A 288358-nucleotide genomic window follows, 5' to 3' on the forward strand; every position below is an offset into this window, starting at 1 on the left:
AACAAAAAACAAAAACAAAGTTATATGTATGAGAATGAAAGATTATATACAATAAAGGACATTATATTTAATAATTGGAGTATTTACAATGCAATGAAAATGGAGAGAGATGGAGATACCTGTTCAAAAATGGTGCAAAGAGTTAGATAAAAAATCCTTTTTCGGCATAGGTACTTCTAGTTCATCATTTTCTCTTGATCTAAGTTCACGATCAGATGCTGGCTTTTAAGTAAATTTTGAAGTTAGCATAGTTTAGACATTGATCATTAATCGAACTACGATTGCTTTTTTTGTATTTAATTCGGTCAGAAAAAGTCATCCATTTCAATTTTGTAAATAATTCAGCAGATGGTGCATCGAGTTTTTTCGGTCTCGGTCACAAACAATCCCGCGGGCTTCTGCAGACGTTAATACACAAAACAAACGTGTATTGTCGCTATTTTTGCATAAAAAAACATTACACGACGTCTTAATGCATTGTTTTCATATGTGATGACTTTACGATTCCGGTACATTTTTAGTTACCATTCGGTTGTTCTTGGAAACGGTAAACATGTTTTAAATATCCATAACCAGGGCACACAGATCAACAACACTACCAAAAGCGTGATTTGAAGGTTTTTGAGCATCTTATTTTTATTTCTAGTTATTACAAACGTTATATTACCCATAATTTTGCATATAACTTAAAAATTTGATTAACAGGAACACAATTTTAAGAATAATAAATTTACTTTCGAATTATTTTGAGTACGAACACATTTAGAGTACGGATGAGTACGAGGGTAGTGACTAGCTTTCAAGGTTTATTATATGAATTCTGGGAAAAATCAGGTAAAAACATACCGACTGATACTAACAAAAATCATGAATATAATACCTAAAAACGAGCAATAGCACAAGTTACACACGATACTTATTTATTCACAGTTATTTACAATAACTGAACAGACGCTTTGTAAAGGGATTGAACTCTAAGAGAAGCTAGTGCGTACATTGATGGGGGCTGTACGTTTGGGGTTGGAAACTGATACAGCTAATCTGTATATATCTATATATGCTACAAGAAGATGTTCTTATGGAAGAAACAAGACGCAGATGCCAAATATCAGTGTGCGCAAAAATACATACATATGTCCCTGGCAAAGCATTTCAAAATTAAAAAACGGGTATTAACAGCACGTGAATTGCCTTGTTTGTACACGATTTTTCTCCCGTTAATACATGGGCGGATCCAGTGAAAAAAGTAGTTTTTATGCAAGAATAATTCTTGCAGCACGTTATTGGAATTTCAAGTCCGTTTCTAGAAGCTCATCATTGTAGTTTCCCTGTATAGTGCAGCAATAATCAAGATGTGGCAAAATATAGGCATTGAAAAATAGCTTTCGATAGTGTAAGTTCAGGAAAGTTTTTATTCGCAAGAGAAGATAAAATATGTATTGCATTTTTTTTCATGGTATGTTCAACCTATTTCCAGTTTAGATGTTTATCAACAGGTACTCCTACATGTTTCTAAGTGTATGAGTCCCTGGATTTGAACAGTATTACAGGTTGTGTGATGATAAAAAGAAGGCCAATATCCTCAATCGTCAATTCCAGTCCGTGTTCACCCCAATGTCACCTCTCAAACTGGGCCAACTCTGTAAAATGAAAGTGCAGTCTCTACTCTCCATACCAACTGATTACCAACCAAATTATCCCAAAATGCCAAAGGTCACTATAGGCATAAATGGTGTTCAGAAACTCCTTTCGTCCCTAAAAATAGATAAAGCAGGTGGTCCCGATGGTCTAAAGCCGATCCTTCTTAAAAATCTTAGTGAACAAATCTGACCACTAGTCACTAAGCTCTTTCAAAGGTCCCTTGACACGGGCACTATCCCAGCTGACTGGACCAAGGCCAATGTCACTCCTTTATTTAAGAAGGGTGACAAAAGCAATCCTGCAAATTACCGGCCTATATCCCTAACTTGCATCCTTTGTAAGTTACTGGAACATATCATAGCCTCTAATATTACCAAGCATTTCCAGGTTAACAATGTCCTCTATGACCTACAGCATGGGTTCAGAGAAAAAAGGTCATGTGAAACGCAGTTACTCGAACTTGTAGAAGATCTATCCCGAAACTTCATTCAAGGCCACCAGACGGACCTGATCCTTCTGGACTTCTCTAAAGCATTTGACAAGGTTAACCATCTGAAACTTCTATATAAACTTCATCAACATGGCGTTCAGGGCATCACGTTGCAATGGGTCAAGTCTTTTTTGATTGGCAGGCGCCAGTCTGTCCTTGTGAATGGTGAAACATCAGAAGAAGTTCCAGTAACGTCCGGAGTCCCACAGGGCTCCGTCCTAGGCCCCTTCTATTCTTACTCTACATTAATGACCTGCCCGAAAATCTAATTTCACAGGTTCAGTTATTCGCCGATGACACTGCTGTCTACTTAACTGTAAATAGTTCTGCCCAAGAAAACATCCTCCAGCAAGACTTAAATAGGTTACAGATATGGGAAAGTAAGTGGGACATGGAGTTCAACCCCTCAAAATGCACTGTTATGAACATAACAAGGTCAAAAAACCCTTTTAAATCAAAGTACACACTCCATGGCCAAGTCTTGGAAACAGTTCCTGATGCAAAGTACCTTGGGGTCACTATATCCTCAGATCTAAACTGGAATAAACACATCAATTTAGTCACGTCCAAAGCTACCCGAACACTAAACTTCATTAAACGAAACATCCAATGCAAGAACCCAAAAGTTCGAGAAGTAGCTTATAAATCACTAGTCAGGCCACAGCTAGAATATGCTAGCTGTGTTTGGAACCCTTACACCCAACAAAACATCCACCAGATCGAAATGATTCAGCGGAGGGCAGCGCGATGGGTAAATCATGATTACTCCCCTTACAGCAGTGTCACAAACATGCTAGGTCAGCTGAGATGGCGTACCCTTGAAGATAGGAGATCTGATTCACGCCTCCTTATGTTCTACAAGATAGTGAATGGTTTGGTTGCTGTGCCACTCCCCCCCTATGTCAGCCCCCCATCCCGTCTAACAAGACATATGCATCCCCACTCCTATACTCAGATCCTCACTCCCTGTAATTACTATAAGTACTCTTTCTTCCCAGCCACCATAGTACTTTGGAATGCCATTCCAGTACAACTTGTGCAAGCCCCCACCCTGAATCTGTTTAAACAGGTTGTGACCAAACTTGTACACAATGCTTAACATGATAGACCTGTTTTTAAACTGCTTTTATCTGTAAATCCTCCTTGTTTTTAACACTATCAACTGTATTTATACTGCAATACACACCGTGTATTACTTTTATCCTTCTATCCAATCTACTTTTAACTTCTTGTACAGGCGCGCAGCTGCACATAATACTCGCAGAGAGGAGCGCTGCAGTATAAATAGATAGATAGTGTGATTATTTGATTGTTATATGCGGCACTGAGGTACATAGCTTTTGTTTTGGATTTGTTAGAAAGCATTGAGTTATAAATGCACCATTTTCAACTGCGTTTATGTCAGCCAGAAGTGTATTGTGTACTTCCATTATTGATTTACCCGAGGCAGATATTGTTTTGTCATCTGCAAACATGTCAATTGATTATTTGCCTGTGTGTAGAGGAAGTTAATTGCTATACAGTATGAACAGTATTGGCCCGAGAACAGAGCCCTAGAATACACCAGTAGAAACATCTTGGACAGAAGATAGCTGACCAGCTACACAAACATTTTGGTAATGGTTCTCTAAATAAGATGATAACCATGTTAAATGTTGATCCAATGTTTGCGTTGTGTCAGTCTAAATGTTGATCCGATGTTTGCGTTGTGTCAGTCTAAATGTTGATCCGATGTTTGCGTTGTGTCAGTCTAAATGTTGATCCGATGTTTGTGTTGTGTCAGTCTAAATGTTGATCCGATGTTTGCGGTGTGTCGGTCTCAATGTTAATATGGTGTTTGCGTGTGTGTCTAAATGTTGATCTGATGTTTGCGTTGTCAGAGTCATTCTGCTAATAAACTTTGATAATGTGGCAGTTGGCCTGAATACAGTCAACACTGTTTATTGTTCAATACAGGTAAATCCAATAATTGCTTTGCAATAGATCTATGACGGATTATCTTTGAACACCCCTGGACTTATTGAACTCAACTGCCACATTATGAAAGTTTATTAGTGAATGTTGATCCGATGTTTGCGTTGTGTCAGTCTAAATGTTGATCCGATGTTTGTAGTATGTCGTTCTAAATGTTGATAGATGTTTGCGGTGTATCAGTCTAAATGTTGATCAGATGTTTGCGTAGTGTCAATCTAAATGCTGACCCGATGTTTGCGTTGTATCAGTCTAAATGTTGATCCGATGTTTGTGTTGTGTCAGTCTAAATGTTGATCCGATGTTTGTAGTGTGTTGTTCTAAATGTTGATAGATGTTTGCGGTATATCAGTCTAAATGTTGATCAGATGTTTGCGTAGTGTCAATCTAAATGCTGATCCGATGTTTGCGTTGTATCAGTCTAAATGCTGACCCGATGTTTGCGTAGATCAGTCTAAATTTTGACCTGATGTTTGTTGTATCAGTCTAAATGTTGACCTGATGTTTGCGTTTTATCAGTCTAAATGTTGATTCGATGTTTGCGTTGTGTCTGTCTAAATGTTGATCCTATGTTTGCAGTGTGTCAATCTAAATGTTTACCGGATGTTTGCGTTGTGTCACGTAGTGTCAGTCTAAATGTTGGTCAGATGTTTGCGGTGTGTCAGTCTAAATGTTTACCAGATGTTTTTGTTTTGTCTATATAAATGTCCATTTTTAAGTTCCCATGTTTCCATCGCTCATTAATTCTGAAACTCCTGCTGCATGACACTATTTTTCATGCTTTATTTTAAAATAAATGCACCACAAATTTCATATACTGTAATAAAGAATCATATATTGAACTCAGTTGAAAATTTGAGTTTAATAATACTCTTACAGAATATGCTAATGTATCACTTGGAATCACTTCCTTCCTCCTGCAGGCCAATCGCGACCTTACCAAAGCGCCATACGTCATATGCACTGTCCGTTTCCCTCTGTTTATATCAAATATCTTAAAAACAAATATATTTCATGTCTGTTTCACAAACAATAAGTATTTCATAAGTTCAAAAGAAATAAGCACGAAAACAGCTTTCATTGTTCAACTTCCTATACAGATATTATAGGTTTAGTCATATATATTTACAATTTAGTGTCCGAGCACCAATTGAAATTTCTCTTCTTAGTTATAATGTGGTTAGTATAACTTAATGTTGTTCACATTTCTGTTTCAGTCATAATTCAGTCATCATTCTTACAGTAAATCATTCTGTTAACATATCTTCTAATGACTGCATGATCCAGTTATAAAGTAAACACTATTGTCCCGTTTTCTGTTTCTTCGCCTTCGTCATCTGACAGTCCACCATTTACGTTTTCTCCGCCGTTTGGCACATGCACCTCTGGCCTTGTAACCTAAAAAGATCATTTACTCATTAAGACTGCTTACGCTAAGTATTAAAGTTAGCAACGTTTGGTCCAATTAACAAAAACGCCAAATTGAACGTTATTTAAAGCGGAAAAGTAGCTGTGTCACATAATACATGTACGTATGGTGGAAGCGAAACATTCGTATTTCTGTTACAATAAATACAGATGATATACAGAACATGGACCAACGTAAGTGATGCAGAATTTCTCAGAAATACCTATGATAAGAATCCTTATTAATACAACAACGTGTGTAGGTGACGTGAAAGTTATACAATAATTTGCATTCATTGCATAATGTATGTTGGTCAAACTAAACAACATGTGTCAAAACGCATGAATAGCCACAGATCTATATCAACATTTTTTCCTATCCATAATTATTTGCTACAAATGTTGCAACACATTTTAATAGAGACAATCTCAAAGTCATGCCTATAGAAATTGTACCAAATAATACGGAACCTGTAATTCGAGGGCTCAGTGCGAAACTAGTCTAAGTGTATATAGAAATAGAAGCAGATAGACTAGTTTCGCGTTGAGCGCCGAGTACTGGATTCATAAATAAACACTTTAACTACAAAACGGAAATGTATTGTTTAACTGTTGGTTGAGATGCACTTACAACGTTCTGTTTATGTACATTGTTTCCTTCAGACATGTTGCTATATTTGCAGGTTTATTATTTTTTTCTCATATTACGATTTGAGTGGCGTATTTTTGTTAAAACATAAGCCAGTGTCAAGGGACGTGACTCTGGCGGATTTTTTAAAAAACATCCTAAGAAACCTGCTTACATGCAACACTTCTATAAACATTTCAATCAACAAACTACATACGTTAAAAAGGGGCATACTGTTGACATTGTACTTTTAGTCTTGCAAAATCAACCCGAACTAAACTAGATATCAAATATTTTTTCACAGCGATTAAACTATGAGCTCAGCAATAATAACAAATACTAGCTTTACCAATACATCAAAAATACCAACTATTCAGATAGTAACTATCATGCCAATACTAGATAATACTTAAGCAGTCAGGCGAAAAAAAATGGATTTTCTATTTTGTCATTGAAAAATACTAGCAGGTTTTCTAGATACCCCGTAAACTCATAAATTTCGACATAGTCTTTATTATTTTCATATGAATAATACGACTGCTCAAAAATCGATACTGATTATGACAGGGAGGAGAGGTTTTATTCTACAATACAAACCGTTGAGAAGTGATTCACCAAACACAAGGAAGTATAACATATCGTTAACGCCCACTTCCTGGAATACTGCTAACACCTGAAACAAAATAAAATACCCAGCAAATATACTTAGCAAGGTATAAATCATTTCTTTTGAATCACATGCTGAAATAGTTCGGAACTTTATATGGTATAGTACGGAAGAGCATTAGTGCCAGGTGTATGTTATTTATTATAACTCGAAATTTCGCGTTACTAAGTCTTCAAATTTTGCGAATAAAAGGGCAAGATACGAAGTCTAAATTTTGTGTTATTAATACGTAACTCGAAATTTCGACTTAGTAACTTGAAATTTCGATTTAGTAACTCGAAATTTCGAGATACCTAACACAAAATTTCGACTTAGTAAACTTAGAAATGTACTTACATTAAAAAAGAAAAAAATTAGTACATGTCTATTAAATGTTGCAAGAAAATGACTGTGAGCGAAGAGATGAGACTTGACGTACGACTAATGATTACACCTTGAAAATTGTTGTGTCATCTCAACAAATATGCAATAACTGAGAGCATTATGTAACTTCAGCACAATTGCAACGAAATGGGACATTGTGTAAATTGAATAAAATGGCAATAGCAATACGAGGAAAATATAAAACAAGACGCACTGTAACAGGGTCCGTAGAGACTATTAAGGCAGCAAAAAGAAGCATCTGAACAAGGGATGTGTTCACTTCTTCCATCGCCCCGGCAATGTACAATCCATACATGCTTAAACCTGAAACAAAATTATTATTATTATACCCGATTTATATATGGTACATAGACTAGCTCCTAGACTATGATATATCTCTTTTATATTTTTATGATTCAATATTGTGAAATGAGTCAGTCTAATTATATGTCCAATATCATAGTCTAGTACAATCTAAAATTTTAGGGTTGTTATAATCCATGTCAAGACTTGACCGTAGTGTAACTGATAAAGATCAGTGGTTACCACATGTCTATGCAACTAAATGTGGCCAAGTGGAACCTGGGATTTACAACTGCAGGGCTCATTTGAGTTTAAATCTTTATAAGAATCTTATTTCTCTGTATACCTGTTACTTTAGTTGAAGTTAGAAAAATAAAATTTAAAAAGGAAACAGACTTGACTTACCAATTAAAAACCAGTTAAGAACTGTTCCCTGAAATACAAAATTACATCTTATATATATTTTCAAAATGTATTAACTGCAAGACAAAAATTAACATGATACTTGAATGTAGAAAAATCAACCCTTTTGTTTACTTATGAAGATTTGGTGAGAGTAAACTGTACGTTTTACTATGAACATACGACCAAACTACATAAAAGAAATGTATCTTCTCACCAGCACAGCAAAGAGCAGCACTCCACCAATATTATCCGCAAATGTACGATCGTACAAACCGTAAGCTGCCTCTAATATAATTCTGAAAACAACCAAACACTGAGCAATAGATAATAATGTTTAGCACTAAAATAAGTTTATTTTTAATCGCTTGAAATGTTTGAAGTATTTCATTTAAAGTAGGTAAGTTATATTATTGATTGTCTATTTTCGTGAATCAAAATAAGAAAAGTTCTGTTGAGTGTTCAAAATCTCTACGTTTCAAGTACAACAAGAAGGAAACGACATAAATATAAACAAATTTTATAATATCTAAGTAAAAGTATTTCCTATTTTCACAGAACAGAAATTGTGCTTACCAAAATATATTCAAGACGAAATAAAACAAACTTACGACGGTAATAGGTAAAGAAAAAACAAATGTGGTGCATAAAGTTTGACATCCTTTGTAATACCCGTGTAACTGAAACAAATTAAAATGTTAATGTTATTTTTTTTCATACAGAAGAAGGTATTAATATATAAATTTTTGATATAACCATTTCTTCAGTTTCAATGAAGTTTCTTCACTATTTCTAGTTCCTTATAATCATTAAGCTCCTAAACAATAATTTAACATTATCTTCAAGTTTCTAAACAATAATTTTACATTATTCTTAAACTTCTAAAATAATTTTACGGTATCTTTAGGCTTCCAAACAATAGTTTTACATTATCCTTCAAGCTTCTAACAATAATTTTACATTACCATTCAAGTTTCTAACAATAATTTTACACTATCCTTCAAGCTTCTAACTATACCTTTACATTATCCGTAATCTTCTGAACAATACGTTTACATTATCCTTAAGCTTCTAAACAATACGTTTACATTATCCTCCAAGCTTCAAGCAATAGTTTTACATTATCCTTAAATAATACTTTTACGTTATCCATAAGCTTCTAAACAATAGATTTACATTATCCTTCAAGCTTTAAACAATAGGTTTACATTATCTTTAAGCTTCTATACAATACGTTTACATTATCCTTCAAGCTTCAAACAATAATATTACACTATCCTAAGTTTTTAAACAGTAATATTACACTATCCTTAAGTTTTTTAACAGTAATTTTACATTATCCTTCAAGCTTCAAACAATAATTTAACATTATCTTTAAGCTTCTAAACAATAGATTTACATTATCCTTCAAGCTTTAAACAATAGTTTTACATTATCTTTAAGCTTCTAAACAATACGTTTACATTATCCTTCAAGCTTCAAACAATAGTTTTACATTATCTTTAAGCTTCTAAACAATACGTTTACATTATCCTCCAAGCTTCAAACAATAATATTACACTATCCTTAAGTTTTTAAACAGTAATATTACATTATCCTTAAGTTTTTAAACAGTAATTTTACATTATCCTTCAAGCTTCAAACAATAATTTTACATTATCTTTAAGCTTCTAAACAAAACGTTTACACTATCCTAAGTTTTTAAACAGTAATATTACACTACCCTTAAGTTTTTAAACAGTAATTTTACATTATCCTTCAAGCTTCAAACAATAATTTTACATTATCTTTAAGCTTCTAAACAATACGTTTACATTATCCTTCAAGCTTCATACAGTAACATTACACTATCCTTAAGTTTTTTAACAGTAATTTTACATTATCCTTCAAGCTTCAAACAATAATTTAACATTATCCATAAGCTTTTAAACAATAGATTTACACTATCCTTCAAGCTTTAAACAATAGTTTTACATTATCTTTAAGCTTCTAAACAAAACGTTTACATTATCCTTCAATCTTCAAACAATAATATTACACTATCCTTAAGTTTTTAAACAGTAATTTTACTTTATCCTTAAGCCTTTAAACAGTAATTTTACATTATCCTTAAGCCTTTAAACAGTAATTTTACATTATCCTTAAGCCTTTAAACAATAATTTGACATTATCCTTAAGCCTTTAAACAGTAATTTTACATTATCCTTAAGCTTCTAAACAATAATTTGACATTATCCTTAAGCTTCTAAACAATAATTTGACATTATCCTTAAGCCTTTAAACAATAATTTGACATTATCCTTTAAGCTTTCTAACCATAATTTTACATATCCCTTAAGCTTTCAAACAATAAATTTACATTATCCTTAAGCTTCTAAACAAAACATTTACATTATCCTTAGGTTTCTAAACAATAGTTTTATGTGATCCTTAAGCTTCTAAACAATAAGTTTACATTATCCTTAAACTTCTAAACAATAATTTGACATTATCCTTAAGCCTTTAAACAGTAATTTTACATTATCCTTAAGCCTTTAAACAGTAATTTTACATTATCCTTAAGCCTTTAAACAGTAATTTTACATTATCCTTAAGCTTCTAAACAATAATTTGACATTATCCTTAAGCCTTTAAACAGTAATTTAACATTATCCTTAAGCTTCTAAACAATAATTTGACATTATCCTTAAGCCTTTAAACAATAATTTGACATTATCCTTAAGCCTTTAAACAATAATTTTACATTATCCTTTAAGCTTTCTAACCGTAATTTTACATATTCCTTAAGCTTTCAAACAATAAATTTACATTATCCTTAAGCTTCTAAACAAAAAATTTACATTATCCTTAGGTTTCTAAACAATAGTTTTACGTGATCCTTAAGCTTCTAAACAATAAGTTTACATGATCCTTAAGTTTTTAAAGAATAATTTTACGTGAGCTTTAAGCTTTAAACAATAACTTTACGTGATCCTTAAGCTTTTAAAGAATAATTTTATGTGATCCTTAAGCTTTTAAAGAATAATTTTACGTGATCCTTAAGCTTCTAAACAATAAGTTTACATGATCCTTACGCTTTTAAAGAATAATTTTACGTTATCCTTAAGCTTTCAAAGAATAATTTTACGTGATCCTTAAGCTTTTAAACAATAAGTTTACATGATCCTTAAGCTTTTAAAGAATAATTTTATGTGATCCTTTAGCTTTTAAAGATTAATTTTACGTGATCCTTAAAGCTTCTAAACAATAAGTTTATCTGATCCTCAAGCTTCTAAACAATAAGTTTACATTGACTACATTATATACGAAGTAACACGTGAATATGCAATGCACGTATTTAAGACTTTTTTTGATTGCTTTATACTAATAAGAGAAAATCAATAATTATATGTCAACAAATAGATTCGTGCACAGCCACTTGCCCGGGGTTTTATTCTACAGAATATTATATTGAAAACCCTTGAATATGATATGGTTTGAGAATGGAGAGGGGAAGGATATTATATGAAAGATTGTTACTTTAAAGTATTAAATGTAGACATACGAAACATAAAATGTACTAATAGAACCAGTTATTACCTTTATACTTCATAAAATGCCGCTACACAGATTTATAGTATTTTATCACTGTAATTATTATTTAAGGCCGACCAAAATGAAGACGAGTACTTAGATTACAAGTGAGTGAATCCCATGTATTACTTATCTAATGTTACGTATATACAGGTAAACTATGAGAATATCACCTGATAACTGCCACAACGCATTAACTCTGTTTTGACGGCCAGTAATTTTATGGTGCCTATCTGTTCAAGGACATTTTCTCTAAAATGTATGACATGGTTTCTAAATTGCTTTTTGTACTTTTAGCATGTGTAAATGTTGAGTTCTGCTCAACCCGGGGCTAGAGGGCGTGGACGGTAGCATGCATTTCCACTACCGTCCATGAACAGGCTCAATCAAACCGAGCCTGCAACATTTTCGTTTTTGTCGTGTTGAGCGACCAGTGAAGTTTCCACTTTTCTCTATTTTAAACAGTCAACGATCTATTTCATGAACAACATCCGTATTTCTTTTTTAACCAGATTTAGAATGTGCTCCATAGAGACAAAAATACTTACTACAGAATAACACCAGATATTACACCAAGTACGATAAGGACACTGAAAAACAAATAAAAAAAAATCAATCAGGCAATCATTTTTGTATAGATATACAATAGTTTCAACAAGAATAAATAACCGCTCACATGTAACATGGACTAAAACAAAAGATAAACATATATGAACGAACGTCGCTCCGATGTTCAGTCCTTGAACAAGCTGGACAAAATGTATTCTTTATAGACGCTTAAAAACATTTTATAGATATTTGATTGTTAAAATAATTATCATAAGAAATCATAGATCGAATAATTGTGTTTTAATTAAATCATATTGAAATGAACACATAAAAATTTTGCAAACTCACCAAGATTCAGGCACCTTCGATGACAGAAAATGCGAATAATGGAAACCAAGTTTACTAAGACCGATGAAGATAACCACCAGTGTGATGATAAATGGATATTCTACATCTTTCCAACGAACTACAATCAGCTCAACACCTGGATGTTCATGTTCACTCTCCGACTCTTCTTCCTCTGTAATATTGTCGGTTTGCTTAGAGTCTTTATTTGGGTTGATAGTGGCCTCTGTCATAGTCTGTAGAATGGTCTGTGTGCTATCTCGTTGCGTAGGTTCGGTAGATTGTGAAGGTGGATCCGTGTGGCTTGTCTTGTTGGAGTAAGTTGGTTCACTTGTTGGATTGGTGGTAGTAGCTTTGGGAGTGCTTGTGAAATTAATTGATCTTGTTTCTGTAACTTGTGAGGTAACTGTGGCTGGTGCCGAATATGTGTTCTGGACGGCTAAAACTGTCAGCAAAGCTGCAGTGGTGGTAAACAATAAAGCTGGCATCTGGCAAATATACAGTATATAAATAAAATCATCTACACAATTCAGAAACTTTATAATTCTTTGTCGTGGTAATTTTGATTTTCTTTACTATAATAAAGAGATCCGGCAGTTATTACTGCGCAACCTACTGCGCAGCGACAGGTCGATCCGATACTTGCAAAATCTGTTTTTCATTAAATAGATAAAGAAAGTTGAGTTTTTTTAGACGATATCGAACATTTCGCATTAATAGAAACAAACTGGATGTAAACAGGTTTTAATCGATAAAAACGTATAAGTCGGTTTCTATCTACAGAAAATGTAGACGCAATGAAAACGAGAGGTCTGCTTACAAGTAAGACAAAAGAAAGTAATGAATTTGTTTCTTTGGGTAGTGTAGCCACAAATGAAAACAATTACATTTAAATTTTTATTCATGTCTAAGCACGTTTAAGTGTTTACATAAGAAACGTGTGTGAAGGACGATTTTTCTAACTCAAACACCCAAGAAATGGAACAATGTAGGCGGATAATAGTTATAGCCCCTGTCTAAAATGAACCAAAATTCGAGAAATATCTAAATATCGCAGAAAGAAGCATGGATACCCATGATTTTTTCGGTCGTTTCTTTCTAACGTAAATCATATGAGCTACTTTGATAGTAAAAAAGTTGTCAGTTGAAAAAAGGATAGAAATAGAAAATGTTTTTCATGTAAACTTAAGAATTTATAATGAATTATAAGTTTTTGTGTCAACTGCGTAATATTCTGTTTACAGATGTGAAAATGTTAGAATATTTATTCAATCTGTCATGAAATTTATACATTATTTGCTTCAGTTCTTGGTTCCAATTTCAAATTGGTATGCAGTTATCCTGTCAATTGCATAAAAGGGCATGGCGACATACCTAAATGATCGCTGAAAATTAAATTAGATTTCTGTAAAATGTGACAAAGTCTGTCAATCAAAAATCTAGAAAATGTCCTTAAAACTTACATTGTTTTGATGGAAAATGGTACAATGCTCATGAACTAGATTTTTCAAATTCAGCTCTCGGCTATGATATAAATGTATATAATGGAAATATATAACAATTTAGAAAGAGCACTTTCATATTATAATATAGATCTTACTTTACAGTAACAAAATTAAACAAACGTACATCAGTTCAGTAACAAGAAGCGTGACCAGGTATGGTCATGGGGTATACATTATTTTATTCGGTGCCGTCGAAGTTCGTTTAAAAGCTATATGTTATTGTTTTTTCTCATGAGAAGGAACACTTATGGTGAACATGTCACACTTGACTGAGCAGGTAATGGATACAAGGGTATCATCAAAGGCATCCAAATTCCAGTAGGGCGCCGCCATTTTGTATTCATGCATATTCATTACAAAAGCCTCCTTGTCAATGTGTTTTACTCATCTCTAAGTCAATCTTTAGTGAAATACAACTACGTAATAAACAGACCTACTAAAACAATAATTTGGTTTAAACTAGAGCTATCTAACTATTAAATCTTACGTGTCATATTGTAGAATCGAGATTAACTAAATGAATATTCATCATCTAAAAATAGACCCCGCCCAAAAATACTATTATTCTTCTCTATCTATCTATAAATACTGCATGACACCCTTGCGAGTATTTGCATTCTTTGCTGCTTCCAGAGGTTCTTTTTACGATTTTATTTCATACCAAATTTATTATTTTGACATTTTAAGTATTAGCATCAAAACATACTGTACTAATAAAGTTATTCGAGATTTTTCACTTGTCTGTGAACGCTATTGCACGATACGTACCATCACCGGATTGCAACATTTCAATTACTTCCCTTGTTTTTATCAAGAACGGTATAATGCATTTCTTCACTTTACTGAGCTATAAATATTTTGAACTTTGTAATTTCATACCTTTTGATTAATTGTTTTGTAATTTTAAAGTTGTGAACTTTTTGTACGCACTTTTTTCAAATCCATTAGTTTGTTGGTGCCGACTGATATAAAAGCCCCTTTTCTCCTGGTTTAGTCGTTCTGGAAGTATCCGTTCATGCAATGCAATTACCGGCATTTTGGCAGAACTTTTCTGCCATTGTATTGCTAATTAGAAATAGGCAAGCATACGACCAAATTCTGATCTGTGCCACTAGGACAGATGTCGACACTGGTTCTCGAAATTTTGACAGAGTGATGGTATTCATTACTCATTGTCCGCTGATAATATTTAGGTAGAATCATTCATCTAAAGGTGTTTGTTTATTGTTCTAAGTTGAATAAATGTTTGTGTGAAATAACTTTAAGTATTCTTATAATAAATAGATAAGAATGCACGTAAACTAGCAAAAAAACATAGTTCATAATTGTTTTATTAAAGACCCCTTAAAAAGAATATCTAATATAAGCTAGAAGGAACCTTTTGGTAAGCTAAATCTTGTATGATTATATGATTGAAATCATAGAGTACTCGTTACCACATTTAATGTTCCTTCTCAAAGGAAGGAACACTTCTGGTGAACATTTCACACTTGACTGAGCATGTAATGGATACAAGGGTATCATCAAATGCATCCGAATTCCAGTAGGGCGCCGCCATCTCGGACTCATTACCTCATGCATATTCATTACAAATAGCCTCTTTGCCAATGTGTGTTTACGCATCTTTAAGTCAATCTTTAGTGAAATACAACTACGTAATTATAGACCTACAAGAAACAATAATATAGTTTAAATCATATAACTCCTAAATATAACATGTCATAATGTAGAATTGAGATTAATTAAATGAATATGCATCGTCTAAAAATAGACTCCCGCCCAAAAATATCGTCTGCTAATATTCTTCTGGCCAAATGATCTTTTTACAGATTTTATTTCATATCAGCTATATTATTTTGATGTTAAGTATTACCATCAAAACATACTGTACTCATAAAGTAATTCGAGATTTTTTCGCTAGTCTGTTAATGCTATTTGCACGCTACGCACCGTCACCGTATTACAACATTCATTTGTTTTTATCCAGAACTGTATAATGCATTTTTTCACTTTATTAAGCTATAAAATGTTTCGATCTTTGTAATTTCATGCCTTTTGATAAATTGTTTTGTAAAAATCAAGGTGTGAACTTTTTATACGCATTTTTTCCAAAGCCATTAGATTGTTGGTGCCGACTTATATATATGCCCTTTTTCTTCTAGCTTAACTTTTACTGTCCCAGACGGACATATTTCGTTCTGGAGCTTGAAGTATCAATCATGCGATGAAATGAGGGACTTTGGTGAGTTTCAAATTGTCTCCGTTATTGAATTATGTCCAAGATAATAAAATTGTAAGTAGGTCCTATCATTTGGAATCTTCTGAAAAGAATGTATGAGAAACAAGTTCCTTACATGAATAAACTGTTAAAACAAGCAATCTATAAGAAAAGAATGTTGCAAAACAAATTTAATAAACATAAAACATCTAGTATTTGGGAAAAATTTAGAAAACAAAGAAATCTTGTCACAAGCCTTAAAAGAAAATCTGTAAATAAGTATTACTTAGATAGATGTGTGGGTGGTTGCAATAATAAGTCTTTTTGGCAAACTGTCAAACCCTTTTTAACAAACAAAGGTACAATTATTCAAAAAGATTATAAGATTCTTTCACTTGTTGTAGGTGCAGATGGGAATTTCCGGCCTCGAGGGTAACTGTTAGGCGGTAACGAGGTTCCTACCGTGTTTTGAATCGAGAAATATACTATCAGGAACAAAGAGGAACTGTCAAGGTATTGGATTTTTATTCCGTTTTTCGAAATAGAATATAAACAACTACATAAATCTTCTACATATATTTAGTTCGTATTACGTCATTTAAAGCACGAGAGTCATCTTACACCCCGGGGTGTAAGATGGATTTTTCCAGCACCGGTAAAAATACAGGAAATCCCCGTCTGGTATGCAAGAAACAATTTTATGTGAAGATGATAAATCAATAAATGACCAAGAACAAATATGTGGTATATTTAATAGCTTTTTTGTAAATGTTGCAAAAAATATTGGAGATAACTCAATAAAAATTGATGAAAATCATCCTAGTATTCAGGCTATAAAGAACAATGTTCAAAAAGTCAATGTACCTGATCTCGATTTTACTCCTGTAGGTGATGATTTGATTTTAAAGCAAATTGATAAACTATGTATAAAAAAGGCTACTGGACATAATAGGATATCATCTAAGCTAGCGAAGATAGCCAAGCCAACTATTGTTGAACCACTTACAAATATTGTTAATAAGTCATTTTCAACATGTATGTTCCCAGACATGTTATTGAAAATAGCTCAAGTAGCTCCAATTCATAAAAAAGAAAGTATTTTAGCTAAAAGTAAATACCGTCCTGTTAGTATTTTACCTATCATTTCTAAAAATTTTGAGCGAGCAATTAATACACAATTGACAGATTTTTTAACAGCCATTTTAACATGTATTTATCGGCTTTTAGACCAGAATACGGCTGTCAGAGCACTTTAATTAAGGTAATAGAAGACTGGAAAAAAGCACTAGATGATAACAAGTATGTTGCAGCCATTTTAATGGACTTGTCTAAGGATTTCGATTGCTTGCCACATGACCTTTTACTACTGAAACTGAAATTTTATGTTGTATCTGAAAATGCATTAAACCTGATTTCAAGTTATTTAACTAACAGAAAACAAAGTGTTAAAATTGGTAATTTTAGTAGTACTTTCCTGGATGTTTATAAAGGAGTACCTCAAGGATCAATTCTAGGGCTTTTCTGTTTAACATTTTTATTAATGATATATTTAACTTTGTATCCAGCTGCGATTTATATAACTATGCTGACGACAATACTCTGTCCTGTATAGATGATTATGTTCAGAATATAATAGATAATTTGGAAAAAGACAGCACATCCTTAATTAATTGGTTTTCTGATAATCAAATGAAGGCTAACCCTGACAAGTTCCAGGCTATAGCAATAGGTAAAAAATGTAAATAAAAGAATATAAGCTTTAATTTGGATGGTAATAAGATAAACTGTGAAGATAATGTAAAACTTCTAGGTGTGACTATTGACTTTAAGCTGAAATTTGATATACAAGTAGCAAATATATGTAAAAAAGCTTCTAGACAACTGAATGTATTAAAGAGAATAGGTAAATATTTCTGTAATTTGGGAAAATTAAATATTTATTACTCATTTGTTCTTTCAAACTTCAACTATTATCCTCTGACTTCGCATTTTTGCTCTGAAACTAATACTAAAAAACTGGAAAAAAATTCAAGAACGAGCTCTATGTTTCATTTATGATGATTATTTTTCGGACTATGATTCTCTACGAAGGCTGAGGACAATGGCTCTGGAGGTTTTTAAAATTGTAAACAAACATGGTCCAGCCTATTTGCATGACTTGGTTAAAATCAAAGAACATTCTTATTCTTTTAGGTACACTAATACAGCAATGTTGCCTCAGGTAAGAACTAAAAGTTACGGCAGTAGCTCTCTTCGTTCCAGTGCACCAAAGTTATGGAATTCGCTTCCTCAGCATTTTAGGGAGGAGACGAACTTCCATCACTTCAAGAGTATGATTAATGCCTGGAACGGTGAGAGCTGCTCCTGTTCGTTTTGCTCATAGTTCCAGTCTTCGTTTTGTTTAGCTTTTCTGTGTGCTTTTTCAGTTTAGCTTGTGTGTTTTTGTGTGTTTTTTGCTTTAGCTTTCCTTTGCTTTTTTCCCAGCTTTGGTATGATTTAGTATGACCATGTATGTGCTTTTATTTATTTATGTACGCTAGCAATTTGTAGTTTTAATATTACCATTATTGTAATGGAGCAATTCTTATTGAACCCCTGGGAGAGTAGTGCTAATCAGTTTACCTCAAATCTGATTTGAGGTAATAGTTGATTTTTTAAAAAAAATCTTAAATATACACAGTTTGTGTCTTTTTCCCCTTGCAGGTTTTATGGGATTTTTTCTTTTTAGAGTAATATTTAGGCCCTTGGTCAAGATTAGCGCTACCCTCACAGGTCTTAACATGTATTTATATACTCAAATGTATATGCCTACTTTTATGATTAATATATGTGTATAACTCATATGATAATCTGCATGTTACTTGTTTTTGTTATGTATGTCGTTAATTAGCTATACATAGCTAATGTTTTCCTGTTTACATATATGCACCCACTTGTATTGTATTTATTGTATTGTATTGTTATCTTCTGACTTTATCGCTGTTTTGCCTGTGAGATATCTCAGTTCTAATGTACGAGATATCTTGCATTTTTGAAATTTTGCATTCTTAAATTAAATGTCTGGAATGCCAAAATTAGACACTTGAGTGTTTATAGAATATGTAGTTGAAGGCATTTTAAATCAACAGTCATGATGATCAATAACTTAGTTTCATTAACATTATATTGTTACAAATAACATAGCGATAACAACAGAGTAATCCAAATGAAAGGTCCTAGTTACTTTAATAGAGTATGAAAAGGAGATAACTGACCAAAGTTTCCCATAAAGGGCGTTTGGCAGCACTTTTCTATGTATTGCTATGTGAAACTTTAAATTTACAAAGAGGCAAACATACGGTCAAAGTCCGATCTGTGCCACTAGGGAGGGTTTCGACAGTGGATTCCCGAGTATTTGATAGAATGATGGTCTTTATTATTTATTGTCCGCTGAAAATATTTAGGTAGAATCGCTTATCTAAAGGTGTTTGATTATTATTATAAGTTAAATAAATGTGTGTGTGAAATAATTTTAAGTATTTTTAAATAGATAAGAATGCACGAAAACTAACAAAACACATTTTTCATAACTGTTTTATTAAACATATGTAACGGGATGCTATAAACAGATCCCTTAAAAAAATATTTAATATACTCTAGAAGGAACCTTTTGGTTAGCTAAATCTTGTGTAATTAATAGGGAAACGATATAATCGATCCCTGTGCGGTAAAATGAAACTAAATACTATGACATGAAGAAATGTGTACTTCCGGTGCGTGCACTCAAGCGTTTAGCTTCGGATTTTCTTTTTAAAGAAGCCGCTTTATCATTGTGTCAATTAGCGTCTTTACAACTTATCGATCAGCAACGTTTCGTACATTGTTAACAATGTAATGATTGTTAAGTTGCGCAAAAGAAAAAATTCTAGCATTGTAAACACGACTAATTTCCTACTAGAGAGGGTCATGTAAACAACAAGCATTATATGGCTAATTTCTGCTAACGTCGTCTTTACGCCGGCAAAATTAAGACGACATTTTCGTCGTCATTTCGTTTTGTTCTTCATCTTTTCGTTCTGTCGATTTTGCCTGGGAAAATACGAAAAGACGAAGATCCAGGGCAAGAAAACGAAATAACGACAGATACTAGACGCCGATCACGGCGTCTTAAATTTGTCGTATTTTCTTTATTTCGATATTTGCATTATATATATTGCAAAGAAATAATGTAAGGAAGCATTATAGTATAACGTAATATTAAGGTATTAAATGCCTAATAATAATGTTTACAAAATGGCATTTGCTTGGTATATTCTTAAAGGTGACCGTATTTCGCACTGTTTTGCAATTTTTAAACAACTTTTATCGTGCCATTTTTTTTTTTATAGATTTTGTATAACTTATGGTATCTCCTCAAGCTCAAGTAGAGAAAAATTTCAAAGTGATGACCACTATCCAAAACGTTTGCAGAGAACTATTAATTTCAATAAAAGAAACATCAAACTATTGGTAAACAATTATAAAACACAAAATAAAAATGTCAATATCATTTTTTCTAGGGTGTCTCAAGTAAACGGATTTAATGAGTCAGAATTCTAACTACAACATTAAAAAAATAAGGACGAATCCTATGTTTCTGTTTTGAATTTTGCATACTTCATTCAAAAATAACCTTGGGGCAGTCGTAAAACCTATCTAAATTTCGTCCACGATATGTAATCTAAAGAGTGAAAGCAAAACTTTTACCGCATGTAACTCAATATTTTCAAAGATGTGTAACTCTACCCCTTCTGTTTAAGTAGTAAATTCACTTTGAACAGCAAGAAATCGCTTATCAAATTATTTTTTCTTTCCATTTTTGTACAATAAATCAATTACAAGTGTTGAAAGAAGTAAAAACTTACTAGCAAAAAGGGGGAAAAAATTGGTCCCAGTAGAGCTTGAACCTACGCCCCCATGAGAATTGCAGTAAAAGTAGGTTTATGGTAGGAATTGAATACTCTTTAAAAAGGAGGTACTCTATTACGTTAAGCTACAGGTAAGATCTATATTCAAACAGAAAAAGTCCGGTATGGCGGCCTAAATCCAAGATAGCCGCAGTAAAATCATTTTTCCATGAAATGCATACTGTGTGAAAATTACGAAACGTTGCATTGTAGAACATATATTTGTATAATGTACTCCTCAAATCATTGTTACACTGACATTTGTTAAATAAATTAACAATGGCCAACAAAATTCAAGTTGGCTATTATAAAATATTTTTTCCGGTGCAGTTGGACATATTGTGTGAAAATTGTAAAACGTTGCATGGTATTATATAAATATAAGGGAAAAAATCAATTTTTTTTTTCGTTTTAGGCTTAAAACGGTGTTTTTAATTTTTTAATTTTTTTTTTTATGGAGGGGGCGGCACCCATATGGGCACCAACACTGGACGGGCACCTGTGCGCCTGAACGTATAATGTGAACTTTCCCTTCCTAACTGATTCAACAAATATCAATATGGTTCAATATCAGTCCAAATTTCCATGATATGCTCCAACATTGATTGTATTTGCCCTTAATCAAATGATTCGTTTTTTTTTCTTTTGGCTTTAGGACAGTGGCTTGAAATATTACACATTTGCTCCATATGAAAATACCATGAAGATGCCATGAGAGATACTACGTATTCGCCGTACGCTTTCCGTTGCAGAAACACAAACAACATACAATAAAATCATGGACATGCCTTGTCCTGGCAGAAACACAAACAACATACAATAAAATCATGGACATGCCTTGTCCTGGCAGAAACACAAACAACATACAATAAAATCATGGACATGCCTTGTCCTGACAGATACACAAACAACATACAATAAAATCATGGACATGCCTTGTCCTGGCAGATACACAAACAACATACAATAAAATCATGGACAGGCCTTGTCCTGGCAGAAACACAAACAACATACAATAAAATCATGGACAGGCCTTGTCCTGGCAGATACACAAACAACATACAATAAAATCATGGACAGGCCTTGTCCTGGCAGAAACACAAACAACATACAATAAAATCATGGACAGGCCTTGTCCTGACAGATACACAAACAACATACAATAAAATCATGGACATGCCTTGTCCTGGCAGAAACACAAACAACATACAATAAAATCATGGACATGCCTTGTCCTTTCAGATACACAAACAACATACAATAAAATCATGGACAGGCCTTGTCCTGGCAGATACACAAACAACATACAATAAAATCATGGACAGGCCTTGTCCTGGCAGAAACACAAACAACATACAATAAAATCATGGATATGCCTTGTCCTGGCAGATACACAAACAACATACAATAAAATCATGGACAGGCCTTGTCCTGGCAGATACACAAACAACATACAATAAAATCATGGACAGGCCTTGTCCTGGCAGATACACAAACAACATGCAATAAAATCATGGACAGGCCTTGTCCTGGCAGATACACAAACAACATGCAATAAAATCATGGACAGGCCTTGTCCGTTGCAGAAACACAAACAACCTGCAATAAAATCATGGACAGGCCTTGTCCTGGCAGATACACAAACAACATACAATAAAATCATGGACAGGCCTTGTCCTGGCAGAAACACAAACAACATACAATAAAATCATGGACAGGCCTTGTCCTGGCAGATACACAAACAACATACAATAAAATCATGGACAGGCCTTGTCCTGGCAGATACACAAACAACATACAATAAAATCATGGACAGGCCTTGTCCTGGCAGATACACAAACAACATACAATAAAATCATGGACAGGCCTTGTCCTGGCAGATACACAAACAACATACAATAAATCATGGACAGGCCTTGTCCTGGCAGATACACAAACAACATACAATAAAATCATGGACAGGCCTTGTCCTGGCAGAAACACAAACAACATACAATAAATCATGGACAGGCCTTGTCCTGGCAGAAACACAAACAACATACAATTAAAATCATGGACAGGCCTTGTCCTGGCAGATACACAAACAACATACAATAAAATCATGGACAGGCCTTGCCTTGCAGAAACACAAATCAATACAATAAAATCATGGAACAGCTTGTCCTGGCAGATACACAAACAAATACAATAAATCATGGACAGGCTTGTCCTGACAGATACACAAACAACTACAATAAAATCATGGACAGGCCTTGTCTGGCAGATACACACAACAACATACAATAAAATCATGGAAGCTTGTCCGCAGATACACAAACAACATACAATAAAATCATGGACAGGCCTTGTCTGGCAGATACACAAACACATACAATTAAAATCATGGACAGCCTTGTCTGGCAGAAACACAAAAACATACAATAAAAATCATGGACATGCTTGTCCGACAGATAACAAACAACATACATAAAATCATGGACATGCCTTGTCCTGGCAGATACACAAACAACATACAATAAAATCATGGACAGGCCTTGTCCTGACCAGATACACAACAAACATTCATAAATCATGACAGGCCTTGTCTGGCAGATACACAAACAACATACAATAAAATCATGGACAGCCTTGTCTGGCAGATACACAAACAACATTACAATAAAATCATGGACAGGCCTTGTCCTGGCAGATACACAAACAACATACAATAAAATCATGGACAGGCTTTGTCCTGGCAGATAAACAAACAACATACAATAAAATCATGGACAGGCCTTGTCCTGCAGATACACAACAACATACAATAAAATCATGGACATGCCTTGTCCTGGCAGATACACAAACAACATACAATAAATCATGGACAGGCCTTGTCCTGGCAGAAACACAAACAACATACAATAAATCATGGACAGGCCTTGTCCTGGCAGAAACACAAACAACATACAATAAAATCATGGACAGGCCTTGTCCTGGCAGATACACAAACAACATACAATAAAATCATGGACAGGCCTTGTCCTGGCAGATACACAAACAACATACAATAAAATCATGGACAGGCCTTGTCCTGGCAGATACACAAACAACATACAATAAAATCATGGACAGGCCTTGTCCTGGCAGATACACAAACAACATACAATAAAATCATGGACAGGCCTTGTCCTGGCAGATACACAAACAACATACAATAAAATCATGGACAGGCCTTGTCCTGGCAGATACACAAACAACATACAATAAAATCATGGACAGGCCTTGTCCTGGCAGAAACACAAACAACATACAATAAAATCATGGACATGCCTTGTCCTGACAGATACACAAACAACATACAATAAAATCATGGACATGCCTTGTCCTGGCAGATACACAAACAACATACAATAAAATCATGGACAGGCCTTGTCCTGACAGATACACAAACAACATACAATAAAATCATGGACAGGCCTTGTCCTGGCAGATACACAAACAACATACAATAAAATCATGGACATGCCTTGTCCTGGCAGATACACAAACAACATACAATAAAATCATGGACATGCCTTGTCCTGGCAGATACACAAACAACATACAATAAAATCATGGACAGGCCTTGTCCTGGCAGATACACAAACAACATACAATAAAATCATGGACAGGCCTTGTCCTGGCAGATACACAAAAACAACAATAAAATGATGGACAGCCTTGTCCTGGCAGATACACAAACAACATACAATAAAATCATGGACAGCCTTGTCCTGGCAGATACACAAACAACCTGCAATAAAATCATGGACATGCCTTGTCCTGGCAGATACACAAACATGGACACGCCTTGTCCTTACAGATACACAAACAGCATACAATAAAATCATGGACACGCCTTGTCCTGACAGATACACAATCAGTATGCAATAAAATCATGGACACGCCTTGTCCTGACAGATACACAAACAGCATGAAATAAAATCATGGACACGCCTTGTCCTGACAGATACACAAACAACATACAATAAGATCATGGACACGCCTTGTCCTGACAGATACACAAACAGCATGCAATAAAATCATGGACACGCCTTGTCCTGACAGATACACAAACAGCATGCAATAAAATCATGGACACGCCTTGTCCTGACAGATACACAAACAGCATGCAATAAGATCATGGACACGCCTTGTCCTGACAGATACACAAACAGCATGCAATAAAATCATGGACACGCCTTGTCCTGATAGATACACAAACAACATACAATAAAATCATAGACAGACCTTGTCCTGACAGATACACAAACAGCATGCAATAAAATCATGGACACGCCTTGTCCTGACAGATACACAAACAACATACAATAAAATCATGGACACGCCTTGTCCTGACAAATACACAAACAGCATACAATAAAATCATGGACACGCCTTGTCCTGGCAGATACACAAACAACATGCAATAAAATCATGGAAACGCCTTGTCCTGGCAGATACACAAACAACATACAATAACATCATGGACATGCCTTGTCCTGGAAGATAGACAAACAACAGGACAGATACACAAACAACATGCAATGAAATCATGGACATGCCTTGTCCTGGCAGATATACAAACAACAGGACAGATACACAAACAACATGCAATGAAATTATGGACATGCCTTGTCCTAGCAGATACACAAACAACATGCAATAAAATCATGGACACGCCTTGTCCTGTGTCCTGGCAGATACACAAACAACATACAATAAAATCATGGACATGCCTTGTCCTTTCAGATACACAAACATCATACAATAAAATCATGGACACGCCTTGTCCTTTGTCCTGGCAGATACACAAACAACATACAATAAAAACATGGACATGCCTTGTCCTTTCAGATACACAAACAACATACAATAAAATCATGGACATGCCTTGTCCTTTCAGATACACAAACAACATACAATAAAATCATGGACATGCCTTGTCCTGGACATACAAGTAGATTTCTAGAGAAAACTGCCTTTCGGTTTCCTATCGTAGCAACATTTTAGCGGGCTAAAGCATCTGTCTGTCCACTATTAGCCTTGATAACGCATATGAGTTGTATAGTTTACATTCCCATGAGTCAGGTTTGCAGGACATTGCAGTGGATGTGTGGTAGTTTCTGGACATATAAGACAAAGTTTAATTGTAATGCCCTCCTTATGTGATAGTGAGCTTACATGTGACATGCTGACTTGTTAGTAGAACCTAAGCATTATATAGATGTTTATTTTTCTGACAGTAAATTTCACATTGCAAGCACATATACCGTAGCTAACCACCACTAAAAGCTAACTATATTATTGTCATTGTTTTATACAGGTATAGGCTATAGTAACGTTTTCCAGTACTGAAACAATATATAACAACAGATGGTTATGGTGTTTACAAATTAATGGGTAGTATGTAGCCATACACAGAACAATAAATGCACAATAGTACAAATCAAATACTTGGCAGTCATTCAAATTCATACATTTACAGTTTGTATACATGTTATTGTGCAAATAATGCGCAATATTAAAATGTGTAGTTCACTAGTTGATATATAATTATCTCTCTAAAAATCATGTATTTATTTTAGCAAAAAGTTCACATGAAATAAATTGGTAAAAGGTAAAAATAAGGTTTTGGAAATTATGTCCTGTTTTTACCTTTAACATTTTAGATACTGCATTTACACACACACACAAACAGAGAGAGAGAGGGCGTGGTGGGCGGGGGGGGGGGGGGGGCAATTTTCATTCATAATTTTTGTATGTAAACAAAGGGAAACAGCTTTTATGCATAACTGTTAAGTATGAAAGAATATCTTAGCTAAGATAATGTGTAATTTCAGTCCAGACAATACGTATATACAATATGGTCTGTATACTTTAGAAAAAACAATCAAGTGTCAGTAGTGAATTCATAAACTGATTCATAGTGCTGGCGAACTTGGCTGGCCAATATGGTGGCCATAATGGATTTTGTCTCAAGGTCACAATAGCCTAAATAGTTTTCCCTATATATTCTATATAAAACTGACCTTTTTCAAAGAGCTACCAAACATAGCTAGACCCATTTCAGAGAACAAATCCTTATCTCATTTTAAAGAGTTATGATAAAACTGATATAAAATGAAGAGAAAGTAAGGGTCATGTATTTTCTAAGAGAGATTTCTCTGGTCACATTTACTTACTGTAAACTGACATCAAAATCACACTGCTGTGACCTGGAAGTACTACTCATACTAAAATTGAGCTTGACTTCACCAAATATAACCTGCTCTCACATTTTTCCTACCAAAATGTCAACAATACATCCACAATGAAATTTAAACAAAAACTAGCCTCAATTTAGACCTCTGTTGCCATGCCAAGTGAAAAATTAGTGTTCAAATACCTGGCAGCCATTACGCGACTAGACCAGATGGCTCCCACGCTGGTTCCTTTAGTTTAGTTAGGCCTATAAGAAAAACTGTTTTTATGTAATAGTCTCAATTTCATTTGTATAGTACCAGTAACACATCTGCATGAAAACTACCAAGTTTCAGCTTGATTAAATCGGTTTTCCAGGTTTTATGGCATTTTCAGTAACGCGGGTCCCTGCGCCAATTTTCCTTCAAAACTGATGTCGCGACATAATTTTTAACCAGTTCTTCTAGCCAGAGCTGGTTTTTGCCCTATTTCATAAATTTTCACCATAATTTGCAAGCAAATTACACATTAACACTTTGAAATATACCAAATGTCCCCTTTGAAAGGTATAGATGGGTATAATTTAGAGTGCAAATTTGCATGTTTTTAAAAGAAATAGCCCCAAAACAGTGAAAATGTGATTTATTTTGGTTTGATTTATCAATTTTTGCAGCAAAATTTCAATGAAATGCTCATTTTTTACCAAAATCTGACCAAACTAGTTCATTTATATCAATATCTGGACAAATCTCAATTTTTGCCCACATTTTCTTATAGGTCACAATAGCCTAAATAGTTTTCCCTATATATTCTATATAAAACTGACCTTTTTCAAAGAGCTACCAAACATAGCTAGACCCATTTCAGAGAACAAATCCTTATCTCATTTTAAAGAGTTATGATAAAACTGATATAAAATGAAGAGAAAGTAAGGGTCATGTATCTTCTAAGAGAGATTTCTCTGGTCACATTTACTTACTGTAAACTGACATCAAAATCACACTGCTGTGACCTGGAAGTACTACTCATACTAAAAGAGAGCTTGACTTCACCAAATATAACCTGCTCTCACATTTTTCCTACCAAAATGTCAACAATACATCCACAATGAAATTTAAAAAAAAAACTAGCCTCAATTTAGACCTCTGTTGCCATGCCAAGTGAAAAATTAGTGTTCAAATACCTGGCAGCCATTACGCGACTAGACCAGATGGCTCCCACGCTGGTTCCTTTAGTTTAGTTAGGCCTCAATATGTTTATCTTCATTAAATACGGTTATATATTTCAAAAATTACTGTTGCAATTTATATCACTTTTTACGTGATGTTAAAATTATTTCGTATGACAGATGATTTTTTGCGTCCATCTTTGATTTTGGCAGCCAGATTCTTTTTTTTTTCAGAATAAAACGCAGACTTGGTGGAGGTGTAGTATGATATCACACTATTATTCAAATGTTAAAGTTTTTTTTGCATGATATGCACTCTTGTTTTTTACCATTTTCACGACGATAGAAACTCGATATCGATGGTATTTTTGTAGATCCTATGTAGGGTGTTCACCTGTTGTGATAATGGATCTTGCTGAAGTTGGCAGCCTAGCGGCCTGAAGTTGAGAACAGTAGGCTGCGTTGCAGACTATGCAAATAGCAATTATTATGCTTAATTTCTATTTTGCTGATTTTTCATGTATTATTAGAACGTGAAATTTAAAGTATAGTATTTTCGTCGATTTTTCCGATACGTCAAAAAATCCCCGGATGTAAACAATCAACAAAGCCGACCGCATGCAGTAGTTCAGAGATTTCGGTATTAAAATAATTTAACCGCAACTTGTGTGTTTTGGTAAACGAAGTCTTAATTATTTTTCTACAGAATCGTTAATCTTTCTGTCTCGGTTATAGACATAATTTACATCTGGAAAACAGATGTCTTAGCAATTTAGAAGTTATTATAAGTCCTAATTCTACTATCTCGTAATTAAGATTTTGTAACTCCTAATTATGAGATAAAATATTTCAAACCAGGCACTAGGGCGCTTCCATACTTTAACATAAAGAGATATATCTTTATAACGTAAATATACACCTCTTTCTGTTAAAGAGATATCACTATAATCTACAGAGATATCCCTTATAAATATCTTGATACTTCCTGTGTGGAAGTCTTGATGTGCCTGTCGAAGTCCGACCACACCCTATCCACCTGTCGAAAATCATTGTGGTTAACTTTCGTTAACAGTTCCTGTCCAACATATAGATGATCTCGCCTACCTCGGGGAAGTTAGCGGTTTGAGCCCAGGTTCGGCCTTGTGAAATTATTTATAAAGAAGCTATCCAGCAAGCATGCGATAGTTTCTGGTTCTTTCCATTGTGTTTCTCTTCTACAAACAGACGATCTCCGATAAATTGTTAGAAAATGACTCCATTACTGATCAAACTTTATCGACTGATCAGTTTTCAACGACATTTTGATCAAAATTTAATTTTGAAATGTTGGCGGGGTCAATTCTCAACGTTGAAAAAGGACCCATTGGGTCAATTTTCAACGGGGTCAATATTTAATGTTATACCGGCTCTTTTGCAGAAGTGTAATATGAGAAGCCGGGAAACAGAAATATTAAAGACTCCATCGATTGATCAACGCTAGCTGTTTCAGTCCAATGAATGATTCGCAGTGAAATATAAGTAGCAAAGTGGGATTTTTCCTAAATATAGAACGCTGCTTGGTTCCCAGTATAACTGTGCATCATATCAATTGAACGCCTGTTTACCACCGTGCGTAAGCTTATTTCCAGCTGACATTCAATAGATAGTGTTCGCTGACTTGTGTAATCAAAATAAATATCAAAACAGAGATTTTCCTCTTTATGAAAGGTAGAGAAGAGTAAAACTATACATGAAAGGGAGACTTTCGACACGAACATGCTGTGATAGTGCTGCGACTGTATGAAATCATTTCAAAGAATCATATATACATGTGATTATTTGAAATTTTATTTCGTTAATGTTAACTGTTTTATTTGTCGACTGTTCCATGTTTAAAATTGGTCTAGATCTACTTATGACTGTTTCCTGACTTTTATATAATAAATATGTTAAGACGTTTTTAAATTATTTTTTGTCTTTTAAATTTTGGTTCCTACCATGCATGTGGTCTGAAAAGGAGTTTGGATATTCAAAATAATTCCCTTTACAATTCTTTTCTGTAACTAAATTTAATTGTATTGGTCTGTAGAAAGTAGCTGTAATAAATTTGCTTATAACCAATTATTTTAAAATCATGTGTGTTCCAAACAGTCGGCATGGAAGTCCATAGAAGGATTAATATAATATATAACAGCTCTACACGTTAAAATAACAATTTTCTTTTGATCATAATTGTACAGTTAAAAAGACAATTTTTAAAAAGACAGTTTTTGTGCCATTTATTTCACAATGTTTCAAACGATAAACGATGCTGTAAATAGAAAAAAGAGTTGATAAGAACTCAGCAACAAAGACTAAACTGTTTTCCTAAATTCTGTCAGTTTGCTACAAAATATGTAGAAACTGTGTTCACGCACCTCCAAGATTAATATTCAGGCGAAATCACAACGTTCCAGCATTAAAAAATAACAACAAATACACATTTGCTTAAGTTGTTCACCCACATGAAAAAAACTGTATATTTCTGAATTGTTATCTGAACAATCGATGAACATTTTTCTGAATACTTGCTTCTATTGGCACAATAAAGACAAATTAAGAAAACAAAAGGCAAATTCAGACATTTTTTCTGAAATGTTCAGACATTTTTTCTGAAATGTTCAGACATCAATTCAGAAATATTCAGACATCAATTCAGAAATATTCAGTCATTCAGAAAATCTCTCACATAAATTCAGAAATAATCAGAAAGATGTTCAGAAATTTATAGAAATATATGGAAGCTTAATTAAACCCAGACTAAGACTTAACCTGTTATGATGCCTATGGAATGTGTGAAGTTTAAAGAATTCGGCTTTGTATTATTTGGAAAATCTGCTTAAATGCAAAACTTATCCAAAATTCCTTACTTAAATATGAGCATAATTTTGACAAGATAAAAGCTAGATAATTGTCTAAGCCTTGGTGATTAGGCCATCGATGCTTGAGCGGAGTGGTTTCACTGTTTGTAACTTGTCCGTGGTGCGAGGTCATCTCATGGTGACGAATACGTGTGTGATGTTTGAAAACATTTGGACAAGTAGTTTTAGAGAAACCTTACTTCCAAAACTTTTGTGATGCGGACGCCCATATAAATGAACGGGTGACAAAAAATCTCTTAAAGCCAAAAATGCAGAAATATTCAGCCAGATTTTCTGAAATATTCAGAAAAGCTAAGACATCAATTCAGAAATGTTCAGATCAAATCGGCACACTTTTGAACCAGATTTGACTGGCTGAAAGCCCACAATTATTAAATTTTATTGATTATTCCCACATCAAACTTCTAAGTAACTTAGCTAAATTCTTGGTTTCATTATTTATCTCAGTTTAATTTGAAATCGACCTGCCTCAACATTTGTTCAATCTAACAGATGACTGCTAACTTCTTGTAGAGGCTACTTCAGTTTTGCAAATGACTGCATCACAGAGTAACAGTTTGCATCCAATGTTGATATATAAACTGTGCCGCTATCTGCATGTATTACTGAAACAAATCTGTCTTGAAAGTAAAATAAAACTTACCAGGCGGCCATTTTTTGAGAAAAAGAGCGGGAAATTTGATGCAGCTTACAACATGGACATTGTGATAAATCAGCACTTACATAATACATTAAATATAACAAATAACATGCCCCTGTAATCCACAAAGAAAATAATATTATGGAATATTGTTTATCAATAAAAAAAAAGATTCTATAAGTTTGATATTTCTTTTTCAAATTATGTTTTTGATCAGTGATGCAAGCGACGTTATAATTTTTTTCTGAATATTTCTGAAAACTTCTGAAACTTTTCTTAACATGCCTGAACATGACCATGTGCAGCATATTACATTTATTTTAAAACCTCCATTAAGTAATCGGTACACTTACATCAGGAAGTTTTATGTTGAGAATTGAATAATAATGTTTCTATTTTTCTAGTTCAGCACCATAATGGAATAATTCAGAAGTAACTTTTAGAAATATTTGAATGTAACAATAATACAGAATTGCATGTTCAGTCAGTATTAAGGCAAGGATATGTCAATATGATTAAGTTTATTTTATATCATTATTATATCAAACCAAATTCAAATATTGCCCTTTCCATAATAAACAAAGGCGCTGAACATACAAGGACAGCCATACAGGGCGCCATTCAACCAACACAGAGCAATTTGACCGGAGGGACACACGGAGAAAAAGCCCCATGAACAGAGAGAGAGAGAGAGAGAGAGAGAGAGAGAGAGAGAGAGAGAGAGAGAGAGAGAGAGAGAGAGGGGGGGGAGAGAGAGAGAGAGCCATCGAATGCCCGGTGAGTAGCACACCAATACACGGAAAACAAATACTGGTCTCTTAGGTGGGAGACACATCTCGGAAATTTCCAATGTATGTAGTTGACCTTTACATAATGCCTTTGTTTATAACATGGCCGCCACATTTTTGCTATGAACATTAAGTGCTTTAAGGAAAATATGACTCTTTAGAAGAAAGGATTTTGTTGATTAATTGTAACATTGCTGATGAGAAAAAGAGAATGTTGTGCTTAAAAAGGTCTTAAAAGACATGGGTCTTGAAAGTGTACCATATTAGAATGATCATGGACATATTAAAACTTATTATTTACATGTAGAATGTATTAGATTTTTTTCACTTTTTAAAAGATATAATGAGTTTGTGAAAAATCTTATGCATATTCTGTTGTTAATAAATATTTTTAAAATTGTTCGTTAAAAAACTCATAACAAGAAACATTTTTAACTTATTTCTGATGTACATTTCAGTTGTTGAAGTTTAGAACAAAATGTCATCTGAAATATTCAGAAATGTTTAGGCATGTTTCAGAAATATTCAGAAAAATAATTTCATGAGGGGATGCATTTGAAAGCCCACTGAAATTAATCTTGGATACTATAGGCTTAAAGCACAGAAAGTATGTAACTTGAACAATTATGAACTTGATAAAAGTTACATACACATTTATAGAAACTTGATATAAGTTACATACACTTTTATAGAAATAACACAAAGACTTTATTCACAGACAGGGGGTAGATGCTTTTTTCTATTCAAAATGACATATAATATCGACATGGAAAATTCGTACAAGTTTTTACATTCAAGATAACGATAGTTGATTTACTAAAAAACCATTAATCTCTTGACTGATTGATTTATTGTTTGTCTGAAGTGGAGTCTTTTTTTTTTTTTTTTTTTTTTTTTTTTTTTTTTTTTTTTTATATATATAATTTATTTTTTCTCTTTTATGACATACATCATACAAACACGTTACACTTGTTTTGTACAATTCTGCAGACCTACTGAATAATGATAAAACAGAAATAATATCTTTGAGATACATAAAACAATTGCAATTATTTCCCCTTCAGTTTTGTTTATAAAATCGTTTTGTATGTCAAAAAAGATAAATAAAAGTATCCACTTTGCATGATAAAACGCTTAATTTGAGAAGAAAGTTAACAATGTAAATAATAAAATAAAAGTAGAGAAAAAAAATGTATAGAGTATACCCATGTGCGCTCTTGATTACCTTTGAAATAGATTATTTCAATTTTTTAAAAAAAAAAATTTCATGTGTCTCAGTGATGTACGTGGTAAGGATGCATATTAAAAATTCAAGAAAGACCATTTCTTTAAATGATAATCAATTTTGTTTTGCATTATTGCTATTTCTTTTTCTAGACAAATTCTGATATTTAAGTAGTGGAGTCTTACTTACATTAAAACTGGTATATAATGTTCCTCTTTTGAACTTATTCCTGTAATCAATCACTTGTAATCAATCACTTGGCAATCATGTCACATAGTAATGAAAAACGAAGCTCCTATTGGGTTCATTTGATTAAAGTGGTAATATTTTACTTTCTGTTTACTATTCATGGTCATGCATGTGTATATTGTCTGACGTATTGATTTTCTAAAAACACAGCGTTCTTATTGCAGTTACCTGACTTGAAATCATTCACAGAAGTTATGATACGTTTATAGAAAATCACGAATGCATTTAAAAATAAACAAATGTATTTTACAATGTGTTTCATTGGATAATGTTTTTACGCGTAAATAGATTTCTTACGAAGATTAACATGGACAGATGATTTTGATATTGATGTAGTAACCTTGTATTAAATATAGTATCAACGTTAGTCAGCAGTGGTATTCATAATGCTAATAAACAAATTATTGACTGTATGTAGTATACCGACTCTTAAACTAAGAAGCATTTTACATCGTCATATATGCCTGATAATCAATAATCATGGCAAATCCTACAAGCCATTATGCTTATGCTGCCGCGACAACACCATTCCACTCATCAAGCAATAGTTTTTCTTTTCATTTATCCATCAACATTCTGTATTATATCAGGCATGTGCTGATTACACAAAATGCAAAATAAAACTGACCATCTTAGGTCATCTCATATAATTTTAAAAATAACCGTTCTTGTCTCATACAATGTACCGATTGGTCAGTTATAACGTCAGGCGCTTTAGAAATAAGACCACACGCTATTAAAACCAATTTTAAGTTGATCTCATTCTCGGGAACTACTGCAATAATGTTCAAATATCTACATTTTTTACCAGCATTTAGTACTAAGATATAACATTATTTGTATATAATGAACATGTTAAGTTTTTAAATCAATATTTCCTCGAGTCTGTTGCCTTGTGAAAGGTATACAAGCAAAGTATGATTGTGTCACCTACGCCAAACTTGAACCTTGTTTGTATGTTAGTTCATAGGAGATAACTCCTAAGTCTATTCAAATCTTTTATAATAATGCCCCTTTTGCAAAAGAAAGATATATATCAGACGAAAAGGTAGAAATTTAGAAGACAAGCTTTAAACAAGTTTTTTTTTTTTTAAAGATTATCTAGTCGGTAGCCGGGCTATGTTTAACCCAAACACCACTTAGTTCAGCGGTATTATCTTACTTTGTATATTACATAAAATAATGAATTTAATATGTGTTAGTTTTGAATATGCAGAGCGACATTTAGCGCTGGTATTGTGCCATAGAACAGTGGTACGAATTCTTGTGACATTCTTATGAAAGCCTTTTATAACATTATAACAGTTGAATGAAATATACGAACGTATTTTAAACTTGTTTATCGTGAAAATTTATGAACCGTGTCAGTGCACTTTAAACTAGTACTTTTATGAAGAATAATAAAATGATTGCACCCATATTTCAAAATAGCAGCCAATCAGTGCCCGTTGTTCATAACTTCCTCGTCCTTTTCTTCCTAGTTAAATGTTACTCAATAACTTTTGTCGCGTATACATTAACCGAAAAAAAATAGAAAAGAAGTTGTATTCCGTGACTCTATCGGTGTATTCAAAGCAGCATGCCTCCAGATCGTTCGACAACAAAAAAAAAATTATTTTTTTAGATATCTTGAAATAAATGCTATATTTCTTAAGAAGGCTTTAAAACTTAATTACTGACAAACCTTCTGTTACGGAAACACTTGAGAATTTGCTGTTTTTACTACTTTTTACGGTGAAAATTGAAAAGCGTTTGTCACGCTTTTACTCCGTTAAACTGTCTCGATTGTAAATATTTATATTTTGAAGTCATTATTCACTACTTCAGCTATAGCGCTATTGGTTACGACGACAGGAAAATGCCTTTATTGCCGCGGCGGTCCGGGGTTCGATTCCCGACGCGGTCATCTTTTTTTCTTGATTTGAAACTTTTAAAATATGTTAGAAACAAAAATTCATATTCTAATGTTCATAATATGATCAAACTTCAATTTGAAAGAAAGATTATTTTTAGCCAAATCTGGAGGCATGCTGCTTTAAAGTGTTAATTGAAAAATAAGCTGTGCGTTTTTTTTTTTTTTTTGTTTTTTTTGGAGAGCTGACGCAATGGTCCAGTGGTAACACAGTCTGACTACGAAACAAGAGGTCGTGAGTTCCAGCCCCCGGTCCTCCAACAAAAAATTACCAACATTGGGATAAGAGTCCCTTGTATAAGTGCTTTACACCTGTCACGCTAAAAAGCCAGGGAAGCTTCTGGAATTGGAGTGTCTTCCGTATCTTGCACTATCCTCCACATGGGTTACCGGTGGCGACAATAAATAAACTTATGTAAAAAATCAAATAGAGCTATAAGCTGTGCGTTCTTTTTTTCGCGCCTAAATCAACAGTAATATAAAACACAAGAATTTATCCCGTTATGTTATATTCTGCAGTTCTGATTTTAAATCAAATCATTTCCGACCATTTTTTTTTGTAAGTTGTATATTGAAGATCACTTTAACTGGTTTGGCCTTTTTCATTATTGGCAGATATTGTTTGTTGATAATACAATCTAGATGAAGATCCTCTGCAACCAAGCAAAATAATAGCAGACTCGGTTGGACTGAGCCTGTTCATGAGAGTAAATGGGTAGTGCAATACCTCTCACGCCCCCTAGAACCGGCTTAAGCGGAACTCTATTATTACATAGATATTGAATGGACTCCATGATACTAAAGGACCAGAAAATATAACAACACTGAATCCAAGTTCGGGGAGACGTTTTATGGCCGTCACACGGCACTTATAGATTGCAAATTATCGAGTTTTCACTATGTAATTCATTTCAAACCACTAAACTGATTAAACATAATTTCAAAAACTTTGTAATTCGCCATAACATGACAAATTATATATATGTATGGTATTTATGCATATATATCTTTGCATATTAAAAACATGCAAGTGGTAATCGCTGACTCTGTCTCTCTCTCCCTCTCTCTCTCTTCCTATTTCTCTCTCAAAAAGCAATATACCGTATTCTACAAAAGCACATATTGACCTATAACAGGTATTTAAATTGTGGTGTCTACAAAACGTTATTCTGTGGTTCATTATGTGTTTATTTGAACATGTTCTCTGGCCTGATTCTTCAAATACTCTTTGTAACTATTCTGTTTTTATAAAAGTCACTGACCTCGGGATTTTTTCTTTAAAATTGAAGTTTAGTCACATTATGAACATGAGTTTTGTTTCTCAACTATCTTTAAAATGCAAATTCGAGAGAGAAAAAAGACATGCCCCAGTCGGGAATCGAACACGGCCAACCGCAGCAATATTTTTTTTCTTCGTGATTGACAAATATACCACGGAGGAATGCGTACTTAACGGTCGTTAAATATAAGGCGCAGTTTACCTCCGACACCCCGTTACAAACGGTTTTCAATTTTGAATGAAAAAAATTAGTAAAAACAACTAATTCTTACGTGCTTCTATAACATATAATCTGCCTCTAATCTTGCAGTAATTTTCTGATATATATTTTGTTGTCGTATGATCTGGAGGTCAGTGCCTTTAAATAATCAATTTGCATATCAATGAGATTTTAGACGGAACTTTAGATTGTTTCAGCGTATTGGTCTATCTAAAGCCTTGATTTGTATTTTCATTGTTTGTTTCTATTTAGGCAACCAGTTTTACGGGAAAAAATAAATGGAGTAAGTTAGCAAAAGTTTTTTTTATTTTTCACCTCAGTTTTGACATTTTACAAAGGCAAAAGCGAGCTATTGAGCTATTTTCAAAACTATTATCATTTTATCGATTTAATGAAATGTACTGTGCATTATAAATGTAATACATTATCAGCTGCAGACTGTAGTATGGCTATCAAAAAGATTCTCAACGGTTAAAGTCTCTTTAAAATTGGTCACATGGTAACTAGTGTGATTAATAGATCAACTTAATATGTCTACCTAGCAAATATCATTTTACTAGCATTATACTTCAGTTGAAATATAGCAAGCTATTTTGATTACGTATAATTTTGTACAATTTTGTATTTCACATGCCTGTTCTTTGTAAATATGTAGTAACTATATATTTTGATCACGCAAAATGTACTTAATTTCATGCTTTTCTTTAAGTAATTGCTTCATATTTTTTTTATACAAATTCATAATATTGTTTAAAACATATTAAGGCCAATCACGTATCTAACCAAAAAATGAATGACCGAAGTGCTATCTGACAAATGCAAGACCAGATCCATTGAATACAGGGTCATATCTTCAGGTGTACAAATTCATATTGTTTTACTTGAGTTCAGCGTTACAGTTTCAACATTATCTCAGTATTGTAACCTTGGTATCAGTAGTAATTGGGGAGGCATCGGACACGCCACCTCTGGTTTTGTGAACTTGTGCTCCCTATATAGAGCTAAATGAGGGCGGTTTTGAAAATGAAGAACGTGCAACGTTGTTTACAACTATATGAATACTTGCCAAAAGACAATGTGAAGGTTGATTATAGTACTAGTTGTTCCTTTCTCTCATTTACTCTAGATGTATGACTTACTCAACAAAATCTCTAACACTACCCTCCATTTCGGTAATCACAATACATTTATCTAGTATTTTCCACGGTTTGATAAATATGTTGTTAATATAAGTTAAAATTTCAACAGAACCCACTATATAATGTCATTATATAATTGTATTTGCGATATTATCCCAATTAAAATCAAAGCCCTAAAATGACTGATAGCCAGTGCTTATTGAGTGATATTTCAACCGATACATCTGAATAATAATAATAATAATAATAATAATAAAGCCTTTATTTAACGAGGAAAACTCATTTGACGAACAACATCAATCTTCCACGAGGCCCTCAAAACAATACATAACATATACATCTAAAATATTTACATGGTGCATTATAACATATAGAAGACAGACAAGTGTATTTTGTTTATACTATAACTATACGAAGTACAATATTATAAATATTAAGTATTATGATTGTGTGTTGTGCCAAGCTATAAATCAACATTTCATTGTGCATAGACCGGTCATGATTTGAACAATGTTGGTAGAGGTCGACTAGACAATGCTACATGCCAAATATTTAAGCTCTGTGCATTGTGATTCAAGACAAGAAGAATTTTTAAAGGTTTTCCCTATAAAACTCTATATAAAACTAAGTTTGCCCCAGGGTGGGGCCAATTTCAACCCTAACCCTAACCCTAGAGCGGAGTGATTATGCGAATATTCTAGAATCCGTTGCTGCTTGTTTTTGTTGTTTAAAACAGTAGTCCTTAGTTGCTCACACACTCACATAATACCAAGATTATAAACAAATAAATATGGGACTATTTTTATATGTCCAGAATATTTGTGTGATGTAGAAGGAAAACTCAAACGACGCGAGGTTGAAACTTGGTAGCAATGGCTAAAAACAACACAAAAAATATATATGTCTAATATTTTAAAAAGAGAGAATTAAAAGGAAGAAAATATGTCAAATATCTACTGTATTTTTATCATTATACGATACCTCGTGTTTAATGAAATTAAAATATTTAAGTGTATGATTGTGATGTTGTTGACTGGGTCTTGTTCAAACTTTAATACGTTATTAGCACCATATTTTTCTAAACTTGTCAGAAATTTTATAAATGTACTTCAGTTATGTAAGAGTTATTGCCAAATTGTCGAGGGGTGGTTAATATATTACAACGCCGCATTAACAAAACCAGACTAAATAAAAGGTAGAAAAATCCAGGCATAGTAATGACCTTAGCTTGAAAATGTAGTTCAACAAAACATTTTTTTTAATAAACCTAAAGATATGATTCTTCTAAACACACAATTATTATACATTTTAATACTAAAGTCTTTCCACTGCTGCTGAACTTTTGAAAGTAAACTTGCAATGAACATAAAGCAAATCATTTTGATGACTGTATAGAAATTAAAATCAGTACCAATAGATACCTTATCGTTTGAAAAATGAGAGTTACATCTACAGCTCTTTAAACAGACAAATCTTTAGCCGTATCAAGAATCAAAGAAAACATTAAAGTGCACTCACATTTAAAAGCTGAAAGCATTATCCAGTACATAAACTTTAAAGTGTTCAACACAAAATGAAAGTAAACACATGAACTAAATGTATTTTAAATATCGTTTTACAGAACCATAAAGTGAATAAATAACACTACCATAACTTAATCGTATGCGCTGTGGCAGTAAGCTCATCGTCTCACAAGTGTCAATATTTCTTTTTAGTGATTTATGAATTTTTTATGTTATTGAAATAGCTATAAATATTTTGATATTTTAAATTTTATTATATTTTGGCTAAATCTCTCTCATGACATAATCTCTTGTATTTTCACTAGTACGCAAAGATCTATGGGGACTGATTTAGGACATTTGTCGCGATGGCGTGAGCGCGGATTTTTTTAGCACATTTCGATGTGTCGTTGCGACGTGCGTGAAAGTTTTGTGCGCACTGAAACGAATTATTAACGAGATAGTAACAATGTAACATAACGAAACATAGAATGCAACAGAACGAAACATTTTATGTCAAGTTGGCTTGCTCGCCATTAGCAAAGAGTTTGTTTTTACGTGTTGGCGCGGGCGCCAGGACGAAAGAAAATGTCTCATTATGTGCGCGCGCGGCCATGTAGCGCATTTTGTTACGTTTCACTTCGTCTTGTCGTGGGTGCCAACGTGCCAGCACAAAATATTTGCTGATGGCGCGCACGCCAACGCAAAACAAAGAAACATTTATTTTCGTCTTGGCGTGCGCGCAAACACGAAATAAAATGTTTTGTTATACCGCGTTCTATGTTTCGTTAAGTAGCATTGTTAGATTCATGCGAGCACCAAAGCGACACACAAAATTTTCAAAATTTTGTTATGCCGCGTAAGCGCGCGCTCCAGGATAACACAATAAAATGTGCTACACAAACCGCGTGCACGCCAACGCGAAAAAAAGAGATGTTCTAAATTATCCACCATATTGTACACATTATTGAGTTATAAAATAGTGTTTTGATCTCCATTGGTATTCAGAAATACATTTTCACATTGTGCTTCTCTCAAACTTTTGTTGTTTTGAGATAAATGAAAAGGTTTCAGAGCATCCGATTTATTTTAATTTCACGGGATGGCGAAAGAATGGCAGTAATATTTGAATCGTCCAGCTGTCAGACAAACAATTGCATGTTTTTGTTGTTTTTTTTGTTTTTTTTTTGTTTGTGTGTGTGTGTGTGTGTGTGTGTGTGTGTGTGCGTGTTTAACCATAAACTCGAAGCATGGATCCAATACAGTGACAGTTTGGAAAGTTGTTCCATATACTGAACGGATGCTTCTAAAGGTGACACCAGTTTCCTATTGTAGAAAAAAGTCAGAGTCTGCAATATGTTTCAGACATACTCTGTTTTTAAGATTATTCCCGTATTTGGACATAAAATATTTTTGCCAGAAACTGCTGGCATGGCCACTTTTTCCTATATCTATACATGGGATATTTTTAAAGATTCTCGTCAAAAAACAGCTGGCCCGATTTTAGAATACTAGTTGTTTCACCAAACTCTCTACCGAGCCTATAAGAGCGATCCGTCAAAATAAATGGTCAGAAGAGGGCGTGGCAGCTGTTCCATATATAACGGATATGTATATGGTGGAAAGTTCTACTCGCCAGCAAATGATTTATCAGAAATATTCCTTTATTGACTATTCAAACCAATTTGATTCGTCAAAAAACGCCTCAATGGAGTGGTGTTAGTTCTCACATAACCTTCTTCTTTTCATCTGCAAGTCCTTTTTAAAAGTAATTTTACAGAAATGTTTTTTAGATGGGTAGGGTAGGGCAGGGTAGGGTAGGATAGGATAGGATAGGGATAGGGATAGGGATAGGGATAGGATGGGATGGAGAGATAGGATAGGATAGGGTAGGATAAGGATAGGATAGGATAGGATGGGATAGGATAAAGATAAAGATAAAGATAAAGATAAGATAAGACTTCCTTCACATATCGTTAATGGTCTACACTCGGATGGGCAATATTGGAAATAGTCGACATTGTCTTTAATATAGGAAAATGACATTTGGACGGAATAACACTACCATGCACATTGAAAGATACTGCTTCATCTTCAGTCATGTAACTGTTATCCTTTTGCAAATTTGTTGCAGATGAATGCTGCGTATGTTATGTAATAGAATTCCGCTTAAGCTAGTGCTAGGAAGCGTGAGAGGTGTAACATATTTTGTATTGATATAAAGGTAGTTATATATATCCGGTAACTCGAAATGCAAAATATGGGTATTTGTATCAAATTTCATTATCACAGGTCATTGTCAATAGCCAGTGTCATTGTCAGAGATTTCTTGAAATGTTTCATAAAGCTGTTTCACCTATTGCTTTGTTGTGGATATTGATGGCATAATATGGTATGATACAGTTAGGGTAGTTTATATTAAATTTTATCATTTTTATGAGTAAAAGTATGCCGCCATGTTATTTATCACCATGTCGTCTTGGGTCTCAGACCTTCTGGAATTTATATGAATAAACTTGTAAACGTGTATATGTCAATCGGGGGCTTTTATTAGTTTTAATATTTCAGCAAAGTTTGGTTGCGTTGTAGATCATTATGTAAGTACAAACATGACTATTTAATCACTTTATAATTTAAGTAAGCTATTGTTACTAGTCAGGTGTAACTATAAAGAAAAGCCAGCAACAAACTAAAATCTAATTTATTAAATGAAATTTACAAAATGTCAGAGTAGAATTAATAGCTGGTCCTAAAATATACAATATCCAATCCTCACCGACCCTGATTTTGTAGCTTTAAAGAAGTTCCTTTAAGTTTAATCTCTTGTATAAAATCACTATGGAAATAATTCCCACAATTAGATGAAATAATATTCTCACCAAATAAATAAATTCTGGTAATAATCATTTTATTAGAACTGTAATTGAGCTTCAAAGATATGTTCCAAAGATTTTAGTTCATAGTATGCTACTTCCAAAGATAACCAGATAAGAAAAGCGGTCCTAAAATAGTACTAGAAGTTTCTCCCAAGTTCTATTCCATAACTTCCTATAATTTCTTTTGTTTATGGAATGTAAACCACAGGTCCTATTTACAGAAAAAGTCATTGGTACTAGAAAGTCCATTATGTCTTTAGGCAAATAATTACTTAAAACAGAATGGAGAAAATCCATATGTTCATTGAAGCAACCACTGGATCAAAAGCAATAACATCACAAAATAACCAACGTGTAAGCAAATGCAGGAAAGAATATACAAACAAAAACACATATATAACAATATATAGAAGCAAACGTATTTTTTTAATATATTTGAAAGAAAGATGAACATTTACCGTCATCGTCCCTATTTGATACCCGACTAACTTGTAAATGCACTGTTTTACATCTAACCGAAGTTTGTACATTGTAATTGCCGATGTTAATTTTGCGTCTTCTGTGAACCTAACTATTGTGTTCAACTTCAGCCTAATGCTTCGTTCTCATAAGTCATTTTTGGATATTTCCCTTCTCGTGTAGTATTTTTGCGTCCTTTTCATTCCCACAACGTGAATGTGACAGTTCTGTTCTCAAAATTTATATGTGACTTTTCTAGTCTCACAATGTGAACGTGACCGTTCCGTTGTCGATCGATTCGTCCTCGGTGGTCACTACAGCTTCATTCACGTGACCGTTCTCGTCTTCTTCGTACACTGTGTCTGCTAACGTGAATTTAACCTGAAATTTTATGTTTCTATTATCTACAGTTTTCATCAAAACATAGATCTATTTATTTACTAGTTAACAAGTAATGTTAAAGCCTCTCATACAGATATATTAGAGTATTTACATAAACTGATAAGGTAAGGCCAAAGCAAAAATATACTGAAAACAAATCTGATTGGGGTCGTAGGTATAAATCTTTCACAGGATGCTCTTGAACTGTTGTTGTGATTTAGAGAGTTTTTATATATCTGCCGAACAGAACCGTATAAAATATAACTAAAATTAAAAGTTTAAGTTCTGAAAGCAAACCTGGCTTGGTTTTCGATCTGTAAAAGCTCGAGTGCCATCCAGATTAAATGAAAGACTCTTTGGAGGTAGCCGTGGAGACGCTTCGCCTTCCTCAACCTTTGTACACATGTCACGAAGCACTTTGTTCTTCCGATGTTTACGTCGAAGATGTGAAATCAGGTGGTGATTATGGTCGTGCACCAAGTTCTTGTCGTGTACCTTGAGGTGAAGCCGCTGAGAACAGATAATTATAACAGACGTTAAGATTCATGTAATGTGTTTAATCATTTCCACAATTTCCATTTAGGAATGTTACCTCATTTAGGAATGTTACCTCATTTAGGAGGTACCTCATTTAGGAATGGTACCTCATTTCGGAATTAAACGCTATTTTTGCGCGTTTTGGCGGGTATAAACCACATTGACACTTCTTATAAACCCACGAATCCCGCTAGCGATTCTTTAATTATTTGTAGAAGTCCCAGTTTGGTTTATATCCGTCCAAAACGTACAAAAGTAACATTCAGTCCGTATATATTACATGTTTGTGGTAACTTGCTAAACAAATAAGTGGTTTGCTTTCCGTGAGTGTCAGAAAATCAAATTAAATGTCAGGATATCGATTTTTTCGACATCTCAATGGAAGAGCCAAAAAGATACGCCCATATTCGCCTTCCTCAAGATTTCTATTTTAAATATCCTTCGATCAAAAAAGCCACGTAGTCGTGTCGACTCAATTTTGAATTTTACCGTCAGAAAAAAGAGTTTTGGCTATAATTTAACGTTCTTTTTTTAATATCGGTTTTCAAAAATGAAAGATGATTTCGAACGACGCCTTTTCAATAATTTTTTTTTTGTGTGAATGACGCCAGATCGCGTGTGTAATTCCGTAAAAAATACAAATACTTATATAGATATTGATATAGATTTAGTTTTCATGTCTCTCTTGGGAGCGATGGTGTACAGCAACACTGTTGTCATATTATGAAGCGTTGTTATGACCACACGGATTTATTCAATTTTTTTCTGCTGATGGACCAGTCTAGATTTATACGCCGTTCTTTTAGGTAGACCTAGAGGTCGCGGTCAAATTTGGGTTCAGCAGAAAAAAAAATCTTTTTCGTCCATTCATGAAATAATCTTTTGTTTCTTTTTATCTATCTTGAATTTGAAAGTAGGTCTTGTCATTCAATTTATACGCAGTATGAAGGACTGTCCATTCAGACAGCTCAACTCAAATAAATTTGCCTTGCTATAAATCAATCAAAAACCGTATGTATGTCGTTAACTACAATTTAAATAACAACTAGTCCTTACACTTCGGACGGTATGCATCGTATTAGTGAAGAATTTGTGAATATTGTCACCATGAGCTTTATTTTCTTCCCTATGTTCTTGGTCCCGCTTGTCCACTAGGTTATCTGCAAAAAGATTGTATTCAAAAGCTTAAACTGTTTCTTACATCAACGTTATAATAGAAGTAAACGTTATAATCAAACTTGATACTGAACTTCAAATCCAGTTTAATAATCTTGAGATTTCGAAGGAAATAAACATTATGCAAAAGTAAATAAAAACAAGCCGACTGTACAAAAGGATTTCAGATTTAAAAATTCATACTATTAACATAGGTTTTTAGGTGTTGCTTTAAAAATATAGGATTTAATTACTTTCAACTTGCTTATATTATTTCAAACTAGTGATTACGGCTTTATTATTTGTATCATGCACTAGAGAGGAAAGCAAAAGTTCAAACTCTCAATAGCTGTGTTATACAAATAGTAAGTGGCACCTACAAAATAACAAACAAAAACGAAATAATAAAAATCAACAAAAACTTTTATTTTCACTGGATCTGGGCATGTATTTGCAGGAGATAAATCACGTATAACCAAGATTATTCACCTACTGTTAATACATGCATTTCCTTTTCTTTTTCAAATACTGTGCCATGGCCGAATATTTCTTGCGCAAATGAACATTGGGTATCTACGTATTGTGCATAAACGTTGCAATAGTATGCTCCGCTACATTAGTCACTGCTACGTCCCGATATAGAGTCACCTTATCTATATGTATTTACTTGTTTAATCCCTTGTTTACTCTCTTCCGAGTGAGACGAAGGAAAAAAGAAACTTCCGCGATTATCTATTTTAGGCATTTTATCAACGATGCCGTTGTTTTATTTAATTTTGTCATAAAATGCATATAAATCTGGGGAACGGGTCGGCTCAATCGTACTCAAGATAACTCGTACAAAAACTATTAATTTTGAAATTGTGTTCCTGTCGCCGATTTTTTTTTATAATCATTAATATCATGTTTGTAATGAAGAGAAATAAATAAAGATCATTTAAAACAGTCGTTGATTTGTGCACTCCGGATATGTATAATTTAAAACATGTGAACTGTGCATAAGAAATAGAATGGCAATTAAAATTGCACCGAATTTATAAGTCATCTTCTTTAAAACGATACATTAAATCTTTATGTGACGGTTTTATGCAAGAATGGTGGTGCCATAAGTGTACTTTATGTATTAATGTCAGCAGAAGCCGTTGTAATATGCTAGTGACCTTTCATCTTCGGTATCATTCACTAACAATCGCTCGGGCTTCTATGGATATTTATACACAAGAAAACGTGTATTTTCCCTATTAGGTAATATGGAATTCCACGTATAAACCTTGAGAAGATATTAGTTATTGTGTACATATATCTTCAGATCTTTCCAGTATAACGTTTGAACTGTTTCTTTCCGTTTATTGAAGTACTAGTATTTCCCAACTTTACACATTTTCATTATTTATCTTCAACAGAGAACACTAGTCTATGTTGATAATGATTTGAATAAGTAAAGTATTTTGTTATGTCGTTATTTTACATTGATAACACCATGTTGCGGTAGCAGGACATGCTATAATTCTATGATAAATTAATAATGAAATGTACATGTATAGTATCTCTACGTCTTATGAGGGGTGTGCGAAAGGTAAAGCAACTGGGCCTGTGCTTTGCAACTTCTATTCGTGTTGTTAAAATTTCCTGTTTGTTTTGACAAAATGATTTTTGTATGCTTGTTACCACCAGATACTCACGTTTAGGGTGATATATATCTTCACGAACATACAGACAAGTACAATTTTTTAAAAGAAAATCGTAGGAATAATAGAGAAGCAGTTACCTAATTCAGCTTTTGGTTGTTAAGTTGACAAACTTACATACATTTTATAGCCATCCTAACAAAGCTTGTGTGCCAAATCAGCTGGCAAATCAAAGTACCCTTTTACTGCTAGTAGGTATGACAGTATCCTAATAAACTTATTTATATTTAAATCAGATGAACTTTATACTAAAACGTTAGTCTTTTAGGCCGGTTATAATACTAGAAATAATTATTTAGAAAATCTTCCGGAACTGCTTAAATATGTTATGCATGCATGTGAATAAAGAAATTATACTAATATTATGTTTAATTGATTTTATTTTGGATGAATTTGCAATACTTTGTTTAATACACTGGTCACAAAAACGCTACGAGCTCCGTACGAGTAGTATGGACATCATTGACTCGTACGAGCGTCGTACGGATTTTTTTTTACCCTGAGAGGACTCGGGAACCCGGTGAAAATATTTCACCGAGATCCCGAGTTCTCTACGAGCTCGTTGAGTTTTTCGAAGTCGGGAGCAGCTCGCAAGAGCCCCGTACGGGAACCGCACGGGCCCCGGAAGAGCTCGTACGGGCATCACACGTTGTCCGTGTGAATTTGGAAAACTGTGACGCTTGATGATGCTCGCATGACTATCGCAGGGTACTAGCACGGTCAACGTACGATGTCCGTCCGATATTAAGGAGACCGTGCGGAGAACGTGCGATGTCCGCACGGGGCTCGCAGGGCGTTATGACCGCCGTACGGGCTCCGCACGACTTCCTTGGTGATTCAATGTGCGGACATCGTACGAGTACCGTGCGAGCGCTGTACGAACCCACGAGCACCATAGGAGGTACAGCCGGGCTCCTTGCGAGTTCCACACGACTTGTCTGCGATGTCCGTACAGATATCATATGATTGCATCCTCTAAAGATCGTAAGGGGCCCATAGGTACTGTGACCAGACTCTACGATTGTACAGAGACCGTAAGGATTCTAAAATTGGTGGACTCGTACGATTTTTGGTTGCGGGTTTATCCCGCTACCAAAGTTACAAGTGTATTTCTGACAATCACATAGCATCTTTATTTTATTCCGAATCACATCCAAAGGATGTTCATGTGCTACACAAAATAGTCCCATTCATGAACAATGCGGATGAATTATCAATAAACAAGCAGTTCTTATTCAACCTGTATCCACGCACACTGACCATTTAGATTATATAAGATCTATCAATGATAAGGTATTCCAGCCCATGGTTACATCACAAGCTAGGTCAGACAGAGTTCATCTTAGATATGAGGTACATTAAATTTGTATTTATTTCTCATTCATGTATATTCATAGACTGGCATTTAAACAGAAAATAAATCTACCAAAAACCCGCAACCATCAGACATTTCAAGGCTTTGATTTAAAACCGTACGGACATCGCACGGTTTTGTGACCGAGGCATAATTAAAAGGAAGCTGCCCCTAAATATCACCTAATTTTCAGAGTTTGGCGTGGATTTATTTTGAGGACTTTTTCCTATTTTGCATAAGTAACTAAAGATTGTAAGTCATCAGTGAAATAGTTTAAAATTCTGACATTATTCCTAATAATATAACCGGCCTATTCCTAAACGTGACGTCAAGTACTAAGCAACTGAATACGCAGTGTTAACATTTTACTTTTTTGTATCTACAGCGTTTATATCCGTGTAATGTTTCATTTCATTATGGCTTTATCAAAACCCATGCTACAATTATAAACTTAAGACTTATAGATACACAATGTATAACTTTTAAAAGTATTGATATCTTAAGATTTCAGACTAAATATTTCAATGAAGACATTTCTGACAGCTGTAAACATTGTGCAAAAGTTCTTATGTGATCCATCAGTTATTCGGGCAAATTACTTAATCAAACAACGTCAGACGTGCCACGTATTAAAAGATATATACAGAAGCAATACGCGTACAACAAATAAAGAGGTGTGTGTGTGTGTCGTGGCCATTTGAAAATGCCACGAAAACTAACACTTATAAGGATTACTAATGTTTAGTTCTATTCCGTTTTCTTCTACATCTGGCGTAGGGGTCACGCAACTGTCGTCTCTCTCGCTGCCTATAAAGACCAATATCTATGTTACAAGACTGAAGAAACAATCTTAGACATCCTGTTCTATATCTATGTTACAAGACTGAAGAAACAATCTTAGGCACCTTGTTCAATAACTATGTTACAAGACTGAATAAACAATCTTAGGCACCCTGTTCTATATCAATGAAACAATCTTAGGCACTGTACCCCTATCAGCCTTTTATAAGTACATTAGTCGATCGTATCGTGTATTTTATTTAGTACATAAAAACGTTAGGTACATAGTTCTTTAATATGATTAATTCAATCCAAAGCCCGAAATTATACTGAATTAAATTAATACATAAAATCTCTCTCTAGATGCACATTTAAAATGAATAATCTATCTTTCATAAATTAATTTATCCATAGTTCTGAACTAATAGAATAAATTTAATAATGATAATGATAATTTAGAATGATAAATGCCAAAATTGAGAGACACCCATTATCTTACAGCTCTGTCTGAAAGCAAAGGCGCTCTGCAGCTAAAGCGCTGCCTAGCCAAGATGCCTCCCCCCACGCACCCACTTACTTACAGTGCGTCACAGAGACCAGGGTTATATAGCAAAACCGTAAAGGATGATGTGTCAACTGCTGACCGTTTCTCGTGCCATTTTAGTGGAAATAGTTTATGATATATTCTAACAAGTTATATCCAGTCACATCTTATAATAGTGATAAATATCCGCACGCCGAACAGACACCACTGTGGCATTTCTCATACTTTATCTAAAGTTTTCGACCCCTAAGTCCCACCTCTACTATAGTCGACCTATTTTAAAGAAAATAAATATGATTTCAAGTTTAGAAAATAGATTAAATCAATCAAAACTCTTCTAAATAATTACCATAACGATACAGTTATAGTATTATAGATACAGTCATAGTATTATAGCACCTTGCCCAATATCTATGTTACAACACTGAAGAAACAATCTTAGACATCCTGTTCTATATCTATGTTACAACACTGAAGAAACAATCTTAGGCAACCTGTTCAATAGCTATGTTACAAGACTGAAGAAACAATCTTAGACATCCTGTTCTATATCTATGTTACAAGACTGAAGAAACAATCTTAGACATCCTGTTCAATATCTATGTTACAAGACTGAAGAAACAATCTTAGACATCCTGTTCTATATCTATGTTACAAGACTGAAGAAACAATCTTAGACATCCTGTTCAATATCTATGTTACAAGACTGAAGAAACAATCTTAGACATCCTGTTCTATATCTATGTTACAAGACTGAAGAAACAATCTTAGACATCCTGTTCAATATCTATGTTACAAGACTGAAGAAACAATCTTAGACATCCTGTTCAATATCTATGTTAAAACACTGAAGAAACAATCTTAGACATCCTGTTCAATATCTATGTTACAAGACTGAAGAAACAATATTAGACATCCTGTTCAATATCTATGTTAAAACACTGAAGAAACAATCTTAGACATCCTGTTCAATATCTATGTTACAATACCGAAGAAACAATCTTAGACATCCTGTTCAATATCTATGTTACAAGACTGAATAAACAATCTTAGCCACCCTGTTTTATAAAAATGTTACAAGACGGAATAAACAATCTTAGACATCCTGTTCTATATTTATGTTACAACACTGAAGAAACAATCTTAGACATCCTGTTCAATATCTATGTTACAAGACTGAAGAAACAATCTTAGACATTCTGTTCTATATCTATGTTACAAGACTGAAGAAACAATCTTAGACATTCTGTTCTATATCTATGTTACAACACTGAAGAAACAATCTTAGGCACCCTGTTCAATATCTGTGTTACACGACTGAATAAACAATCTTAGGCACCCTGTTCTATATCTGTGTTGCAAGACTAAATAAACAATCTTAGACATCCTGTTCTATATCTACGTTACAAGACTGAATAAACAATCTTAGGCACCTTGTTCTATATCTGTGTTACAAGACTGAATAAACAATCTTAGACATCCTGTTCTAAATCTATGTTACAAGACTGAAGAAACAATCTTAGACATCCTGTTCAATATCTATGTTACAAGACTGAAGAAACAATCTTAGACATCCTGTCCTATATCTATGTTACAACACTGAACAAACAATCTTAGGCAACCTCTTCAAAAACTATGTTACAAGACTGAAGAAACAATCTTAGGCACCCTGTTCAATATCTATGTTACAAGACTGAAGAAACAATCTTAGACATCCTGTTCTATATCTCTGTTACAAGACTAAATAAACAATCTTAGACAGACTGTTCTATATCTATGTTACAAGACTGAAGAAACAATCTTAGGCACCATGTTCAATATCTATGTAACAAGACTGAAGAAACAATCTTAGACATCCTGTCCTATATCTATGTTACAACACTGAACAAACAATCTTAGGCAACCTCTTCAAAAACTATGTTACAAGACTGAAGAAACAATCTTAGACATCCTGTTCTAAATCTATGTTACAAGACTGAAGAAACAATCTTAGACATCCTGTTCTATATCTCTGTTACAAGATTAAATAAACAATCTTAGACAGACTGTTCTATATCTATGTTACAAGACTGAAGAAACAATCTTAGGCACCATGTTCAATATCTATGTAACAAGACTGAATAAACATTCTTAGGCATCCTGTTCTATATCTATGTAACAAGACTGAAAAAAACAATATTAGGCAACCTGTCCAATATCTATGTTACAAGACTGAATAAACAATCTAAGGCACCATGTTCTATATCTATGTTACTAGACTGAATAAACAATCTAAGGCACCATGTTCTATATCTATGTTACAAGACTGAATAAACAATCTTAGACAACCTGTACTATATCTATGTTACAAGACTGAATAAACAATCTAAGGCACTATGTTCTATATCTATGTTACAAGACTGAAGAAACAATCTTAGGCAACCTGCTCTATATCTATGTTACAAGATCGAATAAACAATCTAAGGCACCATGTTCTATATCTATGTCAAAAGGCTGAATAAACAATCTTAGGCACCCTGACCAATAACTATGTCACAAACCTGAATGAACAATCTTAGGCACCCTGTCCAATTTATGTTACAAAACTGAATAAACAATCTTAGGCATCCTGTTCAACATCTATGTTACAAGACTGAATAAACAATCTTAGACTCCCTGTTCAATACCTGTTACAAGAATGAAGAAACAATCTTAGGCACCCTGTTCTATATCTACGTTACAAGACTGAAGAAAAATCTTAGGCACCCTGTTCTATATCTATGTTACAAGACTGAATAAACAATCTTAAACACCCTGTCCAATATCTATGTTTCAAGACTGAAGAAATATCTTAGGCACCCTGTTCAATATCTATGTTACAAGACTGAAGAAAAGTCTTAGGCACCCTGTTCAATATCTATGTTACAAGACTGAAGAAACAATCTTGGACACCCTGTTCTATATCTATGTTACAAGACGGAATAAAACATTTAGGCAGCCTGTTCAATATCTATGTTATAAGACTGAATAAACAATCTTAGGCACGCTGTTTTATATAAATGTTACAAGACGGAATAAACAATCTTAGACACCCTGTTCAATATCTATGTTACAAGACTGAAGAAACAATCTTAGGCAACCTGTTCAATATCTGTGTTACATGACTGAATAAACAATCTTGGACACCCTGTTTTATATCTATGCTACAAAACGGAAAAAAACATTAGGCACCCTGTTCAATATCTATGTTATAAGACTGAATAAACCATCTTAGGCACGCTGTTTTATATCTATTTTACAAGACGGAATAAACAATCTCAGACATCCTGTCCAATATATATGTTACAAGACTGAAGAAACAATCTTTGAGACTCTGATCTATATCTATGTTATAAGACGATATAAAACATTTATGCACCCTGTTCAATATCTATGTATAAGACTGAATAAACAATCTTAGGCACGTTGTTTTATATCTATGTTACAAGACGGAATAAACAATCTTAGACACCCTGTTCAATATCTATGTTACAAGACTGAAGACACAATCTTAGGAACCCTGTTCTATATCTATGTTACAAGACTGAAGAAACAATCTTTGGCACCTTGTTCAATATCTCTGTGAAAAGACGGAATAAATAAGCTTAGACACCCTGTCCAATATATATGTTACAAGACTGAAGAAACAATCTTAGGCACCCTGTTCAATATCTATGTTACAGGACGGAATAAAACATTTAGGCACCCTGTTCAATATCTAAGTTAAAAGACTGAATAAACAATCTCGGGCATGCTGTTTTATATCTATTTACAAGAGGGAATAAACACTCTAGACACCCTGTCAATATATATGTTACAAGACTGAAGAAACAACCTTAGCACCCTGTTCTAATATCTATTAACAAGACGGAATAAACTATTTAGTACCCGTTCAATATCTATGTATAAGACTGAATAAACAATCTTAAGCACGCTTTTTTATATCAATGTTACAAGACCGTAATAACAATTTCAAGACACACTGTTCAATATCTTATTTTACAAGACTGAAGCCACAATCTCTTAGCACCTGTTACTATATCTATGTTACATGACTGAATAAAAATCTTAGACACCCTGTTCAATATCTAATGTTACAAGGCTGAAGACCACAAATCTTACGCAACCTGTTCTATATCTATGTTACAACACTGAAAAACAATCTTAAACATCCGTTCAAATCTATGTTACAAGACTGATAAACAATCTTAAGACATCTGTTCTATATCTAGTTACAACACTGAAGAAACAATCTTACAACTAGTACAATATTTACGTTACAAGACTGAAGAAACAATCTAGAAATTCTGTTCTATATCTATGTTACAACACTGAAAAACAATCTACACATCCTGTTCAATATCTATGTTACAAGACTGAATAAACAATCATAGGCACGCTGTTTTATATCAATGTTACAAGACTAAATAAACAATCTTAGACACCCTGTTCAATATCTATGTTACAAGACTGAAGACACAATCTCAGGCACCCTGTTCTATATCTATGTTACATGACTGAATAAACAATCTTAGACACCCTGTTCAATATCTATGTTACAAGGCTGAAGACACAATCTTACGCAACCTGTTCTATATCTATGTTACAACACTGAAGAAACAATCTTAGACATCCTGTTCAATATCTATGTTACAAGACTGAAGAAACAATCTTAGACATCCTGTTACAATAATCTATGTTACAAGACGTATAAAAAATCTTCAAGCGAACCCTGATTCTATATCTGTGTTTGCAAGACTAAATTAACAAACTTAACATCCTGTTCTATATACACGTTACAAGATGAAAAACAATCTTAGGCACCTTGTCTATATCTGTGTTACAAGACTGAATAAACAATCTTAGCATCCTGTTCTATATCTATGTTACAAGACTGAAGAAACAATCTTAGGCACCCTGTTCAATATCTATGTTACAAGACTAGAACAATACCAACTTAGTACATCACTGTTCATATATAGTTACAACAACTGAACAAACAATCTTAGGCAACCTAACATCAAAAACTATGTTCAAGACTGAAGAAACAATCTTAGGCACCCTGTTCAATATCTATGTTACAAGACTGAAAAAACAATCTTAGACATCCTGTTCTAATTCTATGTTACAAGACTGAAGAAACAATCTTAGACTTCCTGTTGTATATCTCTGTTACAAGATTAAATAAACAATCATAGACAGACTGTTCTATATCTATGTTACAAGACTGAAGAAGCAATCTTAGCCACCCTGTTCAATATCTATGTAACAAGACGAATAAACATTCTTAGGCATCCTGTTCTATATCTAATTTAAGACTAAAAAACAATTCTTAAGGCAACCGCTGTTCAATATCTATGTTACAAGACTGAATAAACAATCTAAGGCTCCATGTTCTATATCTATGTTACTAGACTGAATAAACAATCTTAGACAACCTGTAATATACTATGATAACAGACTGAATAAACAATCTAAGGCACTATTCTTACACCTAGTATACAAGACTGAAGAAACAATCTTAGGCAACCTGCTCTATATCTATGTTACAAGATCGAAAAAACAATCTAAGGCACCATGTTCTATATCTATGTCAAAAGACTGAATAAACAATCTTAGGCACCCTGACCAATAACTATGTCACAAACCTGAATGACAATCTTAGCACCTGTCAATATATGTTACAAAACTGAATAAACAATCTTAGGCATCCTGTATAACATCTATGTTAGCAATGTACTAAAAAATCTTAGACTCCCTGTTCAATACCTGTTACAAGACTGAAGAACAATCTTAGCACCCTGTTCTAATCTACGTTAACAAGACTGAAGAAAAATCTTAGGCAACCATGTCTATATCTATCATACAAGACTGAATAAACAATCTTACACCCTGTCCAATATACATATGTATACAAGACTGAAGAAAAACTTTAGGCACCCTGTTCAATATCTAATTACAAGACTGAGAAATGTCTTAGGCACCCTGTTTAATATCTATGTTAGCAACCTGAAGAAACAATCTTGGACACCCTGTTCATACATTTAAGACGGAATAAAACATTTAGGCAGCCTGTTCAATATCTATGTTATAAGACTGAATAAACAATCTTAGGCACGCTGTTTTATATATATGTTACAAGACGGAATAAACAATCTTAGACACCCTGTTCAATATCTATGTAACAAGACTGAAGAAACAATCTTAGGCAACCTGTTCAATATCTGTGTTACATGACTGAATAAACAATCTTGGACACCCTGTTCTATATCTATGTTACAAAACGGAATAAAACATTAGGCACCCTGTCCAATATCTATGTTATAAGACTGAATAAACAATCTTAGGCACGCTGTTTTATATCTATTTTACAAGACGGAATAAACAATCTTAGAAACCCTGTCCAATATATATATGATACAAGACTGAAGAAACAATCTTTGACACCCTGATCTATATCTATGTTATAAGACGGAATAAAACATTTATGCACCCTGTTCAATATCTATGTATAAGACTGAATAAACAATCTTAGGCACGCTGTTCAATATCTATGTTAAAAGACGGAATAAACAAGCTTAGACACCCTGTCCAATATATATGTTACAAGACTGAAAAAACAATCTTAGGCACCCTGTTCTATATCTATGTTACAAGACGGAATAAAACATTTAGGCACCCTGTTCAATATCTAAGTTAAAAGACTGAATACACAATCTCGGGCATGCTGTTTTATATCTATGTTACAAGAGGGAATAATCACTCTTAGACACCCTGTGCAATATATATGTTACAAGACTGAAGAAACAATCTTAGGCACCCTGTTCTATATCTATGTTACAAGACGGAATAAAACATTTAGGTACCCTGTTCAATATCTATGTTATAAGACTGAATAAACAATCTTAGCACCTGTTTCTATATCTAATGTTACAAGACTGAAAAACAATACTGACAACATATCATGTTAGATGAACAAATCAGGACCTGTTCTATATCTATGTTACAAGACTGAATAAAACAATCTTAGACACCCTGTTCAATATCTATGTTACAAGGCTGAAGACACAATCTTACGCAACCTGTTCTATATCTATGTTACAAGACTGAATAAACAATCTTAGGCACCCTGTTCAATATCTATGTTACAAGACGGAATAAAACATTCAGTCACCCTGTTCAAGATCTATGTTATAAGACTAAATAAACAATCTTAGGCACGCTGTTTTATATCTATGTTACAAGACGGAATAAACAATCTTAGACACCCTGTTCAATATCTATGTTACAAGACTGAAGACACAATCTAAGGCAATCTGTTCTATATCTATGTTACAAGGCTGAATAAACAATCTTAGGCATCCTGTTCTATATCTATGTTACAAGACTGAAGAAACAATCTTAGTCACCCTGTTCAATAGCTAAGTTACAAGACTGAAAAAACAATCTTGGACACTCTGTCCAACATATATTTTATATGATTGAAGAATCTTAGGCACCCTGTCCAATATATGTTACAAAACTGAATAAACAATCTTAGGCATCCTGTTCAACATCTATGTTACAAGACTGAATAAACAATCTTGGACACTCTGTTCAATATCTGTTACAATACTGAAGAAATAATCTTAGGCATCCTGTTCTATATCTACGTTACAAGACTGAAGAAAAACCTTAGGCACCCTGTTTAATATCTATGTTACAAGACGGAATGAAAAATTTAGGCACCCTGTTCAATATCTATGTTACAAGACTGAATAAACAATCTTAGGCACGCTATTTTATATCTATGTTACAAGACGGAATAAACAATCTTAGACACTTGTTCTATATCTATGATACAAGACTGAAGAAACAATCTTAGACATTCTGTTCTATATCTATGTTACAACACTGAAGAAACAATCTTAGGCACCTTGTTCAATATGTATGTTACAAGACTAAATAAACAAACTTAGACATCCTGTTCTATATCTATGTTACAACACTGAACAAACAATCTTAGGCACCCTGTTCAATATCTATGTTACAAGACTGAATAAACAATCTTAGTCACCCTGTTCAATATCTAATTTACAAGACTGAAAAAACAATCTTGGCCACTCTGCCCAACATATATGTCACATGATTGAAGAAAAAGTCTTAAGCACCCTGTTAAATATATATGTTACAAGACTGAAGAAAAGTCTTAGGCACCCTGTTCAATATCTATGTTTCAAGACTGAAGAAACAATCTTGGACACCCTGCCCAATATATATGTTACAAGACTGAAGAAACAATCTTAGGCACCCTGTTCTATATCTATGTTACAAGACTGAATAGAAAATCTTAGGCACCCTGTTCAATTTCTATGTTAGAAGACTGAATAAACAATCTTAGGCACACTGTTTTACATATATGTTACAAGACTGAATACACATTCTTAGACACCCTGCCCAATATCTATGTTACAAGACTGAAGAAACAATCTTAGACACCCTGTTCAATATCTATGTTACAAGACTGAATAAACAGTCTTAGACACCCTGTCCAATATCTATGTTTCAAGACTGAACAAAAATCTTAGGCACCCTGTTCAATATCTATGTTACAAGACTGAAGAAAAGTCTTAGGCACCCTGTTCAATATCTATGTTACAAGACTGAAGAAACAATCTTGGACACACTGTTCTATATCTATGTTACAAGACGGAATAAAACATTTAGGCACCCTGTTCAATATCTATGTTAGAAGACTGAAAAAACAATCTTAGGCACGCTGTTTTATATATATGTTACAAGACGGAATAAACAATCTTAGACACCCTGTTCAATGTTACAAGACTGAAGAAACAATCTTAGGAAACCTGTTCTGTATCTATGTTACATGACTGAATAAACAATCTTAGACACCCTGTCCTATATCTATGTTACAAAACGGAATAAAACATTAGGGACCCTGTTCAATATCTATGTTATAAGACTGAATAAACAATCTTAGGCACGCTGTTTTATATCTATGTTACAAGACGGAATAATCAATCTTAGACACCCTGTTCCATATCTATGTTACAAGACTGAAGACACAATCTTAGGCACCCTGTTCTATATCTATGTGACATGACTGAATTAACAATCTTAGGCACCTTGTTCAATATCTATGTTACAAGACGGAATAAACAATCTTAGACACCCTGTGCAATATATATGTTACAAGACTGAAGAAACAATCTTTGACACCCTGTTCTATATCTATGTTACAAGACGGAATAAAACATTTAGGCACCCTGTTCAATATCTATGTTATAAGACTGAATAAACAATCTTAGGCACGCTGTTTTATATCTATGTTACAAGACGGAATAAACAATCTTAGACACCCTGTTCCATATCTATGTTACAAGACTGAAGACACAATCTTAGGCACCCTGTTCTATATCTATGTGAAATGACTGAATTAACAATCTTAGGCACCTTGTTCAATATCTATGTTACAAGACGGAATAATTAATCTTAGACACCCTGTCCAATATATATGTTACAAGACTGAAGAAACAATCGTAGGCACCCTGTTCTATATCTGTGCTACAAGACGGAATAAAACATTCAGTCACCCTGTTCAATATCTAAGTTATAAGACTGAATAAACAATCTTGGGCATGCTGTTTTATATCTATGTTACAAGACGGAATAAACACTCTTAGACACCCTGTGCAATATATATGTTACAAGACTGAAGAAACAATCTTAGGCACCCTGTTCTGTATCTATGTTACAAGACGGAATAAAACATTTAGGCACCCTGTTCAATATCTATGTTAGAAGACTGAATAAACAGTCTCAAGCACGCTGTTTTATATCAATATTACAAGACGGAATAAACAATCTTAGGCACCCTGTTCAATATCTATGTTACAAGACTGAAGACACAATCTCAGGCAACCTGTTCTATATCTATGTTACATGACTGAATAAACAATCTTAGACACCCTGTTCAATATCTATGTTACAAGGCTGAAGACACAATCTTAGGCAACCTGTTCTATATCTATGTTACAAGACTGAATAAACAATCTTAGGCACCCTGTTCAATATCTATGTAACAAGACGGAATAAAACATTTAGGCACCCTGTTCAAGATCTATGTTATAAGACTGAATAAACAATCTTAGGCACGCTGTTTTATATCTATGTTACAAGACGGAATAAACAATCTTAGACACGCTGTCCAATATCTATGTTACAAGACTGAAGACACAATCTGAGGCAACCTGTTCTATATCTATGTTACAAGGCTGAATAAACAATCTTAGGCATCCTGTTCTATATCTATGTTACAAAACTGAAGAAAGAATCTTAGTCACCCTGTTCAATATCTAAGTTACAAGACTGAAAAAACAATCTTGGACACTCTGTCCAACATATATGTTATATGATTGAAGAATCTTAGGCACCCTGTCCAATATATGTTACAAAACTGAATAAACAATCTTAGGCATCCTGTTCAACATCTATGTTACAAGACTGAATAAACAATCTTGGACACTCTGTTCAATATCTGTTACAATACTGAAGAAATAATCTTAGGCATCCTGTTCTATATCTACGTTACAAGACTGAAGAAAAATCTTAGGCACCCTGTTTAATATCTATGTTACAAGACGGAATAAAACATTTAGGCACCTTGTTCAATATCTATGTTACAAGACTGAATAAACAATCTTAGGCACGCTATTTTATATCTATGTTACAAGACGGTATAAACAATCTTAGACACTTGTTCTATATCTATGATACAAGACTGAAGAAACAATCTTAGACAGCCTGTTCTATATCTATGTTAGAGGACTGAATAAACAATCTTAGGCACCTTGTTCAATATGTATGTTACAAGACTAAATAAACAATCTTAGACACACTGTTGTATATCTATGTTACAATACTGAAGAAACAATCTTGGGCACCCTGTTCAATTTCTATGTTACAAGACTGAATAAACAATCTTAGTCACCCTGTTCAATATCTAAGTTACAAGACTGAAAAAACAATCTTCGACACTCTGCCCAACATATATGTCACATGATTGAAGAAAAAGTCTTAAGCACCCTGTTCAATATATATGTTACAAGACTGAAGAAAAGTCTTAGGCACCCTGTTCAATATCTATGTTTCAAGACTGAAGAAACAATCTTGGACACTCTGCCCAATATATATGTTACAAGACTGAAGAAACAATCTTAGGCACCCTTTTCTATATCTATGTTACAAGACTGAATAGAAAATCTTAGGCACCCTGTTCAATATCTATGTTATAAGACTGAATAAACAATCTTAGGCACACTGTTTTACATATATGTTACAAGACTGAATACACATTCTTAGACACCCTGCCCAATATCTATGTTACAAGACTGAAGAAACAATCTTAGACACCCTGTTCTATATCTATGTTACAAGACTGAATAGAAAATCTTAGGCACCCTGTTCAATATCTATGTTATAAGACTGAATAAACAATCTTAGGCACACTGTTTTACATATATGTTACAAGACTGAATACACATTCTTAGACACCCTGCCCAATATCTATGTTACAAGACTGAACAAACAATCTTAGACACCCTGTTCTATATCTATGTTACAAGACTGAATAGAAAATCTTAGGCACCCTGTTCAATATCTATGTTATAAGACTGAATAAACAATCTTAGGCACACTGTTTTACATATATGTTACAAGACTGAATACACATTCTTAGAAACCTGCTCAATATCTATGTTACAAGACTAAAGAAACAATCTTAGACACCCTGTTCTATATCTATGTTACAAGACTGAATAAAAAATCTTAGGCACCCTGTTCAATATCTATGTTATAAGACTGAATAAACAATCTTAGGCACACTGTTTTATATATATGTTACAAGACTGAATAAACAATCTTAGACACCTGCTTAATATCTATGTTACAAGACTGAAGAAACATTCTTAGACAGCCTGTTCTACATCCATGTTACAAGACTGAATAAACAATCTTAGGCACCCTGTTCATTATCTATGTTACAAGACTGAATAAACAATCTTAGGAACCCTGTTCAAAATCTATGTTACAAGACTAAAGAAACAATCTTAGGCACACTGTTCTATATCTATGTTACAAGACTGGAGAAACAATCTTAGACACCCTGTTCAATATCTATGTGACAAGACTGAATATACAACCATAGACACACTGTTCAATATCTATCTTACAAGACTGAATAAACAATCTTAGGCACACTGTTCAATATCTAAGTTACAACACTGAAGAAACAATCTTGGACACCATGTCCAATATATATGTTACATGATTGAAGGAACAGTCTTAGGCACCCTGTTCAATATATATGTTACAAAACTGAAGGAAAATCTTAGGCACCCTGTTCAATATCTATGTTACAAGACTGAAGAAATAATCTTTGACACCCTGTCCAATATATATGTAACATGATTGAAGAAAAAGTCTTAAGCACCCTGTTCAATATATATGTTACAAGACTGAAGAAAAGTCTTAGGCACCCTGTTCAATATCTATGTTAGAAGACTGAATAAACAATCTTGGACACCCTGCCCAATATATATGTTACAAGACTGAAGAAACAATCTTAGGCACCCTGTTCTATATCTTTGTTACAAGACTGAATAAAAAATCTTAGGCACCCTGTTCAAATCAGTTTTAAGATCAGTGTGCAAAACTGTACATATCATTCAAATTTCAAGGCTGTATCTTAAAAAACAAGAAAGTAGGTGACATTCATGGTCACTGAAAGTCACTTTTAAGATCGGTGTGCAAAACTGTACATGTCATCCGGATTTCAAAGCTGTATCTTAAAAAAAAACAAGAAAGTAGGTCAGTAGGTCATATTCATGGTCACTGAAAGTCAGTTTTAAGATCGGTGTGCAAAACTGTACATGTAACCCAAATTTCAAGGCTATATCTTAAAAAAAAACAAGTAGGTCAGTAAGTCAAAGTCAGTGACCCCTTATCTCTTGGGTTCATCAGGTAATTATAATTAAACAGTCTAGGAAATACGATCTGATAATTTTTTTGAAGTTTTTTTGTCCTATATAAATCATATAACAAGTGACCCCCAGGGTGGGGCCTCTTTTCATCACAGTGGCAGAATTCGAACAATCTTGTTAGAGATCAACTAAGCAACGACACATACAAAATATCAAAGGCCTAGTCTTTGAACTTTGAGACAAGAAGATTTTTTTCTATATAAGTCTATGTAAAACTTGGAACCCCCAGGGCAGGGCCTCCTTCCACCCCAGGGTTTAATTTGAACAATTTTGGAACTAGACCACTAGGCAATGCAACATACCAAATATCAAAAGCCTAGGCCTTGCAGTTTCAGACAAGAAGATTTTTAAAGTTTTTTCCTCTATAAGTCTAAGTAAAACTTGGTACCCCAGGGCAGGGCCTCCTTCCACCCCAGGGCTTAATTTGAACAATTTTGGTACTAGACCACTAGGCAATGCAACATACCAAATATCAAAAGCCTAGGCCTTGCAGTTTCAGACAAGAAGATTTTTAAAGTTTTTTCCTCTATTAGTCTAAGTAAAACTTGGGACCCCAGGGCAGGGCCTCTTTCCATCCCAGGGGCATAATTTGAATAGTCTTAGTAGAGGACCACTAAGCAATGCAACACACCAAATATCAAAAGCCTAGGCGTTGCAGTTTCAGACAAGAAGATTTTTAAAGTTTTCTTCCTATATAAGTATATGTAAAACTAGGAACCGCCGGGGCAGGGCCTCCTTTCTCACCAGAGTAATAATTTGAAAAATCTTGGTAGAGGACCAAAAGGCAATGCTACATACCAAATATCAAAGGCCTAGGTCTTGTGGTTTCAGACAAGAAGATTTTTAAAGTTCTATATTAACCATGTGATCCCCTGGGCGGGGCTATAATAGAGGGATAATTTGAACAATTTTGGTAGACATACATACAAAATATCAAAGACCTAGGCCCTGTGGTTTAAGACAAGAAGCTTTTCAAAGTATTTCCCTATACAAGTCTATATAAAACTTGTGACCCCCAGGGCGGGGCAATATTTGACCATATGGGGATAATTTGAACAATCTTGGAAGAGGACCTCTAGATGATGCTACATACCAAATATCAAAGCCCTAGGTCCCGTGGTTTTGGACAAGAAGATTTTCAAAGTTTTTCCCTATATAAGTTTATGTAAACCATGTGACCCGCAGGGCGGGGACATATTTGACCATAGGGGGATAATTTGAACAGTCTTGGTAGAGGACCACTAAATGAGGCTACACACCAAATACAAAAGCCCTAGTACCTTTGGTTTTGGACAAGAAGATTTTCTTCTTTTTTTTCTTTCGGTTGCCATGGCAACCAGAGTTCTGCATGGATTTCAATTCTTTGGCAAATTTTGAAAGGGGGCTACCCAAGGGTAATTCCTGTGAAGCTTGGTATAAATCTGCCCAGTGGTTTTAAAGAAGAAGATTGTTTTAGAAATTTTGACACACGATGCACGACGGACGACGGACATCGGGCAGTCACAAAAGCTCACCTTGAGCCTTTGGCTCAGGTAAAGGCTCAGGTATGTTAAAAATTGTCAGGCAATCCTTAATAACAGGGCTCGTCCTGGCAGGCCCAAACAACAGTGACGTCAAAGAACATTGTACTACTGTAAGACGTCAGATTGATGAAGACACAAGCTGCACGGTGTCCTTGATAGCTTTTATTCTTGGCATGTCAAAGGGGAGAAACCAAGTACATGTACTTGGGTTTAAGAAAAGTTTGTACCTGATGGGTGCCTCATGTTAACCAAGGAAAAAATGCCATTAGGGTCAAATGTGCTAAAGAAACGTTGAAAAGGTTCTCAAATTTAGATGATCTCAGAATGTCACAGCCCCAAACAAGAGATGAGATGATATGCTTTTATGGGCCACAGCGTCACGTTGACATCTGACGATCTTGGACACACTGTTCAATAAACATGTTACAAGACAGAAGAAACAATCTTGGACACGTTATTCAGTATCTGTGTAACTAAACTGAAGAACCTGTATTAGACACACTTTTTAATAGCTGTGTTAAAAGACTGAAGGAAAATATTGGACACTCTTTTCAATGTTCCAGCATTCAAGTAAACAAAGGTTAAGGTTTAGTCGATATTCAGTTCTAATTATGACCAATTACTATCTGATTGTTTTTCTGCATACATTATCAGAATATGTTTATTCAAATGTCTTCCATATTTAAAAGAATATTATTAAAATGGGTATTAAATACTAGTAAATATACAAGTTAAAACATAGCAAAAGTTCCTTCTAGGGCACGACTTTATAAATATATAATGATCATCCTGTAAAATTTTGGTTGCAATTTCTGTTTTAAATATTGGTCATCAGTGTGTAGAACCCCAGGATCGGACACAAGGCAAAGACCATTCTACCTTTTTGACATTCCGTATCCCCCTGTTTAATCAGGGAGTCAGTGACGTAGTGGTTAGCAGTTCTGACTACAACGACAGCGATCCGAGTTCGATTGCCGGACCCGGATCGATTCCCGGTTGTGGCTAATATCCCGACTAGTGTTCAGTGCTGGGCGATTTACTTTACTTGGTACTGTTTGCAACAGTATCGTTCTAGACTGGATGCTGGGGAGGTAAATATGACGCCTGCCGTGGGCTCGGCTGGAAATAAGTTGTTCCATCCATTTCAGGTGGGGACTTTCGTCGACTACCCATGTTAAATAGTGCCCCTGGGAGCGTTACATTTTGCTCTAAGGGTGCGTTTATTTTTGTACCAAAATACAAATAAAAACTAAAATTAAAAAAAACTGTGCTGTTTTATACTGCCAAAAATATCAAGTTAGTATTTACGCTAGTAATTTAACATAAATTGTTAAATCCAACAACAAAGTAAATCCGTTACCACTTTCAGGTGACTAATACGGCAGTAAGACATTGACCTGGTCTATCCATTTCCACATGTAGTGTACAATTCGATGCGTGAATTTGTTGCGCATAATTAGAGGGTCGCAATGGGGTTTGTTTTCACATGTTAACCATGCATTCGAAGGTAACGATAATATTTAGTTGTTTCTGATATATGTCTATCTGTTTGTACATATGTTATGTTCCTCAAGAATGGAGGAAATAAAAGAATCAATCAACCATCCCCGTAATATGTAGTAATATGTAATCCGCGTAGCGCGTTCAGTCACAGAGTAATTTTAACGTCAAAGGTTATTTCTAAGGTCACAGAGTTTGATTGGCCAGCTTGTACTGACAACAGCTTTCGAGGTAAATTGCTCATTCAAGTGTGACTTACCGAATCAAAGAGAAGGAACAAAAATTGACTCTTCACGTATTGATAAAGGACAGGTTGCCGAAAATTTGATATATAAGTTAAATTCGTTAATTTTCACAAATACTATATTTATCCGTTACTGACAAGGGAGAAAACCTACATTTCACGAATGCGAAATTTTTGTTTATTACATGCTCAAAGGTTAAAATAATACTAAATACGAAGCAATTTGTATGCCAACTATCGTAATTCGTAGTGATGCAGAATGTCTATGTTCAGTCCCCGAAAATAAAAAAAAACAAAGCCATCCTATTTTTGGAAAATAAGTACAAAAGACACATTTATGCAACAAGTTTAATCATTCAGTCATCAGTATAAGTATATGAAACAGTCAAGTATGTATTTGTTATTACCACAAGATATTTCTTACAATTTAATTCCGTAAAAGTGGAAGTTGGCCGAGCGTTCTTCAGGAAGTTGGCAACCGTGGAATATCTGGACAGTTACTGAATTGAGATCGTCGAGATAATGTTAATCTATTTTCTGAATCAACGGGTGCTATGGTTTGTGTAGATATAACTTAGGTCTAACGGCTGCTTAGTGAGAATGGGTACCCGATGGCAGCAGAAAATCTCACTTGCATTTGCCAGCAAATTTAATTATGTTCAACATTATGAAGACACCAATGACGGGTAGAAAAGAAACGGAACCGGACCACTGCAAAGTTTCCAATCTGACTGTCTCTTATTAATAAAAAAGTGTTTGGCAGTGAAATGTGAAATTTATTTCACCGATAATATAAGAGCATGTAATAGAGTGATGTTTAACCTGTTAGTATAAATATATTTCAATAGACTCGGTGAGACATACCAATAAATTTAATGACTATAAACTTCACAACAGGTACATTATAATTTTCAGTTGAAAAGTGAATACTCAAGGTTTAAACCAACAGCATTAAATAAGAAGTCAAACTAGAAAATATCGGTAAAACCGATGGATGTTTTCCAAATGATGATAACTGCATATTTAAAGCACAAAAGCACAACAGCGTTGTTCATCGACTGGGCACATACCTCCTCATAGTAGTGAAGCTTCCAAAGAATTTCTTAAAACTTCAGCAAGTAGTTGTTGAGAAAAATCACACACAAAGTATGCGCATCTCATCTTGGGAGTGAAGTCTGGAGCAGTTGAGGAATACCCCGGACAAAGATTGTGCTACTGTTTACTAATGTGAATAATTAAATCAGTGAAAATATTTTGAGCAGAACATGAAGAAAATATGCGCATCACCTCTTGAGAGTAAAGTTTGTTTTATATGACTTTTTTTTTTTACTGAATTCTAGTGAGTGGTTGCTAAGAAATACTCTGAACAAAGACAACGCTATAGTTTACAAATGTTGAATAATCAAATGGCAATAACTCAGCTAAACAACATCCGACCGTAACATGAAGAAAATATGCGCATCTTCTCTTGACAGTGAAGCTTCCTATACAGTTTTGCTGAATTCCGGCAAGTAGTTTCTGAGGAATACTCCAGACAAGAAATGGTACTATAGTATACTAATGTTGGATAATAAATGGTATTTACTCATTGAAAGATCAGCCGACCAGACCATTAAGAAATTATGCGCATCTCTAACGGGTAAAGCTTCTTATGAAGTTTCGCTAATTCAATCCAGTTGTTGTTTATGAATAGTCCAAACAAAAATGGTGCTTCAGTATATTTATGTCAATTATCAAAGGGCAATGATCAGTGAAAAACCATCCAACATACGCGCATCTCCTCTGAAGAAAAAAGTTTTGATAAATTACAAGTGGTTGCCGAGGAATATTCCGGATAGGAAATGGTACTATATTATACTAATGTTGAAAATAATCAAAGGGCGATAACTCAGTGAAAAAAATCTTCCGACCGGAACACTAATATTTGAGAGTGAAGTTTCTATGAAGCTTCAACAGTGGTTGCTGGGAAATACTTCGGACATTAATTGCAGGACGGACGGACGAAGTTTCCACTTGAGGAGCATAAAACAGTACAATTAGTTTATCAAATATTGAACAAGATGATTATAAGCACAGAGAGTATTGTAACCAGCATATTTTCCTACCATGTCTTTGGTGAGCCTCGTGTTCGTCTTCATCATGACCAAGCTTATCTAACGCTAACTCGCTGTCTAAATGCCGGCTAAAATAAAGAATGAAACATTTCAAATATTAGATAACAACTGTGTATAGAAAAAAAGTCTAAACTTTAAATATCTTTTATGGAAATTGTTGATGCAGGTTTGCTACTTACATTTCTGTTTTCACTCTTGGAAGTTTAGCTCCACTTAACTGAAGATTTTTGTAATGCTCTCTGTAAATAAATTGAAACAAATGATGAAATACAGTAACAATTTGAAATGTACATGTATGTTGCTACGAAAAAATATTTTAATGTTAATGTATTTGAAAAATCAACATAATTACCGAAGATAAAGATTCGATAACATTTTTTTACAAAACATTTTTATTAAAATCACCATCTACTTATACCAGAAATAACTATGAAACTGATTAAAAGTCCAAATTGTCTGACTGATCAGTCTGATCAACAAAATTACTAATAAAGAAAAAATTGGGAACTTACTTCATTACCAATTTTTCGTAGTAATGTGAAATATCATCTAACTCGGACTTTGTAGCGTTTCTCAGTAATTTTGGTCTAATGACTGTATCATCTATATGGTCTAGTTTTTCCTGTAGTTGCAAACATTGAGAACACTAAGTCATTGTTGACAAGTTATACAAATCAAACATGTACTGTACAGAATGTATGTGTGTTCTTTTGATATTTACACAATGAATATTTCATGCATGGTTTCAGAAAAAAACAACCTTTATTTAAATAATCTAAGAAAAAATTATGCGGTAGTTAAGTAATGCGCATACTTTTACGTGATGTTCTCCAGTCGTGTACCCCACTATTTCTTCAATACCAGCCATTATATGGTCAAAAACCTATGAACAAAATGAAATAAACACAATAAATACAAATCTTGTTGTTTAAATTTGACATTATCGGATATGCTAAATAACAGACAGACAAAGTTTTGTTACTATATGTCGTTGTTAAACCTGACTTAATTTATATGTCACCACAAATAGTTTAATTCCTTTTTTTTAATGATTAGATGAGACACAATTCCATATTCAATATTTAATAGATAGATGGATTGGGGTGCCGGGGGGTGGGGGAGGGGAGTGTTTCCTGAATTCTAAATTATATTTACATGCTAATCATGTAACTATGGTCACCGTAGAAAAATGTGATTTGGTGCTACTTTTAGAAATATTATTTTATTGCTTAGTAACAGACGACATAAAGCTGATTGATTAATTGTACATTAGATTTTAGACTTTCATAAAAAAATCAGTTAGGAATTTAAATATTACATAGCCTTATTTTCACTTAATCTTGATGTTCTTAAATAGAGCTGTGTCCGTTTTCATGTTGATATGCAAAAGCAAGTACACTTACATGGTTTGAAAGTTCTTCAGTTATCTGCATGTCTGGCCTACTTTCAGCTAACTTGACTCTGAGTATTTTTACGAGCCATTTGATAGTGCCACCCTTTCAACATTTAGAAAAACAAGTTGAACAAATCACAAACCAATTCTGAAGAAACACTTAAGATATAATATAAAGTCTTTTGTTAAAATGACTGGATAGTTCTAACCGACCACTAAATTGTGACCCCATCCCCGCATTCGAATTCAGAAAAGTAGTTTAGATATGCTACGAAAGAGCAAAATACAAAACTGAAGTTCTGCTATCTTTAGATATGATCGAATTAAGCAGATAACAAATATAACGTACACAGTTTCCAAAATAAAAAATGCAGGATGCATACAAAGTGATACTTTACAGTACAGACAAAAAACTATAAGAAGAGACACGCATACTAGAGGCAAGTACTAGTTCTCCCCAGGAAAGAAGGCTTCGCGTGTATCCTTAGTCTAAACCGAGCATGCACAGAATGGATTGTCGCCCTTGGGAGACTGTTTAATGTATGTAATGTAAGAAACGCCTTTAAAGAACCTGTTAATCATAAAAGGAGTATATATTTCTATTGTCAGGGGTAAATGGACTGTTAATTATATTTTTCTACTAACTGACTAACGAAAATAGACACGAGCGCATTTTGTTTAATGAAGCCAATTATTTCTCTGTAGACTGATCACTATCAAATCAAATGTGCGCCTGCGCAGGTCTAGCCACAGGTAGTTCAGATATCAATAGTCCTAATCTTTCTTCTTTTCCTCATGCCCATTCTCAACAGCTTTATGTTTTGCGTTTCGGTATGTATAGAAGCATTATGTCAATCGGCGTTCCTATCGCTTGCAAGAAAGGAGACATTGAAAGAAACGAAAAGGGGTAAATTAAAGTGTAGCTTTCGTTTATAAAAGTTAAGACTATGATAGCGATATAATTCTTTGAAAATCGGATATTTTAGAAAATGTAGAATATTAAGTAAGAGGATTTAATTTGAAATAAAGAACGGTCTGATTCAGTGGACATGAGACATCAGACAATAGAATATTTTGAACGACTCAGATATGACCTGCAGTCTTTTTATGAACGTATAGATCTACGTCTAATTTGAATAAAAATTTTGATACCACAGGCTTTCATAAATTTACAAATTCTACAACTAAAATTACCTGAATGAAGACGGTAAAGAAGATCACGAAAAGAGTGGTCGTAACAAACATGTTTTTCATTGGAATTTCCTTTTCGTTTATCAGTGCTACAAGTGAGAAACAAACAGCTCCACGCAGTCCTCCGTAACTCTGAAACAATATATTATATAATCCATATAATAGACATGTTGGCTCTGAAACACTTGTTTCTTTTAAGACGTCTGGTTATATACCTAACTGTGAAAAAGCATAACAAAAATAGGTATGTAAACCTTTAATATTGTGTACATCATATTCACGTTTTGATTTTGATTTTACAGTTCATATTTTCCAGGACGAAAGTCAATAACGCCTGGGTATATACGCATCAGTTTATTTTCTTATCTGCAGAAATGTTTTAATTTGGTTACAGAAATGGTCGCTGTTTCAGTGTTTGTTTAATCCCATAGAGTATACATAGTATTTTATATATCTAGAGAAAAGAAAAGCTAAAAATAACTTGCAATCATAAACATTTCATCTGGTCGTATTTTCCGGATTCTGCCAGTAGAGAATTTGTTGATACATAATGATAGACTATACGTCACTGAAAAAAAAAAACATGCCATGTATTCCTTTTTCATTTTTTTTTTTTGGTGGGGGGGGGGGGGGGGGGGCATTGGTAAATAATAGATATAAAACCAAAACTGAATAATCTAATTTTATTCAGTTTACATGTATTATTATGAAGAAGCTAGATCTTGTTACAGATGCAAAACACTAGCCAACGAAAAATATCTACTTTGCTGCATTAGGTCGAATAAAAATAGATATGCATGCGGCAACAAGGTTAAAATGAGATTCAGTAAGTAAAGTTGCCCGTGTACCTTGTCAGTATATCTAACGGGCTAAAACAATCCAAAATGTCCATAATGAATGTTATTTCCAACTTTCTTTTATTAGATTTCAACGTTTTTCGAAATGAATTTTGTCGTACTATCTCACCTAGAAATCTGTAGAATATACACAGAAAAAGTGCCCACAATGTGAAGCCGGTTTTCCAGTTGTGTGTTTGGTCAATTGTGACAATACCAAGGAAGAGAAATATAATTATCTCACTAGCTGTACTACAAATAAACAAATGAGTGCATTAGAAATTGTAACTAACAAGTCAAAAATGTAGTAATTATACATTTTAGTCAATGAAAAGTTGCCATTCACTGATATCTGATGAAAGACCCTCAGGTATATGCGTAAATGTATAAAATAATTTAACTTCGGAAGATTCCTTCTGTAAGTTTTCCCTCAACCTATTATTTTTGAAGTACAAAATGTATGTTGCACATCAATGGTCATATCACTCAAACAAATTATATCACAAATTATGAAGACATTTGATTTATATGTATAAATTAATTATGAATAATAATAAATCCAGCTTAAGAAGCCAGAAATCTTGTCAGTACAAAAATCAAACTTACGCCATGACTTTGGCAAAGAACTTAATGGCCAGTCGAGATTTGTTGGTGATGTTGTGGAAAGCGTAGTGGACCTGTACAATACCGCAGGTTATAATGCTGACAATTCCAGAGAACTCAAACAGTTCGGACAATATGTACGAGAGATAGGCAAATCCAAATACAATCAGTGGCTCCACCACTGCAAATATATCATAGATACTTAGAAAAGTATTGTATCACATAAATAGTGGTTCTGCCTAGCAGTAGAAAAATTTACTCAACATCACATCGCTAACTTAACAAAACAGTAGATAAATAGCAGAACGTGTAAGTCAGATATATAAGTACAAGTTTACCTTTTACAGAATTTGTGTACTTAGTAATGAATGACGATATCAACCCACAAACGATACCAAATGCCAGTCCAAAGAATACAACAACAAAGAACTTTGCAATTCCTAGGAAAATCTGAAACAAGAAATAGATATAAAACAAAGATTGTCGGTGCTCAATTTGTTTGATCAAACCTGCCGTTTTGAAATATGTATGCAGCAGCTAACAGTAAACAGGCCCATTTTGAGTGCGTATGCAACGGCTTACAGTAAACATATCCATTTAAGTTCCTAAGCAACAGCTTATGGTAAACATGTCCATTTTGATCTCGTATGCAACGGCCTACGGTAAAAAGGCCAGTTTTGAGTTTGAAGGCAGAAGCTTACAGTAAACAGGCCCATTTTTAGTTCGTAGGCAACGTCTTACAGTAAACAGGTCCATTTTGAGTTCGTAGGCAGCAGCTTCCTATAAACAGGCGCATTTTGAGTTCGTATGTAACAGTATACAGTAAAAAGGCCCCATTTTAAATTCGTAGGCAACAGCTTGCAGTATATAGGCCCATTTTGAGTTCGTATGCAATAGCTTACAGTAAACAGATCCATTTTGAATTCGTATGCGACAGCTTACAGTAAACAGGCCCATTATGAGTGCGTATGCAACAGCTTACAGAAAAACGGTCCATTTTGAGTTCATAAGCAACAGCTTACAGCAAGCAGGCCAAGTTTGAGCTCCTAGGCAATGACTTACAGTAAACATGTCAATTTTGAGTTCGTATATGCAACAGCTTACAGCAAGCAGGCAAATTTTGAATTCCTAGGCAACCTGTCCATTTTGAGTTCGTTGGCAATAGCTTACAGAAAACAGGCTCATTTTGAGTTAGTATGCGACACTTTATAGTACAAAGGCACATTTTGAGTTCGTGGGCAACAGCTTACGGTTAAAACGTCAATTTTGAGTTCAAGACTCTTTATACTAATTTACCACATAAATCGTATTAAAGAAAAACTGGTAGCTTTAATTGAGAAAACATTTGCAAGAGAAAACATTAATTATCTGGCATGCAATGAAACTAGAGCATTCTTTTCTAATAGTAAATTTAAGAGATACAACCTATGGAGTTGTGATCAGGTTTGTGACGCTCTAAGGTTTCTACTAGATAACATATTTATCAAATTTGATAATAAAACTTACAGACAAGTAATAGGTATCCCGATGGGAACCAACTGCGCCCCACTCATTGCTGATTTATTCTTATACTGTTATGAAAGAGATTTCATGCTTAGTTTATCCACTGAGACACAATTTCAAATTATTGAAGCTTTTAATGGAACTTCAAGGTATCTTGATGATATTTTATACAGCTTAACAAGGCTAATACTTCAGATTTAGAAGCGTCATTTATTTTTAATTTAAATTTAACAATTGTGAATAATAATCTAGAAACGAAAATATATGATAAAAGGGACTATTTTATTTTGAAACTGTCAACTTTCCCCATCTTGATGGAGATGTCCCTCGAGCAACATCATACGGTGTCTATATTTCACAACTTATTCGTTTTGCAAGAGCTTGCTCAAAGATAGAGGATTTTAATGATAGAAATCTTCATATTACCAAGAACTTATTACAACAGGATTACCGTTATCGTAAGCTACGGAAAGCTTTCAGTAAATTTTACTACAGATCGTCCGAACTGTTAGAAAAATATAATACTAACCTAAAAACACTTTTAAAACTTGGACTTACACATCCGGAATACTATGTAGTTTATAAAATTCGGAAAACTTAACATAGTCCTTATTTTAATCAGATATTTGTAAAATGTGTTAAAAAGTTTATCAAAAGAGGATACGATGCGAAAATCGTGAAGCACAGAGCATGTTTAGTGATTGACCCCTCTGCAGTTAATTGCTACGCTTTCCTATTTGATGATGCGATGACTAATAAAATGTAAGACTCCATGATGCTTTTCTCCTAAATCCTACATAAAACGGACGGAGGGAGTGGAATTTCGTCTTGCAGCCCTTAAAAATTAGGCTTGTTGAGTACATTGGTGTAATTACACCTTAGATTTACCTTAATTTTATGTTTTACTTAATATGATCTGGTATTATTTCGCTAATGTTAGAGCCTTTCTCGGCGGAGATTTTATTTACATTGTGTTGTCTTACTTGTTGAATATAGGGTAAGTGCGAGGTTGACATGCCCTAAACGCGTTTAAGCCCCCAGTTTCCATTATATAGGTTACTAACCGTTCCAAGGCGGTGCCCCTTTGTCTTTTATTTCGTGTTGCGTATGTTGTCTTGTTTGTTGTTAGCGTTTTTTCTCTCCTTCTCCTCACTCCCCCAATCACCCCATCCTTTCCCCTTGCAATTGCGCTCCCTTGTTTTGACATACCCTCCCCTTTAACTATGAGTTAGTTTCCGCGCCCTCCCCCTCCCCCCCCCCCCCCCCCCTTTATTTTGGCTGCCGGAATCTTAAGGCGGTACACAAATGTTTTTTCCTGCTTATATGTGTGCGTTTGTGTGCTTGTGTGTCTAAAGCGGTGCCCTACAGGGTTGTTGTATCTTACTTGTCTGTTTATCTATGTTAGTTAGTTGGGTGTGGTTGTGTGTATTTATCTTTGGTACATGAATGTCTGCGCTATTGTGGTTTACGTTGTAGTGTAACTGTGATTAAGGAACGTAGCATTCCATTTGTATATTCATCCTTGTTCTACTTTCCCCTTCAACCTCCTCCCCCACCCCACTTTCTAACCCTTTCCCCCCCCCCCCCCCTGCCCTCTATCTATATTTTGCATAAAATTTTAAGGTACGTGGATTTTTGAAGCAACCCGTCTGTAATATTCTTCCGTTACAGCTTCTTTTTGTTGTGGGCCTACTTTGCAAATGCGTTGCTCTGAGGTTGTGTTTTAGTGCTCTGTGATCTACCCTTACCTATTACGTTCATGAGTTCATATGCGACAGCTTACAGCAAGCAGAACAATTGTGAGTTCATACACGACAGCTTACAGCAAGCAGAACAATTGTGAGTTCATACACGACAGCTTACAGTAAGCAGAACAATTGTGAGTTCATACACGACAGCTTATAGTAAGAAGGCCCATTTTGAGTTCGTATGCAACAGCTTACAATACAAATGTCCATTTTGAATTCGAATATGACAGCTTACAGTAAACAGGTCCATTTTGATTTCATATGCAACGGCTTACAGTAAACCGGTCCATTTTGAGTTCGTTTGCAGCGGCTTACAGTAAACAGGCCCATTTTGATTACGTATGCGGGCGCTTACAGTAAACAAGTTCATTTTGAGTGCGTATACGACAACTTACAGTAAAAAGGCCAATTTTGAATTCTAATAAGACAGCCTAGAGTATGCAGGTCCAGTTTGAGTGCGTATACAGGCCTTCCGGCGTTCCTACTTTTTCCTACTTTTTTAAATGCCTCCTACTTTTTCCTACTTTTTGATGAAAACCTCCTATTTTTCCTACTTTTATGCTTGACATAAAAAGGAAAAAAACAACAGCTTTAGTAGTAGTTATATTTGCAGATGATGTTTTGATTTGTTGCTGGCAGCCATTTAGTGCCTCCTGCAATACATTGCCTCATATCAAAGTACCTATAATCCTACCAAACCACACTGATTCAAGCATAGAAACTCCCAGTCAAGACATCTGGGGGTCATCATTTGGTTGCCAGTCTACAGGCCCGTGTCCAGGGCCGGGCAAAGGGGGCTGGGAAGTGACCTATACTTATCAAAGATGCACCCTAGTCCCTACTAATTTGGCAAAGGAATATTTTTTATCAAAATTTAGACCTGGAAACGCACCAGAGGTCACCATTTCATACCTGTATTTCAAAATTTTCCAGAGAGAGAGCCCCCTGATCCTACCCCCTCCCATCAAGAGGGGAGTAGCCCCTCCATTACCTCAAAATTTAGACCTAAAAATGCACCAGAGGCCAGCATTACTTGCTTGTATTTAAAACAATTCCAGGGGGAGAGTCCCCTGACCCCCTAAAATGAGGGAGTATAGCCACTAGTAAATGTACCAGAGGCCACCATTTCATAACTGTATTTCAAAATTTTCCAGGGGGAGAGCCCCCTGACCTCCTTCAAATGAAGGGAGTACAGCCACGTGTAAATGACCCCCCCCCCCGCCCCCAACATGGTAAAAGGCACCCCTCCAATACCTGCCCGCTCTCAGCGATCGCTATGCGCCTTGACGGATACGTCTTCGTTCTAGACTGGTACCTTCCAGTCAAACATTTCTGGGTCAGGGCCTGGTGTAGGTGTAGTATTAACAGCTGTTAAGGTAAGCATTGCAAATTTCATGTTAATAACCTCCTACTTTTCCTACTTTTTTGTCCTCAAACCTCCTGTTTTTTCTACTTTTTTGTCCTCAAACCTCCTGTTTTTTCCTACTTTTTTGTTAAGGGGCCTCCTACTTTTCTCCTACTTTTTTGCAAGGCCATGCTGGAAGGCCTGCGTATACAACAGCTTACAGTGAACAGGTCAATTTTGTTTTCTTATGCGACAGCTCACAGTAAACAGGTCAATTTTGAGTTCTAATGCGACTGCTTACAGTAAACAGGTCCATTTTGTTTTCTAATGCAACAGCTTACAGTAAACAGGTCCATTTTGAGTTCTTATGCGACAGAGTATAGTAAATGGTCAATTTTGAATTCTAATGCGACAGCGCACAGTAAACAGGTCCAATTTGAGCTCTAATGCATCAGCTTACAGTAAAGGGCAAATTTTGAATTCTAATGCGACAACTTAGAGTAAACAGGTCAATTTTGAGTTCTAATGCAACAGCTTACAGTAAACAAGTCCATTTTGAGTCCGTATGCAACAGCCTGCAGAAAAGGCCAATTTTGAGTTCGTATAGAAGAGCTTACAGCAAACAGGTCAATTCTGAGTGCGAATACAATAGGTTAGAGTAACCTGACCCTATTAATGTGCATAGCCAACAGCTTATAGTAAACTTTTTGCTTTCGTTAGTAATCGAACCTAGCTACGTTACATTGCTAAGTATAATATTTTAACACTGCGTAGAAAGATACTATACTTCCTTTACCTTTTTATACTGACAAAAAAATATTTCTGTTTTCAGTATCCCCAACAATGATAATATGATTGTCTTTCACACCACTAGCATCTCACATTTATTACATATTTATTTTTGAATGTACATGAATTTCATGTTATTATGGATAGTTATTTGTTAATAATGTTTTATTAAGGTGGTATCGCGTTTTGAATTTCCGGTGAATGATAAAAAAACAAAGATTATTCAGTTCTTTCCAAAAACCGTTATGTTATAATTCAACCAAATAGTTTCATTTGTCTACCAGAATGGAACAATTCTTATATCTTGATACTGAAGTTTGGTACCTTTATAACAGACAATAAACAAAAACTATAGAAATTCTTACGTTACTTCACTGAGCTCAACAAAGCAATTTCAAGCATAAATATTAATGTGGAATGTAAAGTAAGTTACACACTACAATGTCCTACCAAGATACTTACAAAAACAATGCATTTGCAGAATGGAGAGACAAAAATAACTTTGCAGCTCGTGAAAACTAATGACAAATTTTGACAGGTGTATGATAACTTATGACCTAATTAAAAAAATCTGTTATTTCTAACTTCCAGTTTGATTTTCTTAAAAATGGGTCTTCTATATTGTAGCTTACAACTCACAAATTAAAACAATAAAAGAATATATTGTTAACTTACTGTCGTTTTGTCTATCCTAATCACGTAAGAGTTCCTACTGTTTCAGTCATTTGTCACTAATTAGAGCAACTCACACACATCCCTTATTTTCACATACATATATTGAGGAATTATCTAATGAGCACATGTATAAGAAACACAATTTTAATACAGATTGTGTATTGCAATAATGCTGAACTATCTCAGCCGTGACGTGTCCTTAAACATTGTAGGTATTACAGGATTAAACAGACACACAATTACATATTCGAGAATACTGTAAAAACAGAACCACAATAAACAAGCTTGTGTTCGGCCTAAAATAACAGACAAGACCAGACATTGTTTCCTAGAGCGTTTGTTGACACTAAAAACGGCTATTCCTAGCTAGTCGTGCAGAAAGCAGTAGAGACTTATACACAGTTTCACAATGCTAGTACACGAGTTTATTTAATTGCAAATTTTGTTCGTTGCATTTATTTTTACCTTTACACGTAAAATTTAAATGAATATATATATATATATATTTGTGAGACATGAAAACAGAGATTTGAGTATATATATGCAAATGTTGAACCAGTACGAATGTGTAGTACAATTCGGGCTCGTATATAAAGCAGTATCGAAACTAATCTTATTGGGTTAGTGGACTTGCTGTGGCATGTGCATGTTCGTTTGTACTGCTAGGCGCTTTGCCGTAATTGGTCTGGTATATTGTGGTGGTGATTTAGTTCGTATTAATTAATTCTCTCTACTATATAATAATTTATAATGCGAACTTGTATCCTAGCGGATCTCACGTATGGGAAAGTCAACTGTTCTGAATATAATTATATCCCTTAACGCAAATTATCTATATATATTCAATGTATCCTCGAGATCCAGTTAACTTTCAGAGAGAGAAAATATAGCTTCTCTGGTCCCAATCAGTTATAAAGACTAAAAAGTCACTACTGATTTGTGAGACATGAAAACAGAGATTTGAGTATATATATGCAAATGTTGAACCAGTACGAATGTGTAGTACAATTCGGGCTCGTATATAAAGCAGTATCGAAACTAATCTTATTGGGTTAGTGGACTTGCTGTGGCATGTGCATGTTCGTTTGTACTGCTAGGCGCTTTGCCGTAATTGGTCTGGTATATTATGGTGGTGATTTAGTTCGTATTAATTAATTCTCTCTACTATATAATAATTTATAATGCGAACTTGTATCCTAGCGGATCTCTATTATGGGAAAGTCAACTGTTCTGAATATAATTATATCCTTTAACGCAAATTATCTATATATATTCAATGTATCCTCGAGATCCAGTTAACTTTCAGAGAGAGAAAATATAGCTTCTCTGGTCCCAATCAGTTATAAAGACTAAAAAGTCACTACTGATTTGTGAGACATGAAAACAGAGATTTGAGTATATATATGCAAATATTGAACCAGTACGAATGTGTAGTACCATTCGGGCTCGTATATAAAGCAGTATCGAAACTAACCATTCGGGCTCGTATATAAAGCAGTATCGAAACTAATCTTATTGGGTTAGTGGACTTGCTGTGGCATGTGCATGTTCGTTTGTACTGCTAGGCGCTTTGCCGTAATTGGTCTGGTATATTGTGGTGGTGATTTAATTCGTATTAATTAATTCTCTCTCTCTCTCTATATATATATAAAACAGAAAAAAATACTTTTTCAAATGGCGTATTACATCATCTTGCATATCACTTAAGAGACTTCTTAAAACTGTATAATATACACTTGCTTACCTGGTCAACTGTAATTGTAGGCATTGTGTTAAATATTTGCATAACATTGTACAAGACTACAGTTACTCCATCTGAAATAAAAAAGAGAATGATGAAGAGTGCGAAGTAGCAAGCATATTAATTTGTTACAAAATGCCTTGTGGCTGCTTGCACTGTTTATCTAGTACAATTACGTTGTAGCTTCCGAAAACAACTCAGTACATCTAGAAAATCTTAAAGTATGGCGAAAAATCTGAATTCAATATTATCTATTTTCATTTACTTTGTTAGTACATAAAAACGAAATATACACTGTATATAACATTCGTTATTGATGAAATAACTATATTGTCTATTTACCATCTCTGCCTCCTTTGTCTGTTTAATTAAATTTTTGTATGTTTCTCAAGTCTTTTCAGTTTTAAGACTGAAACAAACAGTCATTTTCTCCGTGAGTCTAACTCAAAACATAGCCATTGCACACATTTCTGCATCTTGTATTAAACCCCGACCTCGCGGAACAGGCCGTTTGGTCTTTATTTCTTGTAAGACATTGAGTAAAGTTAATACTCAATACAAATATATGTTAGCTTCTGAAATATCACAATAACATTCGTGCATATATAAAATGTATTCAAAAATTTGCTGGGCATTTGATAGTTTGTCCAGACGACATTGACTGTGCTTGCTGAGCATTGGATAGTTTGTTCAGACGACATTGACTGTGCTTGCTGAGCATTGGACAGTTTGTCCAGACGACACTGACTGTGCTTGCTGAGCATTGGACAGTTTGTTCAGACGACACTGACTGTGCTTGCTGAGCATTGGACAGTTTGTCCAGACGACATTGACTGTGCTTGCTGAGCATTGGATAGTTTGTTCAGACGACATTGACTGTGCTTGCTGAGCATTGGATAGTTTGTCCAGGCGACATTGACTGTGCTTGCTGAGCATTGGATAGTTTGTCCAGACGACACTGACTTTGCTTGCTGAGCATTGGATAGTTTGTCCAGACGACACTGACTGTGCTTGCTGAGCATTGGATAGTTTGTCCAGACGACATTGACTGTGCTATGCTCATAGTTTGTCCAGACGACATTGACTGTGCTTGCTGAGCATTGGATAGTTTGTCCAGACGACATTGACTGTGCTTGCTGAGCATTGGATAGTTTGTCCAGACGACATTGACTGTGCTTGCTGAGCATTGGATAGTTTGTTCAGACAAAATTGACTGTGCTTCGAAGCATACTGTAAGAAATATTACACTTGAATGTTACTACTAACCGTTCAGTAAAGATTCCCCGAATACAAGGAAGTACAACATATTGTTCACACCAACTTCTTGGAAAACTGCCAGCACCTGAAATCCTTTTTAACATTAATGAAACATCTTTCCATGGTCTAGACAAGAGCTGAAAGCTTAATGATATAACTGAGTGATGGTCAGTGTCTTCAGAGAGCTGAAATTCTCTGATTGATTTAAACAAGAAAGTGCAGCACACCGTGATCACGTGTCTGAAGAGAGTGTTATCTGAGGCATTCATTGATTAGTAAGACTAAAAATTCAGTTCATTATCTTAGCATGCAGTGATCACGTGAAGTCTAATAATTGTTAGAATACTTTTCTGATACGGTAATGTATCATTAAAGAATTCTGTGATTGTGGTACCCGTTAACAAAACTGACATTTAGAATATTATCAAGTTACATAATTATGTATATTGATATTAAGTGACAGAGATTACAACTGATTCTTCTAGAGATTTTTATATTAAAAATTGTTTAACAAAGAAACATATATTTGCTTCGTTTCATGACACTGGTAGCATTGTTAAAGACTGGAGTTCGATCCCCGGACAGGGCGTATATTCGCCGTGACGATTTGATAAAAGACATTGTGTCTGAAATCATTCGTCCTCAACCTCTGATAATTCATGTAGGGAAGTTGGCAGTTACTTGCGGAGAACAGGTTTATACTGGTACAGAATCCAGGAACTCTGGTTTGGTTAACTGTCCGCCGTTACATGACTGAAATACTGTTGAAAAACAGCGTTAAACCCAAAACAAACAAAACTGTTTTGGGAAAAATAGCCTGTTATTAAATATCTTTGGACTGTTTCTGAACAACATCTGTCAGCGTACCGCTACTGGGTCGACTGCAACTATTAAGGCACTGAATACAAGCATCTGTACAAGTGAGGTATGTACGTCTTCCATCGCGCCAGCTTGATAAAGCCCATACATGGTCAACCCTACACAATATATAAACATAATATTACTTTGTACAACTTGATTTATTTTAACATAAGTTTAAAGGCCTATTGAAATATTCTTGAAGTCGCTTAAAATGTTAAACATGAGATAGATTTGTCTCAGTTGTACATTGATTACATTAAGAATTCCGATTTTCAAGGTTTAGAAATGAATGACGATAATTGTGCTGTGCACTATAGAACGTCACACACTCTTGTGTTGCTCTCTATAATATCTCAAAACGTGGACACAATCCAGTGCATTCAATGGGAATTGCATTACTCTCACGAATCTAAGTGTGTTTATATTTTGCTTAGTTGAATTACATGCTTCCATTCTACAAGTAGGGAAAAATGACCACGCCCTCCATCGGCTATGTTTTTGATGGAACAAAATAAGTTGAAAATCTTGGTAGAGGGCCACCCGAGGATAATCAATTTTGTGTGAAATTGTTTTAAAAGTGGACCATCAGTTTTTAGTTCGACTATTCAAAGAATAGGTAGAGCTTTTGGACTCGCCCGTGCGTCGGCGTCGGCGTCCGCGTCCGCGTCCCGAATTGGTTAAGTTAGTGTATGTAAGCTGGTACCTCAGTAGCCACTTGTGGGAATGGGTTGACACTTTACACACTTATTTACTGTGATATACTGACTTATACTGCACAGATTCCATAACACTACTTTGCATTTTTTCAAAATTATGCCCCTTTTTAAACTTAGCAGTTTTTGGTTAAGTTTTTGTATGTAAGCTGGTATCTCAGTGTCCACTAATGGAAATGGATTTAAACTTAACATACTTGTTCACTGTCATGATATGACATGCAGAGCATAGTTGCAATAACTCTACTTTGCATTTACAAAATTATGCCCCTTTTTGACTTAGCAGTTTTTGGTTAAGGTTTTGTATGTAAGTTGGTATCTCAGTACCCACTAATGGGAATGGATTGAAACTTCACGCACTTGTCCATTGTCATTGTCATGAGCTGATAAGCACTGTGCAGGTTCCATAACCCTGTTTCGCATTTTTACAAAATTATGCCCCTTTTTCGACTTTTGTATTCATTCAATTGACAAGGCTGTTGAATAGTCGAGCGCTGCTGTCCTCCGACAGCTCTTGTTTTACAACAAGACTTTAAATTTTCGGAAACAACCTTTCCAGAAAAGTATATCAGATAGGTAGACATCTTCAAATTATTGTCTTGCGGCTTTCTTTTATTTCTTAAAGTGCGTATTCAAGTGTAAATACATAAAAATCGTTAGTTTCACAATAATTCACCCTGACAACTATTTACGATTTTAGCTTCCTGTCGTCCTAAATACATCAGTTTTATTACTTACCTATTAGAAAACAATTTAGGATCGTTCCCTGAAAAACATAATTACACAGTTACTTTCGTTTCGATGATATATCTATACAATTTTGATATGGATTCTAAGAAACACAAACAATTTTAATAGATCTATATGTCCTGTAAATTTGGATAAAAAATTATTGGAATTGATTCGAGAATGATGTACAACGACACGAATATTATTTTCAATTCAAGCTGTTGATTTATTTGTTCGTACATATCATTTGACAGATTTTCTAAACTGTATCTTAAATGCACTGATTCAGAAAACAATACGCATATTTACTAACCAACACAGCAAAGAGCAAAACTCCACCTATGTTTTCAGCAAATGTACGATCGTGCAAGCTGAATGCTGACTCCAAAATTATTCTGAAACATAATTAAACATTGTCTTAATGAACGTATGTGTGCATATGTGACAACTTCAAGCATTAAACAGTTATTTCAGAACCCGCTTTGCAAATGCAAAACGCAAACTATAATATGAAGCTGGCAGAAGCAGTAGCAAAAACGTGAAACTGGCAGTAGCAGTAACAAAAACATATTATTTGGCAGCAGCAGTAACAGTAGCAAAATCTTGAAATTTGCAGCTAACATTTTTGCTACTGCTGCTCCAGGTACTGCCAATTTCATGTTTTTGCTTCTGTTTCTGCTGCTACTACTACTGCCAGTTTCACATTTTCTAATTTTGCTACTACTACTGCTACTGCCATTTTCAAGTTTTTGCTACTACTACTGCTACTGCCATTTTCAAGTTTTTGCTACTACTACTGCTACTGCCATTTTCAAGTTTTTGCTAGTGCTACTGCTGCTGACAATTTCACGTTTTTGCTACTGCTGCTACTACTTCTGCCAATTTCAAGTTTTTGTTACTGCTATTACCGCTACTGTTACTGCTACTGCTCACTGCTACTGCTACTGCTAATTTCACGTTTTTGCTACTGCTACTGTCAGTTTCACTTTTTTGCCACTGCTACTGCTGCTATTGCTAAAGCCGGTTTCAAATTAATGCTACTGCTACTGTGCTTCTGCTACTGCCAATTTCACATTTTCTATTTTTGCTACTGCTACTGTTCACTGTTACTGCTAACTTCCTATACATAAAATAGCGAAGTATTCTGAAGTTTGCAATTCAAATTACAAAGCGCAAGAGCGACTGAATTATTCTAAGCCTTAAATCATAATCATACCAGATTTATATAGAATCATTTTCAATGCCTTGTCAATAGCAAGCTGTTACTGAGACACTCAATATTTTTATATATCAAAGTTATCTCCAATAATCAAAGTACTGAATGTACAGAAAGGCTGGCTACCATAAAACAAACAAGAGCGCCGCCAAGCGGGGCAATATACGCCCGAAGGGTTACATCAGAGGATGGGAGCAACATTTAAAGAACTTTACTGTTGAAGCCCAAAAGACAGGAACAACAAAAAAGAAGAAATTCCAAAAAAAATCTAATTCCACAAAATAATTCTTACCAGGTAAAGTTATGTCAAAATACATCTAAAAATTGGATGTATCATCCATGTTGTACCAGAGAAAAGTGGTCTCGGTTTTTCCCTACGACCAATAATAAAAAAGTTTCAAAATAAGCTATTTAGAGTAACAAAAAAGGGAAGTAATACAAAAAAATATTGTAAGAGAACACAAAAGGGATCTGCCAAATAAAAACAAGAGCACTGCAATGCAGAGCAATATACACAAAGCAAAGTCATATATGACCTTTGACCCCTAAGTGTGACCTTGACCTTGAAGCAAGTCATCCAAAACATGCGCTCTACACGTCGCTTTAGTGTGGTGAATATTTGTGCCAAGTTTCTTTGAAATCCTTCAAGCAGTTCAAGAGTTACAGAGCAGACACAGCAAAGTCATATATGACCTTTCACACCTAAGTGTGACCTTGACCTTGAAGCTAGTCTTCCAAAACAAGAGCTCTGCACGTCGTCTCAGTGTGGTGAACATTTGTGCCAAGTTTCTTTGAAATCCTTTAAGCAGTTCAAGAGTTACAGAGCGGACACGAAACACACTCATATGACCTTTGACCCCTAAGTGTAACCTTGACCTTGAAGCTAGCCATCCGAAAGAAGCGCTCTGCACGTCGTCTCCGTGTGGTGAAAATTTGTGTCGAGTTTCTTAGAAATCCTTCAAGGGGTTCAAGAGTTACAGAGCGGACACGAAATTGCTAACGGACGGACAGACGGATACCGGGGGTATAACATAATACGTCCCTTCGGGCGTATAAAAATGAAAACTGTGTTGGAAAGGTATTTGCAAAATCTGAAATATTATGGGTTTTCCGTATCAAACTAAGGCGAGCGTAGGGTAATATTGAGAGGAATCATCTAAATTAACTTGAGAAAGGTAGTGTAAAAATATTACAGACTATAGATGGTGAAACATCACAGAGAGTTTGCTTCAATCGGGATAACACAATTAGTGAGACAAACATTGGAATCTAAAGAAAAAAAGATTAAAATCCAACAGGAAAAGTCAGGTGCCGAGAACGCAGCCCCATCAAACCGCAACCCCATAGCGGTGTATGTATGGATGTGTACACATAAACATATCTACAAAATATAGACGAAATGGACAACGAGGACAAAATGTACAACGAAAGGAATACATTCAGGCACCGTCTTGCATCTGTCAGAAGCAAACACACCACTGGTGAATTTCAACCGTTTATAAGTTGTAACTAACCATTTCCTTGGACCCCACCATGATTCCAAAGTCAACATTTAAAAGCCAAGTTAGATCTTTGATAGATAAGTAATTTTTTGTAGAAAAAGAGCATATTTATATTGGTAACAAACACAAGATCTAAATTTCGATATGCCATCCCCAGAATTATGAATAAACATTAATCAGGTTGAAAGAATTACAATTTTTGTTATCAAATTCTAATAAATTATGGTGAATTGAATGCCAAAGTTATAAATATATACATATACTTAGCACAGTAATTGCATATAGCCTAAAACAGAAAACGGAAAAAGCCTAAATAATGTAAGGAAATTTAACAATAGTTTTAGGCCTGGGGAAAACTCCAGTACTTTTTGAAACAAAGTAACTTCGAAATCTCTTGACGCTCGTACTTATCACGTGTTCATCTTTATTTGACCGTTTATTAATGAAAGAACATTCTATTCTGAATTTAGAGGTATGAAGTGACATCAATTGAATGTATGTTAGTGTTTTAATGTATCTTGTTGTTTTGCAATATTTTAGTGCGTTAGCTACTTAAAATAGACTGTCCCACAGTCTAAAAATAAACTTGTTTGCACGCATAATATAGCAGTCTTTACAAAAGTGAATGAGCAAGCAGAGTGACGTCACGCCAGCCTTATAAAGAAACCCGTAGTAAGTTTGAATGTGTAATTAGCAACGCCTTTATAAAGATCTGGTTTTGCTTTCAAATATTTTTCCTTCAAAAGGAAACATTATTATAATATGGATGAAAAATAGATTTATTGCAACAGGTAAGTTCAACAATCTTTAAACGAATTCACGGTAAAATTGATATACAGGAAGGAACTATTTGAATTGCGCATGGATAATCTTGTGTTGTCAGTCTCAGCAGTCTTTGTGACTTTCTGTTTGTGGTGATAATAGTCTGGCGAACAAGTTGCCCAGCCTAAATCAAAGCGTTCAAAGCGCTGATGGTGGCTGCTAATCAATGTTTAAAATATTACAAAGAAAGCGACAATGAGGAATTGTTAATATAAACCATAAGAACCTTTTTGCATTTTTTTAATATTCGGCTTTGGTTTCAAAATTAATCCTTTTCACTGCCAGTCATTGTTTACATACACACTGATTCAGTCTTTAACGAATAGTTTTGATCCTTTTTGATTATTTGTGACGAAAACTACAACATAAATTACATCGAAGATGTTTTACTATGAATAAATAATACAAGCTTTTCTCCAAATCATTCAGCTCTTAAGATTTCTTTTTAAAGCTTTTGGGTATTGTCTGTCGTGAATTATTATACACACTGATTTAGTCCGTATCAGATAGCTGTGGTTTTCATGAGACTTTTGTGAAAGAAAACAGCCAGTGTGTTTTAGAGGTGCATTAATTATCACTCCATCTGTTATACTCAAAAGTTCGCTAGACATAACAGCAGGCTTCGCAAAAATGCTGGACATGAAGTAAGACAAACTTACAACTTTAGTCAGACCTAGAAAAACGTCGAAAAATATGTAACTGGCGAAACGAAACCGTTTTAATTTTTATACATACATTTGTATCAATGCAGATATATTGAGACATCTGCGCAGTCTGGTCAGAATCCATGCTGTTAGCTTTCAAAGCCTATTGCAACTAGAGAAACCGTTAGCGAACAGCAAGGATCCTGACCAGAGTGTTTGATCTGGGTCCATGCTGGTCACAAATGCACTATGTTGTTTTTCTCATGGTGCGACTCGAATGAATTTAGCTGAAGTGAGTAGAATCTGTCTTGAAACAATTCAATTTTTAAGTTGGTCAAATCTGTTATCCGACGACTTGCTACAGTCTGATAGATTGCCGTTTCAAAAAGGCGAGTATTATTATCATCGCTGCGCCCGCTTTCACGGGCTTACAAGCTGATGAAATCGTGCTACAGTAGCACCACTTAGTCAAAGCGAGCTCGCAACATTTGTCAGCTTGGGCGGCCTATGGGTTTCCACGTTGATATTCGTGTTTTGTCAGACGAAATTGTACCGAATACATGTGTATCTATGTATACATATAGTACCTTATATTGTACATTTGCTGAAGGAAGATTATCCGTGAGGGAATATTATTTAGAAAACATACATGTCTTTGATTCTCACGGCAGATCACATTGCAAACAATATCGAATGAATTTCAACTGAATGTTCTTTTATTTTTGTTCACTCTCGTATAGCATGTTTTAGTATATTTAGTTCTTGATATAACGGTGAACTGTGCGCTTATTAGTGTTAATTGGCAGTATCATCGCCTGAGGAAATCCATATCACTGCTGATTATCGATTTTCTATAAATAGCCTAATTAACTTGTGGTCATACTTTTGTGTGCTTGAAACGAAAACGAGACAATGCAGTCGAAAATTCAGTAACATTCTTAGATCACTAATGTTGCATTAATATAATATCTTACTATTTGTTATCTATGACGAACATTTAAGTTTGTTCTGACATATTTGAAAAGTGTTACAACTTGCTGGAACAGCTATCAGAGGTACAAACTGGTATTGCCTATGGACCGGAAATGTTTGGAAACTTTTCCGTTGAAATTCCGTTTCTATTTTTAGCCGCGAATTATTGCTAGCAGAAGTCAATGTTCTTTATCAAATAAAGCCTTAAATTTTGGGAGTTATACATGTGACACTGCGGTTAGGAAACATTTTTAAATTGTCAGTCTGGATTCCCAGGCTAGGTTTCTATATACATGTATCTAAGCTACCTTTTCTACGTTATAAGCTACGTGACCTCTGAGGCAGGACTATGCAATAACTAATCAGTTCAGGTGACATGAGGTCATCGTTTATTCACGTGACCATAAATTTGCATATTTGAATTCATACATTTTGTTGTTTTAATTAAAACGTTGACTTCAGTTTGTATTGATTTTAGTCGCCGAATTACATTAAAAATGGTATTAAGGCATATATTGTAGCTTTGCATATTCTGCACGTTGTGTAGATAATTCTTTACCTGGAAAGCCAGGAACTATTTTTGGTTGTGTTGTTAAGCCCTCTACAGACGGTAGGTTTTTGTTGTACAACACTAATTATCTCAAAGATGTACAATTTTGAAATTGTACGTTTTTTACATACAGACAGTATTCCATTCTTATATAAATCACAGAGATTTACCTATATAACATATAGTGCATCAGGTACTGAAAAGAATGTAACCATTGATAATAAAATGATATTCACTTTTTTATGTCCCATGAATTTGATTACGCATGACACAAATAAGCCAACCCATGAGAAAACCGACATAGTGGCTTTGCGACCAGCATGGATGCAAACCAACCTGTGCATCGGCGCAGTCTGGTCAGGATCAATGGTGTTTGATTTCAATGTCTATTGCAATTAGAGAAACCGTTAGCAAACAGCATGGACCAGACTGCGCGGATGCTGGTCGAAAACGCACTATGTTGGTTTTCTCATGGCGCAGCTCAAATCATTTAACTTTTTAGTGTCATCCTTTTTCCATTGTGCATTAGAAGCCATTTTATCTTCAGATTTGTGTTTATTTTTGGGACAATTGTTTCTGGAATTTCATTCACTTGCCTCTTATCAACTAATTATTTACCAGTTTGTTGCTTGTCAACGTGGGTGGTACGTAAGGCAAAACTTACGAAATAGAACATGTCCTAATCTGTAAGTCAAGACTTAAGATTTACGAAATCAAGGAATAGCATCGTACACACGATAATATTTGGCTGTACATCTTAAATTTAATTAGAAAGATTAGAAAGATCCCTGAAAGAACGCACAGAAGAACATCTTAGAGATGTCCGTCAACAAGCAGATAAACCAATTATGAGGCATTTCGAGGGTCATACAGCAGAAGATGTAAAGGTTGCAGTACTTCAAAAGGTGTTTAACGAAGGACGCATTTACAGACAGATGGTAGAAGAGGAATGGATAAAGAGGCTAGGCACGAAGACACCCCAGGGATGTAACGTAAAACTTAATATTTAAAATGCATTCAGTAAAGTCGTTAATAGTCATCAGTAGTGACCCTTGGATTCTTTAACTTAACTTGTGTAATTCTAAAAACTATGGAGGGTCCTTTCACTTAAATGACAATGCATGCATTTCTAGAGTTTTCAAACTGACTGCGTATAGACATCCTGTATATTTTAACTTTTAGGGGTTTAAAATGAATTGGACAGTTATCTTGCTGTTTTTATTTATTATATATATATATATATATATTTTTATTATTATTATTTATTTATTTATTATTATTATTATTTTGTATATCTTGCTGCATATAGTATTGTGTTTTGCTCTCTGGTTATGTATGATGTTGACACCTTGCCCTTTTTGCGGGAAACGACGTCACGTCTTACACAGGATATGACGTGACGTTGTCTTAGTGACAGGACGTCAACATTATTCATTTCCTGTGATATAAATGTTACATGGATATTACTTAGTCAGAAAAATATTTCCATATTCTTGAAAAAGGACAAGTGTCCGAAAATTCGAAATAAAGAGTAAAATTTCAACACAGATTTGTACTATACTTCCCTTCGGAAGATTTACAGACATATTGTTAAATTTAATTGGTGTTGTACAACAAAAACCTACCGTCTGTAGAGGGCTCTAAGGATGGTCTTAAGAACTGACAAGATTTCTCAAACTGAGTATTCTTTTTGACACTGGTGGCAGCAGCCACCAATAAAAAACAGATTATAAATATACAAGGGTGATGAGTCATTAGGTTATTATTTCAAATAAGTGTTACTCACGGTGGCAAAAGGTATAAGAAGAACTCGTGTGGAGCGTACAGTTTAACATCCTTTGAAACACCAGAGAAGCTGAAATAAGAAAAAAAATGTTGTATTAATATTCATCATCACCAGAAGAATTAACCATGTTTCTAAACAATACTTTTTCGTTGTGTTTATAGTTAATGATTTGTAAATGTTTTTAAGTTGTTAAAAGAATAAATACTTTTTTCAAAACATTACAAAATTTAGTTAGACAAGCGAGCTATGATGGCTTTGAGTCGGTCATCTGACCTTAACCTTGAATATATCTTTGCCGTAAACTGCAGCAACGCGGGATCATTTGGACAGACTTTACTGAAATCAATGCAAGGATGTTTTTGTTCAAATATGTGAAGACTCTTCAAGTTTTAGAGTACTGAGAGTAAAATGTTGACGATGGATGATGAACACCAATGCTGATAAAAAATATGGTAACTTGTAGATGGTGAAATTTTATTATCACAATGTTCATCAAGTTGACAATGGTTATTCATAACAGTCGACATCATCATCATCATCAATGCATCATTATCGTCAGTTTTATCTTATCTATCGTAATCACTACAGTCATTATCATCATCATCATCAAAATAAACATAATCATTTTATCCTAACAGAAAAATTGCATGTATATGAATTATTTAAGATAATATTTTCCGCACTTTGTCTGTAATACTGATGTTTAAACTGATACCAATGCAAGGATGCTGATGACGATGACCACGATGGTAAAAACGGTGACGATGATGATGACGTTGACAATAACGATGACGATAGTGACGTTGGTAATGACGATGATGATGATACGACACGAAGGTGAAGATGGTAACAGCGCTGACGATTATACGATGATAACATCGATGACGATGCTGACGGCGGTAAAAACGACGACTATGATGAAGGACGATTATGACACTGGTAATAACAATGCCAGTGGCAGCGGTAATAACAATGACATTGGTAATAACGATGGCGGTGACAGTTGTTAATTACGAGGACGATGGTGACTGTTTTAACAACGAAGACGGTGATGACAGTGGTAATTACGAGGACGATGGGGACGGTTTTAACAACGATAACGATGATGACGGTGATAATTACTAGGACGATGGGGACGGTTTTAACAAAGATGACAATGATAATTACGAGGATGATGGGGACGATGGTAATAACGATGATAATGATGACAACGGTCTTAATGATGATGACGGTAACTTGAGGAGAACATGTTTTAATGGCGAACAGTAACTTGCGGAGAACACTTTTTATAAAGTTGCACAGTAACTTGCGGAGAACAAATTATAACGGCGGACAGTTACTAGCGAAAACCATGTTAAGATGGTCACTTTGTAGCAGAGAACATATTGTTGAACAACATCAGTACCCTGATAAATAAACTAAAAGACAACTTACTGTAAGATAGTCCCGAATATAACACCAAGAACGATCAGCACACTTAAATGTAAAAGATACATGTCATACGCATATTTATCAAAATGTATCATTATATGAATAAGGTTCCAAAAATTAGATAATAGATAAGTTATCATATATGTATAGTGAACAGATGAAATCAATTATTTGCTTTCCGTTGTAATAAAACCTATAACATAGTTCACTATATGTTTAAAAAAAAAACATCACTTCTGCTTAAATGACAATTATAAATATCATATTATAAGGTTTTCTGTACTTACCATGATTCAGGCACTTTTGAAGACAGGAAGTGTGAATAGTGAAATCCGAGTTTACTCAAACCAGCAAATATCACCACAAGAGAGAAAATCAGCGGGTATTCTACGTGCGAAAAATGCACAGGTATAAGAACAATTCCATTTTTTCCGTGTCCACTATCTTCATGACTCCTCAAATCCTGATGGTCAAAGTCCTTTTCTGTACCATTAAAAGTGATATTGTCGCCGGAAGTAACGTTGTTCTGATTTGCAAGATTGCTAGCGTTTGTTGACGTTTCCGTTTGGTGTGTTACACATGGTGAAATCAGTATGACAATGGTAACAATTAAGGCTGCAGTTTTCTGAAATACAAATTTACAATATATCTTTATAAACATTACTGAATATAAATCCTCACATTAACTGGCAACAGTATTTTTCTATTGTCCATAGCATTCTGAAATATATTTCCTTTCTACTGTCTGGTGAGCTTCATTGATGGGCTGATGGCTAATGTAAATTTCGACTAGAACCATGATCGATTCTTTTCAAACATGAATTCACAGTGCCAGACTGAAACGCTATGGTTTTAAATTTGTAAAAACGGCACGTAGATTTTCTCCCAGAAACTATAAATGTGCCAGTAGGAAGAGAAATTGCCTACTGATATATATCGAAGTAATTAGTCCGTTCTTAACTGTATAAGTACGAATTTATATATAATTCAATTAAATAACGAATTTCAAATTTACGTTCTGAATGCATGGAATACATAATAATATACTAAACAGAATGTTATATCTGGAATATTTCAAAATTAAATGGAAACATGCATTTAAGATAATCATGAAAGAGGAAACATGCTTGTCGTAGGTAAAAATAATTTGGAAAGTATACAAGAAAGGTCATTAAGTATGCGAGGATTGTTCTGTTACATGTACGTAATACGTGCCTTTCGATTTCCAATACTGCACTGCTTTATGTCAGCATAACAAGGTGTTAGATATCTCCTATCAGTCCAGATGCGTATGTATGGGGAAGCATTCACTCAGGTCAGAGAGGAATGGCAGGGCGAAAACACGACAGCACAAAAACACTACAAATTTTACACGAAAACACGACGTTAAGAGGGCGCCGACATATTTATTTGTCGAGTTTTCGTGTTAGCGGGTATGAATATGTCGTGTTGACGCCCTTAATTTGTCGTGTTTTCGTGTTTTCTTGTCGGCCGGGCGAAAACACGAAAACACGACAAATGAAAAAATATCTCATTTGTCGAGATTTCGTGTTTTCGCCCCTCCAATACAAAAGCATGAAAACACGACAAATACATAATTTGTCGAGTTTTCGTGTTTTCGCCCCGCTGACATGAAAATGCGAAAACACGACAAATATCTTATTTGTCGAGTTTCATGTTTTCTTTTTGGCGTCTTCCGTTAGACATGCGCACAATTACTGAACTGAACACAACATAGATACATGCAAAAAATATGCCAATACAACTATAGAATATTAGTTTTAAAAATAAAAATTGACTTATATTCTATGTATATTTCGGCCGAATATTATTTTTGTTACATAAAATAGAGATAGACCCTGAAATTTTCATTGATAGTATTACATTAAATAAAGTCTAGAAATCGATTTCCAAGTCCTTGAAATAACCAAAAATGATTTCACAAATGTGAAGTTTATGACAGTTTTGTTAATATCAATAACAGAAGTTTTAATTTTTAATTTAAAGTTGTGATCCACAAAGAATGACAACTCTTGCCTTGGGCTAGTACTTATAAGTAGAGATCTATTAGTTTACTTCCCTTGCAATTACACAATTGAGTGGAAAATGAAAACTGTTTTAGACACAATATCATACTTTTTTGCACAACAAAATCATTTAGGATTTATTCATTTGTGTTTGATTTACCCATCAAGACATGGTTCCTATGATTCTGTGAACTTACATATGGTAAAAATTAACTTTTAACAAGCCAATAATAAAACGAAGTACCAGTAGGTAAATAATAGTGCAGATAATACAGTTTTGCTTGTATCAAAATGTCACAATAGAACCACTTTTGTAATACAGAACACCTGGTAGGATTAGTAAAGGTGCAATTATATTGATCTCTATTTTCTATGCCTACATAAAAAATCGAAAGACGAACGTCGAATATCAAACTAATTACTTCTGCCTTTTTACTCCTCGCCTACATTTTATGTATTTTCTCATAATGTATCAAAGTAATTTTTTACTGGGATAATAAAAATATTTTTTGATAATGACCAAATCTAATAAGTCTGTGTTTTTGACAGTTTTTTTTATTTTATTTTTTATTTTGATAACTCTACCAAGATTTCAAGATTTATTCATATACACTCAGTACATTTTACATGTAACACATGAGGTACAAACAAATATACATACATTGATAACTCTACCCAGTATTACAGCGTACGTCACTTGGTCACTTACTCACCACCTCACTCGATCAATTATTCAACATGCATACATGTACTCATTCGGTCACTTACTCAATATCCGTACATGTATTCATGTACTCACTCCCGGGGTCACTTACTCAACATTCGTACATTTATATACTCACTCGGCCAGTTACTCAACGTTCGTGCATTCATGTACTCACTCAACATCCGTACATGTATTCATGTACTCACTCGGTCAGTTACTCAACATTAATACAATTATGTACTCACTCAACTCACTCACTTTAAAGGTCCATTACTAAGGGAAAGTGAGTTGGCAATTTTTTTCATAGCCAGTGCATAGACTTCTGCAAGACATTAAATAATGAAGATTGGCAGGTCAAAATTTACAGAAGGTCTTTGGAACTCAAAGAAATGTATGTGTATTATGTTGAAATTTCAATGAATCGACAGAATGACCCCCCAGGTCTTTTTAACTTTCTTCATACTTCATAGAAAAATAATTGTACATATACTGCGATTTATTTCGAATTTCTACATACCAACTTTCATTTTCCAATAAAATGAAATAGTTTCTGTGCTTTTTAAAAGAAATTAAAAATGTTCACCTTCCTTAGTATTGGACCTTTAATTGCAACTTTCAACTTTTAGCTAGTTTTATCTTGAACAGAGATTTTATTCATCTGCTTTTGATTCTTAACTGGCTGAAATGTGCATATACGTAAATAGCGGGCATGATTAGCCCAAATATTGGAACTTTTTGTAATATAATGTATTTTACCTGCAACTGTCAACTTCTATGTAGTTTCATATTAGAGATTTTTTTATTCCTAAATAATATTGAATATAGTACACATGATTTTTGTTCTAATTCTTTATATGAATTTGTAAGTTAAATGGTGTTTTTAATCTATATATGTATATTGTCTCTTGTAGTTCTAGTTATAACGGTCATTTACAATGGTTTTATGTTGTGTTTGTAAATGAATGAGACATAAATAAACTATAAAATCTACGAAAGTTGCGGGTTTGCTGTTAGTTAATATATATACATCACCATTATTATGAAATTGCAGGCCGACGCGTATGCGTAATTATTTTTCCAGGGGTAGCCCGGGGTACCGAGCCGCCATCCCCCCCCCCCCCCCCCCCCCCCCGCCCCGCCAACACGAAAACTCGACAAATTAGGACAAAAACACCACAACACGAAATGGCAGAAATCAGCCACCATAGAATGTTCTATAGGTAGCGCGAGGAAAGGTTTGACGAGTCTCGGTCGTGTATTTTTGTTAAACAAGCCTTTTCAACTGACCCGGGCTAACACACACAGGGTGTAGACTCTTCCACGCGTTCATACTACATATTCTGTATTCGCCAAGACAGATCAGTGTAACAGACTAACACAGGGTGAATTTATAAAGCACTGTAAAGTTAGTGTCCAGTTACCTCACGGCGCCTAGCTTTACAGTCGGACCGGTGTAACGTTGTAAACTGACCCCCATAAAATAATGACCCCCCCCCCCCCGGTCATTATTTTATATAGAATAATGACCCCTTTCTATAAAATACTGACACCCGCTATAAAATAATGACTCTCCGATTTTATCTATAAAATATTGACCCCCACCTAACCTATTACTAACATACTCTTTATCAATTCAAGTCACTGTCGTATTTCCATTGCTTATATTTGTTGTTGCTATTGTTGTTGTCTCTACTGCTGCTGCTGCGTCTACAACTGACACAACAGCAGTATATCTTAGAGGCCTCGCTAAGAAATAAACGTACATGTATCTATTGAAAAATGAAATTTAAAATGGTTTTTATTTGAATTACCATTGCTGTACATAAAGAGAAGTATTACAATAATAGAAGATATACCTAAGTCGTTTTAGGGTAACTATAGAAATAGACAGAACCGATACTTAGGCTGGAGGATAATTTGGTTTTGTTTACAAACAGTGTATTATTTTCCTTTATTAGTCGTCTGAAATGATTCTGGTCATGTTTTCTTGATAGCAATTGAGATCATCCTTTAGAAATAAAGCAAAAACCTCACCATACAAACCTTGGTGAGAGATTTAGCCTACAGAAAATGATTCAAACAACTTGTCACTTACAGTGATTTTGCTTAATTTAGTTTTTGGTTGGAGTTGCCGAGCGGTTAAGGTCGTTGACACCTAATCCAGCGGCCCGGGTTTGATTCCCGGGCGGGGAAGCTGGAAATTATGAAACACATGTTTCCCACTCAACTAGAGGAGATCTGGTAAGCAACACAGCGTTACTGGATTGAAACCCAGTCATCCTCGTCGCCTGAAAACTAGCCATTTGGGCTATCTTAAAGAGGGCGTTAAACTGAATATGAATATGGATATGAATTTATAAAATAGAAAATAGGGGTCTTACTATGATTTTTTTCACAGACAGCAATTACATTAAGATTTTGTAACGTTGAAACTTGTGTTACGTCGGATGACGTTTAGGCTACTTCAGTGATGCACGCGATGCAAATATATTCTTCTACCGCATTTTGTGAAATATTTCACGGAAAGAGCCCCTTTTTTTCATAAATTAGTTCGGAGTTTTCATAGCAAAAACACTGCGTAAGTCATTAGTAAATTGAATCGTTTTCCGTCGACCAAATCGTCCACCGAAGATCGTATGGTGCTACTCTAAGGTCAAAAGACTCGCGTATTTTTAGAACATTTAACGCCCATCATAGTGACATTTTATGAAATTTCCGATTGACAACGCTGACTTATATCATTCTGTTTCCCTTGTCAAAAGCATCCGAATGTTGTTTTTGAAATTAATCCAGCGAAAAAAAAGCCATTTTTACGCCAGATACTTCAATTTTTCATTAATTGTACGAACAGCCCTTTGCTAAACAATAAAGGATTATAAAAGATCTGTATCGTACAAAATGAAGGAGAGGTGTCCTTGTATATGAATACCAAATATCAGGGCAATACGGTATCTTTACTTTTCGACCATTATCACGTCGACCGACGTCAAAGAAGACTGGCAAGCCACCTTAATTCACACTATTCTTCGAATTGCGGTGGCAAATCAACGCATCCTAAAAACAAGCTATCCCGGTTGAGGCCGAATTACGCATCCTCTTTTAAATACTTATCACTTTTGTGAGCCTCAGCGGCGCAGTGGTAGCGCGCTTGCTTATTAAAGCGGATAGGTCTCCCCAAAGGGATAATTTTTCGCCGTATCAAACCTTTGCCAATAGAAACAGATGACCTAATGGAAGGGAGATACATGAAGGAATCCCTTTGCAACGTGGATCCGCTGCAACTTTCAAGGTACACGGTAGAACATACTTAAGTTAGAACATAGATCCCGAAACTCCTGCTTTAAAAGGTGCATGACTTTAAGTTTAGAACATGTTTTAGATCTAAATCTTTTTGTTACCTATAAAAGTTTCATGCTTGAAGTATTTCAATAGGCTTAAGTTTTATTTTTCCAAGATTTTTCCTTTTCCAAGATTCTTTAACAGTACCTTTTATTTAGTAACTTTTATAGCCTCGTAACTTTGTGACATCGCATTAAATGCAAGGTATAACGTATAATTATGTTACGCATACATGTGAATAATTATTAATTTAACTTCTGTACAATGTAGTGTAAGCATTCTGGAACTTATAATAATGGTGATTTTGTCCGAAATTTTAGAGGAAACATAATTTTGTTATTGCATCCTACATGTTGCACTTATTTCGTAATAGCATGGGGTCGCGGGCTCATTACGAAAACAGGCTGTTCACGGTAAAATAGTTCATTTTCTGGAGTGCAAGATTGTAAAAAGGCAATTTATACGCGGAAAAGCACAATGTTTTATGCTACCCCTGAAAGTGATGTCAAATACCCTTAACCTTCATTATGTCACCTATATATCACTCATATATACCTCCAAAAATAGGCGAAACTGGTATGAGGTAGCTCAGTGGTTTTATTACCTATGACGTTCCTCGTCATAAGAAATTATTTAAATTTCAGTAAATTGTTGAAGAGACATCCTTCGGATTTTGGGTATTTTTGTTATTTTTCAGGCGTTTTTAAGTAGAAAAAGTCAACAATTATATCAATATAAGGCATAAAATATGCAAATCGGTTGTTGGGAAGTTCCACGTTTTATGACCTGTGACGCCCATACATGACAATAAGATGTTGTTCAAATCTCAGTATAATATTGAAATATAGTCATTCCCCTGGAGGTTTGGGTGATTTTTTGTCACTTTTCGAAAGCTTTTAAGTAACACGTATTGAGTAATTATTATACCCCTTTATAACAGTCAAAGCCATTGCACAATATGTTAACTAAGTTTCTGTTACGACACCCGATTTATATATTAAGTTGTAATGTCTTTTTAAAGAAACCAGAGAACCCAGGACCACTTCTTTGAAAAAAACAAGGGCTGCAATTGAATGACAGCTATATCTCCCGCCGATGCCATTTGATAAAAGGGCCATAACTCCAGAACGGGTTGAGCAAATTCAAGATTTGTTTCTTCCTTCACAACTAAGCATTAATAGTAGTAATCCCTGAAAGTTTGAATCGATTCAATCCTATAATGAATGAATAATGAATGAGGAGTTGCGGTCACAAAAATTTGCACTATAATATATATATATGAAAGAAAAAAATAACAAAAGGCCATAACTCCCGAACAAGTGGCGCAAATCCAAAATTGTTTTCTTCCTGCACAACTAAGCATCAGTAGTAGTAATCCCTGAAAGTTTGAATCAATTCCGTCCAATAATGAATGATGAGTTGCGGTCACAAAAATGTTGCACGGACGCACGCACGGACGAGTGCCATTACTATATTCTCCTCCGAAGCCTATCGGTGGGGGATAATTATGTTGTAAGTGTACCTTAGATGGTTAGGGTTAGGGTTTGGGTTAGGAGGTCGTTATTTTATAGGGGTCACAATTCTATGTGAGGGTCATTTTTCTACGTGTGGGGGAGTCATAAATTATGACCCCCGGTCATAATATTATGACCTGGGAGTCACTATTCTATATAAAATAATAACCGGGGGTGGGGTCATTATTCTATGGGGGTCAGTTTACAACGTTACACCGGCATATTACACTACCAATGTCACATTCACAAAAATAAATGCTTCACTTAAAGTTTATATACCCTGCGTGTTAAGCTTCTCTTGTCAGTCCGGTCAGTTGTAAAGCCACTGCTGATTTATGACTCGGACATGAACAGACATTATAAATGTTAATATGATAAATTTCAATTTACGTTTCGACTCTAGAGTATGAGGGCAGTATGTTGATGTACAGGAACAATATCTATTTAGACAATTCAATTCTTTTTGGATGATTTTTTTTTATTATACGCAAATTTAAACCCAACATGTCTTTGTTTTACCAATACCCAGCACGTCAATACTGACACCGTATCAACTGACAAAGAACAACCATAAAGAAGTAACAAAGAAGTAACCTGATTTATTTTGAAACCTCAATTCTGTCCTAAAAAAAAACAACGATTGAAAGATAAGGTCAGTTTAATTGTTTTGAAAAGTCGTTAACCGTTTATGACCTCGTGTGTAACAGATACAACTCGTGTGCGTTATAAATTTCAATAGCAATTAAACGTAATATGATAGTATCATCAAACAATGTTTGGCCACTTTGATGGCAAAAAGGTAAAACAAGTGATCGACATTTATTTAAATATATCACGACTGTATTGCCTCTGAATCGAATCGGGTAAATAACAGACCTTCTTTCATCATAATCAGCAATCGCATTGCAAGAGTTTATAAGTTTAGTTTACAGGACTAGTTCAGTAGTCACATAATCAAAAATAGTAAAAACTGCTACCATTTGTACATATATGCCAACACTAAAGGATAAGCGGTCTCCAAGAAACTTTGCAGGGGGGTCTCTGTAAATAAGTTCATTTTTGCACAGATTATCATCTAACTGATCCGTGCAGGTTCCAGGTTTGTTACTGGCATGAAAGTTTTATTCTCCGGTACAAATATGTGCTCTAAGAAATGTTGCTTTATACTCAGAGTAGTTCATAGAACAGCTTCTATTAATTGTGGAACGTTTTGTCACAGTGGCCGGCAACTTACTAACAAATACATCTTCAGGACAAGTGACTAAAGAAACAAGTTTGTGTTAAACGTGTAAATGATTATCAATATGTACCACGTACTTTTTATATCCATTAATGCTATTTTCGTCACTTTATAAGACCTTCTCGGCATAGTGGATTTTGAGTGTGTGACTTTTTGACCATGATCATTAATCATGTTGAAAGCATAATAAATTTAGATTTATATTTCAAGGTAGACTGACAGCCATTATAGATTCCGATGCAGTTTCTTATTTGTTTCTGGTATGCGATTCAACCTTCAATAAAGCATACATTCGATGTTTCTGTTCTAGGATTTAGCATTCGAAAATGAACGGGCGTTTCTATTCTGCAATTCATTCTTGAATAATGTATACGTCAGCTGGATGTGAGTTTCAACTTCAGTAATGTATTTGAAAACTAAATGAATGTTTCAGATCTGCAATTCAACCTTCATTAAAATAGGACGTTTCCGGTCTTTGATTCAACCTCCATAAATATAGGAAGTTTCCGGTCTTTGATTTAACCTTTCACTAATATAGGACGTTCCTAGTCTATGATTCAACCTCCACTAATATAGGACGTTTCCGGTCTGCGATTCAACGTCTACTAATATAGGACGTTTCCGGTCTGCGATTCAACCTCCACTAATATAGGACGGTTCCGGTCTGTGATTCAACCTCCACTAATATTTTTCTGGTCTACGATTCAATCTCCATTAATATAGGACGTTCCCGGTCTATGATTCAATCTCCACTAATATAGTACGTTTCCGGTCTGCGATTCAACCTCCACTAATATAGGACGTTTCCGGTCTGCGATTCAACCTTCACTTATATAGGACGTTTCTGGTCTGCGATTCAACCTCCACTAATATAGGACGTTTCCGGTCTGCGATTCAACCTTCACTTATATAGGACGTTTCCGGTCTGCGATTCAACCTTCACTAATATAGGACGTTTCCGGTCTGCGATTCAATCTCAACCTCCACTAATATAGGACGTTTCCGGTCTGGGATTCAACCTTCACTTATATAGGACGTTTCCGGTATGCGATTCAACCTTCACTTATATAGTACGTTTCCGGTCTGCGATTCAACCTCCACTAATATAGGACGTTTCCGGTCTGCGATTCAACCTTCACTTACATAGGACGTTTCCGGTCTGCGATTCAACATCTACTAATATAGCACGTTTCCGGTCTGCGATTCAACCTCCATTAATATAGAACGTTTCTGGTCTGGGATTCAACCTCCATTAATTAATATAGGACGTTCCCGGTCTACGATTTAATCCCCACTGATATAGGACGTTTCCGGTCTGTGATTCAACTTCCACTGATATATTTCTGGTCTACGAATCAACCTCCATTGATATATTTCTGGTCTGCGATTCAACCTCCACTAATATATTTCTGGTCTATGATTCAACCTCCATTTATATAGGACGTTTCTGGTATGTGATTAAACCTCCACTAATATATTTCTGGTCTGCGATTCAACCGCTGCTAATATATTTCTGGTCTACGATTCAACCTCCATTTATATAGGACGTTTCCGGTATGCGATTCAACCTCCACTAATATAGGACGTTTCCGGTCTGCGATTCAACCTTCACTTGCATAGGACGTTTCCGGTCTGCGATTCAACATCTACTAATATAGCACGTTTCCGGTCAGCGATTCAACCTCCATTAATATAGAACGTTTCTGGTCTGGGATTCAACCTCCATTAATTAATATAGGACGTTCCCGGTCTACGATTTAATCCCCACTGATATAGGACGTTTCCGGTCTGTGATTCAACCTCCACTGATATATTTCTGGTCTACGAATCAACCTCCATTGATATATTTCTGGTCTGCGATTCAACCTCCACTAATATATTTCTGGTCTACGATTCAACCTCCACTAATATAGGACGTTTCCGGTTTGCGATTCAACCTCCAATAATATAGGACGTTCCCAGTCTGCGATTCAAACTAATAATGCAAGCATATGCAGAATAGACATTTTTGGTTCGAGATTCAACCTTCAGCAATGATGTCTGCGTCAGCTACACTGTCCTTTATACCCTACGATTCAGCTAAATTGTCGTTTGTACCCTGCGATTCAACCTAAAGTTATGATGTATTTTTTTTTGTTGTTGTCGAACGATCTGGAGGCATGCTGCTTTAACGTTCAATAATGAATACGTCAGCAGAATGGTTGTATCTGGTCTGCTATTCAGTCCTCAATGATGTATACATCAGCTGAACGGGCATTTCTGCTCTGCGATTCAACCTTCAGTAATGTATGAGTCAGCAGAATGGAAATTCCTGCTCTGCGATTCAACCTTCAATGATGTATACAATAGCTAAATGGTAAATCCAGCTCTGCGATTCAATCTTAAATGATGCATACATCAGCAGAATGGAAATTCCAGTATACATCAGCAGAATGGAAATTCCTGCTCTGCGATTCAATCTTCAGTGATGTATACATCAGCTGAATGGAACTTCCTGCTCTGTGATTCAACCTTCAATGATATATACATCAGCAGAATCGAAATTCCTGCTCTGCGATTCAACCTTCAATGATGCATACATCAGCTGAATCGAAATTCCTGCTCTACGATTCAACCTTCAATGATGTATACATCAGCAGAATCAACCTTCAATGATGCATACATCAGCAGAATGGAAATTCCTGCTCTGCGATTCAACCTTCAATGATGCATACATCAGCTGAATGGAAATTCCAGCTCTGCGATTCAACCTTTAATGATGTATACATAAGCAGAATGGAAATTCCTGCTCTGCGATTCAATCTTCAATGATGTATACATCAGCAGAATGGAAATTCCCGCTCTGTGATTCAACCTTCAAATGATGTATACATCAGCTGGCTGAATGGAAATTCTTGCTCTGCGGTTCAACATTCAATGCTGTATACATCAGCTGAATGGAAATTCCTGCTCTGCGATTCAATCTTCAATGATGTATACATCAGCTTAATGGAAATTGCTTCTCTGCGATTCAACCTTCAATGATGTATACATCAGCTGGCTGAATGGAAATTTATGCTCTGCGGTTCAACCTTCAATAATGTATACATCAGCTGAATTGAAATTCCTGCTCTGTGATTCAACCTTCAATGATGTATACATCAGCAGAATGGAAATTCCTGCTCTGCGATTCAACCAGGGTTCGCACTAAATTTGACAACTTTTTCTTAAAAAGTGCTTAAAAATAAAAATTAGTGCTTAAAACTGCTTGAATTTAACACCCCTCTTAAAAAGTTCTTAAAAGGTCCTTGAATTTGTCTCAAATGTGCTTAAAACTGCTTAGAAATTGGCAAAATACCTTTAACAAGAAGATGAAAGTTTTTATATTATTCAGAAAAAAACAACGCTATTAATCGCATTCGTTTCAATCACGTTCAAAAGGATTGAACTGTATTAGGGACGAATCCACTATTACGACTGGTTCCCTGCTCTATGACTGGGTACCAATCAATAAACATGGCTTCCAGAAACACTCAAAGTCTGTATGAACCCTGTCAACCTTCAACGATGTATACATCAGCTGAATGGAAATTCCTGTTCTGCAATTTAACCTTCGATGATGTAAGCATCAGCTGAATGGAAATGCCTGCTCTGCGATTCAACCTTCGATGATGTATTCATCAGCTGAATGGAAATTCCTGCTCTGCGATTCAACCTTCGATGATGTATACATCAGCAGAATGGAAATTCCTGCTCTGCGATTCAACCTTCGATGATGTATACATCAGCAGAATGGAAATTCCTGCTCTGCGATTCAACCATCGATGATGTATACATCAGCAGAATGGAAATTCCTGCTCTGCGATTCAACCATCGATGATGTATACATCAGCAGAATGGAAATTCCTGCTCTGCGATTCAACCATCGATGATGTATACATCAGCAGAATGGAAATTCCTGCTCTGCGATTCAACCATCGATGATGTATACATCAGCAGAATGGAAATTCCTGCTCTGCGATTCAACCTTCGATGATGTATACATCAGCAGAATGGAAATTCCTGCTCTGCGATTCAACCTTCGATGATGTATACATCAGCTGAATGGAAATTCCTGCTCTGCGATTCAACCTTCGATGATGTATACATCAGCTGAATGGAAATTCCTGCTCTGCGATTCAACCTTCGATGATGTATACATCAGCAGAATGGAAATTCCTGCTCTGCGATTCAACCTTCGATGATGTATACATCAGCAGAATGGAAATTCCTGCTCTGCGATTCAACCTTCAATGATGTATACATCAGCTGAATGGAAATTCCTGCTCTGCGATTCAACCTTCAATGATGTATACAGCAGCAGAATGGAAATTCCTACTCTGCGATTCAACCTTCAATGATGTATACATCAGCTGAATGGAATTTCTGCCCTGCGATTCAACCTTCAATGATGTATACATCAGCAGAATGGAAATTCCTACTCTGCGATTTAACCGTCAATGATGTATACATCAGCTGAATGGAAATTCCTACTCTGCGATGCAAACTTCAATGATGTATACATCAGTTGAATGGAAATTTCGACTTTGCGATTGAACCTCCAATGATTTATACATCAGCAAAATGGAAATTCCTGCTCTGCGATGCAACCTTCAGTGATATATACCTTAGATGAATGGAAATTCCTGCTCTGCGATCTAACCTTCAATGATGTATACATCAGCAGAATGGAAATTCCAGCTCTGCGATTCAACCTTCAATGATGTCACAACCACCGTTAACTGTCACAACCACCGCTACATGTCGCAAAATCATCTGCCGCTAAATGTCGCACCTTTAACGTTAAATGTCGCAAAAATTTGCCCACCATTATATGTCGCAACACAACGCTAAATGTCGCACTTTCTATTTGACACTGTGACATATATAAACAATTCGTTGTGTATATTTCAAAATTTTATTTTACGTAATTAACGTGAATCTTCAATAATAAAATAATGTGGTGTTAGCTTTAAGCCCGACGGAAGTCATGCTCATACATTCTTGTATACTTTTTCGAGGGAAGAAGAATTAACAGTTTTATGTTATACCAATAATTATCTTAATAATATGTGCTGTTACGTATAGAAACAAGAGGGCCTTGGTGGCCCTAGATCGCTCACTTGAGTTCCACACCTTGCTTGAACAATCGCGCAAGAAAAATATATGTGGAACTATTTTGTAATAGGGCCAGTGTTTCAGAACAAAAATAATTTGAAGTTTCTACTAACTAAATACGATTTGATAATGGCGTTGTTTGTTTGTCGGGGTTGGGTATGGATGGAGAACGGGGTGAATGATGACACAGAAATCTAAGACACAAATACCAAGACAGTTAATAGAAAATATATTTACATTTTTTGAAGAGGGAGAGGGAGGTGGTTTATGTGTGGGGTGGGGTGGCGGAGAAAGGGGGATAATTTGGACAAGGAGAATGAGACTATGCCAGACTATTTTAAGAAACTAAAAGTAAAACAAGTAATGAAAATGCCCTCTCTTACTCGAAATAATATACAGAGGGAAACATAAGATCTTCCTCCGCCATTGAAGCTGGATAGTCGCCTTATGACTTTAAATGTAAACCTTCAACAAAGAAACAGAACAAAAGACTGATTAATAGAAAATCTTCGTTTTCTACAGCTACTCTGATGCAAAACACAGTACTTGACACTGTTTAGGTTAACTGGCTGCGGGTATATAATAAGTGACACGGACAGGTTTAAGTCTCTTGTGTGCACCCCTTTATATGAACTGGTTTAACAAGATCGGTACAGCTCACATTACTCGCATGTGCATCAAATTGCGACCAGGGGCGTACCTGGGCATACGCCGATACGCCTGTGATATGAAAACGTGTGAAAAAAATGCAATAAAATGTAAAGCCTGCAGGGAGTAAGGCGGCTATTTCAAGTTCTTCGTTTAACAATATCATCTGCTTGAGATTTATCGAATTCGTTTTTGAAACAGATTTATTTGTTCCTGTTCTTGGAAAAGGTAAGGGTATATTCTTTGCAAGCACAGCAAATACAGCCAGAACCACACATCGCCAAATAGGCCCGCCTTAAATAAAAACATAGACGCACACATGCACGCACGCACACAAACAGACAGTGATGACAAAATGAACACTGTTGGTACCTCCCAGGAACGGGTAGTGGTAACAACTTCAATATTTTTTTCATTCCAAATTATATAAAAACACAATTTTATTGATGAGAGCTGGTCCTAGTTTTTCCCCAAGTTGCTCCTCCTTGCATTATTTTACACGGGCAGACACTCGAGTAGAACCAAGACCTTCCGTAAGCCAGCTGGATGGTTTCTTCATATGAAGAATTCAACACCCCGAGTAAGGCTCGAACCCATATCTGTGAGGTGCAAGTGATTCAAAGTTAGCGACCTTAACCACTTAGCCATAGAGGCCTCGAGTAAGACATTAGTATGCAAGCATGCAAAGCGAGAACAAAATAGCGCAACGTCAATATCGATGTGCAATTCAATCTAGATCAGGATACCGAAATACTAAATACAATTTACGCAGTTTGAATTTTCGTTTGCAAAAAATAGACGTGGTGTACATTTTCTATGAAAAGTTTACTTTTGTGTGGGAAAGATATATCAATGGTTATTTGATAAAACCGGATACATTCGCAATTAATAAGTAGACGCGTTTATAAAAAAACACTGTCAAAATGAGGATGCAGAAGTCATGTATGAAAATTAAACATTACGATGATTTCAAAAAAACGATAACATCAAAAACTAGAACACCCTTACACAATCAAATCGAGACTCTCTCACCTACCCCATACTCTCATCATCGCTGTACTGTTTGACTCATAGTTATGCTTGTCGTCTATATGGCGTACAGTTCAAAATTATCCAGGTACGGCCCTGGCGATTGAATGTCTTTCAATCTATCGGGGTTCGATCCTTTGGTGGCAAGGCATTTTTAATGTCGCATATATCTTACATTTTCACAATATATTTGTAGCAGCTTTTACTGAAATGAAACAGATGCGGCTGGGCTAGGCTAGTTTAGCCTATATATTTGATAGAAGCAACTTGTTTTTATACGCCCGAATGGACGTATTATGTTATGACATCGGTGTCCGTCCGTTCGTTAGAAATTTCGTGTCCGCTCTAACTCTTGAACCATTGAAGGATTTCAAAGAAACTTGACACAAATGTTCACCACATCGAGATGACGTGCATATGACTCGCTTCAAGGTTAAGGTCACACTTAGGGGTCAAAGGTCATATGACTTTGTTTCGTGTCCTCTCTGTAACTCTTGAACTGCTTGACGGATTTTAAAGAAACTTAGCACATATATTCACCACATCGAGACGACGTGCATAGCGAATGATTTGGATGGCTCGCTTCAAGGTCAAGGACACTTTTTGGGTAAAGGGTCATTGCTCCGGGTGTATATCGCATTGCGGTCCTGAAGGTAAGTTGTCGGCAACAAATGTTATATTTTAGTTAAGCACGACGCTCGACATTGATGTCACGATGTCGCGTCGTATTGTCGCCCGTCGTATCGTGTGTCGAGCGTCACACTGTTTAGCATCATTTTGTGTAATAGGCCCGGATCATGACCCGGGTCGAGCCCCCCCCCCCCCTCCCACCCCACCCCAGTGTTGGCTGAAAAGGGAAAAGTGACTTTACTCATCAAAGTTGCACTTATCAAATATCATTTCAATATAGTTGGCTATATTGAAATGATATTTACTCAAAATTTAGACCCAAAACGCACCAGAGGCTAATATTTCATACTTATATTTCAAAATTTCCCCAGGAGGAAAATCCCCGACTCCCCTAAAATGAGGGGAGTACCCTTCCAGTACCTTAAAACTAAGATTAAAAATGCACCAGAGGCCACCATTTCATACCTGTATTTAAAAATTTCCCATGGAGGAGCCCCCCTGAACCCACACCCTCTAAAATGACAGGGGTACCCCCTCCCATACATCAAGCTTATAACAAAAAAATGCACTAGAGCCAGCAATTCATACCTGTATTTAAATGTTCCTGGGGGACAGCCCCCTCACCCCCCTAAAATGAGGGGGAGTACCCCTGAAATACCTTAAAAATTAGACCAAAAAATGCACCATGCGCCCAACATTTCCTACCTGTACATAGAAAACTCCTCCACCTACCCCAATACGGATAGAGGCCCGCTCTCGTACCTACTGCATCTCGCCGTTGACGCCTTTGCTCTAAACTAGTGCTTTCCTACCTCCCCCCCCCCCCCCCCCCGCCCCCAACTCCAATCATACTATTTCTGGATTCCGGACTTTTGTGTAGTGAAATTCTTCCAGGTCGACGCAAGACATGCGATAAAACGTAAAACGCGCGACAATACGACACGCGGCACGACGCGCGTGGTTAATGTCTCATGAGCTAAACATAGAATTACGTAGTCCTGAAATAATTTTAGTACTGTGGTGGGTACCGCGTTAGTGCTCAAACCATTAAATATTAGATATGTAGCGTACGTATGGCGCGGGACCATTGAAAAGCAAACGTGCAGTTCAGAACGGTATGTCATTTCAACCCCCATTGCATACTCATGCATTCAAGCATGCACTCACCCAGTCTTATCTCTAAGTTGCAAAGACTGTTGAATTTACCTTATTTTGCTTTGCGACATTTAGCGTTGATGTCGCGACATATAACGGTGGTTGCGACATTTAGCTTTGGTGTTGCGACATAAAACGGTGGGCAATTTTTTGCGACATTTAACGTTAAAAGTGCGACATTTAGCGGCAGATGATTTTGCGACATTTAGCGATGGTTGCGACATTTTTAACGTCAACCTTGCGAATTTAACGGCGGTTGCGACACTTAGCGGTGTTGCGACATTTAACGGTGCTCTTGCTCTGCGATTCAACCTTCAATTATGTATACATCAGCTGAATGGACAGTTCTGATTAAATGATGTTTACGTCAGCTGAATTGACATTGCTGGTCTGCGATTCAACCTTCAATAATATATGCGTCACAGACAACATGTCTTAATGTTAAATAATAATAATCTAATGAACAAAAACAATATAAATTTTTAGAGAATACATAAATATATATGTTAGACTCTTACCATTGTTTGAATTTCCATCAATTTATCACTTATCATTTGAAATCCACAAGTGATGAGTGAACCTGCACATTCAGACTTGACACTAGCATTTCACTTAAAAGATATGATCAAGCACATAAAATGACTTTCTTAAACAAATGACTGTTTTGTAGTCAGGTAGATTAAATTTTGAAACATTATTTTCCCGATCTAGCTTTAAGTTCTTTATAGACTATAGAATATATTATATCCGTTTAGCTGTGCCAGTTTTTGCGAAACACTTGGTTGATATCGCCGAAGGAAGGTATAGAGTTTCCAGTTATTGTACAAATTGACACCAAGTCGTTGTCCTTGGGAGAATGACCCATAATACTGTATTGTTTGTAGTTATTACTATTTTGTCTAAAAAGGCTACAAATGCTATTCAAAAATTAATACGTGTTTAAAATTAAACGCTGTCAAAAAAGAAACCACCAATTTTGCCCGAAAAGAATGGCTGTCATCATGGTCCCTCTTATAAGAACTAATATCTATTTGTCTGTCATGACTTCAGTTAGCATTTTTATGTATTATAGGCTTTTGTGTCAAACAAATATTTCAACAGGTCAATTGTTTGTTTTCTAACTCTGTACTGTATTGTAAGTAGTTTACTTGTGTACCTTAAATAGTCATCATACCTATTATTACAGATATTTTGATCGATTAAATTTTGCATTATTCAATAACCAGTCACACTGCTCTTCACTTTCTCAGTCACTGCACATGTTATTTGTACTCCTCCTATATTCATATTACTTATTTGTATTTTGTATCTTTATATGTATTTAAATGAATTATATTGATCAACAGACGCTTCTATCTGTGAAAGTGCGTCACTGACCTCTTAGCTTGACCTTTACATGACTTTATTTTAAACGGGTAGTCGGGCTTTCGCTTTGACTTTGTATATGTATTTATTCTACGCGCCCACATGCGCGGACTATTTCTGATGCGTTTAGCTCACCTGCCACGGAGTGACAAGGTGAGCTTTTGTGATCGCACTTCGTCCGGCGTCCGTCGTCCGTCGTCCGTTGTCCGTCCGCAAACTTTTACTTTAAACGACATCTCCTCATAAACCGCTAGGCCAATTTCATCCAAACTTCACAGGAACGTTTCTTGGGTGAAGCTCTACAAAAATTATTCAAAGAATTGAATTCCATGCAGAACTCTGGTTGCCATGGCAACCGAAAGGAAAAACTTTAAAAATCTTCTTCTCAAAAAACAGAAGCCTAGAGCTTAGATATTTGGTGTAAAGCATTGCCTAGTAGACCTCTACCAAATTTGTTCAAATCATAACCCCAGGATCAAAATTGACCCCGCCAGAGGGGTCATATGATTTTACATAGGAAAATCTTTAAAAATCTTCTTCTCAAAAACCAGAAGGCCTAGAGCTTAGATATTTGACATGTAGCATTGCCTAGCGGACCTCTTCTGAAGTTATTCAAATCATGACCCCGGGGTCAAAATTGACCCCGCTCCAGGGGTCACTTGATTTTACATAGATTTCTATAGGAAAATCTTCAAAAAAAAAAAAATTAGAAAATAAACCAGAAGGTCTAGAGCTTAGATATTTGACATGTAGCATTGCCTAGTAGACCTCTACCAAATTTGTTCAAATCATGATCCCCGAAGTCAAAATTGACCCCGCTCCAGGGGTCACTTGATTTTACATAAGAAAATCTTCAAAAATTTTCTAAAAATAAACCAGAAGGTCTAGAGCTTAGATATTTAACATGTAGCATTGCCTAGTGGACCTCTATAAAATTTGTTCAAATCATGACTCCCGGACTCAAAATTGATCCCGCCCCAGGGGTCACTTGACTTTACATAGGAAAATCTTCAAAAAATTTCTAAAAATAAACCAGAATGTTAGATCTTAGATATTTGACATGTAGCATTGCCTAGTAGACTTCTACAAAATTTGTTCAAATCATGCCCCGGGGTCAAATTGACCCCGCCCCATGGGGTTACTTGATTGTACATAGAAAAATCTTCAAAATTTTCTAAAAATAAACCAGAAGGCCTAGAGCTTAGATATTTGACATGTAGCATTGCCTAGTGGACCTCTACAAAATTTGTTCAAATCTTGACCCCCAAGGGTCAAATTGACCCAGCCCCAGGGGTTATTTGATTGTACATAGGGAAATATTCATAAATTTGCTAAAAATAAACCAGAAGGTCTAGATCTTAGATATTTGAAATGTAACATTGCCTAGTAGACTTCTACAAATTTTGTTCAAATCATGACCCCCGGGGTAAAATTGACTCCGCCCCAGCGATAACTTAATTGTACATCGGAAAATCTTCAAAACATTTCTAAAAAATAAACCAGAAGGCCTAGAGCTTAGATATTTGACAAATAGCATTGCCTAGAGGACCTCTACAAAATTTGTTCAAATCATGACCCCCGGCATCAAATTGGCCTCGCCCCAGGGGTTACTTGATTGTACATAGGAAAATCTTCCAAAAAATGTCTAGAAATGAACTAGAAGGCCTAGAGCTTAGATATTTGGTGTGTAGCATTGCCTAGTGGATCTCTACCAAGTTTGTTCAAATCATGACCCCGGGGTCAAGCTTAAATGCAAATCTTCATAGCAACCATTTAACCAGGTGAGCGATATAGGGCCACCATGGCCCTCTTGTTTTGTGAGTGCAGTGTATATGGCACGCCAATTGTCCAATAATTACGTAAACCCAGGTTCAGTAGCGTGAACTATGGTTTACGACGTTATTCAATGTTTTCGCTCGAAAAAATAGGTTAGTATTCGAAAAACCTGGCTTTACGTTCCAAAACCTGGTTTATCGAATGTAAACCTAAGTTCACGCTAGTATACACAAGTTCACGTTCATAAACATAGATTCACGTTCGAAAATGTAGGTTCATGTCCGTAAACTATGGTTCACGGTCGTAAACATAGGTTCACGTCCGTAAACATAGGTTCATGGCCGTAAACCCATGTTCATTCATTGTTGATTCTATAATCCTAATATATCGACCGTAAACCATGGTTTACGTTTGATAAACTAGGTTTCTAGATTGAACTATGAGTTTCGGTCGTTATCCTATGTTTACGATCATTATCGTATGTTTACGCTCGCAAAACCTGGTTCACGCTCGTAAACCATAGTTTACGAACATAAACCTATGTTTACGGCCTTGAACTTGGGTTTACAATCGTGAACCTACATTTACGAGCGTGAACTAGGTTCACTGGCGTTATCCTATGTTTTCGTTCGAAAAACCTGGTTTATCGATCGTTAATCATAGTTTTTCGACCGTGAACTAGGGTTCACGTAATAATTGGACAATTGGCGTGCCATATATGTCCGTAAACTATGGTTTAGTTCACGGCCATAAACCTATGTTCACGCTCGTAAACCTATGTTCACGCTCATAAACATAAGTTTACGACCGTAAACATAGGTTTACGACCGAAATTGATAGTTGATTTGATAAGCCTAGTATATCAATATGTTTACGAACGTGAACCTACGTTTACGACCTTGAACTTTTTACAATCGTGAACCTACATTTAAGAGCGTGAACTATGGTTGACGTCGTTACCCGGTTGACGTCGTTACCTGGTTTTTCGTTTGAAAAACCTAGTTTATCGATCGGTAATCCTTGTTTTTCGACCGTGAACTTGGATTCACGTAATTATTGGACAATTGGCGTGCCATATACGGTCAATATATTAGGATTATAAAATCAATTATGAATTTCGGGCGTGAATATGATTTTATGATCGTGAACCATAGTTTACGGACGTGAACCTATGTTTACGAGCGCGAACCATAGTTTACGGACGTGAACCTATGTTTACGATCATGAACTATGTTTACGAGCGTGAACTTGGGTTTACGAGCGTGAACCTAAGTTTACATTCGATAAACTAGGTTTTTCGAACAAAACTATGATTTTCGGTCATAAACATAGGTTCACGATCGTAAACATCGGTTCTTGCTCAATCGAAAAACCTAGTTTATCGAATGTAAACATTGGTTTAAGAGCGTAAACTAAGGTTTACGCCCGTTATCCTATGTTCTCGCTCGAAAATATAGGTTAGTGTTCGATAATCCTAGTTTATCGACCAAGTATGGCACGCCAATTGTCCAATATTTACGTAGACCCCAGGTTCACGGTCGAAAATCTAAGATTAACTATCGATAAACCAGGTTTTTCGAACGTAAAACCAGGTTTCTCGAATACTAACCTATAGTTTCGAGCGAAAACATAGGATAACACCGTAAACCATAGTTCACGCTCGTAAATGTAGGTTCACGTTTGTAAACTCAAGTTCAAGGTCGTAAACATAGGTTCACGATCGTAAACTATGGTTTACGAGCGTGAACCGGGGTTCACGAGCGTAAACGTAGGATAACGATCGTAAACATATGATATCGACCGAAATTCGTATTTCAATCGAGAAACCTAGTTTATCAAACGTAAACCATAGTTAACGGTCGATAAATTAGGATTATAAAATCAACTTTTCGGGCCTGAACATCGGTTTACGGCCGTGAACCTATGTTTACGGACGTGAACCTATGTTTACGACCGTGACCCATAGTTTACGGACGTGAACCTATGTTTATGAACGTGAACTTGGGTATACGAGCGTGAACGTAGGTTTACATTTGATAAATTAGGTTTTTCGAACAAAAGTACGATTTTCGGTCGTAAACATGGGTTCACGTTCGTAAATTATGGACGTGAATCTATGTTTACAAGCGAGGACTCGAGGACTTATGTTTACGAGCGTGAACCACATTTTACAAACGTTAAACTAGGTTTACGCTTGATAAACTAGGTTTCTCGAACAAAACTATGATTTTCGGTCGTTATCCTATATTCACGAGCGTGAACCTATATATACGATGGTAAACCCATGTTCACGGTCGTAAACCTAAGTTCACGGTCGTTAACATAGGTTCACGTTCGTAAACTATGGTTTACGCTCGTAAACCCAGGTTTACGCCCGTAAATATCGTGAACTTAGGATAACGACCGAAATTCATAGTTCAATCGAGAAACCTAGTTTATCGAACGTAAACCTGGATTCACGAGTATGCCGGTTATCTAATGTTTTCGCTCGAAAATATAGGTTACTATTTGAAAAACCTAGTTTACCGATCGTTAATCCTAGTTTTTCGACCGTGAACCTGGGTTCACGTAATTATTGGACAATTGGCGTGCTATAACCAATAACGTAATTATTTAGTTTACGGACGTGAACCTACATTTACGAGCGAGAACCTATATTAACGACCGTGAACTTGTGTTTACGAGTGTGAAACATAGTTTACGAACGTGAACCCAGGTTAACGTTCGATAAACTAGGTTTTTCGAACAAAACTATGAATTTCGGTCGTTATCCTATGTTCACGAGCGTGAATCTATATTTACAGACGTAAACCCATGTTCACGATCGTAAACCCAAGTTTACGGTCGTTAACATAGGTTCACGTTCGTAAATCATGGTTCACGCACGTGAACCCAGGTTTACGCTCGTAAATATAGGTTCACGCTCGTAAACTTAGGATAACGGCCGGAATTCATTGTTCAATCGAGAAACCTAGTTTATCGAACGTCAACCTGGGTTCACGAGCGTAAACTATGGTTTACACCCGGTATTTTATGTTTTCGCTCGAAAATATAGGTTAGCATTTGAAAAACCTAGTTTTACGTTCAAAAAACCTAGTTCATCGATCGTTAATCCTAGTTTTTCGAACGTGAACCGGGGTTCACGTAATTATTGGACCATTGGCTTGCCATAAGTGTATGTCGTGAAAGACGATTTTTTCCTTTCGATTTGCAAAATTTTAAAATTCTATTTTTAATGTCACGGATCTGGCCTATAAGATCTGGCATCAGATTTAACAACACAAACGAGAAAAATAAGTTTGACTAGAAAAAAGCAGGAAAGAAATCAAAGAGCAGAAAAGAATGCAATTTGTGTCGAACATCACGTGGAAAAATCCTTTTGTTTTGAATGCGCCAGAAAGACAGTTACCTTTTTCGTGTGTAATAATTTTATTTTTTATTTCATTTTAAATATTGATTTGCTATATTGTACATTTACAATGATATTTGCCGAGCCCTTGATGAAGGAAAGGAAGTGCGTGCAGTATTCTGCGGTATTTCCAAAGCCTTTGACCGGGTGTGGCATCGTGGACTTTTACAGAAACTGTCTTCACTGGGTGTAAAGGGTTCACTTACTTCCTATCTGTCGTCCCGTAAACAACGTGTCGTCTATGCAAACGCATCTTCTAGTTGGGCTCAGATTAATGCTGGCGTCCCTCAAGGGTCCATACTCGGACCTGTTTTTGACCTATATCAACGACATTGTCTCTATTACCAACTCTTACATTCGTCTTTTGCTGACGACACCAGTCTCTACATAGTAGTTGAAAATCCCAATCAGGCATCAACTGCTTTAAATTCAGATCTCCAAAGTATTCATTCTTGGTCTGAGTCCTGGTTAGTATCTTACAATCCATCGAAGACTGAATCAATGGTCATCTCACGTAAACACTCCAAACCACATCATCCAATGTTATCTATGAACAATGCAGCAATCAAAGAGGTATCTACTCGTAAACATCTTGGACTAACTTTCTCAAACGACCTGAAGTGGTCATCCCATATTTCCATCATACTGAAAAAAGCATGGCAGAGGATTGGAATAATGAGGTCGCTGAAATTTGTGCTTAACCGCTCTAGCCTTGAACGAATGTATTTTTCATTCATTCGCCTTCTTCTTAAATACTCAGTTGTTGTCTGAGACAACTGTAGTGAAGCTCTGAAAAATGATATTAAGGCAGTTCATAACGAAGCAGCTCATATAGTAACCGGTGCAACAAAATTATGTAATATCCAAAAGCTACTACATGATTTGAAGTGGGAGACCCTCGCAGAGCGGAGGAAAAACATCGTCTCATCGTATTGTACAAAATACTTTATGGTCTATCTCCCTCTTACATGTCTGATCTCATTTCAGGTCGTGATCAAATTAACGATGAAGGCTACAATCTAAGAAACATAAGAAGTGTAAACTCCAGGACAAAGTCTTACAGTTCTTCATTTCTGCCCAAAACAATCCGTGACTGGAATGCATTACCACAAACGGCAGAAGAAGCACCTACCCTAACAGCTTTCAAATCAGCACTAAACAAAAACTTATCAAAATCTTCTCCTCTGTTTAAATGCGGCACTAGAAAGGGGCAAATACTACATACTCGATTGCGTCTTGGGTGCGGTTCTCTGAATTACGACATCCACTGACTCAATCCGCTCTTTGCACTTGTGGAAACACTGAGACTGTCGATCACTACCTGTTTCGTTGTCGTAAATATCAAACAATTCTCCAATACTCCATGTCCATTGTCAGTAAACAATCTTCTCAATGGCAACGACAGGCTTTCCTTCGAGCAGAATAAATCTCTAATCGTTGATGTTCAGCGTTTCATTCTCGCAACCAAAAGGTTTACTACCTTGTTCGCTGGGCCCTGCTCTGTCGATTTGCAGCCCGGTACCGTGAGTATATACTTGGTTGAAGCAACACTCCTTTTTATTTTACAAAATTCAGTAGAAACAAATAGCATTACAACTATGTTATACAATCCTTTTTTGTCATATAAAAATTAGTTATCATTAGCCATAATTCCTGACAACGTGGTATTTGATGATTTGTAGTTATTTCATATATTGAGAGGAATTTATATAAGTTTTAAATAACTTGTTTTCCGATCTATTAATTTCATGCATTTATTTAAGAAATAATAAGTTCCCAAATGTGGTTTATCGTAGAATAACCCTTGTTTTGAGTTCTTATGCGTAAGAAATGTATCACGAAGGCCGTAGGCCTGAGTGATATATTGTTTCGAAGAGAAAGAAAAACTAGGGTTATTCTACGATAAACTACACTTGGGAACTTGTTATTTCGATTCTAAAACGACATTCTAGTATCAACAGTGTTAAAAAAGATGGTAACTACTTTTTACGACCGTGCTACGCACCTGGATCGGATGACGTCATTGCACGCGAGTGGTTTATTGCAGAATACCCTGAGATAGATTTGCTCTACATGTATGTAGGTTCGCTGGTCGTGTTAGAATGTTGTATACCATGTATGTCAAACTTGCTGAAATAAAGTTTAACCCAAATTAGAAGAAATTTAAAGTTTATTCATAAGCTAGTCAAACCGATAGATTTCACCTCTTGGTAAAACTGTAGTGAAAAAGACATCGGCACTTTCAAAATTGAACCATCTGATTGTAGGGCTACCAATTTTAAGAAAATCCAGAAAAGTGTTGAGTGGATGTATTGCATATACTTAGCACTTCATCATGTAACATTTTCAGCCTACCGATTCCGGTTTGTCTATGATAAAAACGAGTGAAACCTTGGTTTCAGGACACTAGCTCGTAGAACACGAAATGCCCCTCTTGATGCATTCAGTAACTACACAGGGAACAGAAATTATCTGGTCACTCTGCTCTAGACGTTTGACCTCAAAGCAATACTTATGGGTCATAAGTGACCTCCGTATCAAATGTGATCTTAGACCAAAGCATTCTCTAGTTATTTGGCAAAAAAGTTCTAATGTTCTGGATCAATGTGAGCTTGACCTTTGACCTACTGATCCCAAAAGCAATACGGATCATCTGCTGGTCATGATAAACCTCCCTATCAAGTTTTGTGATCCTAAGCCCAAGAGTTCTCACGTTATCGTCCGGAAATTGTTTAACTGTTCCGGATCACTGTGACCTTGACCCTTGACCTACTTACCTCAAAATTAAAAAGAGTAATTTGCTGGTCATGATCAATCTCCTTATCAAGTTTCGTGATCCTACCCTAAGCGTTCTCAAGTTATCATCCGGAAACCATTTAACTGTTCCGGGTCACTGTGACCTTGACCTTTGACTTACTAGTCTCAAAATCAATAGGGGTCATTTGCTAGCCATGACCAGTCTCACTATCAATTTTCATAATCCTAGACCCAAGCGTTCTCAAGTTATCGTTCGGAAACGGTTTAACTGTTCCGGGTCACTTTTGAACTTGACCTTGAATCTACTGACCTCAAAATCAATAGAAATCATTTGCTGGTCATGATCAACCTCCCTATCACTTGTCATGATCCTAGGCCCAAACAGTCTTGACTTATCATCCGGAAACCCTTTAACTGTTCTGGGTCACCGTGACCTTGACCTTTAACTTACTAATCTCAATCAATATCGGTCATTTGCTGGCCTTGACCAACCTCTCTATCAACTTTCATGGTCATATACCCAAGCGTTCTTGAGTTATCATCTGGAAATTGTTTAACTATTCCGGGTCACTGTGACCTTGACCTTTGACCTGCTGACCTCAAAATCAATAGTGGTCATCTGCTGGTCTTCACCAATCTTTTCATCAACTTTCATGATCCATGAAAATAAGGGTGGGAAGAAAAGTGCCTGATAACCGTTTACTTTTTCCGCAAATTTGAGCTGAATTTGATGGATGGATGACTGTTTCCATTTCGTCTGACTTCCGTTACCTCAGGCAAGATTTTAGACACGGCTGTCTACACGGAGCTAGGAAAAGCGATTCAAGCATATATTTATTTTACACAATAATTACTCGTACGTTCTATAAACATCATAAATAACAAGTTGAATATAAATGCCGGGTCAAACACGAAACTGGCCCCTGCCACTTTTACCTTCTTTCTTGATTATTTTACACGGACCGGTATCTATTGAAAGGCAACATCATCTCTCAAAATTTCAGTTAAACATTCCAGCAATAATAAGTGAAATTCACTTTTTTACTATTTATCAAGTTGATGTTGTACAATTTTGGGTGGAGAGCGATTTATTATAGACAGACGCTATATAGGTGATTATTCGCCAAAAACGGAATAGTTCGATATATGTTCTTCTTGAAAAATGTAATAAGTTCTTCTTTTACAAATTTCTAGCCCATAATATACGGTTGCAAAATTTTAATCTGGTAGATGTAGAGTATACTGTTTCCTGGAAGGGACTTGAACTGTTACAGCGGAGTGGTTTGCGGGTTTCAACCTTTCTGTGCTTTCAGCGCTTTGATTATTTTTACCTATCTGGTACAACCCTTTATGTGAAATAACTGGTAAATCATTCTGAGATAAAATGTTCATAGATAAAGACATTGTTTTGTACATGACCTTATGAATTCTAATTGTACACTTTTCACTTTTGAAGAATTTCATAACAAATATCACGTTCAAACAAATTTCCTGCAATATAACAATAAAACATATCTTCAATCTAAACATTCCACATAAAGCGATAAATCAAGTGCAGTCTTGTCGGTCATTTATAATCAAACTCCTAAATAAATCTTTTAAAAAGGCTTCAGAGTAATCTATGACTATATTTTACTTCCCAAAGAAAATGGAACTTAGAGTTCAATATAAACAACAGGGTATAAGATACTGTTTACTCGTACAAGAGATTCTAAATTACAATGGTTTCAAGTTAGAATAAATCATCGAATAACTTAATTGCTACAAATCACCTCTTATCAAAAATAGGTCTTCTAGATAACAATATGTGTACTTTCTGTGAGAGACTCTCAGAGACTATAGAACACTTATTTTGGGAATGTGAAACATATGGTGGCCGGTTGCGGTCATTTTAAACCCGCGAGAAATTTTATCGTTTGAGCATAAAATGTCGCGAGCAACTTACAAATCCGCGAGATTTTCCGTCGAGATCGTACTAAATGTCGCAGGGAACGTATAAACCGCGATATTTTATAACAGTTGTTGGAAACAGCAAGGAACATTTCGACTCCGGTGGCCTGTAACGTCCATGGTTTGACTCTACATTTTATCCCTCGTTTGTCTATAAAAAATCAAGGAACAGAAAAAAATCCACGACATTTTTTGCATTTGTTGTAGAAATTCTACAAAAGTCGAGGGCAAAAATTAAAAGCCGCGGCTTTTTGTTCCTCAACAACGGTCTATGGAAGCGTATATCGTACATCCTGCTGGCGTGTTCATGTAGGGAAAGGCATGTTATGGTATGTCGACATGCTTCAAGAGAACACATCATGCCGACATAATTAACATCTCTTGTCTATATAATATTTCAGTATCGCTACTTGAAGTTTTGTGGCATGCTAATATGTTCTTACCTTTGCTACATATATTATTACGACATTTTAATAATAAGGATATGTAGACATACATCAACACATTTTTGCGAGAAGGTGTATCGCGCTTTGGCTATATATACAGAGTATCGCGGTTTATCTTTTCCCTAATTATATATATGATCTTAGTATTCCGACATATATTTTGACAACTTTACCACTTAAACCATTTCGGAGAAACGTCAAAACATAGTAACTAAACCGTCCGTCCGTGTGTGCGTCTCTCTGTCTGTCCGTCTCCACTTTGCCTGTCTGGAGCATAACTTAAAAAAACTATTCAAGGGATTGACTTCTCTCAGTTCGTCTGTCCGTCCGTCCCCACTTTGTTTGTCCGGAACATAACTTAACTAGATGACCACGGGCAATATGTCGAGCCCGCCCTTTTAAATATATGACTGTGACCTCGACCTTTGACCTTTGCACATGACACTCCGTCTCATCGAGTGAAACATTCATGCTAAATATTAACAAGATTCCTCAATGCAAGTCAAAGTTATGGGCCGGACAAGATCTGATATGACATTTGATCCCCAATTGTGACATTGACTTTTAAGTTAGGATATGCACTTGACACACCGTGTCACTGAAGTTAACATTCGTGCCGAATATAAACAAGATTGCTCCATTCATGTCAAAGTTATGGGCCGGATTACATGACATTTGACTTTCAGCTGTGATATTGACCTTTGAGATAGGAACCTGGGGTTTGCGCATGCCACTGTGAAAATGACCAGATGACTCCAGAGCATCTAAATAACACTGTCTAAGTAAAAAGAAGAACATTTGTTTTAATAGATATCGTTCCGACCGGTACTTGAACCTCCACCCTCCGAAATTTGTTCATTATTTGTTCTTTAGCCAACACCTTAGACCACAGTTACATGGCAGATTTCTTTTTTAAATTGATATTTTATAGAAGCGGAAAAGTAAAGTTCATGAAATTTTGTACTGAACTTAGTTCAAAATGAAATTACTTATGCTGGAGAAATATTTCTTCTGCACTGCACTTCTTTTATTATAATTATTCTCTAATCTTAATTCAAATATTGTAGGTTGACCTTCTATAATAACCAAGAATATAGATTGACAAAGAAAAAGAAAAAAGGAATAACTCAACAATAACTGGGGCTAGAGATATGGTTACTAGGTATTTCACTCTTTCTCATCGCCATCTACCTATATTCCAAGATTGAAGTTAATCCCTAGCATAGTTTTTAAGTTAAGCTCCGGACAAGCAAAGAGAAAGTAAAAATGAGCTAAAACAAGTTACTAAAATTGGAATAATGGTTTCTGGGTACTGCACTCCTCCTTGTTGCCATCTATCTATATTCCTAGTTTGAAGTCGATCCCTTGCATACTTCACGAGTTATGCTACGGACAAGCAAAGCGTAAGTAAAACTCAAAACTCAGAATAACTCAAAAATACTAAGATGGAGTTATGGTTACTAGATATTGTACTCCTCTTTGTCGACATCTACTTATATTCAAAGTTTGAAGTCAATCTCTTAATAGTTTTTAAGTTATGCTCTGGAAAAGCAAAGTGGGGACGGACGGATGGACAGACAGACAGACTGAAAAACGGACGGTTCAATTACTGTATACCTAAACAATTATTTTGACATTTTTCGGCAATGGTTTAAGTGGTTACATTATCAAAATGTATGTCGTAATACTATTATAATATACATAATTAGGGAAAATATAAACCGCGAAGACGTGTTGATGTATGTCGACATATCCTTATTATGAAAATGTCGGAATAATATATGTAGCAAAGGTAAGAACATACTAGCATGCCGCAAAACTTTATGTAGCGATACTGGAATATTATGTAGACAAGTCATCTTATTTATGTCGACTTACTGTGTTCTATTGAAGCAAGTAGACATACCATAACATGTTTTTCCTATATGAACTCGTCAACAGGATGTACGATATACGCTTCCATAACGGTCTCATAAAATGTCGCGGCGAGTACTAACGAGTTTTATAGCCGCGACATTTTATGCAGACGGAGTGATTTGAATTCACCTGTCCTTTTTTGCATTTAAAATTTATATGAAGTTGGCTGTAGCAGAAGCAACAATAGCAAAAAGGTGAAATAGGCAGTAGCAGCAGTAGCAGCGACAGCAGTAAGAGCAGCAGAAGTAGATGCAGTAGCAGCAGCAGTAGCAGCAGCAGTAGTAGCAGCAGTAGCAGTAGCAGAAATAATAGAAGCAGTAGCAGTAGCAGTAGTACGAATAGGAGCAGTAGCAATAGTAGCAAAAGCAGCAGTAGGATTAGCAGTAGAAGCAGCAGTAGGATTAGCAGTAGTAGCAGCAGTAGCAGTAGCAACAGCTGCAGCAGTAGCAGTAACAATAGTAGCATCAAAAACAGTAGTAGTAAATGCAGTAGTAGAAGTAGCTGTATCATCAGTAAAAGCAGTAGCAATAGCAGAAAAGCAGTAGCAGGGAAGCAATAGCAGCAGTAGCAGGAGTAGTAGCAGCAGTAGTAGCAGTGTAATAGTAGCAGTACCTGCAGTATCAGAAGCAGCAGTAGCAGTAGTAGTACCAGCAGTATCAGAAGCAGCAGTAGAAGTAACAGCAGCAGTAGCGGTAGCAGTACCATCAGTATCAGAAGCAGCAGTAGCAGTAGAAGTAGCAGCAGTAGCAAATACATGAAATTCGCAGCAGCAATAGCGGCAGAAGTAGTAGTAATAAAACGTGTGCTTTTGCTTCTGCTACAACTGCTATTACTATTAGTGCTACCGCTGCTGCTACTGCTGCTGATACTGCTGCTACTGCAACTGCTACTACTGCTACTGCTGCTACTTTACTGTTACTTCTGCTACTGATACTACTGTCACTGCTGCTACTGCGACTGCTGTTATTGCCGAATTCAAGTTTTTGTTACTGCTACTACTACTACTGCCAATTTCAGGTTTTTGCTACTGCTCTGCTGCTACTGCCTATTACACTTTTTTTGCTACTGCTTCTGCTGCTACTGCCGATTACACATTTTTGCTACTGCTTCTGCTGCTACTGCCGATTACACATTTTTGCTACTGCTTCTGCTGCTACTGCCGATTACACATTTTTGCTACTGCTTCTGCTGCTACTGCCGATTACACATTTTTGCTACTGCTTCTGCTGCTACTGCCGATTACACATTTTTGCTACTGCTTCTGCTGCTACTGTTACTGCAAGTTTCACATTTTGTACCTTTGATACTGCTATTGATACTGCTCACTGCTATGTTAACTTCCTATACATCTTTTAAAACCCGTTTTAGTTCCGGGTGAATCACGCTTTGCATTCGCATTTTCATAAAAAGTCGCGGGTAGGACATCCGCGACTTTTTTTAAATTTAGAAGCAGCGACTTTTTATGAGACCTTTCTTGGCATAAAAACTCGAGGTTTTAATATTAAAACTCGACCTTTTATAAGAGACACATCAGAAAAAATATCGCGAATTAAAATGGCCGCAATCGGCTACCTAAATTAAGAATTTGTTTGCGTGTTTATTCTACCATGTAGACAGAAAATGTCTTTAATCCGCGACATTTTACGACAGGAGTGTTACAGAAAAACTCGAGAATCTCTCTTGGCCGCGATATTTTATACAATTTCGACATAAAATCTCGCGGATCTGGAAGTTGCCCGCGACATTTTATAAACTGACGGTAAAATTTCTTGCGGCTTTAAAATGGACGCTACCGGCCACCATAGAAACAACTCAAACTTTTATACAAAATGTCAAGAGAGTTATTACTCAAAAATGCAATATTGATATCTTTGACTGGAAAAAGGAAAATGTATTATTTGGATTTAGGGGATCAAACAATGCATTGAATGCCGTGTTAACAACTAAATTTCACATATATCATCTTCTCTCTCAAATGTAGAATCATTAAAAAAAACTTACTACACTTATCAGCACAGAGAAACTAAATGCCCTAAAAGCATTCACCTTAAAAAAAAAATTGATAAAATATGGGAATTATACAAACCTCTGATTGCAGACAACTAGGTACAGTGTAATCATAAATGTAGCTAGATACATTAGTAATTTTACCATATCCTTACTCTCAAAATAAATACTAGTATGCTAAAAATACTACTAAATATTCTAAGCACAATCATGCTCTATTGAACATTTTGATTTACCATATCTTTAACCCGCCTGTCTGAAACCTTTAGGTAATAGATATACATAGTGGAAAAAACATCCACTCGGCTACTCTAGGCCTTTCCACTTCTTTTATTTTTTTATAAGAAGAAGCAAAGCTATGAACAGATTGCTTATCAAAATGTGATATATGTACACAAAATGAATAGATAATGTGTCAGTCACACTACACCGTATAGCGTTAACGGACGCCAAACGTATAGAAAAATTGCGACATAAAGTTATCCGGACACGAAAGGCATACCCCGCTGCTGCTCGATGCTCTCGAGATTGGTGTATGGGGCGCATAAAACGCACAATGACCGCAGGATTAACGCACATATACAGGACGAACAACGTTCAATTAACGGATATCACCGTACTAATAACGGACTTGTTCCGCGTAAAACGAAAGCGCAACGCATGAGAAACTGACAAAACGTTCTTGTCAGTTATCGTCCGTTGAACATACGTTTACATCCGTTGCATGTCCGGTAGTAGTCCGGGCGTGAATCAGGTCCACCGGACAAGAACGAATGAGAACCGGACAAGAACGGATGCGAACCGGATGAAACGAACATCGCCGGACAAGGAGCGCAGGCGCCGCATGAGAAACGGAAATGAAACGCATGCGAACGGACACGAACGGATTGAAAATTTTGTTATACGTTGGACGTCCGTTAACGCTATACGGTGTAGTGTGACTGAGATTTAATGTTTAACGATCAAATAGAAATTTGCCCAATACTAAAACAGTACATGTCATCTACACCTCCTCTTACAGAGTTTGAGGTGTACTTAGGAGACATAATGTCAGTCGGTCTTTTGCATGTCTGTCCACATAGTCATAAACAAAACTGGAGAGCAAGCTAGAGGAAATTTGTGCAATTTTCATAGTACACCTACTCAGCTTTTTCTCTAAGCCTAATAGAGTTCTTCCCCTTGGACCTATCTAATATTTGAATTCGTTTTGTGTATACCTATGGTGTTTCTGTGCGAATATGTATATTATGCTATGCTTATTATAAATAAATTATATAGAGAGAGAGAGAGACAAGTCGTGTAGGGATATCGGCTTTAACAACATTTCATTATGTAGACAATATTTCATTACCAACACAAGTCGTTTAGTGATATCGGCTATAACAACATTTCATTATGTAGACAATATTCATTAGGAACACAAGTCGTGAAGGGATATCGGCTATAACAACATTTCGTTAGAAAGACAAGTCGTGTCGGTATATCGGCTATAACATTATTTTATTATGTAGACAAGTCGTGTTAGGGGTATCGGCTATAACAACATTTCATTATGTAGACAAGTCGTGTAGGGGTATCGGCTATAACAAGATTTCATTATGAACACAAGTCGTGTAGGGGTATCGGCTATAACAAGATTCCATTAGGAACACAAGTCGTGTAGGGATATCTGCTATAACAAGATTTCATTAGGAACACAAGTCGTGTAGGGATATTTGCTATAACAACATTTCATTAGGAACACAAGTCGTGTAGGGATATCGGCTATAACAAGATTTCATTAGGAACACAAGTCGTGTAGGGGTACCGGCTATAACAAGATTTCATTATGAACACAAGTCGTGTAGGTTTATCGACTATAACAAGATTTCATTAGAAAGACAAGTCGTGAAGGGATATCGGCTTTAAAATGATTTCCTTAGGAACACAAGTCGTGTAGGGATATCGTCTATAACAAGATTTCATTAGGAACACAAGTCGTGTAGGGATATCGGCTATAACAAAATTTCATTAGGAACACAAGTCGTGTAGGGGTATCGGCTATAACAAGATTTCATTATGAACACAAGTCGTGTAGGGGTATCGACTATAACAAGATTTCATTAGAAAGACAAGTCGTGTAGGGATATCGGCTTTAAAACGATTTCCTTAGGAACACAATTCGTGTAGGGATATCGGCTATAACAAGATTTCATTAGGAACACAAGTCGTGTAGGGGTATCGGCTATAACAAGATTTCATTATGAACACAAGTCTTGTAGGGGTATCGACTATAACAAGATTTCATTTAGGAAAACATGTCGTGTAGGGGTATCGACTATAACAAGTTTTCATTAGAAAGATAAGTCGTGTAGGGATATCGGCTTTAAACCGATTTCTTTAGGAACACAAGTCGTGTAGGGGTATCGGCTATAACAAGATTTGAGCCGTGCCATGGGAAAACCAACATAGTGGGTGTGCGACCAGCATGGATCCAGACCAGCCTGCGCATCCGCGCAGTCTGGTCAGGCTCCATGCTGTTCGCTTTTAAAACCTATTGGAATTGGAGAAACTGTTAGCGAACAGCATGGAGCCTGACCAGACTGCGCGGATGCGCAGGCTGGTCTGGATCCATGTTGGTCGCAAACCCACTATGTTGGTTTTCTCATGGTGCGGCTCATTTCATTAAGAACACAAGTCGTGTAGGGATATCGGCTATAACAAGATTTCATTAGGAACACAAGTCGTGTAGGGGTATTGGCTATAACACGATTTCATTATGAAAGACAATTCGTGTAAGGGTATCTGTATATGCTGTGCATTTAACTACTGTACTTTTAACTATATGTGAATTTATCTGTATACGGGGTGCTCTTATCTGTATATACGGTGATTTTCACTGTATATGTTTTGCTTTTAACTTTATTTGCGATGCATTAAACTACATATGCTGTGCTTTTAACTTTATGTGATATGCTTACTACTGTGTACGTGGTACTTACAACTGTATATGGATTGGTTTACATTTTCATGCGGTGGTTTCAGCTGCACATGCGGTGATTTCAGCTTCATATGTGGTGCTTTCTAATGGGTATGTGGTGTTTTTAGCGGTATATGCGGTTGTATCACCTTTCGTTGGTCCTCTTTTCATTATGCGATTTTCATATTCGGTACTTTCAGTGAGTTCATGTGTATATGCGGTGCAAACTTTATCATGGTTAAATCCAGTTTATTACGAAAAATAAGCACAGCTTTCAGTGCAGATGACATCCTTTATAAAATTGCGCGTGAACCTGTGTAGAAGGTACAGTAATATTAAATAGGTAATCAAACAACACTTCAAGGCTAGTCAGATAATGGCGGAAAGAATGAATCCTCCATTTTTCCCAGTTAAATTGGTAATTTGTTTTATGCAAGCCAGGTCCTTTTCTTATTAGCTAATCTGATATTTTGGAATAAATTATGAGCTATTGTTATCACTTGATCGGCGACGGCGTTGGCGTTGGCGTTGCCTGGTTAAGTTTTATGTTTAGGTCAACTTTTTCCTAAACTATCAAAGGTATTGCTTTGAAACTTGCAACACTTGTTCACCACCATAAGCTAACTCTATACAGCAAGTAATATAACTCCATCCTGCTTTTTGCAAGAATTATGGCCCTTTTTGGACTTAGAAAATCAGATTTCTTGGTTAAGTTTTGTGTTTAGGTCAGCTTTTCTCCTAAACTATCAAAGCTATTGCTTTAAAATTTGCACCACTTGTTTACCATCATAAGCTGACTCTGTACAGCAAGAAACATAACTCCATCCTGCTTTTTGCAAGAATTATGGCCCCTTTTAGACTTAAGTTTAATTAAGTTTTCCGTTTAGGTCAACTTTTCTTCTTAATAGTCAAAGCTATTGCTTTAAAGCTTGGAGCAGTTATTTGCCATTCAAAGGCGACTTTGCACGGCAAGTACCGTAACTCTACATTGCTTTTTGCAAGAAGTATGGCCCCTTTTGGACTAAGAAAATCATGGGTAGGACAATATATAGACAAAAACATCAGATGAGCGTCTGCACCCGCATGGCGGTGCTCTTGTTTCATTGTGGAGCTATACCTGATAATTTGATAGCATTTTCAAGGAGATTTTTTCCTTTTAAAGAAATGTAAACAAACCTAATTACACATGTGTTCATACCCACATTTTAGCTGTTAGTTTGCTGTTGACCTGTCACAAAAAATCTCTCTTAGAAGATACATGAACTCTTTCATTATGAAGACAAGTCGTGTAAGGATATCAGCTATAACAACATTTCATTAGGAATACAAGTCGTGTAGGTCTATCGGCTATACCAACATTTCGTTAGGAACGCAAGTCGTGAAGGGACTATGAAGACACGTCGTGTAGGTATATCGGCTATAACAACTTTTCATTAGGAACGCAAGTCGTGTAGGGATATCGGCTATAAAAACTTTTCATTAGGAACGCAAGTCGTGTAGGGATATCGGATATAACAACATTTCATAAGGAACGCAAGTTGTGTAGGGATCTCGGATATAACAATATTTCATAAGGAACGCAAGTCGTGTAGGGATCTCGGATATAACAACATTTCATTAGGAACGCAAGTCGTGTAGGGATATCGGATATAACAACATTTCATAAGGAACGCAAGTCGAAGGGACTATGTCGTGTATGTATATTGGCTATAACAACATTTCATCAGGAACGCAAGTCGTGTAGGGATATCGGCTATAACAACATTTCTTTAGGAACACAAGTCGTGTAGGGACATCGGCTATAACAACGTTACATTATGAGACCAGCAAGCGTGTAGGATATCGCTATAACAACATTTCATAGGAACACAAGTCGTGTAGGGATATCGCTAAAACAAATTTCATTCAGGAACACAAGTCGTGTAGGGATATCGGCCATACCAACAGTTCATTAGGAACGCAAGTCGTGTAAGGATTATGAAGACAAGTCGTATAGGTATATTGGCTATAACAACATTTCGTTAGGAACGGAAGTCGTATAAGGAATATGAAGATAAGTCGTGTAGGGATATCGGCCATAACAACGTTTCGTTTGGAAGACAAGTCGTGTAGGAATATCGGCTATAACAGCATTTCATTAAGAAGACAAGTCGTGTAGGGATATCGGCTGTAACAAGATTTCATTAGGAAACGTGTAGGAATATCGGCTGTAACAAGATTTCATTAGGAACACAAGTCGTGTAGGGATATCGGTCATAACAACATCTCATTAGGAAAATAAGTCATGTAGGGATATCGGCTATAAAAACATTTCATTAGGAAAACAAGTCGTGTAGGGATATCTGCTATAACAAGATTTCACCAGGAACACAAGTTGTGTAGGGATATCGGCTATAACAACATCTCATTAGGAAGACAAGTCGTGTAGGGATATCGGCTATAACAGGATTTCATTAGGAACACAAGTCGTGTAGGGATATTGGCTATAACAACATTTCATTAGGAACACAAGTCGTGTAGGGATATCGGCTATAACAACATCTCATTAGGAACACAAATCGTGCAGGGATTTCGGCCATTAAAACGTTTTATTATGAAGACAAGTCATGTAAGGATATCGGCTATAACAACATTTCATAAGGAACACAAGCCGTGTAGGAATACCAGCTATAACAACATTTCATTAGGAACACAAGCCGTGTAGGGATATCGGCTATAACACTACATGAACGCAAGTCGTGTAGGGATATCGACTATAACAACATTTCATTAGAACACAAATCGGTGAAGGGATATCGGCTTTAACAACATTAAATTAGGAACGAACGTTGTAGGGATATCGGCTATAACAACATTTCATTAGGAACACAAGTCGGAGTAGGGATATCGGCTATAACAACGTTACATTATGAGACAGAAAGCCGTGTAGGTGATATCAGCTATACAACATTCATTAGGAAACACAAATCGTGTACGGATATCAGCTATAACAAATTCATTAGGAACACAGTCGTGTAGGGATATCGGCTATAACAACATTTCATTAGGAACGCAAGCCGTTTAGGGATATCGGCTATAACAACATTTCTTTAGGAACGCAAGTCGTGTAGGGATATCGGCTATAACAACGTTACATTATGAAGACCAGACAAGCCGTGTAGGTATATCAGCTATAACAACATTTCATTAGGAACACAAGCCGTGTAGGGATATCAGCTATAACAAGATTTCATTAGGAACACAAGTCGTGTAGGGATATCGGCTATAACAACATTTCATTAGGAACACAAGCCGTGTAGGAATACCAGCTATAACAACATTTCATTAGGAACACAAGCCGTGTAGGGATATCGGCTATAACAACGTTACACTATGAACGCAAGTCGTGTAGGGATATCTACTATAACAACATTTCATTAGAACCACAAATCGTGAAAGGGATATCGGCTTTAACAACATCTAAATAGGAACGCAAGTCGTTTAGGGATATCGGCTATAACAACATTTCATTAGGAACACAAGTCGAGTAGGGATATCGGCTATAACAACGTTACATTATGAAGACAAGACAAGCCGTGTAGGTATATCAGCTATTACAACATTTCATTAGGAACACAAACCGTGTACGGATATCAGCTATAACAAGATTTCATTAGGAACACTAGTCGTGTAGGGATATCGGCTATAACAACATGTCAGAAGGAACACAAGTCGTGTAGGGATATCGGCTATAACAACATTTCATTAGGAACGCAAGTCGTTTAGGGATATCGGCTATAACAACATTTCTTTAGGAACACAAGTCGTGTAGGGACATCGGCTATAACAACGTTACATTATGAAGACCAGACAAGCCGTGTAGGTATATCAGCTATAACAACATTTCATTAGGAACACAAGCCGTGTAGGGATATCAGCTATAACAAGATTTCATTAGGAACACAAGTCGTGTAGGGATATCGGCTATAACAGGAACACAAGTCGTGTAGGGATATCGACTATAACAACATTTCATTAGGAACACAAATCGTGTAGGTATATCGGCTATAACAACATCTCATTAGGAACACAAATCGTGTAGGGATATCGGCTATAACAACATCTCATTAGGAACACAAATCATGTAGGGATATCGGCTATAACAACGTTACATTAGGAACACAAGTCATGTAGGGATATCGGCTATAACAACATCTCATTAGGAACACAAGTCGTGTAGAGATATCAGCTATAACAACATTTCATTAGAAACAGAATCCGTGTAGGAATATCGGCTATAACAACGTTACATTAGGAAAACAAGTCGTGTAGGGATATCGGCTATAACAACATCTCATTAGGAACACAAGTCTGTAGGGATATCGGCTATAACAACATCTCATTAGGAACACAAGTCGTGTATGGATATCGGCCATAACAACTTTTCATCAGGAACACTAGTTGTGTAGGGATATCAGCTATAACAACGTTAAATTATGAGGACAAGACAAGCCGTGTAGGGATATCAGCTATAACAACATTTCATTAGGAACACAAGCCGTGTAGGGATATCAGCTATAACAACCTTTCATTAGGAACACAAGTCGTGTAGGGATATCGGCTACAGCAGCAACACAAGTCGTGTAGGGTTATCGACTATAACAACATTTCATTAGGAACACAAATCGTGTAGGAATATCGGCTATAACAACGTAACATTATGAAGACAAGACAAGTCGTGTAGGGATATCAGCTATAACAACATTTCATTAGGAACACAAGCCGTGTAGGGATATCAGCTATAACAACATTTCATTAGGAACACAAGTCGTGCAGGGATATCGGCTATAACAGGAACACAAGTCGTGTAGGGATATCGACTATAACAACATTTCATTAGGAACACAAGTCGTGTAGGGATATCGGCTATAACAACATTTCATTAGGAACACGAATCGTGTAGGGATATCGGCTATAACAACATCTCATTAGGAACACAAGTCGTGTAGGGATATCGGCTATAGCAACATTCCATTAGGAACACAAACCTTGTAGGGATATCTGCTATAACAACATCTCATTAGAAACACAAATCGTGTAGGGATATCGGCTATAACAACATTCAATTAGGAACACAGGCCGTGTAGGGATATGGGCTATAACAACATTTCATTAGGAACGCAAGTCGTGTAGGGATATCGGCTATAACAACATTTCGTTAGGAACGCAGGTCGCGTAGGGATATCGGCTATAACAACATTTCGTTAGGAACGCAAGTCGTGTAGGGATATCGACTATAGCAAGATTTCATTAGGAACACAAGTCGTGCAGGGATATCGGCTATAACGCAAGTCGTGTAGGGATATCGACTATAACAATATTTCATTAGGAACGCAAGTCGTGTAGGGATATCGACTATAACAACATTTTATTAGGAACGCAATTCGTGTAGGGATATCGGCTATAACAACATTTCGTTAGGAACGCAGGTCGTGTAGGGATATCGGCTATAACAGTATTTTATTAGGAACGCAAGTCGTGTAGTGATATCAGCTAAAACAACATTTCATTAGGAACGTAAGTCGTGTAGGGATATCGGCTATAACAGTATTTTATTAGGAACGCAAGTCGTGTAGTGATATCAGCTAAAACAACATTTCATTAGGAACGTAAGTCGTGTAGGGATATCGGCTATAACAACATTTCATTAGGCCTAAGACCACAGTTATTTTTACTATATGTTCTATATAGGCACTGGACACTATAGCAATTTTGCATGCATTCCAACCCCTATAAAAATACCTGAACTCAACAGAACTATCCAAGAGAAAAAATTCCAGCCACAGTAAACATTGGGTTGACCGGCTCTTTTTTCCACCATTTTGAACCAAATCACATGCGTATGAAGAATACTCTCTAGATGGCCGCAAACAGGCAAAACAGGCCCTATCAAAAAGTCATGTTATGCATATTCTGACATTTTCATTCTGTCAAATTGTACATGTACCTACTATTTCATATCTCCTCTATTAAATCATGCCATTTATTGCAGGTCTTTCAGTCAAAAATTCACCAATATTCACCATCAAACAGAGGAACTATTTTCCGCGTTCCGTATTGTGGTCAACCAAGGGCAAATAACTGTGGTCTTGTGCCATTAGGAATGCAAGTCGTGTAGGGATATCGGCTATAACAACATTTCATTAGGAACGCAAGTCCTGTGGGGATATCGGCTATAACAATATTTCATTAGGAACGCAAGTCGTGTAGGGGTATTGGCTATAACAACATTTCATTAGGAACGCAAGTCGTTTAGGGATATCGGCTATAACAACATTTCATCAGGAGCACAAGTCGTGTAGGGATATCAGCTTTAACAACATTTCAGAGGAACAAAAATACAAATAAACATTTCATTACTTTTTTACAAAATACATGGCATGTATTTCATTTTAGAAGTGTAAAAATTTGGTATGACCATAAAAAACGTAATTTATATATAACTCAAGCGTAAGAGTGTTGTATGATTTAGAAATGTTAATCAGTAAAATTCTCTGGTTTAGAAGTGAGAATAATTGCACAGTCACATCCTATCGTTACGCTGTTTTTGTTTGAAGCATCATCATCGAGTGTTTCTGCACTGGTGTCTATCATGTCCCATTGTTGGTCCATTGATTCTTTCAACCTCCGATCAATGCATATTTTCTCGTTTTTCTGTTTTTCATTACTTTCTGCATTTACTGCGGAAAAGTATTCCTCTTGTTCGAAATTATCACTGCTGGTGCAGTGCTGTTCACTTAATTTGCAATGCTCTCCTCTTCCTTGAGGAGAAATTTTCAGTATACACGAGCATTTCTTATGTCTAAAAAAACGCCTCCCGGTCTTTGCAGACAGCTTTGAAAGTAGAATGAAAGCTATTCCCATTGCTAGATACATATCACCAATTAGTGTGAGGGGATCTTCCGGAAGTATGGTGACATCACCCAGAAACATGATGACCGCGAGGAAGCACAATCCTTGACCCAGTGTCACCACGGCAACAATAAATAAAACGTCACTGTACAAGTATTTGTTGTTTCCGGGATCTATTTCGGGTTGAGTATCCAATGCAAGTTCCCTTTTAGGTTTGTCCATCTGAAATATAAAACAAAACAACGTCCAGACATAGGAATGTTGACATAGTAATACGTGTATATACGGGCACATTAAGGTAATCTCACAAGCAACTTAAAAAGAACTTGATTTATTAAATGCCATCAACATTCTGTTTAAATTCTAAGATTGTGAATGTTCACTCCTCATTAATTTGTTAATATATTGCACAATATACACATAACAGCTGCATGCCATACGCACAACATGTGTAAGCTATATACAACAGCTGCACACTGTATGCATAATAGCTGCACACTATACGCACAGACAATATACACAATAGCTGCACACTATACATATAGCAGTTGCACATTATAATCACAACAGCTGCACACAATATGCATAACAGCTGCACAATACACGCACAGCAGCTGCACACTAAATGTACAACAGTTGCATAGTATATGCATAACAGTTGCACACTATACGTACAATGACTGCACACTATACGCACAAAAGCTACACTATACATACAACAGCTGCACGCTATACGCAAAACAGTTGGACACTACTAGTAAATGCACAGAAGTTGCACGCCATAGGCACAACAGCTGCACACTATACGCATAACAGCTAAAAACTTTACATAAAACAGCTACACACTGTACATACAACAGCTATACACAATATGCACAACAGCGGCACACTATACGTATACAAGTAATAGTTGTACGCCATACGCAAAAAAGCTACACACTAGACACATAACAGCTGGACACTATATGCACAAACAAAAGCTGCACACTATATGCACAAAAGCTGCACACTATACGCACAACAGCTGAAAACTTTACATACAACAGCTGCACTATACATACAACAGCTATACACTATATGCACAACAGCTGCACATTATACGTATAATAGCTGCACGCCATACGCAAAAAAGCTGCATCCTATATGTATAACATCTGCACACTATACGCCTAACAGCTGCACGTCATAGGCACAACAGTTACACACTAAACATACAACAGCTGCACATTACATACATACAACAGCTGCACACTATACACATACAATAGCTGCATACTATTATGCTCAGCATCTGCACACTATAAACATACAACAGCTGCACACTAGACGCACAACAGCTGCACACTATACGCACAACAGCTGCATGAGATTGTGCAACTCTATATTTGACATGTTCGGACAGTCAAATATCTACAGAAAATCTTTATATACTAAACATGGGGCCACCTTAAGTCGGTATCCCATCTGTTATAGTCGCCGTTTGTATTCTTATATTGAACCAAAAAAACTCGTCAATAAAGAAATAAAACTCTGTCGTAAAATATTGAATTTCTTTTGTAACGCATTTTACAAGAAGCTTACCGTACGCTTGCCTTTGAAACAGTTTCAAGTTTTGTAAAAAAAAATTAAGACACTTACGTAGTATTATTACGTTAACTGTATAATTTACAATTTTATATTCTAATATAAATCTGAACAATGGTGTTTTATTTACGAATATATATTTTGTTACACTTGGTAGAGTCTCCATTCAACACGTTAACAAAACGTGGCCATTATATCATATCTATAATGGGTAGTATACGGATTTATACACCGCAAAGGGGAGATGAAAAGATGTTAAATGATACGTATTAATAAACTTGAGTTTTCTCCCTTGCTTGAGAAGTGGTGTTTCTTTAGTATTTTTATTGCAACTAATATCATATTATAAAATTACATGATTTTTTAAACTTAATTCCGAAATATTTTACAGAAAACCGCTTAAATACCCCACTGTGGGAAAACCAACATTGTCAAAATCTTACACATCATAATTGACTTTAGTTTTCACCAGTTTGATTTGAAATTGATAGATCATGTGTAATTTTTCACTGACTTTTATCAGTGTTTAAACAATACAAGCGATTTTGATACGGATTTCGTGACTTATCCTCGCTTTGGGGTATTTTGTTACTTGCAGGTAGAATGTAAACTTTGACATCATTACAGTAACGTTTGGTTATTTCTGGAATTCCGTGTCATTGGTCAAACCTATAAGAGGAAATACTGACACTTCTGAAATTTATGCTAAAATTAATAAAAATCTGTCAAGAGTTTTTGATAAAATGCGTGTCAGTTTAGCGATGATTTCTTTTAATTAATCAAACTTGGGTCTTTATTATGATGTATTTCTAAGACATACAGGCGAATATATGCCCAGTTTGACATGGCTTTTGTGATTTTCTCCTACGGTAACCACATTCGCAAAAAAATGTTCGCAACACTAGAAGAATCCCCTTTCAGACAAAAACCCCTGCGCCCCACCATCGTGATTGTTTATATTTCAGTTAATTAGGTCCGCAAATGGGAATACGGTTTAATGTAAAACAATATTTCTATTCCGATTTATGATAATGTATTTTGTACATCGTATTGTGAACTGATAAAGATTTTTCAGCCTGAATTAAAATGGGGCACATGGTGAAGAAGCCTAGGAGTTTTTGTGCTAATACCTGTTACAAGGCCAAGTTACTCGAACAAAATTTCCGCCCCATAAGCGTGTAAGATAGAATTAAGTTCATTAATTTCGTTTAGACAATCGAACAGCGGCGCTTTCTTTTATGCCCAAGGGTTCTTGCGGACTTACAGGCCTTTCAGTTCATGGTTTACGCGCTAGCGCTCCGCATGAATTTTATATTCATATATGGCGCGCTGTACTTATTAGTAAGAGCTATAGTTAGCTTAAGGTAATAATAAAGCTCTCAGTTTACAATTGTAAAACTAAAAAAATTCTACAGTATCAAGAGCATTTTTAACACATACAAAAGCTTTCTTTTTGCATTTGTGAAAACCCGTTTCCCTTCACTTTCTTTTAAAATTTTGCAGGAGTTTGTTCTGTGAAAATCTTGCTACAAGATATATCGCAATCTACAGACTGAAAGCTCGATGATTACACAAAATAATAAAAAAAAATAATGAAATAAACTTATTATCAGACAAGCAGCTAATCAAGATTTAAATCGTATTTCAGATGATTTTTTTTTATTGTTTATCATCTTTTTGAAAAAAATATAAGCTGTGAGGGTATCCGGGAAGATGGAATAGAATAAATAAAAACTTAATGTCAAAATTAGTCTTTACCGTATCTGTTCCTGTTCCGGAACAAATGCTGTTTTCGGGATTTTTATGCTGATATTCTGATGAGATACAAACAACACCGGGTCTACGAAACATATGAAAGAGAAAATAAAGCCGTTCCTTAAAAAAATGATAAACACATTTATTTCAAAGCGTGGGTATATCATAAACATATTGTATACATTTATCAGATAAATTATCAATACTATGCGTGATATTCGCAGTTTCTGCGTCAACCATGCAAAACTGCAAATGAGAATAAAGGACCGTAGCGCCTTTTTATAATTTACAGTTTCGCCGATTTAAATACATTGGTCTATTACACCTTTTTATTTTGTCACCAGACAATAGAATATCAACAAGAATTTTTACAAGATTCGCAGGATAGTTGTCGCCTTGATTGATAATGCCGATTTGTAAATTAATCCTAATTTATACCTGAAGAGAACATTCTATGTCCTTTAACGTACATTTCTAAATAAAACAAAAATAAGAGTATCTATGTCAGTGGTTTTAGACAGAGCTGAATTTCTAACTAATAAACTGGAATAAACAACGAGGATAGTTACACTGAGGTCATATAGAATAGTTACACTGAGGTCATATAGAATGTTTTATACCTGCTTCATGTGGATGGTGTGCAAAACTAAATTAACAAATAATGACATAACCATTCCACGCACAAACTTATTGAGGGTTATCTCTGGTTCTGTAGAATCAACCAGTCATTAATTTAATTTGCTTAAACGATATGTGTATCAATGTAATACAAAAATATACTTTTCATTGACAAAAAGACTATTTTCACTCTCTGTCCTGTAGAAACATCGCGAAAGTATCACTTAATTATTTCAACACTGAGAACATGTTGACATTAAGTAGACTATTTACCTATTACATCGTACTTTAAACCCTATGATTTCCTTGTCTCTATCCCAGGGAGTATTATTACCCCCTCCCTAATTTATACAATTGTGTCTCCGCCCTTTAGATTGTATTACCCACCAGGCTGAACTAAATGTTTCAATTAGTATTACAAGTTAGCTGCTTCTAAAATATTGACTCTATTGTATTCCAAGGCCATTTATACAAAGCTAATGCTTTAGCTTTTCACCTTTAAATAATGTAACTTGCCGAAAGTCCCACATTAAAGGAGAATTTTATTGTTGAATGTTTATTTTCAGTTTCTTTTTCCCCACCTTTCGATTTCAAACGCGTTTTTCGCAACAAAAGCGGCAATTTATGTTCTTTGTAATAGTATTTTTACTTAAACGGAACTTGCCGATCCACGAAAGAACAGATCTGTGTGTTTTATGTTCCAAATGTTTCCCACGACAAGAACATTGCGCATTCAAAAGATGGAAAAATACATGACACTGAACTATTACGTCGCTGGTTGATATATTACGCATATTTATATATAGTTATTTTATTTCTTTATGTTCTTGCTGATTTGAAATTATCAAAAAAAAAAAAATAAATAAATAAATAAATAAATAAAAAAAATAAAAAAGTAAAGAAATAATAATGAAAATTTTAAATATTGTCGAAGATTTAAAAAATTGACAATCTGAATTTTAATGGGGAAAATGAACATTCTGAATTCAGACAGTGTTTAAATGGAAGTATGAAAGTGAATTTGAATTGCAAAATTGATAAAAAAAATTTAAGTAAAGTATACATCTATGGTTTATTTATGCGCTCTTGAAATAGAAATTTAATTTCTCAGCCGAAGGAATCTGCAGATCTGCTTTCCTTAAACTAGATAAATGTTTTTATCTTATTTTACTTTTTACTCTTTTTTTTTTAAATTCTTAAAGTTTAAAGTCAAGTTTATAATTAATGCTTATTTCCTTTTTAAATTTATGTCTTAATTTTCTGTAGGGTTCTTACTATTATTTTTGTATTGCCATCTTTTTTGTTTAAGTTATAAAAGAATGATTTTTGATAAAGCATCCCCAATGAAAGACATAACATGGCCGCAATATGCTACAACCAGTTGCGGATGTTACGTAACATGTCATCTACTTGCAACATCTTGTTTATATATAACGGACACTTGTATGTTATTTGGCCCTTTTCGAGTCCTAGATTAATATACATCATACACGTGTCAGTCTGCATATCTGCTACTGTTTGCAAATTTGCAACCTTAGTTGCAACTAAGGATGTTTTGCAAATGTTGAATTAATTAGTGACCAAGTTTTGACACAAAGAAATCATAATTCCGTTTGAAAAAAAAAAGCTAATAAAATCAGTAATCAAAATGAGATATTAATATAGCAGCAGTTTTAAACACTATTACTAAATTCATAATTCAAATCTGCGCCAACTAATAGAAAAAAGATCACATACCGTATTACCGTAATTTAACTTATACAAATTGCTACAATAGCTTAGGAACGTTTTTAATGCTAAATTCCTCTTCGAAAAACCAAATAGTCCCTTCTAATATTAATACATATAGACAATCGTCTTTCAAACAAAAACGAACAAGCAAAAATATGAATAGGTGACAGAGCATAAGGTCGGATTTGGGTCAGGACAGAAAGTGAACGGAGGGGCTTAGGTCGGTTAGTGGCTATGACAGGGAGTGACTGGAGGGGCTAAGACGTACGGGGGTTGATGCAGTGATTGGAGAGGCTTAGATTAGATGGGTCGAGTCAGAGAGTGACTTGAGAGATTTAGATCGGAAAAGGTTTGAGACAGTGGTTGGAGGGAATAAGGTCGGATAGGGGTTGGGCCAGAGAGTGATTAGAAAAGCTTAGATAGGATGGGGTTGGGACAAAGAGTGATTGGAAGGGTTGAGGCCGGGGAGAGATTAACAGGAGGGGTTAGGTCGATCGGATTGGGGAATGGGGATTGGACAGTGAGTATTTAGAGGAATGAGGTCGGATGAATGTGGCTGGACCAGAGATAATAAATGGAAAAGGAATGCTTCCCGTCACCAGATTTTTAGATACTTTTTTTTTTTTCATTGAGGGCAATTCAGTTTATTTTACGAAGCGCTTTCTTCAGTCTGCGACTTTGCAAAACTCATCATCATCATCGCTAGCCGTTAAGCACTAGTTCTTACGTGAAAAGTAAATATTGGATATACCACTAAGGCAAGAGTAAAACTGACATTTTCATGGATGGCGTGTCTCCGAAATGAGAGTCTTAAGTGTATATAGAGACAAAAATAGTAAATATTTATTTACTTAGCATGGTGTCACTTTTAAGGGTGCTTTTCTAACGGTTTAATAAGTAACATATTTCTTCCTTGCGAAGTTTTCATATGCGATAAAAATATCCTTAAAGCCGTTTAAAATGTACTCTTCCCACTAAGAGAAACATTGAGTTTGAATGCGAATAACAGACTAAGTGATTAAATGAACTTTTAATGTCTTAAGTATCTTATTCTAAATTTAAACATTTTGAATATTTTACAATATGTTTCATTTCAATTTGTGAAATGAAAAAAAAAACTATGCAGGAAAAATAAGTATAGCTATATAATGAAAAATGAATGATATTAAAAAAAAAAGAAACATGATAAAGGAACTAGTTCCTAAATTTGCACGTAGCGTTATTTTTCTTTTTATTGTTAGCGAAGTTTGGTATGAAAAATTACCTCAAATGCACTTTTGATATCAAAATCCAGAAAGCAAAACTTTATAAAACTTATCGTAACAGCATGAACAAGAATAGTTTATCTTTATTATCAGAACTGATCGCTGCATTGTTTTAATATTTGTGCTACTGAAATGGCAGGGGCTGTTTTGATCTGCTCAGTGGCGTTTATGAGAAGGTTTCCCAATATTTTCTTTCGTTTGATAAAATAATACAACAAATCGGTGCTGCACGCCTCCCCGCCTAGTCAGACGTACTTTCTATTCAACTCGCGTACGAATACACCTTTCCAGAAAGGTTTACGCCTCCCTATGATCACGCGGCGAATCAAGCACACCCCGGAGTGTTTGTTTATCGGTAAACTGTCAATCAAATCGCTGCGAGCCAATCCGCGCGCAGTGGGGGCACGTCGCGAGATTATGCGAGAGCATTAAGGTCCGACAACCCACTGTGAAAATTAACTGTCGAACTGTTTATGTTTCAAAAATACAGAAGTTTTACTGACTCAGAACTGTTCAAAAGCTAAAAACCGCTGAGAAGGGAGTGAATTAAAATGTTTCAAGTTTATTAAATGTGTTGAAAGAACTTTATCCAAAGGACTGAAAAAACAGCGAACGCGGTGAGACACCGTATTATTTGACGTGTCTCCGTGTATGCGACGACAACGTTTCGTATCCTCGAAAACACGGACCCTGCAGGATGTTTTGATAGGGATAGGGTACCACTGAGTTATAGCTGCGTGTTACACCATTATATCGCACAGTGAAACCTTATAGTTTACAGGAACTGGAAATAACATTTAATGTGTAATAAATCGGATTTTCATATATGTGACAGTGAGAAAGTTACTAAGAATTTATTAAGTAGCAAATATATTACCTATGTGGATTTTGTGTTGAACAAGGACAAAAACTTTCAAAATGATTAATCCTTTTATGGAAACACCTCACACCCCTCACTTACCGCCGGGTGCAATGAAACTAAGTCCACCACATCACATGTCGGACGGCGGAAGTATTCACAACCAGTTGAACCAGTATGTGCCACAGACAAATGGTTACAGTGTAGGTGTTCCACCTTCCCATCTCTCCAGTTACGCGTCACGGGATTATCTTCTCCGCCGTGATATGGGGCTGCAGAGTCACGACTCGAACAGCATGTTCATACCGTCCTCGGGAAGCTACCACACCACACACCACGACACGGGTAGCAGTCACATGCTGTTCCCAGGGATCCATGACGCCACGTCGCACCCGGGCAGCCAGCTTAACAGTCAGATGAGGCTCGGGCTTACAGGTGCGGATATGTACTCCAGGGACCACTTTAATCAAATGTCAACACCACGAGCGGATCACTTCGCGCATCAGTCTCATTTTAACTCCATGAACCCAATGAACGCTATGAATCATATGAGTATGGGACCGCATGGTCCAGGGGCATTCTTCAGATACATGAGACCCCCAATCAAACAGGAGCACACTTGCTTATGGCTCGATAAGGATCAACCAGAACCTAAGAAACCGTGCAATAAGACATTTACCACAATGCACGAGATTGTAACGCATATTACCGTTGAACATGTCGGCGGTCCCGAACAAACTGACCACGCCTGTTATTGGCAGAACTGCCCGAGAGACGGGCGACCTTTTAAGGCCAAGTATAAGTTGGTGAATCACATTCGCGTGCATACTGGTGAGAAGCCTTTCCCGTGTCCGTTCCCGGGCTGTGGCAAAGTGTTCGCCCGCAGTGAGAACCTCAAAATACACAAAAGAACACATACCGGTAAGTTGCAGAAACATTTTGATATAACATCGCTTTCTTCTATATTTATTGTTCAAATTGATTAAGCTACCAATTTTATATAATTATAAATCTTTTAAAAAAAAAATATATATATATATATACTAATTAGCATTAATATCTATAGCATGCCACCGGTCTTAAGATACACGGAAAGAAGAAAAACATTCAAAATAAAAAAACGTGAATTAATTACAGTGTATTTAGCTAGTGTCACTCTGTTGCATAATTTGCCAAAGCATTTTGCTAAATATGGCAGTTTTCTTCCCACGTCATGTGATATCACATTTAATATATATATATATCAAAAGTAGGATTCACAGAACTTATAATACTTTTTGGTTGATCTATCACACTAAAAAATAAGACAATTCTATTTCTTAAGATATATTATGTCTGGAATAATCTGCTTACATCTAAGGTCTTTGTTCACATATGATTTTTATAAGGTAATAGACAATTCTTTTGAAAAATCGTTCTGCCAAATTTACATACAAATTCCTTTGTTATTATTTATTTTTAAAGTTTGAAAACTAGTACTTTAATTCTTTTAATATCTTCTAAAATAAAATAATTAACGTGAAAAAAATGTTTTAAAAAGCTGTAGAAAACGTGTATCTCAGTATCTCACACATTTTGAAAGATGTATGTATCTTGTGTATTTGTTTTATTTGATTTAGATTTTATTGGGGGCATTATGTATCTCTGTTTACACATATTTGCATTATCTACTTTATTTACATAGCATCAGATATTTACATAGGAATTACAAACTCTTCGCCTACCGAATAGGTCCAACTATAAGGTTAGGACAATACATTATCTGTTGAACATAAAGCCCCGTTATTATTTTTTGTGTAGATATATTTCTTAATATGCAATGACGAAAGCGTTAAAGTTTGAAGTGTTGAAATTTAGGATTTAAACTGTTGCATTTTGAAAATTTAAATGTCTTAAAAAGGAGGACGGACCGTTTAAGATTCTTAGTAAGAATAATATGCTTTATATAATAAGGAATAACTTTAAACAATAATAAAATCTTAAGGCTTATATTATGTTGAGTTGACTAATTAGCATTAATATCTATAGCATGCCACCGGTCTTAAGATACACGGAAAGAAGAAAAACATTCAAAATAAAAATACGTGAATTAATTACAGTGTATTTAGCTAGTGTCACTCTGTTGCATAATTTGCCAAAGCATTTTGCTAAATATGGCAGTTTTCTTCCCACGTCATGTGATATCACATTTAAAAGTAAAATATTTACTAAAGAAATTGTATATAAGCAAACCTGCTCACACCCTTGTTTTACACCTCGTTTCCTTATGACTTTAGTTCCGTTCAGCATGTTTTAAATGTTATTCAATTAAAATGGCGAATTGATAAAATGTACAGATGAAATATTTATACACATTTTGAAGTATTTTAAAAACAATATAAAAAAATAAGGGTTGTTGTAATTTTGAAATTTAATCTGTTTCTTTAGAAATGGTCTACAACATTTAATTTGTAGTATTCTGTGACGATTTCAAACTCCATTGATAGGAATGTGGTTTGAAAATAATTGAAATTACAATGCTTTACAATAAATCGAGTGAGAAGTTTCAGTGAAATTGCATAAAGCAGCTACTCAGGTTTCAGACTTTAGAAGCCCATGGATTTTATCATTCTTATTTAAAATTGTAACAGTAATAACGTTTTTCTGTTATAAAATCTTTAGAATTATATTGTCAAAGTAAAGAAAACTGCGTGAAAATAATTTTTACTGAAATTATCTATAACTTAACAGTTTTTTTGTTGTTGTTGTTGTTTTTGTTAAGAGTTTTTTTATTCATCTACTATGGTACGCATTTTCAAAACTGAAGTTTTTAACGTGGTTTACACACTTCGTGAGAACGCGCGAAATAATTGGTTCCGACTTTTTAGTGAAGACATCAGCGGGGCTAGGGATATTAGTAGATTTATTAGCGTGTAAAATGGACTGAAGACAGACTCTTAATTGCCTAGAAATGGTAGATAAAATATGATTTACAGCAGTTAAAGTTTTACTATATATCATACAGTTTGAAGCTAGTATAACGTTCTCAAGCAAAAAAATGGTATTAAATGTAATATTCAACGCTTGAAATGTCGCCGTCACATATTTCGTCTACGCAGAAAGAAATTAAATGTCTTAGAAGTAATTGGTACCATCGCGTTATGCATATGAAACCGGGAAATAAAATGAAACTTAACTATTATAGCATTATTTTCGTACTGAATATTTTCTTTCCTCCATTACACTAATTCAGAATTGCATTGACATGCATACACGGCATCTTATTGTGTGAGACTGAGATCCGACTAAAAGGTTTTGAATTATACTTGAGCAATAAAGTCTGCGAATCATAACTAAACACTGTGCCTGACACGCAAATGGAAAGTAGAAATTTTGATGGACGTGTAAATCTAACCCAGATGATTTTAATAAGCTTGAAAAGCAGATTACTGCTGACATGTTATGCTGTTAACTACTACAACAAGTGCATCACGATAGTGCCTCAAACGCTCCCTAAGGACTCGTATCTATCCATGCTCACAACAAATATCTGACCATTTATTTACTATTTCGCTATCATCTTTGATAGCATTTGCTTCGTGGCATTTCACCGAATTTCTTTTTCAAGAGTTGTAGAAATGATCTGATATATTATCATTTGTTCCTGATTTTGAAATTTTGAAATCCAACTTATAAGTAAAGAAAGTCAGATAAACCACAATCCACAAATATAAAGTCCGAAACACATACATCCCCGCCATGACGCCGCTTATAATTCATAAACTGATAATTGTAGAGATATCATAAAATAAGTTGTGCAATTATGCTTTTTATGTTGGTATACTTAAATCGTTATAAGGAAGGAAGCAGTAAGGTTTTGAAAACCGTCCTAATAACACGTTAATTCTCAGTAAAGTAAGAAAGAGATGTTTATTACTATATCTGTCAATGTAAATTGACTATGATCTATACACTGTTACACATAATGTTAACTTAATTTGTTAAAAGCTTTTGGTGGGTGGGGTAAAATACGTGTTTGTTACCCATTAATTTTTCATACCCAGGCTTACATGTGTTTTCAGTCTTTAGATGTTGTAATTATCATCAGAGAGTCTTTTAGATGGACCAACATCATAGATGTGAACACGTGTTTTTTTTTCTTCAAGGAAATGGGTTCTGGTTAACGCATTCCGAATTTCATTCATGATTTCTTAAACGTTTTACCGTGAAGATACGCGAAGTAAATGGCGCAAAACATAAAGTATTGTCCATATGAAAACATGGCCCTCGAAAAACCGACAGTAACGGATATACGGCATTAAAAGAATTCCCTCGAAAACACGACAGTAACAGTATTCCCTCCAACACTTTTCCAGCAACTGTTCTAACACTGAAATTAAACTGGTCAGTGTAACTGAGATATTTATGAAACAACTGTATTCAGTAAAATTCTAAAAATGAAATTGAAGAAGTTACTAATGATGGAAGGACATATTTGTCGTCACACGAAAGATAGGAGAAACAACTTCTCAGACCTTATTTGTTCGCGAAAAAGATAAATAAAGCGCACGTGATTCTCGTGTTTATAGATTTATCACACAATTATTTTTGCAATAGTCATTTTGTGCAAAATGTAGAAAAGAAAATTTCGCACTGCATTAATTTTTCAAATAATTTTCGGAATGATAATTATGTGTTCACTGAAAAAAACAAACAGCATCAACACATTTGCAGATGAGTGGAGAAAACTGTTCGGACAGTAATATGTGTAGATAAATGACAAGAATACAAACAACTGCCAATGAAACGTGTTTGCTATTAAACCGTTATAGAATATTATATTCAAAATTCTGAAAATGAAAACCAGTGAAAACATGATAAAAGTAATGTTGCATAATTTGCTGCATGTTTCATGTGACATTTAGATAAAAGAGGTTCGCTTTTTCCCAGTGGTCGTACTTAACGGTAAACGGGACGGCAACTGGAATATATATCAAGTACCATATGTAAAGAAAATCATTAAAGACAAGTAATATTTAATGGAAAAACCTTACATCATCATGTTGAAATATTCGCCATAAACTTTTCAAGTTGTTCCACTAAGAATATAATTTTTCATGATGCATTTCTCAGTGGTTAATCATTCGCTTTCTATTTCCCCTGCAGGGGTTGGTAAAATAGAATTGTTAAAATAGAAAATGTACCGAACAGTATAGTCGTTGTGTTTACATTTATAAGCCTATTTGAAATTCAAAGACTTATATCAGTTAATAATCTATAGTATTGCTTTGGTTTTTTATTTGCATTTTGCACAAAATATTTTATCTTAATGGGATAAAGTCTGATGGATAAAGTATGATGCAGATATATGTGCCCTGCTTTGATTGAATGAATAACCAAAACAATTGCAAACGATTCTAAAGACATATAAAAAAGCTAAAAGGTCTTGTTTTATACGATAGATGTCTTCTCAAGATGGTTTATTGGTTGTAATCGTCTGAAGAGCGTTCACAGCACTGTGAAAGTGGCATGTTATGAATTTTGCAGACGGAACCTAAAAAAAATGATCAAATATTGAAAATGCATTAATCATTTTCGTCATTCTTTATGAATATATTTATTTTCCTTAAGAAATGAGATTGAAAATGTACTGATATTAGTTAGAGACCCCTATTAGCTTTTGATGTACGAGAGATGTCGTCTGCTGAAACGATTTTCGCGACTTCACATGTAGTAGTACCTGATTACTTTCCCAATCCCTGATGGATTCTACATATATTTTCTTGATCTTTTTTCTTCAACCCGAACCGACGAAAAGTCCTTTGATGTCTTAATAAGAACGCATTGGGGAATAATTCCGCTATCTTTTCTACCATGTTACTCGCACTTTATAAAACATGTTGTATATATTTCGGATACGGCCAATAAAATACACAGCTTGTAATGAAATTATGATTTTTACGATTGTTACATTTTATTTGTATGTGATATTATCTGCATTATGCAGTTTTTCATGCATTATTTTACTATTGGGAGATTAAACAGAATAGTATTCCCATTGCATTAATATAACCCCAGCATCAAAAGAACTTTCATTTAGATAAACAGGAAAAGTATTCCTTTCAACACGTTTTTTTTCGCTGACAAATTTTGATGAACACTTTCCTCACTGACAGACAAAAACGAGTATTTGAAGATAATTGTACTTTTCAGTTTGTTAAAGTTTTCTTGATCTGTTTTAATTGTTTTGTATTATTTATTTTTTTCGGAGGCCCTGGAGGTAACCCCGTTTGATTTATTTTCTCAGTAAATGGTATAGGTGTCAGAGGGAGCCATCTACTTACTAACCGTACAGAAATACATGTTCATATACATACAGAAAAAGCAAATGTAAAATTACATTTATACCTTTATAATATATAAAGAATTATGGAAAATTTCTAAGACGATAGTTGTTTTTAATTTTCTCCGAAATGGACCTCAACATTTTGATTTTAATGAAAACAAGACTTTGAAATTTTCGGCTACTATCACATATTTTTGACTGGTTCCAGGAAAGACATTACATAATTATACCAGCTATTGGCTTGGGTGCGACTTTCACGCAATTTTATTTTACCTGAGAACACCGCCTTTTGAAAGTGTCTGCAAAACCATGATTAGTTTACACTGAATTTGGTAATCCATTATACATGGCAAAGCAATGAAACCAGATTTGGCACTTTTACTTTCATTTCATTGCGTTAAACCGTCATTTAGGAAACGGGAGATCTGATAATAAAAAGCTAATCTGACAATATTTCGTAGAATAGCGATATAACGAGGGTGGGATCTTCAATTGCTAAATGATTTGCCATATATCGGTATTAAGTCGTAAAGAAGTTGAAATTCCACAGAGAAGGGCGTTATAACCAAGCAAGCTAGTGTGAAAACATTCAATTTAATGTCCGTTTAAGGGCATTTACTTTTGATCTGTTTGTTCAAAAACTAAATCAGATTGAAAAAGATTGAGAGAAGCAAAGTCGGAGACCAAAGTGTGGATTCGCTAAAATAGAAATATTTTGCAAACGCCTGTTCTTGTACAATTTAACTGGTATTCATTGACTAATATGTACATGTAAAACTTAAATGTAAGTTTCTTCTCAACCGTCTTAGAAACTACAAACTAGTTTATTTCCTTTGAAAAGAGCAAAACAAATATTATATTATTATACGGAAGGAAAAAGTATCATTATGTTTCTAAACGTACTACTGCGACTTTATTCATTCGAATTACGTACATTGTATCTTAACAGTGAAAAAGAATCTAACTATATATTTGAGAAACAGAATCATGGTCATTTTTATTTTCAAAGCTTTGAATAGGCATCCAGTACTGAGCGAGAATAGTTAAAATTCGAAAAAGGTCTAAACGTTCCGAATTAAGGCTTAAAATGCAACACAACATAGATAGTGTCTTTCCTGTACTGATGCCTACACATTGATCTTCCCAAAGCTGCTCTAAATAAGATTTAATGAGATAAAGTTTGCAATCTATTGTGTAACACCTTTTGGTCCATAACTTATTTTATGTCGAAATCGGACTCGGTTCAATCTGGAATTATGGAAAGAAAGGGGATTTAGAATTTTTGATGAAGACATCAATTTAGGCTAACAACCTGGCAAGGCACCTCAGTGGGAGAGCTGACTTGCACCACGGGGTCATTAGAGGGTCCACAGGGGTCATTTTTAATCGTTTAATCATTATACTTGCTGCATAACTGCCAAATGAAATTTAGTGCAAACCACCCTTGTAACAACTGATTTAATCAGTAACAGGGTTCTCCCAAAACTGGACAAGGAAACATTCCAAACTGAATGCGTGAACATTAATTAGTGTCCAGAATGTCATAAGGAATATTCTTTATTTCAAAATGTTGGAATCGCACACGACTCTGTTTGCAGTTTATCAGAGCTTTCATTGTTGAAAATAATTCTGCAAACATATACTCATTACATATAATTCTGAAAATAACCTTACAGATATATTATGCCCTGCCTTCCATATTTTTTATCATTACTTATTGATTTAAATATAGAAATTCCACATCAGATATATTTAACTTAACGAACTAATTACTAAATGTTTATCACAATTTAAATTTATTCAATAACAACCGTTTGTTGAAAGTGTTCGTACTGTGGCCCCTCTAATGATTCCGTGATTCTTATACATGTATACCATTTCAAACTTACATACAGTACTATTCATACACGACATTCAAACCTATTTATTTTATGTTTGCTTGGATACTGTTATGTAATTGTTTATATATCCAAATATGATTTTTGGGCATAATATATATTTTTTGGAAAGAAAGGAATCAAATTGAAGAACATGTAAAATATGAGGAAGTCGAAAAATCTGTATCATTTCAGTACTGTTGCTCTTCGAATTAGATGTTAAGTAGATAAATGACTCCAGACAAGGTATGACTTACAATACTTTTCTGCGAACTCATAAAAGATCAGCAAAATGGCTTCTTATGGATAGAATAAACATCATTTTATATCTTCATTTTAACCTATTTTTCACGTTTCCTGTAAACTTTGTTTAACATCGACTTCGTAATTAAACTGCAAATAAAGATATTTTTTTCGACCAACGTATTATCAAGGGTATAACATCTACAACTACATCAACTAGAAAGAAAAAGCTAATACTTGATACATTACAATAGGACTGTTGTTACTTTTAAGAGCTATAAATGTTTACAAAAGGTGTCAAGCGTCGAAATGAAAGAGATTCTCTAATTTGAATGAGAACGAGGTTGGGCGACATTTTGGAATATTCGGATTTTCGAAAGAGAGCTTTAATCTGTTCAATGAATTTTTAAATAGATTTGTGTGCATATTGAATGTTACAATGCAAAATAATTGAATTTGGGGGTGACATGTGCACAGTTTAAAGACTAGACGACCGCGCGTTGATGGGCTTTAAGTTAGTAGAAAGTAACACACGACTTGGACGAAGTGGTTCAAGAATGTCAAGATGGTACAACATCGCTTAATGGACTTTCATTTTCTACGCTCAGTTAGAAAACAAAAATAAAATGTTATATTTTTCCCGATGGAAAAAAAACTCTTAAGTCATTTGATACGTGTATAAATTAGAGAAACTTCTGTTCTCTTCTTTACTTCTGTTTATGATGTTGACTAAAGTTTACTCTTAAGGCAATTTTTCTTATGAACAATAACGTTATTTTCCCGCCAAATTATAAAGCTTATTGCATTAATAGCTTCAGATTACTTTAGTCACAATTGAGCGATTGTAACTCTCTAATTGACTTACAGGAATCAACTTGTGAACTACACTTATCTTGTTTCAAGTTATAGCCTTCAAATAATCTGATAATTAAGTCTAATTTGTATCGGTAAATTTTCCGCCATGAAAATTCGCCGCGAGCCTCAGCTTCCGTCTCGCTACTTCTGACTACAAGTTATGATCATTCGTGGTCTTCAGTTTGATGCTTGAATGTCGTGAAAACAAGATAACAAAATAATTTGCAGACGAAACCTTGCGACCTGTCACTCGCAGAGATATCTTGAGGGAATGTCGAAATATTTCGATACGGACTGAGATGTCGTCTGCAGTTAATAATCCGTGTCACCCAGATGATTGGATCTGGAAGTGAAAGATCAGGGTCAATTGGCTGTTGTCCGAGTGAATCTCGTGAATTAGGCGTAAGACAGCCGGACATATGCTTTCCTGACCAAAGTGGTCATTTTACAATTTTAAAATTGTAATCATTTTTCAGCCGTAATTATGCTTTGATAGACATTTTTTTAGTAAACAAAGGAAATATTTTAATTTATATCATTTTAAGAATACAATTAGTATTTTAAGAAGAAATATTTGGGTTTTGAAATACACTAACACGAGCGCACAGACGCACAAATACGTTTAAGACTTTATTTTTAGCAAAATTATATGAAGTGAATGCAGATTTTGATGGCTATCACGGAAGTTAAATCATACCATTGATGATATATTTTAAAATGTGTTCATTGTAAATTTTAATTACGCATTTATAATTCAATCCAACAACATTTTTGAGAACGTCAATTTAGAACACATTTATTTTTTTCATGCAACAAATGATTTCGTCTGGAAAAAAAGATCTTTTTCTGTGCTCGACTTTTATTTATTTATTTATTTATTTATTTATTTATTTATTTATTTATTTATTTATTTATTTATTTATTTATTTATTTATTTATTTATTTATTTATTCAATGTTCAAATGAAGGATTTTTTAAAAGTCATAATGAAATCAAATAGTGAAAATGAATGCTTATAAACCTTAAGGAACAGAGATTATGCAATTTTTAAGTATCAAGAAGCGCCGCTATACTAAACAATATTATTTAAGTGGAAATTATAAAAAACACGGCATCGCTGTAACACCTGTTTGGAGAGCATCCATAACTCTAGCGTTTTATTTATGTTTTCATGAGAATAACACTGACAAATGCCACTTTGTAGCATCTTAACACTGCCAAACGCAATGAAGTCTTCTATCAACGCTGTCTTCAAATTTTGGCTCTCCCAGAACGTATCGCACTTTGAAGTTTGCTCAGAAAAAAATGACCGATCTGGCTTAACAATTTAAGTTTTTCGTGCACATCAGCTTTAATTAACTTGTCAGGTACTAAATCTTTCTGAATGTCTAATTTTTGCTTCCGTTATTTTATTTTGTTTCGTTCAGCCGAGATATATTTTTTAGAACAATAAGGATCCTTAATCAGAAACAACTCGAGCTTTTTATTTCGACTTGTTCCTTGATTTAACTATTCTTGTTAAACTTATATAAAAAGATTAGCCTGTATCATGAATCAAGTATAATATATTGAAAATAAAAAAGTCATAATTATGTTGGCCTGTCTGATCCATATTTTTATTCATAATGCCACGAAACATCATTCAAATATTAAGGGATATAGGCGCACTATTTTTTGTATCATACATTTTAACACAGATAGCTTTTTAATAGCTGTATCAATAACACTGACTTTATGGTCTTATATGTACCAATGTAGATATTTAGGACAGTCTGTAAACAATTGTTCCATCTCCTTTTCATTGTAAATAGACTGTTTTAAACTTTTAAATGACACTGGTTTAGTACTTATATGTCTAATTCCTAGATTTAGAGAGTAAATATAGAATTTTGATTATTGGTAATACCAGTAATAATAGTAAATATGAGTATGTTTTAAAATTATGTCTGGCTTTTTATAGTAGAAGTCAATTTTATCTCAGTTTCTTATAATTCATATATGAATGACATTGTACATTGTATTAATGTTTCTATAACCTGTGTTGTATATTGATGTACTGTACAGTGAAGAGACTATAATAAATAAAAATAATAATAATCGGTGTGATTTTCTAAATACATGTATTTTGTTTGCGCTAAAGATTCGAAATGTCAAAATAGAAATAATGGCCCTCAAAAAGATGGTTTTTTTTTTTCATTTTTTTTTTTACTTCATTTGTACCCAAACAAAGGTTACAAATTAAAGCCAATAAAATAATAGCAACACTACAACTACGTCTTTTTGCCTGAGTAAATGTCACTGTAGTTTGTAACATTATTTATGTTAAGTTTTATGTTTTAACATTTAATGGACGTTGAAAGAAACTTCATATTAATTACCCTGGAACATTTTCGCGGAAAATATAACATGTTGACATGTGAGCCAATTCTTGCCATTTCTGTATGTCAGGTTTTATAGTTAACACTCAACAAAAATGTACACACATGAACTTTAAAAGCTCTTGATAAACACCATTTAATGAATATTGTAATGAAATAGCAAGTGTTTTATAGCTATTTCTACGAGGGTGATAAATGAGGGGCTCTTACAACCCATGGTATATGAGGTGCCAATTTTAAGTGTTATAGATGCATACATATATGAGCTAGTTGGCGGGAAATGTAATTTGACGTGGAAAATATTAATTTCTGATTTTACTGTTGTATTTTCATGTGGTCTGCAAAGATTTACTGTAATTTATTCTAAGTATCTGTGAGAAAACAAGTATTTAACTTCATGACACTTCCATGATTACAGATTGGAATGAGGTTTTTGTGTGCAAAGTTTTAAACATGCGTATTATCACCAGATCTGTAACAAATTTCCCTAAATAATTCTTTAAAATAATCTAAAAAGGAATGGTTACAGTACTGCTTCATTTCTGATGAATGTTTTCGATGAATCATGAAACGGCAATTCTTATCTTATTTTTTCAAACGAAAGAGTAAAAAAATATTGAGAGAAGATAGCTGTCTCGTTGTCATTAGCGGTTACACGTTGAATTCTTCAATCGATTAGAAACAGTTTACTTATTCGGTGGATCAGCAAATTCAGACGCTAAAATATATTTTATTTGTCCGGTCATCTCAAGCAATATTTCCAGAATCCGTACTCTACATACTGCTCCCCCTCGTTCACAAAGATGGCCAATTGACATTAATTTACATGTCAGGTTTCAGCGAGTTTGTGATAAGTGTCCGTCAATTTGACACATCGTGATAATCCAAACCATATGATACAAATATTAAATATGAACCTACTTAAATTGAAAGGAATAAACAGCCGACAAATTTCGTAATATTTGTGGCAAAATTGATGATAGTGATTTATGATTATTTTGTATAATTTTGAATAATATATATGTTAATTCTAATTTTCTGTTTGGAGTTTCGTATTATTTGGGGGTTGATAAATTTTCAAGTACTAGTATATACTTGTAGAAAAATGTTGCTTTCAGTGATACTTTATTTGTATCGTTACAACATCACAATTTACTCATGGTTATACTTCCACTGAACAACATTAGAAATTCTAAGATTGCGCGTAAATTACCACTATTCCCATACGCATGCGACATGATATTCGCGATTTCTTCTTGATAGAATATAACAAATTTCCTGTGTGTTAATTTAGGTAACTGACTGCAGATTTTAGAGATGATGTTCTGATACTGACCATCTTGACTAATACCAATGGGGAATGATGCTGCTCTATATCAGGCATGCACTCTCAATCATTTATTAATGAGAAAATGAATAAATTACTTGATATTGTTTATTCGTCAATGAAAAACTTAAAATGGTCAGCGGAAACATTTTCTTTAGATATCATCCATCGATGTTTAAACAATGTTTATACGTATAGCGGGACAATCAGCCACAATTTTTATTTACATAACTACGCGGGTGGGGGTTGGGAAAGAGGCGGTGGCTAATTCCGTATTTGAAGTCGGTTCATTAAGAAATACAACTGGTTACAAGACAAGAACATGTACGTGTTTGTGCGGAAAGTACAGAATTTAAATGAACGATTGCGATATATGCTAAAGTGTGCCCTATCTAAATACACGCAACTTGATACAGCATTACTTATTTCGATATTAAGTCAATTGTTGGGCGATTTTTCACCCTCGCTGCAGGAATTATTTCTGAAAATTATTAAAATACACTAAACACTATGCCATGTCACTTGTTCAAAATGTTCAACAATTGTAATTTATAAGTGTCAAAACTTCACAAAATACTTAAATTCAATGTTTCCCGCTGGGTTTTATTCTGCTTATATCAAATTTGTAATGGTTCTCAAATGTAAACAGACAGAGCCGCTGTATACGCCTTTCAGTTTACATTAAAAACTCTGAAATGTTGAATAAAAACTTGAGCGAAGGTATTTCGATAGTTTCACATAGGCGTCCTACGGATACAATGGCCCTCTATTTATTCATTCTATAACATAATTGAAACTTTATTACAATACCCAACACCAGGTATCTTATATTAACCCCCGGTCGAAAACGTTTGGGGTCTTGTGAATGGAGAATGTTTACGTTACATCGCTTAAAGACAAATTCAAATAATTTCAGTATAGAATTCAGAAGACAAGAAATTTCAGTCTGAATGCTACATTTTAAAGCCCACACCGGCGAATGTTTCTGTTTCCTGTGTACAAAAGAAGGCATGAGTCCTTGCCTAGAACAAATACAATAAATTATCACACTCCCATTTCTATTAAAAAAATCTAAGCATTGTTTTGCGTACTTACGTTCGGTAATTCTGTCGCCAATTCTGGCTGCTGAATCATAAAATTCTTAACAAAATAAAATTTTATCTGTTTATATTTTATATAAAGTTGATAAGGCGATTTGTTAAAAGTCAAATTGACACAACAGTTTGACTAAAATAAAATGTTTTATTTTGTGCAAGAGCGTCTAGACGATGACGAAAATATCAAAATGTTCTTGTTTGGGGTTGAAAGAAAATAAGACCTATAACTTTATTCGAAAAAGATCATTTTATGAGCTACGGCTGTGGAAACGTTCAATTTTGCTTTGCCAAGATTTCAAGATTTTAAGATTAATTTAGTTTACAATGTGCAACAAATCAAAATGAAGGTTGCATACCACAAATCAGAATGAAGATTGCAAATAGTATGAATACATAACTACATGAGAAAAGCAAAAAGTATACGCGGAAAACTGGAATGAAGATATGCCTCTTTTTGCGGGACAAATCTACACATGTATATTTGTAATATTCTCATGCATATTCTGTTACACCATGTGTTCAATATTTATACATACAGGTTTTATATAATGGTATTATATTCTACCCCTTGAAACAAAATGCAAAATGTTATGTCGTATGTTTTAAGACCGTTTTGCTTGTATTTTCAGGTGAGAAGCCATTTAAATGTGAGTTTGAGGGGTGTGACCGACGGTTTGCTAACAGTTCCGATCGTAAGAAGCATAGTCACGTGCACACGAGCGACAAGCCCTATAATTGTAAGATCCGGGGATGTGATAAAAGTTACACCCACCCAAGTTCGTTACGGAAACATATGAAAGTGCACGGAAAAACATCACCGTTACCGGAGGATTACGATTCTGATGACGATTGCCATAGCAACGAGGGGTCAATGTCAAGTCCAACAGATATCAAACCTATCTCATCTGAAACCCCAACACCAATTAACACGAACACTCAAACTTCAAACCCATCAAATGCATCTAGCCCACCTTTGACAATAAACCCCCACTCTAGTATAGTTGATACTCAGTCTCAGACTAAATTCAGTGAGTGGTATGTATGCCAGAGTGCCGCCGGTATGCCCACTCCTCCCAGTAACGAACACTCGCCGATTGGTGGATTAGGAATTGGAACGCATCACATGCATTCACATCTCTCAGCGCTGCACCCACCGTCACTAGTACAATACTCGTGATAAACCGTCACTAGTACAATACTCGTGATAAACGTGCAAACATGGACACATCAGTAAAAGGGAATAAAACTTAACAATTCGGATGACGATTTTTATTTTGTTCAGAAAAAAAAACATACATTTATTTTGAACAATTTTCCTAGAATGCCGTTCAGATAAATGTGACGTAAACCGGAACGGCATTATTAGAGAAGTTGGTTTTAGTGACGTCATAAGTGCTCAAATAGTCCAAAGTTTAAAACTGTAAAATCAAATGACACACATTTGATGTAATTCAAGTCAAAAATTGTGTTCAGAATATATCAATTTAATAGCAAGAATGCATTAAAACAATGTGTTTGGTCAGTCATTAACCTCGCTTCTCTGTAACGAGATAGTGCAGTGCCAGACATTTTGACGTTGGACGCGTGATGAGCCACGTGATAGTGTGACTAGGTAAGAGGTAGTTGTCGTAAAAAGCAAAGCGAAATCTGACGCTAAATGGGGTCGTTATTGTTATTACTAACATCAAAAAGGAATTCAGCATGTTCAATTTTGTGTCCTTCAATATAATGTTTCTATACAAACTGTAAAAAATGAACAAATGTGGTTAAATGCGTGTCGTAAGTCTGTATGTTTTTTTGTGTATTTCCTTTTTTGATGACATAGTCACAGTTGATAGTAATTATCAGAGAATTTAAGTGTGCAATTATATTATATTAAATGGAGAGAAATGACTCAATTTGTCTATCAGACAGTGATACATTGTACGCACTTGTTTAAGTAACTACATGCTCTACTGTTCGGACGTTTAGTGACGTCAACAGTGAACTATTTTGATTAATTCTAGAAAAGGTATTAAATAGTAGAATGAACGTAAGCTTTTTGAACAACATGGTAAAACGCACGTTTTCTTGTTGTCATGGGACACACATTAAGACAACATAGATTTTTTTTATGAAATGTCTTTTTTATTATTAAGTTCGAATAATGAGTTAACAAAATGCAACTTCAAAAACTAATCATTGTTGATACTTCACGAACTAAATGCAGTATCAGAAACAATTAATTTCCAAATGATAAATACATGTATTCAGCTATATAATTAATATATATATTGAAATGTACACAAATAAACACCATTAAATGGCCAGTATTTTTATAGAAATTTTGATCGTTCAAAATGAACATTACTTTCTCGTCAAACATTAAGTTCAACTGCATTTAAGCAAAAAGTTTTAAAGAACATGGGGACATGTTTTCTGTACGTTAAGGATTCTCTGTTTTTTTCTCTAAATTAATGTTAATAATATATACAGAGAGTTTGTTAGATTATTCATTTACTCCTGAAATCCATATGGACGCTTTAAATGGATTTATATCTATTTTGAATGACTTTCGAGCCCCCTGTTGTTCCAGTGTAAAGACTGTGCTGTTTGGGCTCCACGGGTATGCACGGATACCTGGCTTTTTATTTGTCATGGTAATAATATATTTCATTTTCGGATAATTTATCGTATTACTGGAGGCGTGATATTTTCTTAATCCTTAATAAAAATTCGATCCATGATTTTGTCATTAACATCATAAAAAAAAAATGCCAAAATGTTACCTTACCCATTTCCATGAAATTGATATCGCAATATTACGTTTCTACGAAAGTGTACATTTACCATTAATGATCTGGTTTTTTCTTTTCTTTTTTCTTTCTTTTGTTTGGGGGAGATAATCTAAATATTGCAAAGAATGGTGACTAGCTGAAGAAACGAACCATCGACAGTTTTGGTGCTTGAAAAGCTACATGGAATAAAAGCAATATTGTGTGATAACAGACTAAGCCTTTATCTTAAAACTGCACATTTGAGACTATTTTCTGGACCAGCTATTGATAAATATATAAATCAATGTAACTACAGCAAATGAGGTCTTTACTATATTTTTCTGTATTAAATCATTTAGCACTAACAAAAAGTTACAGTAAAGAAAAATATTTATGAGGGTACAAGGTCAACATCAGAAGTCAACATCAGAACCAAGAATTGTTGTTTACATTTTCGTAAGTTATTTTCGATTTTAGTTTTGGAGAATAAAGAAATAATACTGGATTTAATGCATAAACATGTGGACATGTTGCCAGAAACGTACTATTGTTAGGGTATTTACTATTTTACTGAACACATCAAAATTGAAAAAGGGACCCCGGAAAGTTCGGCACGGAAATAAACCGGATGATTACTTTCAGTTCACAAGTATAAGAAATTTTGTTATATTTTTCTGCATTATGTTTATTATTGAAATGTTTAGAAACAGTTTAATGTGAGACGTCGAGTAAGACAGGACGCATTTTGAATCTTTTGAAAATTTCATTTTCGCTTTTAGCAGCAACAAAAATAGTTATATTTTATAAGCATCTGTAACTAATTTGAAAACAATATTTGATTTAAAAATAAATATATTGCAATGAATTAACGTCCTTTTCATCATGACGACTCACATATAATTATAGTGTATATTTACTGGTCATGCAAATGTCGCTATCTTGCCATTGATATAAATTTTGTAGATAAACGGAATAATGTGCTAATTGAAGTACCGGTGTTTGCTAATGTTTCACGTTATACTGGAGTACCGGTATTTGCTAACTGGGTAACTGGAGTACCGGTATACCAGTATTTGCTAATTGGAGTGCCGGTATTTGTAACTGGGTAACTGGAGTACCAGTATACCAGTATTTGCTAATTGGAGTACCAATATTTGCTAACTGGGTAACTGGAGTACCAGTATACCAGTATTTGCTATTTGGAGTACCGGTATTTGTAACTGGGAAACTGGAGTACCAGTATACCAGTATTTGCTGATCGGAGTACCGGTATTTGTAACTGGGTAACTGAAGTACCAGTATTTGTCCTTCCTTATTTACGCACTTTTAAATATATCATAAAGATGGACTAGGTCACCTATAGTAAGTCAATTTTGTTTTAGCTGAACTTCGTTAATCTGTTTTCTTAGTAAAGTAAAAACTACGTCATACAGCAAAGTTCTTTCTTTTTATCGCATTTTTTTTAACAATGAAAATGATAAACAGATTGTCTAATATCGATGTTATTATATATATATATATATATATTTAAAAAAAAATATCGCAGTAGAAGCTACGCGCAATGATATAAAAGGAATTATATCGTGTTCTTTTTGTTTTAAAACAGGAGAAGAAATGTTGGTTTAGTGATAAAGTACCAACGTAAAAGCAAAATGTTCCATTGCTCTTAATTTTAATCTGTTTATAGTGGAAATTATGGCCAAAATGTTGAATGTCATGATTTTGTATAAATATTTATTATAAGAAGAGGAAAATAATACGTTGTGCAGGAATGTCAACATATTATTATTATGTGAAAATGATCATATGTATTATTAAAAAGTGATAATTAAAATAAAAAGGTGAAAAAATGTAAAAAAAAACAGTTGCTTCGTTCTTTTAGTGGTTTTCTTCTTTTAATCCTCTTTATGGTCTTCGCTTGACCGTGGTGATTTTTTGCTTTCTTTTTTCATCATCATATTCATCCCCATCATCGCCTTATTCATCATCGTCAGCATCATTAGCATTTCAACCAGCAGCAGCATCCTTGTCCTTACAATTCATATCATAATTATGACAACAACTTCAATTTAATATCAGTTTGCTAACTGTTGTTTTGATAAAAAAAGAATCACGCAAAAACAACAACCGTTTTGAAACAACAAAGCTTTAAAGTTCTGAAAATGATGATATGTGCAGACAGGCAGATGGGTGATTATAGAAGTTGATGGTAATTTGTGAAGATGATTAGCCTACACAGTTTTGGAAAAACGCAGTGTAAAAGGTGACGAATGTTCCGGATGTATTCTGAAATAGATCAATTTTAAATTTGAATTCTTTTATTTTATTGTAATAATAGCTGGAGTCTGTTGGAGCTGATAGTGGACAGACTATTAGTATTTACTAATGTGCCTAACATAGCCCAAATCTTTAGTAGCGTTTATCCTGTGTGATCACATTGTGGAATGTTTCCAAGAAGCAGACTTAATTCAGCCAGCGTCTGGCGACTACCCCCATAACAGTTATATTATATCAAGCCAGGTAGAGCTACGATACACAAATCATATATTTTTTTCTTGAAAGTATCGACCTTGACCTCCCCTCTATAGAATCTAGAAAGGCAGTATACAACGTCTTTTAAGAAATAACTCCCGGGTTTTTGTGTTCATTTCATGGCGCAATAATTATCCTAAAGTTATATAATATATCACTTCATCTTCAGTGGATTAACTTTTTGCATGAGATTTTCATGTTTTACTTGTAAAACGTGCATGAAAGTAAAAATAGAACTTGCACTGAAAGATAAGATCTTGAAATGCGTATGAAAATTTGAAAGTACAATAAAAAAAAATACTCAGTAACCGTAAAATAAATTTATAATATTTCTGCTTCAAAAATGTTTCCAGTGGCGCAATACATACATATCAGACGAGTCAAAACATGAACTTTTAAATCTATACCAATAAAATCCTGGAAGCATAGAAACAACCAAAAAAAAAAAATAATAGCAGACTCGGTTTGATTTAGTCTGTTCATAAGAGGTAATAAAATGTGCAACACCTCTCACGCCCCCTAGCACCGGCTTAAGCGGAACTCTGTTACACATCTATTGAATGGACTCCATGATCCCAAAGGACCAGAAAACATAAGAACACTGAATCCAAGTACGGGGAGACTTTTTACAGCCGCCACAAGTTCCTAACAATGAATTAAGTAATTGGTTGATGATTGATGCATTATAAAAAATATATTATTTTAATAATGTATAGTAGAAGCAACAGCAGAAATAGAACAGGGAGAAACAGTCACAATTTATCTATTAATTTCTTTATTTATCAACTGTTCCTGACATGTATATAGGTTTTTGAAATAATTGATAAAAGTACCCAGTTTAGACAGAAGAAACAATAATCAACATATGCCATTCTTCTGAGGTACACATAGGAACAAATAATACTTTCAATATGTATCATAGTGGTATTTACATTATTATTTATTTCAATTTTTTCTCAAGATTTTGATTTTCTCTACTGACTCAATGGTCTAAAACTAATAAAATAAAACATAATAGTGGTATTATGGAATTTTGACTTTTGAAAAATCTAACTTGGCGGATAGACTTTGCTTTGCCATCGAGTGAGACAGATCTTGTTGAGGCGTGTTTTTTCTCATTCAGCTGTTCTAATGACTGAAAGCTGTTATACTTCAATTCGTCAATAAGAAAATCAGTTTAAAAACGCTACAAACTGGACCGAAATACATTTGCTTTTACCAACACGGGGATCACATGCGGTCATCGCTGTACGATATAGACGCCACTTGGACTGGCTGAACAAATACTGTCAACATTGCATGAGAACCTGCATCATCATCAGCCACTTCGAATAAATATGGATGGTTTAAATACACTAGAATGGCGTTTCGTATATTTATACTAAAGGAAAACAGCTCAAGTCAGACAATCTAATGCATTAACAGTAGACTTTAAAATATCTAGACAATACAAGAATGTTTGTTCCATAACAACGATAGTTTGAATTACAGAAAACATATCTGCTACAATATTTCACTGTCGGTATTGATATTTATGAGGAATAGTAAATGTATATTTATCAATATATCGACCAGATCACATGATGAATGAATGAATGCAGACATAGATCGCCCTAATAACTACAGGCCGGGTAACGACAACATTTTTCACTGTGTTGAACCGTATACTGCGGTTCAAACAATACGCACGCAGAATGATATTAACTCATTATTTGTGTTATGAATCTGAATTACACTGAGACACAACGCAATACATGTATACTAGCTTCTGTATTGTTTCAATGTTGTTCAGATATTTTCAATGCAAATATCGCTTTATTCAAATAAAACGTCACAAGGCATAGCAGAAGCTGGACTCTTTTTCAAATACAGTAAAAGTTTCATTCAAACTTGAAACAACAAAACATAGTTGCATTTGTTTCTAAATGTTTTAGTAAGAGAAGTGACAGCGTGAGAGTAGCATCACCCTTTAAAGATATAAAGTACAACGAAGCTTATTTCAAGATGTGATTTAGTATAAAGATCAATGTTAACTTACATAATCTGTTTTAACATTTTACGGTAATTCCTACATATAAAACATGTATATTACTCTAAAAAACAATTGTCAATTTACTTATACAAATTGTATATGCATTGAAGTCAGGAAAAGGGCCACATTGTGGACAGTTCAACTGCTATAAAACCTTGCCATTTTCAAAGAACTGTTACATACCTTCGTTTTGATGCATTTGCAATAATAATATCCCCATGCTGAAATTTCACCTAACTGTGTGTACTGTAACGCAGTTTTCAGCAATTGTTTAGTTTTATTTCTTTACAAATTGCATTCATTTTTAAAGAAGGGCAATGTTTTGAGAATATTTTAAGTATCCAGTTGTACTGGACAGTACTGTAGAACTTGTATTGGACAGTAGATTGTTGGTAAACATGTTGTTCGTTAGCAAAATATTGTGCTCCTAAAGCTTAAACTTGATCTTGTTCACAATTTCACTTACTGTTTTCCCGTCCTAACCGATGTCCAGATTCCCGTCTCTTACCTCTTCGTTCCTATTTTAACGTTCCATTTTTCATATAGTGATTTCCAATACAACAGATCAGCCATTCACGTTACACGATTAATCATTGGTAATTGTAAATGATTTAACCACTTTTCACTACGCGCAACCAAAGTCAATTGAGCAGAATGCTTCATGAAAGCGCCAGCTTTTCAATTATACTATCAAATAAGGAACTCAGTGGTATACTTTACTACGAGTTAATTAAATCACGAAATGCATCGTACATCGTTAATTCTGATATTTTCTTGCTTGGCAGGATATTGGAGTAGCTTATATAACTGTTGGTGAAAACAAACAGTATTTGTATAGTTTAATTAACATTATTTGGTGAGGACAAATAATAAAGGAAATATTTGAATTAACATCACATATGGTGATATTCTTTATAACAAGCTAATTAAAAGACTTTTATTGTTTAAAAACAAACAATAGTGTTAGACAACTCTTCTGCAGCTAAAAACTTATCAGTCCTAAAAAGCCTTCTCAAAATTACAATCAGTGTAGCCGCATTATTCCTAACTTTTCACAATCTCATAATATTAATATCAATTTTTCTTTTTATTTTTCTGCTTTAGTGGGAAAAAAGAGATACACACACACACGCACTCTGTCTTGCAATGTACTTTATTTACGTACATTATTACGGGAAAACAAATGTCAAAATAAACGGTAAATGGTAAACTTATACTTGCCGAGCAGCAGCAGGCGTCTTTTAATTAAAATGTCAAAATCATTGCGACCAACTGTTACATGCACATGGAACGACTCATTCAATGTTACCTTAATTGCGCCTTTGTTGACAACTGAATCAAACATGGCCCTAAATTCCAAGACGGCTAAAGCTGTGCTTTTGTTTTTGTTTTTACCTTTTGATTACCTATAGTTGTGTGATATATATACATTGAAAAGAAGCAAACGCAAACAATGTTGGATATTTGCAAGTTTACATGTGGCAGAGTGGTGTGTAATTGATATGCAACGTCACATTTTTGTGTTTAGCTGAACCAACTGCACAATGGTTAGAAATGTACAGAGCTACTTACCGTCATGGGTCGACACTCAGCAAAGTGTAAGCGTTCATTGTATCATTACCAGTTACCAATCCAGGTAAATCTTATTTAAAGTCGACAGACTGAAAGTTTTTGAAACAACACCATTTCAACAAGTTTATATTTCTCTAAGCAAACGGAAGTATCTGTTAAGACAGCAATAACATGTTATAATTAAAACAATTTAGAAACAATTAAGACATAACAGTTAACAAATAAGGTGAAATACATGCGAACTTAAACATTATAAGGATAATAGCCCTCAAGTACCACTGACTGAATATTTTACAAAAAAAAAAAAAAAAAAAAAAAAAAAATACTGTTAAAATAATAGCACAATTTCTAATCGGCCAACTGGGCTTTTGATACATTAAAAGCACTCGGAATGATTTTAGCATGGTTTAATTCATTCTATGTAAAAGATTTTTTTTTCAATTGACGCATACTTATCAATTGGTTGAAAAATAAAATCAAAATTGTACCAAAAATCACACAATCCGAAACAACGAAGAACTTTTGTTAAGAGTATTTTGGGAACTCTAAAAGTGTATAGTAAGTTGAATATACGTTGGTGTTAAATTATTTTCCACGAACTGGTAAGAAAATTAGAAATCCAAGAAGCAAAAGGGAAGATGAAGATAAAACAATGGAAAAAAAAGACAATAAGAAACGCACATAAATAAAAATTTATAACGGAAGTGTATTCATCAGCAATTGTTATTGGCGATATAAATATTCTGTATGATCTTTTATTTATTATTTAAAATTTTAGTTAAAATGTTATCTAATTTGTCAGAAAATACATTTACTTCAAACTATTTAAGAGAAACAAACAATTTATTTATATTATAATCTAACTGTTTAAAAAGTTCTTTTAAATAAATAAAATAGATGGTGACTTTGGATACTGCTTGGTGGTAACTGTTAGAGCTGATTCCGTAAACCTGTCTATCATTGAATATATTTTAATCAAACTGTATCGCCATGCCCTTACTGATTCAAAATAAAGTGTGTGTATGGGGAATAATTTGAATGAAATAAGCTTCTAAGCATGTTTTCGAAATTTTGAAATTAAATTATATTTTAAGTAGCCACTTGAAATTATTATACAGAGAATTAGAGATACTTTTAATTCAGCAATATTTACACAACAGTGCTTGCTCAATATTTGCTGTTTGACACTTTAAAGGTAGTTCACGTAATATCGCGAGGTTTCAATGTATTTAGGTAAGTCTGGACTTACGTTATAAATGTGTTTAAGTTATGATAATTTATCATATTTAGAAACACCGTATTTCATCAAATAACATGCAGAATAAAACCTGCATCTATATTTTACAGCTATGAAAAGTTTCATTGAAATATTCATTGTCATTTGATTTAGATACACAGTAAATACATAAAAATTCTGAATTTTGCACAGGCTCCTGATACAAAACTTGCTGATGGTCCAACTCTTATGATAGCCAGCCAGAAAATATCAGTGAATTATTTCCCAGGATTTTTATATCATTATTTCACTCGTCTAAATGTGTACAATACAACAACAAAACATACAAAAACCATATACTTGTATACATTAGCCATGCACATGACAGAATGAACAGAGCCAAATATGGTCATTACATAAATATTTACTTTCTAAAATCAAAGTACTCGAAAGACTAATAGGGCGGAGCTTGTCAAACTGGTGCTGTTCTATTTGTAAAGGACTGATAGGAGTGTTGACTTTCAAGTATGGCTATATGTATTCAGACCATTCTTTAACCAAACTAGCTGTGCTCAAAGGTTGGCATCTTAGTCATTAGCCCTCAACTGTGCTGGTGAAGACAAAAATCCCTTGGCCCACTGCCAAAATCTAGGCCTTTAAAGCAGCGATGTCATTCTCATCCCAAAACATAATAACAAAATATATCACCCCCCCCCCCCCCCCCACTAAGAAAACATCAAAAAAGTAATTTATATGTTAAGAAAATATTTTAGATATTAGTCAGGAAGTGAATATAAAGTAAAAAGAAAAATCTATAAAATCACATTGTGCGTAATAATCCTTAGCCACATAAACAGTAGGGTTATGAGAACAATTTAATATCCAGGCAACATTAGAAGCTAAAAGTATGTACAAGTGGTTCAAGAATAAATTTTGTTTGCAATCCACGCACCAGAACCCTAAAAATTTGTATGTGAGGCTTTGGATGACCCGGATTGCATACATAACAACCTATATTTTTGTCTTCATGAATAAAATTTGATTGTATGTATAATTGTATTGATGCAACACACCTAATGAAACACTTAAACATTTTACTTTATGCTTTATTGGTATATCGTCACCGCAGCGCAAACAATGGATAATGCCTTCTTTATGTGAATGTAGACACCCAGTCTTGGCTCTGATGTGATATATAGACAATCAAAATCCCCTTGATCAAAATCCCCTCCACTGAAAAATGACAGGGTGTTACAAAATCCCCTTCATATTTTTGCAGGGGGTATCATAATCCCCTCTGTGATTTTTACTTATTTCATCAAGTTCAAATACAACTATACACAATTTAAAAGACTATTGCATAAAGCACGTAAATACAATGCCTTTAGCAAACAGAATTTAATTTGGAGCACTGATATCTATATATCTATAATGAAAATCACAGAGGGGATTATGATATCCCCTGCAAAAGTATGAAGGGGATTTTGTAGACTTACAAAGTCTGTTGAGATCAATTTATCTGTAATAAAGTTTATTCTTTCTACATACTGACATTGATATTTTCCAAGAAAAACATTTTCTCTCTAGGCTCATCTCAACAGAGTCAGAGGTTAGAGATACTGTAAATTTTTTTAGAAAATGCTATCAAAGAGGATTGATTTTATGGCCAAGTGCTTTACATTTAATGACTCTAACGACTGATGCCAGTCTAGGGATTTTGTAACACCCAATCATTTTTCAGTGGAGGGGATTTTGATCAAGGGAATTTTGATATACACTCGTAGAACATATTAGTAATAAGCATACGTAAATAAAAAATGTATTTACCCTTCCAGATATGGTCAAAATACTATTAGTGAAATACTCTAAGTTTGAATACTTCCCGGTCACCTTTTATGACCTCCCCTGAAAATAAAGATCTATCCAGGTACCCAATCTTGGCCAGACTCATTACTTCATGTTCATGTAGGGTATGTCTATATTTCCTTGCCATATGGGCTCAAACCTTCCAGACTTAAACATGGTTTAAATAGGGATATTGTTTATGAGCAAACGCCGCCCGGTCATCTTAATCATATGACCCTGTAGGGCTACCCAATGGATACACCAGGTACCTAATCTTGGCCAGGACCTATACATCAGCGTAAACTATTGTAGTTAGTAACTCGAAATTTCGAGATACATAACTCGAAATTTCGACTTAAAACTCGAAATTTCAACTTAGTAACTCGAATTTTCGACTTAGTAACTCGACATTTAGAGATACGGAACTCAAAATATCGACTTATTAATTCTAAATTTCGACTTAGTTAATAAATATCATACTCCTGGCACTATTGCTCTTCCGTATATAACTGTAATAGGTCTTGAGTTAATAAAGGTATGTTCTGTTCTGTTCTGTTCAAGAAAATCAAACAATAATTGATCTTGGTTGTGAGGTAGTGGGATAGTCAACTCCCTACTGCAGACGGCACAGTCGGGTATGTTCGAGTCGATGCAGGGAGATCTTTTAATCCTCCATAACATGAAAAGATGAGAAAAAACAATTAATATGTATACACAATTTACACGCAATGCAATATTGACATCTGAAAAAACACCTGGGATTTTTTTGGCAAAAAGGTAGGGGAGTGGGTGCGCTTATACTGAGGTACACGGTAGTACACGATATATACTGTGGTAAAATTGGGCCAAATCAATTAAAATCTGTAACAGGAATTATCCGGAAGAAAAGTTATAGGACGGACGGGCAAGACGGACAGACGTATGGAAGGATAAGGTGGCAACTATATGCCCCCCACCCCCATCCACCAAAATTTTTCGTAGACCATAAAAAACTGATACACAAGAGTTTTCCAAAATGAACTGGGTAAATATAGGTATGCCAAACTTTGTTATGAAACAGTCGCACCCGTTAATTATCACTTGCCTGACAGAAGTTAAGAAGATGCACACTGATATTATCACTTTGGGCACACCTGTATATAGCTTTCGGAATAGCAGAAACCAATTTTTACTTTGTTCTGAAGCAGGGACTGTCCGCTGTCAGTATATCACTCAATAGTACTGATTCATCATATTCTACAATTCTTAAAAGTCTGTTTTGGTTTAAGTAGTACGTTTCCATACAATTTTGCAGAAAATGTCTATTGCTATCAATGTTTGTAACACGAGAACTACCTTATACGGGGTATGTCTTAAACTTTACCAGAAACAATAAAAAAGGTAAAATGATAAATCGCTTCATTTCTGAATTTAAAAAGAACGGAACAATCGCCACCTTCTTTATAAATATTAATTCACTTACCTTTAATTCACACAAGCTCTGGCGACTGCCTGACTGATTCAGTTATTTTTCATTGACTTTCGCTATTCAATTAAAAGGGACCATTGAAAATAGAATCTCCTACCTCATGGGGTATTGAAATATGCATAAAGAAGCAAAATGAGAAAATTCAGGTTATTCTGGCTGTTTAGATTCCCATTGAATATTAAGATCTTCACAAAAATAGTGTTAGTTGCGCTGTGTGAGTTTAAAGGTTGACAAACCGAAGTACTTGAAAACAACGCTTCAAGCGCGTGGAAGCTAGTTCCCTGCTGATAAATACCAGTTCTTCAAGAAAGTTTATGTATAAAAAACATAACTTCGGCTGTGTCATAAATGGCCTAATATGGATATTGTACACTTTACAGCTCTCTTTGTGGTATTTGAAATATCAATAAATAACATAGCTGTTCATCGAGTGGAATAGTGTAGTGCACTACTTTTTTTATCATCGGATGATTTGTATGAAATTTATATTGTTTACCAGTTATTGTTTATATATTGCTGCATGTGTAGTTGTGGGAAAAAACAGCCCTGTTATTCAGCTATCAAATTGCTATAGTCAAGACACAGTACAAATGATCTGCTATTTTTAAATATTACACCAATTATTCGTGTATCATTTATTTTACAATACACAAATCCTGAAACCGAGATACAGGAAATGAAATTAAGTAATTGTGATGATGCGTGTGTACACTAAGTCAAATTTACATTTTCTTGAATATTTAGCTTTGCTCATTTCCTCGTAAATTATCATGTAGTATGGTTATAACATAGCTTTATCACGGCTTAAAGTTGACAAATCAAACCCGTAATACCACCACAAAAAGGATAAACTTCTCCAACCGAAAACTGTGAAACCTCATCTACAAGACCTTTACAAATCGAATACGATCATCCATGTAAGGATGGACAGCCGATTGTTGTTACTGTCAATGTGAGAAAATGAAGAAATTCCGACACAATTCCCGAACATGGTCACCTTTAAACCTTAACAATAGGATTAAAAGGAGTTCATTTTTGGGAAGTTCATTTAATCTGGCCAGTACAAAACCCCATAATTTGACATATGAATACATTCAATAAGACGGAGACCGAAGAACACTTGTCAAATATCCGCGACCTCATTAAAACGGCGGTAGCTCAGCATGTCCGAACACTAGATTAGTCCGAAATAATGGTTACCTGGGTTTGGACAATGGCGCCCGACTAGGATCCCGCGGAATACTCGCCACTTCCTTACATAATGCAAGTTTTCTATCAGCGGGCGGGTATTATCCTTAAAACTAATTATAAACATTGACAAGATATCGAGAAAGTTTCTCAATAATGCAGATTCGCAGCTGATTTAATTTAGTAATATTATAATCATATTAGTCATATTTGTACATTTTAAGAAAAAAATTGCATAACAATTTGAAAAGTGCATATTGACAAATGAAAATAGAAAATGAAACGAGTTCATTATTTTTATACCGTGTTAGATTTTTCTGCTAAACATCGAAATTTCTTTCTTAGCCAACAAATCAGTGAAAATAAACGTGTTCTATGTATAAGGTGGGTAGGGGCTCCGAAGTGAAATATTCATCGTTAAGAAACCAACAGAGAGGAACATGATTTCAGTTCGTAGCCTCTATCTGACTTTAGTGTTTGCTTACATACAAAAACTTAACCCAATCGCCGACGCACGGGTGAGTCCATTAGCTCAACCTATCCTTAACATAGTCCTCGCATTTTATTATTTTATTCAACTCGTTTAATCATTTCAATATGAAAAGACGCTCAATTTAACAAATTTCAACATCCAAGTTGTCACACTGACCATTTTATCATGAAATAACCGTTCCGAAACACAATAATAATTCTTAATTGAATCGTTCATGTTAATTTACATCCATAATAGTATCATAAATGTTGTCCTTTCTCTTGAAAAATTCTTAATTAGATAATAAAGATTTCAAAGAAATTACAGGCCAGTTTGAACAAATGGGTTTTGAGTAAAACTAGTATTTTGGAATTATGGATACTTAATTATGTATCCAAGAGCATTTTAACGTTCCAGTGTAGCAAATTGCCAGTCAACTCAATACTAAAATCCTGCACAGTATTGGTATGTGCCATCACTACTACAAGACGATTAAAATCTGTAAAATCACTTAACTAATTGCATGAAGTTTTACACAATTACTTTTAACAGTTGGACTAAACCATCAGCTCATTAAGGTAAAATTACCTAAATTTACCATATTATGTCCTATTGCCTAGGTCAAGCGGGCGTAACGTACCTTGCAGCAAGCGGTACGGATTAAAGAAAATATCCAATTAGTTTTAAGCTGACCCTTCGCTGACAGTGGTCAAGCGCCCAGGGGAGAGCACCCATTATAGGATAAACGACACTCTGATTAAGCAATGCTCATGATAATTTGCAACGGCGTAGGAATTTACAAAACGATAAATCAGTAAAAATATTCCATATTGAGTGAAATCAATGGAAACAAAAATGCAATAACTGTCGCATGAGTCAGTACAAATTTTAGCGTTAAAAACGTGGAAAAAACGTAGAGGTTTTACACAATCCTACGGTGCCAGTAAAGTGACATGTGAAACACTTTTTTATTTCTTTTTCTCGTAAAAACGAATTATTATTTCATTAAAACGAAATGTTATTTCGTAAAAACAAAACGAAATGTTATTTCGTAAAAATGAAATGTATTTCGTAAAAAACGAAATCTTATTTCGTAAAAACGAAATGTATTTCGTAAAATTCATAAAAACAAAACGAAATCTTATTTCGTAAAAACGAAATGTACATGTATTTCGTAAAAAACGAAATGTATTTCGTAAAATTCGCAAAAATAAAACGAAATCTTATTAATGTACATGTATTTCGTAAAAAACGAATGCATTTCGTAAAAACGAAATAAAAAAAGTTTCACATGTCACTTTACGGGCACCGTACAATCCGTTGTTGTTGTTGTTGTTGTTTAATTAATATTACCTGGTGCAATCAATTTCTATAAATTATCGTCAGTATTGTGACACGGAAGCTACCGAAAAACAGACTAAACAAGCTACAATTTAAGTAGAAATAGAGATTTTAAGAAAAAAGCGGACACGCGGATCCTTATTCCCCAGATTAAAATTAGTTACATGTTTTCTTTTGTTCAATGAGTTTAATAAATCCAGTGTGGACAGATACAAATATAATGTTCTTTTTGTCACATGTACGCTTTTCTTTCCGAATAAATTTTTTTCCCAATATTTTCAGTAAGCGTTGCGTTTTTGCTCTTGTTATGAAAATTAGGACTAAAGCTAGATCTTTAAAAATGCATATTTATGCACCTAGGCCTAATCATTTTTTCAAATGTGTCCTGATAGGACCAGAATGTTGGCGAGTTAAAGATATTAGTGATATTTGCATGGATGATCAGAATCTAGACCCAAAAATGCACCACCATTTACATGCCTATATTTAAAACTGTCAAAGCCCCAGTACGACGTAACCGACATGGACTCCTCCAGGGATGGAGTGTGCATGTTCAATGCATTTTGGTACTATACAACCAAAATTTGGCCGACGGGATTTGACAGTGATACAGACAAACGTCATCATTACAAAACTGCAGCACTGCAAAAGCAGCTCCCTAGATTAAGGCATTTTTTGGAGGATCATTTGTTGCTAGCTTCACTTTTAGAAAGACTCTTTTTATAGAAAGATACACGATTCATTTGTTACAGCAAATTCCTATTTCTGTAATAACATATCGATGATATCTTAATTTGATAAGCTATTGCCTAATAGAATCATCTCAGTTGTCACACACTTCCGTTTTAAATGCTCGGCATAATATTCGAGCATTTTTGAAAAGATAATTCTGTAACTAAGAATTCAAAATAAGATTTCTTCGTGTAGGATTCCGTGGGTGGGGTACGGTATCCGCGTTCAAGGCACGTCACAAAGATCAAGTGTCGCTGTACCGGTAGGAAAGTAAACATTGGATACCCCGCAGGTGTGAGGATGATACGGTAGATATAAACTAACCACTCAATCAGTAGACGATAACGATATTTACAACACTTCAATTCGACAATATCATGCATCGGAATGTTTTGATCTGTCAAATCGCTCGTCAGGTCAAGTCGTGTCAGCGCTTTATGGATTATAAACTGAGAGCGCCTCAGTGATACGGATGGTGGAAAATGATGTTGTTTGTTCCCTGAAGATTTTAATTAAACAAAACACTTGATAAAATAATAAGTTCGAGCTCCCTAGCTTTATGACCAGCTGGGCACTAATATATTTCCATAACACAGCGATGCTTCTGAACTTCCGGTTTCCAATTTTCGACAGCTTTCTAAACGATAACACTGAAAAATAAGGTGTTCGTTATCTAGACAGAGCTATTTATCGACATAATTTAGATATGAACATATACTAAATCTGTTGTTACCCCGTTTGTTACTACTTCATCAACTACACAACGGAGACCATAAATTTAAAAAAGAATAAAATAACTTTCCTCTCACTGAGTTTAATAGTTTCCGACACGATACGAGCATGATAACAGAACGGGAGCCAGAAGTTAAGTTTATCAAATCATCAACATCAGATGTGTGTACTTTCTTTGTTCCTTTAACGCCACTTTTCTTGTGGAAGTGCGATAAAAAAAACAACACTGCCACCATCGGGCTTAAACAAATACTAGTTAATTGTGAAATGTATTAATTTAGCATAGTCAATCTTCTATTTAATTCGGATCAGTATGCTTCATTACGCTATTGGGAAATATTAAATGGGTTGTTTGCCTGAATCACTAACGAGCTAATACGGACTTTGTAGATACTAATGTTGGGCAAAAAAAATTCTCACATTCAGTTTTATTTTTTTCACAACGAAATAGTAGATTTGCTGAACATACATTTTATGACATCCCAAAAACTTATTTCAGATTTGTGTAATACATGTATGGTCTTTAGCAGCGACAATTTTGACAGACATATGAAAATTGACAGATACATAAATACTAGGACGTGTTATTTCTGCTCATGTCTGGATCAAAAACTTCTCTGACACTAAGCCTGTATAAATACAACATGGTCGTCATTGAGTATTTGTGTCTATACTAAGGGTATTATGAGTAATATTAAAGGAATGATATTCTATTCCACAGTAAACAATCAATGTAGATATCGTATCTTTAACAAGCTCTTCAGTTTGTATTAACCGTGATAGATTGATAACTTTGGTAACTCAAGTATCTATAAATCATAGAAACATCTGTTTTTGATTCGGCTAGTGTACACTTGGTTATTTTTTCAATATGAAATGATCGGTCGTCAAATTTTTGTTAGATAACGTGTTAATCGGGTAGGAATACAGATTATAACTTGTTTACATTTCAGTCCAATCTGACTAAAGTACTTGATCTTCTAAACGAAGATCTGAGAACGACCCATTCACATTCGTCTTCTGTATATTTTAGATTTCCAAGATTGCTATTTTTATTTTCGCAAATCTATTTTTGTTTGAACCAATCAGACAACTTGTTCGAATGTGAAAGAGTAAGAAAAATTTGTAGTTAATCCAGGGCTCGAACCCGAGTCCTCTCGCTTACAGAGCAAATGCGCTACCGACTGAGCTAACCGGCTATCTTACATATTTCTACATAAAAATTGTTAATATCAAATACCAAGGCTTTTTAAAGCTTGCAGAATATTGTAAGTTAACTTTTGATTGGCTAGCGGAAGGGTTGTCAGAACGAGGCCATCAATAGCTCGTTGTCAGATCCTATGCGTAGCGTAATAGGAGATGTACTTCAGTCAGATTGCATTTCAGTCTGCACTCGTAGGATAGTATGTTCTCAACTGGAACTAAAACACTCCTTGATACCTCTAACCGGAAATACACTATATTTTCAAAGAAGTGATATTATTGACAGAACCGCCAAGGGGAAGAACATAGCCACTGATTAACTTCGGCTGGATGCTTGAAGTAAGAAAATATTTGTGCTAAAGTCAGTTTAGACCCACCATGTTTTACCTGATGTACTTTTGCGTGCATGTCCATCTAGCATACCTTTATACACACGTACTTTGGTTTGATGGACAGCGTTCTCTGAATTTGGTCCATCGCAACATCGCTTCCAATTTAACCGCAAAACGTACCAACATACTTGCGATAGCATAGCTTGTACCTAACTTAAAGTGCTTCAAAAATACATCTAGGCATGATAAAAATAGCAACTTGATATTATACATATTAAATACATAATATAATGGATTGGATAGTTATTGTCCATCTTTTAAACAAGACAGCAGACATTCAAACTCACTACGAAAGATGAAACGTTTAACAAGAGAACATCTGAATGAGGATATTTGTGGGTGCAGTGTATGGCGGGAGGGTGTAGAGATAGAGAATAATAGGTTAGTGCCGTAGATGAGAAAGTTTATCTGGCGAGGCGGAGGAGGTTATCGGGTGAGCCGAAGGCGAACCTGATAACGTCCGGAGCCGAGCCAGATAAACTTTTTCCATCTTAGGCACTAACCTATTATTCTATTTATCTTGTCATTACTTCATTTTCCGATATTTGGCAATTTATTTTACAAAAATAAGTGTGCGACAACAGCTTTAATGACGTCATATTCAAAATGACGTCACTTATATAATGACGTGATTACCGGCAAAATCGCAATAACTTCTTCGTTTTTGAATAAAAACTCATTATTTGACCACTCATTTTCTTAGTTCGGACATTTCCAACACAACGATGATGGTTTCATTGCAAAATTTCTTATGACAACAATATCGATCATAAGGTCACATGATCAACTGACCGTATATCACTGGTCACATGATCAACTGACGGTATATCAAGAAAGATATACGGCACCCTGATATCGGGTCGAAAATACTGCAAGTGACAGGATAAATGTAACATCTAACGTCGAAGTCCAAGGCAAAGAAGTTGCCGATTTCTTAAGAAGAATAAGTAATTATCTGAGAGGGCCAAGAGAAGTTGCATTAGTTAACTGCCTATAATGGTAATAATTTGTTAAAATGCCAATTTCTCAACAAAGCAAATGCATAAATGTTGAATTTTATTACTAAAATTAACATGGACGTATCACTGAAAGTGTAGTTTTCTGGAGATTAGAGGAGTAGATAATACGTTTTTGATTCTTGAAGTGATAGTCTTGATTTTTACTAAACATGTCAAAACATATTAACTGCATGTTACAAAGTCAAACAAGTGTAAAGCCCGTCAGACATTTTGATTACACTGAAAAAAAATTCTTGATGCATGTCGGTCTTAATAAAACTCTTGTATGCCGGTAGTTATCAAATATCCTGTCAAGTTTAGAATTTTTAGAATCGTTTAGAGTCGCGTTTTATCTCAGAGATATAATTCATAAGAAGAAAATGAAACAAACTCTTTTTGCCCTTAAATATAAGAATGATGAATTTAAAACATGCTTGAATGGTTCTGTCTAAAAATAGGTATGTGGTTCTTTGATCTGCTATATCAAACGCGCTCTCGGTTGTACTGGACTTTTCTTTGATATTGTTAACTTGGAAAAACTATCCGTTTAAGTCTACAACGAAGTTTATAGTAAGGCAAAGTATCGTACAATATTTCTCATTGAGCCATTTAGACAATTTTGAGTCATTTAGACAACTTTGGGCCACATAGACAACTTATCTTTTTGCCCATATGTAGTTCTGGTATTATAAGTTAATTTATCTGTGACGGCAAAACCCATTATAAACAGCGGGCAGAGTATGTACACCTGTACACAGTTGTGTGGGTAATATCTATACATAATAATTACATACATCTCAAGCTCGACTTTAAATGTGTGCTATTATTGGTAGGGGAAGATAACTCTTCACACTTTAGTTAAATGTCTCAAATGACGTCATCAGATTGTGAAGGTGAGACAAAAATGTATCTGCATATTTTTCTGTACGAAATATTTGGAGAGGCGGGGCTCCGGCATCCTCCATATTCACTCGTTTGCCATACTAGTATGGCACGCCATTTGTCCAATAATCACGTGAACTCAAGTTCACGGTCGAAAAACTAGGATTAACGATTGTTAAACCAGGTTTTCCGAACGTAAAACTAGGTTTGTCGATTACTAACCTATATTTTCGAGCGAAAACATTGGATAACGCCATAAACCATAGTTCACGTTCGTTAACGCTTGTAAACCCAAGTTTACGGTCGTAAGCATAGGTTCACGTTCGTAAACTATGGTTTACGACCGTGAACCAGGGTCCACGAGCGTAAACATAAGGTAACGACCGTAAACAGGATAACGACCGAAATTCGTAGTTCAATCGAGAAACCTAGTTTATCAAACGTAAACCATGGTTTACGGATTATAGAATCAATTATGAATTTCGGGCGTGGACATGGGTTTACGGCCGTGAACATATGTTTATGAGCGTAAACCTACGTTTACGAACGTAAACCCATGTTTACGATCGTGAGCCTGAGAGATATATTGTTTCGCATAAGAACGAAAAACTAGGGTTATTCTACGATAAATCACACTTGGGAACTTGTTATTTCGATTCTAACACGACATACTAGTATCAACAGTGTTAGAAAAAATGGTAACTACTTTTTACGACCGTGCTACGCACCTGGATCGTATGACGCCATTGCACGCGAGTGGTTTATTGCAGAATAACCCGAGATAGATTTTGCTCTACATGTATGTAGGTTATTCACTGGTCGTGTTAGAATATTCGATAATCCTAGTTTTTCGACCAAGAACGTAATTATTGGATAATTGGCTTGCCGTGACCCATAGTTTAAGGACGTGAACCTATATTTATGACCGTGAACTTGGGTTTACGAGCGTGAACCATAGTTTAAGAACGTGAACCTAGGTTTACGTTCGATCAACTAGGTTTCTCGGACAAAACTATGATTTTCGGTCGTTATCCTATGTTCACGAGCGTGAACCTATGTTTACGGTCGTAAACTCATGTTCACGGTCGTAAACCCAAGTTCACGGTCGTTAACATAGGTTCACGTTCGTAAACTATGGTTTACGCTCGTGAACCCAGGTTTACGCACGTAACTTAGGTTCACGCTCGTGAACTTAGGATAACGACTGAAATTCATAGTTCAATCGAGAAACCTAGTTTATCGGACGTAAACCTGGGTTCTCGAGTGTAAACTATGGTTCACGCCCGTTATCTTATGTTTTCGCTCGAAAATATAGGTTAGTATTCGAAAAACCTAGTTTATCGATCCTTAATCCTAGTTTTTCAACCGTGAACCTGGGTTCATGTAATTATTGGACAATTGGCGTGCCATATACTCGCGCATTGCAACCACATTTTACATGGCTGTCTAAACTCGATGTTATCAATTCATTTCGAACCAACGTGTTATGAATACGTCCGAATGCCCGGCGTATCACTTTGATATCGTCCGACTATCCGGCGTGTATAATTCTAAATATCGCCCGATGGTCCGGCGTGAGGAACGTTTTACAGCGTCCAGCTATCCGGCGTGTATAATTCTAAATATCGCCCGATGGTCCGGCGTGAGGAACGTTCTATAGCGTCCAACTATCCGGCGTGTATAATTCTAGATATCGCCCGATGGTCCGGCGCGAGGAACGTTTTATAGCGTCCAACTATCCGGCGTGTATAATTCTAGATATCGCCCGATGGTCCGGCGTGAGGAACGTTTTACAGCGTCCGACTATCCGGCGTGTATAATTCTAGATATCGCCCGATGGTCCGGCGTAAGGAATATTTTATAGCGTCCGACTATCCGACGTGTATAATTCTAGATATCGCCCGATGGTCCGACGTGAGGAACGTTTTATAGCGTCCGACTATCCGGCGTGTATAATTTTAGATATCGCCCGATGGTCCGGCGTAGCGCATAACTATTCGGCGTGTGAATACTTTATAGCGCCCGATTATCCGACGTGTTTGCATTTATACTTCCGATCCAAACTCCAACACAGCGTTACTTCCCCTTATCGTTACAGTATTGTTTGACAATATTCCTGCCGATCATGCGGAGTTGTCGGTCACTGGCATATTTGCCCCGGCTTGTGCCACTTTGGGGATCAGCGCATTACCTATCTTATAATCTATTGCCATGTATACGTTTGTGGATTGAAATGTCAGCCGTAATATTTAATGCCAAACTTAATCATCGATCATGTTATATGAAAAATGTGTATGTTAAATATATACAATAAATAAATTTAATTTGTCTGACCTCTCCAAATAATCAGCGACCGAACGTTTCAGTCATTATTGCGCTTCGTAATTTGAATTGCAAACTGCAAAATATTTTGCATTTTGTAGATCGCATTGCAAAATGATTTTTAACTGCAATCCATGATATAATATAACGAACCGCGATGCGTTTTCTTAGAAAGAGTACTTTTTTTAGATATCCGTGCAGTTATCAGCCAAGCAGCGTGAAGCTAGTAGCCTAGCAGCCAAGCAGACTAACGTTAGCAGCATAGCAGCGTGAAGTCAGATGTTTAGCTGCAAAAGTTAGCAGTCTAGCCTAGAAGTGTAGTAGCGTAGCAGCCTACTATTATTTGGTTTATATTAATAAATGGGTAACGCCTCACCCCTCCCTCCACACACCCATAGTCAGGTAACGCCTCACCCTCCCATAGTCAGGTAACGCCTCACCCTCCCTCCACACACCCATAGTCAGGTAACGCCTCACCCCTCCCTCCACACACCCATAGTCAGGTAACGCCTCACCCCTCCCTCCACACACCCATAGTCAGGTAACGCCTCACCCCTCCCTCCACACACCCATAGTCAGGTAACGCCTCACCCTCCCTCCACACACCCATAGTCAGGTAACGCCTCACCCCTCCCTCCACACACCCATAGTCAGGTAACGCCTCACTCCTCCCTCCACACACCCATAGTCAGGTAACGCCTCACCCTCCCTCCACACACCCATAGTCAGGTAACGCCTCACCCCTCCCTCCACACACACATAGTCATCATACTGACCCCACATATTTCCGTGGAGGGTCACTAACAAACCCAATAATTGATTTAATTTATCGAACACTTATTTATAGACTAGATCGACATGAAAATCTAGCGGCCCTCTTTAGAAATATAGGGGTCACCAACTGACCCTCTTTTAACCGATGAAAATTCTATAGAATCGTGTTGAAGGTAAAATAAACGTCAGTTTTATGCGCACACCAACAGAGTTATAGTTCTTTTGGCGTCTTTCCAGCTTTTTGTGGTTGAGGAATAACCCAAGAACCCTTCAGAGCATTGTTTCATACATGGGCGGGTACCTGTACGGTACCACTAATAGAAATAATGTGGCTTATCAGGAGAAATGTCTTTTAAATATTTTTTTTGCTTTTCCTATAATTATGTATGGAATAAACCAATGTTGATATACTTAGATAGGTTTCACCTAATCTTTATAGAAAATGTATTGCATACGTTTAAGCAGAAATGGTGCAAACGTATAAACGAAAGATGTACAAATATATTAAAACCAGTTTTGTATTTGAAATTATTTAGCTTTATAACCGTTTAAATACAGAGCTGCTTTAATTAAGTTAAGACTGTCTTGTCTTCGCAGGAATTAGTGATTGAAACAAGTCTTTACTCTAGAAACAGAACAGCTAAACATCTACTTTTCTGTATGTTTTGTCAGAATAGGTACGTAGAAGATGAACATCATTTTGTTATAGTGTGTCCATTGTACAACAATATAAGGGAAACATATTTAAAATCATGCTACTACCGAAAGCCAAATGTATCTTCTCAATAGTAGTTAGAAACCTATCCTAATTCATCTAACATGCATTCATGCTAAGAACATTTTATTGTAAATAGTTGTATACTTTAAGTTCTACGTATCTGAAATGATACTTCCATGTATAATTGTTTCACTCATCCTCCATAACAATCTATGTTTCATGAAAAATTACTTCATTCGAATTACGTTATTTACATAAAATGATAAACTTTATATGAATATGTATATATAACAATATCAAAACAACTCCACAGTTTACGTCAATAGAATAGTCTGTCTGTCTGTCTGTCTGTCGTAAGCCAGCTCGATGGCTTCCTCACAAGAAAGAATGCTACACTCCAAGCGAGACATGTAACATTCTAACCTACTTTACTAATATATCTGTTTACAAGAACATTACAACCTTTGTCAAACAGTCACAGAGTTATTTTTTCCGACTAACATACTGCATACATGTTTTCATTTTAAATGACAGAAGAATGTCAGCAAAGTCGCGGTACCATATGTGACCGCCGGGGAGATCAGATTATGTGACATTTCACGCTGCGAAATTATCCGATTGTCTTGAAAATTCGCAGCATTTAGGCATAAACACACTAAATATTCCATACAAAACTGAGAAACTTCCAATGGCTGCAGTACACACCAAGACACATTCAAAATGTCTTTAACTTAAGTTTTCTTGAAGAATCTCGCCTGTGCTAGATAAAAATCAAACGAAAAGTGGGGTCATGTTTGATGCAATAAAAATATTTTCAGCCATACACTTTAAAATGATCTTACCATTATAATAGAAGACTTTGTTGTAACCTGTAGTTCGAGTCCACCAACCGCTCCTGGACATTTTTAATCATGCAAGAAACTGAATTTAGTTGAAGGAAAACGTAAATAACAGAAACCTACAGGAGTGTCTTTTCGTATTGAATTTATTAAAGAAACTCGAATTTCATCATTTTTATCCAACTCGTTTTATGAATTCAAAGTGGAAAGACACAAATGTAAGATATTTTTATCACAAAAAAAAAAATCGAAATTTACCTATTCAGTTTAGAGCATACACAGTGGTCCAGTCGTAACACTGTGTGACTACAAACCAGGGGTCGTGAGCTCGAGCCCCCCGCTTCTCCAACTTTACTTACATTGGGATAAGAGTCCCGTGTATGGGAGCTTTACATTTAGCACGCTAAGGAACCAAGAAAACTTCTGAAATTGGAGCATTTTGTGTATCTTGCATTATCCTCCACTAACATTACTAACAGTCTTCTGTAGAAGTTGGTCACGGGTTACCTCCACTAACATTACTAACAGTCTTCTGTAGAAGTTGGTCATCGGGTTTTCCTACAACTACCCTACATTACTAACAGTCTTCTGTAGAAGTTGGTCACGAGTTACCTCCACTAACATTACTAACAGTCTTCTGTAGAAGTTGGTCACGGGTTACCTCCACTAACATTACTAACAGTCTTCTGTAGAAGTCGGTCACGGGTTACCTCCACTAACATTACTAACAGTCTTCTGTAGAAGTTGGTCATACGGGTATCCTCCACTAACATTACTAACAGTCTTCTGTAGAAGTTGGTCACGGGTTACCTCCACTAACATTACTAACAGTCTTCTGTAGAAGTTGGTCACGGGTTACCTCCACTAACATTACTAACAGTCTTCTGTAGAAGTTGGTCACGGGTTACCTCCACTAACATTACTAACAGTCTTCTGTAGAAGTTGGTCACGGGTTACCTCCACTAACATTACTAACAGTGTTCTGTAGAAGTTGGTCACGTGTTACCGTTGGCGACTATAAATAAGCGTTCGTACAAACAAACAATTCAGTTTAGAAATAATATACCCCAAACTGTGATTTTATAAGATTATGGTGACATTTTTGTCGTCGTCGTCGTATACCCGTTATTGCATATTTACTCTCCTCATCCGTCAACCGGCCAATGAATTGAGAGTAACTGAACTGAATGGTCGTGGGTATCCGACGATGCATTTTTGTCAAAGCATCGTCTAACTGAACGACATTGCTTAACATAAATGTTCTTTTCTTCCTTACTGCTGCTGCTACTACTGCTGCTGCTTGAAGAACAAGCAGCAGCAGTAGTAGCAGAAGTAGTAGAAATATCGTGACACCAGCACTAGCAGTAGCATGAGCAAAAACTGTGAAATTGGCAGTAACAGTAGCAGTACTTTTAGAAGAACAAGCAGCAGCAATAGAAATATTATGAAACTGGCAGCAGAAGAAGCAGTAGCAAAATGTGAAATTAGCAGTAACAGAAGCAGCAGTAACAGTAGCAAAATGTGAAATTAGCAGTAATAGAAGCAGCAGTAAAAGTAGCAAAATGTGAAATTGGCAGTAGCAGCAGCAGTAGCAGTAGCAAAATGTGAAATGTGAAATTGGCAGTAGAAGCAGCAGCAGTAAAAGTAGCAAAATGTGAAATTGGCAGTAGCAGCAGCAGCAGCAGCAGCAGCAGTATAGCAAATGTGAAATGTCAAATTGACAGTAGAAGCAGCAGCAGGAAAAGTAGTAAAAGTAGCAAAATGTGAAATTGGCAGTAACAGCAGCAGCAGTAGCAGTAGCAATATGTGAAAATGGCAGTAATAGAAGCAGCAGTAAAAGTCGCAAAATGTGAAATTGGCAGTAGCAGCAGCAGTAGCAGTAACAAAATGTGAAATATGAAATTGGCAGTAGAAGCTGCAGCAGTAAAAGTAGCAAAATGTGAAATTGGCAGTAGCAGCAGCAGCAGTAGCAGTAGCAAATGTGAAATGTGAAATTGGCAGTAGAAGCAGCAGCAGTAAAAGTAGTAAAAGTAGCAAAATGTGAAATTGGCAGTAGCAGCAGCAGTAGCAGTAGCAAAATGTGAAATTGGCAGTAGAAGCAGCAGCAGTAAAAGTAGCAAAATGTGAAATTGGCAGTAGCAGCAGCAGTAGCAAAATGTGAAATGTGAAACTGGCAGTAGAAGCAGCAGCAGTAAAAGTAACAAAATGTGAAATTGGCAGTAGCAGCAGCAGTAGCAGTAGCAAAATGTGAAATGTGAAATTGGCAGTAGAAGCAGCAGCAGCAGTAGCAAAATGTGAAATTTTCAGTAACAGCAGCAGCAGTAGCAGTAGCAGTAGCGATATGTGAAATTGGTAGTAAAAGTAGCAAAATGTGAAATTGGCAGTAGCAGCAGTAGCAAAAATATGAAATTGGCAGTAGCAGTAGCAGCAGTGATAGTTTCAAAAGTGTGAAATATTGAGCAGCAGTAGAATCAATTGCAGTAGCAAAAATGTGAAATTAGCAGTAGCAGTAGAAAAATGTGAAAGTGGCAGTAGCAAAATGTGAAATTCGCAGTAGCAGCAGCTGTAGTAGCAGTAGCAATCATATTTTGAAATTGGTAGTAGCAGCATTAGCAGTTGCTTCTACTGTTACTGTTGTTACTGCTACTGACATTTTCACGTTTTGCTTTTGCTGCTACTGTTGCTACTTGTACTGCCAATTTCACGACTGTTCCAACTGCAACTATTGCTTACTGTTAATGTTACTACTACTGTCAGGTTGTACTGCCAATTTCACGATTTTGCTACCGCTACTGCTTATTTTTCAGCTGCTACTGCTGCTACTGCTACTGTCAGGTTGCTACTACTACTGCTGATTATTCTTCTACTGCTACTTTCATGTTTTTGCTACTGCTTCTACTGCTACTGACAACTTCACGTTTCTTGGTACTGCTGCTATTGCTTCTGACCACTTCACGTCGGTATCTGTTTGCTATATTTTCCTTCGATGCGTGAAGGACAGCAAGAACAAAACAGACGATCATTTGATCTGTAAACGATCTGTAAACCTGCAAAAATTTTCATCGTACCTCACTTGTTCCTTCATATTTGTCTTTATTTATATATAGGTCGGACTACGAAGCCCGAGTTGTGATACCCTATTTTTTTAAAATTAAAATTACCTACTGTTAATTTGTCGTATTTACATGAGCAAATCGTTCACTCGTAATTCCACTGAAGCGGAGCACCAGTGGTTCTCGAATTACGCGATAGCTCACTTCCCCGTTGTCTACCATAGTGCTGAAGATCATAAATGCAAATTATATGTGTGAAAAGTAATTCAGTAATCGAGCGTTTTACTTGATTTATGACACAATGTCCTGAAGTTTTGCTTAGAATACAACTGTGTTATAGTCTATCAGGAATACTTGTCAAAGGATTTTCAATTTTCTGATTCCTTTCAAAACAACATCATCAACTTTCCCTTTTATTACTAATGCATTGACATTGTGTAGATTCATTGTGAAGAACGTAAAGTAATGTTCACATTTTGACAGGTACGTAAATTAGCCTCGTGATTGATCGGCATGTCGCGTAGGGATCCGTAATCTACATTATGTTGCCGCATTGTAAACCTCAGCATCAAACGCCAGATCCCTGCATGTTCGCAGTCGTGATATTTTCAATCGCTACGACGCCTGATGTGTTTTCAAATAGCGCCATCTACCGAGGAAGATAGATGTGACATCGGGGAATTCAACCAAGACGAAAATAGTTCCTGGGATTGAGGTTTAACGTTGATGGAAGTAACCGAACCGTGTACGTCACAATTTTCAATCAGTCGATGGAATTTCTCTGCATAAAGCACCGGTAACTTGAGATTTATGAATTTCCGCGATGAATTCAACGGTACGGAGGCAATTTATTTAATTTGTAAGGAAAGGTGAAAGTCATTTTGGTCTATTTTCATATTTCCTTTACACCTATTTGAAATATGACACTCGGTTATTAATATAATGAGCATTTCTCCATTTCTTTTTGGATTAAAGTTAAAAGATGACAGGGGTAAATGATATGATTTATTGGTTTGTCACCTGGGAAAAGTCAAGCAGAAAATTTAGAACGAATTCATAATGTATTTTGAGATTCATGGAAAATAATAATGGAATAATGCAGATAATGAATAAATGCCGCGGGTATTTTTACAGTGATTGTAGCATTCAACCAGTCGAGAGTTCGAGCCTCTGTCTTCTAGGAGGCAATACGTTTTTCCATAAAAGGTATCCAATGGCTATCTTACAATAAAATATTTCATCTTTAGATATTGACTTCAAATGTAGTAATTCTTCATCCAATATATTTAACTTTACTAACTATACAAATTAATTGTGTATGTAGAGCCATGTTAAAATGAGAAAATACACTCCATACAGATAGCTGGATGGCTATATAGTCTATTTCCTCCAATAAGAAGATCGTGATATTATACATGTATGATGTAACAATTACATTAGAAATACATATTTACAATAATTATATGTTAATATATAAAAGTATACATTTTGTCAATGAATACTAGTAAGAATACTAACAGACCGTTAAAGCAGACACTGTCATTTGTTGAAAAATGACGATAAGGAGGGCAATGAAATTAAATGTTCAATTGCATCTTTTATAAGTTAAACTCTTGATTTATTTTATTGAAATTTGAACACACATTGTGTGTACGGTACAATAAAAGGCAACAACTTCAAAGTCCACAATTGTTATTTCTATTACCTCATTTATTTTTTACATCTTCAAGCGATGCAATAGAACCATTATTCTTCTAAAGTTGTTACAAGTATTCAATAAAGTGATTTCCATTGAAAATAATTTGTAAGCACTTGCTTGTTAATGTTCACCCCGAGGCTTTCAAGTTACAATTACAAACGGGTACACCTGTTTCAACGGCTTGTCGAAAAAAAATAAGTGCAGCCGTATTTCTACAATACGTGTGTATGGCGGCTTCTTTTGAAGTGATACAGGAGTTATAGATAGAGTAAAGTTGTCTTTTATTGTAGCTGAGAGAAGATGGTTTACTGTATTTTGATGTTTCAGTGTACATGCACTGTTGTTGAGCATGCCAGGACGGATATATCGAGTTTATCTATCAATATAGTAGAATATAAATTTATTAAACGAGGACGGTTATTGACATATCATTTCAGAAGTAAACAAACTAGTTTCAGGCTTCGCTTCATACAGCGAGATGGAAAAGGTAGTCTCGTTTTGACTGATTATCACTTGTAATGACGAAAATATAAAGTTGTTTTGTTGTATATATTTAAACACAATTTTCAATTGCCTTTTTTAAATTCAACGTTCACGGTATTCCCTAGCAGTACAACGTTTGAAATGCTTCATCGGAGACGACATGTTTTTCGTTTCTGCTTTCAACAGTACAGTCAAATGTAAACGCATTGGGCAGCGTGCACGGCCTAGCACAGTCTATAAGATATAGTATACAGTTTTCTATCGGCTTCCTTGCCGTTTGATTGAAACAAATGCTTTTTAGATGATCAGTCAAATGTAAAATAATTAATGCGAATCAATCTATCTCTATTTGACTGATGACGAGCATTCAAAATTAGTGGATGGGATCTTGTTGTGTGGTGATTCACAACAAACAATGCCTGAGGTGAATACCATACGTCGAGTTCCTATCATCGTGGATTTTAAAAAAAAACCGCAATGTTTTGAGTAAGGATTCGGACTGCGATAGGAGGTCAAGAACTCAATAGTATATGGTAATATTTGCTTAGTTATTATCGCTCGGCAGCTAGGCAGATTCTATAATACATTTATTTCGGGGCTGTTGATCCCTGGTATTTATAAGAAATTAATAAGCGCTCAATGATTATGACGAAATCAATCTCATTAGTACAATGATCATCGAAGTGCGTAAATTTGTCTTTAACTTGTGTATTTTCCGTAATTAGAGCCTAAAACTATCGTAATTATCGCACCAATAGACAGAACATTCTTTTCTGGTACTTTGTTAGAGATTAATATTTATTATTTTTAGTCTATCATCTAAAATATTGAATTATGACGGATCATCGGTGGTTCGAAAATGTGGTGTGAATATGATTGGTAGGAATTATAAGATATGCGGCAACTAAATTATATCAACTTTTATTCTATACCTATTTTATCTATCCAATCGCGAACGTTCATTTGCAACACGTGACCGTACAATATATTACGGTATTTTGATGCACGTGCGTACAAAAATCCTGTATTTTCTGTATTTGGACGCACGCGCGTACAAAAAAATCCTGTATTTTTTTTATTTGGACGGTTCAACAGTCCCATATTAAACATACGATTAAGCCCGAAACGCGTGAAAATGTTCCGAATGTAAATCGGATGAAGTAGGCGCTCTATGTACAGAGTTTGATTATGCATCTTGAAATCTGGATTTAATTTGAGTTTTTTTGTTTACAACACACAAAAAAAAAAAAAACGATTCAAGGGATAACAATGCTATCTGATTTAGATATTAAAACGTTCGTTAATAATCAAAAACTTAAAAATACAGTAAAAAGGATCATCAGATGTTGGAATATTTGAAAAGTCGCTAAAAGAAGCCGTTCCGGACGAAACCTAGAAATTGGTATCAGCCCTGACTGTCTGAATAGCTACCTCAGCAGTTTTTATTTAATGGTTAAGAAACAAAATGGAGAAGAATATGAATGGCAGCGGACGGGCGGTCAGCATCCAAAACATGTCTGCTCTGTAATTCAGTTTTCGTCGGATCTTCACCAAACTTGCTGACAATGTATGTGGGCATTACATCTCGGCCAGTTTCGATAACCAGCCAAATTGTACCAGGCACTCTTTGATTATAGTCCTTGAATTACTCGAAAAACGGGGAATTTAGCCTTGTCCGCTCTTTTAAGTCGATCAGTTTTCATCCGATCTTCACCAAACTTGTTGACAATGTTTGTGGGCATAATATCTCAGCCAAGTATTATTACCACCCAAATCGCCAAATGGCTGTTGTAGGGAGGTTTCACCATATACTTTTTTTAATGATGATACGCAGAAAAAACAACATTCAATGAATTACGTATATTACGTATGAAGTGAAATAAATATAGAATAAAAAGGTTATTTAAGGTCTAACATTGTTCTGTATGATATATATTTGCACTCATACCAAGCTGGGAAAAACTAGAAAAGGCAGGAATACAATATTCAGTGAAACATTTTTAATTTAAACTATTATTATAGTAAGATAAAATAGATATAGAATAAAAAGGTTATTTAACATTGTACTGTACAATACGAGATATATTTGGACTCGTACCAAGCTGAGAAAACCATATTGAACTCGCCTAGCGGCTCGTCCAATATGGTTTTCTCAGCTGGGTACTCGTCCAAATATATCCGTATCCGTATTGTACAGAACAATGTTAAATAACCTAATAATAACTCCTGATAGAGGCATATCGCCACAATTGTTCTGTATCATTGCAATTAGGGTGGGTTAGGCGATGAAGCTTATAAGTGAAACGTCTAAAACGCCGTAAAATAAGAACACTATTTGATCTATTACTTTCTATTCGCCGTCGAATATTTTCCGTTTCCGTCAAGACAGGTGAGGTTCAAACATCTGGGCCCAGTTGTTTTACGGTTGATGAAGCTAACAGTCGATTAACTTTTAAAGTAATATTTCAACATTTAGAAAACTTAGAAAAACAAATGTATGAGTTAAGGACTCTAAACACTAAAACGTCTATACAGTAAAATAAAATCATTGTACGAGTGTTTCCCACAAAGACTAGTATTTTGAATCAAAATTTAACAGGCGATTAGTTTAACAGTCTGTTAAAGTTTTGAACAACTGGGCCCTGCTGGTCTTACAGTACCAAAGGCACCAGCGAGAAAGTCATCTGGTAATCGAGTAATATTGCGGACAGGTTATTGAACACTATTTTTTCACTTTGGATGGCCACATAGGTGTTACATTTGGTGAAGTAAAAGTCAGATTTAGTTCGAGTAATAACACCTGGTCACAACAATAATTTTGATGTGATTTTGCAGTGATACCAAACGTCTCTCTCCAATTTATGTCAGTTTTAGGATAATTCTTTAAAATGAGGTTAACGATTTGTACTCTAAAATTTCATACCATTTTCATCTCTATTTTTCAAGAAAGATGTAACACCAAACATATTGCCAAGTTTCCTTGTGAACTTTCGAGATTTTAGAGAAATATTGACATTTAATTGAAGCCACCCCTACCCATTTACTGGGCTAAATTTTGGCCCTATGGACGTTTTATTGTAAATTTTGGTAAAAGTTTCACTTGTTTGCATTATTTTTCACTGGGATTCTGAAATATCATTCATTCCGTCATGAATAAGACCCAGAAGGATGTATTTTGTGCATTTTCTGACACTCTGGAGACAAAATATTGGCTTTTTAATCCCAGAAATCGCTGCAGAAATAGGCGCATCTACTCAAAATATGGTCAAAATTCAAAATTTTTCAAATTTCATAATTATTTTGCATTGGAAACGCCGTTTTATATCATATGCAACCGATTTATGACTATTATGACTAATTGCGATGTGTTTAGAGAAAAGTCTTATTTCATCTCTTATAGGTTAAAGGTCAGTAATTCAAATCCTTCTTTGTTTCATATAAAAAACGACAACTTCAGGTCGTCTTTACGTATCACCTTTTCCTACACCTATTTTTCATGAAAGTTCTATCACAATTTAACGAAAAAATGAAAAGAAAATAGGGGGATAAATACTTCCAAGTGAAATGCAGTCAGTTGTGGTCTGCTGTCCTAAAAATGGCGCATGTTTGCTCTCGTCCGCACAATGAACATCTAATATTCCGGTTTGGATCTGCAAAACTTGCCATGTGGAGTATATGAACATGAAAACCGTCTCATTTCATGCAGAATTCCATTATACGACAACGCAGATACACGACAACGCAAATACACGGCAACACAGATACACGGCAACGCAAGTACACGACAACGTAGATACACGGTGACGTAGATACACGGTAACGCAGTTATACGACAACGCAGATACACGACAACGCAAATACACGGCAATGCAGATACACGGTAAAGCAGATAAACGATAAACGCAGATACACGGCAATTTAATGTACATACACGACAATGCAGGTACACGGTAACGCAGATGCACGACAATGCAGATACAAGGTAAAGCACATACACGGCGACGCAGATACACGGTAACGCAGATGCACAACAACGCAGATACACTGCAATGTAGATACACGGCAATGCAGATACACGTTAACGCAGATACACGACAACGCAGATACACTGCAATGTAGATACACAGCAATGTAGATGCACGGCAGCAGATACATGACAACGCAGGTACACTTCAATGTAGATACACAGCAATGTTGATACACGGCAACGCAGATACACGGCAACGCAGATACACGTTAATGCAAATGCACGGTAATGCAGATACATGACAACGCAGATACACTACAATGTAGATACACGGCAGCAGATACACGTTAATGCAGATACATGGCAACGCAGATACACGTTAATGCAGATGCACGGTAATGCAGATACATGACAACGCAGATACACTACAATGTAGATACACGGCAGCAGATACACGTTAATGCAGATGCACGGTAATGCAGATACATGACAACGTAGATACACTACAATGTAGATACACGGCAACGCAGATACACGTTAATGCAGATGCACGACAGCAGATACATGACAACGCAGATACACTACAATGTAGATACACGGCAACGCAGATACACGTTAACGCAGATACACGACAACGCAGATACACTGCAATGTAGATACACAGCAATGCTGATACACGACAACGCAGATACACGACAATGTAGATACACGGCAGCAGATACATGACAACGCAGATACACTACAATGTAGATACACGGCAACGCAGATACACGGTAATGCAGATACACGCCAATGCAATATACACTGCAGGGTAGATAAACTGCAACGCAGATACACTGCAATGTAGATACACGGCAATGCAGATACACAACAACGCAAATATTTGACAACCCAGATACACAGCAACCCAGATACACGACAATGCACATACATGACAATGCAGATACACGGCAGTCCAGATACACAGCAACGCATATGTATGACAACCCAGATACACGACAACGCAGATATACTTTAAAACAGATACATGACAACACAGCTATGCGACAACCCAGATACACGGCAACCCAAATACACGACAGATATACGACAACACAGCTATACAAAAACCCAGAAACTCGACAATGCAGATGCACGACACGCAGGTACAGGACAACTCAAATACACGGCAACCCAGATACACGACAACGCAGATACACGACAAAACGGATACACGACAACGCAGATATACGACAAAACAGATACACGACAACACAGCTATACGACAACCCAGATACACGGCAACCCAAATACACGACAACGCACGTACACGACAATACAGCTATACTACAACCCAGATACACGGCAACCCAAATACACGACAACGCACGTACACGACAATACAACTATACTACAACCCAGATACACGGCAACCCAAATACACGACAACACAGATACACAGCAACCCTGATACACGACAAAGCAGATATACGACAACACTGCTATACAAAAACCCAGAAACTCGACGACGCAGATGCACGGCAACGCAGATACAGGACAACTCAAATACACGGCAATCCAGATACACGACAACGCAGATACACGACAGCTCAGATACACGGTAACCCAGATACACGGCAACGCAGATACACAACAACGCAGATACACGACAACCCAGATACACGGCCACGCAGATAAACGTCAACCCAGATACACAAAATCCACATATGCAGTTATATGGATAGAATATAGATTTATGAGGAGGACATTCATGGGCCATGCAGGCATTCAGGAAGACAAAGATAGAACTATAGACAACCTCTGATTAGCTATATGAGGAGCCAGATGAACGAAAAGACACAAGTCCCATATGATAAGCCATTACATCGATCATCCGCTAGCATCGATTTCCTTCTAGCTTTCATTCTGCTGTTATTTCCCGCCATAAAGGAATAACACTGTTAAATTAATACAAAACAAGATGTTTTAAAAAACAAGATGTTTTAAAGGTACTTAACCTGATTTCGAAAGTTTTATATAGTCCATGTGACAATTAACTTTAGTACAATGTATGTACAGCTACGGAGATGAGTGACCGTAATGTATAACTTACTAGCTGTGGGTATATAATGTATTTCATTAAAAATTGTCTTAAAAGGTGAAGACGCTTGAATACTAGAAATATCAATTGCACACGTTCTTTTGAAACATTTTCTGATTCCAAGACGTCTTCAGTTCGGAATACAATTTACATAAGAAAAGGATAAATCAAAAGAGGAACTCCATATATTGTCTGTGAAAGTAATTCACATAAAACTACCTTGGCGTGGATGTCTCAAACGATCTCTCGTGGGACGCCCACGTAAATAGGTCAACCAAAAAGGAAAATCAGACTTTAGGTTTTCTTCGCCAAAATATAAAGGTCAACTTAAAACCCCATAAGTCCCTGGCATATCAGACGCTCGTCAGACCACAGCTGGGATATGGCTCCGATGTCTGGTCTCAATAAACACAAATCCTAATAGACCAAATAGAAGCGGTCCAATTGGGCTCTATCCGACTTTGGCCGCACTTCCTGTGTCACTGACATGCTATACAGTCCAAAATGGCAAAGGCTAGACTCTCTCTCAAATCAACTGGTTGCAATTCCCATGGAAGTTTATTTCAACACCCCCCCCCCCCCCCCAACAACACCCCTCCAAAAAAGAACAACAAGGCGAGCCGCTGTCTTACAGGTTAATCTCTGCAACCACTGACTACTACAAATACTCACTTTTCCCCAGGACTATAGTCCTATGGAATAATCTTCCACCTGACATTCCCTTCCTTCCAGCCCTTTAGCTCGATTCCGCTGTTTGCAGCATTGAACATACTTCATTATAACCGCGCTCTTTATCCATGCTTCTATCTTTTAAATCACTAATAGTCTCCTTTCCCTTTTATTTGGTCCATTCTACTAACAGTCTTTGTGATTTGACGCGCACGAAAGTGTCTATGTCCCCTGTAATGGTTAGACAGTAATGGAAGATAGATACATTTATTTTTACCATGCAGTATCATTTTACCAAGATGGTAGATGGAATAAAGGAAATATATTTCTGAGTTTTGAAAGCATATAACTAGAAAAATAACCAAAAGTGGCCTGTGTTGATATTTTGGAGTTTGGATTCCATTATAAGAGTCGCATTGTTCCTAGTTTGGGCCATGTTAAACAAACCCTCAGACATAGTTTTGTTCGATTCTAGTTTGGACCATGCTAAACAAACCCTCAGACATAGTTTTGTTCGATTCTAGTTTGGGCCATGTTAAACAAACCCTCAGACATAGTTTTGTTCGCTTCTAGTTTGGACCATGCTAAACAAACCCTCAGACATAGTTTTGTTCGATTCTAGTTTGGACCATGCTAAACAAACCCTCAGACATAGTTTTGTTCGATTCTAGTTTGGGCCATGTTAAACAAACCCTCAGACATAGTTTTGTTCGATTCTAGTTTGGACCATGCTAAACAAACCCTCAGACATAGTTTTGTTCGATTCTAGTTTGGACCATGTTAAACAAACCCTCAGACATAGTTTTGTTCGATTCTAGTTTGGACCATGCTAAACAAACCCTCAGACATAGTTTTGTTCGATTCTAGTTTGGACCATGTTAAACGTACTGTTGGACGTGGTTTGATTTGTTCCAAGTTTGGACAGGCTATTGCAGAAACCGACCCTCGGGCATGGATTGATTTGTTCCAAGTTTGGGCCATGCTTTTGAAGAAAACGATCCTCGGACATAGATTGGTTTGTTCCTAGTTTGGGACAGGCTATTGCAGACCCTCAGACATAAATTTGTTTGTTCCAAGTTTGGGATTGTCTATTGCATAAACGGAACCGCGGACATGGTGTATGTTCATGGAGATCAATTGTCTTAGATTTTTATACCATGAAGCAGTTATGGAATAATACTTACATAAATAATATAATTAATGTTAACTGTTTCTTACTTTTTATTTAGGAGATCTTTAGAATTATCAATTGATTTCCTAAACAAACTGTTAAGAGACCTTTAAATCAAAAATGTATTCATAATTCAAACAAGGTACAAATCGGCCTGAAATAAAATGTCTGGAAAACCCGGATGTAAGGTCATCCTGCCTTTTCAAAGACGCCTTTAATTTGAATTACTAAATTTTTAAATCTTCATCAAAATTTATTAATGAAAAAATCCTGCATATTTAATTAAGAGCGTACGATATAGATTGAAGAAAAAGTTATATCATGACAGAAATTATCAAAACATGTGTAGATCTGAATTTACGAGTCATTAATGTGCCTCGATATCAAAATATAGCCGAGAAATATGATGAAATGTACGGTGTTTTTATAGCATAAACATGTGTTATTTAGCTTACAGATGGCGAAAACTGAAATCAAGGTCTTTAAAAGAGGAGTTACGGAAAATATAATGATATAAAATAATTCAAAACAATATTTTTTAATATATGGCTGAATATAATAAGAAACAGTGAATGATTTTGCGTGTTCTGAAATGAACATTAATGGATGACATATTCTTAAAATTAAAATTTTATCATATATTTAGCACCTTACACCTTGCTAATTTATGTAAATGAATGCAGTACAGTCTCTAAACTTTAATTGTTTTTATCAGTATCCGTTTGGATAAGTTAATTTAGTACCTACACTAATTATATGTTATTAACTTTGTATGTGGATATATGCACGAGTTCTGCAGCGGCAATATTATCCGCGAAAGAACGAGTGCATATATCCACATACAAAGTTGATAACCTTTTTATTACATACCCACTATCAAATAATTAATTTATATCTAAATTATCGTTCTGTAACGAAAGACAGGAAAAATAAGAAAAGAATTTCTCCGAAAATGTAATAAACAAATCAAACTGACGCGCATTAATATTTTCCGCGAAAAGACATCAATTTGTTGTCGTAACGTGCGCATGGACGCCATGGACGTCACGCAATTATTTCCATTACAACGTAAGAAAACATTCCACGTCCGATATGAAAGCGTTCCACGTCAGTATGGAAAAATATTGCACGATCGCGGTCCATTGAAACTCAATGAAAAATAATTTTAGGTATGTAATAATTACTTATCTTGCCTCCTACAAGTTTCTTGCATTTCTATTGGTCAATAGACGTCACGTGGAGACAGGATATATTCCATATCCTGCTAGTACATTTCAGATATGAATTTTGATTTTAAAAAAATGGCTGCCGCTTTGTTACTTTACAAAATATTAGATTATAGCATGTAAATAAAGGGTAGTCGTAACTAATAATGTCTGGGCGTAGTTTCGTAATGACCCTATGAAAGGCCAATACGCAATGGTAGATATGCTAAATGACAAACGTTTAATGTTACATGCCAATTGCTTGATGCTTAGTGCCAAATACCTAGCGCTAAATGTTACCTACCAACTGCTATATGCCATATATTTAATGCTGAATGCCAAATGCTAAATGACAACTATAGCTTATGCTTATTGCCAAATGATTTATGCTAATCGTCAAATTCTTCAACGTTATGACATATTGATCACATATATAATCCTATCTATAGGGTAAGTATTTTTAAAATTAAAAAGCCATTCTTCGTTTACGCCTAGAACATTTTTGTTTGGTTTAACGTCACGCCGACACAATTAATCCGCAAAGATCTAATATTAAGTTTCTTAGAAATCCAATGGATACTTTCAAGACTAGAGATTTTTGAGAAATATGGAAAACTTCCCAGATTAGTGATTCCTGAGAACTAGGGAAAGGAACAGACTAATTAGGGAACATTTTGTTGAACTCTCCAAATACAGCAACTTTGTCCTCTTTATCATTTTTCCGACCAGAGTCGACTGTGCATTTACACGTTTATGTTGAGACAGAAATAATCTTCACCAATACAGAGTTTTTGACTTGCTTTAAACGTAAGAAATGATGGCCAATTTGTCTTTGAGATATTTTACTTATCCGTTGAATCAGCATGGCTACTTAGCAGTTTTATATATTTATTCTCATATTTTCTTTTTCTTTCCAAAATTTGTATACTATGATTCACAAAATACTCAAACACCCATTATTATCTAAAATCTACAGCTTTTACTGGGAAAAGAAATAGCAGACTGTGAATAGGAAAACCTAGTTGTAATGTTGCAGACAAATCTCCAGTATCTAACTGAATGATTCTGAGCTCATTCTTCAAATTGTCCAATGGTAAGGCTGCATTTCGAGACTGGTCTGCAAATAATCTCGGTGCCTGATGTGTCCTGAAACGAATACTGATCACAGTCATGCCTCTGCTCCCGGGGTACCTATACTTCTCTTGGTGTTTTCTCCCTTGTTTTGCCATGTCAGAGTTCCGACTCTGGTTTTGTGTTTAGAGTAAAAGTAACGTTGGAGTTATAGAGTTCCGACCCTTGTTTTTGTGTATGTTGGAGTTATAGAGTTGCAATCCTTGTTTTTGTGTATGTTAGAGTTATAGAGTTCCGGCCCTTGTTGTTGCGTTTAGAGTGATAGTAACGTTGGAGTTATAGAGTTCCGACCCTTGTTTTTGTGTATGTTAGAGTTATAGAGTTCCGAGACCTCTTGTTGTGTTTAGAGTGATAGTGATGTTGGGGTTATAGAGTGCCGGCCCTTGTTTTTGTGTATGTTATAGTTATAGAGTTCCACCCCTTGTTGTTGTGATTAGAGTGATAGTTATGTTGGGGTTATAGAGTTCCGGTCCTTGTTGTTGTGTTTAGAGTGATAGTGATGTTGGGATTATAGAGTTCCGGCCCCTTGTTGTTGTGTTTAGAGTGGTAGTGATGTTGGGGTTATAGAGTTCCGGCCCCTATTGTTCTGTTTAGAGTGATAGTTATGTTGGGGTTATAGAGTTCCGGTCCTTGTTGTTGTGTTTAGAGTGATAGTGATGTTGGGATTATAGAGTTCCGGCCCCTTGTTGTTGTGTTTAGAGTGATAGTTTTGTTGGGGTTATAGAGTTCCACCCCTTGTTGTTGTGTTTAGAGTGATAGTGATGTTGGGGTTATAGAGTTCCGGCCCTTGTTGTTGTGTTTAGAGGGATAGTGATGTTGGGGTTATAGAGTTCCGGCCCCTTGTTGTTGTGTTTAGAATGATAGTTATGTTGGGGTTATAGCGTTCCGGCCCTTACTGCTGTGTTTAGAGTGGTAGTGATGTTGGGGTTATAGAGTTCCGGCCCCTGTTGTTCTGTTTAGAGTGATAGTGATGTTGGGGTTTTAGAGTTCCGGCCCCTGTTGTTGTGTTTAGAGTGATAGTTATGTTGGGGTTATAGAGTTCCGGCCCCTTGTTGTTGTGTTTAGAGTGATAGTTATGTTGGGGTTATAGAGTTCCGGCCCCTGTTGTTGTGTTTAGAGTGATAGTTATGTTGGGGTTATAGAGTTCCGGCCCCTTGTTGTTGTGTTTAGAGTGATAGTTATGTTGGGGTTATAGAGTTCCGGCCCCTGTTGTTGTGTTTAGAGTGATAGTAATGTCGGGGTTATAGAGTTCCGGTCCTTGTTGTTGTGTTTAGAGTGATAGTGATGTTGGGGTTATAGAGTTCCGGCCCCTGTTGTTGTGTTTAGAGTGATAGTTATGTTGGGGTTATAGAGTTCCGGCCCCTTGTTGTTGTGTTTAGAGTGATAGTTATGTTGGGGTTATAGAGTTCCGGCCCTTGTTCTTCTGTTTAAAGTGATAGTAATGTTGGGGTTATAGAGTTCCGGCCCTTGTTGTTGTGTTTAGAGTGATAGTTATGTTGGGGTTATAGAGTTCCGGCCCTTGTTGTTCTGTTTAAAGTGATAGTAATGTTGGGGTTATAGAGTTCCGGCCCTTGTTGTTGTGTTTAGAGTGATAGTAATGTTTGGGTTATAGAGTTCCGGCCCTTGTTGTTGTGTTTAGAGTGATAGTTATGTTGAGGTTATAGCGTTCCGGCCCTTGTTGTTGTGTTTAGAGTGATAGTTATGTTGGGGTTATAGAGTTCCGGCCCTTGTTGTTGTGTTTAGAGTGATAGTAATGTTGGGGTTATAGAGTTCCGGCCCTTGTTGTTGTGTTTAGAGTGATAGTGATGTTGGGGTTATAGAGTGCCGGCCCTTGTTTTTGTGTATGTTAGAGTTATAGAGTTCCACCCCTTGTTGTTGTGTTTAGAGTGATAGTGATGTTGAGGTTATAGAGTTCCGACCCTTGTTGTTGTGTTAAGAGTTGATAGTGATGTTGGATTATAGAGTTACGGCCCTTGTTGTTGTGTTTAGAGTGATAGTAATGTTGGGGTTATAGAGTTCCGGCCCTTGTTGTTGTGTTTAGAGTGATAGTGATGTTGGGGTTATAGAGTTCCGGCCCTTGTTGTTCTGTTTAGAGGGATAGTGATGTTGGGGTTATAGAGTTCCGGCCCCTTGTTGTTGTGTTTAGAGGGATAGTGATGTTGGGGTTATAGAGTTCCGGCCCCTTGTTGTTGTGTTTAGAATGATAGTTATGTTGGGGTTATAGCGTTCCGGCCCTTACTGCTGTGTTTAGAGTGGTAGTGATGTTGGGGTTATAGAGTTCCGGCCCCTATTGTTCTGTTTAGAGTGATAGTGATGTTGGGGTTTTAGAGTTCCGGCCCCTGTTGTTGTGTTTAGAGTGATAGTGATGTTGGGGTTATAGAGTTCCGGCCCCTGTTGTTGTGTTTAGAGTGATAGTTATGTTGGGGTTATAGAGTTCCGGCCCCTTGTTGTTGTGTTTAGAGTGATAGTTATGTTGGGGTTATAGAGTTCCGGCCCTTGTTCTTTTGTTTAAAGTGATAGTAATGTTGGGGTTATAGAGTTCCGGCCCTTGTTGTTGTGTTTAGAGTGATAGTTATGTTGGGGTTATAGAGTTCCGGCCCTTGTTGTTCTGTTTAAAGTGATAGTAATGTTGGGGTTATAGAGTTCCGGCCCTTGTTGTTGTGTTTAGAGTGATAGTAATGTTGGGGTTATAGAGTTCCGGCCCTTGTTGTTGTGTTTAGAGTGATAGTTATGTTGGGGTTATAGCGTTCCGGCCCTTGTTGTTGTGTTTAGAGTGATAGTGATGTTGGGGTTATAGAGTTCCGACCCTTGTTTTTGTGTTTAGAGTGATAGTTATGTTGGGGTTATAGCGTTCCGACCCTTGTTGTTGTGTTTAGAGTGATAGTTATGTTGGTGTTATAGAGTTCCGGCCCTTGCTGTTGTGTTTAGAGTGATAGTTATGTTGAGGTTATAGCGTTCCGGCCCTTGCTGTTGTGTTTAGAGTGATAGTGATGTTGGGGTTATAGCGTTCCGGCCCTTGTTGTTGTGTTTAGAGTGATAGTTATGTTGGGGTTATAGCGTTCCGGCCCTTGTTGTTGTGTTTAGAGTGATAGTTATGTTGGGGTTATAGCGTTCCGGCCCTTGTTGTGTTTAGAGTGATAGTTATGTTGGGGTTATAGAGTTCCGGCCCTTGTTGTTGTGTTTAGAGTGATAGTAATGTTGGGGTTATAGAGTTCCGGCCCTTGTTGTTGTGTTTAGAGTGAATTATAGAGGTGTAATATTTAAGATAGTTCCCCGCTGATTCTTCTTTTGTTTTAATGTTCTGGAACCAGAATGTAGCTGAAATCATTCCAAACACTAGGAAATGAAAATGTTCTGATAATATATTTGAAAAATATATACCCACTTCATTAGCACCGTTTTATGTATATCAAAGAATATTTAGATATTGGATCACATGCGGCGCATAAAATGTATGAAAGCATGGAAATATAACGTGAAAATCCCTCTCCCGTAGTTTGCCTAATTGCTTCTGTAACCGGTAAGAGAGTTGTCTAAGTAACGTACGCAATGGGACAGCGTAGCTAATGCTCTTAAAGCTCCGATACCCGCTGTTTGTGAGCGATAATTCCCCGAGGTTCCGAGATTTCTTGCGTTTTGTTCAGGGGTGCCGATTTTCTTAGATACCACACTAACAAGATATTTAGTGCAAAAAATCTAGATATACCACCCATTTGATAGAAATGAAGTTATACATATTGTACTGAAATATTTTCTATGATAAAGTTTGATAGTGTATTGATCATTTACATTTCCCTATCTTTTTAATGTTCGCTTTAGTTTCCTCACATAACGCAGTCAGCGCTTAACCCGTGTTCTCGTGCACTGCATGAAGTCGTAAGTAGGTTTGCGGGGTACAATATTTTGAATATTATATAAGTTATTGCAGAATTTGCATTTCTCAAGAAAATATGACATGAACTAATCACTTTATTTGAAAATAGAAAAGCTGGCGTCTATCCATAATTTTCGAGTATTTGTTTCAAGTGCGAGAACCCGCGTAATTCCAAAACCATTTGGTTGTAATGCTTTTACATTTTAACAAATTAGATTCATGCGTTCTATCGTAAATGAAATGCTGTATGAATTTGTAAATCGTACAGTCGTAATAGAATAAAAATCCACTGATAAGCCCCGCCGTTAAATGTATCTGATGAATTCCTTTCTTATTCATTATCAACGTGTTCTTTTACTGCTGAAACTTTTGAACTAGATGACATAGTGAAAAAGAACTCAAAAAAGTGTTACATTATTACACAGCTTTACAGAACACTTAAGACAAATGACATGCAGAAAGTTCTTTAAGTATTTTTTGTTTTATTTTCAGATGTTATTCGTATCTTTAAAATTCAGAAGATCCCCATTTGTTCCAGATATGTAAAACTTCCCTTCACTGGAGACGTGAACTGTCTACGTATAAATAAGTCTAAATACAAACAAGCCAGTCGTAGGAACTATATTTCTCAAAATTACTTAATACAGCGTTTTGCATATAAAATACATGTATGACAAAGTCAGAGTCCGTTCAAAATAAACTCGTCGGAAGGAGGTGACGGACTTAACTTTAATTATGCATTATTATCTTTCTTGGGCAAATTCTTTCAATGATTATCTTTTGCGACTTCAAACGTATGTAGTGTGCAATATGTAACTACTAAATGGAAAATTATACAGTAGAACTAAGTATAAAGATGTTGTACATCATCATTTAACAGTCAGTTTTGCACTTGAAAAAAAATCCCAAAAGGGTCCGTAACGGAGCAAGGGTATATTGAGATTTTAGGAACTTCGTCAAATCGTTCAAAAGCTCCTTTTTGATGGTGTCTAAAAGTGTCCGTATATGTCTTGGATGTCAGATATTTCCGTGTTTGAGAGCTGCAGACCTAGACATTTCAGAAATATTTTCAAAATTGTTAAATAAATGTTGATTCTACGGAAGCCTTGAAAGGGCCATCAGACGCTAATACGTTTTAATACGCCAGATATGAATAAAATGAAAAATACAATGCGTCGTATACATGCTTTTGTTGTCCTGCTGTTCATGATCCAATAAAGCGTGCGAGGACGTTTGTTCGCTTTTTTCAAGTTAAATTGGGGAAGGGGACCGTAAATTTGAGAAGTCCGTAAATTTGCGTTGATACCAGTGCGAAAAAATCATAAAAAATACTATTTTGAGAAATGTCAGGAAAGTGTAGAGCGAATATACGGTATATACTTAGAACTTCATCATGTGACAATTTCAGCCTGCCGATTCCTTTGTGTTAATGATAAAAACTCCGGTTTCAGGATATTAAAGTTTGCGGCAAAAATGGCCCAAAATGCACACCTTACGCGACATGTCCCGTATTATCTGCAAATGATTGGCCTGAAATATATGAGCCGTGCCATGAGAAAACCAACATAGTGGCTTTGCGACCAGCATGGATCCAGACCAGCCTGCGCATCCGCGCAGTCTGGTCAGGAACCATGCTGTTCGCTTTCAAAGTCTATTGCAATTAGAGAATCCGTTAGCGAACAGCATGGATCCTGACCAGACTGCGCGGATGCGCAGGCTGGTCTGGATCCATGCTGGTCGCAAAGCCACTATGTTGGTTTTTTCATGGCGCTGCTCATATGTATATTTCTAAAACATGTCTCATAACCGTTTACTTTTTTCGCAAACTTTGAGCTGAATCTAGATGGATGGATGACCGTTTCTGTTTCGTCCGACTTCTAGTAAGATTTTAGACCCAACCGTCTACACGAAGCTATGAAAATCGATTCAAGCATTCATTTATTTTACACAACAATTACTCGTCCGCAGGAATCCTTAGTTCTACAAACATCATAAATAACTAGTTGAATATAAAGCTCTAAAAATACATCTGCCTATCTTATTAAATAAAAACGTACCCGGGCCACAGTCTGCAACTAAAGTAGAACTTTAAAGCGATCACATAAGTTTTTGTTCGGGGTATATCATAATGTAATTGTATCCTACAGGTGATGGATTTCATAAATGATAAACAGTTACATACTTTACAGAAACACAAAGATCTACTCTTTAACGTTAATTGTTACTTAACCAATAAGCATATGTCAAACAGCTCTGTTTGAGGATGAAAAATACGGCAATAAACGCATACCAGACTTCGACATAATGATGGGAAATGGGTGTTTAGGGATCTGATGGACATTTTGTGAATTTGTGTATTTTTCTCGGTGATCATTAGCAAGGTCTTCACATTCCACGTGCTACTTTGTCAAAGGGACTGATAAGCAAGGAGGTAGGAAATCGCGACCGACAACGGTAACATTACCGATTAGCGATGGCAGTTTCTTGCAGTCCATTTTCCTAAACTGGATATCATTAACTTTAACTTTATCAGGACAATGGGTGATATTTGTTTTAGCTTTATCAGGACAATGGGTGATATTTGCGTTTGGCTTTATCAGGACAATGAATGATATTCGCGTTTAGCTTTATCAGGACAATGAGTGATATTTGCGTTTGGCTTTATCAGGACAATGAGTGATATTTGCGTTTAGCTTTATCAGGACAATGAGTGATATTTGCATTTAGCTTTATCAGTTATATATATTGCTATTTAGTTTCAAACGAACAATATTTTCCATATTTATCTTAAAAAATTATAGCACAAGAACTTACATCTGGAGTTTAAGCAACGTGGCCATTTACAGGAATCCGAAACGACCCTGACGCTTCCAGTTTTTATTAGCTTTTATTTCACATATGAAATAATTTAACGTTTGCGATAAGACCATTCATTTTACGACACTTTTTTTTCGGTGTTCTAGATATTTTCGAGCATAAAATCTTACATAATAATTGCTTTATTTACCCCATGAATGAATTTATATTATCTTTATTTTTCCTGTGATACTTTATCAGGTTTTTATCTGCATATTTATCATTTTATCAACTTTTGACGCATTTGCCGATGTTATGAAGAATCTGCTTTGAATTAAGCAAAATCCTGGAAAAATGTAATAAAATGTTCAGAGAGATGATATTTCCAGTAATATTTTGACATATGTCATTACTGGAACATTTCTGAGTGACAAAACGCAGGAAGTCAAAAACGTATTTGTGTAAAATATTGTCCTTTTCTTTTCTGAAAAGAAGGTTTTTCTTGAACATAAAGTAAAATTTCTTAGACATTGTTTTCTATACAATTGTATTTAATTTTATGAAGAAAAAAAGAAATCAGTGATTTTCTTGCATTTAAAGGAACATTTCTGAGTTCATCTGAAATAGTAAGTAAGACCGCACAGTGAATGACTTACTAAATCCTACATTGTGTTAGGCCAAGGTATACTCTCTACATCTTTGTAAGTCCGTCAGTCTCCAATGTTGTATCACTTAGCATACCACTAAAATAGTATGTTTCCTGGAAGAAAAAACCTAGGTTTATACCATTGAGTCATGTTCCCTGGAAGAGAAAACCTAGGTTTATACCATTGAGTCATGTTCCTGGAAGAGAAAACCTAGGTTTATACCACTGAGTCATGTTCCCTGGAAGAGAAAAACCTAGGTTTATACCATTGAATCCTGTTCCCTGGAAGAGAAAATTATACCATTGAGTCATGTCCCTGGAAGAGAAAACCTAGGTTTATACCATTGAGTCATGTTCCTGGAAGAAAAAACCTAGGTTTATACCACTGAGTCATGTTCCTGGAAGAGAAGACCTAGGTTTATACCATTGAGTTATGTTCCCTGGAAGAGAAAACATAGGTTTATACCATTGAGTCATTAGAAGATTCATCAAATAAACAAAAATAATGAATATGATTCAAAATGGAACACATTACATAATGCCGTAGACCTACAACAAACAATGTTATTTTCATTACACAATTTTTAATTTCCTTTTGAAACTTGATAATGCTAAGTGCATTATGAATTGTATACTGCATAAATGAAAATATATATAACGCATTAGCAATAATTTGTATCTACCAACTACGAAATATCACATATCCCCACATCAGAAGCCAGCGATGGCGTGTCTTAATTTTCTATATTTCCCCCATAATTAGCTATTAAGCTACTTTCAGGGAAACTGAACGAACATTGATTAGGCACTGCCTTAATGTGTGATAATCTCGTTCGCCCATTTTTCAATGATGTTAATCATAAATAAAAGATAGTATAGCTTCCTCCTTAATTTATTACATATTTAATCCAGGATATAATCATGAAAAGACTAAGAAAACGATTATAATGTAAAAAATATCGACGATCTTAACTGATAAATTGTAAAATGTTTCCATCAGTGGATTGCTTCCATTGTCAATCACTGGCAGTGATCAAATTGCCATACAGCTCTGACTTTTCATCAAGGGCGCATATCTATGACAAAATAAATCCGTCTTATTTTCGTCTGTAAATCAATTCTTCGTTCATGACACCCGTCTGACGAAATTTATTTGCATCAATTTCAAACATTGCGCCAAAATTTACGTCAACGCCAATGTCATCTCAAATGTATTGTTTCACAGCGGGAGTGAGAACAAGACAACCTGGATTTTGTGTGGAATTTATCAGTTATGAATGCGCCACTTGTACATTTATAATAAATCCGATGAAAATGGCCACATGGGTTCCATATCAAAATGGCGTCGATAATTGTTCGAAACTAAAGCCATCTTGAATTGTGTCCAATTAAGCGCCATAGAAATTGATTATGACGTGCAGCCTGTCAGTCGTAATTCATGAATGGCATCATTGTTTACGACGATGACATAGACACCAAAAATGCAAAACATATTTTGGCAATATGTCTGACATTTGAAATGGACATGGGCTACCAGCACTGGATCTTTTAAAAAATATTTTCTAGTAAAATGCTGTATATTGCAATTTTCATATGTTCAAGCTTTTTAAATATGCAAAATGATGACTTTTTTACTAAAATATATTTTTTATTCTCTCACCTGACCATACTCATTTTATACATTACCAATATACTGAAATTATATTTTCAAACAAAGTTTGTCTGTATACTGTCAGTCTACAGTATTTATAAAATTAACTGGAAACGCGCTTTTTTTTAACTCGAAACTCACTTTTTTAAACTCGAAACTCGCTTTTTCAACTCGAAACTCACTCTTTTTAACTCGAACCTCGCTACTCGAAAAATAGAAATCCCCTATTTGAGTATTTATATACTATTTTCTACTTCTACGTCAGTGTGTTGTTGAAGTTTGGTTTGATTCTATAATTCGCAGAATAATTTATGAACATGAACAAATCAGAAATTAATGAGTAATTAATCAATGCTAATTGGTCCTATTTGTGGATGTCATCAGGTCAAATATACACAATCAAATTCCCATTAAGATAAGACCGTGAAAATAGGGAATTGTTCCAGCCGTGATGAGAGATAATTTGCTGATGACCAGCCGAAATCATACATCGTACTTACATACCACACCTGTCTTCATCTAAAAATGAGACAGAACAGTGTAATAATTTGCCACTGACTGTAGACGCAGATGGGTAACTGCTTTGGCTGTAAAAAATACCCCGTCGTATAATCCCATTCGCACCTATAACCATTGCCGCATTATTTTTCTTGAAACCGTACTTTACAAATTACAGAATAAATAAAGCAAAACTCCATATAGTAGCGTATTTAAACAAAGCGCGAGAAGTTTGCGTCCGTACACAGAAATGACGTCATGACGTTTCAAAGACTCACAACAACAAAGCTCCGGTTTAGTTTAATCATTTGTAGCGTAACGTGACGTTTTGGCTTTTTTTTTTCGTAAAATAACTTCTTCAGTTTTGAAATATACTACAAGGAACTAAAAATAACTATCAATGTATTCGTTTTTTTTTTATCGAATTTACACACACTATATAATGAATGCACGAATCGTTACTTGTCTTGAGTAGCACGAGTATCATCTTGCATTGGGTTTTGCCGGCATGGCTAGAAATCACTGGAATTCGAGTATTTTAACTATGCAAAACATAACCTCCATACTTATAGCAGAGGGACTTACCTCCGGCCAGTCTATTGTGTTTGTTCTTACATATACTCAATAAAAATAGTTAAAGTAATACTTTCAAGTATAAATATTATACGAAATAATTTTTTATAGATTAAAGCTTGTAGAGATATTGATACATGTACTTAGATCAATTTTAGATTACTGTTCATTCAGATAATCTATGTATTACACCAAACAGATAATCTATGTATTACTTCAAACAGCGGATCAACACAGAACCTGCAGTAAGAAAGTGCTAAGTAAGTAAGAACGGATACCGCCACATTAAACGCTAGTATACTTAATTTAATTACCAGTTCTGTTTGTTACAGGCATACATCCGGCTTTACATGTACCCTATTTGTTTTTGTAACACGACATGGCTATATTGAAATAGATAGAGCAAACATTTTAACGCTTTACCACAATTTCTAAATATAGGGACTCTTGAATTATTTTTGGTTAAGACTTATCACACTATCATCCATTATGCTAATTAATAATCTGTGCAACTTAATTCCTGCCAGACTTGCAAATTACCTTCTTACACCAACGAAATGAACAATGGCGCGATAGCGAGTTAAATAATTTATTACGCATTATGTTTAATATGAACGAAAACGTAAATGATGAAAAAAGACGTTGTATCAACTTTATGACATTTACACTTATCAAGTCTTTAATGAAAATCATGTATATTTAATAAACTTCCAAATTTTAACGCCATTTTCATGAAATTTTTGCTTTTCTACGACGTAACTCGGTCGTAGATGACAAGCTGGTGCCGCATTTCAGTCTGAAAGTAAAGTTAATATTCAAAATATGAACGGTTTAGTGCTACTAGACCGCACCGCATAGGGAATTTTGCTTTGATCTCTGTTTCCCTTCCAGACAAGAACCAGTATCATTGCCCTGGTAGAAAATCAACAAGGACTTGCTAATGACAACAGTAAACTGTTTGTATTCATAACAAGTGATTAAACTGACAGTAATCAAGTATAAACAGTAAACTGGCAGCCAATCAATGCAGAAAATGTAGCGAGTAAACCATTCTTGAAACAGAGAACGATTAGCTTCACTTGCAAGTTAAGTGTTGTAAGCGCTGGAGTACAGGTGCATGCGGAGAGGAAATGAAATGTAGTACCCTTTTTCTTGCTGGTTTGTGACTGAGTTGTACAGAGGCCTGTAGTCATACATCTGCACGTATGCAAATATTGAAGTTTATTTGCAGTGTTCAACCTCTGAATGTTTAACCTCTGAATGTTCAACCTCTGAAACTTAGGCCAATATTTCTTGCGTGTCATGTTGTATATTTGCCATGTTTTATATTTGGTGTGTTCTTGAACAACATGAAATTGTGTTCTCATGTCCTCGTCTTGTTCCTTTAGGGCTTTCTTCACTTCGTCATGTGCAATTCAAGTCTCTAGTACTCTCTTCACTTCGCCGTGTGTAATTCAAGTCTCTAGTGCTTTCTTCACTTCGTCATGTGTAATTCAAGTCTCTAGTACTTTCTTCACTTCGTCATGTGTAATTCAAGTGTCTAGTACTTTCTTCACTTCGTCATGTGTAATTCAAGTGTCTAGTACTTTCTTCACTTCGTCAAGTGTAATTCAAGTTTCTAGTACTTTCTTCACTTCGCCGTGTGTAATTCAAGTCTCTAGTACTTTCTTCACTTCGTCATGTGTAATTCAAGGGTCTAGTACTCTCTTCACTTCGCCGTGTGTAATTCAAGTCTCTAGTGCTTTCTTTACTTCGTCATGTGTAATTCAAGTTTCTAGTACTTTCTTCACCTCGTCATGTGTAATTCAATTGTCTAGTAATTTCTTCACTTCACCATGTGTAATTCCAGTCTCTAGTGCTTTCTTCACACGTTACTTGTCATTCCAGTCTCTAGAGCTTTCCTCATGCGTAAACGTCAATAATCAATCCAATCGTTAGTGTTTTTTTCACATGTCACGTGTCATTCCAGTTTTAATGCTTTAAGTGTCATTCCAGTCTCTAGTGCTTTTTTTCAAACGCTAATTATTATTCAAGTCTCTAGTGCTTACTTCACACGCCACATGTCACTCCAGTCTCTAGTGCTTTCTCCGCACTTCACGTGTCATTTCAGTCTCAAGTACTTTCTTCATACGTCACTTGTCATTCCAGTCTCTTGTTCTTTCCTCGTACGTCAGTTATTCCAGTCGCTTGTGCTTTCTTCATACGTCAATTGTCATTAAGATCTCTAGTACTTTCTCCACAAGCCTAATGTCATTCCAGTCTCTAGAGCTTTCTTCATACGTGAGTTGTCAATCTAGTCTCTAGTGCTTTCTTCACATGTCACGTGTCAATCAAGTTTTAAGTGCTTTTTTTTCACACGTCACGTGTCATTCCAGTCTCTAGCGCTTTTCTCAAACGTCAATTGTCATTCAATTCTCTAGAGCTTTCTTCACACGCCACGTGTCTTTTCAGTCTCTAGCGATTTCTTCTTACGTCACGTGTCATTCCAGTGTCTAATGCCCTCTCTTTTCTCCTCCATTACTCGAGTTTTTAATTTTAGATGTGGTCTAATGTTTTCTTCACACGTCACTTGTCACTCTTAACACGCCACGTATCATTCCAGTCTCTAGCGCTTTCTTCACACATCACGTGTCAATTCCAGTCCATGGTACTTTCTGACGTCATTCTAGTTCGATGCTTTCTTCACGCGCCAATTGTCATCCCAGTCTCTAGTGCTCTCTTCACACATCAGTTGTTATTTCAGTCTCCAGTGCTTTCTTCATACGTCACGTGTCATTCCATTCTCTAATGCTCTCTCATTTCTCCTCCATTACTCGAGTTTTTAATTTTAGATGTGGTATAGATGGTCGACGAGATAAACGTCCTGCCACCTGGACACCTTAACTTTATGAACGACGTCATAGATCTATAGATGTATAGATGTGTGTATACATGCCGTCCTGTGATTGTAGCCCCCCTCAAGCCACAAAACGACAACAGTGTATGTATAGACGTGTATATAAGTGCCGTTCTGAGACTGTAGCCCCCTGAAGCCACAAAACGACAACAGTGTATGTATAGACGTGTATATGAGTGCCTTCCTGTGATTCTAGCCCCCTCAAGCCACAACCTGACAAAAGTGTATGTATAGACGTGTATATGAGTGCCGTCCTGAGACTGTAGCCCTCCTCAAGCCACAACCCGACAACAGTGTATGTATAGACGTGTATATGAGTGCCGTCCTGAGACTGTAGCCCTCCTCTAGCCACAACCTGACAACAGTGTATGTATAGACGTGTATACGAGTGCCGTCCTGAGACTGTAGCCCTCCTCAAGCCACAACCTGACAACAGTGTATGTATAGACGTGTATATGAGTGCCGTCCTGAGACTCTAGCCCTCCTCAAGCCACAACCTGACAACAGTGTATGTATAGACGTGTATATGAGTGCCGTCCTGAGACCGTAGCCCTCCTCAAGCCACAACCCGACAACAGTGTATGTATAGACGTGTATATGTGTGCCGTCCTAAGACTGTAGCCCTCCTCAAGCCACAACCCGACAACAGTGTATGTATACATGTGTATATGAGTGCCGTCCTGAGACTGTAGCCCTCCTCAAGCCACAACCTGACAACAGTGTATGTATACATGTGTATATGAGTGCCGTCCTGAGACTGTAGCCCTCCTCAAGCCACAACCTGACAACAGTGTATGTATAGATGTGTATATGAGTGCCGTCCTGAGACTGTAGCCCCCTCAAGCCACAACCCGACAACAGTGTATGTATAGATGTGTGTATACATGCCGTCCTGTGATTGTAGCCCCCTCAAGCCACAACCTGACAACAGTGTATCTATAGACGTGTATATAAGTGCCGTCCTGAGACTGTAACCCCCTCAAGCTACAACCCGACAACAGTGTATGTATACATGTGTATATAAGTGCCGTCCTCAGACTGTAGCCCTCCTCAAGCCACAACCCCACAACAGTGTATGTATAGACATGTATATGAAAGCCGTCCTGAGACTGTAGCCCCCTCAAGTTACAACCCGACAACAGTGTATGTATACATGTGTATATAAGTGCCGTCCTTAGATTGTAGCCCTCCTCAAGCCACAACCCGACAACAGTGTATGTATAGACGTGTATATGAGTGCCGTCCTGTGACTGTAGCCCCCTCAAGCCACAACCCGACAACAGTGTATGTGTAGACGTGTATATGAGTGCCGTCCTGTGATTGTAGCCCCCTCAAGCCACAACCTGACAACAGTGTATGTATAGACGTGTATATGAGTGCCGTCCTGAGACTGTAGCCCCCTCCAGCTACAACCCGACAACAGTGTATGTATACACGTCTATACATACACTGTTGTCAGGTTGTGGCTTGAGGAGGGCTATTGTCTCAGGACGGCACTCATATACACGTCTATACATACACTGTTGTCAGGTTGTGGCTTAAGGAGGGCTACTGTCACAGGACGGCACTTATATACACGTCTATACATACACTGTTGTCAGGTTGTGGATTGAGGAGGGCTATTGTCTCAGGACGGCACTGATATACACGTCTATACATACACTGTTGTCAGGTTGTGGCTTGAGGAGGGCTACTGTCTCAGGACGGCACTCATATACACGTCTATATATACACTGTTGTCAGGTTGTGGCTTGAGGAGGGCTACTGTCTCAGGACGGCACTCATATACACGTCTATACATACACTGTTGTCAGGTTGTGGCTTGAGGAGGGCTACTGTCACAGGACGGCACTTATATACACGTCTATACATACACTGTTGTCAGGTTGTGGGTTGAGGAGGGCTATTGTCTCAGGACGGCACTCATATACACGTCTATACATACACTGTTGTCAGGTTGTGGCTTGAGAGGGCTACTGTCTCAGGACGGCACTCATATACACATCTATACATACACTGTTGTCGGGTTGTGGCTTGAGGGGGCTGCTGTCTCAGGACGGCTCTCATATACACGTCTATACATACACTGTTGTCGGGTTGTGGCTTGAAGGGGCTACTGTCTCAGGACGGCTCTCATATACACGTCTATACATACACTGTTGTCAGGTTGTGGCTTGAGGAAAGCTACTGTCTCAAGACGGCATTTATATACACGTCTATACATACACTGTTGTCGGGTTGTGGCTTGAGGACGGCTACTGTCTCAGGACGGCACTCATATACATGTCTATACATACACTGTTGTCAGGTTGTGGCTTGAGGAGGACTACTGTCTCAGGACGGCACTTATACACACGTCTATACGTACACTGTTGTCAGGTTGCGGCTTGGCTACAGTCTGAGGACGGCACTCATATACACGTCTATACATACACTGTTGTCAGGTTGTGGCTTGAGGAGGGCTACTGTCTCAGGACGGCACTTATATACACGTCTATACGTACACTGTTGTCAGGTTGTGGCTTGAGAAGGGCTACAGTCTCAGGACGGCACTCATATACACGTCTATACATACACTGTTGTCAGGTTGTGGCTTGAGGAGGGCTACAGTCTCAGGACGGCACTCATATACACGTCTATACATACACTGTTGTCAGGTTGTGGCTTGAGGAGGGCTACTGTCTCAGGACGGCACTCATATACACGTCTATACATACACTGTTGTGGGGTTGTGGCTTGAGGAGGGCTACTGTCTCAGGACGGAACTCATATACAAGTCTACACATACACTGTTGTCGGGTTGTGGCTTGAGGAGGGCTACAGTCTCAGGACGGCACTTATATACACATCCACATATACACTGTTGTCGTTTTGTGACTTGAGGAGGCTACAGTCTCAGGACGGCACTCATATACACGTCTATACATACACTGTTGTCAGGTTGTGGCTTGAGGGGGCTACAATCACAGGACGGCATGTATACACACATCTATACATACACTGTTGACAGGTTGTGCCTACAATCAAAGGACGGCATGTATACACACATCTATACATATGCTGTTGTCAGGTTGTGGGTTGAGGAGGGCTATTGTCTCAGGACGGCACTCATATACACGTCTATACATACACTGTTGTCAGGTTGTGGCTTTAGGGGTCTACTGTCTCAGGACGGCACTTATATACACATCTATACATACACTGTTGTCGTTTTGTGGCTTGAGGGGACTACTGTCTCAGGACGGCACTCATATACACGTCTATACATACACTGTTGTCAGGTTGTGGCTTGAGGGGTTACAATCACAGGACTGCATGTATACATACATCTATATATACATTGTTGTCGGGTTGTGGCTTGAGGAGGGCTACAGTCTCAGGACGGCACTTATATACACGTCTATAGATACACTGTTGTCGTTTTGTGGCTTGAGGGGGCTACTGTCTCAGGACGGCACTCATATACACATCTATATAAACACTGTTGTCGGGTTGTGGCTTGAGGAGGGCTACAGTCTTAGGACGACACTTATATACACATGTATACATACATTGTTGTCGGGTTGTGGCTTGAGGGGGGCTACAGTCACAGGACGGCACACATATACACGTCTATACATACACTGTTGTCGGGTTGTGGCTTGAGGAGGGCTACAGTCTTAGGACGGCACTTATATACACATGTATATAAGTGCCGTCCTGTGACAGTGGCCCTCCTCAAGCCACAACCCGACAACAGTGTATGTATAGACTTGTGTATAAGTGCCGTCCTGAGACAGTAGCTTTCCTCAAGCCACAACCTGACAACAGTGTATGTATAGACGTGTATATGAGAGCCGTCCTGAGACAGTAGCCCCCTCAAGCCACAACCCGACAACAGTGTATGTATAGATGTGTATATGAGTGCCGTCCTGAGACAGTAGCCCTCTTCAACCCACAACCTGACAACAGTGTATGTATAGACGTGTATATAAGTGCCGTCCTGAGACAGTAGCCCTCCTCAAGCCACAACCTGACAACAGTGTATGTATAGACGTGTATATAAGTGCCGTCCTGTGACAGTAGCCCTCCTTAAGCCACAACCTGACAACAGTGTATGTATAGACGTGTATATGAGTGCCGTCCTGAGACAATAGCTCTCCTCAAGCCACAACCTGACAACAGTGTATGTATAGACGTGTATAGCGTCGACAGTAGCCCCTCAAGCCCACCACACAGTGATGTAGCAGTATAGTGCCGTCCTGACGTACCCTCAAGCCACAACCTGACAACAGTGTATGTATAGACGTGTATATAAGTGCCGTCCTGAGACTGTAGCCCCCTCAAGCCACAACCCGACAACAGTGTATGTATAGACGTGTATATAAGTGTCGTTCTGAGACTGTAGCCCTCCTCAAGCCACAACCCGACAACAGTGTATGTATAGACGTGTATATGAGTGCCGTCCTGAGCATAGCCCTCCTCAAGCCACAACCTGACAACAGTGTATGTATAGATGTGTATAATAGTGCCGTCCTGGACAGTACCCTCCTCAAGCCACAACCTGACAACAGTGTATGTATAGACGTGTTATAATGCCGTCCTGGACGTAGCCCCTCAAGCCACAACCCGACAACAGTGTATGTATAGACGTGTATATAGGCCGTCTGAGACTGTAGCCCCCTCAAGCCACAACCCGACAACAGTGTATGTTAGACGTGTATATGAGTGCCGTCCTGAGACAGTAGCCCTCCTCAAGCCACAACCCGACAACAGTGTATGTATAGAGTGTATATAGTGCCGTCCTGAGCGTAGCCCTCCTCAAGCCACAACCGACACAGTGTATGTATAGACGTGTATATAAGTGCCGTCCTGAGACATAGCCCCTCAAGCCACAACCCGACAACAGTGTATGTATAGACGTGTATATAGGCCGTCTGAGACAGTAGCCCTCCTACAAGCCACAACCTGACAACAGTGTATGTATAGACGTGTATATGTAGGCTGTGCCTGAGGACTGTTAGGGCGCACTCAACACTAACCAACACTGTTGTAGGTGATATGAGTGCCGTCCTGAGACTGTAGCCCCCTCAAGCCACAACCTGACAACAGTGTATGTATAAGTGTATATAAGTGCCGTCCTGAGACGTAGCCCTCCTCAAGCCACAACCGACAACAGTGTATGTATAAGTGTATATAAGTGCCGTCCTGAGACTGTAGCCCTCCTCAAGCCACAACCCGACAACAGTGTATGTATAGACGTGTATATAGTGCCGTCCTGAGATGTAGCCCTCTCACAAGCACAACCGACAACAGTGTATGTATAGACGTGTATATGTGCCCAGTGTGACCTTAGGAGGCTACTGTCATAGGACAGCACATATATACGATCTATACAACAACAGTGTCGTTGGCTTGAAGGTACTTCCAGACGGCACTCATACACGTCTATACATACACCTGTTTTGTCAGTATATATGCGTCCTAGAAGTAGCTTCAAGACAGCTGACAATAGTGTTGTATACATGTGTATATAAGTTGCCTCTCAAGTACTGTAGCCGTACTCAAGCACAACCCGACAACGTTGTGTATTATAGGCTGATATATTGAAGTGCGTCCTGAGACTGTACCCTTCAAGCTACAATCCGACAACATTTATGGTATAGCAATTGTTATGATGAATATAACACTAATGACAAGTAATAGTACCCGGCAAAGGACATCAACAAAGTCTTGAATAAATTAATGGGTGACCTGCACGTCTTAACCCTTTACGGTTTCTGGTTTGTTTGATTTTGGTTATGCGAGATTTTTACTGAATGAAATAGTCTTATGCCTGCAAAAATTATGTTCTGCTTACCTCAAGGATACCTAGATCAGATGCGATTTCTGAATTTCATCGGGTATCTGGCTGATGCTGTTGACTGATTTACATAGGTATCCTGGTATGATGTCATGCATTATATTGGTAGCTGATGGATGTGATCTCATCGGTTTGCAGATGATGTTACGCAACATTTAAATTAGGATATCCTGGCAGATGATGTTGCTGTATATATATACTTAGTATAGGGTATCCTGGCAACTGCTGTTACTGCATTTACATTGAGTATTCATGCAACTAATTTTACTGCATTTACATCGGGTATCCTGGCAGATGCTGTTACTTAATTTACATTGGGTATCCTGGCTAATGTTGCTGCATTTACATTGGTATCTTGGCCGATGATGTTACTGCATTTACATTGGATATCCTGGCAGATGATGTTACTGCATTTACATTGGGTATCCTGGCACATGCTGTTACTTCATTTTCACTGAGTATCTTGGTTAATCTGACTGCATTTACATGGGGTATCCTGGCTAATGATGTTACCGCATATATATTTGGTATCCTAGCTGATGCGGTTATTGCATCTACATCGGGTATCCTAGCCGATGATGTTACTGCATATATATATATATAGGATATCCTGGCTGATCATGTTACTGTATATATATAGGATATCCAGGCAGACGATGTTACTGCATTTACATTGGGTATCTGGCTGATTCTGTTACTGCATTTACATTGGGTCTTGGCTAATGTTACTGCATTTACATTGGGTATTCTGGCTGATTGTGTTACTGTATTTACATTGGGTGATGCAATTTGGTATCCTGGCAAATGGTGTGACTGCATTTACAGTGAGTACCGTGGCAGATGCTGGTACTGCATTTATATTTGGTATCCTGGTTGATTATGTGACTGCGTTTACATTGGGTATCCTGACTGATGCTATTACTGCTTTTATATTGGGTATCCCTGCAGTTGATGTTACTGCATTTACATTGGGTATCTGACTGGTGATGTTACTGTATTTACATAGGATAGCCTGGCTGATGATGTTACTGCATTTACATAGGGCACTTACATTGGGTATCCAGGCTGATGATGCTACTGTATTTACATCGTATATCCTTGCAAATGCTGATACTGCATTTACATCGAGTATCTTACATTAGATATCCTTGCAGATGCTTTGCTTCATTTACATTAGATATCCTGACCAGTGCTGTTATTGCATTTACATCGGGTATCTTGCATAAGATATCCTAGCAGATGCTCATACTGCATTTAAATTGGGTATCCTGACAGATGCTGTTGCTGCAGTTACATCGGGTATCCTCGTTGATGATGTTACATTATTTACAACGGGCATTCTGACAGATGCTGTTGCTGCAGCTACATCGGGTATCCTCGTTGATGATGTTACATTATTTACAACGGGCATTCTGACAGATGCTGTTGCTGCAGCTACATCGGGTATCCTCGTTGATGATGTTACATTATTTACAACGGGTATCCTGACAGATGCTGTTGCTGCAGTTACATCGGGTATCCTCGTTGATGATGTTACATTATTTACAACGGGTATTCTGACAGATGTTGTTACTGCTTTTTACAGTGATCTTTTCAGGCCACCTTAAATTTCGCTCGTAATACGTGATAAATATCGCTTTTGTCCAGGTCAAGAAATACATGTAGTTGTGAAATTTAACAATCCTCGCGAAAGTTATAGAACGATAAATATCGTGTAAATTTCGCATGTAGAGTACTTCACGGCAAGTTTTATGTATAGGGAAATTTAAGGTGGCAGGGGAGTGCAGATTCGCGAATTCCACATTGACGTGTGGGTCAGTGTTGAAATATCCATAGAAATCTCGTTTTTGCTTATTTTTCTTTGAAACTACTATGGACTATTGCAGATACTATAGACTACATAAAGACGACTCTCCGGTCCTATGCACCTGTCGCTTTCCATGCCAGATGTAGTGAAAATTGGCCAAATCACCCAAATTTTATAGACCAAAATTAGCCTAACCGGGCCTCACTTTGAACTCTGCCATTCATCCATTTTGTATTTTTAAATCCCATTTCGTAGCATATATGTGCATACCCAGGTGGTGTGGAATGTGTCTCCCAACCACCACTTTATTTCCCTAATTTTCACTTGAAAAAATGTGGATGGATGACAGCCGAGCATCTGGCCGACTTTTTGTTCTGATGTTTATGTTTTAGCCTCAACCGGAAGTACGGAGCTAGGAATTTTAGGCTGAACACCACTAATCCAGCTGTTCTTTATTTCATATAAAATCCACTCACTTCATAACGGTGTTTCGACATTTTCTAGCATATCAGATTTTCAGACACTTATATTCCCATAAAGAACTAGATCGCTACTTTAGAAAAACAAAAAGAAAAGGGGGTGTTAACTTTTAAATAAGAAAACTACAGTTCGTTAAATACAACCCGCTGAATTTACTACTTTTCGCTTCTTTCAATTTCTCTTTTCGTGACATTAAATTCTTACGCCGCCATTTTTATCTAGCATGCGATAGGAACATGCCAGTTTCATTAGAATGCAAAGTGATACATACTGAAACGCGGTAGGGTAAAAGTAAGCACGTTGCTGCCGAGAAAATGCACTAGGAAAGGAAAAAAAGATTAGTACTATTTATATTTGGACTACTTGTGACTAGACCTGCGGAGGCTTACAGTCTATTTGGTAGTGATCAGCCTATAAGAGAAAATTTTTGTTTGATTTTTCCATGAATTTGCATTCATTCTCAAGGTACACCTATTTCACAATGATTCTGCTTTGTTTTGGTGCAAAATATTGAGAAAATATAGAGAAATGACAATTCATTACAGGTCACCCCCATCCCCAAAAATATGCAAAATTTAGCCCTGTGCAAGCAATATTTCAATTAATTTTACCTTATTCGTGGAATTTACATTAAACATCCATTTAATCGTTACGATGTTTGTCATTTTCATTCAGAAACATGCTAATTTCAATATTATTTAGACAACCGAAGTGCTAAAATGCGAGAAAAGACATTTACTAGGTCCTAAAACGAACCAAAATAGTGCCACCTGGTCGAAAATTCGATCTAAATTCCAAAAAACACAAGAAATTTAAGCGTTTTCAGCCATTTGTTACCGTTTTATATCATAATGAACAGATTAATGGCATTTCCATTCATTTTCGAGGGGTTTCAGAAAATAACATGTATTGCCCCTTATAGGCTGAACACCACTAATTCCAGCTGTTCTTTATTTCATATAAAATCCACTCACTTCATAACGGTGTTTCGACATTTTCTAGCATATCAGATTTTCAGACACTTATATTCCCATAAAGAACTAGATCGCTACTTTAGAAAAACAAAAAGAAAAGGGGTGTTAACTTTTATATAAGAAAACTACAGTTCGTTAAATACAACCCGCTGAATTTACTACTTTTCGCTTCTTTCAATTTCTCTTTTCGTGACATTAAATTCTTACGCCGCCATTTTTATCTTGCATGCGATAGGAACATGCCGATTTCATTAGAATGCAAAGTGATACATACTGAAACGCGGTAGGGTAAAAGTAAGCACGTTACTGCCGAGAAAATGCACTAGGAAAGGAAAAAAAGATTAGTACTATTTATATTTGGACTACTTGTGACTAGACCTGCGGAGGCTTACATTCTATTTGGTAGTGATCAGCCTATGAAAACACCCGCCATGTAGAATCATTAACCGTTCCTCGTTCCCCAGATATATTAAAGAATTAATAATGATAAATAACCAGTACGATAGATATGCCTTTATATCTACCCTGTCCTGTTTATACAGAAAATCGACCGGGGCCAAACTACGAAACCGCTCCCCTGCCACCTTAAGCGCATGCGATATTTAAGTTAAAATTGCTCGTGTTATTAGTCCTAGGATAAAATTACCGAGCAGAATTTACCAAGGTAGGATAATTTTGCCGATGCTGATCTAAGGCCCGGATCAACATGAATGGCGGGTCGAAGTGAAGACGACGAGAAAGAGAGTGTAGAAAAACTGGTGGTTACTGTGTATTTAGAAAATAATAATAGATGTAGATCTATTTTTTATTACATATACCAGTGCCATCAACACCGGTCGTACCGGTTATTTCCCGCCTTTTGACAAATTTCGCTTGTCTTTATATTTCGCTGGTATCTTTTCTGTTCATTGAACAAAAAACTACATGCGAATTTAACAATCCCCGCGAGGTCTCTAGCACGATAATTATCGCATTATAGGCCTCGCGAGGATTGTTAAACTTCGCAGCTATATATGTTGTTCTACTAGCGAAATTTAAGGTGATAAGGAAAGGACCCCGTAGCTTTTACATCGGGTATCCTTGCAGATACTGATACTGCTTTTACATCGGGTATCCTGACAGATGCTGTTTCTGCATTTACTTCGGGCATCTTACATCGGTTATCCTGGCTGATGGTGATACTGCATTTACATTGGGTATCCTGAAAGATGCTGTTACTGCATTTACATCGGACATGACAGATACTGATAGTGTATTTACATCGGATATGCTGGCAGATACTGATACTGTATTTATATCGTGTATCCTGACAGATGATGTTATTGCATTTACATTGGATATCCTCGCATATACTGTTACTGCATTTACATCGGGTATCCTGGCAGATGATGCTTCTGTATTTAAATTTGGTATCCTGGGAGATGATATTACTGTATTTATATTAGATATCCTAACTGATGCTGTTACTGTATTTATATAGGTAATCCTGGCAGATGATGTTATTGCATCTACATCGAGCATCATCGTAGATATTGATACTGAATTTACATCGGGTATCCTGACGGATACTGATACTGCCTTTACATCGGGTATCCTGACAGATGCTGTTACTGCCTTTACATCGGGTATTCTGATAGATGCTGATACTGCATTTACATCGGGTATTCTGATAGATGCTGATACTGCATTTTCTTTAGGTATCATGACAGATGCTGTTACTGTATTTACATCGGGTATCCTGACAGATGCTGGTACTGCATTAACATCGGGTATCCTGGCAGAAGATGTAACTGTATTTACATTGGATATCCTGGCATATTATGTTACTGTTACATCGGGTATCTTGGTAGATGATGTTAATGTATTTAAATTTGGTATCCTGACAGATGATGTTACTGTATTTACACTGGGTATCCTAACTGATGCTGTTACTGTATTTACATAGGGTATCCTGGCAGATGATGTTATTGCATCTATATCGAGTATCATGGTAGATGTTGATACTCCATTTACATCGGGTATACTGACAGATGATGTTACTGCTTTTACATTGGGTATCCCGGCATAAAATGTTACTGTATTTACATCGGGTATCCTGGCAGATGATGTTACTGTATTTAAATTTGGTATCCTGGGAGATGATATTACTGTATTTACATTGGGTATCCTAACAGATGATGTTACTCTATTTACATAGGGTATCCTGGCAGATGTTGTTATTGCATCTATATCGAGTATCATGGTAGATGTTGATACTGCATTTACATTGGGGAAACTGACGGATACTGATACTGAATTTACTTCGGGTATTCTGACAAATGCTGTTACTGACTTTACATTGGGTATCTTACATCGGATATCCTGGTAGATGCTGATTTTGCATTTGGTATCCTGGCAGATGATGTTAGTGTATTTACATTGGGTATCCTAACAGATGCTGTTACTGCATTCTCATAGGGTATCTTGGCAGATGATATTATTGCATCTACATCGAGTATCCTGACGGATACTGATACTGCATTTATATCGGATATCCTGACCGATGTCTTTACATTATTGCATTAATATTGGTTATTCTAGCAGATGCTGTTACTGCATTTACATCGGATACCATAGCATATGCTGTTACTGCATTTACCCTGGATATCCTGACAGATGATGTTACTGCATTTACATTGGGTATGTCTGCTGAAGTTGTTACTGTATTTACATTGGGTATCCCGGCTGATGCTGTTACTGCATTTTCACCGGATATGCTGACAGATGATGTTACAGCATTTACTTTGGATATCTCGGCTGATGCTGTTTCTGTATTTACATAGGTATCCTGGTTGACGATGTGAGTGCATTTACATTGGGTATCTTGACTGATGGTGTGACTGCATTTACATTGGGTATTTTGTCAGATAATATTACTGCATTACTGCATTTACACCAGGTATCTAATACTGCATTTACTTTGGGTACCCTGGCAGATGATGTTACTGCATTTACGTCGGGTATCCTGGCTGATGGTGATACTGCATTTACATTAAATGTTCTGGCAGACGCTTTACTGCATTTACATTGGGTATCCTGACAGATGCTGTTACTGCCTTTACATCGGGTATCCTTACAGATGCGGTTACTGCATTTACATTGGGTATCTTACATCGATTACCCTGGCAGATTCTGATATTGCATTTACATTGGATATCCAGGCAGATGATGTTACTGACTTTACATCGGGTATCCTGACAAATGCTGTTGCTGCATTTACATCGTGTATCCTGCCAGATGCTGTTACTGCATTTACATCGGGTATCCTGTCTGATGCTGATACTGCATTTACATTGAATATCCTGGATGATGGTGTTACTGCATTTACATCGGGTATCCCGACAGATGATGTTACTGCATTTACTATCGGGTATCCTGGCTGATGTTGATACTTCATTTACATCAGGTATCATCCTGGAATATAATTGTACTGCATTTACATCGGGTACCCTGGCAGATGATGTTACTGTATTTTAATTTGGTATCCTGACAGATGATGTTACTATATTTACATTGGATACCCTAACTGATGCTGTTACTGTGTTTACACAGGGTATCCTGGCAGATGATGTTATTGTATCATGGTAGATGTTGATACTGGATTTACTTTGGGTATCCTGACGGATACTGATACTGCATTTATATCGGGTATCCTGAAAGATGCCTTTACATCAGGTATCTTACATTGGTTATCCTAGCAGATGCTGACACTGCATTTACATTGGATATCCTGGCAGATGCTGTTATTGCATTTACATCGGGTATCATGACAGATGAGGTTACTTCATTTAAATATGGTATGGCAGATACTAATACTGTATTTACATCGGGTACCCTGGGAGATGCTTTACTTAATTTACATCGGGTATCCTGGCTGATGGTGATACTGCATTTACATTGGGTATCCTGATAGATGCTGTTACTGCATTTACATCGGACATGGCAGATACTGATACTGTATTTACATCGTGTATCCTGACAGATCCTGTTACAACATGTGCATTGGATATCCCGGCTAATGATGTTATTGCATTAACATTGGGTATCCTAGCAGATGCTGTTACTTTATTTACATCGGATATCCTGGCATATGCTGTTACTGCATTTACCCTGGATATCCTGACAGATGTTGTTACAGCATTTACATTGGGTATCTCTGCTGAAGTTGTTACTGTATTTACATTGGGTGTCCCGGCTGATGGTGGTACTGCATTTACATTGGGTATCCTGAAAGATGTTGTTACTGCATTTACATCGGACATGGCAGATACTGATAGTGTATTTACATCGAATATCCTGGCAGATACTGATACTGCATTTACATCGTGTATCCTGACAGATGCTGTTACAACATTTACATCGGATATCCCGGCTATGAAGGGTATCTTACATCGGGTGTCCTGACAGATACTGTTATAGTATGTACACGTGTTGCATTTACATCGGGTAACTTAAATCTGATACTGCATTCACATAGGGTATCCTGACAGATGTTCATCCTGCATTTACATCGGATATCCTTGCAGATGATGTTACTGCATTTATATTTGGTTTCCCAGCTGATGATTGTACTGCATCTATATTGACAGATGTTGATACTGTATTTACATCGGGTATCCTGAAAGATGTTGATACTGTATTTACATCGGGTATCCTGACAGATGTTGATACTGATTTACATCGGGTATCATGAAAGATGTTGATACTTTATTTACATCGGGTATCTGACAGATGTTGATACTGCATTCACAATGGATATCCTGGCATCATAAAATTAATGGTACCTCATATCCTAGTATCATTACTCACTTACTGATGAACGAGCGTGTCTTTTTGTATTCTAACAAAACTTTAAAAAAAAATTTACCAGTAGGCTATTATATATAGAATGTCAATACCAGTATTAGAATATAAATAGTCAAACACTTCTTTTGTTGGGTAGTTTAAAAAGACATCGTAGCGAAAATGACCTGAGATGTAATAGGTTTGCCAACCTCGATCAATTACATTTTCATAGGATGTTCGCGGAATTATACAGAAACATTTCATTGCGCCGAGAAAAGCATATTGCAATTAATACGCCACTAAATTTCTCCATTATTGCTCTAATCTCTTTTATACATTGATATCATTTATCTCATCAAGTTTAGAAAAAGCCGTAAATATCATACGTTATAATGGTAGCATTTTTCGCATTATTTTAAACAGCAGGTGGGAAAAGATTTACTCAACAAAAGTAATATCTTGTTTTCGTAAAAGCAATAACATGTTTTAGACTGTGACACAAAACTTTAGCTTATTGCTACACTCCGCGGGAAAGGAAATTAAAACCCGACTGGGGGAAGTGAATAACGACAGACAAGGCCCGAATAAATGAAACAATGAGCGATTTATTTATCTGCTTATTTGTAGACTAGAGAAAACAAAATTAATCGCAATAAGTCTTCATTAAGAGATTGATTTGTTTCCATATTTATAGCAAACGACTGCAAATAAGTGAAAGGTTTATTAAATAATTTAATACCCTTTATCCATTATTAAATGTAATAGCGGCGGTGAGTTGTTACATAAGAATCCGTATATGTATGTGCCGGGTAAGTTATTTTAGAATTTCGTTTAAACGAATTTGAGATGTCAAAAACCAACGTTAATTATCGCAAAACCTTCTTTATATTTAATGAATGTTACCTAATTCGTACCGTAATGAGAAATATTAACGCTGCGATTCTTTTTTATATCGTAGGCATCAACACGTTTAAAATGAAGTTTTAAATTATAATGAACATCACTAAATTATATGAAGAAAGCGTTGTTTTACAAAAAGGCTTTGCACTCGGGTATCAAGGGGATACACTTCGACAAAAATATCTCACCATGTCCTAAGATTTGCTACTTGTCTTTCCTAGTGCTAACATTGCATTAAACGGAGATGATAATATTTTAGACAATCTGATTGTTGTTCGTGATTTGGAGGTGATAACAGTTTTCAGAGGTTCTCAAGATCAAGGCTACTCATCTTATTTTATGGTGGCTGATTTCTGCCATTTCGCGTTTTCGCCCCGCAACCCCACTAAGCGAAAAGACGAGAATTAACCAGTTAAAATGGCGGAGGCGCGGGGCGAAAACTGGCTGTTTAGCGGGGCACGGAGCGAAAACACGATAATTTGTTGGATCGCTGGGCGAAAGGTCGACATTTAGTAACCCTAATGGCGGGGGCGCGATGCGAAAACTCGACGTTTGAAGAGCGCTAATTATCGTGTTTTCGCCCCGCGCCCTCGCCATTTTAGTTACTAAATCTCGACTTTTCGCCCCGCGACCCTGACAATTAACGAGTTTTCGCCCCGCGCCTCTGCCATTTTAACTAGTTAATTCATGTCTTTTCGCCCCGCGACCTCGCCGAGCGAAAACACGAGGATCAAAATTGCATTTCTTTTTATCAGCTAGAACTATATCGATACAGGATGGGACAAGCTAATTATCACTCTTAGCATATAATTAATAAAGATACACGCTCTGTTTGACTATGTTCTGAGGAAGAATACTCTAATTACTGGGTCAACAGCAAAAACTTTATCATTTTAACTAATGGCTCAATAGGCTTATTACCGAAAACGACTAAGATTTTGTAGTTATACTGAACATTGTTGATATCAAAGAAAATTTACTCTAATTATCAAGCGGGTGACATTTTACAATAATCAGATAGCCATACCACTTGAAATACTGCTATATTTTATATAGATACACATTTTGTCATCTACTATATAAGTATGTTGGGATTAAAAAAACTAGTTTCCCAGCGGACACCGTCCTTTTTTGCAGTTTTGATTGATTTAAGGGCCATAACTCTATTTGACCTTTGACCTCTAAGTGTGACCTTGACCTTAGACTTAGTGACATGGTTCTTGCGCATGACACTCCATCTCATGATGGTGAACAGTTGTGCCAAGTTACATCAAAATCCCTTTTTGCATGAAGAAGAAATGCTCCGGACAAAGTTTGTGGACGCCTCCCACCCGCCCGCCAGGGGCGTTCCCATAATACGAACATTGATAAATAGGACATACTTAAAACACGGACCTCAAAGAGACAGAACATTTCTTTTATTCAAGTTTATAATCAAATATAATAATTATGTTTATCCGATGGATTTATGAAATGGAAATATGAATGTAACATTTCGGACTAAACTGTGTTGGCCAGCAGTCTACAATATATTTATTCCCATTTATTATCTCGTTTTTACTTTCAAGTAGCTTACATTTAAATGTAAAACGTCTATAAAGATAATCTTATGTTTTAATGTAATTATTAAAGGTGCTTATATTGCTTGAAAGATTTCTTTAATGGCCATTTATTCGTGGGAATCGCATCTCAGTGTATATTTATACCATTCAGACATTGACCTAGCTTCAGGCAAGCTGAAAATTGACTACTTACATAGGAATAAGGAATATTTTTTCGTGTGATAACATCGTCAGAATCCCGAGGGAGCGGTTGGTGCCTGAGCCCAACGTAAACTGACATAAAGTGCTAAATTAAATCAATGCCTTTGAATACATGCATTCATTTTCTCTCAAACATGTTTTAATTATGCGTAAGAAAGTCGAAATATTGGCCTTGGCTGTGTAAACTATATGAATAAATTGTATTATATTTTTTTATATAACTACATTCTATTTAATTGAAGATTCGCTCCGGTAACGAGAATAGAATGGTGTTTAATGCAAAAATAGGGTGCTCATAGCGCTTGCTAAGTGACCGATCATTTTATATTCTACGGGTGAATTGCTTGAAACAAATAATCTGGTTTCAACATTAAAAAAAATGTATGACTCCCAAATCACTGAAATTTTGTGCTCCAGGTCAGATTTCTAGCAAAAAAAATGTTTCCATTACCCTGAAAGCTATATTCTTTGATTTTGATTTGCTTTTACATTTAACCTTTTATAGGTACATAATAGGGTCAGTCTTTTATTGTCATATATTTAGACACACTGATGAGCCATTCACGGCGAAACTAGTTTGTGATTTTTCTATTAAAATTTAAGAAAATCTAAGCGAGCGTGTGAAGTCATTTTGTAATTTCACGAGATAGAGAGAGAGAGAGAGGGAGAGAGAGAGAGAGAGAGAGAGAGAGAGAGAGAGAGAGAGAGAGAGAGAGAGCAGAAGGCTCCGTAAATGTGGGCAGATGGGCAGATTCTTTTTAATTCCAGTACCGTTAGTCTGCCCAGATATACGGTTCCATTTCTATAGTATCTGCTCACTTTTACGGATTGAATCTCAAGATCAAACATATATCTGCCCACTTCTACGGTATAGTAAGTCTATAAATATATATTTTGCTTTCCTTACAAACACTGGCTCATATTCAACTTTACCAGTACAATGTTATTATACTTATCCGATCTTTAATAGTTTGTTACTATACAAGTAATGATTTTGTATTTTCTGTTGCGTCGGCAAGTACACAACATGCAATACGTTCCCAGTGTCGGCAAGTACACAACATACAATACGTTCCCAGCGTCGGCGAGTACACAACATGCAATACGTTCCCAGTGTCGGCAAATACACAACATACAATACGTTCCCAGCGTCGGCGAGTACACAACATGCAATACGTTCCCAGCGTCGGCAAGTACACAACATGCAATACGTTCCCAGTGTCGGCAAAAACACAACATGCAATACGTTCCCAGTGTCGGCAAGTACACAACATGCAATACGTTCCCAGCACATGCAATACGTTCCCAGTGTCGGCAAATACACAACATGCAATACGTTCCCAGTGTCGACAAATACACAACATGCAATACGTTCCCAGTGTCGGCAAGTACACAACTCAATACGTTCCCAGTGTCGGCAAGTACACAACATGCAATACGTTCCCAGTGTCGGCAAGTACACAACATGCAATACGTTCCCAGTGTCGGCAAGTACACAACTTGCAATACGTTCCCAGTGTCGGCAAGTACACAACATGCAATACGTTCCCAGTGTCGGCAAGTACACAACTTGCAATACGTTCCCAGTGTCGGCAAGTAAACAACATGCAATACGTTCCCAGTGTCGGCAAGTACACAACTTGCAATACGTTCCCAGCGTCGGCAAGTACACAACATGCAATACGTTCCCAGCGTCGGCAAGTACACAACATGCAATACGTTCCCAGCGTCGGCAAGTACACAACCTGCAATACGTTCCCAGTACGTTCCCAGTGTCGGCAAGTACACAACTTGCAATACGTTCCCAGTGTCGGCAAGTACACAACTTGCAATAGTTCCCAGTACGTTCCCAGTGTCGGCAAGTACACAACTTGCAATACGTTCCCTACGTTCCCAGTGTCGGCAAGTACACAACATGCAATACGTTCCCAGCGTCGGCAAGTACACAACTTGCAATACGTTCCCAGTACGTTCCCAGCGTCGGCAAGTACACAACTTGCAATACGTTCCCAGTACGTTCCCAGTGTCGGCACGTACACAACTTGCAATACGTTCCCAGCGTCGGCAAGTACACAACCTGCAATACGTTCCCAGTACGTTCCCAGTGTCGGCAAGTACACAACTTGCAATACGTTCCCAGTGTCGGCAAGTACACAACTTGCAATAGTTCCCAGTACGTTCCCAGTGTCGGCAAGTACACAACTTGCAATACGTTCCCTACGTTCCCAGTGTCGGCAAGTACACAACATGCAATACGTTCCCAGCGTCGGCAAGTACACAACTTGCAATACGTTCCCAGTACGTTCCCAGCGTCGGCAAGTACACAACTTGCAATACGTTCCCAGTGTCGGCAAGTACACAACTTGCAATACGTTCCCAGTACGTTTCCAGTGTCGGCAAGTACACAACTTGCAATACGTTCCCAATACGTTCCCAGCGTCGGCAAGTACACAACTTGCAATACGTTCCCTACGTTCCCAGCGTCGGCAAGTACACAACTTGCAATACGTTCCCTACGTTCCCAGCGTCGTCAAGTACACAACATGCAATACGTTCCCAGTACGTTCCCAGCGTCGGCAAGTACACAACTTGCAATACGTTCCCAGTAGTTCCCAGCGTCGGCAAGTACACAACATGCAATCGTTCCCAGTACGTTTCCAGGTCGGCAAGTACACAACTTGCAATACGTTCCCAATACTTCCCAGCGTCGGCAAGTACACAACTTGCAATACGTTCCCTACGTTCCAGCGTCGCAAGTACACAACTTGCAATACGTTCCCTACGTTCCCAGCGTCGGCAAGTACACAACATGCAATCGTTCCCAGCGTCGGCAAGTAAACAACATGCAATACGTTCCCTACGTTCCCAGCGTCGGCAAGTACACAACTTGCAATACGTTCCCAGTACGTTCCCAGCGTCGGCAAGTACACAACTTGCAATACGTTCCCAGTACTACGTTCCCAGCGTCGGCAAGTACACAACATGCAATACGTTCCCTACGTTCCCAGCGTCGGCAAGTACCCAACATGCAATACGTTCCCTACGTTCCCAGCGTCGGCAAGTACACAACATGCAATACGTTCCCTACGTTCCCAGCGTCGGCAAGTACACAACATGCAATACGTTCCCTACGTTCCCAGCGTCGGCAAGTACACAACATGCAATACGTTCCCTACGTTCCCAGCGTCGGCAAGTACACAACTTGCAATACGTTCCCTACGTTCCCAGCGTCGGCAAGTACACAACTTGCAATACGTTCCCTACGTTCCCAGCGTCGGCAAGTACACAACATGCAATACGTTCCCAGTGTCGGCAAGTACACAACTTGCAATACGTTCCCAGTGTCGGCAAGTACACAACATGCAATACGTTCCCAGCGTCGGCAAGTACACAACATGCAATACGTTCCCAGTGTCGGCAAGTACACAACTTGCAATACGTTCCCAGTGTCGGCAAGTACACAACTTGCAATACGTTCCCAGTGTCGCATACTGAGGAGACTTCTTAGCTATATTGCATACTAATCCTACCCTTATTAAGATAACACACACCACTTATTATGTTTGCTAATAGTATTTTATTTTGCAGTTAATCTTGCATGGGGTGCTCATTTCCATAGGTAACTGTCTAAACACTACGCTAATGAAATAAATGTACATATCACAGCTTGAACACAATATTATTAATTTCTTATAGAGCGAAGAAAATACAACTTATTACTTATATATCAGGGAAACTACACGTAATGTGTTATACAGCGGAGAAAGTGTTCTACCATTACGTGAATCTTTTCCTAACGATAAGGTATGAAAAGCTAGAATATTAAGTTTATTTGTACATGGTATGTCTGCCCATCCGTGATATTCTGAAAATTGAGCTCTTGACAAGAACAAGCTGGAAGTTATATTTATCATACTGTCCAAAATCCTTGTTTCTGGATTCCAATGCAGGAATATAGTCCCTGCCTATAGTAACAAACAAAAACATGTATTTAGACCTGTCGAAATGGTAAGTTCAAGTGGTGTAGACGTTCCCTGACTTCGTTTTTCATTTGCGGTTTTTCATTCATATTTTACCCTTTTTTTCCAATCCCAAAGCTTTCTAAAATATTATAAAAACAAGGCTATCAGTGGAATAGAGAAGTGGAAGACCTGTTGCAGCCAGGGGAATCGTATATCAAATGAGTTATCGTCCCAGGGTAGCTTATATTATCAGAAATATGACTACATTATGACGGTCAGGAATGCAGGGGTCCAGTGCGTTATGTCCATCTTCACATACGACTCGTATATTATTATTTAGACGGGATAGGATGATCTGTTTAAATTTCTTTACAGATTTGATACATAACGTTGGGTGAAAACAAAATTGTAACCGGTATATTTAACGACCGTAAATACACGTTTTGATAAAACTTAACACATAGTTCTATATGAGACATAAAAATTATGTACGCGTACGTGCGTGCATGTGCGCGCTTTGGGGTGTATTTAATTATTTTGATGTATTTTCATGCAAATTTTCTTTTATTTTTCAGTTGAAAGTTGACAGACAATAGATATCAGATGAAAATGTTAAACTTGTTTTCTTATCAATAATGAACAATAATGTAGACTTGTACACTAGATTACATAATACTAGAAGTGAAATGTATCGCTTCCTGTCTATCACCATTGATAGGAAAATAATGACACTTTAATTTATTGGTGGGTGCTAGGATATATATATACACACAGTCAAACTCGACTGCAAAAACCTCCCTTGGGGACTGAAAATGCTGGTCTTTGTGAAAAATTGGTATTTCAAGGCAGGTAAAGTGTGACTTTTTAAAGCAGATTTTATGTATTTGGAGGTTGTCTACAGCACGGGTCTGGCTGAATTTATTAATGAGAAGAAGCTACATATGTTCCGTTTATATTCAACATCTCAAGCATGTTTTAGCAGTGGAAGTTGGTTAAGGGAGTTCATCACTTCTTAAGACAAGGGTAAAGTACCAAGTAATATAGCAAAAAACAAAACAAGATTATGTGGGATAAGGCCGTGACATTATTATAAATTTTTAAATGAAAATTATGGCATATTATAAATATATAACATGATATATAGAAAAATGATGAGAAAATATGAAAGACAAAGCTCCAGCTAAGATACATGGAAGCAACATAGCAGCACGAAGGTGCAGAAAACTATGATAATAGGAAATTGTAGGTCACAGAGTGCGAGGGTTGCAGATACATACGAGAAGGTCAACCTAGACAAGTGAGCTTTTATTTTTGATACAGCCGTAGTATACAACAATCAAATATTTTGTGGATCATGAAAATTTGCTCACAACAACCTTTTGATAACGAAGACTTTCTTCACTGAACCTCGAATAAGGTTTGTCAATTTTTAGGCGCCATTTAAGTCACGACAATATGATGATATCAAATCAATGCAAGCTCATAACAATTTAATGTACGTTAACTCATAAAATTAAGTTTATATACATATACACCTACTGTGCAAACGTCGTACCATTCGAAATGTTTATAAATGAATAGTTTAAACAAGAGGATCAAATGGTCCTAGGTCGTTCACCTAATACAGCTAGAACAAGGTACTTCTTTGATTTGACCGGTTGACCTATTTTTGACCCAAGATGGCCCATATTTGAACTTGACCTAGATTTCATAAAAAAACAATCGGCAGGATCAAATTTCATGAATATCCAGTCTGAAGTGCAGCCCCTAAGGCTTACATAAGGTATTTCTTGGATTTGACCTGGTGACCTAGTTTCTGACCCAAGAGGACCCATATTTGAACCTGATATTGTTTTTGCCCAGACAAACAGCCTGATAAAATTTAATGAATATACAGTCTAAAATGCAGCCCCTAATGCATACACAAGGTGTTTCTTTGATTTGATCGGGTGACCTAGTTTTTGATCCAACATGACCCATATTAAACTTGACCTAGATTTCATCAAAGCAAACATTTTAATGAAATTTCAAGAACATCCTGCCTAAAATGTAGCCCCTATTGCATTCACAAAGTTTTTCTTTGAATTTACTTGGTGACCTAGTTTTTGACCCCAGATGATCCCTATTTAAACTCGACCCAGATTTCATCCAGACAAACATTCTGATCTAATATCATGAATATCCAGTGTAAAATGGAGCCCCTATTGCATACATAAGGTTTTTCTTTGATTTGACCGGGTGACCTAATTTTTGACCCCAGATTACCCATATTCAAACTTTTTTCTAGATTTCATCCAGACAAATATTGTGGTCAAATTTCATGAAGAGCCAGTGTAAAATGCAGTCCCTATTGCATACACAAAGTTTTTCTTTGATTTGACCTAGTGACCTAATTTTTTACCCCAGATTGCTTATATTCAAAGTTGACCTAGACTTCATCAAGGCAACCATTCTGACTAAATTTTATGAATATCCAGTGTAAAATGCAGCCCCTATTGTATACACAAGGTTTTTCTTTGATTTGACCTAGCGACCTAGTTTTTAACCCCAGATTACCCATATTCTAACTTGACCTAGATTTCATCAAGGCAATCATTCTGACCAAATTTCATGAATATCCATTGTTAATGCAGCCCCTATTGCATACACTAGGTTTTTCTTTGATTTGACCTAGTGACCTAGTTTTTGACCCCAGATAACCCATATTCGAACTTGACCTAGATTTCATCAAGGCAAACATTCTGACCAAATTTCATGAAGATCAATTGAAAAATACAGCCTCTATCGCATACACAAGCTAAATGATGACAGACGACAGACAACGGACATCGAGCGATCACAATAACTCACCTGAGCTAAAAATCAAGCAGGTTCTATTCAGCCGTATTGTCCAATGATGACTAAATGTTCCAATAGAAGCATACTAGCAAACTTGAGTTTACACACACACACATTCTCCAATGGAAAAATACTGTATACCGTAGACTACCGAAGCGGCGTGACATGTTTGGTGCAGCAGTAAATTTGCCAGTAGCAAGGTCCAGCGGCATGGTACAACATTGTGAGCCTGAAATATATTAACATGTTAAAACAACAAAGTTACGGTATCCGGGAAGGGTGGGAGCGAATTTTTGCAAACGATCTGTCCTCTACGAATTTCAGATCACTACATTAAATTTGCCCATGAAAAACTCGTGGGATTAAAACTTGTCAACTGATACGACTATAAATATAAAAACAGGTGCGGATAAGCACCCACCAAAAGTATAAATTGTGCATTTTCGCTACAGGACACTGAGAAAAAGTGCCCGTTCTGTGATATTGTCTTTAGTCTGAAAAAAAATCGACATTAGTAAGAGGTAATGTTTCTGCAAAGGACAAACAGGAAAGTAAAATATCATAACGTTGGAGTGTGTACAACGTGGATGAATACAAGCGAAGTTTGCAACATTCTGTATAACATGTTTTATAATCTGCTCGTGGCTGAATATTCTACAGAATTGCAACATCCATATCTTATCTTACGATCTTATCTAGAAAATATATGTAATATTTTATCATGCTAGACTTTGGCACTTCCTTTGTGTGTCTGATTTAGAGACTAAAACACCATTTATCATAAAAGAAAACAACAAAATACACTAGTGTGCAAGGGTATGCGTAAACGCTTCAACAAAGATAAAAAGAAGTGCGTTTATTTTTTTCAAAACGCGGAGAAGGCATAAACACTTCGAGAATCAGGATTCAATATTTCTGATCTTGTTTCGTGTATTGTTGTCTCTATTCGGTGATTTCTAGCGAGTTATGGGGACATTTTGTTTTAAAACTACACTAACAAAAATACAAGTATATATAAGTTTGACAAAGATTTTGTCTGACAATAAAGTATATTGCTTATGACATTTTCTTGGAAGTTTCACAAGCGTAATTCGGTTTTCAGACAGTTATGTCGGAGAGGAATCTTAACGTTTTGTCGTATTGTAATAAAAGGGAAATTACTCCAAGACAATACTTGTTGACTTCTTTTTATACCACCCGGAAATATTTATGTATTATAAAAGAGATAGATTTTATTAGCAGAGAAGTCGGAAGTTTATTTGAAATTATGTATATCAGCTCTCTTGTTTATTGCATTTCCCTCTAAGACAAACAATATGCAGGCTTTTGACTCCCACAAATATAACATTATAACCACCTATTAACATCAAAGCTGGCGAATAACGCCATTATTTTAATCTTATATTTCATATTGTTCCTATTTACCAAGAAGTACCATTCGCATTTCTATAATTTCTCAATGGTGAAAGCTAATTAAGCTTTCAGCAGGTGCGCGTTTCTGAGATGATTCCCACAAAGGATTATGAGTATTACCATGGCGCGCGTGCTGAGAACGTGACGTGACGTCGCTGAGCTAGTGAATTCTGGGAGTCTTAAACACATGGGACGTTAATATTCTGACAGAGTAGTCCATAAATCAGCAAGAAAATAGATGTAACTCCACGTCAAAAGTGATTATTTGATGAAGAAAAGATGTTTTTCTTTTCGTAAAATATCAAAAAAGAGACATTTTATCTTTACTAGGCCGGATAATATGCAATCGTTCTTCATACGGAAAGATATTTTAACAAAACCACTTGGTCTGTCGTAAATTCAAGTCTTTTAGCACTTTACATAATATTTCCTGAGTGATTTGCAAAATTTCAAATTTTTATTTTTTAATGTCTGATCTGGCCCATAATAATGGCCCCAGATTTAACAATACAAACCAGAAAAATAAGTTTCACTAGAAAAAAAAAGAAACAGGAAAGAAATCAAAGAGCAGAAAAGAAAGCAATTTATGTCGGACATTACGTGGAAAATTCCTTTCGTTTCACTTTGATGAATGCGCCAGAAAGATGGTTACCTTTTTCGTGTGTAATGATTTTATTTTTTATTTTATTTTAAATATTGATTTACTATATTGTAGGCATTATTATTTGCCATATTTATTTAATATGATAGGGGGTATAGGCCTTTTATTCCAACCGAAATTCCGGATACTGCTTTTGTAAAGTTAATTTATGCTAATTTTTAAACCCACTGTAGTGTGTTACTTTTATTGGTATGTATTTAAGTAAGTTTTATACTACTACTTCTGTATATGCTCGCCCATATGTGGATACCCGGCGGCGAGGGTAAATAAATCCACACACACACACACACACACTACTTCTGTATAAATGTTGTGCATTTGTTAAGGATTGTTGTGTATTATCTTGTTGTTACCATGTCGTTGTTTCTATGTATTAAGTTTGTAATTTACTGCAACTCTATAGAGATACAAAGCTTTCATCTTAATGCAGGCATGGCTATGCCCAATCAACTGAAAACTTATTACACAGTACGTACGTCTGGAACAAACATTCATAAATAGTGTCTTATTTTTTTAGTTTTATACTTTATTTATTTTTGTAAGTTAAGTATTTATGTGTTTAATGTTTGATATGCATAATAATAGTCAAACTTTTTTACAAATGTCACCTTACAATAGGGCAAAAAACTGGCCTTTGAACCAAGGTGACTTTCACTTTAAAGTATCCTTGCTCTATTATCTCAATGTAGGTTTCTTTCAGACTGACCTTTAGCAATATCAGAACAATGGTCTTTCTTGAGAGGTTTGCACAACATTGACTGTTTGTCCTTCAAAAATACCAGTTGATCAGTAAATTACAGTACATAATGGTAAATGTGTTTATAGTAGTGAACTGTTTAGTCAATATTCATTGCTGCGTACTCAGAATGTGTTCTCTTAAGGAGGTGAAGAAAACAACTACAACAATACCATCCAAGTAAATACACCAACGTAATCGTCAACATATAACACTTGGGTTATAATTTTCTTGTTCCTCTTAAACTGTGAGTTTCACGCCCCTAGGCGGGATAAAATGATCTTTGTTGTATTTCATTCATTGTACATTCTTAGTGCTTCATCATCAGTTAACTTGAAAGTATCATATAGAGCCAACATTCCTAATTAGACATTTATCAGAATAATGGTCTTGATAACATCAGAGCTTAATTTGAAACTCAGTTGGATGAGCAACTACGTAAGTTTGAATTTAAGCACGACCTTGTGTATGCAATACATTTCATTCCATATACCGAAACTTAGCGGTCAATTTCGCATATATGGGTCATGATCAGTCAATAATTAGGTTACTAAATACAACAATAAAAATCCTGCTCACACTACAAGGGCAATGTTTTTTCTCCAACATTCATGAACCCCATCAGACTGTCTGTTTGCCTAGGGTCTACAACAAACACACCAGTATCGTTATATCATCTCCTGTCCTATCAGTACTACGTACACTGCTTTGTTTGGCGCGGAGTTTTCTTTTGCCGCATCTTGCAGCAACTTTCGTACTTGCATAAAACACGTTATCAAGGATTATTATCAACATATTGTGGGTACGGCCTTCCATAAATCGAAACATGTATTGTATCTAATCATATATATTTAAAGAACTATGTTAGTTCCACCAAAATATCAGACGAAAAACATATGAATGGTGATAGATCTACTTTATTTAAGTAATTTTCGTGTGAATGAGATGACCCCCCTGTTTGCATCGTTTGCATGGCGGGAGAAATTCGTTTGATAAAACCATTTTTCAATACACATGAAATGAAGCATATTTTATCAAAATGTATAATAAAACACTGTAAATGCAGTAAAAAATCAATTTCGAAAAAAGAAAACACTTCTTGTGTTAGTTTATATGACTGACCAATCAGAACATACAAACATTACCTTATTCCCAGGTAAGCACTTACCTTATTCACAGTAAGTCCCTGTACTTTTTTGAAATAGTGGTCTCTGACCTATAGTGACATACAATATTTATTTATTTATTTTCTTGGGTTTAACGTCGCACCGACACAATTTTAGGTCATATGGCGACTTTCCAGCTGTGATGGTGGAGGAATACCCAAGATGCCCCTCCGTGCATTATTTCATCACGAGCGGGCACCTAGGTAGAACCACCGACCTTCCGTAAGCCAGCTGTATGGCTTAATTCAACGCCCCGAGGGAGACTACATCGATGAGGGGCAAGTGATTTGAAGTCACTCGGCCACGGAGGCCCCATAGTGACATACAAACAGAGAATGTGTTGCACACATAATAATGCACAGTTTCTCTTCTTTCTTTAAAATGGAAAGTTAATATTATATACATACGACTTTTTAAAATTACTATTTGATATATAGAATACCCGGAGGGTTCACACTTCCGTATAGTGCAACATCTTTAAAAAAGAATTTGATGAATTTATATTAATATCCCAGTGTTTAAAGTTCACATAACTAGGTTTAATCTGTTTCAGCAACTTCTATTTTTTTCCTTCATAAATGGCAATTTCTTTTAAAGAAGGACAACATTTTTAGAATAATATAGATAGTAAGTAGTGCAGAAAAATTTCGCCCATCTCATATACAGGGACTTCTAGCGTACGCCTTTGATATATAAAATTTACACGTTTAACATTTCTACAACGATACTTTGAACTTTCCGGAAATGTTATTCCTCCCTAGAGTCCTGAAATTCTAAGGCATATATCAGTCATTAAAATAACATTTCTTCAGTAGCATAATAAACATGTTTTATTTGCTGTTCAATTTTCATATAAAACAACACTTTCTTTATATGATTTGGTTCTGTTCATATTGATTCTAAGCATTAAAATCACGTAACGTCGTATAATGGTGACTAAGTCGCTACAACGAAGGAAGTTATTGACTATACATTTTCATAGTTGCTCATAAATTAACATGCCCTGACTATATTATGGTTAGTACCTATGGTAAAAATTAAACACTGTTTCAGACATCTTTTATTAAAATATGTTAATTAGTAAAACAAATTGTGTAGGAAATTTCAATATAATTCAGGGACAAGCATCATATGGGATTTGTGGAAGGAATCTTACCCTCTTATATAATGACTTCCGTTACTCTTCACATATAGAATGAAAGGTATTACATCAGAGAACTTGACAGACGGTTGAGACTAAAACAAATATCAAAGAAAGGAAAAGGATGAATGGTTTTCTGTGACGAGACTTTGATAGAAGATAGAATCTACGACTTTTGTTTATTTCCAAGATCTGCACTAAATTGTTCTTTGAATTAGAAGATCACTGATTCTTTATTTGAAAAGATTACGTTACTGCTATACATCTTCAAATCATGTTTTATAATTAAAATCTTTGCTGAACAAAAAATCAAAGATACTTCAACAAACCTTCATTGAAATACGGAACAACATTGATAGTATTTTTCTAGGAATATATTCAACGGGTTATTTCAATCAAACTGAACATATTTGTAAATGCAAATCTTAACGGGAACGATAAAGGCTTTCTTTCAGCATATCTACAGTCTATCTTCTAAACCATCACTTCAAAGTGTGGCCGCCATCTTGGATCAAGTTCATTTTAACAAATTCCCACCGTGGCGCCGCCATTTTACGAAGATTCCAATTAGTTCAAGAGTCTTGAAGACATTTTCTGAAGTGTTCGTTTTAATATTGATATACGTGTCAAGTGTAGAGAGATATGATTAATGTGATTCTGTTTCTGTTGGCTCCGGATTCTTTGACATTGACACACGAAACGGCGCTGTCCGAAACCATTATGTTTAATGTTACCTCTTCTCTCAAAGATCATTCTTCGTCAAAGCGCATGCGTCAAATCGCATTTAAAATGTCTTCAGTCATTTAGAATTTATTAGTGATACTTACGTATAGTGATAATAATAATAGTAATAATAATTATGATAATAATAAAGACTTCATTTTATGCGAAAATACATTATATACCAGACTAGCCACTAGACTGATAATACAGAATTTGTCTCAAAATTCCAACTTTTGTAAGTTTTCTGTTATTTTATGAAATAGTGGCAAATGCAAGTCTATTTTAGAGATTTCATCAGAAAACTGATCGTAATGTTATTACAATATTGGACATAAGATATAGACTGGCATATTCACAATATATTAAACACAATAATTAAAAAAATATATATCTTAGTCTAGGAGCTAGTCTAATTATATACTTACATATGTTATTGATATCACAAAAATGATAATGTTAAATATGTAATTTCAATAAATAGAACTGAAATACACCAATAGTGACGGCCCTGTTTTCCTAATTTCAAGCAAGTTTCTCGTTGTATTGACCGACGACGTCATCGTTGTTCGCTCGCTTAGGATGTGTTACACGAGAAACTGTATGAACGTCAACAGGCAGCCCGTTGTAGAGCTTTGATATAACGAAAGCAGGTGTCATGAGGAGTGCAAAGATACACTTGTTATTTTCTGGCCATGCAAATGGTTACTAACTTATAGCGGTCAGGGAAGACTGCGGTTCTTTCGTTTTTCTCGTTCGTTGTTCTAGTAAAAAAACACGTGCAAGATATAATTCCATATGCTAGCAATATGTATTTTATCCAATTTATTTTTATAATGGCGAATGCACGGAAAAGATTGAATTCTAATGGCGTTGATTTATTATAAACATTCCTCTTGTCAATAGACTCGGAACAGTGCAGGATGCTCTACGGCATTTTACCATTTTACTTTTTTTCATAAAAATTAAGGACAAAAGCCGGTTGAGACACATAACACCGGTATGAATATTTGCCGACATAAAATTGAATTATTTAACATCAAATGGAATGAATGGCAGTTAAAGTAGCCCGATCTGGCTACTGATTTTGGGCAATGGGATCCATCACTAAGGCATGGAAAGCCGAAGTACATAACCAGAGTCTCTTATGACTTTATTATATCCTCACTTTTGTTAGTTGTTTTCAATGAAAAATATATGCAAAAAATGAGAATACTATGAAACTTTGAAATCTGGTTAGTCCATACGTCCAGGGGATTGCAAAATAATCCTCATAAAATGAACTTTTCTATATAGCAATCAATATTACTTTTTCATGTAATATTAAAATAACGGGCAAGATTTAGCAACTGCACATTATAAAGTTTTTAATATGTGAGTTTTATGTGCGCTATTGTACAGAATGGCAGTCATGCATATTAATGAAAGTAGTGCAGCATAAAGACAAATAGGAGTATTTAAAAGGTACAATACGGAATATTAGTGCCTGTCAATTAATGGAAATCAAGCCGATTTTTTTACAAGAATCAAGTGGTATATATAAAAGTAGTATAAGTGAATGGGTGACAAAGGTATGAGATTGGGTTGGATTTTAAAAAATTCCTAATAATCACGTTCTGCTTTTTACCCTGCAGATTTATGTTATCTTTTTTTTCTTTTTGAGAAGTTTAAAAGGCTTGGTGAAGATTAGTACCTCAAGGTCTGTAAATGTTTTATGGTACTTATTAATGCATTTTGATGATTTGACGTAGGGTGGCAACATTATTGATGATCTGCATGTTACTGTTTTGTTATTAGCGTAATTGTACATACATTTTCTGTTTCATATATCACCCCTTTAATAATTGTATTAGTATTGTATGTTGTAATTGTATTGTATTGTTATGATTAACAGTGTTCACTACGTTTATGTATGCATGCAAGTAACGTTTCGTATGTTATGAAACGATGATTTTTTAAATACGGAAAAGGTATCAATACAAGTCCTAATATGACTATTCTTCTGGTTATTTAGGCATATGACCCTATATTCTTTATTCTGGTAATGATAGGAATCGTTTAATTACTTTTAGGGTAAATTCTAGCTTACTTCACGATCATAAGCTGCAAAGCCCTTGAAGATCACGATGACAGAGAATTGTCGCCATCTTCACGGTATAACTCCACATCGCTCTTATTGTTTTTAATCTTCAATGTAGGAAATAATATTTGCTGTTGGGAATGCAAATCTTCGAAGCCACTTTGTTAAATACTTGTCAATGCAGATTTATCTATGTTCGTCATGTGGATTTGTGAAGTAAAAAAGGTGTGAATGCCAAATGTCAAGTGCATGGAAGGCTCGGTTGTGCTATATTATTGGTCATCAATAAAATTCGTAAAATGCCTTTTACTACATTGCAGACGTACATGGGACGGGATATTAGCGTGCAGCAGAGTTTTATATGACTATATATTTGCAATAGTCCATAGTAGATTTCAAGAAAAATAACAAAACAGTTATTCTATGATATTTCAACATGGTACCACACGTCAATGTGGAATTCGCAAATCTGCACTTCCCTGCCACCTTAAAAAGCGGTCAGGTGTATAACAGACGCTTGCGGTTCTTTGCGTTTTTTCGTTCGTTGTTTCTGTTGTATACTATGATGACAAACATGAACACGTGCAAGTTATATAATTCCATACTGCTAAGGCAAAATAAGTATTTTATCCCCGAAATTCTGTATTAGAATTTCATAGATGCGATAAGCACAAAAAGACATTTGGAATATCAGATAGACGCTTTATCTCTTATTATCAAACATTCCTCTGATCATGATCTCGGACATGTGCAGGATTGCATCTACAGGGATTTTACGAGTGTTTATCTTTTTATTCATAACAAATGTTAAGCAAAGCCCGTTATGAGAACATAAAGAGTTTAGAAATGCCCGAATGAATATTTGTTTTAACTTATTTACATCATGATATAATATGGCTATTATAACAGTAGCTCGATCTGGAACGACTGGATTTTTGCCAGATCGGATCTCACGAAGCGCGCAAGCGAGAGCCGAATACAAAATCCAAGATCTATAATGACCCTTTTATTATATACCTCTACCTTTTTGTTTGTTGTTTTGTTATTGAATGAAATCATCAATGTTTATCGATATCAAAATAGAACTACTAATAAACTTTGATAATGTGGCAGTTGAGTCCAATAAGTCCAGGGGTGTTCAAAGATAATCCGTCATAAAATTAACTTTAGCCTATATAGCAAAGTAATTATTAGTGTATACCTGTATTATAAAATAAACAGTGGCAATTGTATTGAGGTCAACTGCCACATTATCAAAGTTTATTAATAAGTGAAGTTTTTATGTGCGCTATTTACAGAACTGTGTCAGGTCATGCATATTAATGAAAGTAGTCCGGCAGCATACAATACAAAATACGGAATTTAAAAGGTACAATACGGAATATTTTTCTGCCTGTTCATATTTAATTGTGAAATACAAGCCGATTTTTTTACAGAATTCAAATAGGTATATAATAAAAGAGTATAATGAATTAACGGGTGACATATAGGTATGATGATTTGAGGTAATAGTTGATTTTTTAAAAAAAATCTTAAATATACACAGTTTGTGTCTTTTTCCCCTTGCAGGTTTTATGTTCTTTTTTTTCTTTTTAGAGAAGTATTTAGGCCCTTGGTCAAGATTAGCGCTACCCTCACAGGTCTTAACATGTATTTATATACTTAAATGTATATGCCTATTTTATGATTAATATATATGTGCAACTTATATGATGATCTGCATGTTACTTGTTTTTGTTATGTATGTCGATAATTAGCTATACATAGCTAATGTTTTCCTGTTTACATATATGCACCCGCTTTAAATAAAATTTGTATTGTATTGTATTGTATTGTATTGTATTGTATTGTATGATTACACAGTGTCTCACTCGTTCTATGCATTATTCCAATTGCAAAGTAACGTTTTATGTATGAAAACGAATGAACTTATTTTAAATACGCGAAAAGGCCTTATCAATATCAAAGTTCTCTTAATGATCGACTATTTCTTCTGTGTCTTTCATTTAGGCGCATAATGACCCTACTATATCTTTATTGCTGGTAATATAGATGCGTTTAACTTACTTTTAGTAATATCGCTTACTATCACATTCATCAAACGCTCGCAAATGCGCCTTGAAGATCACGATGATTCGAGAATTGATAGCGCCATCTATCAACGGATAAACTCCACAGGTGGCGCTCTTATCTGTTTTTTAAATCTTCCAATGTAGGAAAAGTATCTTTTTCTTTTGGGAATGCAATGAAATCTTCGAAGCCAGTTTGTTAAAAAGTAACTTTGTAAATGCAAGAAGGTTTTTATCTCTGTTCGTCATTGTGAGATTGCTGAAGTAAAAAAGGTGTCTGAATGCCAAATGTAGTGCATTGGAAGGCGTTCTGTTGTTGCTAATTCTATGTATTGTAGGGTCAGTCCAATAAAATTCGTAAAAATGCCTTTTACCGTGCAAGACGTTACATGTGGACGTATATATTTATGCGTGCACGCATATTTTTATACATGCACATATATTTTGAAATATGCGTGCACACAAAGCAGACTGTCGATCCACCATAATAACAGACGACTAGTTTACCTTATCACCTTTTCATATGTACTGCAAGTCTTATACTTCCTAGTGGTGATTTTGCTAATGACAGATCCAAGGCGATACCTAACTGCTTATTTGTTTCCTTTACGTTAGGTAGCAGATGGTAGTGGCCACTGCAAAACTCTTCAAATAAAGATAAGTCCCAAAACCGGAGGCACTATTTTCCTTCAAAATGATGTTCAATGCAGACTTTGTGCTTTGATGCTCTAGAATTGACACTTTTAAAATTCTAACAAGCATTGAGTTGACAATAACTAAATTACTGCCATGAAGTCGGTCAGATGCGAAACTGCGAATGTCAATTGCTAGCTCCACGTTCAAATGTCAAAACAACAGAGGTCTAATTCAGCAAGGAGTACTGAAAAATGTAATGCGGTTGAGGCTGAACACCACTTAATCCAGCTGTTCTTTATTTCTTATAAAATCCACTTACTTTATAACGGTTTTTCGACATTTTCTAGCACATCAGATTTTCAGAGACTTGTCTCATAAAGAACTATATCGCTACTATAGAAAAACAAGGGGTGTTAACTTTGAAATAAGAAATCTGCAGTTCGTTTAATGCAACCCGCTGAATTTACTCCTTTTCGCTTCTTTCAATGTCTCTTTTCGATAGAATGTTTAACATACATACTGAAACGCGGTAGAGTAAAAAGAAAACACGATGATATTGAGAAAGGGAACGAGGAAAGGAAAAAAGATTAGCAAGTTATTTATATATGGACTACTTGTGACAGTTCCGCGGAGGCTTACATTTGATTTATACGCAGTGATCAGCCTTGACAGACAGTTTTGCATTGTTGGACTCCTACTTTTTGCCACCAGGCCAAATATGGTAATATTTTGGAAAATTGGTACATATTTTCGCGGACCTAGGTTTCACTATTAACTATGTATGTGCTACAGTCTTACAAATGACAGATACTTTTAATGGACTTTAAGAAAACATACAAAATACATGACAAATATATTCTTTATTTAATTCAAATCTCTCTGTTAGTTGATTTCTGCAGAATCTAAGGAAGACGGTCTCCGACTGGCTTGCAAGAAGTCCAAAAACTAGCATCTGCTACCATACTGAATGTTAAGGTTAATCTACTAGTATGTATATTTGTGTGTACACATCCGTGCATACACTGTTTTAAGGTTTTCGGTTTGAAGGGACTGCGCTCTTAGAACGTGATTACCTGCGGCCTGAAGGCCGCAGGTATATTGGAATGCAACAAGTAGTAAAGCACATGGAGACTGGGCGATTTCACGTGATATTTTACCGATTTGCGATTGGCTTATCGCATTTATGGAACGCCGTTATTGCAATAAAGCTGGCACTCTATATGATAGATATAGAGAAAGTCTTGTTACCTGAATTCCTTATTTATTATTTCATATAACTTATTCAAACTTTCAGCGGTGATCAATATTGATACCTAGTTGTGCATAAGGGATTTTTAAGATTCCTCTTTGTTTAATTTCATGGATTATGGTATTGAGTTTTTTTTTTTTTTTTTGTTGTTGTTGTTGTTGTTGTTTTTTTGCTCTTTATGTCAGTTAAGTCCAAGTGAAGGCATGAATCACATTTGTGATAGTTCTAGTAAAGTATTTCAATAGACAAGGAATGTGGCCTGTTGAGCTAAAAGTTATGCCATACATGAAAGGGAAATATAGTTATTTTTGCTCAGAACAATAACATTCAGAATTAAGAAATATATATTTTTAGCCTGGTATAACTTCTGGCCGCAGGAAATCTTTCGACTTGTTTTTATATAGAAGGCATCAATTCTCCCACATCTCCACGTGTACACACGCATTGAATGTACACTATAGACCTGGGTTAAACATAAGCATAAACCGTTAGTCAGTTTATTACATACTGCGTGCGTTCATCCAATAGGTGCGAATTAATGTTTGCGTTTATTCCTATTGGATACTATTTTTATTTCTCAAGCATATCAGTGAAGTTTTCCAATCTAAAACAGAAGTGACAGAGCAATGACCAAGAAAAGCAAAGGTAAACACCATTCATTTTAAACAGAAATTCAAACGCACAAGTCTAGTACTTTACCGTATGACAAGGTGCAAGAATACAGTTTCCTTTTGGAAACGACTGAAACGGAATATTTCTAATGCCCCTGGGCATATAGTGATTGAACTGTCCGTTCGTTCGTTCGTCTGTCCGTTTGTCCATCCTTATGAGATTTTATCGTTTCGCCTACAGCCCACATTAATGACCGTTTTAATTCATAGTCGCACTCAACAATTCTTGCGGAAAGATCTACAAATTGACTTATACATTGATATAAATGACCTTGATCCTCATATGACCTTCACCTTCAAACTTAAAACCGTACTTAACAACATTTTGGTCCTACTTCCTACATAAATGAATCTATTGGTTTCATATGCACACTCACTAATCTCTACGGCAAGACATACAAACTGACATAGAAACATAAATGACCTTTACCCTCATATGACCTACACCCTCAATAAACAACATTTTTTGGTCATACAGTCCACATTAATGACCTAATTTAGTTCATTCTCATACTCAACAAATCTTGTGACAAGACCTACAAACTGACCTATATATAGATGACTTTGGCCTTCATATGATCTTCACCTTAAAACGCAAAATCTCAACAAAAAATATCTTTGATCGTACGCCCGTTTTGAAAACGCAGCTCCTTGTTTGTTTTATATCATTCATGTGAAATGCAAATTGTAGTACCACGTTAACCTGTATGCCAGTCTGGAATTAAAGCACAACTTGTGCTATAAATTCCACATTTGGTAAATAATTGCATGGATTGGATAAAAGACAACGAGTTTAAGATATACGACTGGCATGAAGAAATATATTAATAAATCTCATCTCGGCGGCCACGTTTCCTAATCAGGCCATTGGTTTAGGGAAACGATCTATTTTGTTGTATTTGCACATTGACAGAATATTGCGATAACGTTATCAGGTGTTCAACAGTAAACACCTTGATAATGAACAAAGGTAACATATGAATAAACTACATGAATTGTCAATTATACAAGACGCATACCCCCAGCCGTAGTTACTTGACAATAATGAAGTGGGTTCACCTGACTTGGAAGTTTGAAATATCGTTCTGTTTCAACAAATTTTGTCTTGTCATTCTTGATAATAATATTATCATTTTATCTTCATCTCAATTGCTTACAGATGTCATTCAAAGTTATCTTGAGAACGAGGCAAATCACCAGGCCCCCGTGGGTCTCTTTAGATAGTTTTAAGGGTTGTTAACAGATTAAGGGATCATTAAGGCCTATCATCAACCGGGATCACCTGATAAGTCAATTAGGTAGAGAGTTTCACGAATTATGGGACGACTATATTTCGGCTCTCTCAGTAGCTACATCAAGGCATAGATCAATAACGAAGGCTAAAATATGTTAGATAAAACTCGTACACATATACTCCTTATCCCTAAAACATATACATATTTATTTATTTATTTATTTAACATTTAACCTCGACTAGAGAGCGTCCGCATCGGCGTCACAAAAGTTTTGAATGTAGGTAGGGATCTCAACAACTACTGGGCCAAATGCTTTATTTTGTCAAAATTATGCCGCTTTTTAACTTCGAATTTCAGGTTAAAGTTTTCATGTACGCAGGTTTCTCAGAAACTACTCAGCCAAATGATTTCAAACGTCGCATCATGAGATGACCTGATATGGTAAATAAAATAACTCTAGCTTTTATTTAACACAATCATGCCCCTTTTATATAACACAGTTTTGTGACAGTTCTGCATGAAAGCATGTTGACTAAATGTTTTCAGATTCTCCGTACAACTTTGGCATCATGGAATGACCTCGCATGGCAAGTTTCATAATTCTGGCTTACATTTTTGCAAAATTATGTCCCTTTTTAACTTAAAAGAGCTTTTAGGTAGTATCAGATGGAAAGGCTTCAAATAGTTGATCGCGCTGTCATTAGACAGTTCCTGTCAGCTCTGCTATGCATTTTTTCGCAAGGATTAGCGAATGAGAACTGCATTTGATTAACATTCTACATGCTCACATTGCGTATATATAACTTAGAGAGATTGTGTAACTTTTAGCCGACTAGTAACGTATTAATTATATTCCCTTTTGCGAAGGAAGCATGAAACTTTGTATAATACTAAAGCATGTTGAACCAAAAAAGAAAGGAGGAGACCTGCAACTTATTGAGTTAAATTAGCCTAACATGAGGATTCTTTTTAAACATATTATTTTGAAAATAATTTCCTAAAAGTTACTTTATAACCTTAATCAGTAAGTGTTTTGACAAAATATCTATTCAGTCACAGAAAAATGACGTAGATGAGGTCCTAAAAGGGGTACGTAAAATCTCAATTCTTCTTAAGCGTCGAGAAGTTGGCACTGACATCTTAATTATTTTTATCATACCACTTAGGTAAACAAAATTCTATTGTCCTGACACTCACTCATCTTCGACAATATTTTCGGTCGTTTTCGTTGTCTTACGGGATATTTGTATCCTTAAAATTAAATAATCGACAGATAGCAAAGTGGCGCAGTGATAGCAAAGTGGCGCAAAGTGGCGCAGTGATAGCAAAGTGGCGCAGTGACAAGCTCATCGGATTCTGCGAACGTTACCACGGGTTCGAATTCAGACCATTTTCATTGATATAACTTTTATCCTTACATTGTTTATGAAAAATACGTTTTAAGTTTGGACACCAAAAATTATTTTACATTAAACATACGGAATATTCACGAGTGCCAGGTCAATACTTACGGACAGTAGAATTTAATGTTATTTTATAAACGGACCGTATACAGCAGCCACCAAGCAAGACGCACATTCATCAGTCATTGTATAAAGAAAACAATAGTTAAACTTATCAATCAATCTATCTTTAAATTATGCAGGTGTTCATATTTTAACTGTCTCTTTTTTATTGTTAAACTATTTCATGAGCATTGTCTTTTTTTTTTTTTTTACTAAAATTATTTGCAAAAACTCTCATATTATAGAGGGATACTTCATTCATGTGTAATTAAAATAGATATACATTTGTACCAACAAAATGTACCAAACATTCAAACTATATTCAGTGCTTTAAACATAAACAAGTTTTGCATCACTGGCCAGGTACATTATTTCTGTAATTCTAAGTTCTGTAATCATATTCTGTAATCTGAAAATGTGCTATTCAAGTAGTAAAATCAATATAGAAGATTCAGGCCTGGTTCATCCATAACAAATAAGGGTGCATGCTCCCACGGAACAAATTTGAATTGCGGAACAGCTCTGGTGCATTTCGATGTATATTTGGATGATATTAGTGTTTCACTGAAGAAAATTTCGTATTTTAAATGAAACTTTTATTATAGAGTTAAATTATAAATGTTGTTATTCACATTTTTGGTCTATGTGTTTGAGAGCTATTCTTAATAAAATGGTGATCTTATTTTGAGAACATGTTGAATTATTTCTGTATGAGGGTTGTACGGGGGTCCTCCCCCAAATGTTTTTTGCAATTTTTGCATGCCAATTCCTGAATTCTAATGGGATTTCAACACTGAAAACTATGGTTGTCGATTACTTTAGGTTTAAGTTATTATGTCAACAAAACTTGAAAAAAATGGTATTAATTAAATTAAGGTATTGGACCCCTAATAGGAATGTTTAAAAAAATGGTATTTGCTAGGAATATTCTTAAAATTGACCGTGTTTTGCATTGTGTTGCAAATTTTAAACAACTTTTACCGTGCCCTTTTTTATAAATTTTGTATAATTTATGGTATTTCCTCAAGCTCAAGTAGAGACAAATTGCAAAGTGATGGCCACTGTCCAAAAAGGATGTAGAATTATTTCAAGTGTGGAAACTATCTACCCGACAGCTTATTGCTTACTGTACTCGGCTGCCTAATTGTATTGTTCGCTGGAGCAGCTAGGGTTTTCACAAATTAACGCTGGAATATCGTGTCGTTTTCATTTTTATTAATATAAATAAAAAATGTAAAAGAAATGCAAATATTGTAACAAGTCCATGTATAATGGACCCTTTTCAATTCATTTTTTTTTTACAAAAAAAGTTTTAATCATATAAAACGCAACAGATAAGTGTATGATGAATACTCTTAATATCATAGAGCGTCTTCGATTAACGACGACTCGATATTGTTACTAGTTGACTTGAAAATTAGCTTCTCGAATTTCTAAAGAAGTCTTACTAAAATTAGATTTTATCTTTATTCGCCAGGTCACCGGCTAGTTGGACGCTATTATCAAATTCAAAGTGGCTGATGATTGGTCATATGAAGATTACTTCATGCGATGAACTTAACCTACAGTTAAAATCATAGGCACCATACTTATTGTCAGCTAATCATTATGCAGATAATTCCTGACGACTACGAATGACTGCAGATGCAATATGAATATTTGAATGAAACATAAGAGATATATTAAATGATTGAATGGTAGTGAAGTATATCTACATAGTCAAGTAAGTAAATGAAAAATGAAATAGATAAGCAAATCAATAAATAAGGAAATCCATAAACAATAGAGGAATCAGTCATAGCAATTCAGCCATTAGTTCTAGTTTGTTTCTTAATTTCTGACTTCTCATCGTCTCTTCTCCTTTTTATAACAATCACATTTTCACGGAGCAAATTATGTTGTCTTCTATGAGATGTTAAAAGCGCTATTGACGCTAATTTTTGGGAGCAAATGGGACGTTACTAATACAAACTAGCACGTATTTCAAGCTATTACGACAATAATTTTCTCGTATATTAGATTTGTTAACACCAAATAATCAAGTCAAACGCGACACTTCCATTTTAAAGGCCTCCTTCGGAAATGATGTCTAGAATCTGTCGGAAGCTAGCGTTCGTCTTTCCATTTACCTTAATGCATCTTAATTAGAACTGTTTGTGCTCTTTATATTACAAAGTCAAAATTGGAAATATTGCCTGACAACCGTGGAGTTGAAACAGTCACGATTTACGCGGAGGCATGATTAAATGCTGGGTATATTTTTACTGTCGCACCGGGTACCGTGCGTGCTCGGAAGACCGCATCCTGTGCTCTTGCGTTTTGGCGCCTCCACGGTTGCTATGAAGGTGGAAACAGAGCTGTTTTAATTCACACATGTCCTATAAACCATTAACGTTGTTTTAGCTATTTGCTAATTATATTTCACAATTTAACCTCTCCTGCTATGCGTTTTGCTCTAGGTCTTTCCTACATTGATTTATAAATTTATTATATATCTGGCACCGTCGATGTATCGAGTGAAAGAACTTGTTAGATAGACTGAAAACAGTCAAAAAATCAACCGACATCTTTCACATACTATTTGTCAAGAAGATCAATGCTCCGCTGACAAATTTACATCAAAATGGATCATGCAGGCATTGGTGGTTGTGGAGTCGATGACTTTCTGTAGTACTTAAGGGCTAAACAATGTAACATTTTTCCTTTCGTTTCTTATTGTGTTGTTTCATAATCATTAATCTATTTCTTCTCTTTTTAAATATCACGTAGCGGGAAAGTTAGAATTAGGTAAAGTCCAGTAGTTTACAACTGATTTCTAATATTTATCTAAATTACAATATGCAGTTCGTGTCCGTTTTCTGTGCGGTGCGCATGAGCAAAAATTTTCGAATTTGCGGATACCGTTCGTGCTATTTCAACACAGCTTATAACTTCATTGAAGTAAACTGAATGGCTCAAGATAAACGCAGAATGGCACAACTTTGTACGCATTGAAATTATAGCACATAATCCCTGAAGATTGATGACAATTTATCGTTCTTTTTTAACACGCACGTTAAAACACAATATTCGATAAAGAAATATTTTATTCGATTATAAATCCTTGTGAATTCATCGTGATTTTAAACAATCTCGACGCCAGGGTGTCTCATTTCTTCTAAAAATGTTTTATTTTGTTTATTTGAAATTTTGCAAGTCAGTTACGCGTATTTACGCATAGCGGATTAAAATAGTTTGCATAAATGATCTTACGCGATGAATTTTAAACTGAATATATCAAATCAGATCCATGAATGAATTATAAAGCTAGTTGTCATTTACTTACCGATACGGCTTTATCATTTTTCTTGTAGATGTATGGAGAGCGATTTAATTTGATTTTCGAATTCAAATTACACATAAAATTTTGCATTTAAATGCGCACCGGGTGTTCAAAGAACCGCTGAGTATATTCAAAATGTGACGGGTTTACTTTTAAGGGGGCGGCTTTTTAAAAACGAAGTTGTGACTATTAAAATGCTAATGTTATACACGGCTATATGATTAAATAACATTTATGTAACATATAAGTTAATAACATATTCATGACTCGTTGCATCGGAAATCAACAGAAATCTAAACTAATTGATTTAAAAAAATGTCATTGATTTATGCGTTGATTCAAATTTGACGTGTTTTTTTTATATATTTTATCACCATAAACTAATGATATTATATTCAAATGGTTGTATGCTATTTTAGTTAGTTTTGATTTCCGCTGAAATGTGTAACAACACTATCGTCCTTATGATGGGAAAGCTGAAACCTTGTTACTGTATAAAGCTTGTTGCTGTATAAAGCGTGTTACTGTATAAAGCTTGTTGCTGTATAAAGTTTGTTGCTGTATAAAGCCTTTTACTGTATAAAGCCTGTTGTTGTATAAACCTTGTTGCTGTATAAAGCTTGTTGCTGTATATAGCTTGTTGCTTTATAAAGTCTGTTGCTGTATAAACCTTGTTGCTGTATAAAGCCTGTTGCTGTATAAAGCTTGTTGCTGTACGAAGCTTGTTGCTGTATAAACCTTGTTGTTGTGTAAAGCTTGTTGCTGTATAAAACTTGTTGCTGTATAAAGCCTTTTGCTGTATACAGCTTGTTGTGGTATAAAGTTTGTTCTGTATAAGCCTTGTTGCTGTATACAGCCTTTTGCTGTTTAAAGCTTGTTGCTGTATAAACCGTGTCGTGTTGCTGTATAAACCTTGTCGCTATAAAAAAGGTTACAAAGCGATACAAATCAACTTTTCTAGAGTGAGACAGAAATGACTCTGGAACGTGAACTGCAAATACACTGTACCTAATGTCTGTTTATATGATCTCGAGAACAAAATGTCAAAGGTTTCAATCAGACTGGGATCCATGCCTCATGCCAGGAATGTGTACAAACATGTCTCATAAATCAAAATGACTTACACCTCAAAAGGGACACTTTATCCTTTATCTGTTAAATACTCTTTAAAAAATTAGAATTTGAATGTCAGATCCTTTTTACTATAGTCAGTTATACATTGCGCCAAAAGTGCATAATTAATCTTACAATTAATCAAATGTAGCGTGCAAAATAGTTCATTGTTCATTTTCTTCTAACTTGGAAAATGTTTTGTCAATACGAATCCAAAAATGCGGATATTTCCTCCTTCTGTTAGATATGTATAATTTATAATTACTTTTCGTCTGCCTTTATGAGATACTGAGACGCGTTTCAGTGTCATTAGTCCCCAAGTCTGCTTTTCCACAGGAAATTGCCTCATTTGCAGAAAATTAGCGTAAAATACGAGCGGATTTTATTAGAAATAAAGCCTGATCACTTTTGAATTATTTATTGGTATTGTCTAATATTTTGCCCCCACCCCGCTGTGTTGTTGAGAATCCTAGCGCCAGTATTTGGGATATTATGGGATATTTAAAGAAGAGAAAGAAGTCGGACTATTTTATCATCTGCTATTGTTGCCCTTTTTGGTTATTCATGAATTATAGTTTATCACCTTCTCTTTCTTATTATTTGCTCTGGTAATATCTGAAACCAACAGTGTAGAAGTATATATATATTCATTACACGTGTCATTTCTACACAACACGGGATAATTATATTTGGCCTTCGAACTTTAAAAACAAACATGGAATTCCATGTTCTATTTGTCGATTACGGAAATTCCCCTAACTTCCATTATGTCGGAGACAAAAGCAATTTAATAGAATTATTCTTCTAAAAATAGATTCATAAATGCTGATGATTTCTTAAATTACAACCGTAAAAGGTCAACTTCTGATTGAAATTGTCTATATCGTTTTGTTGACTGGAAAAAGTTTCAAAAATCAAGTATTTTTGCAGTGTTTATTGTAAGAAAAATAATATGATTACTTGTGTGCTTTCACGAAGGCATAGTCTGCGAGATGGGATAGAAGTACATTCACGTAATTGAATGGAAGTACATTCACGTAATTGAATGGAAGTACATTCACGTAATTGAATGGAAGTACATTCACGTAATTGACATACACGCATAGTATATATATAAATTGCATTTACCGTTATTTTTACGTCGGTGACGTGTTGTTTTACAAGTATGACAAAACTCTTTTAATAATACGTCTAAATTATCCCTTGTGTATTAAATTTATTAATGTCTTGACACTGTGAAAGCAAAGTGTAAAAATAATCCCTAAAGTGTGATAGGTTGTGGGTATATTGGCATAACTGATACCCGTTCGTAAGGGAGGCTGCATAGTTGGTTTTTGCCAGCTGCGTTATTGCACTTACCCAGTGACGTCACAGCATGTTCGGATGACTTTGAATATTAACCACAACATGCAAGGAATTATATACAACATGTTCAGACTTACATTTATAGCCGACAAACGTTTGCTAATAATATCCTCCAAACATTTACCATTAGAACAGCAATTACAGAAAATACCCATAATGCATTGAAAATCCGCCTAAACCAAGCACCTAATGAGAAAATATGGTGTTATATTCCAGGGCTTTAAAATACATTAAATGTATCATTAATTAATGCGAAATATTATGTTTTGGTAATTTATATTGAAAGAACACTTACGCTTGAATGCAATAAAACACAGTTTTCATGTCATTCCGAAGGAGGTAAATTTCTTGAATCAGCTTGTATTAAAATGATATTTACGCAAACATTGAACAGATGTTAAGCATTAGCAAGGATATAAATACGAATCTCTTTGATAGCGGCTGCATGTTCAGGTATCGAACCAACAAGATCGACGTAACATTTGGCCAGAATACTGGTCATTTAATATGCATCTTTGTTCAACGCGAGACCAAGGTGACGAGTTCCTCGCGTGAGCATGATGTCGTGGACATATAATTTCGGGCGTTAAGTTTCAAATCACAGGTCTCATTGACCGCTGTACTTATAGCCATAAATTGGCACAAAATTCACTCTGTTTGGTTAATACCCTCTGGAAATTGCAGAGAGGTAATATTTATCCATATTTCGGCAACAAAAACACATTTAAGAACACGAAAAAGGACATGTTCGCGGTCTATACTCTACGTGGCATGTATATGCTTCTTTGTGTCTGAAAGGGCGGATGGACCGTTATTAAACTTAAACAGTGACCGACTGTCTCCGCCAAGTGATCAAATTTGCTACTCTTAGCTCACAGAGTATTTATTACGACGACAACATGCTCTATTTGCTGGTATAAACAACACGCCATCAGCAGATTGTGTCATTAAGCAAAGATTATTTTTATTAATTATAAATTTTACCATTTACTCATTTTCAAAATACTCACACTTTTATCTTTCTTTGTCATATGAATATACCACAACAAGCTCAGTATCCACTACAATAATCACTTTTGACCAAACAGTATCAATTATTAAAACTACATGTACTTTGGAAATTGCTTAGATCATATTTCCCATTATCAAAATACTCATTCTTTAATGTTTCTAAAATCAAAAGGGACTCTTAAAATAGCGCAAATTTATAAATATGAAATTTGATTGATGAAACTTGCAGCTACCTTGAGGAAGCAGATTATTAAGATTTAACACATAAAAATATCGTCATGAATAATGCCAATAAATAGATTTCTCCTCCTATACCAATTTCATTACATGATTGGCAAATTTTGAATAATTCTGTAAAAATGATTTGGCAGAATGATTTATTGGCTGTTTCCTGGGACGATTTTACAACTATTCCACCGACTCATGTATCAAAAACAAGCTTGACTCTAGAATAAATTGCTATCCCCAGTCTTTCCTGCTGGTAAAATCATACGTATCGATGAAAAGATTTGTTTTCTTGCTGTGCAGATAAAGTGTAAGTCCCTACCCCCATTAAACTACACAGTTTGAGAGCTATGCCTATCTATATTATTATTTTATTCTTTTCTCTTCCCGTTTAATAACGCGAGATCTTAATTAAAACTTCGAGAATGTTTATCTGTCTTGCCCTCTCAGCGAACGTAACCACGGGGTATTAGATCAAGTTCGACAAATATATCGTTGCCGTGGCAACCATATGTTTATCGATAACAAAACTATCATTTGATATACGTTTTCCCCATTTCAACGTTGATTAAGATAAGTCTAAATTAGTAAAAGAACCATGAATTTTGCAATTTTGCGATTTTTCTGATTACTGTTTATCTGAAATGGATCAAATACCGAGGTTTCTTCATGTAAGTGGCTATTCAGAGCAAATCTCGTGGACTTATTTCCACAGTTTTTATTCCTGTTAACTTCGATGATAAAAGCACTAAGTTCACTCAAAATATTTTGTTTCACATTCCGTTTCATATCACTTTTATTTATGTCCATTATATAGTTCTCATTTTGTTTTTTGTTGTTGTTTTTCATACAATTTCCATGTTTTAGACAAAGTCGGCGGTCGACCTTTCTTTGAATACAATGGTCAATGTATGATCCTTTACAAACCCTGAGTGTGCATGTACCTGATAGATATATAGCTTTATCAAAATTTCATTTGACAATGTTCCCTTGTATCTAAAAATAAAGGATAATCAAAGTAAAAAGCATTTTTTGCAAAACAAAAGAAATTCATTGTAGAAAGAACTTTGACGAAACAACGGATATTCAAGGTAGGAAGAATTTTGGCAAAAGAAAGGATAATGTGCCAATGTAGGAAGCATTTTGGCAAAACAAAGGATATTCAAGGTAGGAATCAAGGAAAGCAGAATTTTGGCAAAACAAATTATAATTAAGGTAGGAAGGATTTTGACAAAACAAAGGATTATCTGTGTAGGAAATATTTTTGCAAAGCAAAGGATATTCAAGGTAGGAAGCATTTTGCTACACCATAAGAAACATTTTGGCAAAATCGACGACAATGAAGATAGGAAGTAATTTAGCAAAACAACGAATTAAATGATTGTGGGGAATAGTTTCTATTTAAGATATGGGGTGTGACCTCATGTATTTCAAGCCAAAATCCTTACATTTCAGTTTAATCGGTAAGTAAAGGTAGGAATAGATAACATGCACGTGCGGCATATAAGACGCCGTCATTTTCTATAATTTTAAATAATACTGCAAAATCTAGCCAGTATGTGTATAAAAAGACATGTGATGATAGAAATGAGCTGCCTTGTAACTGTATATAGATTTCTTTGGGTTAACGTCGCACCGACACAATTATAGGTCATATGGTGATTTTCCAGCTTTGATGGTGGAGGAAGACCCCAGGTGCCCTTCCGTGCATTATTTCATCACGAGCGGGCACCTTGGTAGAATCACCGACCTTCCGTAAGCCAGCTGGATGGCTTCCTCCCATGAAGAATTCAACGCCCCGAGTGAGACTCGAACCCACATCGATGAGGAGCAAGTGATTTGAAGTCAGCGACCTTAACCACTCGGCCACGGAGGCCCCTCAACTGTATATAGAACTAGGTACATGGCTATAAAACCAGTTTCAGTCCTCTAGTATCTGACTGGTCATTTTAGAACAATTAAGAAATTGACCAATGGCTACAGGTAACATTAAGAGACTGGCCTACAACTTTGCAGCCATAAAAAAATTATGACAATGTTCTTTTTGACAAGCCGTAGCCTTCGTTATTTAAATGCATAAACGTTGATCCGGAAATGCACGTATGGCATAACGTATTACTTCAATTCGTCTTCGGTCTCGCTCCGTCCCTCCATCTCATTTGTATCTTTCCATTTAATTCTTCTGTACTTTTATTACCTGAAACTTCTATGAAAGACGAATATTGTGGAAAAAATGCTCATGCAAATGACTACTCTATCTTCGTTTAGCACTCTTAGTTTCCCGTGGTGTACCCCTATAAAATCGGCGCCAGTTTAATAAAAAATAATCGAGTAAACTGTTAGACCCGCAGAGCTGAAACATTTAATCCACCGAAAAACATAGTATTTGTTTGATTTATTGCATTTTTCATACTCAGATATCCTCAAAATATAATGATAAAAATTTAGATAACAATCATGTTTTAAAAAACTATACGTTCATTATTGCTGTGCGATTGGCGAATTATGCCGAATAAATGGATTTTGTCATAAAAACATTTACACTCAGCAGATAAATACTCAGATATTTTTGTGTAACTAAATAGTCCTTTATTTTGCTATTCCTGCAGTTTCGGTCATTATGAAGTCATGAAAAAGTTGTTTAGATTAACGTTTTAACGATCACGTAAAACACTGAGATAGAACTGACTACTGGTCTTTGGTTGAAATATCGAAATATCTTTTGTTTCCATGGAATTGAAATTCAAAAACTCGTTTAATTATATTTTTTCTGAACATTAATGTCTAATGTTTATTCTATGTCATATGAAAATTTATGAACATTTTCATAGTGCTTGCCATAGTATTACTTCAGAACGCTGACTGACAACTGCATTGTTCATTTATTTCTTCCTAGGATGGTATTTTATTAAAGGTGTTATAAGACGTGTTTATGTTATCTAAAAAGTATATACACCTATTTTCAAATACAAAATTATGTATATTACAGTCCACCAGGTAGCTCAGTAGGTGTAGCACAAGATTATCAATGTAGAGGACGTGAGTTCCATGCCTGGGGGCACTGGTAAGCACTGGTAAGTGCCGTGCCTCGGGGCACTGGTAAGTTCCGGACCTTGAAACACTGGTAAGTTCCATGCCTGGAGGCACTGGTAAGTTCCGGACCTGGAGGCACTGGTATGTTCCATGCCTGGAGGCACTGGTATGTTCCATGCCTGGAGGCACTGGTAGGTTAAATGCCTGGAGGCACTGGTAGGTTCCATGCCTGGAGGCACTGGTAGGTTCCATGCCTGGAGGCACTGGTATGTTCCGGGCATTGAGACACTGGTAAGTTCTATGCCTGGAGGCACTGGTAAGTTCCATGCCTGGAGGCACTGGTATGTTCCGGGCATTGAGACACTGGTAAGTTCTATGCCTGGTGGCACTGGTAAGTTCCATGCCTGGGGGCACTGGTATGCTCGGGGCCTGGAGGCACTGGTATGTTCCGGGCCTGGAGACACTGATAAGTTCCATACATGGAGGCATTAAATTCTGTGACCCTGGCTAGGTTAACTTACCACCGTATCAAAACAAAACGTGTGTAACAGAAGCAGTAAACCAATATCAAGTAAACAATTACATGTTCATAAATAAATATTTCTAAATTGATAATTATATCAACGTATACAAGTGGAAATGGTCTGCTCTTTGCATAGACTGCTTAATGAAATTGGTATTATTTTGTTAAAGATGTGTAGAAAATAAGTTTTATTAGTTATTAATTTATAAAGTAGAATTGCAAGATACCAAAAAAGAAAACATAGAAATTTTAAAGCTAGACACTTTTATCGATAAAAATTTATGAGAACATGTGTTTATTTTGAAAATTGGAATTAACTTTCTATCAAAGTGCGATAATAAACATCAATCAATACTGAACTGCAACTCACTCAAAATGTTGATTGTTTTGGATTAATGTTCCAAACACATTGAACTGGACGTCTGTTTTATCGAGTGTTTATAGTTTTATCTATATACATTGGTTGAAGATCATTTGATGATTGGACATTCAGTGATAAAAATATGATATATTACTGTTCTACCCCATGTACAGTGTCCAAAACAATTAAGATCCTGAGAAAAATGACCGTGTTTGTAAGATAACCAGGGTTTTAATGCATTTATTCTGTTAAACATTAATAATTTCATTTGAATGAAAAGATAAATTTACCTTTTATAAGGGTCATTAATTATTTCAGGCTATAGTGTGCAAGGAATGCGTGTAGTATTCTCATTTAACATAGTGAGACTAAAACTTCTGTGAAGCTATTCTTGAAAACAATGTGTATTCAGTTTTCATGCGTTTAACGACAAGTTATGTGCAATCTGTTTAAATATTTTGCAATGGCAGTGTGGTGGCCAACACTCCAACACGTCAGAAAGCGCCAATACGACAAATAAGATAATTGTCGTTCTGACGGGGGCGCCAACACTCCAACACGTCAGTAAGCGCCAATACGACAAATGAGATGATTGTCGTTCTGACGGGGGCGCCAACACTCCAACACGTCAGAAACCGCCAATACGTCAAATGAGATAATTTTCGTTCTGACGGGGGCGCCAACACTCCAGCACGTCAGATTGCGCCAATACGTCACATGGGATAATTGTCGTTCTGACGGGGGCGCAAACACACCAACACGTCAGAAAGCGCCAATATGACAAATGAGATAATTGTCGTTCTGACGGGGGCGCAAACACTACAACACGCAAGAAAGCGCCAATACGACAAATGAGATAATTGTCGTTCTGACGGGGGCGCAAACACTCCAACACGTCAGAAACCGCCAATACGTCAAATGAGATAATTGTCGTTCTAATGGGGGCGCCAACACTCCAACACGGAAGAAACCGCCAATATGACAAAGGAGATAATTGTCTTTCTGATGGGGGCGCCAACACCCCAACACACAAGAAAGCGCCAATACGACAAATGAGATAATTGTCGTTCTGACGGGGGCGCAAACACACCAACACGTTAGAAAGCGCAAATACGTCAAATGAGTATAAGATTCTTTCTCTGGTGGTAGGTGCAGATTTGAATATCCGGCTCGGGAGTAACTGTTTTGGCGGTAACGAGGCTCCGCCGAGTTATACGTCATTTAGTGCATGAGAGTCATCTTACACCCCGGGGTGTAAGCTGGCGTTTTCCAGCACCGGTGAAATCGCCAGAAATCCCAGTCGTTCTGACGGAGGCACCAACTCTCTAACACGTCAGAAAGCATCAATACGACAAATGGCATATTTGTCGTTCTAACGGAGGCGCCAACGTGCCAAGTCAAGTTCATCTGGTCCAGTGCATATTATAAAAATATTGCATTCCTGAGAGGGTGATATGAAAAATGTTCACCACGAGATATATGAATATCGACCGAGGCGCTAACCGAGGTCTATATTCATATTTCGAGGGGTGAACATTTTTCATATCACCCTCTCAGGAATGCAATATTAATTTTATTATACCGAAATGACATTAATGGTCAAACATTTACTGTACAATCAACATAATGATTTAAATGATTTATCTAACGTTAAAAATGAATTATCAAACAATGGAGACTGAATAAAGGAGTGCTTACTTGTTAGCACTCGAGTGGTAACTCTTCTGTGTAATAAGACGTTTTTGATAGATTTAGTCGAGACGTTTGCAGATCGCTGAACCCTATGTTTATGCGCATAATTATTTCAACATTGTGACACACTGCTGGAATCGCTAGAAGTAGCATTCGAAAAACGGCGATAACTATATTATTTCTAAATGAAACATATATGTGTGAGCACTTATTTTCTTAGTTAGATCATTTCCAATCTCACGGAAAAAGTTTCGATTCAATATTTGATAAAATGTTGTTTTCGAAATTTTTGGCACGTAGAACAAATCATTAATAAAAGAAAAATCGGCCGGGTTCACAAATGAAAGAAATTTAATCCTAAATTATAAAAGCACATCTTCTGAAAAGTTAACGTCTCAGTCTTTTACTCAGTACAAAAGTATCAATATCTCAACGGGAGATATGAAAAAATAATATCGCATGCGCAGTAAAACAAAATAGCGCTTTTGCGCACGTGATATGAAATTATGTATCATATCACATGCGCAGAAACTGAAAATAACGATTTTGCGCATGAGATGTAAAATTACTGGGGAATATGATATATTATTCAAGTTAAACTAATGGGAAATTTGCATTGGGTATTTATGTGAGGTATAATAATATAATATTAACGCAACAACACGCCTGAACAAGATTGCAGAAATCTGCCACCATAAAGGTAGCCAAAGCTGGTATAGATCTACCAGGTTAATTTCTTGTAAATAATATACGGTAACTGATTTAATGTAGATAGGATACATTTCAGGCTTCATGGAAATATTTTACACTGGGAACTTTTTCAGATACATTTTAATACATTTTATGAATGGCTTAATCGAACCATTGATAAAAAATTAATATGGTTGAAAATACAGTCTTAAATGTTTATGTGTATTGAGCAGACATGTTTTTATTTTTGGTGAAAGGGATTCCGTTCTCTTACAAAGCATCAGTCATTGTGTACATGCAAATGATGAGAAAAAGTGCAAAACCAACATTTAACTAAAATGTATTTTTATTTAAAATTTACATTGTTATATTAGTAAACAATATCGCATTACGTTGTACTTTCAATATACATCGTACCCAGTCAGTTGTTGAAATTTAAGTGATCATTGGATTCAATGGTTACGGCGACTAACTCAACCCATTGAAACAGACTTAGCTACATCCCACAAGCAGTGAACATTGTTAGAATCGGAGAAATTTCAAAGATTTCGATGGGAAGTACCACGAGAACTGTCGTCCACTACTTAAGTAATCATAAGGAAGCACAGTTAACCTCGGCGCATGCGCAGATGTAAACCATGTCAAGGTACCGAGACAGAAACAGGAAAATAAACTGTAATTTCAATTTCGAGTTCTAAAAACTGGTTTCGGTACTCCAAGAAAAATCAGTGATAATGGATTTGAATACAACAATTACTATTTGCATAGTCTGAAATCGTAAATAAAGATATAAATGCTTGCAATTTCCCGGGAAGTAACTTTAATGTAGCGGCGTATGACTGAAAACTGACAATGGTACAGGGAGATTTTTGTGGTATAAGTGACACTTAGATTTGAATATCTGCACTCTGAAATTCTACATATACTGGGAAAAGGTACACCTTTTTGACTACTATTTTCTTCGAAGACTACAATTATAACCCAAGGTTTTTTTTCGCATTTTATTTTACAATTTAATAATTAATACACAGAACTAATTTAGCTCTCCCAAACAGAAAAGACTAGTTTCAATTATGTTTAACTTTTAGAATAATTGACAAGTTAAAGCTACATTGGTCACGGCTGCTTAAACATGTTAAATAAGCGAGGCCTTTGGACAAATATATACAAGGGAAATAAGATCAACGTAAAAAAGACTCTCAGTGAAAAAGAAAAAATATATATGTATCTCAAGAATCACTTACGGTTCTAAATATAATAGTATTACAAGTTCACCCCTCTTACTGGTAGCATCTAAAACATTTTGAATACATGTAAACCCCTCTTACTGGTAGCATATTAAACATTTTGAATACATGTATAACCCCTCTTACTGGTGGCATCTAAAACATTTTGAATACATGTATAACCCCTCTTACTGTTAGCATCTAAAACATTTTGAATACATGTATAACCCCTCTTACTGGTAGCATCTAAAACATTTTGAATACATGTATAACCCCTCTTACTGGTAGCATCTAAAACATTTTGAATACATGTATAACCCCTCTTACTGGCAGCATCTAAAACATTTTGAATACATCCTTTGACGATACCCTTGTTTCCATTACATGCTCAGTCAAGTGTGACATGTTCACCATAAGTGTTCCTTCCCTTGAGAAGGAACAATAAGTTCTCCCCTCTTACTGGTAGCATCTAAAACATTTTGAATACATGTATAACCCCTCTTACTGGTAGCATCTAAAACATTTTGAATACATGTATACAGATTTCTGACTCTTGATCTTTTATTAAGCATTTTCTTTTACAGATACAAACAAACAAACAAAAATGTTTATTTTCCTAATGTTAAGAATATTGAATGTCTAATTAACAGAAAAAGTTAAATGTCAATTCAGATTATGTGTAATTTCAATTACATTGATAAAGCATTTTATATATAAAAAAATTGTGTTGTGTAATTTTAATTTCTTATCCACATTTAATTGTCCCTGCCAAAAAAACACCACCTTTAACCGCCTCTATAGCCTAGGGCTGAGCGTCCGCTTTGCATGCGGGAGGCCGTAGAGTCGATCCCCGGCTGCGTCATACCAAAGACGTGAAAAATGGTACCAGTAGCTCCGTTGCTTGGCGCTCAGCATTAAAAAAGGGAAACTTCTCTCATACTCTCGCGGCAACGGTTACATCACGAATGAGTTGTCGAGCCGAGTGATTTATAAGTTGTAGTACTTGCTTCACAATCGACCTAAAATAAATTAGTATAAGCTAAAAAAAATCCACTTCACTTCCTCAATAGAGTATCTTTGCAAATACTTAAGCAAAATGTGTGAAACAGCTGTGCTCAGTGTTTTCGGTACCATTTTTTTATTTCTATTTTAAATGTAATGACTAAATCCATTTTACTGACTAAATCCCTCCAATATTTGCCTGGTAATAAACACAACATTTTGCTTCTCCAAAATGACTCAGAATGAAAACATCTTTCATCGCCATTTAATATTCATTTTTCTCACAAACCTTTATTTTTGTGTTTAATTTTTCTTTCATTTTTTTTCATATAAATTACAAAAAAGGAACACTCTAACAAAACATTACATTTCCTTTTTCCTAGACACATCTGTATTTCTCTTTAGCATATATCAAAATTTCACATAATTCAATCCGGTTTAAGTATTTAAACATTCATTGTAATACAACTTCTTCAACAGAACTTTTGCAAGTTTTCTTTTTATCATTCAATATTGACACAAACTTTAGCAATAACAAGACTTAAGACTTCTCAGATTTATTTATACAAATCAAACTCACCTCCCAGGGCGAGGACCATACATCTTGTATCCCTGCGCGGCACGAGCCCTGCACGAGCGCTGTTTGAAAGTTTAATTTTTCTATCAAATCCACTGACTTGTATTCTATGTGCGCTGTCGGCCTCTGCTCATAACGAGAATAGCCAGCTCAAGATCTTGCAAATGTGTCAAATGCACACTATGTTCAGTTGCTTTTGGGAGAATTTGAGAAATAAACTATTACAATAGAAGTGCTAAATTCCTGCCTTGAATGTATCTGTATTAGACAGGTCAATTATGTTCTCTATGTTCTCGGAGATATATTTTCGTTCGTAACTAAGTTGTTTTTGTATAGGGGAATTACAAGCGTTTAAATACTGCATGAATCCGGAAGGGTGGAGAGCATTATTTTTCTCGAACAAACCATTTATGTATTTTTATATTTCATAAACAAAACAAACTTTAATACAACAACAAAGACCCGTATAAATCCCGCACGATAACGCAAACGATAACATGTTTGATATTATTTTTCGCGAAAAATTGAATAAGCTTTCATGAATTTAGGAGAACTTTTTCGTAAAAATATTATATGGTTATCGAGACTATATGTCAAAATAGTGCCAAGTACTGCATAAAGATAGCTCTAGATAAAGACAACTTCTGTTATTATGAAAAAACAGAAAGTTTCGCGAAAACTTAAATAAAACTTAAACTTAAGTAGATAATTTTCGCGTAAAGTTTAAATATTTCGCGATATTCTCTTTTCTTTCTTGAAAGTTTATAAGATTTTCATGATATTTTCAAGATTATCGTCTGCCGAATAAAAAATTCAAGATAATTCATTTTCACGAAAACAAGAATGGTTTCGCACAAACTATCTTAATTATTTATTTATTATCGCATCCAGCGGTTGGCACAATCGTGATTTTTTTCACTTGGAACAAGAGTTTCTTTTCATGAAAGGTTTTTAAATTTTCACGAAAACTGTACGAATTTTCGCGAAAACTATCTGCTTAAGTGGATGCAGAAATATGCCACCTAACAGTACTGTATGCACTTACCTTCTATCATTGACAACCTTCTTGAGTTCAACGATGCATGAGAACCATAACAATCAAACGATAATATAAACATGCTGTCGTTTAAATTATCGTGCGGGAGTAGTATAAAAAACACATTCATTAACACATTTTATCGCATTTGACCTCATTATAGCTCGATTTTCCACGTGTAACGATGATGTTACATTTTTATGCCCCCGAAGGGAGGCATATAGTTTTTGAACCGTCTGTCTGTCTGTCGGTCTGTCAGTCTGTCGGTCCGTCCGCAATTTTCGTGTCCGGTCCATATCTTTGTCATCGATAGATGGATTTTCAAATAACTTGGCATGAATGTGTGCCACAGTAAGACGACGTGCAGTGCGCAAGACCCAGGTCCGTAGCTCAAAGGTCAAGGTCACACATAGACGTTAAAGGATAGTGCATTGATGGGCGTGTCCGGTCCATATCTTTGTCATCGATGGATGGATTTTCAAATAACTTGGCATGAATGTGTACCACAGTAAGACGACGTGCAGTGCGCAAGACCCAGGTCTGTAGCTCAATGGTCAAGGTCACACTTAGACGTTAAAGGGTAGTGCATTGATGGGCGTGTCCGGTCCATATCTTTGTCATCGATGGATGGATTTTCAAATAACTTGGCATGAATGTGTACCACAGTAAGACGACGTGCAGTGCGCAAGACCCAGGTCCGTAGCTCAAAGGTCAAGGTCACACTTAGACGTTAAAGGATAGTGCATTGATGGGCGTGTCCGGTCCATATCTTTGTCATCGATGGATGGATTTTCAAATAACTTGGCATGAATTTGTACCACAGTAAGACGACGTGCAGTGCGCAAGACCCAGGTCCGTAGCTCAAAGGTCAAGGTCACACTTAGACGTTAAAGATCATTTTTCATGATAGTGCATTGATGGGCATGTCCGGTCCATATCTTTGTCATTCATGCATGGATTTTAAAATAACTATGCATGAATGTGTGACACAGTAAGACGATGTGTCGCGCGCAAGACCCAGCTCCGTAGGTCAAAGGTCCTAAACTCTTAACATCGGCCATAACTATTCATTCAAAGTGCCATCGGGGGCATGTGTCATCCTACGCAGACAGCTCTTGTTTATCATATAAAGTTTGATATTTACTCAGTTTATTGTTATTGTCATTATCAACGTGTAACAAATTTCGGTGATTGTTAATATTTATCCAAGCGGTCTAGATAAAAATACACTAATAACATAAAAAGACAAGAAAAAGTATCAGAATGCAATAACACTAAAATGAAAGTACATAAAATGCCGTATATATGATTTTCCTAATGACTGCTTGTCGAATTGATTTATGTAGCGAAATGCCTATAAATTCTCAATTACTATTATATAAATTTTCCTCAAGCTATCTGCTTAGTGATTTAAAAGAAATGATTTGAAAAAGATTAGCATATATAAGTATCAGAAGAATAATTAAAGATACTTGAAATGCCAAGAACTACAATATATAAAAAGATAACCCTTAGCTTACAGCAAAATGCCTTACTAAAATAATCACCAGAATGCCACGACCCAGGCTTCTATGACCAATAAAGACACAGAATGCCCTTAATTGTTCTTTGTAGGAATATCAGCCTAAAGTCCTGGTGCAACTACTATTATAAGCCACAAAAGACTCTTAAAATGCCACTAGATTACTACGACCCGGGCCTCCAATGCCTTTCAATATATTTAGCTTAAGAGTGCCTTTCTTTTGCTTTAAAATTGTCTACTTGGCACTGTGGTCCCAAAGTCCCAGCTTGACTAGCGCAACAAATAATTAATTAAATAATTAATTCTTTTCGATGTGTCTCCTTCGAATACCAACAGCGAACTGAGAGTCATTTAAAGTGAAGCCAAGTCATTTGACTTGCTTCTTGATCTGCGCATGCGCTAACATACTTATCCAATTCTTCTAGGAAATGCGTAGTGCTACTGAACATAACTATGTAAAACGTCTACTGATTGGATAAAAATACTTACATTCATTTCTAATGAACGCCGTCCGGACATTGACTGATTGTACATGTACGTATATATGCAAACAATAAGCATTTATTGATATCAGTTAGAATAAAGCTTTAGGCAGCGAAAGTGCACCATAAAAAGAAGTATAATAAATTGATTTAATGAAATATGAATGCAATCAATGCTTTAATTAACCCCAACTACTTACAAGAAGTGATTTGACAGCTCGTTTGCAGCGCACTTGAATTGCTTGCAAATGACGTAGCATAATAAAGGGAAAAGCACTATGTAGAACTTATCAAAAGCTGTTTTGTTAAAGGTCAACAATTTTAATGAACGATCTTATTAGGGTACCAGGGACATTTTGTCACACTACCCACGCCTCCGGATTCATGCGTCCCGCATGCCCTTATACATAACGTTCGACTAAACACATAGAAGACGAGTCAAAATCTCAAAGGCTTTTACTTAAAACCTGTCTTACAAAAGAAAAACTTTTTATAAGAATTTAACGATAGTTGTTTTCTTTTTTAAAACATCGTAGCATTTAATAAAAAGAAACATCAAAAACCTTTAAAACATGTTTTAACTTTTAACTGTCATATCTTGGTCACTTTGCATTAAGAAAGTATCTACTGGTGACCCTGTAAAAAGTGTGCATTAAATGCGACACTATCATGCTATTCTCTTCCACAAGCATTACAAGTGAAGGGCTTTTCTCGTGAGTGCAAACTCACATGCATCAAGTACATCGCTGTGTTGTAATACATTATCCAAGAGTGTTTGCACACACCTCCTTCTTCCATCTGTGTGGACTTGTCAGACACCTCTTTGACCTTTTCTAGCTCTCGACTTTCATTTTGGTGTACACCTTTGACCTTTGGAACATCTTTTTGAACCTGTAGCTACTGTTTCAGGCTTTTAATGTCAAACTTTGCTTTCTTCTGACGTGGCTTGTAGATTGGTTTTGGTTGGGTTGCCTTCGAGAAAAGTGATCCTTTAAGGATTTCTAGACTGTTTTTTGTTGCTGTTCTTTTTCTAGTATCTTCTTTTACCTTTGAACTACCTTTCTCTCCTTTCTGATTACCTACAGTTTCAGTTGCCTTGCTTTCATTACTTACAGTCTGTCTTTTTTTCAGTGTCTACAGTGTTTATCCCTATCTTTTCTCCTTCAGCTGTACCTTTCACTTGAATCTCAAGGTTATCATTACTCTCATTTGCTGAATCGTCATTCTTCACACCTGAGCTTATGCTTACCTTGGTCTCTTCACTCTCACTTTCTTTATCAGAAGGACTTTCTAACTCTGACTCGGAGTCATCCGATTCGCTCATACTGTCTATCAACATTACTGTCCTTCTCCTCGAAGTAGAGGTCAGCAGCAAGTTTGGGACTTTCCTCCCACTCTTCTTTTCCTGCACTTTTATCTTCTTTCTCGCTATGACAGATTTTCACATGCTGCCTTAAACACTTCTTATTCTTCAGGCTCTTTTTACACGTTTCACATTCTATCCTACTCGCCTTACATTTTTCTTCATGCTGTTCTATGTCAGATTCAGTCTTCTTGTGAGAATACTGACACTTTCTCTTTCGCCTTGTTGTCTTTGTTCTTGCCATACTGGGAAAAGAAAATATATAATCTTTATGCCAGAACGGCTTATTTCTCTTCCTTTCACTACTTATATCTTTATTTTGCATTTCTTCATCATTTGCCGGACTCATTATTCATTATTTCTGTATCAACTGTATCTTCTTGCAATTCTTCAGTAAATATTTCATTCTCACCTTGTAAATTCTGTGTCCTTGCTTTTCGCATTCTGTCACAACGTATGACCTGGGAAACGCCTGCTCTGCCACAATTAACTTTGTAAAGAACATCAGAAATCTTTTCACTCACCTTGAACGGACCTCTCCAGAATGATGTAAATTTTGAAGAGCAACCTACCTTTTTTACAGGGAAAAAGACATAAACTAAATCTTCTGGCTCAAACTTCTCATATGAAACTCTAGTGTCCCTGTACGATTTTTGTCTACTCATTGACCTATCAGTATTTTCCCTAACTACTTTGTGGCTATTTTCAAGTGCCTCTTGTAATTCCCACACCCACTGATTTACAGGAATGGATTTCATAGTCTGGGCATTTCAAACATTAGGTCAAGTGGAGTTGTCGTTTCACGACCTAACATTAACATATTAGGGGAATAGTTAGTAGTCTCATGAACAGATGACCTATAGGCCATCATGACGTATGGGAGATGTTCATCCCAATTGGTGTGATGTTCGTCTACAAACATGCTAAGCATTCTTGCAAGTGTTTTGTTAAATCTTTCGACCATTCCGTCGCTTTGAGGATGATAAGTCGTGGTTCTGGTTTTTTGAATGCTCCCACACAACGGGGCGATCAGTCATAAAGATATAGCTCTAGAACTAAACTGTACTATTATTTAAATCTAGATATGGCGCAGCTTCGTTTTCAGGTTTGAATTAAACAAGCCCAGTTTAACCCTTACCCTGCTAAATTTCTATAATGGACTGGTCCATCTTTCAATTTGGACAGTACCACTTATTATTCAAAGGGGTTTTCACTGAAAATTTACTGACTGAATAGCGATCAGTGCAGACCATGATCAGACTGCACGGATGTGCAGGCTGATCTTGGTCTGCACTGGTCGCAAAGGCAGAATCATCTGCCGCCAGCAGGCTAAGGGTTAAAGAGTACATAATATACAGTATTCCACAAACTTGTTAAGATGACATGACATATGACTCATCAGTACTCACATGTCTGTTCCAATTGTAGATCTAGAACTAATCAAAATAAACCTGCAGAATTGTTTTATTTCAAACTAAGGCGATTTTTCAATTGTAAAATTGAATTAACAATTATTGAATTAAATTCACAATTTAAGCTTAAAGCTGTAGACAAGTACTGGAGCCGAAGGAAAGGATTGTTCTGAACCAACTAGACAAAGACGATGGAAATCCCGTTAAATCAGTCAATAATGAATAAATGGTTACATCCATGGTCAAATATAAACGCTAAGCAATCACATGATGCAGGAATAAAAATCAAACCTGTATTTTGTATAAAAACCTTTCCAAATCCAAAATTTTATTTTCCCTTGTCCTTTAGCGTCTCTCAATCTGCGCGAGACCGCGAGAAAGAAAGTGACGTGTAGGGGTACGAGTGACGTCACAGGTACAGAGTGGTGGATAAGTTGTAGTCCAAATAACAGAGACTAGATCTATCCTTCAGAGATAGTCGTCATTATCAGTCTTGCAGATTATCTTGAAATAGAGTTAAAAAGCTGAAACTGTGTTCCTTGTAACTAAGCCAGTGTCAAAGCCTTGTATCTTATAGTTATCTGAAATATGGACGATTTTCGCATAGTTATTAGTAAATATATACCAAATTATCAACAATAATTACGGAAGAATATGTATATAATTTAAAGTGTCCAATGTCTGCTTGAAAATGGACGTGATAATTAACCTTTTATCCACCTGGATTTTCAATATAATTCATCCACCATTTTATAACTACAAATACAGGTCAGCGGCAAAATATTTATAAATCAAAAACAGAAGACTCTCGAAATAATTCTCGACAAGTAGTGACTGTTTACAGTTAGTTCAAATAAACATTATGCTGAGAATCACTTACTTTCAAGCTAGTAATTTTGCACGGTTAAAGTCAGTTAACATTATAACGTCTATGACGTCATTTTAACGCAGCAAAGTTTTATATAATATAAATGTTGAAAAGCGTCAATTCAAAATGTATCGATCCTCGAATATTGTAGGAAATTTAAACTTGAACTTTTTTATGAGAAATATTGAGATATTTTACCAACAATTTAACAACATTAAACTATTTTCTGAGAAAACATTACACAAGTTTTAGAACCGTATCACATAGCTTAGACATTGAAGTGGATCGATATACTGTATTGACAGAAAAGATCGTACCTGTAAAATATGATCCAGTCAGTTTGTTGAATTTGAATACATGTACCATTTTCTATTTTGTTGTAATAGTAAATATCCAAATATTAGACAGAAATATTGTGTTTATACAGCTTGGCCATCTGTTAAAAATTCATATGTATTAATAATATAATTCTGTACATGTATGTCTTGTATGTTTGCGACGTCACAGCTAGAAAGTTTCACTTATAACCAAGAAAACAGTTACACATTCATGCCGGGAGTAACTTCTACTTTAATAAGCGCGGGTTGTAAAAAAAATACAAAGTTCTATTCCCCCTTAATAAGGGCATAGTATAGCATTTTTAGCTATGTAGAGTATAAACACCATAAAAGTTAAGCAGTCAGTCAGTGTTTAAGTTTAATAACGGTCCATCCGCCCTTTCGGACACAATGAAGCATATCCATGACACGGGGCCTCCGTGGCCGAGTGGTTAAGGTCGCTGACTTCAAATCACTTGCCCCTCATCGATGTGGGTTCGAGCCTCACTCGGGGCGTTGAATTCTTCATGTGAGGAAGCCATCCAGCTGGCTTACGGAAGGTCGGTGGTTCTACCCAGGTGCCCGCTCGTGATGAAATAATGCACGTAGGGGCACCTGGGGTCTTCCTCCGCCATCAAAGCTGGAAAGTCGCCATATGACCTAAAATTGTGTCGGTGCGACGTTAAACCCAACCAAAAAATATATATATATATATACATGGCACGTAGAGTACAGACCGCAATAAAAGTTAAGCCAGATGCGTATTATTATATCACTCGGGCTATGCCCTCGTGATATAATTCCTTCTCATCTGAACTCCAAACAATGATTTATTCAACGACAAATCACTGGATGAGATATATTATTTCTTAAGCAGAGTATGTTTTGATGGTAATACTTAACGTCAAAATAATGTAGTTGATATGAAATAAAATCTGTAAAAAGATCCTTTTGGAAGCAAAGAATGCAGCCAAGAAGAATAATAGCAGGCGATATTTTTGCGCGGAAGTCTATTATCTCAATTCTACATTATGCCATGTTAGATTTAGGAGTTATATGATTTAAACTATATTATTGTTTCTTGTAGGTCTGTTATTACGTAGTTGTATTTCACTAAAGATTGACTTAAAGATGCGTAAACACACATTGGCAAAGAGGTTATTTGTAATGAATATGCACGAGTCCAAGATGGCGGCGCCCTACTGGAATTCGGATGCCTTTGATGATACTCTTGTATCCATTACCTGCTCAGTCAAGTGTGACATGTTCACCGTAAGTGATCCTTCCCTTGAGAAGGAACAATAATAATAATAACATCTTTATTTATAGAAGGTAGCACATGAATATATAGATCAGTACAAAGTATAAATGATACATCTGAATTTTAAATGTGGCCTTTTGAACAACAACAACAACCAAATACAATTTACACTATCAGATAACCTAATTAATATCACACATTCTTAGACAAATACCCCTTAAAATAGATATTGCCTTTAAGTATCCATTTATACAATTTCCATTTAGGCAATCAATTAGTGACATAATATATACATGCATAATTATATTATAATGGCATAGTTATAATTCAGCTGATATAAACAAAGAGATTCTTTAGGCAGTCAGCTGTAAGATATACTTTTTATATTTCTTTTTTAAAGATGTTAGAGAACATGTGGAGCGAATTTCCTTTGGTATTGAATTCCAAACATTTGCACCATTGTGACAAAAGTTTTTTTTACCATAATTTGTACGATGTTTAGGTATATAACTATGTCATTATGAGCAGCAGATCTTAGACTATGTTTCATTACTGGAAAAGGTTAAAATTTCAGAGATATATGAAGGTGCTTAATTGTTGCAAGATTTGTTAAATAAGACAGTCCGTGTGGAAGTTACATCTTTCATTAAATGACATCCACCTAACTTCTTTTTGCATATCTTTTGTTCTTGTTTGGAACGTTTTATTCAAAATTATTATTGCAGCTCTACCTTGAATTTTCATTACTTTCTTTAAAGAAAACGAACTCTTATTTCCTTGACACCATACAGTACAAAAATAATCAAATATTGACATTATATATGCATTATAGAATAACGTCGTGGTATCATCATCGTACTGTCGCGTTATCACCATCGTACTGTCGCGTTATCATCATCGTACTGTCGCATAATCACCATCGTACTGTCGCGTTATCATCATCGTACTGTCGCCTTATCACCATTCTCACGTGGCCACTTTGTGGTTAAATGTCCACTTGTCTGCTAGTTATCTATATACTTGAACACCATAGATCTGAGAAATAAGAGACGTGTTCCTCGGAACACTTGGAACACTTGTGTCGCCTGCATTCATCAGCATTCATAAAAGGGTCATATTCAAGGTTCACACCTTTGACATTAGTGACCTTGACCTTCAACCAGCATGGTTTGCTCGTGGGTTCTGCATATAGCCCTCAGGACGGGAGCATATCAACCAAGTTTCATGATAATCCTTCAAAGGGTTTATGAGAAACAGAGCATACATGAAATCCAAAGGTTCAAACCTTTGATTTCACTGATGACCTTGACCCTGAGCGCCCGTAGTCGGCACACAAGTTCTGCACGTTGTCCTCACTACCCCTGTTACCCCCATCGCCCTATCCAATCCCTTTCGTTTACTTTTACGCTTCCTTGTATTTGCTGCCTCTCTCCTTTTACCATGAGTAAGTTATCGTACCTACCATAATTTTATCCGCCGGCCGTCATTAGGCGGTGCCCGACTGTTGTTTTTTCCTGCTTATGAATGTGTGTGTGTGTGTATGTGTATCTGTGCTTGTTCGTCATGGGCGGTGCCCCACAGTGTTGTTTTTTCAAGTTACTTGTCTGTTTGTTTATCTGTGTATGTTAGTTTCGTGCGTGCGTGCGTGCATGCGTGTCTGTAGTGTTGTAGGAATACTGCGTTTAAGGAACGTGGCTTTCCCTGTTGAATATTCATCCTTGCTCCACCTTCCCCCAACAGCCGACCCTTTATCTACCCCTTACCACCCCATCCCCATTTTTTTTTATTTTTCATATATTTATAATGGACTTGTTGTTGGATTTTTGAAGCAATCAGTCTATAATATTTTTCCGTTACAGCTTCTTTTTGTTGTGGGCCTGCTTTGCGATGCATGGCTCTATGGCTGTGTTTGGTGTGCTCTGTGCTTCCGGAAAATCTACCCTTACCTTTTATGTTTTAATTTCAGTTATATATTCAGTCATTGTGACTTTAAGTTATAACTCGAGTTATGGAACTTTTATTTCATTAATGTATTCAGTTATTGTGTCTTTATTTTTATTATGTCTTCATTTAATGTGATTTTAATTTCAGTTATGTCCTCAATTAATTTGACTTTAATTTAAGTTATGTCTCAAGTTATGAAAACTTAAATTTCAGTAATATCTTTTATCATCTTCTTGATTATTTTTTTCACTTCCCGTAATATTTCATTATGTAATCAAACAAAATATACTTTTTCATTTTTGAATAAACCACTGGTGTAGTGGATCTAATGACTAACTTCATTAAAAGAAGTTAGTTTTTTAAACTCTTAGAAACAACGGCAATTGAACACCTATGTCTACTTAAATAAAATACCAAATCGTACTTCTTGAATACATTTATACACCCTGATGGTTTGATTAGGGGCAGGAGCAGTAATTAATCTGCGGAACCGAATAGCGTCGCAGAAAATTAATGTATCCGCTCAATAAAGAATGATGTGCTGAGTGGAATACTGATGTGTCTTTTTTTTCTTTTTGATGGATGAGAGCGAATTCGTCATAATGCTTATAAATTAAGAAGCAGATAGATTACATTCGCCTTCACCTCTCATTTTATTAGTCGTAGCTTTTACACCAACTTTCTTAGAAACAAAATCATGAAGAAGCGCGAGTTATATGCACTTAAATAATGTTACTCAATTATATCAAATGATTAAAATCTCCTGGAAAAATACTTTCGCAGAAAATATGAACCAAACGGCCCATAGTGCTAGCTGTGGTGGAACAAGAGGTGGTTATATATACTTTAAATGAATATTTATGTAACTTGTTTTCTTTTTAAGAATAAACTCTAGACAGTACTTTTTAACGATTTGCCGGAGCCGGATAAAACCGATTTCCATTGACTGTTGTTGTCTTAATTCTTTCAGACTTTCCTCTTTTTTGAAATAAAGATTTATTTCCATTTTTCTATTTGTCTTCAACACGACCCTTAGGGCCCAATATTGCTAAATCAATTATTTTCTTGTCAAATGGGCATTGTACTCCATTGTCTAATACGATATTTATACAACAGTTTATAAAGCGGAAAAATTACAAAGTCTGAAATTGACAACATCTATTATGGAAATCCTCAAATTCTGATTTAATGCATCATTTGGGGAAAATAAATCAAGGATGTGAGTTTTAGAGACTTCATCCGGGTCATGTGAGCGAGTTTAGTACGGAAAGCCAAACTCTATAATCTTTTCGAATATACATCGTGATAAAATCTTACAAACTGCAAAAATATTTGTCAGAATTTTCTTACTTATCTTTTATTCACTGGATTGTCAAAAATCCTTTCTTTGACAATATTTTACTTTTTGCTACACGAATTTCTAATAAATGACAAAGTGCGGTCTTTGAGTTGCGAATGACGGCGTAAGACACACACGCACTATAGACTCCGCGCTGTATAGCTGAAGATTTCATAAAGTTATTAGGTGGAAGTAAAATTAAAGATAAATGTTCTCAAATTAGCGCCATCATGTACGTCATCAGTGATCTGGTCGCCATTTTCATCAAGTTCCGTCTCAAAACGCCACAGGAACATATTCTAGGAGTACCTTAACATTTAATCAAGCATCTGCATTTTAAGTTGAAAATCAAATCTGACATTTAGGTTTTACATTTTTTGTTGAAATGGATAATAAAACATCTTGTTTCCGAAAGTTCCCATGGAGTTTAACAATATTGGATCTCTGCATTCGGTCTATGTGGTGGATTTTTTAATTGCTAATTTAGTTAATGTCAAAAATTCACGTTCAACCTCTTTGAAGTTGATGCGGTAAAGTTAGAAATATTGTTACTGTGGCGGGGTACCAGTTCGTGGAAATTGTAATTGACAAGTGGTGATTTTTACATTTTATCAAATGGTCTCTGGTTCCTATCATTAAATTTGAACAAATCACTAATGTCGGCTTGATACTTCCTGCAAAATTCTTGAAGGCTTTTTGACTGAAAATAGGGTGAACAGATAGATAGTTTGCAACCTATATCTAACAGGAGTTGTATACATTTAAAAAAAAAGCACACAGAACAGAGTAGACGTTAACAAGGGATGGCCAAATGCTTTTTTGGTCATACATATTTCACTTTGTATAGTTTGAAAAATACAGAAAAGGTAAATATATTTCACTTTGAATTATTTGGTATGAGTTTTTTAAAGAAAGTAATGAAAATTCAAGGTAGAGCTGCAAGAATAATTTTGAATAAAACGTCCCAAACAAGAACAAAAGATATGCTAAAAGAACTTTGGTGGATGTCATTTAATGAAAGATGTAACTTCCACACGGGCTGTCTTATTTAACAAATCTTGCAACAATTTAGCACCTTCGTATATTTAACCTTTTCCAGTAATGAAACATACAATCTAAGATCTGCTGTTATACATAGTTATACCTAAACATCGTACAAATTATGGTAAAAAAAAATACCTTATGTTACAATGGTTCAAATGTTTGGAATTCAATACCAAATGAAAACCACATGTTCTCTTAACATCTTTTAATAAGTATAAAAACTTTATAAAAGTAAAGTAAGTATAGCTTAAAGAATCTCTTTGTTTGTATCAGCCGAATTATAACTATGCCATTATAATATAACTATATGCATGTATAGATTATGTCACTAACTGATTGCCTAAATGGAAATTGTATAAATTGATAGGCCTACTTAAGGCTATATACCAATAAAAGAAATTGTTCTTTGTTTCATATAAAATTCAGCTACTTCAGCACAATTTTGAAACAGTTTCTAGATTGTCACTCCGTCGTAGACCTATTTTCCACAAGATATCCATACATTTGCTTCAAGAAAACAAAAAGAAAAAGGGGTGTTGAATAGTATGCAGTGAAATGTAAGTCAGCTGAAGTCAGGTACTATCATATTGCCGCATTTCAGAAAGCGGTCCGCAGAATAAACTCCCTACTTTCGTTTTCAAGTAAACAACTCGAAAACATGCGAGTATTAGCATGATACGTGTCCTATTTTATGTAAAATTCATTCAACGAGTGAAATAATGCCCATTTGGCCCCCGATTTACGCGCAAATGCGCGAAAAATGGAAAAATTAGGATCTATTTATTAGGGACTTCTTTCTTACACCACGGAAGCACATTTTTGACCGAATTACTGCATTATAACCTTAAAGGCAATATCTATGTGATAGCGTAAATTGTATTTGGTTGTTGTTGTTGTTCAGAAGGCCACATTAAAAATAAGATGTATCATTTGTACTTTGTACTGATCTATATCTCATGTGCTACCTTCTATAAATAAAATTATTATTATTATTATTATCATTATATATTTGAAAAATACAGAAAAGATAAACCTATTTCACTTTGTATAGTTTGAAAAATACAAAACCTATTTCACTTTGTAGGGTTTGAAAAATACAAAACCTATTTCACTTTGTAGGGTTTGAAAAATACAGAAAAGGACATATATACGTGGACAAGATAATGTTTAGGCTGCTAGCCCGCTAGGCCGCTAGGCCGCTAATTCACATACATAGATTCAGTATTATAATGTTACACATGTTCGTAAATAACAGATTTATGTAAACAGCCATAGTGTTGATGGTATTACTGAAATTTGTCGAACATATCCATATAAGAATATAAGGTATTTGTGAAACAATTTACAGATTTTCGAAGATGGGTGTTAAATTATCTTCCGATATTTCATGAATTTCACAGTATTTCAACCGACCGCAGAGATACACAACGGTGGTCGGAGCCAACTATGTATGATGTCGACATTTTCTTTCTTTACATTAAATATACATTGTATGAAGTTGTCGTCAACATCAGACTTGTTAATTGCATTGTTCATTGAATCAAGTCTTTTTAATGCAGGTTCATTGTGAGAAATCAAAAGCACTATGTCGTGTGATACTGAAAAAAATCATCACCCAGCCATTTGTTGGTTCGTCTGTTTTGATGCTGTTTTTTTTTTTTTCAATATTTTTTTCAATCACTTAAAAAAACTTAAACACTAATTGATTTAAAGCAGAAAGAAATTAGAAAAATTAAGAAGTGTTTGAATGACAGTGGCGTAAGGGTTAAAATCAATAATATAAACGTTAGCCAATAAAACACATAAAAGCAAGTTTACTGAACCAAATTAATGAAGTATCAGTTTTAATCAGCCAGGAATAAAGATGTTTTAAATGCAAAGAAGGTGATAAATTATAGTGTTCAACCAGTTCCCACCTGCTTCCAAATATATCAATTCCTGCATTATAAACTGGTAACAAGAAAATTATGGACTCGGCTTTCAAATAATTTTACCACATTTGTCACCCATTTTGTTATTCTCGTATAAAAACGCGAGAAAATTATCGCCCATCAATTGAGCTACAGCTCCATATTAAAACAGAGGAATTTCGAGTCGAGCAATCAAATAAAGCGATTGAGTACAATGGAACTGCGTTTCGTCTATTATTTTCGACATGGAATGAAATTTGAATTTAATTTATTTTTGCCGGCAGAGACTTTGTTGTTATTTCTCCTCATTCATTTGGTTCGACCTTTCATGGAAATAATTTGTCTTTGATGAGATTTTTATTGACTGCCGTATACGCCCATTTTATATTTCGGTTCATACCGCATTAATATTAAACTGAAAATAAACCATCTAGTGTCGTTTCTCTGGCAATAAATCATGCTATCCTTATTATTCTTAGGAATATTTGGCCTGGTTAGGTTCACATTTACGTTAAAACGCGTATCAGTGAAGTGCGTGATACACCGTTTTGGTTCTATGCGAAATTATGTAAATTAAGAGGTCGCGTATTTTCGAAGTAGGCGTTTTATTTAGGATGTATTTGAGTAGAGGGAAGTACAGGACATTTAATTGGAGGCATTTTCTTTATAATGTGAATATCAAGCACCTGCGAAATACAGACATGCGATACATTAATGGAGTATTCTATGAAAAGCGCGACAAAAGTAACGAATTTTTAACATAGTTTAAATTCAACGAAGACTAGCGAAGATACAAAGTGATAATAAATTTGCAATTTATGTTCCGATTAGTTTATCTCTATTAGAAGAAACAGAGATTAAATGCTATAATTTCTATAATCAAACTGAAAAAAAAAATCCTTTAAGTCGTCTCGCTTTCATTTTCAATATGTGTAACAGTGCAATTGTGATTTGTTTTCCATTTAGACAACAGAATTTTTATGGTACATTCTTTTTTTATCATTGAAAAGGCTTGAAAATTCATCAGTATCACCAACTGCGCAGTCAACCTCGCGCGCAGCACGTGCCAACCAGGAGTCTCATTTAATCTCGTCAGAGAGCACCTGATACGTTATTTACTGCGTACTCGTCTCATAACGCGCACAGCCTTCTCCGCAGGTCACAGTTTGAAATCGACTAAATATTAGGGTTCATCTGGCTTTATTTCCAAAATAATACTGCAATACTGGAAAATTATTATCAACATATCTCCAGGAAAACAAATGATTTTCAAGTTTTTTCTTCGTTGTACAGAAGGAATCCAAACACAGTGATAAGGCTACTTGAAAGCTCTGCAGTATCCCACAGCTGCCACTGGGCACCTCGGAAAAGAATAAACAATTTAGAGTATATTAGAACAATGCTAGCTAATACTGGTGAGATATAGAAGGACAAAGTAAATATTGACGGGCAGAACCAACCAATTACCATTGAAATATTACATAGGCACGGTATATTGTAAATTAAGTTGTTTTATTAGTAGGAACATAAAAGGCAAGGGACTCACAGACATGTTTTGAACCATGACGAGAAGTGACATAGCTCGAACTTTCTCTTCATAGAAAAGAAATACGATAGGTACAATAGTACTAAATAGGTAATCAAGCAGCACTTCCGGGCAAGTCGGATAATGGCGGAGAGAAAAAATCCTCATTTTTTCCCGGTTGAAGTGGTATTTTCATATTTTATGTAAGCCAGTTCCTGTTTTTATTTCATTGTGGATTTATACTTGACATTTTGGTAGCATTTTCATTGAGATCTTTTGCATTTATAGAAATGCCTTACTACTCATGTGTTCATACCCACATTTTAGCTGTCAGTTTGAAGATATTCCATAGTGTTGACCTGTCAGACAACAAATTTCTCTCAGAAGATACACGACCATTACTTTTCTTGGTGTTTTTTTTATTTAAGACCATAAGTTTTATATAGAACATACAGTAAATCTATTTACTACTGTACAGCCAAGAATGAATCTTGATCGACGGCCATGACCTTTTTTTAATGTTGATTTACGTTTGCAGACCTGAACTTTTTTAATGTAAATCTGCAATCTGGACATTTTCGAATGTTGATCTGCGGCATGAACTTTTTTAATTTTAATCTAGATTGCAGACCCAGGTCTTGTTTGAATTTTAACCTATAACCTGAATAATTTTGAATATTGATTTGCGATCTGAATATCTTCGAATGTTGACCTAATAATTTTATCTGTACATTTTTGAATGTTGATCTGCGACCTGGATAGTTCTGAAAAGTTCATAAAGGAAAATCAGACCTCTCGAGTTTTTACACAAGAGAAAATATTTTATATAGCGAAAAGGAGCCCTTCACTTTATTTGAATTTATGAAAAAAAAGTATTTTGATCTTTCAGCTTTTCAAATGGTATGAACATATTTAATACATGGTCCTTATCGATATGGCATTTTTGAATTGATTTAAAAAATGGTGTTTTTGCGTGATCACTTCTATTTGACCAGAAATAATTAATCTATAAGCAGAAGTTTATTTAGCTATTGTTTCATACTAACTACAGTTTTCTGGCTGAAGAAGAAAGTGGACTTTTTCAGCATTCTGTAAAATGATTACATGTAATTTCACTATCGACAAGACTCGAAAATTCTTGTATATTTTCGTCAGTTATTACGGAATTTAAGTTCCCTAACGGTAAAAACTGATTTCTTCTTATACGCTAAACTTAACATATGTGCGGGTTTAAAATTTAGTGGAAGCTCATTCACAAACAAATGATTTTTGAGGGGAGCGGTGGTCTAGTGGCTAAGGTGTCGGCCGCTCAACCCGGGGGTCGTGGGTTCGAGCCCCATTGGGTTCACGACCATGACTTCTCATATGACACCAGTACTGATTTTTCCTGGAAGCAGACTCAAAAGTGTGAACAATAAGCTTAAAGCTTTCATCACAATCGAGCTAAAATAAATTTATACTAACTAAACTAACTAAAGAAAGGATTTTTGTTTGTTTCAGTGTAAGATTGAACGAGTGAACACAAGATGCAATATTTTCACGTGTGTCATAGCCAGGAGTGAAAATGTAAGATATGGTATCCCTGGGTAAAAGATAATTTGATCTTACATGTTAAACAAACACATTTTCTTTTTATTTTGTGTTTTGACTAAATTTACTCACTTTCAGTTTCTTACTAGTGAAAAGAATATTTGCTATTTATCACAGTGAAAATACCAGATACTTTTCACTCTGATATTTCGACAATTCACAGAAAAACATGTAATAAATGAGTGTCTTTTCATATTGAATACGAATTGAATACAGGCTTTATTCAACGCGTTTTATTAATTAAATGCGGAAAAGACACAAATGTATTATTCTTTTGATAGCATATTATCTTTTCCTACTGGAACATCAAACTTTCTGCTGTCCTTACCTATTATAAACCAAGTCATTTCGACTTACGTCTCTATACCTAACACGACGCCAACGTCAGAGCTTAATTGCACTAGTGTAATACCAAAATTATGTAATGGCTTTATTTTAAGGTATCCGATCCACAAATAAGCAAGTTCTATACAACAGAGCTATTAAAATACATCAAATATTGATGCCTGGTAAGCTAATATAATTTTGGTATCATTTGAAAGTGTATTGTCTAATGAAAAAGAAAATATAAATTACATGACAAAATATATTATAGATTTTTCTTTACTTTATAGTTTTCAATGATACTTCAACAGAAAACCAATTATTACAGTGTAAGATTTATCATTTTGTAGTCAAAAACATTACTGTAATGATTCTTGCATATTATTTATGGTCATCTTATTTACTAATTCTTGTTCAGCACACACACCTCTTTCCAATGATACAAAAAAACTGGGGTCACCATGCATCGAAATTTACATATTTGTGGATTGGATACTTTAAATCCACGACGTCACGTGATTAAACAAGTTTAAGTAACGCAAATAACACAATTCTGGTCCTATTGTTTAAACGATTTATTTCAACTGTCCCGGCTAGTTAAAGTAGAATAGAAGTATACTTGTATGAAATATTATAACTATTTTTTCGCTTATTTTTTCGGTATTACTGAATGCATCTACAAATCATATCTAACTATTACATTCAATTATGGAGACCATGGAAAAGACATCTTCAAGAAATTAGGGGAAATAAGCAATTTACCAGTCATTAATGTTGATTGAAATCCTTGAAGTAGAAAAGCAGAAATTATATTGGTCGTAGACATTTCAGCGATGACAGATGTCTTTGATGTATGCCGCTTATTTCTCAATTCAAAGAAATAATTTTCGCCTCATTTTTGGCTTTTTCTACGCAAGTCTTGATTTACAACAAACTTGGAAACTTTTGAAGCTAAGCGCAATGAATGTAACTGGGTTTACCAACATTACAAACCCGTAATTTAACGAAATTTGATACCCGTATCTCTCTGCCTGTTTAAGAAGGCATCGGTGAATGCATGCGGTTTAATGAATTTTTAAACATTAATTTTCCTGTTCGTCAAGAACAAGTGATGGCTAACGTTTGTAAGGCAAGTTAGGGAAGAAAAGAGATAACAGGAAATAACATGTTACCAAATAATGAAAAATTATGATAATAACAGAATAATTGGTTCTATTTGCTAGCTAATTATCGAGTGGTAATTTTAACTAATCCATCCAGGCTCAGTTGTCATCTTAAACGCGGAGAACACGGGTGGTGCTAATGTTTATTTCTAAGACAACACGTAAGGGTATATTTAACTCAGCACGTGAACCGGTTCACACACAAGAAGTTTAACTCCGCACACGTGCTGGCAAAATAGTCCCGGCTATTTGTTGTAATTGTCGGCACTGGTGTAACAAAGACTGTTGAAAATTTTATGATATTTCTCGCAATTTGATATATCTCCTATAGAAAAATGTATCTAGTAATGCACTTCTTAAGGAAACGGACGCATAGGCCCGCGTGGTTTTCACGTGGTTTACATTTCGCACGCGCTTAGACGTTACACAGCAGTCGTGCTCACAATCTTACATAGAACACGTGCCCCGATAAAGTTGTATTTTGACTTTACGAACTTGTCTGTGATTAACAATGGACATTTTAACAAAAGCATAAAATTGTTGAATGGCGTTGATTTCTTTATTTCATTATTACACCCCTTAGTGACAGAACCAAAAGAAACTATGACTGGATATGTTGGATAAGATATCAGCATCCAATGCTAAAGGTTTCGGGTACAAGCATACGCGGGGCACGGGGTCAGGGATATGCTATTTTAACATGAACTTCGACTTACTCATTCTTTTTAACAATTGTTAGTACTATATCATTTACATTTTAGTTGTCTGTTATTAACTATATATACGAAATAAATAAACGCTCACGTATATTCCAGTGTTAGTCTTAACTATACTGTATACTGATTAAGAACCCCCCAAAACAATCAGGCTACTAAATAAATAACAAGCAACTACTGTATGCATTTGCCGGACAAGCATGTATTGTTTGACCACGTAGCATTGTTAACATAACATGACAGAGGTATGCAATGTATGTATGTAATAACAGAATGACGTTGCAAAATAAGTATTCAAATACACACAAAAGCTATTCACGTGATGAGTTAAATATACCCTTACGTGTTGTCTTAGAAAATCCTATTCATACATATTTGCAATTTTACAACCAAAGTGAGAAACGAGCTTTTGAAAACTAATGTGGTCTTGTGTAAATTCAAAATATATAACATACATATATAATACCATACGTCCTTCGACTAATTAGCATTTTTGAAAAAATACATATGTAAAATTCATTGACTAGACTTTAAAAATTAGTCTTGCTGCGCGCGAACAAGCCGGTCAGGAAAAAACAGAGATCTCTTTTTGGAATGCTCTGAAAACCTGTGTCCGTAGGCATGCAAGATCGCTTAATGACGTACCTCATTTTCTGCAGCATGGACGTATGTTATTATTAAAAACAAACAAGATCTTCAAACTTACATTAGCTCGTCATTTTCTATATATATATATATATACTTTCCAACACAGTGCATGTATCAAGGTGTCTTAAAAACACAAAACTAAAAAGAAAATTTAATTTTGTATGTCCTTTCTACTTGAGTGTGTCCGGTAGACTGAATTCACATTTCAATAAACAACCTAAAAGTAAAATACACCCACGAGTATCCCGTGCAAAAATTTACACACTGAAACTATACTTCTCACAAAAGTAAACGCAACGTAAAGACAATATTTTCGCGCTATACTGCCGAAACGCGCGAAAATTTCAGTCTTAACTATACTGTATACTGATTAAGAACCCCTAAAAACAATCAGGCTACTAAATAAATAACAAGCAACTACTGTATGCATTTGCCGGACAAGCATGTAGACCATAAAAAGTCAGGACTTGAGCATATGGCTGTAGTTAAATACATGTAGTATAAGATTTTTTTTTTTATAAACTTAATTTTTGAGACACCACAAGCCTGCTTGACCAAGAATCTGCCACGTAGCCGTCTTTATTACTGTCGGACTTCCACCGACCGTGACGTTTCCAACATCTGTCATTAACTCCGGAATTTTCGGCTGTGGTTGCCCCACCAGATCTTAGTGAATGAAGGCCTATGTTCAAATCCCCCGTGAATGGACGTAATCTACCTATAATGCATTCCCTAGCCCTTGTATAACTTAACGGTTTGCTTTTGTAAATTAATTTACAAGTAGAATTTGATCTAAAACATGGTCTGAATAAATAATTGCTATCAAAAATAGTCTGATTTGACAAAGACAAATAACGTCTTAACATATTGTAAGGACAAGCAACAGATACTCCTTTACTTATAACTATTTCATGCCCTAGTCTGTTTTGGTCAGTCTTACTTTTCCTAATTTTCAGACAAAAATGGTCATCACGAAAAACAATATCGTTACAACGGAGTGAACTCAATTCATCATATCTTAGAAAACCTGCAAAACCAAGTAAAATCATACACAAATCTCTTACAACTAAAATGTCTGAAGATTCAGAATATTCAGCACAAACGTCAATCAATGTCTGTGTAGACAGAGGC

The 288358-nt window shown here is 35.8% G+C and overlaps 4 protein-coding genes and 1 long non-coding RNA gene across 8 annotated transcripts; 1 reads left to right on the forward strand and 4 right to left on the reverse strand.

Annotated features, from left to right (window-relative positions):
• Window positions 1-6398: 6398 nt before the first annotated feature.
• Window positions 6399-40366, reverse strand: LOC123554991 (sodium/hydrogen exchanger 3-like). 3 transcript variants are annotated; one of them, XM_053547705.1, is made up of 9 exons: window positions 34099-34432; window positions 14775-16165; window positions 12343-12827; window positions 11994-12035; window positions 8484-8552; window positions 8090-8171; window positions 7876-7903; window positions 7382-7491; window positions 6399-6810 (listed from the first exon to the last, which is right to left on the reverse strand). In XM_053547705.1, exons 2-9 carry the CDS (start codon window positions 14787-14789, stop codon window positions 6679-6681), a joined length of 963 nt encoding a protein of 320 aa, XP_053403680.1. In that variant the 5' UTR covers window positions 14790-16165; window positions 34099-34432; the 3' UTR covers window positions 6399-6678. The 3 variants fall into 3 exon arrangements, with proteins under 3 accessions (XP_053403680.1, XP_053403682.1, XP_053403681.1); XM_053547707.1 differs by lacking the exons at window positions 14775-16165; window positions 34099-34432 and adding an exon at window positions 40227-40366 and having other exon boundaries at window positions 6400-6810; XM_053547706.1 differs by lacking the exon at window positions 14775-16165 and having other exon boundaries at window positions 6402-6810; window positions 34099-34419.
• Window positions 40367-42893: 2527 nt separating this feature from the next.
• Window positions 42894-110943, reverse strand: LOC123554821 (sodium/hydrogen exchanger 1-like). Its single transcript, XM_045345171.2, has 22 exons — window positions 110673-110943; window positions 93018-93355; window positions 92734-92775; window positions 91300-91368; window positions 84121-84202; window positions 83817-83844; window positions 82372-82481; window positions 81514-81589; window positions 80251-80321; window positions 72785-72896; window positions 72450-72627; window positions 71974-72095; window positions 71493-71575; window positions 71011-71139; window positions 69827-69919; window positions 69238-69306; window positions 68936-69045; window positions 68603-68662; window positions 68415-68491; window positions 45520-45623; window positions 44224-44436; window positions 42894-43926 (listed from the first exon to the last, which is right to left on the reverse strand). Exons 1-22 carry the CDS (start codon window positions 110706-110708, stop codon window positions 43807-43809), a joined length of 2322 nt encoding a protein of 773 aa, XP_045201106.1. The 5' UTR covers window positions 110709-110943; the 3' UTR covers window positions 42894-43806.
• A 24183-nt stretch (window positions 110944-135126) lies between these two features.
• On the reverse strand, window positions 135127-142804 carry LOC123555573 (uncharacterized). Of its 2 annotated transcripts, none has more exons than XM_045346175.2 (2): window positions 142584-142804; window positions 135127-135853 (listed from the first exon to the last, which is right to left on the reverse strand). In XM_045346175.2, exon 2 carries the CDS (start codon window positions 135851-135853, stop codon window positions 135257-135259), a length of 597 nt encoding a protein of 198 aa, XP_045202110.1. In that variant the 5' UTR covers window positions 142584-142804; the 3' UTR covers window positions 135127-135256. The 2 variants fall into 2 exon arrangements, with proteins under 2 accessions (XP_045202110.1, XP_045202109.1); XM_045346174.2 differs by lacking the exon at window positions 142584-142804 and adding an exon at window positions 137213-137342.
• A 259-nt stretch (window positions 142805-143063) lies between these two features.
• On the forward strand, window positions 143064-162157 carry LOC123554820 (zinc finger protein ZIC 4-like). The gene is made up of 2 exons (XM_045345170.2): window positions 143064-144364; window positions 158175-162157. The coding sequence occupies exons 1-2, from the start codon at window positions 143503-143505 to the stop codon at window positions 158720-158722; spliced, it is 1410 nt and encodes a 469-aa protein (XP_045201105.1). The 5' UTR covers window positions 143064-143502; the 3' UTR covers window positions 158723-162157.
• Window positions 162158-265721: 103564 nt separating this feature from the next.
• On the reverse strand, window positions 265722-267201 carry LOC123555572 (uncharacterized). The gene is made up of 2 exons (XR_006687330.2): window positions 266767-267201; window positions 265722-266203 (listed from the first exon to the last, which is right to left on the reverse strand). It is a non-coding gene; the product is annotated as an uncharacterized LOC123555572 (long non-coding RNA).
• Between the last annotated feature and the right edge of the window lie 21157 nt (window positions 267202-288358).

Source organism: Mercenaria mercenaria, chromosome 7 (assembly GCF_021730395.1).
Source record: "Mercenaria mercenaria strain notata chromosome 7, MADL_Memer_1, whole genome shotgun sequence".
Lineage (NCBI taxonomy): Eukaryota > Metazoa > Mollusca > Bivalvia > Venerida > Veneridae > Mercenaria > Mercenaria mercenaria.

Coding starts and splice junctions, on each gene's coding strand:
- LOC123554821 (XM_045345171.2), bottom strand. CDS start 110,708: ATGATAAGTGATAAATTGATGGAAATTCAAACAATG. Junction 83,845..84,120: donor TTTTGCTCTTTGCTGTGTTG/GTTAGTAAATAT, acceptor TATGTTTTTCAG/GGAACGATCCTAAATTGTTT. Junction 82,482..83,816: donor CCTAAATTGTTTTCTAATAG/GTAAGTAATAAA, acceptor TATATTGTGTAG/GGTTGACCATGTATGGGCTT.
- LOC123555573 (XM_045346175.2), bottom strand. CDS start 135,853: ATGGACAAACCTAAAAGGGAACTTGCATTGGATACTCAACCCGAAATA.
- LOC123554991 (XM_053547705.1), bottom strand. Junction 8,553..11,993: donor ATATCTGGTGTTATTCTGTA/GTAAGTATTTTT, acceptor AATTTGTTTCAG/TTACACGGGTATTACAAAGG. Junction 8,172..8,483: donor TTTCTTTACCTATTACCGTC/GTAAGTTTGTTT, acceptor GGTTGTTTTCAG/AATTATATTAGAGGCAGCTT.
- LOC123554820 (XM_045345170.2), top strand. CDS start 143,503: ATGATTAATCCTTTTATGGAAACACCTCACACCCCTCACTTACCGCCG. Junction 144,365..158,174: donor ACACAAAAGAACACATACCG/GTAAGTTGCAGA, acceptor TTGTATTTTCAG/GTGAGAAGCCATTTAAATGT.